The sequence below is a fragment of the Chanodichthys erythropterus genome, chromosome 23 (assembly GCF_024489055.1).
Source record: "Chanodichthys erythropterus isolate Z2021 chromosome 23, ASM2448905v1, whole genome shotgun sequence".
Taxonomy (NCBI): domain Eukaryota; kingdom Metazoa; phylum Chordata; class Actinopteri; order Cypriniformes; family Xenocyprididae; genus Chanodichthys; species Chanodichthys erythropterus.
The window spans coordinates 24139662-24428019 of NC_090243.1; the positions used below are offsets into that span (position 1 = coordinate 24139662).

Consider the following 288358-nt stretch of genomic DNA (forward strand, 5'->3'; position numbering starts at 1 on the left):
CACAATGTAAAACATAAGGTTGCAATTATGAGAAATAGTCCCAATGTGAAATATAAGGTCATAATTAAAAGAAATAAAAGTATCATTGTGAGATATAGTCACAATTATGAGAAATGAAGTTAAAATTATGGGAAGTAATTTCATATTGTCAGATAGGGTTAAGAAATAAAGTCACAGTTGTGAAATATAAAGTTCTCAATTTTGAAAAATAAAGTCACAGTTGCAAAATATAAAGTTGCAATTAAGAGAAAGTCACAGTTGTGAAATATAAAGTCACAATTATCAGAAATAAAGTTACAGTTGTGAAATATAAAGTTGCAATTATGAGAAAGTCACAGTTGTGAAATATGAAGTTAAAATGATGAAAAATAAAGTCACAGTTGTGAAATATAAAGTTGCAATTATGAGAAATAAAGTCACTGTCATGATCACCGTCTGTTCCTGTCAGTTCCCGGACTACATCTCCCATCATCCTCTCTGCCACTCACCTGCACACACTTCACACTAATCACCACACCCAGCTGCAGCTCATTACCAGGACTATAAAAGACTCTTACACACATCACCTCACTGCTAGGTCTTGTTTTCCCTGTGTGACATTTCCAAGCGTTATTATTCTGTTTCCCTGTCTGTTCCGGTTCCTGTTGCTGATCCCTGTCTGGTTCTACAGTTCTGTGATTGTTAGCTGCCTGCCTTTTGACCACTGCCTGTTTCCTGACTACGATTCTGCCTGTCTCTGATGTTCCTGTTCGCCCCATTTGACCATGCCTGTACGACCACGCTCAACATTTAATAAAGCTTTGCATGTGGATCTTACTCTGAGTCCCGCCTTCGTTACAGTCACAGTTGTGAAATCTAAAGTCGCAATGAAAAAATAAAGTTGCAATTATGAGAAATAAAGTCACAGTTGTGAAAAATAAAGTTGCAATTATCAGAAATATAGTCAGTTGTAAAATATAAAGTCACAATTATGAGAAATGGTCAGTAGAGAAAGTCACAATTATGAGAAATAAAGTCACAGTTGCAAAATATAAAGTTGCAATTATCAGAAATATAGTCAGTTGTAAAATATAAAGTCACAATTATGAGAAATGGTCAGTAGAGAAAGTCACAATTATGAGAAATAGTCACAGTTGTAAAATATAAAATTGCAATTACAAGAAATAAAGTCACAGTTGTAAAATATAAAGTTGCAATTATGAGAAATAAAGTCACTGTTGTGAAATATAAAGTTGCAATTATGAGAAATAAAGTCACAGTTGTGAAATATAAAGTTGCAATTATGAGAAATAAAGTCACAGTTGTGAAATATAAAGTTGCAATTATGAGAAATAAAGTCACTGTTGTAAAATATAAAGTTGCAATTATGAGAAATAAAGTCACAGTTGTGAAATATAAAGTTGCAATTATGAGAAATAAAGTCACAGTTGTGAAATATAAAGTTGCAATTATGAGAAATAAAGTCACAGTTGTAAAATATAAAGTTGCAATTATGAGAAATAAAGTCACTGTTGTGAAATATAAAATTGCAATTACAAGAAATAAAGTCACAGTTGTAAAATATAAAGTTGCAATTATGAGAAATAAAGTCACTGTTGTGAAATATAAAATTGCAATTACAAGAAATAAAGTCACAGTTGTGAAATATAAAGTTGCAATTATGAGAAATAAATTTACAGTTGTAAAATATAACATTGCAATTATCAGAAATAAAGTCACAGCTGTGAAATATAAGGTTGCAATGAAAAAATAAAGTTACAATTATGAGAAATAAAGTCACAGCTGTGAAATATAGTCACAATTACGAGAAATAGTTACAGTTGTGAAAGTCACAATTATGAGAAATAAAGTCGGTTCTGAAAAATAAAGTCTCAATTATGAGAAATAAAGTCAGAGTTGGGAAATATTAAGTCAGTTATGAGAAATTAATTCATATTGTCAGATATAAAGAAATATCACAGTTGTGAAATATAGTCACAACTGTAAGATATAAAGTTCTCATAACTTTTGTTTTGACTCTGATGCAGAAACTTATGAATTTGAATTCTGTATCCATATCTATATATGAGATGTTTTCAGGGTAAGACATTTTTGCATGAACATCACACAGTGATCATTCTCACTAACCAATTAAAGAGCAATTGAATAACATTTTATTTTAATAAACCAAAACTGCAGTTGTTTGTCAGTTGCATGTCCATGTAATGCCATCAAAGAGACGAGAGTTAGGCTGAGAATGTAATGAAAGAGATTCATCTGAATCTGGTCTGTGTATTTGTGAAGCGTGTTTGTTAACGGCTGTCCTGATCAAGCATGCTGGTGTGTGTCTAATTCTCTCTAAATAAAGGAAATGGTTACAAGGAAACCTTTAAAAGAGTTGGAGAGAGAGAGAAATAAAACATTTTCATCGTTTGAGTTTGCTGAAGTGTATCTGGCAGAGTCACAAGCATCGATCGGAGCTGCTGGACTTTCAGAGCCGTTCCTAAAACACTTCATGATCAATTGCCCCATAAATTAGAAACTGGAGGAAGGGAGAGAGTTTATGCTTGAGAAGTCAATACCAAAGGGCTAAACAAGCTTTCCAATCAGAGACCAATTAATGAATATTTTATCTCTGAGATACAATGAATCATTAGTAGTGTCCTCACTTGACTTCTTCTTATGTTTTGAGCTTCACAAAATAGAAAATGGCTTGTAAAATGTAATTGAAAATCCCCATTTCCATTATCAGGGCATTAATTAAGAAGCTAAAATCAACTAAAGATGTTATGAATCTGCCTGGAAGAGGACGTGTGTCTAAATCATCCTAATGCGCGGTGAGGAGGAGAGTTTGTGTGGACAAAGACTCTCTGAGGATCACAGCTGGAGAATTGCAGAGATTCGTTGAGTCTCTAGGTCAGAAAGCCAAAAAAAAAAAAAAATCAAACAGCAGCTTCATCCCCACAAGTTGTTCGGGAGAGTTTCAAGAAAAATCCTCTTCGCTCATCCATAAACAATCTCCAACATATTCAGTTGTCAGACACGTCTGGAACTAAACATGACTGGGTGTCAGATAAAACTAAAAAAATAATTTTTTGGCAGCAAACCCACCAGATGGGTTTGGTGCACACAGGAATAAAAAGTAATCCATGTCCACTTTTAAATATACTGCTGGATCTTTAATGTTGTGGGCCTATTTTTCTGCCGGAGGTTCTGGATATCTTGTTTAGATAATACCAACAGATAGAAAAAAAATCAAAACCTGACCTTCTCTGGCAGAAATCAGGTCTGGATCTTCCAACAGGACAATGATCCAAAATAAACATCAAAATCAAAACAAAAATGTGTCTCTGAGCACAAAATGAAGCTTCTGCCATGACCGTCCCAGTCTCCTGACCTGAACCCTAAAGAAAACTGAAGAGAAGAAGCATTAACATGGAGCTGGAATCTGAAGGATCTGGAGAGATTCTGTATGGAGGAATGGTCTCTGATCTCCAAACTCATCAGGAAGACTATTATCTTGGGAAAATGAGGTTGTAATAATTGAATGCCAATAATTGTGGCCAATTTAAAATAGCGAAAAACATTTATTAGGGGTCAAGCCCCGGAGTGGCGAAGACCCCTATTGAAATCGTTCGTTTTCTTACAATTCTTCTTCCGCTCTTGAATCTATGGCAGCCTATAAAACCGTATGGGAAAAAGTTTAGCATACAGATAGAGGACAGTCTGACATGGTACCATAGCAAATTTGGAGTCTCTAGCTCAAACCCTCTAGCGCCACCAACAGTTCAAAGATTCACTCATGTTTATGCTCATAACCTTTGATGCTTAAGTCCTATAAATAAAATTATTTTTTCCTCTGATTCCATGGTTCATGCTGATCGAATGCAAAATGAAAAATATTCTGCCATTTTGAATTTTTTTCCGAAAAACCTACTTTTTCAAACTCCTTGTCCAATTTGCACAAAATTTGGTACGTAGCATCTACTCAGACTCAAGGCAAAAAGTTAAATGATTTTTGATCTGCGAATCTGTTCTCGTATAGCGCGTCAACGAATTTGAAGGCGAGCACGCAAAAATGGATTTGATGTATCTTCACAATGATTTGGTGTATTGACGCCAAACTTGGTATATGTCATTACAGGCATGACTTGGGGGTACATGCACAGTATCGTCACAGCGCCACCTAATGGTGCTGAGATAGGAGAATGGGTATGTGGTGACCAGGGCGGGCGAGAGCCATGAGGGAACGGCGCAAGGTTGGTGGTGCGAGAGTTAATGAGCTCCACCTGGGAGGCGCACCGGCCTTGAGTCCATCCGCCATGAAGGGGAGGAGCAGTGGACAGCGGACTCGCTGTCGGCTGCCCTCAACCAGAGGAGCCATCGCCGGCCGCCAGGAGGCGGTTGAGGATCGAGCCGTCCACCGAGCGTCCAGTGCCGCGAGGAAGAGCCTCTTGGCAGGCTGAGGACTGAGCGGCAGTGTGTCTGGGAACCAGACCCAGATTTTCTTTTTTCTTTCTTTTTCCTCTCTCGTCCTGTCACTCCCCTTGCTTCCGTCTCCTTTCTCTCGTCTCGTCTGTCCTTACCCCCAGGTGCTGCGACCACCGAGACAGGCCCCCGGGGGTAAGCACAGTCGCGGGAGTACCTACCGGCCTGTGAGGGGCAATGGGGGTATGTGGCAACCAGGGCGGGCGAGAGCCGTGAGGGAACGGCGCGAGAGTTAATGAGCTCCACCTGGGAGGCGCACCGGCCTTGAGTCTCTCATGGAGGAGCTCCGGAAGCATTAAAGGAGGAGCGACGACAGTGAAAGACGAGAGAGTACCAGGCCTGGACTCTACGTTATGTTTTATTACGTTTGTGTGGCCGGCAGACGTCCGTGAGGCATTACTTTCCTATGGCTTTTGGTTTATTTATATATTAAAGTTTGTTAAATGTTCGCTGGTTCCCGCCTCCTTCTTCCCACATCTACGAACCGTGTTACATGGTATTTTTGCTTATAACTTTTGAATGCCTTGTCCTAAAGGATGAAGATGGTCTCCTTAGATTCCTGGAGGCATGCCGAGTTGAACGATATCCAATTTTGGGTGTCGGCCATTTTGAATTTTGTCATAAAATGCTGTGTTTGAATGCATGAATGTATCGTTACATAACTCAGTACGATTCATCAAGGCCATGTTCTGAGAGGACCTGTAAAATTTTATGTCAGTGGTCAAGAGATATAATGAAATGTATGAATATGCTTATAACATATGAAAAATTCAACATATTGTCATTAAACTTACATAATTAGATTTGTTGGTTTATGCCGAGTCCTACGATACCAAACTTGCCATATTCTGCCATACTTACTGTCCGCCATATTGAATTTTATTCAAAACTTACTTTTTCGAACTCCTCCTACAAAATTTGTCCGAAATTTTGTATGTAGCATCTACAGACACTCATGACAAAATTATATTAAAAGATTTTTGATAGACCCAACCGTTGTTTTATACTGCATCAAAAAATGAACACTGACTAGGAGCACACCAAAATGGATATGTGTTTGTATCTTTGTAAAAGTTGTGTGTATTGACAAGAAACTTGGTACATGTGATCACAGGCATGACTTGAGGGTGCATGCAGAGTTTCGTCACAGCGCCACCTACTGCTCAGAAGTTATAAATCATGTTATTATGTTATAAGTGCTTCAACTGATGTAATTTAAAAGGCGTTATCCTAACCTCATGATCACAGATGTCCACAAATATTTTCCTTTTCTGCCCTTATTCAGCTTGACCCCGTAATTGTTGCTTGCAGCTATATTTTCATAATGAGATCTTCCATCCACTTTCAATACTTTTACTTCAATGAAAGATTAGATTTTTGTAAATATTTTGAATGAAAGATCAAAAAAATTAACAATACAGATTTATTTTTACAGCCATCTGTAATCATATTTACCAACAATTCTGGCCATGGCTGTATATTGTGACTAAGACAATCTCTCATATATGGTTGAGACATTTGTCATGTCTTTCAGAAACAGGCAAATAAAGACAAAAAAAAAAAAACCATAAGAGTTTCAACATCTTGTTTTATTCACACCCATCTCTATCCACTATGTTAGAAAGCAACATGATCTTCACTCTGCTATGATCCTATGCAGTTCATCTGTACGTCTGTACACGCTAGAAAAAGTCAATACATAATGCTTTAGAAATGGAGCGGGGCATCGATGATGCCCCACACACTTCTCATTTCTTTTTGTTTTTTTCTTCTTTCTTTTTCTTTTTCTTTTTTTTTTTTTGGAAAAGAAACAGTACAAGGCATTTCTATACAGCTGAGGAGGCATTAAAGGACAGTATGACATCAGTAAAGCACTTGTAATTCATACAGAACTAAAAAAGAGAGAAAATAACAAAACCAAATAATGGTTTAAAGAAGGAATATACTGTCTGGACAATAATACAATAACACAATGCCATTGACAAGTACCAGCAACATAAAATGTCATTTAGCATTTCAAAAGAAACAAAACTGCAAACTTGGAGTAAACAAATCAAATATATACAGTGAGGTATAAACACATTGGTCTTCGGAGGAGGAGGAGGTATTTTTTCTCATGACTTTTTGACCTTTTCAAAACTCGTTATTGATTTTTTTTTTTTTTTTTTTGTAATTCATTTAATATGTTTTTTTAAAAAAGCAAGTGATGCAAACATTAGAAATAAGTCCCATGCAGTGCATCATTCTAAGTGGAATAAAAAAAACTAAATATAATCAAACATAGGCACCAAATAAAACACAATAAAGCTTTCCACTACCGTCCTCACAATCAACAGCCATACAGGTGAAATAACTCTTCAGCCCTTAAACCACCCAGAATTCTCCAGGATTTTTGGTGCTGCCGGGCCACCGTCCCTCATGGGTCTTTTTCACAGTGTCCGTATAATAGCTGTATAATTAAACAGCACAACGATTGCTAGCGAAGAGCTTGAGGTCTGTGTGACCAAATACATTTGCATAAATGAGTAAAAGACCCGTGTATTTTCATGACACCCCCTTAAAATGGCATAAGGGTGACCTTTAGCGAAATTATGCAAATTAACATTCACATCCGTCACATTTAGACAGGTACATCCACGGCCTCAGCTGGATCACATAAAAAGCTGTCGTGGTTACGTTAATTAGTAAATGTACTGGCATTATTTTGTGCATTATAGTGTGAAACTGCATCTGCCTTTAAAGAATCGCAGGCTTATTAAAGAAAAGCCGCAGGTTTTGAAGTCTGGGTCATTTAAGGGCACAACATTTCAAGCGTCTGGCTGCTGGAAATACGGCCGCTGTCAATTAAAATCTCCTTGAATGAACGCCTCTCCATCGAGGAGGCACAGAAGTTCATGGAGAGGGATGTCGGCTGCGTAGATTCATCTCCAACGGCTCGCTCCTGAATTTGACATAGAAAACTCTGAGCTACAGTGAAAGGGAGCGGAGCGTTTGAGAGGCGCTTGTCATGTGGAACCAGAGGTGCAGCGGTACGGTTTTTATGTCAAGTTGTCGCTGGTGCGGCCAGCGGGTTTCCTGCATGTCACTAAAGGAACACCTGGATGCAAATGTGTGAGTTTGAAACGTAATGCTGGTGATTTAAGATGCGAAACCTGACATCTGTAACAACTGACGTGGCGTGAGCGAGTAAAAACTGTTTAGCCAGTAATGGAAATGATCACTGGTTGTTCCAAACCAAAAAGATATTTTGGAGAATGTGCCGGCTGCTCTTTTCTGTGCAGTTATAGTGATCCAGTGAACTGCTGAAACTGAACCTAATCGCTCCGATTAACCACCAGTTTTGTGAACTGGATCAAATATATTTTTCCATACCTCGCTGTAGATTTTTCAGACTGTATTTAACACAAATGGTTCATAGAGCATTCCATTAGGTATACAGTACAGTCATCTGTAAATATTCTCAGGTTTTTTTCATTGGTTTTCGCAAAGTGATAACATGCGCTTGCATGATGAAAAGAAAGGATCACTAAACTTTTGCCATGAAAACATTCTGCTGGTATGATTAGAAATTCTTAATTTTATATTTTAGAAAACGGAATAAGGTCAATAGTCTGGATAAATATGGAAAAAATATTTGTGTTTCCAGACCTGGAAATGACTCAAATTAAATTCCACACTTTTCCAAACTGTGTAGGAACCCTGAGCATCACTACTGATTTCCAGTGGGGAAAAAAAATAAATAAAAAAATCCTACTTGGAATATCTTTCACGTACCGAGTCCTGCACAGGACACACAGAAAAGAAAATTGTGTGCTTGATTTGCTAAATTGTGAGTACAATTTACTATTTCATTCCCTCGATTTGCTAAATTGTGTGCACTATTTACTATTTCGTTCCTACGATTTGCTAAATTGTGTGCTTGATTTGCTAACTTGCGAGTACAATTTATTATTCCGTTCCCTCGATTTGCTAAATTGTTTGCATGATTTACTTTTTTGCTCCCTCGATTTGCTAAATTGTGTGCACTATTTACGATTTCATTCTCTCGATTTGCTAAATTGTGTGCACTATTTACTATTTTGTTCCCTCGATTTGCTAAATTGTGTGCACGATTTACTTTTTCGTTCCATCGATTTGCTAAATTGTGTGCACGATTTACTATTTTGTTCCCTCGATTTGCTAAATTGTGTGCACTATTTACGATTTCATTCTCTCGATTTGCTAAATTGTGTGCACTATTTACTATTTTGTTCCATCGATTTGCTAAATTGTGTGCACAATTTACTTTTTCGTTCCATCGATTTGCTAAATTGTGTGCACAATTTACTATTTTGTTCCATCGTTTTGCTAAATTGTGCGCACGATTTACTTTTTCGTTCCATCGATTTGCTAAATTGTGTGCGCGATTTACTTTTTCGTTCCATCGATTTGCTAAAATGTGCGCACAATTTACTTTTTCGTTCCATCGATTTGCTAAAATGTGCGCACAATTTACTTTTTCGTTCCATCGATTTGCTAAATTGTGCGCACGATTTACTTTTTCGTTCCATCGATTTGCTAAATTGTGCGCACGATTTACTTTTTCGTTCCATCGATTTGCTAAATTGTGTGCACGATTTACTATTTTGTTCCATCGTTTTGCTAAATTGTGTGCACGATTTACTATTTAGTTCCCTCAATTTGCTAAATTGTCTGCTTGATTTGCTAAATTGTGAGTACAATTTACTATTCCGTTCCCTCGATTTGCTAAATTGTGTGCACGATTTACTATTTCGTTCCCTCAATTTGCTAAATTTTGTGCACTATTTACTATTTTGTTCCATCGTTTTGCTAAATTGTGCACTCTATTTACTATTTCGTTCCCTCGATTTGCTAAATTGTGTGCGCGATTTACTATTTCGTTCCCTCAATTTGCTAAATTTTGCGCACAATTTACTATTTTGTTCCATCGTTTTGCTAAATTGTGTGCACGATTTACTTTTTCGTTCCATCGATTTGCTAAATTGTGCGCACGATTTACTTTTTCGTTCCATCGATTTGCTAAATTGTGTGCACGATTTACTATTTTGTTCCATCGTTTTGCTAAATTGTGTACACGATTTACTATTTAGTTCCCTCAATTTGCTAAATTGTCTGCTTGATTTGCTAAATTGTGAGTACAATTTACTATTCCGTTCCCTCGATTTGCTAAATTGTGTGCACGATTTACTATTTCGTTCCCTCAATTTGCTAAATTTTGTGCACTATTTACTATTTTGTTCCATCGTTTTGCTAAATTGTGCACTCTATTTACTATTTCGTTCCCTCGATTTGCTAAATTGTGTGCGCGATTTACTATTTCGTTCCCTCAATTTGCTAAATTTTGCGCACAATTTACTATTTTGTTCCATCGTTTTGCTAAATTGTGTGCACGATTTACTATTCCGTTCCATCGATTTGCTAAATTGTGAGCAGTATTTACTATTTCATTCTCTCGATTTGCTAAATTGTGTGCACAATTTACTATTTCATTCTCTCGATTTGCTAAATTGTGTGCACGATTTATTATTTTGTTCCATCGATTTGCTAAACTGTGTGCACGATTTACTATTGTGTGCGCATGATTTAGCAATTCAAGGGAACAAAATAGTAAATTGTGTGCAAGATTTAGCCTATTTTTTTCCTGCATGTCACGTGCGGGGCTCCGTATGCACGAGTCGTACGAATGACTTTCATGATGCTTTTACAATAGAGTTCTTGAAAGCTACAATCCCGGATCACTTGAATTGCACGTAAAAGATCTACCTTCAGCGATATTCCCTGAATTCATCTTACAAGGTCATACAGGTTTGGAACTACATGAGTTTGAATAAATGATGATCATTTTCATGTTTGGCTGAACTATTCCTTTAAGTTTGTTGAAGAAAGCTTTCCCTCAGTCCTTCCCTTTGAGCTCTTCTCCTCCTCTGACTGCACTCTCCATTGCTTTTTTTGGGTTTAATTTACACTTTTTCCTTCTAGATTTTCCATTAACAAACTGTACATCAGCCTGACTAACATTATACATACATATTTATACACATTTACACATTATTTATAGAGCTCCTACACACACATTTTGCATTTCAGCATGTAGCAGGATTCATTCATTCATTCATCCATTCATTCATTAATACTCTACTGTCCATCCAATGACTGGCACGGTTTCCTTGCACTAATGCCATCTCAAACAAGCTCAGCATAACTGATCATTTTAAAATACATTGTAAAAATCAATCCGGTTAAAAGGAAATGTTGAACGTGTCATATTTCGTATAGTTCTTTCCCTTCAGCAGGCAGCCTGCAAATGTTATGGAGCAGCCATAACCAGTCTTAAGAATGTAATTCGGGCACTACATGTGATACTAATAACTACCGTGTCCTTTACGTGCTCCAGCAGAGAGACTTGTAATGCATAGCAGCGACGTTTGACCATCAGAAGAGAGACAACCCTATTGCCTGAGCAATCAACATGCTAAAACCGCAGTTATTGCTGAACAAATCAACATATTTCCATTTTTTAAAAAGGAATATTCCAGATCCCATGCAAGTTGCACTCAATTGACAGCATGATAACCACAAGAAATGAATTTCCCACTTTAAAAACTGTGAGACGCTACCAATGGAAATGAATGAAGCCAATCCATAAACATTAAAAGACATGCGCCTTCATAAACCAATCATGCTTAATATGCATAAACCCTAATCTTTTATTGGCATAAGGTCATAAACACTTAAGCATAATCTGATCACCCATTATTAAATAACCAGATTTTTGGTCATTGTCAGCGTATTGGCGTGAATGTAAACATGCTCAATATCAAACATTTAACACAACCGCTGGGTTAAAACAACCCAATCGCTGGGTTTGTCCATTTTCAACCCAACTTGGGTTGTTTTTAACCTTGGGTTGTCATCTAAGTGCTTTTATAAAATTCTAAACTTTATATTTTTGCTTTTAAATCCTCAAAACATTCACTTCCATTTCAAGTAACTCATCCTAACCTCCATTTTTGCTTTTATTAAAGAAAACCAGAGAAAAATCTATAGTTTTTATGGTAATCAATGTTTGATCAATTGATTGAGCTCAACCTGCATTGAATCTGTAATATTCCTTCAATGAAGGGTGCCTAATCTGACTATAAAGATCACTGAAAAGTCACTGGCGATGTTTGTCCATAATAAAAGGTGTCCAAAGTATAGATGTACAAAAAAAAAAAAAAAACTCTGAAGTTGCATGCTTAAATAAGCACCAGAAACTGATACCTTGAGAAAATAGTCAACAGAAACTTGTTCATCCAAGTTCAGCGTGCCGTTTCAGTCTTCATTCATGAGCACAACTATGGGAAACAATGTGATCAAATATCCTGCAGCTTTGATACTCGAGACAGCAAAGCTTGTTTGGGTGGCGATACGGTTCACATCCACCGACACACAACTGCTACATTTATGTATTCAGTTACATACAGTACTGATCCTACCACATTATTATAGTCAGTTCGAACGCAAACAAAACACAAACAACCTCGACATAATCAATTGGTCCCTTAAGGCTTGCTCTTTTAAAGCAGTCCTTGATTTTTTTTTTTCCTCATTTACATTCTATTAGAAAAAGTTGCCACAAAATGTTGGAAAACCTATGGCTTAGTAAATATCAATTTGCTATATTAATCTACCTCGCCATCTTCACGGACCGAGAACGAAGTAATCATATGTTTTCATTGGGCAACTTTCATTATTTTGCTTTCAATTGTGTCCATAGCTAGTCGTTGGCTTGCTATAAATTCCCTTCAGTCCTTTGTAACTTTGTAAAGTTTCCTCCGACCGAAGGCAGGATCACAGCACCAACGATTCAGACACTGGATTCCCAGCATACAGGCGTCCCGCGAAAACGCACAATGTTCCATAAAACAAGCTGTAACGTGAAGAGGTCTGGATTGTTGTTACATCCCTCAGTGCTGCATCAATGAAGACAATGAAGAGGCAGAAAAATGAAGAATGGCACCAGCAAATTGGAGTGTGGCGGCCCCCTTTTGCTCCGTGTGCATAAGAGACGTTCCTGGAGAAAGCCTCTGCTCGATACGCTCAGACCGACGGCGTCCGGCGGGGCCGATCACACCATGAGGGTGGGTTGGTTGGTTCAAAGCAGTGGCACTTTCTGGTAACACCTGGCTTGGAAGGCATGGTTGTCATCGTAGTTGTTGTAGCAGAGCAGTAAAAAATATAAAGTAGATACGTTTTATCTATATTGCATATGTCACAGCATGTTCGCCAAGACTGAATGAGGTCGTGTCCAGTTTTGTTTTTGCAAAAACAGAACCAAAAAAACAGTTAGACTGACCTGAAGAACTGCAGTGATGAGCGGAAATTAAACACAAGGTGCAAATAAGGTCATTTCTTCATGAAAGAAAAAACAAACCAAACTCAAATCAACCCGGCCACTGAAGAAAAACGTTATAAATAATCGAAGAATCCTTCTTAGGTAGCACTTTCGCTGAACCCAGCCCTGCCGCGCTGTTGACGCAGTCTGAAAATGAGATCCCAGCACGACACCAGCTGGACGTGGAAGTGGGTTATTACATCATAAAGTCCGTGTTTTCTACCCACGTCAAAGTCCAGGCGCGATTTAAGACCGAGGCAAAGGATGCAGAAACAAACTGACACTTCATTCAAAGTGCTCGTGTCCTCTCTCGAAGACAGAGGGTGATGCAATAATAAAGGATAATGATAAAGGTGATGATAACTATCATAAATCAGTCTAATTGTTGGGCGGGCAGACCGAGGGCCGCCGGCCTACATCTTGATGCCCTCCTGCTGGCTGAGCTGTGATAAGGTCTTCTTGATGCGCAGGGCGGTGAGGCGCGCAGCTCCGTTGGCGTACCAGCACTCTCTCATGATCTTGGCCATCACACGCAGAGCCTGGACACAACCAGAAAGGAAAAAGGCATGAGTAATAAAGGAAATGTCAGATGCACTGCTGGCTTTGTCACCTTCATGTTGTGTTCCAAGCCCTAGATGGGTGGATAATTGGGGGCTCGTCCGGGAGGATTCTTAAAGGATTAGTTCACTTGAGAATTCAAATTTCCTGATAATTTACTCACCCCCATGTAAAGATGAGAATTTGTGGTTAAGTATATAATTAGAGTTAAAGTATATAATTAGTATTTTTTTTTTTTAGAAAATGTCAGATGGTTTCTCTAGATAAGACTCTTATTCCTCGTCTGGGATCATGTAGAGCTCTTTGAAGCTGCACTGAAACTGACATTTGGAACTTCAACCCGTTGAACCCCAGTGAAGTCCACTATATGGAGAAACATCCATGTTTTCCTAAAAAATTTCTTTTTGACTGAAGAAAGAAAGACATAAACATCTTGGATAACATGGGGTGAGTAAATGATCAGGAAATTTGAATTCTGAAGTGAGCTAATCCTTTAAATTTATTTTATTAAAACTAGTAATGGCTGTTTATATGAAGGTCACATTAAAACTGTCCTGGAAAGTTTTTTCATCATTGACTGTAGTTACTTTTCAAATGTATCCTGTATAGATTTTATTGTTTTACCCTCCTCCCAAATCCAGAATTTCTATCTTCAAGTATGAAAATCCATCACAAAACTGTGAATTAAACGTATAATCTAATCAAAGAGTTATATAAACACATAATTTCAATATTTATTGTGTTTTGTAATAACAATGCAATGAAACATTACAAATTGTGAGACAATTTTCATCCAGACTGTCATACAAATTATGAACATGCAAAAACATTATGTTGTAGATAATGTTTGCTTTTTCTGCACAGTAAAATAAAACCTGAACCTGTAATTTGCTTTTTTTTGCCAGATAATTATGTCAAAACAAATACCCTAACCAAGTTTAGTGTTTTGTTCTTCCCTCATATTTAAAATACTTAAAACATAAAATATTTTCCATATATTTTGATGGTTTAATCAAACTTGTAGGGTCATTAAAAACTAATATCCCCTCTGGACATCATATATGTATACATATATTGGATATTAGCAAACACACACACACACACACACACACACACACACACACACACACACACACACACACACACACACACACACACACACACACACACACACACACACACACACACACACACACACACACACACACACACACACACACACACACACACACACACACACACAGACAATATCCATTCCTTAAAAAAAAGCACTGTTGCAAATTGTTAAAAGATAAATTAAAAACTAGTCAGAATGTGAAGTGTATTAAACCTTTACTTTCTCTTTACTTTATAAAACACACACAAGCACGCATACACAGAAGGTCCATTAAAAGGTTAAAAAGTTTTTAGCTCATGAGAAAAATTCAGTGAAGTGTGTCCAGAAAAATGTCATGTACTTCAACTTGTAATTTCTATTCTAATGTTGTACTGACTACAGCAGTTATTTGTCAAATCAGTGTTTTCGTTCTACTGTGAAGTTCATGCCATCTGAGAAACGCTAGAATAGATACAAATACGCTCCGTTAGGCATGTATTGCAATTATTTGCACATCATCTCCAGCAGAAATCCTCCTCTAAGTGCCCTCAATGAAGTGAAGTGTCTGTCGGAGTACGGCTTCACCACATCTACTCAGCGCTGGGAATTTTATTAGATACAAATTAGGCACGTAAAAGAGCAAATAGCTACAGTTTAATACTTGGCACACTGTTACCAGTGTATGAAATGCACAACAATCTCTAAAGAGATTTGAGCTCTCTTAGGGGTAATTACCGACACCCACATTCGGCTCTCAGGGTGAAAGTATTCCACAGAATGCAAATCAAATCATTTCTGTTACTGCTTCAGATAGAAGAGAGCCAACTATGCACACAGCCATAATTTATCTCATTTAGCTGCTCAGCAAATCAAAACAACTGCAGAGTTATGGAAGGTCATCCGCCTTGAGGAAGAAAATACAGCCTTACACATGCATTATTGAGTTCGCTAAGTTAGCTTCTTGAAGAGGTTATTAATAACAGACCTGCTTTGAATGTGCTCGCTGTTAAAGTCAGGTCATCTAACAGTCTGAAAAACCTGAATTTTAACAAGCGATGCAGTTGAAGGCTTGAGGTCACAACACAACTTCCTATGTGAAGACTTTCTCCCAATGCAACACAAATCGCCTTTTGCTATCCCTCATGCAGTTAAGGCCAACATCAACTTTGATTTAAAGCATTTTTTCAACCATTTAAAGTGTTTTTAGACAAATGAGACTCTTTTTTGCATTGAATCGGTGGCAGGTGAAAACATACTGAGCTGAACGTTGCGAAACGTTTGAAAGCTGTTTAAATGTTAATATGTAGAATTAAAAAAATGTTTTATGTACTTAGTACAACTGACAATCTTAAAGCTTTTGGTCAAACGTAACTTTTTTAGATTTGTTTGGCAGCAGATGCCTAAACATTGCTAAAATGTTGTTTGAATGCTGCTTAACTGTTAATTATATGTAGAATTCAAACTCTGCTTTATGTACTTACAAAACTGACACAAACATCACTTGACAATCATGAAGAGTTTTTAGACAAACGTGACTTGATACAAATGAGAATGAATACTTTATGTACTTTATAACAACTGGCAATTTTAAGGAGTTTTTTTGGACTTTTTGCCGCTTTTTTTGTGGCAGGTGAAAGTATATGTCCAACATATTGCTTAAATGTTGTTTAAATGCTGTTTAAACATTAATTATATGTATAAATATAGCTGCGAGCAGCAATTATTGGGATTCAAGTGCTTTAAGGCCTATAAGTACATGCGTAAAAAGATATTATGTTTTATTTAGCAAGCATGTAACTACTTAGATCATAGATGGAAAAGACCATTGACAGCCAATACAGACAATTTCTTAAGGAAATGCATGGTTTTTAAAGCTTTTTAACAGTTATATCGCCACCTATGGTCTGATCTCTATAAAAGTTTGCATGCTTGTTTAGAATCTTATTTCATGTGTCGTCAACCATTTTCACAAAATTCAGAGTTTTCCTTTAGGATTTATAGGCTTTTGAGTATATTTTGCCACGCCCCTTTTCTAAATGACCATGTTATAGCTACCCAAAAGGCTAAAGTTCAACCTTTTTTGTAATTATTGACCTAGAGAGTCCAGAAAACCACTGGTTTTGGTTTTGATCCGGTGAAAACGGACTAAAAAAAGATGTAAGACCAGTTCGCAAAAGTAGGCTTATTACATACTCGTGAATATTTAATGAACGAATTGATTGACAGCAGTGGTTCCTGAGGCAAAGTGGTTCAGTATGAGGAGATATATTATATAACATGCATATTGTGTGGATGTGTGAAACACCACATGATTACAGAGGCGTAAAACTCATGAGCGCCACCTAGTGATCGTTTTCTTTCAAAATTCTTATAGACCTCTAGGACCATGAGTCGAACATGTTCTGATCAGGCCAAAAACGACTAGTTCACAAAAGTAGGTTTTTCAAAAAAATTCAAAATACCTGAAATTTCAGCAAATCCAAGACATGGATTTTGTCCGTCTTGAGCCAAGGATTCCAATGATGTAATACACTTGAGCCTAATGGTTTAAGAGTTATGAGCCATTTCGTACTTTCAAATGCTGTAGCGCCCCCATCAGGCCGATCGGGGCGAGCCTTGGTGATGTTGTAGGCGGTATTGAGTACTACCAGCCCTCAAAGTTTCAAGTCTCTATGATTTACGTTTGGTTTGCCTGATCACTTTTATGGGAGAATGCTGATCCTTGCAAATTTTAACAATTACAAAAGTGTTTCACACATAATTAAAACTGCTTGCTTTATGTACATTATGATGCCCCTTACAGGTCATTTTAGCCTCCTTTGGGAGGCCTTTAAAGCCCTTGTAAGGCACACCGTGATACAATCTCAGTCTTTACACTGCACTAGGGAACAAACGTTTCCCAAAGACTCAATTCTCCTGCAAGGCATCTGCATGTTCAGGCTAACCTGTAAACAAGAGCAGAATACAGAAATACCATCTGCTTAAAATGCGGTGCCAAACATTAAATGTCACTCGTACTGCAGCTGAGTCACGCTAGAAACAACGCCGTCCTCTAACAGTTCACGAGAAACAAAGACAGTGTATCGGTTTATGCGAACGGAAGGCGAGTAGTAAAGGCACATCTCTATTTCAGAGCCTCTCAGAAACAGTGTTTGGCAGCCTTCAAATACTGGAGTCAGATTAGATTTCACAGCTGTGTTATCATGAACAAATCTAATCAAGTTGTGTCACTTCCCAAGTAATAAAGAGGACAGGAGCAAAGCGCGTCTGATGAAACCCGAGTGAGGCTGGATTGGTTCTCTAGCGCGGCTCCCGTGGGATTGTGGTTTCTCAGACGGCAGCAGGGAGCCAGTGTGGGGATTTCAGCAGGAGAGAGCGGCCATTAGGATTCAGTAATGCTCCGGCGGCCGCATTGATGCGATTACCCCAAACCAGAGGGCAGATCTGTGTATGGTCTAATGAAATGCTGGGAGAATTAACTTCATTGATTTACATGGGGAAATGAAAATGGTTCTTTTGAGAACAACAGGATGTTTTTGAACTCAAGGAAGCCAGGAGCAAATGTACACACACACGGCAACGGTTATTTAACTGTCATCTTAAAAGAAGTCATTTTTTAATATGATTTATGTTTGTTAGGTTTTGCACATAAACCAAAAATTATTTATTTAAAATTAATCATATTTTTGTTCTTGTTTTTGAAAATTTAAAAATTGCTGTAATTTATTAGAGGTTCTGGCAAAATGTTAATTGCAGCAGTCGGTTTAATTTTTTTAAATTGAATGAATTATTTAAAAGAAAATGGGTTTGAATCAAGACTTCACTTTTATTACAGGATGAATCAACTTTTTTGAATGATTCTATTGAGTGAATGATTCAATGACTCTCTCATGAAGACATCACTTCTTTTATTACTGGATGAATCAATGTTTTTGAACGAATTTATTGAGTGAATGATTCAATGACTCATGAAGACATCAATTCTTTAATTACTGGATGAATCAACGTTTTTTAATGAATGAATTGAGTGAATGATTCAATGACTCATGAAGACATCACTTCTTTCATTACTGGATGAATCAACGTTTTTTAATGAATGAATTGAGTGAATGATTCAATGACTCATGAAGACATCACTTCTTTCATTACTGGATGAATCAACGTTTTTTAATGAATGAATTGAGTGAATGATTCAATGACTCATGAAGACATCACTTCTTTCATTACTGGATGAATCAACATTTTTGAATTAATCTACTGAGTGAATGATTCAATTACTCTCTCATGAAGACATCACTTCTTTCATTACTGGATGAATCAAAGTTTTTGAACAAATTTATTGAGTGAATGATTCAATGACTCATGAAGACATAAATTCTTTAATTACTGGATGAATCAATGTTTTTTAATGAATGAATTGAGTGAATGATTCAATGACTCATGAAGACATCACTTCTTTCATTACTGGATGAATCAACGTTTTTTAATGAATGAATTGAGTGAATGATTCAATGACTCTCATGAAGACATCACTTCTTTCATTACTGGATGAATCAAAGTTTTTGAATGAATCTATTGAGTGAATGATTCAATGACTCTCTCATGAAGACATCACTTCTTTCATTACTGGATGAATCAAAGTTTTTGAACAAATTTATTGAGTGAATGATTCAATGACTCATGAAGACATAAATTCTTTAATTACTGGATGAATCAATGTTTTTTAATGAATGAATTGAGTGAATGATTCAATGACTCATGAAGACACCACTTCTTTCATTACTGGATGAATCAACGTTTTTTAATGAATGAATTGAGTGAATGATTCAATGACTCTCATGAAGACATCACTTCTTTCATTACTGGATGAATCAAAGTTTTTGAATGAATCTATTGAGTGAATGATTCAATGACTCTCTCATGAACACATCACTTCTTTCATTACTGGATGAATCAAAGTTTTTGAATGAATCTATTGAGTGAATGATTCAATGACTCTCTCATGAACACATCACTTCTTTCATTACTGGATGAATCAAAGTTTTTGAATGAATCTATTGAGTGAATGATTCAATGACTCTCTCATGAACACATCACTTCTTTCATTACTGGATGAATCAAAGTTTTTGAATGAATCTATTGAGTGAATGATTCAATGACTCTCTCATGAACACATCACTTCTTTCATTACTGGATGAATCAAAGTTTTTGAATGAATCTATTGAGTGAATGATTCAATGACTCTCTCATGAAGACATCACTTCTTTCATTACTGGATGAATCAAAGTTTTTGAATGAATCTATTGAGTGAATGATTCAATGACTCTCTCATGAACACATCACTTCTTTCATTACTGGATGAATCAAAGTTTTTGAATGAATCTATTGAGTGAATGATTCAATGACTCTCTCATGAACACATCACTTCTTTCATTACTGGATGAATCAAAGTTTTTGAATGAATCTATTGAGTGAATGATTCAATGACTCTCTCATGAACACATCACTTCTTTCATTACTGGATGAATCAAAGTTTTTGAATGAATCTATTGAGTGAATGATTCAATGACTCTCTCATGAACACATCACTTCTTTCATTACTGGATGAATCAAAGTTTTTGAATGAATCTATTGAGTGAATGATTCAATGACTCTCTCATGAACACATCACTTCTTTCATTACTGGATGAATCAAAGTTTTTGAATGAATCTATTGAGTGAATGATTCAATGACTCTCTCATGAAGACATCACTTCTTTCATTACTGGATGAATCAAAGTTTTTGAATGAATCTATTGAGTGAATGATTCAATGACTCTCTCATGAAGACATCACTTCTTTCATTACTGGATGAATCAACGTTTTTGAATGAATCTATTGACTGAATGCTTCAATGACAAATACTGTTTTAACAGTCACTTGTCGCCACCTACTGGTGTAACGATGTAATCGATACAATCTTTATTTGAAGCATCAAGTTACTTTCGAAAGGTGATATGCTCTATTTCGATCACCACCGTAGACATTAGTGTTTATATCTGAGCCATAAACTTTAATCCCAGTACTTCAGTGATAATCTTTGGTAATGATTTTGATAATGTTGCTAATAAGGTCAAAAACAGGAAATAAACAAGGATAAATAGAATATCTTCAAGCTTTTAAAGTTGGGATGAACAAGAGTTTTACCCCTAAATTGTAATGTTTTTGTGGACAGGGTATCTGCAGGATTTTTAAAATCAAATTTAAAGACCATTTTTGAGACCAGCACAAATAAAATTAATACCATATGGAAGAGCAATCTATTCTAACATCCAAACCATAAAATGATAGTAAACCTAACGATTTAACTTTACAGTTCAAATAACACCGGTTTAGACAAAAACTAAAAGGTTAATTAAATAATAAACGAGTTTATGCATATGATATAATCCCCATAAGGTAAACATGGTCATAATTCAACAGTAGATCAAAGTAGGGCTGGGCAATATGGCAAAAAAGTCATATCTCTGTATTTTTTGCCTAAATGGTGATATACAATATATATCTTGGTATTTTCTAAAATTTTCTATTTGGATTTAGAAAAAAAAAAATCTGTATTTACTTTTTAAAAATATTAATTCAACATCCTGCCTAATGTTGTCCTACAAACAGTGTTTATATCAAAAGCTATTAATACAAATATAGTGAATGTAACCAGTTAGTCTGGCACGTGCAAAAAAGAGAAAGTTACTTTGCATTCTAACATTGTAACATTACAATATAAAAATAGAAATAATGCTTTTTATTGGCTTTTCCAATACACTTTCCCTCATAATAATATATACATTTTAACCTAAAATCATGAAGTTTTAAAATAAATGTTTATTTGTCAGCTCACATTTACGGGTTGGTTTTCATTCCCATCTCTTTATGCTCAAGTTTGTGTTCTCACCTCACAGCTCTGCCACCTGTTGGGAATGTTGGGCCGCAGCTTCTGCTCACACACGACTCTCCTCATCTCCTCCACCGACGGGTCCGACTGCACCAGGTCATAGTACGGCAGCTGGTAGTCTTCATGAATGCCTGCAGGAAAGTGTGTACGAGGTATGTTAACACAAGGAACAAAACAACAGATGATACTGCTGATATAGATTTCACACAGTACTTGATCTCCCGTACTGAAAAGGGGAATAAAGAAACAATGGGAAAATATAATGCACGTATTTAAGCAGCAGCAGCACTAAAACAGTTATTAAAGCAGAGCGAAGAGTCCTTAATAATACCTCCAATAGAACATCTGCTGGCAATTTCCCAGAAGACGAGCCCCATGGCGTAGATGTCGGCCCTCTTGAAAGACTCAAAATGCTTCATGTTTATTGAATCGTCAAGTACTTCTGGAGCCATATACCTGTTGAAAGACACAAATGAACCCAGTTATTATATTTTTAAAGCAAAGCAAAACAATCATCCAGAGATATAATATGCCCCCTATGATACAAAAGCAAAGTCTTTCTCAAGGTTCAATGTAGCTTCACCAAGGGAGGAAAAAATGCCCTGAAAAGGAGAGAAATCAGCCAGTTTTGAGGTAGTATGAAAATAAATCAATATATAATTAAAATTACATTAAAAAAAGCACAGCAAGCCTGAAATTCACAAGGCTGGTGCATCTATTTGTTGCACATGAATTATTGTTTTTAAATTTGATCCTAAAACATAAAAAGTGCAGGCAAGTTCAAAACATTTCGTAGTGTTTTGTATTTTGGTTGTATTTAAAAGGTAAACGCAAATGGATCAAACCAGAAAAAAAAAAAAAAAAAATAAAAAAAAAATGTATATATGTACTGTGTATTTTTACTACAAAAACAAGTGCATACCAAAGTAATAAAATACATAAAAATCAATTAAATAATACAAAATAAAAAAATTTTCGTGGAACATTTTGCTTTTATTTACGACATGAAAAAGAGATGGCAACACTATTTTACAGTGTCCTTGTTACATGTAGTTACTCTAGTAATGACTATAAATGATGCATAATTTCATGCAACTAACCCGAATAGCCCTATACATGTTATTAATTAATATTACTCAAATGTATAATTACACTGTAACAAGGAACTTTAAAATAAAGTAACCAAAAAGGGTTTCTAAAACAACACAGATTACTGTGAACAGTGCAACATTTTTGCAAACCACTTCTGAAAAGGTGCATTAAAAAATAAAAAAATCACAAGCTTAAAACAGTGGTGTTAATTAGCGGTTACCTGTGAGATCTAACGACACGTCTCGGAGGTAAAGTCTGTTTTATATAACAGCACATGGTTGCTGTGTTATTGTGAAATCTTTCACAGGAAGTCAAGGTATTAACAGACTAATCTCCTCACCAGATTTCGGCAGGGTGAAGTCAGTTTCATGATCCTGATTAATTGGGATAAATTCAAGAGATCTAGCCTTCAGCCCAGAGTCACTGCGTTACCCATGATGTCAATGCTGACCTCTGAGACGCTCGCTGAGCGGAAGTGGAACATGCACTCATTTCATGCTAGTCTGTTGACTTAATTATATTGCCAGGGCAAATGGTAAGTAAACCGAGAGATTGTTCCTTTCCAACACATTAATTCAGTTTGATGCAATTTCATCTGCGACATGCAAATTACAGTGGATGAATCATGAAACGTCCACACGCTCTGCTAAAATAAGAAAGCACTTAGATTTGGGTAACGAACAACCTAAAAGTCTTTAACCCTTTAAGCCCTGTGTTGAAGATTAAAATAATAATTAATAATAATAATTTTACATATACTGCCCTCCAAAAGTTTGGAAACACCCCTGGCAAAGTGTGGTTTTGGACGATATCAGCATAAATCCTTATTTTTTGACGCAAACACATTAAAGTAACTTGACATTATCATTGAAGACCAGCAATAATAATTTTCATTTTGATTACATAATAATGGCAATATATACATGTCAAAGTCAGACACGCCCCTTTGCCAGCTGTGATGCTGGTTACTGGTTTAAACTTGGCTCAGGTTCGTAAAAGATTTTTGGGTCAGCACACCTTAATAGATTCAATAGCTTGATTGCCATTAGATAGCTGCTAATGGTGGATATTTTGAGCAATCGAAAATATGTTATTTCTATGTATAAACTGTTTATGTAATAAAATATGTTTTCGTTTAGTTTGTGTTATCCCTTATCAGTGCAAAATGATCACAAATTAAAAAGGATTCATGCCAATATTGTCCAAAACCCCTCTTTTCTAAGGCGTTTCCAAACTTTTGGAGGGCAGTGTATCCTTCTTATTTGACATGCAATAACTAAGGAAGGAAATAATGCTCTTCTCCTACATGTGAGCTGCATCTAGATCAAATTTTGTGGTGATAGCATAATGTCATTAAAAGTTACAGCATTTGGAACCAAGATAGCATTTTTGTTTAGCCCTTGACACCCCCTAATGGGCATTTTTAAAATTGTTCCTTCATGGATTCAATGGATTATATTGATGTGTGGACTCCTTTTAATCGGAATAATCTGCTGTAAATAATGATGTGCCATTTTCCACAATCAAAGCATGTTTCCTGAAGTTACGAGCGAAAATGTGACATCAGTATATTATTTACATATGGGTCTTACGGTGCTTCACGTACAAAAACTCGCTCAAGTTTAGTCAAAGCTCAAAACAATTATGCTTGATGTATTCAACTCTGTGAGACCTTTCAAATGACATATGACACATGATTATCTGAGCCGTACGATGTTTTTGACACATTGCAGCACATAGTACAAAAAAGTATTTAATAAATTATGAATTTTTTTCTATTTATCAGCAAATAACAGCACTATTTAATCAAATTGGCTGCATTTATTGTAAAGTTCAGATTCTAAACTTTCAAATGACACCTATTTTGTGTTGATGAAGGAAGTAGTTTTGAAAAATATGATTATTTTTTTCACAGCTAGGTGGCGCCTGCGGGCGGTACACTCCGTTTTAGAGAAACTACTCAGCACTCACTAACAGCTAGTGAGCTTAAACCCTATCTGAAGTTCCCTGAGGATCGAGAGGAAGAGTGACGGGAGAACATTACCGTTTGGTGCCCACTCTGTGATTGGGAGCGATGTCGATGGTGTCGGTGGCAGAGTCGTGACGGACGGCCAAACCCAGGTCTGCGATGCAGCATGTGCCGTTCTTCTTGACCAGAATGTTCTTTGATTTCAGATCCCTGTGGGCGATAGCAGGCTTACCTGGAATCAAACGCAGGAACACCAGATTAGAGAAAGAGCTGAGGAGAAAACGGTCACATTCTCACGCAGAGCCACAGACCACAAAGGGAACATAAATTCTCCCTCATGTCGTTCACAAATGAAGTTTGTGTTTTCAATGAAATATGAGAGATTTTTTACATTTTACCAAAATGTTTAAGCCTGAAAAAGGAACGGTCTTCGAAAGAGTCACGATCGCTTTATATGATGAACAGATTTAATTCACTTTTATTCACATATAAACATTGATCAGGAACACACATAGAGCTCATCAAATATGATCAACAGAAGCTCAAGCGCACAACAAGGTTCTGCTAGCATGATTTAACGTTAACATGTTACTAGCATTATTTAACACTCCGCTAGCATGGATTAACACATTGTTACCATGTTTCTAGCATGGATTAACACATTGCTAACATGATTTAATGTTAACATTTTGCTAGCATATTTTAATAGCATTTTTCTAGCATTATTTAACACATTGTTAGCATGTTTCTAACATGACTTACCACATTGCTAACGTGTTTCTAGCTTGATTTAACAAATTAGCATTTTTAACATATTGCTAACCCGATTTAACACATTGCTAACATGTTTTAACATATTCCTATCCCAATTTAATGGTGCTAGCATGTTTCTAACATGATTTAGCACATTGTTAACATGTTTCTAGATTGATTTAACAAATTAACATTTTAACATGTTGCTATCCCGATTTAACACATTGCTAACATGTTTCTAACATGATTTAGCACATTATTGCCATGTTTTAACATGTTCCTATCCCAATTTAACAGTGCTAGCATGTTTGTAACATGATTTAGCACATTGTTAACATGTTTCTAGATTGATTTAACAAATTAACATTTTAACATGTTGCTATCCCGATTCAACACATTGCTAACATGTTTCTAGCTTGACAAATTAGCATGGTTTAACATGTTCCTATCCCAAATTAACCCATTGTTAGCATGTTTCTAACATGATTTAACACATTGTTACCATGTTTTAACATGCTGCTATCCCAATTTAACCCATTGTTAGCATGTTTCTAACATGATTTAACACATTGTTACCATGTTTTAACATGCTGCTATCCCAATTTAACCCATTGTTAGCATGTTTCTAACATGATTTAACATATTGCTAACATGTTTCTAACATGATTTAACACATCAATAACATGTTTTAACATGTTCCTATCCCAATTTAACATGGTGCTAGCATGTTTTTAACATGATTTAACACATTGCTAACATGTTTCTAGCTTGATTTAACAAATTAACGTTTTAACATGTTGTTATCCCGATTTAACACATTGCTAACATGTTTCTAGCTTGATTTAACAAATTAGCATGGTTTAACATGTTGTTATCCCAAATTAACCCATTGTTAGCATGTTTCTAACGTGATTTAACACATTGTTAGCATGTTTTAATATGTTCCTATCCCAATTTAACCCATTGTTAACATGTTTTTAACATGATTTAACACATTGTTAGCATGTTTTAATATGTTCCTATCCCAATTTAACCCATTGTTAACATGTTTTTAACATGATTTAACACATTGTTAGCATGTTTTAATATGTTCCTATCCCAATTTAACCCATTGTTAGCATGTTTGTAACATGATTTAACACATTGTTAACATTTTTTAACATGTTGCTATCCCAATTTAACCCATTGTTACCATGTTTCTAACATGATTTAACACATCGTTAACATGTTTTAACATGTTCCTATCCCAAATTAACATGGTGCTAGCATGTTTTTAACATGATTTAACACATTGCTAACATGTTTCTAGCTTGATTTAACAAATTAACGTTTTAACATGTTGCTATCCCGATTTAACACATTGTTAACATGTTTCTAGCTTGATTTAACAAATAAACATGGTTTAACATGTTGCTATCCCAAATAAACCCATTGTTAGCATGTTTTAATATGTTCCTATCCCAATTTTACCAATTGTTAGCATGTTTGTAACATGATTTAACACATTGTTAGCATGTTTTAACATGTTGCTATCCCAATTTAACCCATTGTTAGCATGTTTCTAACATGATTTAACATATTGCTAACATGTTTCTAACATGATTTAACACATCGTTAACATGTTTTAACATGTTCCTATCCCAATTTAACATGGTGCTAGCATGTTTTTTAACATGATTTAACACATTGCTAACATGTTTCTAGCCTGATTTAACAAATTAACGTTTTAACATGTTGCTATCCCGATTTAACACATTGCTAACATGTTTCTAACATGAATTAGCATGTTGGTAATGTTTCTAACATGTTGCTATCATGATTTACTATGCTATGTAAACAAAATGTTAAAACATGCAAGCAATGTGCTAATTCATGGTAGAAACATGCTAACAAAACAAAAATAAAGACTTTATTCAACAATTTCCTCTCTACCCTGTCAGTCTCCTACGCTGTTTACATTGAAGACACATTGCAGTGCTTCCGTGTTGTACGTCAGAACGGCGACTCCTTATTGCACCACACGCATGCATCATGCTAATCACTTGAACAGCGTCAGCCAATACTGAGCCGGTGTTCTGACATACAACATGGAAGCTCTGCAATGTGCATTCAACATAAACAGCGTAGGAGACTGACATGGTAGAGAGGAAATAGTTGAAAAAAGTCTGGTCTCTTCATAACATTAAGGTTGAACCACTGTAGTCACATGACTGTTTTAACAACGTCTTTAGTACGTTTCTTGACCTTGAAAGTGGTAATTTTGTTGCTTTCTATGGGAGATAAAAAAAAATAAAAGCTCGGATTTCATCAAAACTGTCTTAATTAGTGTTCTGAAGATGAACAAAGGTCTTACGGGTGTGGAACGACATGAGGGAGAGGAATTAATGACAGAAATTTCATTTTAAAACTCTAGCAACCAGCCTGATCACTCCGAACACTGACTGAATGTCTGTGGTCTCCTGTCAAACTCTTCCGCAGGTTCCCTAGTGAGCCTGAAGGTTCAGACTGAGCAACATGTACATGCCGAGGCTGCATCGAACTGTCAGCAAAATAGAGCTACGAATAATGAAAGTGTTTATTGGAGCCACAGTGAATCGCTCCCCTTGGGAACGCCGTGCTGCTGTGTGTGGGTTTACATGCATTATGCATTATGATGCATGCAGTCGTGTGTGTTTCACTGTAACCTGTTGGAAGTTTCCACACTGCTGTCAGTGTCAGAAATCAATGCTAGACAGAGTCCACAGCCGCAATGCATCCGCTCACATCTGCCACTCATGAAGTAGTAATGTACAGAAATGCTATCAGATAGTGTAATATCTACTGAATGCACACCCTGTTAATGACTTCAATATCATTGAATTTTACTAAAGCTCAGGGTTTAAAAATGAGCAAGACTAATAGCAACGCTTGCCTAGTAATGCATTATTTGCAGTCGTAAACAAATGAAAGCTTTGTTATAGCTTTAGTAGTATAGTAGAATAGAGCGTGCTGAATTGAGCTTGATTGTGACTCTCTTGGAGTTTAACAGGGCATTATGTCTCAATTATACGAATGTTATAAAGCTGCCATGCCGATAAATGAAGCTCGCCTTAACAACAAATTACTCATGAAACTTCATCAACTACTCTTGACTGAGATGAAGACATCTATATCAGGCAAAAATGCTTCGATTTTGGACTTCTAAAGGCAAACAGTGACTATTTTATATGAAATTTAAATGAATAAATACTTTCTGGAGCCACTGGTGGATCAATAAGCAAGACCTTTAAAGCTGAACGGTTGATTTGGCATCATGGGAACGGATGCAGCACAGCCTGTGTGAAGACGAGTGAACATCTGCTGCGGCTTGCGTGATCACGACAAGCTGAGGCCGAGCGCGCGGGGAGCCGACAGACAGCCGATGGCGGCCTTTCTGCGCCAAACTACGCTGAAGGAAACAAAAGCTCTCGTTTGATTTCTGCAAGAGTTTCGCCAAAAGCATGTTCAGTGTTTCTGTCCGCACTGAGGGCAGCTGCTGATATCCGCTCATTCCTTACAAGAGAACTAAAAACTACACGAGTAAAGTTTGATGTTGGCCGAAAGCTTGAAGATTTGACAATGAAATACAAAATAATAAATAAAAATAATACAATTTTAGTCAATAAAATACTGTTAACACGTTCCAACACATTGTTAATTTTTAACCCTAAGTTGCTAACATGTTTCTAGCATGAATTCACACATTGCTAACATTTTGCTAGCATTAACACAGCTAGCATGTTTTAACATGTTTTCTAACATGATTTAACACATTGTTAGCATGTTTTTAGCATGATTTAACACATTGTTAGCATGATTTAACATGTTCCTATCCCAATTTAACATGTTGCTAGCATTTTTGTAGTACGGTTTAACACATGGCTAACATGACAACCCATTGTTAGCATGTTTTTAGCATGATTTAACATTATTGTTTTAACATGTTTCTATCCCAATTTAACATGTTGTTAACATGTTTCTAGTAAGATTTAACACATGGCTAACATGATTTAACCCATTGTTAGCATGTTTTTAACATGATTTAACATTATTAACGTTTAAACATGTTCCTATCCCAATTTAACATTTTGCTAACATGTTTTTAGTATGATTTAACATATTACTAACATGATTTAACCCATTGCTAGCATGTTTTTAGCATGATTGAACATTATTAACGTTTTAAAATGTTCCTATCCCAATTTAACAATTTGCAAACATGTTTCTAACATGATTTAACACATTGTTAACATGATTGAACATGTTCCTATCCCAATTTAACATGTTGCTAGCATGTTTCTAGTACGATTTAACAAATGGCTAACATGATTTAACCCATTGTTAACGTATTTTAAAACTTATTTTGTTAATGTAAATTTGCACATTGCTACCATGTACTGTATCTAGCTTGATTTAACACATTGTTAACATGTTGCTAACATGATTTAACATGTTGCTAACATGTTTCTAGTATGATTTAACATTGCTAACATGATTTAACACATCCTAGCATGTTTAACGTGTTTCCTAGCAAAATTTAACATGTTAGCACACATTAAAGAGCCACAAAATGGTATTAATAGCTTGAATTTGAAATCTAAATATTTGTTTCATAAGTATCAAAGCACAAAGATTATTGTGATTATTGAACGGCAGGAGCTACAAGTAATTTTTATTGAAGTTTTGTTAACAAATCTACTGAAAACAGCATCTAAAAGATCAATACTTGATTCAAGAATCAAAATGAGAATCGATTAAAATCTGGAAATCAACCCAGCCCAAATTATTTGTGTTTCCAAAAAGAATCAATTTCACCCAAACACACTCAAGATGCACAGAAGCACAGCATAAGACACAGCGATCAGCGATTACGCTGCTGACTTCGGCTTTCAGGACGCAGGTGAACTAACAAGTACCTTGTGTTCCCACAATCTCCATGTGCAGGTGAGCCAGACCACTGGCAGTGGACAAGGACAGCTTGATCATGCCCTCCACCGTCACCGTGTAGCGGTTCAGGTAGTCGAACAGGGAGCCGTGCTCATGGTAGTCCGATACCAGCCACAGCTGCGTCCACGTCCCATTGTCTGGCGAGAAGAAAAGACAGATTAGATGAGCAAACAGCAGCTGATCTCAACTCATCCCAGCATGCAGCAGTGCCTCGAACCTTTGTTGTCTGCGGCGATGAAGCCGAGGATATTCTCGTGCCGCAGCATGACGGTCTGGTAGATCTCGGCCTCCCGAAACCAAGAGCGTTCCTCTCTGGAGGAGAAGATCTTGACGGCCACTTCCTCTCCTCTCCACTTGCCCCTCCACACCTCTCCGAAGCGGCCCTTCCCGATGCTCTCCTGCAGGATGATGGTTCTGGCTATAGTCCTCTGCACCAGCAGCGGGAGACCTGGAAGAGAGCAGATGCACAGGCTGACTTAATGATACATGCATGTTGTCATATGACACACAAATGTGCATGTTTAACATTGACAGTAACAGTTTGAGTCGGTTTTACTCACAAGTTTGAATTACAGACGTCATTGATCATGCCGTTTGCTCGTAACACAACAGAAATCTGCATTGTCTATTTATTATAACTCCAGGGCTCCAGATTAACCTCTGAGAGCAGTGGCACCGGTGTCCCCAAGATCTACAGAAGGTGGCGCCACCACGTGATTTGGTGGTGTTGGGTGGGGGTTTAATCATGAAAGTAATTTAATCATATTACTATTGTTTTGCATTAATAAGTGCAGTTACTAATAATATTACACGTTTATTTATCGGAAATGTGACAGTAAAGCACTGAGCTTGAATTGAGATGTAGATAAAATTAACTTTTATTGATGACATTAACATGCAAAAAACTAATTTTTATAGGGAAAAAAATTGTAAAAATTCTACTCTCATTCTCATCCTGAACTGACCGACAGCTTCAGTGATTATAAAATGAGTGCTTTTTACTTGCTTTCTGTGTAATTCAGTCACAATTTGAAGAAAAGTTTTTGTTTTTCATGAGACTTTTTGACTTTTCCTACTTTTCCCCATATAGGGAGTGGAAATGGCTAATACTCCAATAAGTGCTCCTCTGCTGGCATCTAATGGTTATATTTTCATGTCTTTTTAAATAAAAGTTTGTTTGCCACGAAGTGTTCCTTCATCTTTAAACTTTTAGTTTTACAAATCGTCACATTAAAATACCATTATATTTAGAGATTTGAAGTGCTGGAAAAAGTGTGAAGCACTTTAAAAGTCCATGAAAAGTGCTTGAATTTCAAATGCATGAACCCTGAAATTTCGTTTCGTTTCGTTTGCCGATAAATGTTTCTTACATGAAACAAAAATGGCAGCTCTTATTAATTGTGGCATCTCTAACTAAATTTAGTTGCACTGGCAGGAAAAATGTTCACAAAATGCAACCATTTAGTCACAGTCTGGAGCCCTGAACTCTCATAACATTCAATTCAGACCACTAGCTCACTATAAAACTAAAAACCGTTTTACCACAAAGCAGCAGATTCAGCAGTAAACACTGGCATCAAGTCACATAGAAAACAATGGCATTAAGTATTTAAGACTGAACTTAGATCTAGTTAATTCATGCTGTTAGTGCAGCGTGGACAACTGAGACGACAAGACCTCACAAGAGCCGAATATTTTCCATCATGACAGTCCGATCGGATGTATCAGTCCTCACCATGATAGTAGAGAGAGGTGATCGTTTCAATTCATTTCAAGCGTTGAGAGGCAATCCACAATCGTGTCGGAGGTAATCGAGCAGATAAAAGTCATGTTTATGATACAGTGATTCACCACAATAACAAAGTGGAATGAGACACAGCCGAGGTCAAGAAAAACACTATCAAACGCAATGCAATCCGCAATAAAGAAGAGCTACATCTCCATTCATTTTGTACGTAAAATAATCAAAAACACAAGAGGTAGAAAGGAATCTTTGTATCTATGTGTGCTGAGGAGTAATAAATCAAAACCAGTAAACCTCAATGGCCAATCGAGAGAGGTGTGTGTCCTCTAGTAACATTACAGTGAGTCATTTTACACTAAAGCCCTTCAGGGACGGACCCACTTCAGAAATAGAAGGGCAGCCATTAGCAGCCAAATGCAGTGAATGTTCTGTATGGGAATGCTGGGAAGACATGGAGACAGTGTGAACCAATCAGTGCCAGCGGCATCACTAGAAACGCCCGATCGTCTCACGTTTGGTGGGACAGGAATACTGCATGAAAGCATGAGTGTGACAGGCTGACATGAAGCTGGAGGAATGTTGATTACCACAGAAAAAGATTTCAGCGTTGATAACAGAAGTAAACGGAACCAGGCAATAAACGATCAAATAAAAAACTGTTTACAGCCAAAGAGTTTATTCATTGAAAAATGAAAATTATCCCATGATTTACTCACTCTCAAGCCATCCTATGACTATCTTCTTTCAGACGAACACAATCTGAGGTACATTTAAAAATATCCTGGCTCTTCCAAGCTTTATAATTGGGGTCGTGATTTTGAAGCCATTAAAAAAGCATGCATCCATCCATCATAAAAGTAATCCATATGGCTCCAGGGGGTTAGTAAAGGCCTTCTGAAGTGAGATTTGCAAGAAAAATATCCATATTTAAAACTTTATCAACTATAATAACTAGCTTCCGGCAGACGGCCGTACTCATACTGCACAAGTCGACTTGCGTCACAAGAGTGAAGGTCCTTGCACACTTAAGTTTTCGAAATTTTCGCACGTTAAAAAATAAACCTCGAAAATAAACCACGACCTCACGTTGTGTCGATCCCATTTACACACTGCCTCCAAAATCTTCGTCTGTCATAAAAAAATTTGGATCGGGTTCAATTTTCCGCGTTTTTTGCATCCGTAGCAAGCATTTTGACAATTTAGAGCCAAGGACATTAACTCCTGACGCGATGTTCAAACTAAAGAAACTCAAGCTCCTCTTCTCTTATATCGAAATCCTCCAACATTTCTCTTTAAAAATTCTTGTTTTAGACTAATTCGTGACCGGTGTTTTGATTCGCTCTCTCCTCTGCGCTTCCACGTTCACCGTTACGTAGGGATGTGCAGCGATTAATCGCGATTAATCGTTTGCAAAATAAAAGTCTGTGTTTATGTAATATATGTATATATATATAAATACAGACACATACATGTATAAATTTAAGAAATATATGCATGTTTAAATAAATATATATTTATATATATTTTATATTACATATAAATATAAATATTTTATATATAAATCTAACATTTTTCTTAAATATATACATGTATGTGTCTGTATTTATATAAACATAATTATTATACACAGAACACACACATATATTACATAAACACAGACTTTTATTTTGCAAACGATTAATCGCGATTAATCGTTGCACATCCCTACCGTTACGCCATGTGTCGGGTCAAGGGTCACTCTTCAGCCACAAATAGATGCAAATAGCTAGATATTACAGACAAAAAAGTTGTAAATATGTATATTTTTCTTACAAAATCCATCGCTTCTCTTCAGAAGGCCTTTATTAACCCCCTGGAGTCGTATGTATTACTTTTATGATGGATGCACTTTTTGGGCTTCAAAATCACACCCACCTTCACTGCCATTATAAAGCTTGGAAGAGCCAGAATATTTTTAAATATATCTCTGATTGTGTTTGTCTGAAAGAAGATAGTACACCTAGGATGGTGTGAGGGTGAGTAAATCATGAGATCATTTTCATTTTTGGGTGAACTATCCATTTAAGTTATGAAAATGTTATTTCTAAACATGTTTTAAAAACATTTAAGGGACCATTCAATTTTATTCCTTTACAAACATTATGGGAACGCTACATTTGAATGTTCTCGGATGTTAGACGCCCATGAACGATGTATAAATAACGTTTTAAGAACATTATTAAAGACCAGATAACTTTGAACCAATGTTCTGTTAATGTTACCGGAAGAACGTTTGTTCATAACTTTGGGAGAACCTTGCCAGAACATTCCGTTAGTTGGGAAACCTGTCTGGGTTTAACTTTACACTTTACACAATCTTTCCAAACTTGCGCAAGAATACCATGAAGGATCTGACTTGTTTTTCAAGATCACAGTCACGAATCAGCAAAGGAACATAAAATTTTTATTTTTATCCTGTTCAACTGTGATGCCTTGCCTTAAAATAAGATCAAATCCAGATATTCTTACTTTAATTCACTCCTTCAACAATTGCTTTGTTTTTTCCTCTTTGAACCAGGTTCCCATCTGAGAGAACATGCATATATGGAGGTACCCAAATTCTAAAAGTGTGATTTCTAGACCTGGAAATGTCATGTAAATTAATAAAATCGAACTCTATGGGCATTTTATAAAGAATATATATTTTTCTAGCTTTAAAAAAATATTATATTGGTTAGAAATTGTGAGTAAGAAAAAGACTAGTCATGGAAATCCATTGGGGGTGAAGGGGCTTTGAATAATGTTGTAAACAACAGGGGGCCTCAGAGGCAAAAAGGTTAAGAACCGCTGCTTTCAGCGCTCTACCATTATACCTCAACATTCACATATCCACCAGCCTCCTGCTCAGAACATAGAAACATCTGAAAATAATGAAAAGCGGTGGGAGAATGTGTGGGCTGACCGTTCCAGTTATAAACGCATCCAACCACTGATTCAATTTGCTTATGACAGAGACGGCAAGGTCAGGCAGACAGACATGAGACACACCAACAGAGGAAGACAGAGGGCAAGAAAGGATGTCTACAATGTGACTCACTCACGAGGTTGTGTCATGTCAGAGAATCAGAGACAGACAAGTTAGTGGCGCCACATCAAGACAGACCCGCAGACTGAGTCAAAAGACACCAGACGGCCAAAGTGCAATAGCAGAACTGGGAGAAAATAGGTTCTCTTATGAAAGAGAGAGGCCTTATATATATATATTTATTACATGTATATGTATGAAGATCTGTACTGCAACACGCTCTCAGGAGAAGTTGTGTCATTATGTTCATCCCTGTTAAAGCACCGATAGCTAAACACGTTCAGACAGACGTCACTGGCTGTTGTTTTACATTTCGCAGCCTTTTTGAACTGCAACTAGCATTTTGTTTCTTGCTGTATCAAGTTAAAATAGTCCAACATTCATCTTTTAAAATGAAGTCAAATTCAGATAAATATTTCATCAGATATAACTTGCTTTGCCAGTGAAATGTCTTCCCAATCCATTAAAGGGATAGTTCAGCCAAAACTCTAAATTCTCCCATCAATTACTCCCCAATTTCTGTCCATCTTCGTAACACAAATAAGGATATTTTAATGAAACCTGAGAGCTTTCTGTCTGCAAGTCTAAAAAATGCTGGGTTAAAAACAGCCCAAGTTGGGTTGAAAATGGACAAACCCAGTGATTGGGGTGTTTTAACCCAGCGATTGGGTTAAATGTTTGCTCAACCTGCTGGGTAGTTTGATTTAACCAACTATTGTTTAAAAATGACTGTATTGTTGCTTAAAATGAACCCAAAGTATGTTGGAAATTAACATTTATTAATGATTTTAATGAATAATAATTAAACTTTTATTAAATTGCTTATTAACAAATGTTCATCTTTTGATTATTATTGTTGCCTCTAGTAATTATGTGTCTGATTTTTAAATTTCCAACATATAGTCATTTACATAGTCATTAATAAATAGTCAGGTTAAATAAAACTGCCCAGCATGTTAAAACAACCCAATCACTGGGTTCGTCCATTTTCAACCCAACTTGGGTTGTTTTTAACCCAGCATTTTTTAGAGTGCGTGCATCCAAAATATTCACAATTCAAAACCAGTGATGTTTGTTCTCGCGCATCACACTAGCGTTTACCATATTTGATGAGCTCCATGCACGTGTGTCAATCAGTCCAAATTAAATCTATTCATCATATAAAGCATTTGTGTCTCTTCAGAAGAGATTAAACTGTTTGATTCATACGGATTACTTTGACCCTCACCATTGGTAAAGTAGACTTGATTGACGGCTTGACATAAATGTTGAGAGAATATTAAAAATATAATGAAAACCATGGGTTTGGAAAGACATGAGTGTGAGTAAATGACAAGATTTCATTTCTGGGTGAACTATCCATTCAAATCAAGCCCTTTTCTACATGTTTTTCCACCTGCATTATCCGGTTCCCCTCAAAAACATGTCATTATGTCAGTTTTGTGTTGACTTTATTGTGAGAGACAGTATGTTCTTCACAAAGAGTGTAAACACTGATTGCTGTTCGAGTTGCTCGACTGACGCAATGACTTGGTGCTGCTAGTGGTGCAAAAAAAAAAACCTAGAAAAATATTGACGAAAGAGAAAACTGTGGGAAGGCAGACATTTTTCAGGTTGTCTGGACACGTTTTATCCAAGTTTCAACCACTTCCACAGACGCAGCTAATACGGATCATTCTCAGGACGTTCTGTCAAGGTTATCTCAACGTTATAAACAAATGTTCTCCCATTAACGTTAACAGAATGCGGTTTTACAGATGCTAGAAATGTGGCTTTCAAATGAAAGATTGGTATCAAAGAGCACACCCTCCTACGTCCTAACTGATGACGAAGACTTAACAGAGCAGCCATCAAGTGTTAGACAGTATTCTATATATTAGTATCTCTGTTTTTTTTTTTGTTTTTTTTTTCAGAATTAAGTAGTAGGAAATTACTGGTCATCCAATTTTTTTATATCAGCTATGCATTCCGTTAATTTTGTGAATTGGCAAGTTTCATCAGGGCGCAAAGAAATATAGAGCTGAGTATAATCAGTGTAACAGTGAAAACTAACGCCATGCTTCCTAATGATATCTCCCAAGGGAAGCATGTACAGAGTGAAAAGCAATGGTCCTAGTACTGAGCCTTGTGGTACTCCATATTTAACTTGTGATTGTGTTGTGACATCTCATCGCTTACTACTACAAACTGATAACAGTCAGATAAGTATGATTTTAACCATGACAATGCAATTCCACTAATGCCAACATAGTTATTTAAAGGTGCCCTAGAATTGAAAATTGAATATACCTTGGCATAGTTAAATAATTAGAGTTCTGTACATGAAAATGACATACAGTGAGTCTCAAACTCCATTGTTTCCTCCTTCTTATGTAAATTTGATTTGTGCAAAAGACTTCTGAAGAACAGGCGAATCTCAACATAACACCGACTGTTACGTAACAGTCGGGATCATTAATATGTGCGCCCCCAATATTTGCATATGCCAGCTCATGTTCAAGGCATTAGACAAGGGCAGCCAGTATTAACGTCTGGATCTGTGCACAGCTGAATCATCAGACTAGGTAAGCAAGCAAGAACAACAGCGAAAAATGGCAGATGGAGCAATAATAACTGACAAGATCCATGATATCATGATATTTTAGTGATATTTGTAAATTGTCTTTCTAAATGTTTCATTAGCATGTTGCTAATGAACTGTTAAATGTGGTTAAAGTTACCATCGTTTCTTACTGTATTCACGGAGACGAGACTGTCGTTATTTTCATTTTTAAACACTTGCAGTCAGTATAATTCATAAACACAACTTCATTCTTTATAAATCTCTCCAACAGTGTGTAATGTTAGCGTTAGCCACGGAGCGCTATCAAACTCATTCAGAATCAAATGTAAACATCCAAATAAATACTAGCGATTAGACATGCTGCATGACGAACACTTTGTAAAGATCCATTTTGAGGGTTATATTAGCTGTATGAACTTTGTTTATGCAATGTATTATAGAGTTACGAGCTCCGTGGGCGGGGAGCGTGAGCATTTAAAGGGGAAGCAGCCTGAATCGGCGCATTTCTAATTATGCCCTAAAATAGGCAGTTAAAACTATGGGGTATTTTGAGCTGAATGCAGCACTGAGATCCAGTAACATTAATAGAGAGATACAACCACAATCTGATGATAAGAGCAAATCATTAGTAACTCTAATGAGAGCAGTCTCAGTACTATGGTACGGCCTAAATCCTAACTGGAAATCCTCAGTTAACAGAAAGTTCATTCAAAGTTATCTGGTCTTTAATAACGTTCTCAACACCTTAGCACAATGTTTGTTTGTTTTTTTTAAGTTTTAGTTTGTCTAACATTTTTTAAATGTTGCTACTTGTTCCGGAATGTTTATAGAACATTCAAAAGTAACATTCCCATAATGTTTGCAAAATGATAAAATGGAATGTTCCCTGTACGTTTCGAACGCTTTCGTTTGCAAAACATTCTTAGAACGTATTGTTGTTAGCCTTCACTAGACATAAGAAACAGTCATTAAAGTCATAGATATTTGGGAATGTGTGACCTTGTTTGTGTTTGTTTGGACCTCGCTCTGGTTCTCATGTGTCTGATAAGGCAGTGACGTTAGCGATCGGCCTGTTTCACACCTACACCACAGCATCGTACTGCTTTCGTGTGTGAAGCACTGATGCAAGTTGAGATGTTGCAGCTGTGACACTACACACGACCTGTACATGTGGTGTCAAAAGTAGAGGTTCACCAATTGATCAGGTTTGCAGATTATCTGCACTGATAACTGATTGCTGGAACAATCGGTTATCAGTAAAAATCCATACCTATCGTTTTTTCGTGATTAGCTGTCAATGCATTTGTTCAGACCAACAAGAACATTCAGATGGCATCAATGTGACAAATCATTTTTTTACAGAGAGTATTCTAACCTCTTCTGCATTGCACTGCGGAAAAAAAAAAACAAAACTGACCAATAAGATTTGTGCTTTTGGTTACACGTCCAGAACCGCTGCTTTTACATAAAACTGACTTGACAGAGTGTTTTGCTAAGTCACAGTGAAGAATTCAAAACAAGTTCTGTTGTTTCTGTACAAAAATCTGAACGACTGTTTGAAAATGTTTAAATATTATTTTCTTCTCTGTGACAAATGGGTGTCAGAAACCGAATATTGTGCAGCATTGCTTTGAGTACCAGGGTAACCGCTTTATTTCTGCTTTTTTTTTTTTTTTTTTTTTTTATATAAACAAACACCACCTACTTTCAGAAGGTGAATTTACATTTTCAGTCAGCTCATCTGCCAATTTTAACACACTGGTCATATTGAACATATGTGTCGGTGTGAACAGGCCTTTACCCTGTTTTTTTTTTTTTTTTACTTTCGTGACGACGTGCCAGTAAAATGACTGGCACTTTATACTGGGCACACAGCCTTTAATCCTGCCGGAGATGCCGTGCGATGCTAAACACAACGAAACAAAGGGAAGGAGAGAGGGATGAAGATCCACAAACTAGACAACAAAGAGAAAATCAGATGCAGACGTAAACATACAGTAAAGGATGCAGGTGTTTAGAAAGACTAACAGGTAATTATATGAAAGAGTGTAGATAAAGCCAGAATAACAGGAATCTCCACAAGAGTTTCTTGTGAATCAGATATGGGCGTAAAAGCAGGACTTGACACCTGAAAGAGGTTTGAGACAAAGTAGTCACAGCCCTGTGCACATTAACAGCAGTGTGGTTATTGTTAAATAAAATAGTTTAAAATCATCATTTGTTAACTGAAATAAAAAAAAAAATTATATATATACACACAAACTAAAAGCAAATTTAAAATATTAATAAATACTATAATTGTATATAAATAATACTAAAATAAGAATTTCTTGTTTTCGATCGTGTCGGTGCACACAGAAACACATAATAAAATTACTAAAACAAACTAAAATAAAAAAAATAGACAAAACAAACTCAAAATATTAATAAAGACTATATAAATAATATTAAAATAACACAGTTTCTTGTTTTCGGTCACGTCTCCGCACAACTGACCACAAGCTATGTGTGTTAGGATAGTGAAAGTGAACGAGACGCACCAGAGCCCGAGCCGGACGTGGTCATGTCGTAGATGAGGTCTTTGAGCGTGGTTCCCACGGTGATGAAGGGGTGGTCCATCGAAGGGTCTTCCTCGTTAGGCACGCGGTGGTGGAGGACCGAGCGGCTGTGGCAGATGTAGAAGACTGTGACCATGAGGAAGCACACCACGCACACCGGACCCGCGATTAGCGCCGCGAAGGCCACGGGCCCCAACGCCGGCGGCTTCTGAGTCGGCACTGAGAGAGAGTCAACACCGCTCATTAGCAAATCATATTTTCATATATACAGTGAGTCTAAAATCACATTGAAAAATTCAAAATCTTAATTGAACCTGAACGTTTTATGGTTATCAAAGACAACACAATTCAAGACAACTGCTGACTTGTTGCACAATAGCTACTTATTTTATTCTTTGAATTTTAGGTTATACTTTATGTTTATGGTGATGTAGTTGCATTGTACTTAAGTACTGAGTAATATTAATTAACTACAGGTACTTAACTACAGAGTTGCGGTAAGGGTTTGGTTTAGGGTTAGTAATTACACAATTTACTAGTACACTCAAAAAAATGCTGGGTTAAAAACAACCCAAATTGGGTTGAAAATGGACAAACCCAGAGAATGGGTTGTTTTAACCCAGTGGTTGGGTTAAATGTTTGCCCAACCTGCTGGATAGTTTTATTTAACTCAACTATTGTATTGTATTTCTTACTTAAAATGAACCCAAAATTAACATTTATTAATATGTTTTTGTTTAACTTGTATAAATAAGTTTAATGATTAATAATTAAACATTTAATTTATGTTGAATGAATGACAATACATTTATTAAATTGCTTAATAAATGTTCACCTTTTGATTATTATTGTTGCCTCTAGTAATTATGTGTCTGATTTTTAATTTCTAACATATTTTGGGTTTATTTGAATCCAAACATATTATTTTTAAACAATAATTGAGTTAAATAAAACTACCTAGTATGTTGGGCAAACATTTAACCCAGCCGTTGGGTTAAAACAACTTTTTTTGGCAATCGGACGGCATGACTGAGACCAGTCAAGAACGTCTTTTCTTCTTGAGAACCATGATAGTTTTTGATAGTTGTTTAGCTGCGAGTTCATTTATCATGTTTATTAATTGTTAATCTTTGGATGTCATGTCTAGCTGTTTTTCTTGCATCTCTTATAAATGCCATTATTAATAAAATCTTTTGAAAGTGCACCTGTGTTATGTTTCATTGCATTTCCCCCCTTTTTACTGTGTATTAATGTCTGTTAATGACAGTTATTATAAAAGACCTACCACTTCTGGCACTGATCTGTACTAATTGTGCATACGCTGATGATGCTTGTTAAATATGAACACCAGATTGCACATATGGGGAAAGCTAATTATTTTTAAACAAATGCTATCTTTGAATCTTCAGAATGCAGCAAATATTGTGTATTTGTTTGTAAACCATATGCGCCATTAACTCACTAGCCTTATAATTGATCTATTCATCAGGCAGTTGACGTTATGTACCGCATTCACTCTTTTAAAACAATCTAAGACGTTTCAGAAAGACTGTTTCGACAGACAGACAGACAGATAGATACTAAAGTCAAAATCCCCACCCAGGTGACCGTTTTGAGTGAAGAGACACAATGAGTCTTTGTAACGCATTTTTTTCACACGGTAATGCCAGACTTTGTGTCTGGTTTCATGTAAACAAATGAGTCATGCTCAGTTCTGCATTATTAACATTTTTTTCTGAAGCCAAGTAACATTATCATTTCATTTTTAAATGAAGATTTTCCTATAAACGAGTGTCTAGACTTCAGACAGATGTATTCCAGGGAAATCACAAGCTCCTGTAAACAGCAAACACGCTCCGTGTGATTCATCCCAAGTGGATATCCATAACATCCATGGAAGACAAGTTAATTATATGAAAAGGGAAAAAATGAGAAATCTGCAAACAGATGGAAGGCCGAGGACAGAAAATAGGGGTTGCAAAAAGTTGATCCCTACAGGCTGAAAGAGGCGGCGAACGGTGTGGGTGGGACCATCTGTTCCACATGACTTTCCTTTGTTTACATGGAAGTCTGTGGTCGAGTAAAGCAGGATTTCTTCATACTTAATTCCTCCACAACAGAAAATCAAATGCACGCTAGCTGCATGTGTGTGAGAAAAAGGGCAGAATTTTTCTCTTCCACTAATGGTTTGCTGGGATTGTTTTTGTCAGAGGTTTATGGTCACAAGCCGCATACAGAATGTGCCACGGCATCAAGATAACAAGTTAATAACAGAGAAGACCTGCAGGCATTCACAGTCGGCTGGAGTGCGAGCGTGTGCGTTCGAGTGTCATGCTGAAAGATGCATGTGACGGCGACATTATCAAGTAATTAATTCCATACAAAAACACACAGTCATTGGGTATGAGTGCATTAACCAACCTGCAAAATATACAGCTGGTTTGGACACTGGGCATCAATGAAAGCCAGTTAGGTCTAATGTCTTGGACCCTTATTGACTTTCATTGTATGAGCAATATTTTTTTTTCAAAATATCTTTTTTTACAGGTTTGGAACGACAATGAAATTGGACAAATGTTTACTCTGAAATGCAAGATCCTTCAGGTATGATATTTTTTTCTGTGTAAAATGTGATTTAAAAAAAGTTTCAGGTGTGCTGTGCTTTCTGCACAATTAGGCCTATCTTTATTTCTACAATTTCAAATATTAAATGTTTTATTTTTTGCATAAAAACATAGGGAGCCTTAAAGGATTAGTTCAGTTTCAAATCAAATTTTCCTGATAATTTACTCACCCCCATGTCATTCAAGATGTTCATGTCTTTCTTTCTACAGTCGAAATGATATCAAGGTTTTTGATAAAAACATTCCAGGATTATTCTCCTTATAGTGGACTTCAATGGCCTTCTGATGGTTGAAGGTCCAAATGTCAGTTTCAGTGCAGCTTCAAAGAGCTTTAAACGATACCAGACGAGGAATAAGAGTCTTATCTAGCAAAATGATCGGTCATTTTAGAAAAAAATACAACTGTATATGCTTTATAAACACAAATGATCGCCTTGCATGTGCTTCCGCTTTCCGTATTCTTCAAAAAGCTTACGCTGTATGTCCTAGACCTTCCCTATTCTACTTATGGAAATGCGATCATTTGTGTTAATAAAGCATATACAGTTGTATTTTTTTAGAAAATGTCTGATGGTTTCTCTAGATAAGACTCTTATTCCTCGTCTGGGATCATGTGGAGCTCTTTGAAGCTGCACTGAAACTGACATTTGAACCTTCAACCCGTTGAACCCCAGTGAAGTCCACTATATGGAGAAAAATCCTGGAATGTTTTCATCAAAAACCTTCATTTCTTTGCAGTTGAAGAAAGAAAGACATGAACATCTTGGATGACATGGAAGTGAGTAAATTAACAGGAAAATTTTATTTGAAAGTAAACTAATCCTTTAAAGCTCCTCAGTTGTTGATCAGCGCTTCAAGCACTGTACATGAAGATGTTTGGCTCATATTTCATTCTCAAATGCAGGTAAAAGCGTCTCAAACTCAGAGTGGATCAGATGTGAAGCAGCATTTACTGTGATCCGAAATCGCAGCACACATATTTGATTAAATCACAGCCTTTGCAATTTGATAAATCAAACTAAACCATATTGTGTTTCGGTTAATAATCTGATTAAGCGTGCAGCCGCAGCGCTGACTCTTACCTGGGAATGATGTGAGGTCAGGGTTCTTGTTGCACCAGTCTGTGTCACAACACATGGGGTAAATCCCCGTGTCGTCCTTGTTGGAGGGCGCGCAGACGAAGGGCCGGTCGCGTGGGATCAGCTCGATGTCGCTGATGCACCAGCTCTGCTGCGTGGTGACGCTGCCCGATCGAGTGATGGACACGTAGCACAGGCCGTCTGTGGCACACGTGTGGTTCGGGCACCGATGACAGTAGCATTGTAAGGCTGAAAACAATCAGAAACACATGACGTGAATGTTTCAGAATTAAGAAAAAAAAAAAAAACATTTTCATTTAGAAAAATACCAATTCAAATAAAAGAGCTTTGAGATCAACAATCTTTACACAATGATTACAATGAAATGTCACAAACAAAGACATCAAATGTGGGCTTTTTATAACCAGTGTTCAAACTGAGTTGTCCTAAAAAACAGTACAGCTTTGTGCTTTGTCTCCTCTGATGTGGTCACGTGACCAACCACAACAAACTCAATCTCGCCAACCTCAACCGCACTATCCTCTTCAACCTCAATTATAGTGTTACAAAAGATTCTATTTCAAATAAATGCTGAACTTTCTATTCATCAAAGAATGCTGAAAATAAAATATATCACTTTTGCCATCACAGAATAAATCACATTTTAAAATATATTTAAATTGAAACAGATACTTTAAATTGTTATTATATTTCACAATATTACGTTTTTTTTTTTTACTGTATTTTCGATTAAATAAATGCAGCCTTGAATAGCAGAACAGACTTCTTTCCAAAACATTAAAAAATATAGCTGCGAGCAGCAATTATCAAGGTTCAAGAGTTTTAGGGCCTTTCAGCACATGCGGAAAAAGATGTGTTTTATTTAGCAAACCTATAACAATCTTGTTCATATATGGAAAATACTAATTACGGCCAATACAGGCAATTTATCATAGGAGACATATGGTTTATAAAGCTTTTTAATGGTTATTGAGGTTGAGACAAAAATCTAGGACTAGTTCGCTAGTTTTGAAATAATCTCCAATATTTAACGAACGATTCAATGGACAGTGGAAAGACAAAGGAAAGGCCTAGAGGCAAAGTTACTCAGAATGAGGAGTTCTACCGTGTGGTAAGAATGTTGTGGGCGTGTGCAAAAAAAATAAATACAAAATAAATAAATAAATAAAAATTGTGCAATACACAATCCTGCGCACATCCACAACAGTCGACCCCCCTGTGGCCGATTTCTTCCTAATTTCTCACAGGCCTCTAGTGCCGTGAGTCAAACAGGCCCAGCGTGTTTTGTTCCAATCAGCCTCCATTAACCTTGAGATACACCAATGTCCTCATTGACAATCATAGCACCTCGGACGAAGACAATGCATGCCAATTTCCAAGTCGATCAGACTAACGGTGAAGTAGTTATAGCCATTTTCATGTTTTTTTTCCCTGTTATAGCGCCACCAAGTGGCCAGTCGCTGCGTAATTTTTCATGCAACCACAGAATGAGCTCTTACATAGATGTGCCAAATTTGGTGAAAATATCTTATTCCGTTCACGAGTTATAGCCATTTTATTAAAAGTGGCTCCGCCCACTTCGAACGTTTTGGCGCCCCTTAGGGACCGTGAATCGGAATTTCAACTGTTTTTGATCATTATTGACAAGCAGACTACAGAGAATCTCACTGCAATGATTTGGTTACGGCCAATACAGGCAATTTACCAAAGGAGATATATGGTTTATAATGGTTATTGAGGTTGAGCCAACAATCTAGGACTAGTTCGCTCGTTTTGAAATAACCTCCAATATTTAACGAATGATTCGATGGACAGTGGCGGTCCTAGAGGTAAAGTTGCTCAGAATGAGGAGTTCTACCATGAAAAACGTGAAGGCTCTCCCTGTGGCCAATTGTTTCCTAATTTCTCCCAGGCCTCCAGTGCCAAGAGTCAAACAAGCCCAGCGAGGTTTCGTTTTAATCAGCCTCCATTAACCGTGTCTGATAGCTGCTCAAACTTCAGTTGCTGACGGCGGCCATGTTTTTTGAGATGCATCAATGTCCTCATAGACAATCATCGCACCTCGGATGAAGACACTGCATGCCAATTTTCTGGTCGATCGGACTAAGGGTGAAGTAGTTATAGCCATTTTCATGTTTTTTTTTCCTGTTAAAGCGCCACCAAGTGGCCAGTCACTGCATCCTTTTTCATGCAACCACAGAATGAGCTCTTACATAGATGTGCCAAATTTGGTGAAAATATCTTATTCCGTTCATGAGTTATAGCCATTTTAGTAAAAGTGGCTCCGCCCACTTCGAACGTTTTGGCGAACCTTAGAGACCGTGAATCTGAATTTCAACTGTTTTTGATCATTATTGACAAGCAGACTACAGAGAATCTCACTGCAATGATTTGGTTACGGCCAATACAGGCAATTTACCATAGGAGATATATGGTTTATAAAGGTTATTGAGGTTGAGCCAACAATCTAGGACTAGTTCGCTCGTTTTGAAATAATCTCCAATATTTAACGAACAATTCGATGGACAGTGGTGGTCCTAGAGGTAAAGTTGCTCAGAATGAGGAGATCTACCATGTCTTGTGAAAGCTGTGGGTGTGCATGAAAAATCGTGCAATACACAATCCTTTACACACGAGAAAAATGCGAAGGTGCCCCCCAGTGGCCGATTTCTTTCTAATTTCTCACAGGCCTCTAAGGCCGTGAGTCAAACAGGCCCAGCGAGTTTCATTCTGATCGTTATTACTGACAATCAAGACTCCGGAGAATCTCACGGCACTGATTTGGTCCCGATCGGGCCAAAAACCTAAAACTAGTTCCCAAAAATTTCAAAGCAAGCCCTTTTGTGTTTTGTTGTAGCGCCCCCGTCAGGCCAATCAGGGTGAGCCTTGGTGATGTTGTAGACAGTGCGAGTACTACCAGCCCGATCACTTTTAAATGCTGATCCTTGGAAATTTTAACAATTACATGCACTTGAAACCCTAAAAAAGTAAGCGCCGTATTATTCGAGTGTGTGTAGTGGTGTTGCAGTAAAAGGAAAGAATTTAAAGACACTTCTCAGAATTTTACTCTGTAAACTGTTAAAAAGCTGAAGCACAGTCGATAATTAAACTGAATAGTGGACCATCATGACCCGTCTCTAATATGTGTGCATGTTTTTCCCAAACTGCATGAGGCTTTCTAAACACAGGACATGATCTTTAAAAACGATGCACTCAATGAACTTGTTTACGCATCGGTCCGGCTCATAAGTGCAACAATTACCCAGTGAGGAGGTGAGGACGGGTTACTCTTAACACACACATTCTGTGGCTCAAGCACTAATGCAGTGTGCAATTTGCATGCTGCACAGACAAGGTTCAAGCAAGGTGACTTATGTTGCTGATAAGTATTTCTGTCCTATTCTGTCAGACCAACCTGGACCAAAAAAAATTCACTTGAACTCCAGCCAGCCTGTCATGGCAGCGCATGCTGAAGCCTCACGAGGGATCACGCTCGCACAGCCGCGAGACGCCAGAAATATCAGCCCACTGACTCTGGCTCTCTGACAAGGTCACGGTGAGGAAACCGTGGAGGTGGAAGGAAACATACAAGACGAGGGGCTGGAGGAAAACAACGTCACAGTCCAGGGGCAGAAGGGAGATCGCTGTCACAAACAGAATAAAAATGTGTGGGAAGGAGATGGTGGTATGACTGTACCGACTTATATTTTGGTTTGTATTCTATTCAACATTGTATCAATTATATTAAAGGTGACCTATAACGCCCATTTCACAAGATGTAATATCAGTCTCTGGTGTCTCCAGAATGTGTGTGTGCAGTTTCAGCTCAAAATACCCCACAGATCATTTATTATAGCATGAATTTTTGAGTGGAAGGAAAAACATGCAGTTTTCGTGCATGTGCCTTTAAATGCAAATGAGCTGCTGCTCCCGCCCCCGCTTACCAGAAAACACAATCTAAACTTCTGAGATATGGACGGCGCATCGTGTGAGTATCAAACTGAGTTCTCATTCACGTCTCTTAAAGTGCCAAAAACACACAAAGTTCACATAAACACAGTAGCTTTAATAAGAATACATTTCTTACTTGAATGCTGCTGTTTAATGCTGTGGTGAGGAGATAAACATGGCGGACTGTGTACAGCTCACTGAGGGCGGGGTCTATGCTAATAGGGCAGATTCTGTGCAAACGGCTTATTCTGAGATACTGCTTATGATTTATGAGGATTAAAAAAAGGATTGGGTGGATTTTTATTTATTTTTATTTTGTGTACACACTGTCAACAAACATTTATGTTCAAACACAATGTAAAAGTGAGTTTTGCATAATAGGTCCCCTTTAATAATAATAATAATAATAATAATAATAATAATAATAATTGTTGTTATTATTAAACAATATAATAAAGATGATGACAATGATTATTATTTTTATTATTATTATTATTAATAATTATTAAATAAATTTAACATTATTCAATTATATATTAATATTATTTTAATAATGATAATAATAATAATAATAATAATAATAATAATAATAATAATAATAATAAAAGTCATGCAATATATTTAATGTAAAATATTTAATAAAAATGTAGGGCTGTCAAACGATTAATCGCGATTAATCGTATACAAATAAAAGTTTGACTGCATAATATATGTGGGTGTACTGTGCGTAATTATTATGTATACATACACACAAATTAATGTATATATTTAAGAGAAATGTTATTTATGTAGAAAATATTTTAATTTATATATAATATAAATTATATAAAAATATGAATAAATATATATACACACTTGTAAATATTTCTCAAATATATACCCATATATATTAGGCAAACTTTTATGCGATTAATCGACAGCCCTATAAAAATTTATTAAACAATAAAGATGACAGTGTTATTAATTCAATGTTATTTAATATTATTTAAATAAATAAAATATAGTATTTATATTTAATTTTATTTAACAACAACCTATGTAATTATTTTTAATATTTTCATTAAATATTAATATTAACAAATATCATAATTTATATTTTATATTACTTTAATATAATAATTAAGATGATGATGAATATTATTGATGACATTGAGATTTCTCAAATCCAACCCTAACTTTTTCCAATTTTAGAAACTACAATTTCAAAGAAAACAAAAAAAATATGCAAGTCATTAGATGATCAAAAACAGACATCACTACATGCTTATAACGCCTGTAAACTCCTTTAATAACAGACCTACACGCTGGGCCAATGAGAGACGACTCTCTCTCCATAAAAACTTTAGTGACAAGACTGCCATGATATAATATTTTGGTCACAGAAGGAGGAACGTGAGAGACAGACAGAGGAAGAGGGAGGTGAAGGGAGTGACTCAGGCAGGGCGAGGCATGAGCGAGAAAAACCACAAGCAACAATAAAGTCAGAATCGCATTTCAGTCTAGACGGCTTCAGAACCGCAAACACATGACGACTGCAGTTTACAGTAAAGATGAAAACACAGAAGGCCATCCTGCAGTGTGTGTCTGGTGTGGTATGAAGAGACGCTTCAGAATCAGGTTTGTGTGTTACACTATTAAAGCAGCACCTGACTGTCTGTGTCATTAAAGAGACTTGTGCAGTGACCCAAAGAAATGTGCATGCCACAGAAGACAGGTCCAGAGTCAGCAAAAGTTTCCTGAATAATGTTTAGTTTGAAAACGCTGACTTCCAACTCCTGCGACGTCTGGACTGACAGCTGTCTGCCAAAAACACGACATTCATAGAGAAACAAACCAGAGCTCCACGAGGAATCAGCAGTATTTGAGGCAAACTCCAGCAGCCGCAATAAATCTGGAACATTCCAGTACGTGAACGCAAGGGAAACTTACTGTAATCAAACTGAGCAACAGCAGATTCATTTATGGAAACGTCACAAACTCCATGTAGCAGATGTGAGCTGTGGATCCCGTCCCTAAACATCATGTTAGAAACTACTGGTCATTCTACATGCCTTTCAGACGGACACGTGCTGTATAAAGATTGACCGATATATACACACATTACCGTTCAAGTTTGGGATCGGTAACATTTTTAATGTTTTATAAAGAAGTTTCGTCTGCTCACCAAGATTGCATTTATTTAATTAAAAATACAGTAAAAACAGTAATATTGTGAAATATTATTACAATTTAGAATAACTCTTTTCTATTGGAATACAGAAATATAATATAAAATGTAATTTATTCCTGTGATCAGAGCTGAATTTTCAGCATCATTACTCCAGTCTTCAGTGTCACATGATCCTTCAGAAATCATTCTAATATGCTGATCTGCTGCTCAAGAAACATTTAATGTGTACAATTGTACAAAATATTTGTGTACAATATTTTTTTTCAGGATTATTTGATGAATAGAAAGTTCAAAAGAACAGTGTTTATCTGAAATCTAATCTTTTGCAACATTATAAATGTCTTTACTGCCACTTTTGATTGATTTAATGCATCCTTGCTGAATAAAAGTATTAATTTCTTTCATTTCTTTTCAAAAAAATAAAAATAAAAATTCTTACTGGCCCCAAACTTTTGAACGGTAGTGTATAATGCTACAGAAGCTTTGTATTTCAGATAAATGCTGTTCTTTTGAACTTTCTATTCATCAAGGAATCCTGAAAAAAAAAGTACACAACTGTTTTCAACATTGAAAATAATCATAAATGTTTCTTGAGCAGCAGATCAGCATATCAGAATGATTTCTGAAGGATCATGTGACACTGAAGACTGGAGTAATGATGCTGAAAATTCAGCTTTGATCACAGGAATAAATTACATTTTATATTATATTCCAATAGAAAACAGTTATTTTAAATTGTAATAATATTTCACAATATTACTGTTTTTACTGTATTTTTAATTAAATAAATGCAATCTTGGTGAGCAGACGAAACTTCTTTTAAAAATATTAAAAATCTTACTGATCCCAAACTATATATATTTTTTTATATATATATATTATATATATTATATATATTATATATATATATATATATATATATATATATATATATATATATATATATATATATATATATATATATATATATATATATATATATATATATATAAACACAAGCTCCAATGGAATTTACAAAAAGTAACATTTACTATCAATTAACTGCTTCCAAACAACTACTGGCGACGATTCAAATACCAATATTTATCACTTGCTCACTTATTTGACCTTTTATCATGAAAATATATTAGCAAACTTCAAAAGCACATGCATTAAGTTACACTACCTTGTACACATATTATAGAACATTCAATATATCTGTAATAAATAGAAAGACATTATACAACTCAGTGTCTTTACACAGTTAATAACTATCGGTTTGTAATTTCATGCTTTGGCTGATATGCAGAGAAAAATTGTGAATTTTCAGTGCATCTCTACTAACAAAAAAAGAGAGAATCAGAGCTGCGGTGTGTGTCAGCGTTCTCATCTCTGTCCACTTAAGACAGAAAAACTGGTAAATAAAAAAATAAAAAAACACAATATATCTGCCTTGCCAATATATTGGTCACATTTCCTGACAGGAAATAAGCTGCAAAATGGACCAGACTTGATGCTGATAATCTGTGCCACTCTTGAGCCATTTATTTGCGTTTACATTTCTGAATTTGGCAAACGTGACTTACATTATCATGAAATCTGAGTGACAATTAAAGGGTTAGTTCACCCTAAAATGAAAATTTCTGTCATTAATTACTCTCCCTCATGTCGTTCCACACCCGTAAGACCTTCATTCATCTTCAGAACACAAATTAAGATATTTCTGATGAAATCTCTTCATAACATTAAGGTTGAACCACTGCAGTCACATGACTGTTTTAACGATGTCTTTAGTACCTTTCTGGACTTTGAGAGTGTTGATTATATTGCTGTCTATGGTTAAGTCACAAACCTCTCTCGGATTTCATCAAAAATATCTTTATTTGTGTTCTGAAGATGAACGAAGGTCTTACGGGTGTGGAACAACATGAGGGAGAGTAATTAATGACAGAATTTTCATTTTGGGTGAACTAACCCTTTAATTGTCATACAGATAATTGCAATTAACAATTTAATTGTTTTGTTCATGTCACTTGCAGTGTAAAGGCCATTCAAGGATGAGATTAGAGATGTAAAAGAATGGCACAGAAGAACTATCATTGGAATCATTTTCACAATGATTTTTTCAGCTGATGAACAATATAAATAAACACCGACAGCCAATCAGAATCCATCCTGTTTTAAAGAGCTCGGGCATTTAAAGCGACAGGCGCTCATAATAAAGAGAGGACCTGGACTCATTGGCAGTCCAGCACACACAGAAAGGAAGCTTCACTAATGGCTTCACTGGAGCTCTGCAAAATGTGTTACGCAATTCCCCTTCAGGAGCTTCTCCACGGCTGACTGAGCAGTGCACACCGTCTGAGAGCGAGACTCCTCTTCACTCCTCAACCTCTTCAGCAGCAGGATTATCAGCATATACGCCATTAGTATTCACACATCACAAACACCTCTTACCACTTCATTACAGCTTTAATGAGGAAAACACACCATAACTATGACCACAAGCCTGGAGGAAGTGCTCTGTGACTCTAAATTTGGTGCAGAAACAAGTTTGACTCTAGTAAGTTTCACAAACACCTGCAGAGAAACAGCAAGTGACACACTGATTTAAAGGCGAAAGTAGAAAATCCATGACACAGTCCAGATCCACATTTTGAAAATGGCTTGCATGAATGACTTTAGTTGGTATTAAGAAAGTATTCAACAACTAAGCTGGTTTTGGGATAAATGTTTTTAATTAGACATTTTGAAAATGCAATGCTGACGAAAATAGCACAAACCACTCCAAAAATAGCAATCTAAATTAACACTGTATTATATTAAATATACAATCGCAAAGACATATTCAAAGCTGTTTAATTAATGTTTAAAACTTGCAACAAAAGTAATAACTCATTTTTAAATGTGACAAACTTCAAATTGATCATTTTAAAATGAGTTAATATATTATTGTTATATTTAACAATTTAAGCTTTAATTAAATAAACTTTATAAAGGGTTTAAAATGCATTTTATTAATATACTGATCAATGATTAAATAATTTTGTAATTTTATTTCTAAGTTGCACTCTTTATTTTAAAGCACTGCATGCAATCAACATGTTAAAGTCAATATGAAATCAAAATGGATTGATAACTCTAAATGATTTATTGGTGCACATCAACATTATTGTGTTTAAGGTGTAATATGTAAAATATCCAAAAACCACTAGGCCAGTGTTATATATTTTGTTCAGTTGAGTACTTACATTATCTCAAATGTTTCCAACTATTTGTAAATCGTAAGAAAATTGCAATTTTAACCAAGAATCCGGGACGTGCGACCTCTAGCGGACAGAAAATATTACATATTGCACCTTTAAAATGCATGTTTCTGGTCATCTTGAATCAGAATATCTTCTCTTCTCTGATGACGAGGGCGGGGCAACCTGTCACTCACATGAGATCCACCAAATAGCAAACCACAACCATCTAATCAATTCCCCACAGACAAAATCAAGCCCCGCCCTACATTTGTTCTTGTTTGAGAAGCAGTTTTACTCTGATATACATCCCTATAGGGAAGAAATGCAACTTCCCTTTCATTAAGACTTTAAAATATCGCTTAAATAATCAAAAAGAATGAGTTGACCTTACTAAGTGACTGGCCCATCTCCACCAGTATAGAAACAGTTATTTACTCAAATGACTCTACTACATTTTTGACAAAAATAATCGCAAGACACCTTTAATAAAATAGTTTTGCTATTGAATCTTGACATTTCTGCATATATATATATATATAATAAAGAATTAAGGATTCTTGGTGACTCAGATAAAGCAATCAGGATAAACCAGGATTGTGAACAGCACAGTGAAGAGGCTCGAAATATGGATTGACAATATTGATGAATCGAAGAGGAATGGAGGTTGACTTGAGCCGCACCCTAACGCAGAGCGGCCACATAAACCTTCGGCACATTTTCAGGCTTAGAGCCGTAGCTAGGCAACAGTCAAACAATGCATCGCTGTCAGGGGCGGTACGGGATAATCAGGGGGTTTCTATCGGATCGCCACATAGGAACAAAGATCTGGACTGATAAGCAGAAACAAAAAGCGAAGTCAGTGCTGTGCAAAGGTGAGGTGTATTGGCTGAGCAGCTGTGGTCTCAATGAATCACACTTCCATTTGCAATGCAGAGAGCTGGGATTATCCTTCTCGACTTACTTAAAAAAAGAAAACCTTGAAAAAGCTGAGAACGTGCATGAAATCCAAAGGCTCCAGGACTCATTTCAGCACTCAAGCTGTTTGAATTCCATTTGTTGCACAAGGTTTTTATTCTCTGAAGCAGCCTTGAACACTGAGAGCAGGTACAGCTAGTCATTTAAACACAGTGTTTGAAAAATAAGCGAGGTGGGTTTGCTACAACACGAAAAGAAAAGGAGCTTTAAGTGCATGTGTGCGTCCCACCGGCACTGTTAGCGCTGAACAATACCTCGGATGCTGCCACTAAACAATGGCTTTTCATGTTGTACTGAAATTTTAGCACCTTTTTGAACAAGTACTTTGACTGTCTTTAGGTTTAAGATATTGGCAGGTGCTTGGATTATGCAAGCTCCTTTTGGTATCGTAGTTGTTCCCAGAGTATGAAAGATAAATTGCTGATCTAATTTGAGTAGTGAATGTTTTAAGGGGTTGGGCTTGTTGTTTGTGGAAGGAAAAAAAAAAAAATAATTGGGTTATTAGTTATTTAGGAAATTATATGGTGAGACAGCAGCATAGCTGTGACACTTGGAGTAGGAATTACAATATTTGTCCATGTAGATTTAAAAGCTTGGTGGGAATTGCTTAGCGTAATTGTATGGAATAAATTACCGGTGTCATTAAACGGTTTAAAGGATTTATAAAGTTTTAAAAGAGCATTAAAAAGATGGTTGTATGGGATAATGAACTTGTCAAATAAATTTAAATCAAATCAAATGAAACAGTAAACAGCTTTAGGCAACAACAAAACAAAACAAAACAAAACAAAAAACATAAAACAAAGCAAAAAAAAAAAAACATTAGAACAAAATAAATAAAAAACAACCACAAAATAAAACAAAACAAAAAACAAAACAAAACAACCACAGAATAAAAAAAAAAAAAACTAAAACACAAAAATAAACAAAATTAAAACAATCACAAAATAAAATAAAAAACACAAAAATGACTAATTTTAAGTTTTTCTTCTTTTTATAGTTTGTTTTTGTTTTTTGTGTAGTTTTCATTTTTGTTTCGTTTAATTTAGTTTTTTTTATTAATTTTTATAGTCATTTTTGTGTTTTTTGTTTTTATTTTGTAGTTTTGTTTAATTTTGTTTATTTTTATGGTATAGTTTGTTGTTTTGTTATTGTTTTGTTTTATTTGTGTAGTTTTCATTTTTGTTTTGTTTAATTTTGTTTAATTTTAAGTTTATTTATAAACAAAACAAAATTAAATGAAACAAAAACAAAAACTACAAATAAAACAAAAAAAACTAAATCACAAAACAAAATTAAACAAAACTACAAATAAAAAAACTAAACCAAAAAAAAGATAAAGCACAACCACAAAATAAAACAAGGCAAAATAAAACTAAACAACCACAAAATAAGCAAAAACAACAAAACAAAACCTAAACCAAAAAATAAAGCAAAACAACAAAAACGACTACAAAATAAAGTAAAACCACAAACAAAAACTAAACAATCACAAAATAAAATAAAAAAAATGAAAAACAATATAAAAACAGCCACAAAAAAACAAAACAAGCACAAAATAAAACAAAAATTAAACAAAACAGCCACAAAAAAACAAAACAACAAAATTAAATAAAACCACTAAATAAAACAAAAACAACAACAACAAAATTAAAACAGCCGCAGAGAAACACAAAGCACTCATCTGCGAGCTTATACTTTATTCGTGCAGATCTATGGGGAATGAATCTGACAAACAAGAGAATAACTTTTCCTTTATTATCCTTTGTGCTCTACTGTGGTCTGTTTTGCGCAATAAAGCTTATGATGAAGCAATATAACAAATAAAAAGTATTCTCTAATGACAGCTTCATGATTCTGCTGATTATGAAACATAATCCTGCTGTCTGGATCGGGATTTTGCTGAGTGATACACTAAAGCCACTCCAAATGGATTCCAGCTTTCAAATTTATATGTGGAACCAAAGCGTTTCTCTTTGTCTTTCTGTACTAGAGCCCTCCTTTGTTTCAGCACGAGAGAGAAAAACGCGACCGCAGGTAAACACAGGTAATAACAGCCCCAAATATTCATATTCATATGTATTTATACAACCTGGGCTGTACAGCACAGTCATCACTGTAGCAAAGACATTGGCTTATTCATAAGACGCGTTTATTTAAAACGCCATAGGTGTGTAATTCTCAAACAAGGAGAAGGACGCCTTGTTGAATTGCTCAAGGCTTGCCCACAGAGTCGGGCATTTTCTGCAGTTCTCCGTACGTGTGTTTTACAGAGCGAGGGCAGTGTGTGCTGGAACAAGCCTATCACACAGAATCTATCCTGATGCCACAGACTGGATATTTTGTCTAGTGGAAATACACTGAAGAAGGTTTGCGTTGACTCTATCCAGTCTAAATCAGCCACTAGATTTCACAAAGAAGAAAGAAAACAGGATAAACTGGGCAACCACATTTTTTCATGTTTAGTTTCCATTTTCTTAACAGTGGTGCTTTAATTAATGTGCTGTGCTTCTGTTTGCACAAGAAATTCATCCAAAATATTGTTATTTGCACCTTACACCAAGGCTGAAACCATGTTTTGACTCTTGAACACTGAACATTTTTTTTTATTTTTATTTTTTTATGAAGCATAAAGAAACAGGAAATTCTAGGTCTAATTCTAGTTGGGAAATAATAATTTTGGAACTAACAAATAATATTTGCATGAATTTGCATTAAAGGGTTAATTCACCCAAAAATTTAATTTCCCTCATGTTGTTCCACACGCGTAAGACCTTTGTTAATCTTCAGAACACAAATTAAGATGTTTTTGATAAAATCCAATGGCTCAGTGAGGCCTGCATTCACAGCAAGTTAATTAACACTTTCAATGACCAGAAAGCTAAAGACATATTTAAAACAGTCATGTGACTAGTGGTTCAATCTTAAATGTTATGAAGCGACAATTTTTTAGCGATTTCAAAACACTGATTCGTGAAGCTTTTCGAAACTCGAAAAGCTCGTTCGATACACACTCCGAACCACTGATTCGAAACAAAAGATTCGTAAAGCTTTGAAGCTTCATAAACCAGTGTTTTGAAATCGCCCATCACTAGATATTGTTAAACAAAGTTGTTATTTTGTTTTTTTTTGGCACACAAAAAATATTCTCGTCTCTTCATAACATTAAGGTTGAACCACTGTAGTCATTAATTACAGAAATTTCATTTCTGGGTGAACTTGTTAGTCCCAGGATTCTTCACGTTAGTGAATAAATATAGATCCCCTTTTAAAATTCGAATTCCCTAGTGGTAGAATTTTTGTTAACCGTGTCAAAGGTTCTGGGTTCTAATCCGCCTTAGTATAGTTTTTTTTCCTCATTAAAATCAAAAATATTCATCAATGATTGTATATCAAGAGCAGGGACACGTTTGTGTGCACTTTGTTTTGTGATTTCACTGGTAGGAATAGAGTCTTCACAACGGCATTAAGCGACGTATTGACGTGTTTATCTCTGTGCACGAGCCAAAAGAGAACATAAACCCCACCTACTTTGATTTGATTGGCCATCTCAATCATTTTGACATCGATGAGCGCTGTTGGATCGCCGAGGCAGACCAGACTAAAATATAACTTTTAAAACTTTGTCATCCTAGCAACTAGGGTTGCAAAGGGGCGGAAAGTTTCCGGTAAATTTCCGGAAACTTTCTACGGGAACTTAACCTAGGGAAATTTGGAAACTTAACAGGAATTTACAGAAATTTATGGGAATTAATTGGAAATTTTGGGAAATTTATACAGATTTATAATATTTATATAAAATGTATCATATAAAAAACAAATATAAACATTTTGTTTGGTCATAACATGAAATAACAGTTATTTATTTTTCGCATTTAATTAATTTTCATTTAGTAAATATGTAAATTAAATAAATTTTTAGTGCAGCAATTATGTGTTATTTATTTCAGTGTCACATGATCCTTCAGAAATCAGTCTAATTTTGCTGATTTGATACTTAACTATTTCCAACAATGATAATAGCAAATGTTTTTGCATGTTAGAATGATTTCTGAAGGATCATGTGACACTGAAGGATGGAGAAATGATGCTGAAAATTCAGCTTTGATCACAGAAATAAGTTATATTTTTATGTATATCGATTATTATACCATTATTTTAAATTGTAGTTATGTTTCACAATATTACAGTTTTTTCCATATTTTTGATCAAATGCGCATGTTATGGACTGGGGGAAGCACATTGCATGCAGGGGGCATCAATAGCCCTGTAGCAAGTAGTGTGCCGTGTGAGGAATGTGAATGGTAAAAAATTAAACTAAAATTGCATTAAATATGGTTGTTTTAACCAAAATTATGTTGCAAGATGTTTTTTTTTTTTTCAATTACATTTAAGTACCCTGTTACAGGCTAACTTGCAATTTTGCAAATTCCCTGTTTATTCCCATTAATTCCTAAATATTCCTGTTAATTCCCATTTATTCCCGTTAATTCCCATGGAAAGTTTCCAGCATTGAAAATTCCCGGAATTTTGCAACCCTACTAACAACATCCAGGGCCCTATTTTAATGATCTAAGTGGTGCATGGTCTGAAGTGCACGGCGCAGGTGCACTAAGGGCGTGTCCAAATCCACTATTGCTAGTTTAACGGCGGAAAAAAATGGAGGCGCATTGTCCAAAAGGGTTGTACCTATTCTCTTAATGAATCATGGGTGTGTTTTGGGCGTATCGTGCAATAAACCAATCAGAGTATCATCTCCAATTCCCTTTACAAGCCAGTTGCGCTTGAAACAGGGCGGATGTGCTATTTACATGGCGGAATTTGCAAGTGGAAAGACTGAAAAACACTGTGCCACTGACTTTAAACCCAGTTTCAGTTGGCCAGTAGTGCAGTCATTTTCAGTTTCCTCAAAATAGCAACACGCCAACAATGCTAATTATTGGGGGGACTTGTCCCCCTCAATATCTATGGTGGTTATGGCCCTGCCTTACAATAGCATTCAAAAGTTTGAGGTCAGTAAGATCTGACTTAAGATTCTTCACTTCTGAATTTTGTGCAACCCTTACATGGATTACAAAGATAAATATGATTAATGAATTTTGACTTCACAGACAATCAGTGATGTTTTCAACAAAAATGACCCAGAGAGATCTGCTGGCTTCCGCCCAACGACTGCAGCATGTCAATGACCTGCAAACGTCTTCCGAGACGGAGATCTCCAGCATCCTCCATTCAGTGTCTCGGCAGCCTGAGTGGATCTTCGCGCTGTTGCACATCCCGCTGGTCGTGGAGGAGAAAGAGTGAAGGAATGTGTAAATACTGACTCAGTGTTTGGCTCAGCCGCGACCTGGTGCTCAGAACACGTCTGAATCTGCAGGGAGGACGGCGCTACAAAGCCAAGACTATTTTGGGAAGGGTCAGCAAACTGAGATGGGCGCTGCCGTGAAAATGATTCGCTCAACCAAAACAAAACGTACAGCCAAACTGGACCAGGGATTCTGGACTTACTCACAGTTTATTACTCCAGCGCTAAATCACAGATACAGTCTTCAGGGGAATGAAGTGGAAAGCTAGATGTTTGTTTCTTTATACCAAGCATAATAACTGTGTGGCGATGATACTTAAGATTGTACCAGCAACCCTAAAACAATGATTGCAATTTCAGTTCTGGCTACTGATTCGTCCACAGTTCATTCATTGATAAGTTTAATGAATAATAAACATTTCTTTAATTACTTTTTAAAAAATGTTCACCTTTTGATTATTATTGTTGCCTCTACTAATGTTGTGTCTGATTTTTAATTTCCAACATATTTTGGGTTCATTTTAAGCCAGACATGTAGTCATTTTAATCGATAGTTGAGTTAAATAAAACAACCCAACACGTTGAGCAAACATTTAACCCAACCGCTGGGTTAAAAGAACCCAATCACTGGGTTTGTCCATTTTTAACCCAGCTTGGGTCGTTTTTAACCCAGCATTTCTTAAGAGTGTACATGTTATATTTTGATTATTATTAAATGCAATATTTTATTTACACATTATAATATTCCTATCTGTTCTCTTAGACTTAAAAACTTGGCAAGTTTTACATCTTTTAAGCAAGGGTTTATCAAACCAACACTTTAAAAAATGCTGGGTTAAAAACAACCCAAGTTGGGTTGAAAATGGACAAACCCAGCGATTGGGTTGTTTTAACCCAGCAGTTGGGTTAAATGTTTGCCCAACCTGCTGGGTAGTTTTATTTAAAGCAACTATTGATTAAAAATTGCTATATGGCTAGCTTAAAATTAACCCAAAATAGTTGGGAAATTAAAAACCAGATGCAATTAGAGGCAACAATAATAGACAAAAGGTGAATGTTTATTAATGAACTTTAATATTTTATTAATATAAATTTAATGGTTTAATAGTTTTGTTAATATACATGTATTAATAAGCAATTTAATAAATGTTTATTGTTTAATAATTATTCATTGAACATTAATAAATGTTCATTTCCAACTTACTTTGGGTTAATTTTAATTAAGCAATACAGTAATTTTTAAACAATAGTTGAGTTAAATAAAACTTTGAGCAAACATTTAACCCAACAGCTGGGTTAAAACAACCCAATCACTGGGTTTGTCCATTTTTAACCCAACTTTGGTTGTTTTTAACCCAGCATTTTTTAGCGTGTACATGTTAGATTTGATTGTTATTAAATGCAAATATTATATTTACACATTATAATATTCCTATCTGTTCTCTTAGGCTTAAAAACTTGGCAAGTTTTACATCTTTTAAGCAAGGGTTTATCAAACCAACATTTATATAAATTTCATTAAAAGTAAATTTTTCTACTTTCTAACAATGCAAGTGTTTTAATGCATATTTGCAACATCATTCAATTCATTCAAATTCAGGAATTCAATTGGAATGTAAAAAGCCCTCTTAATTCGGCTCTGATTGGTGCACACTACACAAACCTGCTGAATCACTGAAATCAATAGGCTGAGGTTCAGTAAGTGAGTCAGATTCAGAGCCGAAGTGAGTTCAATCAGTGAAGGATGGAAAAGCAGCTCACTTTAAAGTCGCTCTATTGGCTAAAGTAAAGAGACATTAGACAGATTTCCCCACACACATCAGAGTTCACTTATCACTTTAGCAACAGTGATGTCTTGACATTACGAGAGTCCATTGAGGATACTGAGCGAAGCCTGTTCAACACCACAGGGCTTAAACAAACGAGCCCGTTTGATTCTCACACTATCTATTTGTGCGTGGCGGCTTGCTGAGCAGAGTTTCACGACACTTTCCTCCTACAGACTGAGACGCTGCCATTGCCTCCATCACTGTCTGTCAGGAAGAGAACTAAACTCCATAAAGAGACACCACAGCTGGAGCGATGCTAGACTACATGTGAAAACATCAAAGCTGAAGGCCGTGTGATGATGAAGACCGAGGGCACCTTTATGGAGGACCTTGCCACGGGATATTGTTTAACTGTCAGCTCACATTCCCCTGCTGTCACCTGCTGACTTTGATACAACTACTAGTGTCATGAACATCCCCGGCTACTCATCTCGTCAGTCAGAACAGCAGCTTTGATTCATATTTATGCATTTATTCTCTTTGTCATCATTTACTCACTCTTTGTCAATCCAAACCTGTTTGACTGACTTTCTTCTGTGGAACACAAAAGATATTCGGAGAAATGTGAACCACTGAATTTTAATGTGTGGACAAAAGCATTCTGCGTGATACTTTTGTTTTGCATTCTGAAGAAAAATTAACCATATTCAGGTCATTTTGTGTCAAATCAAACCAAACTTCAGAAACTTCCCTGGATATTTTATTTATTTTTTATTTTTTTTTCCCCTGAAGAAAGACAAACATTAATAGTGGTAGAGCTGCACAATTGTGGATATTATATATATATATATATATATATATATATATATATATATATATATATATATATATATATATATATATATATATATTTTTTTTTTTTTCCCTCAAACATTCTGAATAGACAACTAAAGAAAATAACATGTAATTTACTGGCAAAATGTTAATTGCTACAGTCTATTTAAAATGTTTATTTAATCTGAATTAATAATTTTTGAAGATTGGTTGAATGAATGATTCAATGACTCACTCATGAAGACTTGGATGAATCAGCTTTTTTGAACGAATATCTTGAATTAATGATTCAGTGAGAAATACATTTTTAAAAATCTCTTGTCGCCACCTACTGGTGTAACGATGTAATTGATACCATCTTTATTTAAAAGAATTGAGTTACTTTTAAAAGGTTTTGATCGCTACCATAGACATCAGTGTTTATATCCAAACTATAAACTTTTATCCCAGTACTTCTGTGATAATTATTGTAAGACAGAAATAGTGGTTGAAAAGAATGAAGCTGTTTCATACCTATACATGACAACGACTCTGAATGATCGCTGTGATCCTACTTTTCAATGTACGATTAATCAACGATTAATCATGCAGCTCTAAATAGTAATGAAAGCCAAAATATTAAGTGCCATGGATGAATATTTACCCATTATAACCCAATGTTTACCCATTATAACCCATTATTATATTATTATAGTAACCCATTATTTTGTAGAAGGAGTCAAAATGACAATTTTCAACTGAGATTTGGAGCCAAATTAAAGAATGGAAATAATTACTTTAAAAAGATGGCAGCATCATTATTATATTTTTATACAGAGATTGGTAGGTCTATTACTAAAATCTGTTGACTTCAGCTATCGCTGTTTCCACTAAATGCAAATGATGACCGTTCAAAAATGGCAAAAAGCATTCTGTGTAGTTTTCCCCCAAAGTTTGCATGCATGCAACTTAAGAAGTATTAAATATATCTTAATATCCTTTCAGATTCTGGTTCTTAACAAACTTTAGTTTCGGTGTCTCCATTTTTAACACCCTAAATATGGTTAATTCCCAGAGATATGGAGATCTCAGTGTGTCTTCATGAGTAAATTGTGCACATTTTCAGTGACCAAAACGTTATGTGGGTCATTTTGCATTCATTGCATACATATCTTGCTTCCCTCTATTTAAAACAATGGCACAGAATGTGCCAAAAATAAATTATATTTAAATATTATTTAATTTCATATTATTATAAAGATATCTCAATATAATTTCAGATTCTGGTTTTCAACAAACTTTTCTCCCCCCTCTACAAAATAGAGGATTACTCAGGAAATATGCATATAGGTCATTTAATATTTTATCTGCATTTCTTTTACAAGGCAAAAAAAAATTAAAAATCTGGTTTGGAATGACATGAAGTTGAGTAAATTATGATAGCATTTACTATGGGGTGGTTATTTGGGGCATTTATTAGTGATGGCCATATCTTCCAATAGCAGAGAGGTTCACTAAATTTAAATTTAAGCACGTCCCTTGAAACAGTCTGAGAGGAATGCTTTAATTATGTTACAGAATAAAATAGGCCATTACATTACTCTGCCATTCAGGAAAAGAATGCAATTTTGAGTCACTCAACTCTTATAATGCTTTCAATTAACTTAATTCCATCAGACGCAATCTGATTAAGACCACCTAAGCCATTGTTAAATGAACGGGAACGGGGCGACTCGGCCCCGCACTTGCCGGGTCTCAAATGTCTGCATTATTTCAGGTCTTAGAAATGAAAAGGACTGAAGAGGATTCATCTAATGCTAAACACAAAGCAAGCAAGAACTCTCGAGACAAAGACTACTGATTTTGGGAATCAATGGCAATTGGATTTCACATCTTGAAGCCTTTGGCTTCAACCTCAAATGCAGTAATTGAATTATCTGGCATTGAAAAGCCAAGTGCTGTTCAATGTCTTTTCCGCGGAGAGAGAAAGCTCTTGCGTGCGCTCAGCTGCGTTTGGCCGCCAAGGCGATCCATTGGTGAAATCCAAGCACGCTGTGGAGAGTTTAATGAATAGGTGTGCTGTTTGTTCACTATCCCTTCCGTTGCCTGAACAGTGCAGGGGATCAATTGAAGAGTGTGTCGAGTTTTCAGAGCCAAGTTAATTAATCTTCATCTTGATGTAAATTGGTAAAGTGGGTTGGTTAGCATTCCCAACAACAAATCTGACAAAATTTGAGCCAAAGTTCCATTAAATTGTAAAAAGACAATATGAATGTATCAAACAGCATTCACTTTACATCCACAATGTGGCATGCTTCATTGAATATTTAACAGGGATCAAAAATAAGTGAGCAGCACACATGATGCGGAAGAAAAAATAGATTTCATGACCTCAAATCGAGAATCTGTGTCCAAAACTTCATAATTTGTGGCCATGCTTTATTAATGCGTTCCCTAAGTTTAGTTACATCATTGCCAAGTTGTGGCCATGATTTAACCAAATTAAAATGAAGGAGCAAATTAGTACAGCATGGCCATGATTTAACTAAAATAAAGAACAAATTTGTGGGAATGAATTCTTAAATTTGTGCTTGGATATCTTGTTTTTCCCCCCACATGTCTGTACTCTGATTCATCAGTCAATAAGAACATGAAACTGACCCAATTCATTTCATATTTTGTTAAAAGAAATGGACCAAACACCTGCTGAAATATTCAATAATTCTGAGTGGTAACACCGTGGTACTTTGATATTCACCACAGTATTGATTACCATGGTGTGTGTGTGTGTGTGTGTGTGTGTGTGTGTGTGTGTGTGTGTGTGTGTGTGTGTGTGTGTGTGTGTGTGTGTGTGTATTGCATGGTACTCCAAAGAACTTAAAGAATACAGTGGTATTACCATGGTACAGGTATATAAACCACCATATTTACATAGAACAAATCAAAAAAAAAAAAAAAAAAAAGCATGGTGTTATTGGAAACATTAATTCTGTAGTGCAAGTTAAGATTGATTTCTCTTGCTAATATTTAATTCTGGCTGATGGAAAAACACTCACGCAGGTACTTCGCACAGCTGTTTCTTCAAAGCCCATAATCCATCTCAATACTTCAAAACCTATCATAAAAGACAGGCTGTTGTAGGCTAAACACTAGAGCTGAACCAGCATGGCAAAATAAACCTGCAGCCCAGATTGAAATCAACAGCTCTGCTCTGATTAGTAAAACAGAAGCGTTCAGGGTCAGTCTGATTTTTAGAGAGCTACAGTAATACATTCATATGGCAATAGAATGCTGCTTGGAGTCCTGTTTGAACGGCTAAAAATGCTTGTGTTAAAACATACACAGTTCAGTTATGAAAAGAAGTGACAATCAAAGAAACCACCTACATTTCCTGAGTGCTGAGAGCTCAATGGATGTGTACTACAGTATACGAACATGCGTACTCGCAACCAAAATCATAAGAGTGCGTGAGTGGAGTCTCTACAAGCGCACTGGACTCGTAACCAAATCAACCAAAACTCTCAGCCAATCAGAAGAGCATGTGGGCGGAGTCTCTCTGCAAGTGCACTGCAATCACAACCAAATCAACCAAAACTCTCAGCCAATCAGAAGATTTTGTGGGCGGAGTCTCTCTGTAAGCGCACTGGACTCGTAACCAAATCAACCAAAACTCTCAGCCAATCAGAAGAACATGTGGGCGGAGTCTCTCTGCAAGTGCACTGGACTCGTAACCAAATCAACCAAAACTCTCAGCCAATCAGAAGATTGTGTAGGCGGAGCCTCTCTGAAGGCACACTGCACTCATAAACAAATCAATCTAAACTCAAAGCCAATCAGAAGATTTTGTGGGCGGAGTCTCTCTGTAAGCGCACTGGACTCGTAACCAAATCAACCAAAACTCTCAGCCAATCAGAATAGCATGTGGGCGGAGTCTCTCTGTAAGCGCACTGGACTCGTAACCAAATCAACCAAAACTCTCAGCCAATCAGAAGAACATGTGGGCGGAGTCTCTCTGCAAGTGCACTGGACTCGTAACCAAATCAACCAAAACTCTCAGCCAATCAGAAGAATGTGTAGGCGGAGCCTCTCTGAAGGCACACTGCACTCATAACCAAATCAATCTAAACTCAAAGCCAATCAGAAGAGCATGTGGGCGGAGTCTCTCTGCAAACGCACTGGACTCGTAACCAAATCAACCAAAACTCAAATCCAATCAGAAGAGCATGTGGGCGGAGTCTCTCTGCAAGTGCACTGGACTCATAACCAAATCAATCAAAACTCAAAGCCAATCAGAAGAGCATGTGGGCGGAGTCTCTGCAAAAGTACTGGACTCGTAACCAAATCAACCAAAACTCACAGCCAATCAGAAGAGCATGTGGGCGGAGTCTCTCTGCAAGTGCACTGGACTCGTAACCAAATCAACCAAAACTCTCAGCCAATCAGAAGAGCGTGTGGGCAGAGTCTCTCTGCAGGCACACTTTTCGCAACCAAAATAAAAAAAAATAATAATTCACAGCCAATAATTTCTTTTAATTCTTTTAAAATAAATAAAGCACATAATCAGTGCCTGAGATTACGTGTCATGTCAGCCATTGCGTGGTTGTTTAGAACAAAACTCTTGATTAACAAGAAAAAGATATACTTTATTGCATGTTGTGGTTAGGACACAGTGTGAAATGGATTTAGGGTTTGCAGGTAGTATAAGAGGGCGGGACATTTCATTACAGAAAGCATCTGATTGGACAAAAATGAGAAGTCAATAATATTTTTGCTCTTTTCCTAGAGGAAAAAGAATGCAATTTTAAAAGCATTTAACAGCTAAATCAATGTCTGTGATCTAACCAAAGCTAGCATCGCCGTCGCTGTGCCTAGTCTCCAAGCGGCACAAAGGAATCGTTCCGGAGCTGTTCGGAGTGATTTAACAGAGGAAAGAGGGCGAAAGCAGGCTTTGCATCTTGTGGGCTCTTCATCAAAGAAAGCCACTCCGCTCAACTCAACTCGCGCTCACCTTCCGTGTGCGGTGGAATTAATTACACCACGTTTCCTGGCAACCACAATCCCTGCGCCCCGCTGGCTCATACATCACACACACACGTCACATGTAAACGCGCATCATCCGCACATGAGATTCCCTTCCCCCTTTTCGTTTGAGTCGAGGAGCGCAACCTTTTCTTACCACACAAGAGATCCTGAAGTCATTTCCATAGGTCAGCGCTCTGGCCCCTAACCCTTTACGCCCATTACTGCCAGGCTTTTGTCCACGACAGATGTGGGTTTGGGTGTGAGGACTCAACCCTCAACCTCCCCCACAAAGCCGTATGTTATATGTGGCTTTGTCTCTTGGTAAGGAAGGACCTGACAGCTCTCGCATACATGTTAATCTATCGCATTTATAGCAGGTTCACACAGAATATGAGATTTCTTTTACCAGTTTCAGAGCTGACTGTTTGTAAAATGGATTTGAATATGGTCAAATGTGTTAAACCCAGCTGAAAATGGTAGCATTACTAAATTAGCCAATATATTTAACCCTTGTGCTGTGCTGAAACCCCTATAACACTCGTGGTGTTCCCTGTCAAAAATGGCCGGCCTGCAAAAAATTGCTTCTAAATCTCTCGTTATGCTACCTTATGACCAAATACTGGATTCAATCTTTTTGTCAGCTTGTTTTATTTCAATTCGGACAGGTTTTGTGTTTATTTTTGGAATTGATCGATCGTAGACCTTATTTATCTGAGCTTATCTACCTCATTTTTGAAAAAAAAGTGTTATTTGTGGATAATTTTGTCAATTTGCATTGTGTATCACACTAGAGTGCTTTAATGTTTAACCCTTAAATGCATGACTGTTTCGCCAATCATTCTTACATTTTTGGGTCTTTATCGACCCGGATCTATATCTAACACAGAAGGATCTCTACCTGTCACGATAATATAAAACTCCTCTGATATTAGAGTAACAATTACAGAAGAATAAAATAAAGCATATTTTGTTACCTTTTGGAGCTTGAAAGGGTTCAGATGTTTTATGCCATCATCACTGTCCTCGTCAGAGCTCATTTCCCAGTACATTCAGCAAATAATAGGCTAGTTTTATGTTTGAGTTCACAAATATGAGCCCATTCGCAATCTCAAACGTATTCTCAAAACTATATAATTTTCAACATCTTCAAAATCAATATTTCGATCGCTAACAGCTTCACCAGATCCATCCAGTAAGAGTTACAGTCATATTTGATTGCATTTAGTACTTGTTCTGCAGTAATCGCTGAGCCATTTCATGTTGTTATTATTATTTCGTTTTCTGTCTGAATGAGTCGTCACTTCAGCATTGTGTATCAGACATTGCCACCTTGTGGAATAAAGGTGAATTGCACTTATTCCGTCATCTAAGATTCAATTATTGTTGTGCAGAAAAAAATATATGTACACTCATACACACCTCGGGTCGTTTGCGACCCTATACAATTTTTTTACAAAAAATGAATACAAAAATAGGCATTCTTTTATAGTTTTATGATTTTCTATATTCTTTATAATGAATTAATTGAGGAATACCAAGAAGGTTGATGTCTAACTTTAAAAAATGAACGAGGAGGAGGGTAGTGAATGACATCCCGGGTCACTAAAGACCCGAGGTATGCCTTTAAGGGTTAACCAGGAAATTTGTTGAAATGCTTTTATTTTATACAAAATGGCACAAAGTCACACTTGTGGTGTTCTCAGTCAAAAATGACTGACCTCCATGCTATTTTATCACCAAATATTGGATTCAATCGTTTTGTCAACTTGTTTTCTTTCAGTTAAGACAGGTTTTGTATGTTTTTGAACATGATGAACACATTCATGAACACTAATTATTTTTATGATTTTCGACACAATTCAATTTCAATATAAGCTCAGATTGACAAGTTGACAAAAAGATTGAATCCGATATTTGGTGATAAAATAGCATAAGATATTTATAAGTTACTTTTTGTAGGCCAATCATTTTGACCATGAACACTTCAAGTTTGTGCCATTTTGTACAAAATAAAAGCATTTCAAAACAAATTTCCTGGTTAAACATTAAAGAACACTAGGTGTGATTAGTAGAGATGTTCCGATACCCCTTTTCCGTTCCCGATACCGAGTGCTGATCCGATACCTGGGTGTGTATCTGTATATAGTACTAGCCCTGTATGAATTGATAGAATTATTTTTATTTTATGGTGTGCTTCAGACTTATCCCTTAATAAAACAAGAACAAATACATACAATGAACTAGAGTATTTTTATTATCTGACATTCATTTGTCAGTTATATTATTTATTTATTTAATTTAAGTGAAAAAAACTTCAAATGCAGCCACAAATCTAACACTGTAAACTGTAAATGCTTGATCAGTTCCATAAAGAAATCCAAAACCTGTCCTAATTGAAAGAAAACAAGCAGACAAATAGATTCAGTCCAATATTTAGTGATAAATCTCACAGTATGCTACATTATAATACATTTTTTGTAGGCTGGCCATTTTTGACCAGGAACATCAGCGTTACAATGTGGAAAAAAAACCCACAAAAAGCTTTAAAAAAATTGGGAATTGTTAGACTTTTGGTGAGTAAAGTCAGAAAACTTGAGTCCAAGGTGCAAAACTTACATGTACGTTTGGATAGATACTGAAACGTACAATATGAGCATATAAACGTAAACATCATAATGTACTTACAGCTAAAAATCATAAAATATTTACAAATCTTTTATATCATAAGGATATTTGCCCTTTTACCATTTTATAAATTGTAAATACCTTAACCCTAACCCAAAAACTAACCATTTTATAGAGTTTCAGTGTGTATGAAAAAGTGTGGTTATTATTATTAATATGTTGAACACGATCACGTTGGGTTATGGTATATGCTTCTGTTGAAGCCATCAGTCCACAAGATTTCAACTTATGTTTTAAATAATCACATTTATCAGCAAAATTTCTAGTGAGAAACTACATTACCCATGATTCTGCAGAGAAATCTCCACCAATCAGAGCACATCACGCCAAAGGAACACTTTAACTCCACCCACTCCTCACATAATACCATTGAATGAGTTCAGTGGAAAATATTCAAATATTTCTTGCATTACAGCATGAGCACTTTTATGATGATTACAGGTCATTTTTGGAGCAAAACAGCATCTGTTCCAATTAATTTCCAATTTATTAAAAACAACCTACAATGTTGTTCCAAATTTTAGAGTTTGTTTTTGACAGAAGTATATTCGTCATAGGCCACAGGAAGTTCAAACCTAAACCCCAATGTTTAAAACGTATACAGCTAAAAAAAATAACAGTGTTCGCACCCAAATATTCATATTGAGCATATTTCAGATGGATCATCAAGTCCTCTTTATGAACATGTTGTCAGGTTTCTTTAAAAGAGGCATCGAAGCAGACGACTGCACAGATGCTATTATAATCAACTGACAGGTCTTTTATGTGAGTCTGAAGCCTGAATAAACACAAGAAAGATAACCGTATCTTCAGTACGATTCTGCCAAACAAGTCGACAGGAACAACTCGGACGAGAGAGGAAACTGGTGTTTTACTGACAGTGACCCAGTTCCATCCGGCTGGTGATCAGAGAGGAGCGTCGGAGTCGGTTTGTGTCTTCAAGATGTGAATACAGCTACAGTCTCACAGGTCTGTCAAGGAGCAGCACGCTCTGTGGGCGTATTGTTCCCGAGTTAGTGTTAGCCGGAGACAGATTTTCTAGGACACAACACTCCAAAAACTGACTTTTCACGTCCACGGCGTTCCGAGCCTGACGCGCTAATAAGCCTTCAGAGAGAAAAGAGCAGTAAACCGCCAAAGAACGTGTTCTCTTCTATGCTCAAACACCAACTTTCTTTGGCAGTCTCGCTGCCTGAGGCTCTGCTAATTGCTAGCGTGTCAGAGCACATGACGGACCGTTCTTTATAAATACCCGGCGCTCCCGGCCGCCTCCGAGCCACACAGGGATCATAAACCTGCCGGCTGCAGAGGGACGCTCTCCATTTGGGGTAACTAGCTCTGAGAGGAAGGAGGGGAACGCTGTAAAACCTGCAAAGCTCCTTCTCAAAGCAGCCAGTAAAACAAATGACTCAAATAGAGGGCAGGACACGGATTCCAGAGCTTCATGCCAACGTCTTCAGGATCCAAAGAGGAACATGACATCAGGGCAGGGCGGATTCTGGACGCCCATTTGTTTGTTTAACAGGTAGAGATTCATTTGACGTATTTGAAAGAAAACGCTGTTTATTTACTCGCCCTCATATGACTGATTTTGACAAAAACACTCATTTAATTTAATAACACTCTTAAATTTCAGAATGAATATCCATTTTTATACTGTACATTATGGAAGTTTGTTTCCACAATGGAATAAAAATGTAAATGGTAATTGGGACTTTTAATTTCACAATTCTGATTTTTCTAAAAACTTTGAGATATAAACTCACAATTGAGAAAAAAGTCAAAGTCAATTGTCTTTTTTTTTTTTTTTTTTTTTTTTTGTTCCGTGGCGGAAACAAGCTTCCAGAGTGCATTGTAATATTGTTAGGGATGCACGATATATCGGCCACCATATCGGTATCGGTTCATTTTTAACGCAATCGATATCGGCCCGATAAGAAAATTTGGCTGATATATTAAAGCTAATAAATAATGGATTATTTCCTTCAGCTGAGACACTTCAGATGTGCATCATGTTCACCATGATGGTGGTTTTGGAATGCTTGAAATATGATTGAAATCACTTTAAAAAGGAAAATACTGTTAAGTGCAAGTGCAAGTCTGTCATATAGACTACATAATATTATAATGAGAACATTATAATTGTGTGCTTGGGACATGACTTCTAATGGTAAAACTTTTTTTTTATAATCAGGCTCTCAATAATTATATAAAAATTTGGATTTAGATTTATCGGCCAATATATCGGTTATCAGCTATCAAATATAAAGAATTATCGGTTAGCAGTATCAGACAAAATTTTCATATTGGTAATGTTGTGACACTTAAATTCACTTGTAGCACATGAAACATTAGTTTTTACTGTTTTAATTTTAATTTATTTAGACAACATAGCATAAACTTTATTATAGTGCATATATCCCATAACATGAAAATAGTAACTTATCGGTATCGGCATTCTCCAGAATAATATCAATATCGGGGAACCCCTAATGAAAGTAAATGGGAACGGATGCTGTTGAGAAAAAAAAAAAAAAGACAAATAATCACCATTAAATATATTCCAAGTTTTCTAAAGGTGTATGATAGCTTTGTGTGAGAAACAAAACAACATTTAAAGTCGTTATTTAGCGGTTTTGATGTCAATGAGCATGTTTACATGTACGCCGATAACCTGAAAATGCAAGTAAACTGAGTTTACATAACTTTATTAATAAATCAGGTTATTTCCCAGTAGTGACATCAAAATGTAATAAATGAGTGTATCTGACTCATTTATGTCGGTTGCGATGTTAAATCAAGCATTAAAAACCGAAGAAGAGTATTGCAACATGTCAGCAGGAAACTTACGGCTCATATATTCTCCTCTCATTCAGTTATTTTGCATTTTGACTTGCTTCATGAGATGAGAACACATCTTTATAATTCTTTGGGTCAAGAAAGTGTCTGAGTTTGCTGTATATGTCCTTACTCCGATAAAGGGAAACAGGTTACATGACCACCACGTGAATTGTCGGCATATTAAGCATAATCAAAATGTGAAGCTTTTCAGTTGAATAATGACTTGGTCTTCTCACATAACGCCATTGAATAACTTCAGTGGAAATAAATCAAATATTTATTCTTGCATTAGATTATAAAGCATGAGTCATACACTCTAAAAATGCTGGGTTAAAAACAACCCAAGTTGGGTTGAAAATGGACAAACCCCGTGAATGGGTTAAATGTTTGCCCAACCTGCTGGGTAGTTTTATTTGACTCTAACCTCAATTACTGTATTGCTTGCTTAAAATGAACCCAAAATATGTTGAAAATTAACATTTATTAATATGTTTTTGAGGTCATTGTGTTGTCATATTTTGTAATGTTTTCAAAAAAAGTCTCATGCTCACCAAAGCATGTACAAACATATTATTACAGTGTAAAATAGCTGATTTGGAACTGGACGTGACAATGCCTAAACTAATTTCTGTGTAAACTCAGGCTTAAACTGTAGTGCATGCATCATTTTATACACACTATGATGATATGTTGACAGTGCAAGTTGCGAAAACACTTGATTTATGTGCTTTGACAGCGTCCATTAATCATGCCACTATCTCCTATTGCATCCAAACCACAAATCCCACAGTCTGAATGTCCAAATAACAATACGCTGTAAAGTGATACGGGATCCCTCCAAAAGGTAAGTCTAGCCAGAGCACAGAGCCGGATCGAATACAGCAAACTGAGAGTGCTGCGGTCGACGGAGAAGCGCTCAACAAGGCCTCGGGTTCATCCCAAAGGAAATGAGTTCTGAAGAGAGATAGTTGACTTCAGATTGCTGAAACACAGGAACCCTAGGAGGGCACTTAACCCAAATCACTTCAGTAAATAAACACAACAAATGGACTGCATCAAAGCAACTCTTTTGAACGGAGCCGTCAGTGTCACATACTGTGCTTCACCAATTTGAGATGAAATACTCAACTAAAAGAAGATGCAAAAGTGATGTTATTAAGTGTGAAACACTTCCATATTCAACTCCTGGAGACAGACAAAAAGACTAACTTGAAACAAAATGGTCAGCCATAATCGTATATAGTCCATTACTTTAAAACCAAAGTTTAATATAAAAAGCTTTAGATGTACTAAAGCCTCGGAGCGTTTTTATTTATTTTCCGACAAATTTAAAAGCCACCGCTGCTGCAAAACACTGGTTGTGCCAAACACAAGACAGTATGAACGCATCACTACCTCTCAATTCATTCACAGCTGGCACTAATGCAACTTCTCAAATTAGTTTTGGTTCTTTAAGCCAGGACAACAGGCATTTGGGGTCACAAAAATACTTCAGATTCTTGTCCCGAAGGCAACATTATTGTAGTGTCCATGTATCAAATGTAACAGACGAGCTTCTGAGGGCTGAACTGGGGTTTAAATCACGTCTCTGTAGTGCACATGCACCGCTCCACACCAACCGGCCTCCATTATTAGTCATGCATCTGGCAGCTGAGACACAAACAGCGCATCGTTTGAAAGGTGCTCAGGTGTTGATCTTTTAAACTCGCTCCAACAAAGCTTTTTTCTCTATTGTATATTAGTGCGATGGCAGCCATTTCACATGGTATGTCCTGGAATAGCAGGTTTCTGGAATATGCGTTCAATCGGAGTTGTAATGTTAAAATTTTGAATAGCAAAGCAAAAATCTGATTTAGAGCTGTTTGTATGCAGTGTAGGGAAAAAGTAACTTATACTAACCTTTTCTTCATTGCAATTCTATGTCAATGTAATGCTCAAAACAGAGCAGAAAATGTATGTTTTTATAGAGTTATAAGAATCATAAGTTTTTTGTAAATGCCTCACTGTAAAGGCCAATTCACACACTATAATGAAATCTATAACTAAAACTATAACTAACTATGAAGTAATAATCATTCTAAATGTGAAAGAATAGCAGTCCACACCACGATGACAACAAAAACCACAGAGAAATGATATCGGAATCACTTTCAAAACATTTTTCCATCTTATGAGTGATAAAAACACTGACAGCCAATCAGAATCCACCTTTAAAAACTCGAGCATTTAAAGCGGCAGATGTCAAAACTGAAGCTCTTATAATAAACAAAACAATATTGTGTGTTGGTGTGGACGCTGATATACACATAAAAATCGGGGGTTATTTTTTCTACCCTGGGTTAAGACCTTGGTTGAGCGTTTTGGGTAATTTTGGGGGGGTTATTATACCAGTGTTTGGGTAGTTTTTGTGTTATCCAGTTCCTGGGTCAGACGTTACAACCCATTGTTTGGGTAGTTTTTGTGTTACCCAGCTCCTGGGTCGGACGTAACAACCCAGTGTTTGGGTAGTTTTTGTGTTACCCAGCTCCTTAGTCAGACGTAACAACCAAGTGTTTGGGTAGTTTTTGTGTTACCCAGCTCCTGGGTCAGACGTAACAACCCAGTGTTTGGGTAGTTTTTGTGTTACCCAGCTCCTGGGTCAGACGTATCAACCCAGTGTTTGGGTAGTTTTTGTTGTTACCCAGTAACAACCCAGCAGATCCTGGGTCAGACGTAACAACCCAGTGTTTGGGTAGTTTTTGTGTTACCCAGCTCCTGGGTCAGATGTATCAACCCAGTGTTTGGGTAGTTTTTGTTGTTACCCAGTAACAACCCAGCAGATCCTGGGTCAGACGTAACAACCCAGTGTTTGGGTAGTTTTTGTGTTACTCAGCTCCTGGGTCAGACGTATCAACCCAGTGTTTGGGTAGTTTTTGTTGTTACCCAGTAACAACCCAGCAGATCCTGGGTCAGACGTAACAACCCAGTGTTTGGGTAGTTTTTGTGTTACTCAGCTCCTGGGTCAGACGTAACAACCCAGTGTTTGGGTAGTTTTTGTTGTTACCCAGTAACAACCCAGCAGATCCTGGGTCAGACGTAACAACCCAGTGTTTGGGTAGTTTTTGTGTTACCCAGTAACAACCCAGCAGATCCTGGGTCAGACGTAACAACCCAGTGTTTGGGTAGTTTTTGTTGTTACCCAGTAACAACCCAGCAGATCCTGGGTCAGACGTAACAACCCAGTGTTTGGGTAGTTTTTGTGTTACCCAGTAACAACCCAGCAGATCCTGGGTCAGTCGTAACAACCCAGTGTTTGGGTAGTTTTTGTGTTACCCAGCTCCTTAGTCAGACATATCAACCCAGTGTTTGGGTAGTTTTTGTTGTTACCCAGTAACAACCCAGCAGCTCCTGGGACAGGCGTAACAACCCATTATTTGGGTAGTTTTTGTGTTACTCAGCTCCTGGGTCAGACGTAACAACCCATTGTTTGGGTAGTTTTTGTGTTACCCAGCTCCTTAGTCAGACATATCAACCCAGTGTTTGGGTAGTTTTTGTTGTTACCCAGTAACAACCCAGCAGCTCCTGGGACAGGCGTAACAACCCAGTGTTTGGGTAGTTTTTGTGTTACCCAGCTCCTGGGTCAGACGTATCAACCCAGTGTTTGGGTAGTTTTTGTTGTTACCCAGTAACAACCCAGCAGATCCTGGGACAGACGTAACAACCCAGTGTTTGGGTAGTTGTGTTACTCAGCTCCTGGGTCAGACGTAACAACCCATTGTTTGGGTAGTTTTTGTGTTACCCAGCTCCTGGGTCAGACGTAACAACCCAGTGTTTGGGTAGTTTTTGTGTTACTCAGCTCCTGGGTCAGACGTAACTACCCATTGTTTGGGTAGTTTTTGTGTTACCCAGCTCCCGGGTCAGACGTAACAACCCAGTGTTTGGGTAGTTGTGTTACTCAGCTCCTGGGTCAGACGTAACAACCCATTGTTTGGGTAGTTTTTGTGTTACCCAGCTCCCGGGTCAGACGTAACAACCCAGTGTTTGGGTAGTTTTTGTGTTACCCAGCTCCTGGGTCAGACGTATCAACCCAGTGTTTGGGTAGTTTTTGTTGTTACCCAGTAACAACCCAGCAGCTCCTGGGACAGACATAACAACCCATTATTTGGGTAGTTTTTGTGTTACTCAGCTCCTGGGTCAGACGTAACAACCCAGTGTTTGGGTAGTTTTTGTTGTTACCCAGTAACAACCCAGCAGATCCTGGGTCAGACGTAACAACCCAGTGTTTGGGTAGTTTTTGTGTTACCCAGCTCCTTAGTCAGACGTAACAACCCAGTGTTTGGGTAGTTTTTGTGTTACCCAGCTCCAGGGTCAGACGTAACAACCCAGTGTTTGGGTAGTTTTTGTGTTACCCAGCTCCTGGGTCAGACGTAACAACCCAGTGTTTGGGTAGTTTTTATGCTACCCAGATCCCGGGTCAGACGTAACAACCAAGTGTTTGGGTAGTTTTTGTGTTACCCAGCTCTTTAGTCAGACATAACAACCAAGTGTTTGGGTAGTTTTTGTGTTACCCAGCTCCTGGGTCAGACGTATCAACCCAGTGTTTGGGTAGTTTTTGTTGTTACCCAGTAACAACCCAGCAGCTCTTGGGACAGACATAACAACCCATTATTTGGGTAGTTTTTGTGTTACCCAGTTCCTGGGTCAGACGTAACAACCCATTGTTTGGGTAGTTTTTGTGTTACCCAGCTCCCGGGTCAGACGTAACAACCCAGTGTTTGGGTTGTTTTTGTGTTACCAAGCTCCTGGGTCAGACATAACTACCCAAACACTGGGTAGTTTTTGTGTTACCCAGCTCCCGGGTCAGACGTAACAACCCAGTGTTTGGGTAGTTTTTGTGTTACCCAGATTCCGGGTCAGACGTATCAACCCAGTGTTTTTTAGAGTGTAGTGTGAAGAGGCCTTATTTTTATAGGCCTTTTTTCCCCTTTCTTTTTTAAAGTGAAAATATTTTTGCGGTTTTCAACATTATGCCACAAATGCTGACTGAGTTTGAGTCCTTTAAGGTGCATAACAGTTCATGCATTTATATGCTCAAGCATAACACGAAAACAAAAACTGACATTATTTAATTGTCTGCTAACCCAAAATGTGTTGTGAACGCCATTTCATGTTGACTTTACGCATCACTGCTCTTTCAAGAAGGACATTTATGATTCATACAGCGCCAATAAAACAACCAGCCCTGATTTAGTGAAGGTGACACAAATGCAAGTCACCTGGCAATAAGTGCACATGACAATAACTGCGCCTCACCCTGCCCGCCAGAGACAAAGCAGAATAAGAATTATTCAACCCAATGTGACATGCTCAAAGCCTGCAGTCATTTCCATCACAAAACTGCATGTGACAAAACGCATCAAGACATGATAAGTGAGCATTTCTGGCCATCACGTGTATGGATTTTGGTGCATATCATACATGCATGTCCTCATCTCATAAATATGACTTAGTTTTGACTTTTCTTCTCATAAAAGACAATTTATGTCATAATTATGATTTACAAAAGCATGTTTTTTCTCATGTGGTGAAAACAGGCTATGTGTAAAATACACTCCCATCATGGAATACATGAAACCCATAAAGGCTGTCTAGATAGACAGCACAGATATGAGACCATATTCACACTCCCACACTCTTCAGTCTGCACACAAAAATCTGACATCATCACCCTGTGTTTACATTACTATTATTATAATTACTACAGAGTGATCGATTTCGCCCTCACTTTACGTGTTTAACAGACTTATTAAACAGTACGTTATAAACAGCAGCACATTAATCACCATTTCTAAAAAATATTTGTAAACGTTAACATATTAGAAACACAAATTGAGACAATCGCTGACTTTGTTTTGTTATTTGTATATTATTTCGCTTTTCCAAACTAGTGAAAACAAGTTAGCCAAACAGCTAACAGCTAATTCAGAAGTCAAACGAGGTGACGGAACACATTTTAAGCGTTTTAAATATACGAAACGTGTAACAAAATACATTAAAGTTACATTCTGAGACAAACGACGACTATTTTTAACTTTAAATGGCGCTAGCAGCATTTAAAGCCCAGTTTAAAACAGTTAACGTTATCTGGAGAGTTAGCACAATCCAGCTAGCGAAATACGTAAAAACCCTTAAATGGCGTATTTTAAGTTTTATTAATGTTTAATACGCAAAACAATATTTTATTGAGTATACAGTGAATAAAAAGGGGGTTGTCTGTCATATTGACAGTTATTATTCTAGACCAAAATAAGTTTCGATTTGGGTTTCAGGAACAACAAACTGATAATTATGACATCCTACGTCACATTTTAACTTCATCATGTATTTCTAAAATCTGTTTAATCGCTAGATAGGACTGCAAAATTTCGACTGAAAATACAACGCCTCGAGGCAGAGACGAGTGTGTGTGTGTGTGTGTGTGTGTGTCTCTCTCTGTCTGTGTGTGTTTGTCACATTCTATGATCTTAAAGACTGATAAACACAACCAACCTGTAATCAGACTCAGACTCAAGCATTAATCACACGTGAATCATCTAAACACATACGCTGGCTTTGTATTCAGTTTATAAGCGCAATCAGGTGTGATGATATGATCCACTTTTCTGCGTTTATCTCCTTTTCTTCTCAGAAAGAGCTTTTCCTGACAGCATCTCTTTCTTTTTCTTTCTTTCTCTCTCTCTCTCTCTGACCTGCGCCATCTTTGCAGAAACACTCTCTCTTTGGGGCTGCAGTTGCTTGCAAACAAAGAGCAACCCTCTGATGGCCCCCAGAACCACAACATTCATTGCAGAAAACCGCACGGACGCACGCGTGCATAACGCAGAGGAGAGCGCGTTGAGCTTACCTTCTGTGTGCTGGATCCTGGCTCCAAAGAAGAGAGCTAAAAACACGAGACGACACGGTATTGCATCCATCATCCTCCTCATCCTCATCCTCACACTTCTTCTGCTAGACTCGGGTTGTTCAGGCAGACTGAGCTGCCGGAGGAGTGAAAGGAATAGAGAGAAAAAAGGGAAGAGAAGCACGTCTGATCATTGGCTGGGACGGACCGACACCGATCCCGCCCAGACGGAGTGAAACCCCCTCACATGTGTGTGTCTCTGTCCGTCTGGAGCTCAGCTGGACGCGATTATTGCATAAGAACACATTCCACGGCTCTTTCTGTCTGATTTGTTTTGGCGATGCTCTCTTCTGCATGCACGAAAACAATATTGTAAATCTGATTTTCCTGGTTAATCTCGGAGTTATAATATCTGACTAAGAGATTATACATTTGTGTGTGTATACACACACACACACAAGATATATATATATATATATATATATATATATATATATATATATATATATATAAAATTGTATGTTAGATGCGATTAAAGGTGGGGTAAGTAATATTTCAAAAATGCTGTTGGACATTGTTGATATTTGAAATCAACCCAAACAAACCCGCCCCTCTCTTCATTGCTCCGCCTCCAAAACTCACCTTCCAATCCTAACCACTAGGGCTGGGTATTGACACAATTTTCACAATTCGATTCAATTACTATTCGCATGCTTTCGATTCGATTACGATTTGATTTGATTTGATTCGATTATGATTTTGATATCTATTATTTTGGATGTAGTATTTCAGTTTCAGTACATGGCAAATTTTCTACATATGGGAGTCAGTTGGTACTACTATATATTTATATATTTATATACAAACACTTAAATTGGTGTTTTTATTATAAATAAAGTTTAGAATTACTTAATCGTATGTCTTTTCCAATTCGTTTTTTTTTTTTTTAATATAAACATTTAAATTGCGGCTGTCATTACTGATTTATTCAAACATGCATTAAATATTGAAGAGCATTAAAAATTATAATGAATATGTAACGGTGCATAGCTATATTTATCAGAACGTTGCTTTCTAGAGCACTTTTCTAGCTGACTAATGAGTTTATGGTCCCTAAATATGTTTTTCTGAGGTAAATGTGACGTCATGTGACATTGAAGCTGTTTTATTGACGTCTTTCCGAGGTTGAAACACTGATTGAGCGATTACACGAGACATGATACGGATTTCATACCTTCAGATGTTCATGTTTATTTCGCTGTAACTGGTATTAAAGCGGAGGAGAGGATGATCACATGCTTCTCTTTAACTGAGGCGCTAAAGCGATCCGTCACGCCACACTAAACAGCGCCAAAACGGTATTTTTTGAATCTCATAATAAGATGGACGTCATTTGAAATTTGAGACTTTGCTTCATATCAAAAGTAACAAGATTATTGCGATTTATTGGATGGGAGGCGCTACATATTCTGCTCATTCATCAAATGAAAACAGCTAGTCTACACACCACATTAAACAGCTAGTCAACTAATCGATTCTTGGGATTTAAGAATGGATATCGATTCATTGAAATGACAAAAGTTTATACTTCAGGTTTAACTTAAATTCAGTGCCTTATGGTGGGGTAAGTTAAAACACTGGCTCAATTTACCCCACAGCATTTGGCTCACTTTGCCCCATAGCTGCCATTTTAGGAAAAGCTAGCTAGCTTACCAATTCAGAATAATATTTGTGCTTCTCCTTTTCACAATCTGGCAGAAATGATGGGTGGTTTTAAAATATATGGTCACATGACAATAAAATGGTACGGTTGCCAAGATACAGGCGGTGGGTCAACTTACCCACTGGCTCATCTTACCCCACTCTCCCCTAGGCTACAGAGATTAAAGTGTTATCTTTCTTTTCTGCGCGCCTCTGATCACGCGCTTCTGTCTTCCACAGAGAGCCGCGCACTCGCGTGATTTAAAAATTAACGGTCATTTCCTTTTACTGACTGGCTATAACATTTGTTTATCGATCTCTTTAGTGAATAATTATTTATAATTAATATATGTACAAGTGTAAATAGTGTGACAGCATTATGTTAACCGAGAAGTTGTTGTTTACCGACCAAAAGAGAGCATGTCCCGCTAATTCAGTGGTAAGAAATTAATGTAATGTTATCCCAGTTAAAGTCACATAATTGTTATTAAATATTAACATAAAGTTAATATTTTAAAAACCCCATATTGTGTCAAAGTCATTGTTTGTCACTTCAGAAATGTAAATCTGCTTGTGGTTCAGTGTCAGTGATACAATTTACTAAATCTTACATATTAATGCATAAATTCAATCTTATTTAATCCTCCATAAATTGTATGTGCTCAGATTATTTATAATATATTTCTGTTGGTTAAAAAACAGAGAACAGAGAACGTTAGGATGTAGGTTCTGGGAACGTTCCCAGAATGTTCTGTCTCATATTTCTCAAAGTCTCAAGTTTCATATTTTGCCCATTTTACTTCGGAATAAAAAAACATAAATACAGTTTTGGCGCTCTTTAATGTGTCGTGACAGATCGCTGCAGATCAAGAAAAGTGCATGTGAACTGATTCCATCCTCTGCTTTAATACCAGTTACAGCGCGAAATAAACCTTGAACATCTCAAGGTATGATAAAAGATACAGTACAACTTAACGAAATCTGTATCATGTCTCTTGTAATCGCTTACTCAGTGTTCAACCGCAGAAAGAAGTTAATATGTCATGTAACGTCACATTTAGTGACCATAAACTCGTTAGTCAGCTAGAAAAATGAACCTATAAATTATAATTTTTAATGTTCTTCATGTTATGCATGTTTGAATAAATCCATCAAGTTGACAGCTACCATTTATATTCCAAAAAATGAATTGCAGTAGAAATAATTTTAAAGTTAGTAGGCCTATTATAACTTTATTATTAGTATAAAAAAATTTCCTTAAGTGTAATTTAAGTTTTTATACAAATCAGTTCATTTTAACCTTCAATATTAATGTAGTACCAACTGATTCGCATGTATATTTTACAGCATTAGTTGAAAGATTTTTTTCTTCTTGAGAAAATTTGCCATGTACTGACCTGATATACAGTATATCCAAATTAACTGATATCAAATTGAATTGCAAGTTAGTGAATTGAAATGCATAACTATGATGACACATTGACAGGAAATGGTGCAAAACAGAAAACAAAGTCCAAACGATATTGTGACATACAGATAAGCTTCATCTTTTCATTATTGTTACACTCTAAAAAATGCTGGGTTAAAAACAACCCAAGTTGGGTTGAAATGGACAAACCCAGTGATTGGGTTATTTTAACTCAAGTTATATTAAACTTAAACTTTGATTAAACTCAACTATTGTTCATTACTATATGGCTCAGGTAAACAAAGCATTAAAGCAACAGAGAATGAAGACTGTAAGCACATATTCTGGATTATGGGGATCAAATGTAATATTTTGAAGAAATAAAAAGTAACATTTACCCTTATTTGTGTGTTAATTTAACACTGCTGTTTTGTTGTGACTTTAGTGGCTTGTTTTGTGATGTTCAGAGTTGAGATGTGTCTGTGTGTCTAAATAATGCAGTACTTTCTGTGCACAGTGTTTTAGGAAATAGATGAGCTGCAGAATCACAGGGCTACAAACATCAATAGAAAAATTACACATCAAGCATATAATCAGAGCTTGAGACTCTGAATGAAATCAGTGAATCAGGTCATCACATGTTTCAATCAATATCAAAACTTAACCATCACGACCTGGTCATAGTTTCTTTTGCCATAACAAATGTGCTTTATAAAGCAGCCAAAGAGAAAACTAATGTTAAAAAGTCAAGAGCCCAACTAAAGCAAACACTCATCACCATAACGGTGAAATGAAACGTTCAATAAAACATCTAAAGCTCTGTTAATTCTCAATGAGAACTTACAGATGATAGAAAAATAAAGTCAAACTGGTTTGTAATAAGTGTAATGGAAGTCAGTACTTCTTGTGTTTCTTCTCATTTCGTCTCTTTTTTCTGTTCTTGTTGTTCCTCTTTCCTTCAGTGATTCTGCTTGTTAACAGCAGGTGTTTATCACTAATGCTATCTATCTATCTATCTATCTATCTATCTATCTATCTATCTATCTATCTATCTATCTATCTATCTATCTATCTATCTATCTATCTATCTATCGTTTTGTCATTTTATCTATGTGTAATGGAAGTCAGTTGTAGTTCTTGTGTTTCTGCTCGTTTCGTCTCTTTTTTCTGTTCTTGTTCCTCTTTCCTTCAGTGATTCTGCTTGTTAACAGCAGGTGTTTATCACTAATGCTATCTATCTATCTATCTATCTATCTATCTATCTATCTATCTATCTATCTATCTATCTATCTATCTATCTATCTATCTATCTATCTATCTCTTTATATCTATCTGTCATTCTATCTATTGTTCTCTCTATATTCTATCTGTCAATCATTTTATCAATCGTTTTATCAATCATTTTATCAATCATTTTATCTATCTTTCTATCTATCTATATCTTTATATCTATCTGTCATTATATTTATTGTTCTCTCTATATTCTATCTGTCAATCATTTTATCAATCGTTTTATCTATCATTTTATCAATCATTTTATCTATCTATCTATCTATCTATCTATCTATCTATCTATCTATCTATCTATCTATCTATCTATCTATCGTTTTGTCATTTTATCTATGTGTAATGGAAGTCAGTTGTAGTTCTTGTGTTTCTGCTCGTTTCGTCTCTTTTTTCTGTTCTTGTTGTTCCTCTTTCCTTCAGTGATTCTGCTTGTTAACTGCAGGTGTTTATCACTAATGCTATCTATCTATCTATCTATCTATCTATCTATCTATCTATCTATCTATCTATCTATCTATCTATCCATCCATCCATCCATCCATCCATCCATCCATCCATCCATCCATCCATCCATCCATCCATCCATCCATCCATCCATCCATCCATCCATCCATCCATCCATCCATCCATCCATCCATCCATCCATCCATCCATCCATCCATCTATCTATCTGGGATTGTCTCTCTCTTTGTGTCTCCTCCGTCTCTGCATATATTCATCAAAGGGCATGATCATCTGACCTCATCAAACCTTCGACCCCCCAAACCCCCACAGGCAGCAGCAGAGATTGATGAAGCTCTATTGTTTGGGCCTGTAGGTCGAGGATCCAGTGTTTGCTCTTATATATGAGGTCTATATGCGTTCAATCCTCTTACTGAGGGCTCCTGATAACACAAAAACTGTGGGTGTGTTTTGGACACTGTGACAAAAATCTAGCAAAGGTGAGTCTTTCTGGGGAAGTCAGGCTCATGGACGGCTGCTTATGCTATATGCCATAACTATTTTTGTCCAAATAACATGCCCTCCACCCCACGGCGGGCTGCCATCTGGACACGGGCCACGCGGCGTGTGTCTGATGTGGACGAGCAGGAGCGGATCGCCGCAGTCGTGTCACATCAGCTCGTTAGTTAATGAGCCTAATAAACACAGTAGAAGCTGCAGCCGCTTTAATTTTAATATTTCTAAATGAGCAATAATTTAAGTACCAAAACAGTAACAAAGTATTAGTATATGAATTAAGAATTATGTTCATTATATTTTTAAGCTTTTAAGCTTTAATTTTTTTTATATAATATTTATATTTTATTTTATTTCACCTTTATTTTAATTACTAAAAAAGATTTGCTGTGGTAAAACATGCGTATTTTAAGGTGCTGCAGGTAGTACATTAATTATAAACGTAGTTGATGCAAATGCTCAACAAGTAGATATTAGCCTGACCTGGTTTTGGCAAAGGATGGGTTTGGTCTTTAACCTTGAGACACGTTAGAAACGGTCCGTCTGGTGGCACCAAACTCAAAAACAGTCATTAATTTACGCTCTAACAGTGTTACTCTAAAAAAACTTTCTCCGGCTATTAAGCAGTAATGGGGTTAACCATAAGTAGGGCAAACAAAAAATGTGTTCACTTAAGGGAATATTTCAGTCCATAGAGTAATTCTTCTGCAAAGTACGTGTTCAAAAGAAGATCACGGTATTTTTGTGCTAATTGGGCAAATAAAAGAAGTACGATGTTTTACATTATTGAGCAGCGTTACAGCTTTAAAATCTCATGCATATGAAAACAAAGCATTTTTAATCTACAGAGATGCTTAGATCAGAAAGAAAGGATTTTCTCAGACACAATCTCATCTGAAGTAAAAGTGAGAGGTGAAAATAAAAAAGGTTTCAATCAACAAAAGCCCTTTATGATATTCTGATATATGGTCTGAAAAGTCGAATCTCTCAGAAAAGTAAAAAGTCTTTTATTATGAGATTAAAGTCTCATGGTGATGTGATATTTGGCTGGTGGTTCATAATTTAGTCTGTTTTTTGTTTCTCCCAGCTCTCTTTTCTTGAGTATTCAGACATGTGAATGAGGAACTCCAGCTAGACGAGCGAATGAATCACGATTTGTCGTCACACGTCTGCACGCGTCTGCCTCCACAAACACTCAGGCTCCCTGGCGTCTCACCCGGGCTGCTGAGGGTCACACACCATTTATCCTTAATTAGTGTTATTTAAGTCTTTCTAAAAACACGCTTTCATCGGAGAGTTATGTTGAGACCAGTGAGATGAATTAATTCCAGGCCCTTTAGATAGCCTTGGTGTTTTAATTATTTTGAAGGCTGAAATGATTAAACTTGTTCAGGACTGTTCGTGCCACGGATGTGAATGAAACTTCAAACCTTGCGACTTGTTGAAGGAAAAGTGTGCAAGTTTTTTCAAGTCAGCATGCAATGAAAATTCAGACTATTTTTTTAATGCACGTTATTTTTTTTGACAATCAAAATTGAAATTTAAATCATCTCTGCCCAGAGTACATATGGTCCCTCTCTAAATATTGTTACAAAAACACTGAAGAAGAGTTAAAGTTAATGAGATAATTAAGCAATTAATAAGGCTGTGACTGTGTTTCTCTTTTCTTCAGTGATTCTGCTTGTTAACAGCAGGTGTTCATCACTAATGCACAATCATCATTTAATTAATTATTTAATTATCTCATTAACTTTAACTCTGCTTCAGTGTTATTTTAACACTATTTACAGAGGGAGCATATGTACTCTGAGCAGAGTTGATTTAACTCTGGAGATTTTGCTGTGTACGCTGGATTCCTCCAATCATTTAGTGCAGTTAACTATGATGACCACATGGTTGTGGTTTGCTATTGGTGGATCTCATGTGAGTGACAGGTTGCCCCGCCCTCATCATCAGAGAAGAGAAGATATTCTGATTCAAGATTACCAGAAACACGATTTTAAAACAATAATGATGTGCACCGATAAATCGTTTAGAATAAACACTGCAACATTCATATATATATATATATATATATATATATATATATATATATATATATATATATATATATATAATATAAAACGAAGAATAGACCATTTTGATTTCATCTTGGCTTTAAATCAAGAGTGTGGAGGTAACGGTCGCATCGCTCTGATCCTGCAGTCCAAACACTGTTTGCAAACAGAGCGTGTAGCACATTATTTTTTCTCGCTCTCATTTTCCTGATTGCTGTTTTGACACGGGCTGCCAAGGCCCTCCCGGTGCTCAGGTGACAGTGGCAGACCTCTCTTTAAGTGTTAATGGGACGTCACCAGCTGTCCGCACAGGTAGATCCAGAGCCCTGCGCCGAGCCATCTGTGCATCCTCCATCATCACTGCCTCTGAACAGAGAAAAGGGAGAGAGAGGGGGAAGCTGGGAGAAGACGGTGGCCGTAGCTGGGAAGAAAGAAACGGAAGGAGGGATTAATAGAGAAAAGGATAATGAGAAAGAGTTGTGAGCTCCCGGTGGAATACGGCCAGCTGTCACTCACTGCCCGGTCGGCCACCTGCACTTCTTTCCCACACTCGCTGATATCAAGCGCTTAATCATGTGATGCAATGCAAATCACATTCAGGCTCTGTTAGGCTGATCTAGGATCAGCTCTCCATGCTGAACTCACGCTTTATTGAACGGTTCAGCTGTTACGGGTCTGTGCTTTTGATAAGATTTGAACTTTGTGGAGCATTTAAACCATAAGTATTAACTAAAATATGATTTTTTATGTAATATATTGAATAACACACATACAGTTAAAATTATAATCAAGTGTGCATAATCTTTAATGCATGACAAAAGATTATTAAAACATAATGATTTAAAGTATACTTCAAAATAAAAAAAAATATTACAAAGTGCACTTTCAGTCATGAAAGATAGAAGATACTAGGAAAGCTTCTGACATTCACATTCACAGTAAAATTCTTACTGCACCCACATTTTCTTCATAAAATGAGAAATGTAGTTTAACTCGTCACAGCATGAATCATTCAGTGCTTTATGAAGAGACAGAAAGGTGAGAGAAACACTCAAGATGGTGAAACAATTACTGAATGCTGCAGGGCAGCTGCCCTCAGAATTAATTAAATTAAATTCATAATTATTTATCATGGCTCAGTCATAAACCATCTGAAAAAAACAAAAAGCATCTTAAATCAACCAAAGCTGGTCTGTTTCAGCAGATAAACCATTGATATAATGAGCAACACACATACTGTATATATGGGCCATTGGTGTAAACTGCTGTCCCACGTCCAAAACACACATTTAATAAGCATTTAAGTATTCAAATCTTCGATGTTCACTAAGATCCTTCTATTATCTATTGAATCCCACAATAATATTTAAAACATCATTAAGCTTTATATATAAAATCATCATTTATTGGGTACTTTCAATTGGGAGGTGTCTGTCCTGAACCATAACTCAAAGTTTCAACTTAATATGATATTTTGCATTTTTTTCCCATTGTTGTTTTTAAAAATATATGCACGAGATATGGCAAGCCAAAAGGGTCAAAATCACGCTGTAGATAAATCTCGTTTACATCCAAAACACTGTATTTGCAACACTATCTCACGACCAATTCATACGTATTTTACGAGGGCGGGGTTTGGGTTAGGCCATTCGTATGAATTCATACGAATTTGTCAACTCGTCAAATATGTACGATTTAGCAAAAAACGTATGAATTCGTACGAGTGAGGTCATATAAATTCATATGAATTAGCCACCTCGTAAAATACGTATGAATTGCCGTGAGATCGGGTTGATATTTGACGCTGTTTAAGACGGTGTCGAGTGGGTTCTGACTACTGAGCACCTCTGATTGGCCGCTGCGTTCACGCGCTCAACAGATATGATTGTGATTGGCTCAACATTTCTAAAAACATGCTGTAAATAGAAACCTTTGATGCTTTGATGCCACTACTGTACTGCAGAAAAGCTGGTAATGTTAACTTTTTTCTTTTTCTTTTAGTACAAACTGGTCCCGGCTACCAAAATCGGGTCTCCTTTAGGACCCCAAGCGATCCCATTGGTTCAAATTGCTTTTAATAGGTACTCTTTTTAGTGCCTGATTACAATTCATACAAAATCATGTTATGATAAGTACTGTTTTAACTACTTTATAATGACCATTTATGTCTGTATTAGTAAGCATAGCATACAGATACGCGATTATTCACAATTATCTTTAATGTAATTACGTGTTAAATTAAATATTAAATGTCCAAATATTTCAGTTTATCAACAAATTAATGATGTTCAGTTATTATTATTATTATTTATTAATTAACAGTTAAAAAATTACATTCAATTGGTTTTATTATGCATTAATGTGTTTTTGTATGCATTATATAGGAAGCTATGCGTATTTTAAATTAAAATCATTTGTATTTACTTAGGATAATCATTGAATGACAGTTTGGGGAGACCCGATTTCAAGCGAGGACCTGATTTGCATGACACCGGTACATTTGAGAACACACTACATCATAATTTTAAATTAAATAGTCAAAATTATAAGATAAAAACTATGACTTTCTTTGTGACAATTATGGCTTTTTAAGTCCTAATTTTGACTTATGTCATAATTTTGGCTTTTCATCTTATAAATATGACTTTGTATCATTTCACATTTTTTATCTTATAGTTATGGTTTAGAAAAGCATGTTTTTTTCTTATGTGGCAGAAATGGCTTCCATAAAATTCCACTATTTACAAACTGACAAAATACTGTTAAACTGAGTCATGGTAATGAAAATACACACATTCATGAAGGCACACAACATTACATCAATCATGATAAATGTCTCTGAGGCCCCCTTGAGGAACGAATATGTAATTACAGAAGCTCAAGTAAATAAACTGTCATAAACTGCAGATGGGGACCCTTTATAGGGCATATTAGAATGACTTGAACAATAAATCAAATATTCCTAACACATCACTCAGGCTTGGTTGAGATTTAAGGAAGACTCCAATGAACGGCTGATGAATCAGAGGATTTCTGCAGTTCTGATGTCGCCACTATTGAGATAAAACAGAAATTTAGATGTGTTTTTAACACTGATAATAATCATAAATGTTTCTTGAGCAGCAGATCAGCATATTAGAATGATTTCTGAAGGATCATGTGACACTGAAGACTGGAGTAATGATGCTGAAAATTCAGCTTTGATCACAGAAATAAATTACACTTTACTATATATTCACATAGAAAACAGCTGATTTACACTGGAATAATATTTCACTTTTCTTACTGTATTTTTAATCAAATAAGTGCAGTCTTGGTGCATGAGCAGAAGAAACGTCTTTCAGAAACATTACAAAATCTCACTGACTTTTGAACAGTGGTGTATTAACTGTGGAAGTTCAGTCAGTTCATTAATAATAAATAATTCACAAGACTGGCGGATTTTCTTTAATGAATACAGCTTTGAATAATGATGAATTATTATTGTCCAAAGGAAGATATTAAAGAAGCAGACACAGACTCACAGTCACGTCTGTCTGATGTTCACATAATCCGACTCTCTCTGAGGCTAGAAGAGGAAAACAAGACTCAATTATTCATTAAATAGATCAGCTAACCAGTTTTTGCTATTTTAAAGCTTTTTTTTTTTTTTTTCCAAATACAAAAATTAAACATGCAGAAAATAAGTATTTACCATATTTGATAAATCACTTTTTTTGGCCAAAGTTGGGCTGGTGGATTTATGACCAGAAGCAGACAGCTGTTGCACACACACACACACGTACAGATCAGTTGAGACTCAAGTATTTCAGTATTCAGTGGTGTTGTACTATAGTATAAGGGGTAAAGGAGAAATGGAGATCTACCTCAGTGTTTCTCTTGAGTTCAGCCATGATTTCATAAGGTCCTTCTCCAGAAGTACCACCATATGACTGGAATTTAACAAGAGAAACAGACAATTCATTTGACAAGAGTTTTCTTTGAATTTGTCTGATCTGTTGTTTCTTAGAATGAAGTATTAAATTTCCCCCAGAATGATTCTAATAGAAGTGCTGAATCATTGTGTGTTGCGTCATCAGAAACAGATGAGGATGATGTAATGTCTCTGAACTCACGGATGAGGATCGGCTCCTGTGCATCGTTATGTACTGACTTTCCTCTTCATTCACAGATGTCAGGCATCCTGAAAGAACAGGTTCAATTTAAAAACAACTGTAGCTATAAAAAAAGTCCATTAAGGTTTGCCAGCCAACAAAAAGTATTCTAAGAACATTTCACTGAAGTTCCCATTAAGTTCTGAAAACATTATTACTCTGAACATTCTAAAACATTCTTGGTATGTGAACGTTAATGGAACATTCCATTTCTTCAAACATTATGGGAACGTTACTTTTCTCTGAACGTTCTGAAACAAGTAGAAACATTTAAAAACCAGAAGAACATCCAACTGAAACATTTAAAACAATAAAATGTTGAATAAATAATGTATAAATGATGTTTTTGTGCTAAGGTCTTGATAACATTATGAAAGACTATTAATGTTACTGGAGGAACGTTTGTTCAGAACTGGACACTGTGACTTTATGTAACTTACTTTCTTTGCAAAATGTAAGTAGTTTCAGTGCTGAGTAAATGATTATGATCAGGAGAATTTCCAAAACCACAGGCAACAGAAAGAAAATAGCCGTCCTAATGCAACAGAATAAAGAAAATATATTAACTTCTGAATAATTGTATCCATACATCAAAATGGCATAATTTCAATGTTAATATTTTTGCAAAAAAAGGGGGAAAAGCTACAAATGCACTATTGGAAGTTCTCAAATTCAAATAGATATAAATGGTTGAATATTCTGTCATCATATTTTAGATATTTTTTACAAATATTCAAGTCGCTGTTTGCCTCAAAATGAATTGAATATCATGTATTATTTTGAAACCACCTGCATTCAATATATGGAAAAGAGCAGCTTGGACATTATTAACAACAGAGACATTGTGGTTTGTAAGTTGATGAAAAGCTAATAAGTAATTCAATCTTAAAATTAAAAAAATAATTATCAAATACTTTCAAACAAACAAACAAACAAACAAACAAACAAACAAACAGATAATAAATATCTTGTTTCATTTCAGCTGATGAAAAAGTTTATGAATCGCTATGGAAGCTTGTTTCCGCTACAGAATAAAAAAGGAAAATTGCGACTTTTTATCTCACAATTCTGAAGTTTTTTCCTCACAATTGTGAGTTTATATCTCACATTCTTTACTTTTTTTTCAGAAGTCACCATTGTGAGTTATAAAGTCAGAACTGTGTGATATAAACTTGACTTTTTCCTCAGAATTGCAAGTTTATATCTCACAATTCTGACTTTAGAACTCACAATTGTGAGTTTATATCACTCAATTCTGAGAAAAAAGTCAGAATTGTGAGATAAAAAGTCGCAGTTACCTTTGTTATTTTTTATTTGCGGAAACAAGCTTCCATATCATATGAGTTTGGAGCCACATGAAGGAGAGTAAATGATTCAAGTGTTTTCACCTCTTCCGGGCTGTGAGTGTGATCCGATCCATCTCTGCAGTGACCAGCGCCTGAGTATGATGTACAGTAATATGAACCGGCATCTGCTGGTCGTTTGTTGAGCACGAGTACCAGCCTGTGTTCTCCTTCTTCAGTCCGCTCATGGTCACAGTCATGTGTTTCTGATCAGATCTGATCTCAACCGAGGCTCCGTCTAAAGTCCCAAACATCCCCGTCACGCAGCGATCTGCAAACTTACACCATTTCACATCGCTTTGCCCATGATGATAGCAGGTGACGGTGACGCTACCGTTCTCAGATCCGCTCACGTTCTGACGGTTCACATAAAGACTCGGAAGGCCTAGAAATGCCATAGAAAACATCAGCTTGCAAGCAGTGTAGCAAGTAGCAGTGTAGTGCAAGTAGTTACAGTCAAAAACAGGCAATTTACCATAGGAGATATATGGTTTATAAAGCTTTTCAACAGTTATTGAGCCAAAAGGACTAGTTCACCAAAGTTGTTTTTTGAAATAATCTCCAATATTTAATGAATGATTCAGTGGACAGCGGCGGTCCCAGAGGCAAAGTTGCTCAGAATGAGGATTTCTATCAAATCGTGCAATACACAATACGCACATGAAAAACACAAAAGATGGTAACGCTTTAGATTACAGCCCGGAAAGTACTGCGTAATTACAACAAATTTACAGCATAACTTTCAATAATTATAGTGTAACTATACAGTAAGTATCTGTAAGTATAGGGGAACAATATGTAAAGTATTGGGAATAAAGGGGTAACAACCAGGGAAAATAACAAATTATTTATACAGTAAATATATCTAAGGGGTACTTATGACATGGGCCGTAAATTAAAGTGGAGCTTGTTACCCTCTTATTTCATGTAGTTACAGGGTAAGTAATTAATAAAATGCAAACAATCTGATATCACTGACTCCGAAACCTTTATTTGAAAAACAACTTTATTAAAAACAGGTCTATAACACTTATTATTCATTTTTTTAAATCAACTTTTCATTTCAAACTCTAAAGTCCTGACAGAAAGTAACAAGATTTGTCCGTTTTTTGGTTGTTGTTGTTTCTCAGCTGATGAATCTTAAGAAGGAATCTCATTGCTGTTCTGTATTATAAGAAAATACAGTACACCCCGAAATTTTCTCATGGTTTAGGCTATTCATCTTTCCGCTTCTGACCAGCTGTCACCAGCGCCTGCATGAGATTCGACTTCGCGTTCGATAAAGCACATTGAAATGAGCAACGTGAAGCTTTCATGACGTTCTCGCGGGAGATTTGTGTGAAACTTGCGCGAGAACTGCTGTCTCTGTTATTCTGTCTTGTTTGTTTCTCATTATCTGTTATTCTGTGTATTTTGTATTACTAAAAAAAAAATAATAATAAAAAAAAATAAAAAAAACTGACGGCATCCAACATGTGCGTGAGTTTCTCGGCACACCTACGTCACGCTTCAAGTTACGTCAAGCATGAACTCTCAACCCTCACGTGCACGCGCAGGAGACAGCTGGTCGGAAGTTTTAAAAATATTCAAATATTTGGTATTTTTCTTACAAATACGTATCGTTTCACTTCAGAAGACATTGATTCATCCATTAGGGTCGTATGGATTACTGTAGTTATTGCTGTTTGTGCTGTTTGATGCTTCGACTTTTAGGAAAACGTGAGCTTGCATTATAAAGCGTTCCCAGATGATCTATTTTTTTCCTAAAATCCTTTTTGTGTTCATCTTAAGAAGGAAAGTCGTATACTGTCACGATCTATAGTGTGAGTGCCCTATCTGCCACTTGAGGGCACTCCATCCTGGACTCTTTCACCCATTGACTACACTACCCATAACGCACTGCCGGACTCATTATCCCTTTATCACTTCATTACCACCAGCTGTCATGCATCATTTAATCAGTGTCTGTCTATTTATACCCTGTCTGTTTCTGTTCACTTCCTGGAGTTTTCAGTTCACTTTCCCAGTCTGTGTTGCTCCCTGTTCCCGTGTTTTGTTTTTGTTATTTTTTATGGACTGATACCTGATTTTTGACTCATGCTTGTTGTGGACTACGATTTTGGATTTCCCTAATAAATTACCTGCTATTGGATCTGTCTCTTGTCTTCGTGTGTGAGTCCGTGACATATGCATCTCAGATGGCATGAGGGTAAAAGATGAGTAAACGGTGAGCACATTCCCGGGTGTTCTGTATTTTTTAAATACAGAATAGCAAATGGGATTCCCTCTTAAGTTTCATCAGTGGAAAGAAAGAAGAAGAGGAACAAGAGGAGGAGGAAGCCAAGCAAGAGAAACGAATAAGAAGTGTTGCAACTTTAAATCTGTTTTGAAATAAGTTGTTTTTCAAATAAAGTTTTCCAAGTGATATGACTGTTTGCGTTTTTATTTATTTATTTTTATTAATTACTTACCCTGTAACTACATGAAATAAGAGGGTAACAAGCTCCACTTTAATTTACGGCCCATAATGTCATACTTACCCCTTAGTTATAAAATATTAAAAGTATGAATAATTTATTTTTCCTGGTTATTATTATTCACATATTGTTCCCCTATACTTACACATACTTACTGTATACACTATAATTATTGAAAGTTACGCTGTAAATTTGTGGTAATTACGCAGTACTTTCCGGGCTGTAATCTAAAGTGTTACCCAAAAGATTGCTGATTTCTTTCAAATTTTTTACAGGCCTCTAGTGCCGGCCTTCATTAACCTTGATAGCTGCTCAAACTTCATTGTTCATGTTTTTTGAGATACGTCAATGTCCTCATAGACAATCATGGCACCTCGGACGAAGACTGCATGCCAAATTTCAAGTCATTCGGACTAACGGTGAAGTAGTTATAGCCGTTTTCATGTTTTTTGTCCTGTTATAGCGCCACCAAGTGGACAGTTGCATCGTTCTTTTACACACAACCACAGAATGAGCTTTTACATAGATGTGCCAAATTTGGTGAAAATATCTCATTCCGTTCATGAGTTATAGCCATTTTAGTAAAAATGGCTTCGCCCACTTCAAACGTTTTGGCGGCCCTTAGAGACCGTGAATTGAAATTTTCAACTGTTTTTGATCATTATTGACAATCAGACTCTAGAGAATCCTGCTGCACTGGTTTGGTTCCGATCAGGCCAAAAACCTAGGACTAGGGCTCCTGTTTGCCACCTGATGTCACCTGTTGGAGTTTGGGTTCCTTGCCGCTGTCGCCTTTGGCTTGCTTAGTTGGGGACACTTGATATTTGATATTCAACAGTGTTTTGATCTGCCTGCATCGACACCATTGTATGCGAACTGAACTGAGCTGGATGATGACGTCACTGTTTACTCCAGTGCTGATACAGATAAATTAACTAAATTAATTAAATAAATTATAATTTTTCATTTATAATTTTAATTACATTTGATGAATTAAACAGATCGTAAACATATATTATGTAAAAAGGGTTCTTTGAAATTGAGTCAAGAACCCTAGAGAGATCCCCACTGAGAGCGTGAGATGGTCTCACCTGCTGTGACATCCAAGAAGAAGCCTGCATGTTTATCAAAACCAGAAGGAATATGAACAGCACACCAGTACTGAGCCGACTCCTGAACATCATCGAAGCGGACAGTGTAGATGTTACGTGATGAATCGTCGGAGATCGATACCTTTTTGTGATGATATCGCTGGTCGAAGGACTTTATATCATTACTCAAAAACCAAATGCCTCCAGCACTCAAGTATTTGTATGAAAATGCATATTTCTGTTCATATAAACAAGGAATTATGACAGACTGTCCTTTCTGAACGGATATTTTCCTGACTGTGGTGACATCTTGAGCCCCTGCAAAAAAGAAATAGTATATATTTAAAAAAAAAAAACGAATTCATACAAAAATCTGTGGCTTTTTATGCTATTTTGATTTTTGAAATAACATTTAAAAACATAACTATAAACATAAATATAGCCCAACAGTTTGATCAAACATATTTTGAATCTTTTTTGAATTTTTTTTCCAAAATCCTAAACTTTAAAGGTTTACTATGCAACTTTTTTTGTTCAATATTAACAACAATATCATAGTTAATATTCTTGAATTTATAAACTGTATTTTATATACAAATCTTTAGATTATTCAAGGAAATGATTCATATTTTGACAGGACAATAAAACTAGTGTAACGAAGCATACGGATGCTGGTGTTAATCGTCTCACCTGAGAGATTCATGAAGATGCAGAGGAGGAGAAGACAATCTAGATCCATTGTTGTTTCATTGTGAAGATGTTTGCATGTGAAAATCTTCTCCCATCTCGAGTTCCTCTTCTTCTGCAACACCCTACCACTATTTTGCAATAGTATTTGTGGACAGTGTGACGAAACCAATTATTTATTTATAACAGTTTTTAAGTCAGGTGATACATTCCCCCAAAGCAAGAACAGAAGCTTTTTTTTGTTGTTGTTGTTGTTGAAAGACGAGCTATTGGCATTTTCTCTAAAAAAGTCTTTCCAATGCTTCACAAAAAACAAGAAATAAGCACTGTTAAACCCACAGTTTTTCCACTTGATGAAAATAAACCACAGACTCTGGTATTGCATTATTCCTCACACAGGCTATCATGAGGTCAAAAACAAACTGAAACAGTGAGAAAAAAAAGTTCCTCTACAGAGAAGAATGAGAGAGAGAACAATACATTCATGTTAAAATTCTGTGTTTGAGTGTTATGTTCCAGGTGAAATAGATTTAATACAATTCAAAAATCACATTATGGGGGACAAAAGACATAAAAATCAGGTAAAACAGTAAACCTTTAACATGAATACTTTCTTAAACATTACAAAAAAACTAAACATGAGAACATATGGTTTTAAAACAGCAATGAACAACATTTTTATTTGTTTAAATGTGAATATTGTATTTTATTTTATTTTTTATTTTCATTTTTTTATGTGCTTTCCTGAGCTCAAACAGTAGAGCAGGTGCTTGCAACGCTAAGATCATGGGTTCGATTCCCAGCAAAATTCACATGAACTGATAACCATTAAATCACATCACAGTCGTAATATGAATTTCATAACATTATAAAACATTATAAAAAGTCTGATTATAGAACTATTTCACTTTTCTGACCATAGATTCATATATGTTTTTATTATCCATCGCAGTCATCTACAACAACACACGAGAACACGACCACAGAGACAAAAACACAACAAAAATAGAGTTATTATTAATACTCTGTAAAATAATTATATTAATAATTATATATATATTACTGTACTTTCTTTACTGTATCAAAAAAGTACCTGCATGTTTTGCTTAATTCCAGTCATGATTTCATAAAGATTTTCAGCCTCGCTGCTTTTCTCATTTCCCTATTAAAATAAAATGTGTAAATAAATTAATATCAACAACCACAACAATTCATAGTGCAAGCAGATTAATGCAACAAACGTTATAAAAAAATTACCTGATTGCTTTTAGTTCCAGACATGATTTCATAGGGACTGTCACATGTTACCTCCTTGTTTTTCTCATTACCCTATTAAAAATAAAATGAATAAATAAATTAATAAGTTTATTAACAACAAACTTATAACAAGTTATTATGGAAGCCCGTTTCCGCCACTAAATAAAAAAAATTAAAACGGTAATTGCAACTTTTTTTTTCTCACAAATGCGAGTTTATATCTCAGAAGTGTGACTTTATAACTCACAGTTGTGAGAAAAAAGTCAGAATTGTGAAATATAAACTTGCAATTGCATGATAAAAAGTACTTTTTACTTTTCAAAAATTACTTTTCAATTAGTTTTTATTTTATTATTTAGTGCAGTAAACGGGCTTCCATACTTTATTGTACAAGCAGATGGATGCTATTAATGTCATTAAAAAAGGACCTGGATGTTTTGTTTAATTCCAGGCTTTGCATAGAGATTTTCACATGTAACCTCATCATTTTTCTCATTTCCCTATAATAAAAATAAAATGAATAAATCATTTAATAAGAACAACAACAGTTTATAGTGCAAGCAGATGTTATAATGATTATTGATGTTATAAAAAAGGACCTGAATGTTTTGTTTAATTCCAGACTCTTCGTAGAGATTTTCACAAGTAACCTTGTCATTTTTCTCATTTCCCTATAATAAAAATAAAATTAATAAATCAATTAATAAGAACAACACCAGTTTATATAGTGGAAGCAGAAGAATGTTATTAATGTCATAAAAAAGGACCTGAATGTTTTGTTTAGTTCCAGACTCTTCGTAGAGATTTTCACAAGTAACCTTGTCATTTTTCTCATTTCCCTATAAAAATGAATTAATAATAATAGTGATCAAAAGCTGTGATTTTTCCAACAGCCATGCATTACAAACATTACTGTGAATGTGAAAGTTGTGCTTCGGACGAACAGTCACTTACTTTGGGCGAGTGTTGATTGTTCATGCCTTCAGAAGGATTTGACGTTTCAACTCTTTGTTCTGCAGATACACACACGTGTAATAAATATGCTGCTAGTCATTGTTTCTCCGTCTGATCAAATAACTGAATCACTTACTTCTTTTGTAGTTTACTTTGATCAGTATCACTGCTGTGCAGATGATCACGGGCAGCATCACCCCCAGGATGGCGAGCCACAGGACGTGCTTCAGCCCAGGCCTGAGTTTGGATGAATCAAGTGAGGTCAACTAATGTCTCGTGAGTATTTTGGAAAATGTGTACAGATGTGTAGCTTACTGGTCTTGACTGGATTCTGTGGTGTGACCTCTATATTGAACAGGGACTCGTCTTGTATTTAGGGCCTTCCTCACAGTAATATGAACCGGCATCTGTGACTCTCCATCAGAGCAGTAGTACCATCCACTGTCCTCTTTCTTCAGCTCGCGCAAGGTCACATTCAGAGCATCACCAATGATATGCACTACAGTTTTATATGAGGTTCTCTGAACACAAGAGCCTCCGATCTGACACCACTCTGACGCCCCGTGACAGACGACGACAGCGTTCCCACCCTCATAGCCTGACACGTATTGACTGGAGACATGGAGTCTGGGTTCACCTAAACATTTCACACAACACGCATTTGCATTTGTTTCTTGCTAATTTATGTCTAAATTTATACATTGCAGAATATGAGAAGAAGAAAACTATGGAAGCTTGTTTGGGCCACAGAATAAAATAAAAAATAAAAAAAGGTAATTGTAACTATTCATCTCACAATTCTGACTTTTTATCTTGCAACTACGAGTATTTATCTCACAATTCTGACTTTGTTGTGAATTGTGAGATTTAAACGTGTTATTACAAGTTATAAAGTCCAAACTGCAGGATATAAACTTGCAAATGTGAGAAAAAAGTCAGAATTGCAAGATTTAAACTTCACATTGCAAAAAAAAATTCAGAATTGCGATATATGAGGATGCAATCCTAAGATAGTCAGAATTGCAAGATATAAAGTTGCAGTTGTGAGAAAGTGAGAATTGCAAGATTTGAACTCGACATTGCAAAAAAAAATCAGAATTGCGAGATATAAAGTCGCAGTTGCAAGAAAGTCAGAATTGCGAGATATAAAGTCACAAATGTACGATAGTCAGAATTGCGAGATATAAAGTCACAAATGTACGATAGTCAGAATTGCGAGATATAAAGTCACAAATGTACGATAGTCAGAATTGCGAGATATAAAGTTGCAGTTGCAAGAAAGTCAGAATTGCGAGATATAAAGTTGCAGTTGTAAGAAAGTCAGAATTGCGAGATATAAAGTTGCAGTTGTGAGAAAGTCAGAATTGCGTGATATAAAGTTGCAGTTGCGAGAAAGTCAGAATTGCAAGATATAAAGTTGCAGTTGCGAGAAAGTCAGAATTGCAAGATATAAAGTTGCAGTTGCAAGAAAGTCAGAATTGCGAGATATAAAGTCGCAGTTGTACGAAAGTCAGAATTGCGAGATATAAAATCACAATTGTACGATAGTCAGAATTGCAAGATATAAAGTTGCAGTTGCAAGAAAGTCAGAATTGCGAGATATAAAGTTGCAGTTGCAAGAAAGTCAGAATTGCGAGATATAAAGTCACAAATGTACGATAGTCAGAATTGCGAGATATAAAGTTGCAGTTGTGAAAAAGTCAGAATTGCAAGATATAAAGTTGCAGTTGTGAAAAAGTCAGAATTGCGAGATATAAAGTTGCAGTTGTGAGAAAGTCAGAATTGCGAGATATAAAGTTGCAGTTGCGAGAAAGTCAGAATTGCAAGATATAAAGTTGCAGTTGCGAGAAAGTCAGAATTGCAAGATATAAAGTTGCAGTTGCGAGAAAGTCAGAATTGCAAGATATAAAGTTGCAGTTGCAAGAAAGTCAGAATTGCGAGATATAAAGTTGCAGTTGTGAGAAAGTCAGAATTGAGAGATATAAAGTCACAATTGTATGAAAGTCAGAATTGCAAGATATAAAGTTGCAGTTGCGAGAAAGTCAGAATTGCGAGATATAAAGTTGCAGTTGCGAGAAAGTCAGAATTGCGAGATATAAAGTTGCAGTGGCGAGAAAGTCAGAATTGCGAGATATAAAGTTGCAGTTGTGAGAAAGTCAGAATTGCGAGATATAAAGTTGCAGTTGCGAGAAAGTCAGAATTGCGAGATATAAAGTTGCAGTTGCGAGAAAGTCAGAATTGCGAGATATAAAGTTGCAGTTGCGAGAAAGTCAGAATTGCGAGATATAAAGTTGCAGTTGCGAGAAAGTCAGAATTGCGAGATATAAAGTTGCAGTTGTGAGAAAGTCAGAATTGAGAGATATAAAGTCACAATTGTATGAAAGTCAGAATTGCAAGATATAAAGTTGCAGTTGCGAGAAAGTCAGAATTGCAAGATATAAAGTTGCAGTTGCGAGAAAGTCAGAATTGAGAGATATAAAGTCACAATTGTATGAAAGTCAGAATTGCAAGATATAAAGTTGCAGTTGCGAGAAAGTCAGAATTGCGAGATATAAAGTCACAATTGTATGAAAGTCAGAATTGCAAGATATAAAGTTGCAGTTGCGAGAAAGTCAGAATTGAGAGATATAAAGTCACAATTGTATGAAAGTCAGAATTGCGAGATATAAAGTTGCAGTGGGGAGAAAGTCAGAATTGCGAGATATAAAGTTGCAGTTGCGAGAAAGTCAGAATTGCGAGATATAAAGTTGCAGTTGCGAGAAAGTCAGAATTGCGAGATATAGAGTTGCAGTTGCGAGAAAGTCAGAATTGTGAGATATAAAGTTGCATTTGCGAGAAAGTCAGAATTGCGAGATATAAAGTTGCAGTTGCGAGAAAGTCAGAATTGCGAGATATAAAGTTGCAGTTGCGAGAAAGTCAGAATTGCGAGATATAAAGTTGCAGTTGCGAGAAAGTCAGAATTGCGAGATATAAAGTTGCAGTTGCGAGAAAGTCAGAATTGCGAGATATAAAGTTGCAGTTGCGAGAAAGTCAGAATTGCGAGATATAAAGTTGCAGTTGCGAGAAAGTCAGAATTGCAAGATATAAAGTTGCAGTTGCAAGAAAGTCAGAATTGCAAGATATAAAGTTGCAGTTGCAAGAAAGTCAGAATTGCGAGATATAAAGTCGCAGTTGCAAGAAAGTCAGAATTGCGAGATATAAAGTTGCAGTTGCGAGAAAGTCAGAATTGCAAGATATAAAGTCGCAATTGTACGATAGTCAGAATTGCAAGATATAAACTTTTTCTTTTTTAAGAATTGTGAGATATAAATTTGTAATTGCGAGATTACAAGATTTTAGAAGTTTATATCTCGCAATTCCAAGAATAAGTCAGAATTGCAAGATAAAAACTCACAATTGTGAGAAAAAAAGAATTGCGAGATAAAAAGTTACAATTACTACTTTTTTTTTATTCTGTGGTCGGAAACAAGCTTCCATCAGAAACGGCTGGATTGGTTTAGAATGCAAAACAAAATAAATGATACCTTTTATAACCTCCAAGTAAAGTTTTTTGCCACAATCATATCCAACTATGCTGATCCCACACCAGTATGTGCCAGTGTCACTCACTTTGGTGTTCCGCAGCGTTGCCGTAAAAAACTTTTCTGTTTGGTTATCCACAATAGACATTCTGTTGTGTGTTACATTACTACTGAAGAACCACACACCTCCAGAACTCATATATTTTACATTACTGACATATTTCTGATCATATAAACAAGGGATTATGATAGTTTGATTTTGTTGAACAGATATTTTATTGACTGTATGAATCTCTTGAGTTCCTGCAGAAAGAAAAATGAATAATAAAAATAATATTAATAATAATAATAACAAAAAGGATAATTCCACTAAAGATTTTATTAAAGCTGAAGTGTACCATTAAATGTAGCAAATGTTAGGCTTACAACGCCTTGTTTCAGTATGCATGAGCTCATCTCAGTATGCATATTCCCATCCATGTTACACACGATCAGGCATAACATTACGACCACTTTCCTAATATTGTGTTGCTGCCAAAACAGCCCTGACCCGTCGAGGCATGGACTCCTCTAGACCCCTGAAGGTGTGCTGTGGGATCTGCACCAAGATGTTAGCAGCAGATCCTTTAAGTCCTGTAAGTTGAGAGGTGGATCCACCATGGATCGGACTTGTTTGTTCAGCACATCCCACAGATGCTCCATTGGATTGAGATCTGGGGAAACTGGAGGCCAAGTCAACACCTCAAACTCGTTGTTGTGCTCCTCAAACCATTCCTGAACCATTTTTGCTTTGTTGCAGGAGCATTATCTGCTTCCGGCGGTGGACAGGGGTCAGCATGGTCACCCTGACTGGTCTGCAGCTCCATACGCAACAAACTGATGCACTGTGTATTCTGACACCTTTCTATCAGAAACAGCATTAACTTCTTGAGCAATTTGAGCTACAGGAGCTCGTCTGTTGGATCGGACCACTTTGATACTGACCACTGCAGACCGGGAACACCCCACAAGATCTGCAGTTTTGGAGATGCTCTGACCCAGTCGTCTAGCATCACAATTTGGCCCTTGTCAAATCCTTACGCTTGACCATTTTTCCTGCATTAACTTTGAGGGGAAATGTTCTCATATATCCCACACACTAACAGAGATAATCAGTGTTCATTTCACTTGTCTGTGGTCATAATGTTATGCTTGATCGGTGTATATTCTCACTGTTCTTAAAAACATGCAGATGCTGCTTTACCAACTGTGAAACCACTCCAAATGATTCACTAAAAACTGAATCACAAATTAATTCAGAATTAAACCTGAACTGACTCAAAAGAATGAATAATTTGTGAATGAATAATTGACATTGTGTGCTTTCATTTTTAACAACTGACAGAAAGGGACACAGATCATAATTGCTGAAATGTTTCTAAAGAAATTCATGTCTGAAGTTTGTCGGACTGCAGCGTTGGCTATATATGTTGATGAATCAACCATCGCTGAAATAACATGCAAAATAAAATATATGCTAAACTTACGATAATGTAATTCTTGACAACACAGTCATGTATTACAGCAAATAAAATATACATGACCATTAAACATTAACGCTGCTTAATGTTGAGGAATATGAAAAATATTTTTGTTTCACAACAGCTAAATTGTACTCAATCGCTTATTACACACTATATCAGCACTGACTTCAACACTTGTTCCCAAAATCACAGACAGACAGCGTAATTGAGTTTTTGTCATACCTGAAGAGTGTTTGATGAGGAACATAACTAGTAGAGTCACCATCATCATGTTGGCAGAGCGTGAATGAGCCGATCTTAGCAGGACTATATTTATTCCACCCTAAAGAGGGGCACAGCATTTGTGAGCGCTCATGCACTGCAAACATACCATGCACTTGACATCCTTTTAACACATTCTTGAACACATAATAATAGTTCGTATTTTAACACTGAATGCTAAATTAAATGGAGAAAAAAGTATAATGCATTGCATGATTTGCATGAGCAGTTTCTGTATATTCTTCCTGTACCACACTACAGTAACCTTTGCTAGTGTTCATAAGAGCTGCATCTACAAGAACATCCTGCTGCAGATCTGATCAAGGCTGAGATAATATTGTTTTTTTTAATTATAGATGTGTTGCAGATAAGATGTTGAAACACATTTAGACCTGCAAACTCACAAGAAGTGAAAAAGGAGATGTTTCCGAATTTAAACCTTATAGGGGGATCTGGGGTGTATATTCCCCCAGTGGAATTTTTTTTTGTGTGTGTGTGTGTGTGTGTGTGTGTGTGTGTGTGTGTGTGTGTGTGTGTGTGTGTGTGTGTGTGTGTGTGCTTTTGTTTATATTACATTGTGGGGACCAAATGTCCCCATGATGTAATATAAACCTGAGTTCACCTACATCGTGGGGACCAGCCAGCGGTCCCCACAATGTAAATGGGTTTATAAATCATATAGAATGAGTTTTTGTGAAAAAGTAAAAGTTTGCACAGTTTCCTGTGAGGGTTAGGTTTAGGGGTAGGGGCAGGGTAGGGGGATAGAATGTACAGTTTGTTCAGTGTAAAATGCATTGAAGTCTATGGAAAGTCCCCACAATTCACAAAAACAAACATGTGTGTGTGTGTGTGTGTGTGTGTGCTTTTATCATGTATATGAAGCATTCTAGTGCATTCTGACTAGAACATAAATAAATAAAAGAAAAGAAAACAAAATTAGTTTCAAGTAAACAAACAAAAAACATTTAATGACACTAGGGCTGGGCATTGACACAAATTTCGATTCACAAGCTCGCGATAATATACAATCTGATTCTATACTGATTAATTTGGGGCTTATCAGGTACAAAAGGAAATTTTCTCAAAGAAGAAAATATCTCTGAATTAATGCTGTAAACTCTGGAAACCCAGGTTGATACATTATAATATTAAATGTTAAAGAGGACCTATAACGCCCCTTTCACAAGATGTGATATGCGTCTCTGGTGTCCCCAGAATGTGTGTGTGAAGTTTCAGCTCAAAATCCCCCACAGATCATTTATTAGAGCTTGTCAAATTTGCCCCTATTTGGGCGTGAGCAAAAACACGCTGTTTTTGTGTGTGTCCCTTTAAATTCAAATGAGCTCCGCTTTCCAGAAGAGGGCGGAGCTTTAACAGCTCAACAACAACAAAGCTGGAGAATCTCACGCAGCCAAAATGAGGAAAGTGTTCAGCCTTACATTGTTCAAACCGGAGTCGACACTGATGGAGAGACTCAGGAAGAAGTTACAACTTTTAGACGTTTCTGAATGGTTAGTGGATAAATTGATGTAGTTGCTGTGGAGTTGATTCAACTCATCCACTAGCATGTGCCGTCATGTTCATCTTTTGTGTTGAATTGATCCTCGTTTGTGAAGCAGTCCGGCGTAAAATGACGGCATGACAACAACACTCTACTACAACAACTCTTCCTCTTCTCTAAAGCAGCCCAACATGGCCCCGCCCCCTTTGTTGAGTGTTCTCGGGGGCGGGGTTTATGTAAATGTTAGGGTTAGTGATGTCACCAACCCAGAAAGAAGCTCATTGTAGTCCTTAAAAAGAGAATTCTGTAAAAGAAAATATCTCCTTTGCATTGAACTTTGAGCGTCATAACTTTGCAGATGTTGTTTATGATCAAACAGCAAAATTACACACTAACTAAAGTTTAAAAAGTCAAATCATAATCAACCACACCTTTAAATTTTAAATTGTTATTGTGAGGAAAGTGCTCAACACATATTTACATATTCATCTAAACGTCTGCTGCAGTTCACTTACTGGCCACCGGTGTCGCTAATAACAAGGGTATCTTTGATTCATATAAACTCTTTAAAGTCATGAAAGTGAAGTTGTGCTCATCTTTTCTTCTCTATTGTGCCGTATATCACAGTGAAATGTCTTCGCAAACAAGAACAAATATAGGGCGGGGCTTGATTTTGTCTGTGGGGAATTGATTGGATGGTTGTGGTTTGCTATTGGTGGATCACATGTGAGTGACAGGTTGCCCCGCCCTCATCATCAGAGAAGAGAAGAGATGCTGCAAGAGGAAGATATTCTGTTTCAAGATTACCAGGAACATGAATTTAACACAATAATGATGATGTCTGGTTGTGTCAGTCCAACTTTCGAACAGTGTTTTTAAAATATCGCTTAGCCCACCTTTAATGAACTAATCTTCATACATCAGAACATTTGAGGAACTCAAATACAGGTTCCACACACAATTGATCTAAACTCATAATTCTTACATTTTCTTCTTTCATAACTAACTCAAAATCTTCTCCCAATAGACGTGACCAAGAAACTGTGCATGAATGCAGCTACAGCACTAAACCTCAGGTGAGTCGAGCCTGTAATTCAGCTGCTTTAAATTGATGAGTTTTGATGAGTAACTTCCAGCTAAATGTCGAGTACATCTTTGTTGTATTTTCTACACAGTGTTATCTTGGTCCAGCATCTCTACTGGTTGCACTGTGGTGGCATTTTCTCAACAACTAATGTTCTCTTCCTGTGTTGGCCATGGCACCTCAGTACACTTAACCCACATACAGACCGTCGGGCACTAATCTAAAAATGACATCCATCACACAAGAGAACAGGAAGAAGACTTTTTGCTTTAAACCCCAACTTTAAACACCACATTCACAAGATATACAGCTGATGTGTTTCCAACACATTGGTCAAACATTTAACCCAACCGCTGGGTTAAAACAATCCAATCACTGGGTTTGTACATTTTCAACCCAACTTGGGTTGTTTTTAACACTTTTCTTTGTTTAAAGAAAGTACTGAAAGTACTTGAAAGTACTTTTAGAGTACCTGTGCCTGGTGTCTTTGACATTTCTCAACGTCTGTTCTCTCAGTGATCTGACGGCTTTTGGAAAAAGAACAAAAATGTTCACATGACACACATCTAAAGCACATAAACATCCCTGAGCTATAACTGTGTGTCAGTTATAGCTCAGGGATGTTTATGTGCTTTAGATTTAGAAACAAGGTTTCACTAACACACATAAAAGAAGGCAATATTTAAAATAACAGTCTGAGGTGAGAGACAGTGAGCTTCTTTAAGTTGCCATTCTCACCAGCACTTGCTCTGTTGAACACAAAAGCAAGAATATGAACTGATAATTTCACATTAATTGTATTACATAAGTAACATATAAATGTGACTGATTTTGCACAGCATGATCATAATCAGAACACGATCAGACTTAATAATGGCCGTCTGTCACTCGAGCTGCAACAGGAAAGAATCAATGAGAAATTCAAACAAATGTGGGTTTAATTTATATTTTCATACATTTGTTTCTTCTGGTTAATTAAGTAACATCATAATTAGACTTTATTATTGCATTTTATTAGTTGTGTGTGTAAGGCCTGATTTTCCTCCTAAACAAAAACTGAGATCAAGCATCCTGCAATAAAGTAATAAAACTTTAATCTGGAAAGAAGATCTCAAAGAAGTAGCAATGGACAACGCCTCGCCCTAACCCCAAAAGGACAATGCCTCCCCCACCACACACACACACACACACACACACACACCTCCCCTTCCTCTGGCTCAAGTCACTGAAAGTTATTCAAAACATATAACGTAACTTGTGTATCTATTGTTTTTCCCTTTTCATGTTTGGTATCATTTAATTTGTCTCAGTGCGAGTGGTAAAACGGTCTCAATTTCATAGCAGTCACTAGAATTATGAAGAAGATTCTGTCCTCTTTTTGGGTGGTGTCTCTTCTCCTCTCCCCCAAAACAGGTCTTGGTGTAATAAACATTTACGATCCTTTTGTTCTGGTTCTGGTATAAAAGGTAAAGAGCAAAGCAGTCATGTGGGATCTTCTGCAGGCCCCCACAGAGATTGGTTAATGTCTGAGGACATTCACCCAACCCTGTGTATATATGATTGTCTTTGAGTAATCGATATTATGCATTTATCATTTCTGAATTGGCTTCTAATTGTCTAATTGTAATGTAATTGGCATGATATATTTTTACTTGACAAATAAAATGTTATATTTGGTTGATTCATTATTATTCTTAATCCATTATTTCCAGTAGACCAAAGCGAAGGTATTACCTGTGTTCAGGATTGTTCATACGGAAGGTTTAATAGATGGAGCATAGGGCACGTCAATTAAGTCCATTTCGATTTCTGACTATCACTGCCTTAAATAAGTTGCAGTTTTCGTAAATATATCAAAACTATGCTTTTTGTTACGAGTAAGCAGAGCGCAACTGACTTAAAGGTATCCAATGTTTAAGGTTAGACTGACGAGTTACATGTGCATTAATAATAGATAACTACACAGCAGATTATTTGATTATAAGATTCGTCTGATTCTCTTTAAAATCACTTTTTAACTTGTAATAAAATCATTAAAGGTGCCCTAGAATTAAAAAGTGACTTTATCTTGGCATAGTTGAATAACAGGAGTTCAGTACATGGAAATGACATACAGTGAGTCTCAAACTCCATTGTTTCCTCCTTCTTATATAAATCTCATTTGTTTAAAAGACCTCAAAAGAACAGGCGAATCTCAACATAACACCGACTGTTACGTAACAGTCGGGATCATTAATATGTACGCCCCCAATATTTGCATATGCCAGCTCATGTTCAAGGCATTAGACAAGGGCAGCCAGTATTAACGTCTGGATCTGTGCACAGCTGAATCATCAGACTAGGTAAGCAAGCAAAAACAATAGAGAAAAATGGCAGATGGAGCAATAATAACTGACATGATCCATGATATCATGATATTTTTAGTGATATTTGTAAATTGTCTTTCTAAATGTTTCGTTAGCATGTTGCTAATATACTGTTAAATGTGGTTAAAGTCATCATCATTTCTTACTGTATTCACAGAGACCAGAGTCATGTTGTTATTTTCATTATTAAACACTTGCAGTCTGTATAATTCATAAACATCTTCATTCTTTATAAATCTCTCCAACAGTGTGTAATTTTAGCGTTAGCCACGGAGCGCTATCAAACTCATTCAGAATCAAATGTAAACATCCAAATAAATACTGTACCTACATGATTAGACATGCTGCATGACGAACACTTTGTTAAGATCCATTTTGAGGGTTATATTAGCTGTGTGAACTTTGTTTTTGCACTGTATTATAGTTGAGAGCTCGGGGGGCGGGAGTGCGAGATTTAACCCTCTGGAGTCTGAGGCTGATTTGGGGCCTGGAGAAGATTTGACATGCCCTGACATTTGTGCTTTTTTCAGTTGTTCATAAACATATTAATGGAAAAAGTGTCATTACACTGTATTCAGCACAAACTAGGCTACAATAATATGTGAGGAACATGTATGTACATGTTTGTGTTTTTAAAGGAATAACGTTTATGCATGGTTATTGAAAAAACAAAAAACTTAAGTCACTGAAATTAGACCAAAAAAAAAAAAGTGTATTAAATCTTTATAGACAAGACTTCTGGGTACTGAAGGTTGTAGACTAGAGTTTTTGCTTCAGAATTATGTAAAAAATATGCTGCCTATTCCTTCATATAAAACAATATATTGATTTAGTTTTTGTAAGACACTTTTTGTCAAGAAACACAGTATGCGTGGAGTCGTGAATCATCATGAATAATGGGTCATTTACACCTGAGAAGACAAAGAATCGCATAATAATGACCTGAAATGACTTGCATATTAATGAGGCCTTTCAGTCAGGTAGGCTGTGAAAAACCCTCTGTAATCATGTCTCAGCTCATCATAAACAGCAATACTGTGAAATATTATTACAATTTAAAATAATGGTAATCTATTATATTCTTTAAAATATAATGTATTCCTGTGATGCAAAGTATCTGAACAATTATGCTACCTCTATGGCATTTCATATACACTCTAAAAAATGCTGGGTTAAAAACAACCCAAGTTGGGTTAAAAATGGACAAACCCAGCAATTTGGTTGTTTTAACCCAGCGGTTGGGTTAAATGTTTGCCCAACCTGCTGGGTAGTTTTATTTAAACCAACTATTATTTAAAAATTGTTATATGGCTAGCTTAAAATGAACCCAAAATAGTTGGGAAATTAAAAACCAGATGCAATTAGAGAAAACAATAATAGACAAAAGGTGAATGTTTATTAATAAGCTTTAATACTTTATTAATATAAATGTAATGGTTTAATAGTTTATTAATATACATTTATTAATAAGCAATTTAATAAATGTTTATTGTTTAATAATTATTCATTGAACATTAATAAATGTTAATTTCCAACATACTTTTGGTTAATTTTAATTAAGCAATACAGTAATTTTTAAACAATAGTTGAGTTAAATAAAACTACCCAGCAGGTTGGGCAAACATTTAACCCAACCGCTGGATTAAAACAACCCAATTGCTGGGTTTGTCCATTTTCAATCCAACTTGGGTTGTTTTTAACCCAGCATTTTTTAGAGTGTAGGCTTTTAACTTAAAACCATGCACATTTGGAGAAATATTGATGGATTCTCATATGTTTATGTCCATTTTCTATACAGAGGAGTAATATTTATTCAGTATTTATTGTCATCACTATGAACGCTGGATTCTGTGTTTTCAATTCATACTTGCAGCCGGAGGGCGCTCTGTACACCTTTAGTCCACAAATTATTCTAAAGAAGAAGAGGAACCAGGAACTAACTGCATGTCTTCTAGAGATCGCTAACCATGGCTTTAACATCCAGATAAACACTTTTCAGGACAATAAATACACGATGCATACAAGTATTGCCTCTGAATTTGCGTCTGAATAGCGCTGGCTCCGTGGGCGTGGCCGCATTAGCGGATAATGAGCTGAATCACGGACTTCTGACATGGCTCTCTTTTCATACAGATTACATAAACACAGAATTTTTGTTTTCGATTTGACTTACACAATTTAAAACCTGACATTTCAACGTTTCTTTAGACATATGTGTCATTTTTTTGTCATTAGTATTCAGTTACAGTTCATTTTCTGAGAACTATCAGATTGGACTTTGTTCAGAGGCAGACGAGAGATCACGCTTCATGTTAGTTTTATTTTTATTTTACAAAAAGCACAACATTGTGTTTTTACTCTGAGTGTACACAAATAAAAGAAGACATTCAACAGTTTCAATTCATATATTACTTGTGTCTCTATGACAAGAAATGACAGAGTATTTTAAGTCTGTTTTGCTGCAATGTGAAAAAAATCCTGCAAAACGCGCCGGTGCGTTAACGGACTCCAGAGAGTTAAAGGGGAAGTGCGCTGAATTGGAGCATATTTAATGATGTTTCAAAATAGGCAGTTAAAAAAATGAATAAAAAAAATCTCCAGGGTATTTTGAGCTGAAACTTCCCCATTCAGGGGACACCTTAGACTTATATTACATCTTGTGAAAAAGCATTCTAGGGCACCTTTAATACTGAAATTAAAGTGAATAAAAACTAAATATACTTAAAAAATAGAAATGTCAAAAAGAGAACAAAAACATTTTAAATGATAATTAATTCAAAATATTAATAAAAACTATAACGATACAAAAAAACATGGTTTAAAGTCCCCTTGTAGCCAATAATAGTTTCCCTTAAAACTCATCTTTGATCATGAAAATGACATATTTAAAAAAAAATTCCTGTGAATTTTTTTAATGCATCAAAATATCATGAATGTAACTCTACACACTTGCCTCATTTATTATACCCAGATCTATGAATATGCTAATTAGCCCCGCCTCCACTCACTCACATAAGCTCACTTGGTCAACTTTATTGAGGTAAATGGTATCACTTTTTACACCATCGAACACATGACGGTAATTAATATAATTAGCCTTTTGCTTGACTATGTTATCAAACAGCTTATAATGTGTTCCTAATGATACACAAACCATGTTCAATCCTTCATCTCAGAGTCAGACAGTGTCTTCAAACAATCAGTATCCTTATAAATGCTTTCAATAACAGAACGTCAGTGGAGAAAAGCATATAGTTCATCATTGCATCGTAGTATACATCAAACACCCGCTATATTGATAAATCTACATGATTTTTCACATCAACAGAAAGATATAACGGGATAACCTTCTTTTGAGACTCCCTTGCACGGTCAGTTAATGATATGCTAAAGCCCGCCCACACATTGATGTGATTGGTTACAAGGTAGTGTGTGACGTCAGAAACACCAGCGATTTCAAACCACATTTTTTTCACTGCAGTTTTAAATAAATAAAAATACTCACAAATTATGTTGATCATGATGAATTTGCACAGAGTTTTTCTTAAAGCATTAGACATAGACATGCTGTACAAACAACAATAAAACTTGATTTTCACCACAGGGGGACTTTAAGACGAAACAAAAGCTTAAAACCGATAGATTGAAGGTTATATAAAATTGTATTGATGTAGCTTGAAACTCAGAGTGAGTTGCAGAAATTTTGGGCTTGATTTAGTTGAAAAAACACCAAAGTTTGTTCAACATCCTGAGCATCCTTTGAGATGTTGGTTGATGGTTGGAAACCACTTTAATCATAGTAATTATTAAGGACACATTCCTGACTCAAAATGCAAACAAACACATTCTTACTGTGGAGTTTGAGCAGATGTGAAGGTTCCTGTGGATTTCAGAGGGATGATTCAGAGTTGAGCCGAGGCGAACGGTAAGGAAGCGTTCAGTGTGAATGTGAAGTTCGAGGTCATCTCGAGTGTAGCGGTGGTGGTTTCTGTTCTCACAGACACAGTGATGTAAACAGGCATCTGTAGTTCCCTCACTGAGCACCAGCACTATCCTGTGTCCTTCGTCTTCAATCACTAACACATTATCATGCCTGACCTCCACAGACAGTCCAAAGTCCCACATGCATCTTTTATTCACATTTACATTCATATTTCATTTTTTGTTGTTGTTGTTGTTTTGTATTGAACCAGTTTTACAAATCATACTGAATCATTCTTTCACAAATTTGACTGATCTGGTTCACAAATTTTGGTCTTTTCATCACACAGAGCGACTGGAAAACTTCACAAATGTGAGTGGAAAATTCTCATTTTGTGTTAGATGGAAAAAATCACAGGTTCAAAACTAAATGAAGGTAAATAATGACATACTCAACCATTTTTGGGTGAACTGTTCCTTTAAAACATTGTTTAAAAAACATGCTGCATCATTTTAATCAATAAATACTATATTCAGACCCCAGACTTTTCAGTTGTGAACAATAAATGTGTAATAGATGCCTGACAGTGACGGATGACATTTGTGGTTCCCATGATTTCTGAAACACTGGGGACATTAGTCAATGAGGAAACAATAAAATTTGCTAAAGGCTGAAAATAAGCTCTGGTGTGAATTAAACACTCTGTTAGATAGGAAGTCACTAGTAGTTTGTCATCAGCGTGAGACTCTTCTGCTGGACCACAATAACCACTTAATTCTTGTGGTCACTTATCTTGCAAGCTTCCTTGCACATTGTGTTTCACACAAATGTTTTGTTCAATTGAGCTTGTTATAATGGACATTTCATTGTGATAATGCTGTTTGCTCCTCTACAAACCTTAGAGATCCAATTTCAAGGCATTTTATAAAGGAGTGATTGATTGATTTTGACTTTTTTAACTTTAGTTAGTGTGTAATGTTGCTGTTTGAGCATAAACAACATCTGCAAAGTTACGACGCTCAAAGTTCAATGCAAAGAGAGATATTTTCTTTTACAGAATTCTCTTTTTAAGGACTACAACGAGCTAACCATAAAATTGACATAAACCCCGCCCCCGAGAACACTGAACAAAGGGGGCGGGGCCATGTTGGGCTGCTTTAGAGAAGAGGAAGAGTTGTTGTAGTCGAGTGTTGTTGTCATGCCGTCATTTTACGCCGGACTGCTTCACAAACGAGGATCAATTCAACACAAAAGATGAACATGACGGCACATGCTAGTGGATGAGTTGAATCAACTCCACAGCAACTACATCAATTTATCCACTAACCATTCAGAAACGTCTAAAAGTTGTAACTTCTTCCTGAGTCTCTCCATCAGTGTCGGTTTGAACAATGTAAGGATGAACACTTTCCTCATTTTGGCTGCGTGAGATTCTCCAGCTTTCTTGTTGTTGAGCTGTTAAAGCTCCGCCCTCTTCTGGAAAGCGGAGCTCATTTGCATTTAAAGGGACAAAAAACGGCGTGTTTTTGCTCACACCCAAATAGGGGCAAATTTGACAAGCTATAATAAATGATCTGTGGGGGATTTTGAGCTGAAACTTCACACACACATTCTGGGAGACACCAGAGACTGATATTACATCTTGTGAAAGGGGCGTTATAGGTCCTCTTTAAGATTTAAAAAGACTGAGAAGATCCTGCTAGACTGCTCAGACCTGTAAATGTGTAGTTAGAGTAATGAGATTTCCATCATATGTGGATCACTGAAATTTCAAAAGACAGGACCCAAGAACTAGAAATCCACTGCCTAGTTTTCAAAGATATCAAGATTTCATTGTTACAACTTAATCTTACACAGAAATTTGAGTTTAAATTACACACAATATTAAGCTGATGTGATGATCACTCAAAATAATGTTTGCATGGTTGTTTAAATAAATCAGTGAATTAGAATTTTTAACTTTTAACCATGCATTTTTTATTTTTTTTATGTTGTGGTGATCTGAATTTCTTTTCAGAGTCTGCACCAGAAATACGTGATTGGGATTTTTCTCTGGTCTTTTATTTTCATAATGCCGTGGCAGATCATCATGTTCTCCAGTGTTTCAGCACCTGTGCTTGTTCCCAAGTGGGCGGATGATGAAAGTTCGTGCAAAAGATGGAAATTCAGTCCTGAGTAAAGGTGACACATAACTGCAGACTTACTGAGATCTCACACACTTGTGTCCTCAGCCTTGTGTTTAGAGAACTGTGAGCGAGTGTTTCCTTAATGATGCGTTTGCACAGCGGTCATCTGATGATGTCAGGGAAACTGTCTTTTTCTTAAGAACTGACATTCACTTCCTCTTTTGGTCAAACTAACCTACTTATGCTGTATCACATATTACCCATAGTATTGCAATAAATGAAAATGGCAGGACTATAGGCTCTAAAGTCTTGGATTCACCATCATAGTGTTCCAAACCTGTGTGACTTTCTTCCTTCTGTGAAACATTAAATAGGATATTTTTGAAAAATCTCTGTTTTTTGTTACATTTTTTATATATTCCTTATTAATAACACTGAAAACAGTTGTATTTATAATAAGCTCCCTGCTGTCACAGAAACCTAGAGAGTCAGCAAATAGATTCATCTGATCTCATTACAGAATTATGTGTTTTCTGGAAGACGAGGAACAAGTCGAGTGATCGCCGTGTTCTAGGTCACTTATAAGTGCTGTTCTTTTCCAAGTGTGCCACATGAGTCCTGAAAAGAGAAGCCAAACGTTTTGATCGCCCCATGTGGCGTGTATATGTCATAAACCCCAGTATAAGTCATAAACCCCGCCCTCTCCATGTAATCTAATAGGACGTGAGACAAACTAAACAATAAAATTACACTTCAAATGATTTTCCAAAGATTGTTTCTGTCATTTTATGTAGTTTTTATCATGCTGATGTGAGTTCTAATGTGTTCGTTTTTTAAATAAGTTTGGTTTTAGCTATTTGATGTTATAAAAATGGGAGTGTGACGTCATGATTGACAGCTGAGATTGACAGCTTCTCTGAGATTCTTTTTCTGAACTTTCAGGAGGAGATTGGAACTAATTTCTACATTTCCATAACTGAATAAGCCATGTTCCGGAATGATAGATCCTAGTGATTTCAGGTAGATGGAGAAGAGAAGAGGTCCCAGCACTGAGCCCTGAGGTACGCCAGTAGATAGATGTTGTGACTTTGACACCTCACCCCTCCACGACACCCTGAAGGACCTACTGAGAGTCAGTTTCTGAGATGCCCTTCATCATGAGGGTTGACAGGAGGATCTGGTGGGTAACTGAGATGAGTACTGATGATTTGGAAGCTGCTCTTGCCAGTATCAGAGCTTCAGTAACCGAGAGCAGGGCAGTCTCAGTTGAGTGGCCACTTTTCCTACTGACACCAAATTTTTGTATATAGATGGATTCTTTATTTGATTATCAAGAAATTGTACGACCAGGACATTAACTGATGAAATCCTTCAGCAATATGATCACATTTATTATTATCATATAAAAATATACATGGGAAGTGTTACACACATACTTTAAGACAGACGGACGGACAGACAGGACACAGTAAGGCCCCTCCCACAATGCTACACAGCTGCCTAAGCCAAATAATACTGATTGAAACAAGGGCCCTTAATGTGGTGCAGACAGAAACACAACATGACAATACAACACATTCTGTAAAAACACTGTCAATCATGCAGGCATTAGCTTTAAAAATGACCTTATCATCAGAAACATCTCAAAATAGAACATTTTGCTTCTCTTATGAACATAAAGGTTTTGTTTTTGCAATACTTCATTTAAAAAAAAAAAAAAATCTATACACATACATTTATTTATATATATAAATTTATAAGCAAGGCATATTGTGTTTACCACTTTACGGATAAGCAGTACGATTGTCATATTTGTTTACATGGCTGGGCTCCTCATTTTGTATTTTTTTAATTGATCAACACTACAGGAACAATAAAATATTTCAAACAATATATCATATTTAAAAAAAACCTTTTCCTCAGGCCATTTGAAAACCGTGAAGCTTGTTTCTGCCACGGAATAAAAAAAAAATTGCGACTTTTTAACTCACAGTTCTGACTTTTTTTCTCGTAATTGCGATTTTTATACTCATATTTCTCACTTTTTTCTCGCAATTGTGACTAACTCAATTCAGATTTTTTTCTTGAAAATGCAACTTTTTATTTCACAATTCTGACTTTTTTTCTCATAATTGCGATTTTGACACACAATTCAGATTTTTTTCTCGTAATTGCATTTTTAAACACAATTCTGACTTTTTTTCTCGTAATTGCGATTTTTACACAAAATTCTGAATTTTTTCTCGTAATTGCGATTTTTACACATAATTCTGACTTTTTTTCTCGTAATTGTGACTAACTCAATACAGATTTTTTTCTTGAAAATGCAACTTTTTATTTCACAATTCTGACTTTTTTCTCGTAATTGCGATTTTTACACACAATTCTGACTTTTTTTCTCGTAATTGCGATTTTTACACACAATTCTGACTTTTTTCCTCGTAATTGCGATTTTTACACATAATTCTGACTTTTTTTCTCGTAATTGTGACTAACTCAATACAGATTTTTTTCTTGAAATTGCAACTTTTTACTTCACAATTCTGATTTTTTTTTCTCGTAATTGCGATTTTTACACAATTCTGACTTTTTTCTCCTAATTGCGAATTTTATACTCACAATTCAGATTTTTTTCTTGAAAACGCATTTTTTTATCTCACAATTCTGACTTTTTCATGCAAATTCATTTATGAATTTTTCAATTTTTTACAATTTTGACTTTTTTCGCAATTGCAACTTTTTAACTCACAGTTCTGAAATATAATCTCAAAATTGCAAGAAAAAAGTCAGAACTGTGAGATAAAAAGTCGCAATCACCTTTTAAATTTCTTCATTCCATTGTGAAAACAGGCTTCCACAGAAAGCTGATATGTGCTTGAGTAATTGGGTCCGTGAGACATCTAAAAGCAGCAATCGTCTGAACTCGACATCTGTCTCTTGCACTCCTGTTTCTTCCATTTCCTGTTTCTTTTGACCTTGCGAAACAGCTTCCTTTTGAGAAGGTCCATAATAGTGGAAAGAACGTCCATCTGCTGATGCTGAATTTGATTGTCCTTGACAGTTTGCAGCGTAATCGTCATTGTCGACCGGAACAGTTTCCTGTCAGGTGACCTTGGAAGGTCAGAGGTCAAACAGGCGGTAGTGTTGCGAGGCAACGGGGGTTAGGAGGAAAAGGGGGTCCCTGTGAAGGACAGGAGGAGAGAGGAGAAGAAGACGCAGAGGGAGAGAGAGAGGGAGTCGGCCGCCGCGAAGGTGATGGTGGAGAGCTCGACCTCCGAGTGCAGGAAGGCAGACAGAGGCACGTGGGACACCAGCGTCGGGCTGCCGGAGTTGATGAGCGAGTCGATCTTCTCTGCCTCTTTACTGCAGGCTTCAATCTGCGGATACACAGGAGACCACAGCACACACATCTTTTAGTTCGACTGGGCAGAAATAGGGCATTAAGTCCTTGTAGACAGCTTTAATATTTTTAGGCAAATTGGAGGAACATCTGGAGCACATGATGCAAGCGCATGAAAGCCTGTGCTGGGGAGTGGAGGAGGGGAAAACACAGACGCTCACTAAAATACTAGTGTTGTGCTTGTAATAGACGGCTGAATGAGAACACTGGATACGAGAAAAAAATTTTGTTAAACAAAGAAGTGCCTAAATATTATTTGATAAGTGAGATTCATCCAGACGTCATTTTTAAAGGTTAGATCTAAGAAAAGAAAAGAAAAGAAAAGAAAAGAAAAGAAAAGAAAAGAAAAGAAAAGAAAAGAAAAGAAAAAAGACGTAGTAAGAGAGTGAATTTGGATAAATTGGGACACTTTTTGAGATGACTAGAAAAAAAAGTCCCAATTATCCTGAATTAACCTCTATAAGTTATTGGCCAAATTAGAGATTTTTTGTGTTAGAAAATGTTATATTGGTTGATATTAAGTATTCATTTGTTTATGCTTGTTTATTTATGCTTTTCACTTTTTTGTACTTTAATAACACTGTTCAATGTAATCTTTAGCAAACTTCAAAATGAATATCCATTTTTCATACTGTACATTATAATTTTGTGGTGCATAAATTCACGTTAGCATTTTAAAAAAAAAATTATATTAATATCTTATTTGTTAAATTAAAAATATTATTGCATTATTTAAACAGTTAAATAAAATAATTAGAATTGTGAGTTAAAAAGTCGTAATTGTAAGAAAAAAGTCAGAATTTTGAGTTAAAAAGTCACAATTGCGTGAAAAAGTCAGAATTGTGAGAAAGTTGAGATTGCAAGAAAAAAAATAGTTTTGGGATAGTCCTGGATGCTGATTGGTTACTGTGCACTATGTAGAAGTAACCTGTTTTCTGCAGAACTGCTTACACTCAAAAAAAAAAAAAAAAAAAAGTCTGGGTTAAAAACAACCCAAGTTGGGTTGAAATGGAAAAACCCAGTGATTATTTTTGCCCAACCTGCTGGGTAGCTTTAACTTTTTAACTCACAATTCTGAATTTTGACTATAAATATTAATGGCTAGTTTTGGGATAGCCCTTGATGCTGATTGGTCACTGTGCAGCACAACCTCTCTTCCTGCGCTGCTCAATTTCAGTGCGATACTACATTGAGATACATCTAAGATGACTTCTGACAGCCCATCATTCGGCACACACAGAAAGACTGCGAAGACAAAAGCTGCGTGATCAGTTGTGATGGTCACACACACCTGCAGTGGCGTCGGCTGCTGATCCACCGGCACGATGAGGATGATGATCTCGGAGTCGATGCTCAGATAGCCGAAGATGTCGCACTGAGGAACAGAGATGTGCAGCCGCAGGATCTTCAGGATGTCATGCAGCGTCACTGGCTGATTGCGGTTCAGCTGAAACACACACACACACATGCAGTGTCAACATCAACACAAATACAGACTAAAACATAAATATGCATTCATCTCTCAGCACATAAACACCTTGAAAATAAAGATGCAACTGTTACCCACAGTAGGGTAAATTTCATACAGTTTGTCCTATTCATCCTACTGATAATATGGTTTTTGGAGGGAGGCCAGAACCCAAATAATAACATTCACTGATAAAAGTTAATAAAAGCAAATATAACACAACGTTTAAAGAGCATGAATATACTCAGAGGAAATTAACGTGCATGTGGTGCAATTCATCCTCCAATAACACACGTAAATGATCAATACTGCCCCCTGCTGACTGACTGATGTCACTGCAACTGAAATCCCTTTAAAACACCAGAGGAGATGGAGTGACACATTTACCTTGGCGAAGATGTTCATCTGCACTTTGTTCCAGAGGATCTGCAGCATTCCTGCACACACCGGACAGCAGGCGCCTAAGAGAGTTCAAGGAGATTTATTTCACTTCATTTATTCCGCTTTAGTTTCTTACACAAATGAGAAGTAAACTGACAATCCAAAGGTTTGAGATGAGGTGTTTACAGTGAAGCGGCACTGACCCGGTGGAGTGACGGGACGGCAGCCGTCGGTGGACAGAGGAGCACACGGTACGGCGTTACAACCCGAGTCAGACGTGAACTCCGACACGGCCCCGACCGCATGACAGCGGCCCTGATAGTCCACGGCCACGCGGTCCGAGAAGGCTTCGCACACCGTACTGTAGGTCTCTCCGTTGTGGCCGCACACTTCTCTGGACCTCCTGCAGGCGTCCTGCAACACACACACACACACACACAACCCATTAAAAGTCTGTTGAACCAATGGGATCACTCAGACTCCGATTCCTAGAGGGACTCGATTTCTCGACACACCGGCAGTCACAGCCTGCGTCTCAAAGTGCATACTATCCATCCTAAATAGTATGTGACATTAGTAATACTCAATACTATTTAGGGCGGATAGCATGCATATTGGGATGCAGGGCCAGTCTTCAGCGCGTCTGCGCCCCCTGCTGGCCATCTGTGACAGTTACTGTGATCTCTGCTGGTACTGTTACACTACATGTGATGAGATACTGTACTGCTGACCACCATTTCCATCAGGGACTAGCAAATGCGATAAATGGATATATAAATGGACTTTACTTCTCTCAAACTCAATTTTAATACGACTTGAGAAAGAATAAATGCCACATAAGCTTAAACAGGTCACACCTGCTGAGAACAATATCATACAAAACACATGAAAACATGAAATGATATTCCACTTCAAGAGTGTTGCATATTTTTGACCTTGCAGTGAAAATAATTAACATTAAACTTAAATCAATAGCCTACATGTCATGTTAGTTTTAAAACCAAACAGGGAATGTTCTGAGAACGTAACATCATTCAAAATTATCCGGTCTTTAATAATGTTCCCAAAACATTATTCATACATATATTTTTTTCTGAAATGTTTTAGTTGGATGTTTGTTTAACATTTTTAAATGTTGCTACTTGTTCAGAGAGCATTCAAAAGTAACATTCCCATAATGTTTGCAGAACGGAATGTTTCCTTAACGCTCTCATAACCAATAAAAAACGTTTAAAGGACGTTATATTTAAAAAAACTGAATGTTTATGGAACTTAAAGTGTCAGTTCACCCAAAAATGAAAATTCTGTCATTAATTACTCACCCTCATGCAGGTCAGACCTTCGTTCATCTTCAGAACACAAATTAAGATATTTTTGATGAAATCCGATGGCTCTGTGAGGCCTGCATCTCTCTCAAGATCCATTAATGTACGGAGCGTTGTGAATCAGCGGTTCGGAGCGCCAAAGTCACGTGATTTTGTCAGTTTGACACACAATCTGAATCATGATTCGACACAAAAGATTCATAACGCTCCGAAGCTTCCTGAAGCAGTGTTTTGAAATCGTCCATCACTAAATAAGTCGTTATTCTGTTTTTTTGGTGCACCAAAAATATTCTCGCGCCTTTATAATATTAATATTGAACCACTGTAGGCTACTCACATGAACTGATTTAAATGTTTTTAGCACATTAACGGATCTTGAGATAGATGCAGGCCTCACAGAGCCATCGGATTTCATCAAAAATATCTTAATTTGTGTTCTGAAGATGAATGTCTTACGCGATGACCTGCATGAGAGTGAATAATTAATGACAGAATTTTCATTTTTGGGTGAACTAACCCAATTATACACAACTGTATTAAGAAGGTCTTGCAAAATTACGAAGCAGACTTTTACGAATTTGCCACCAAAATATTAAATAGTTATACATTTTCCTGAGTGTTGGTCAATTTAGTATCAACTTTAACCCTGTAGAGAAGCTGACATAATGAAATAATAGAATTTTTTTTTTTTTTTTTTAAATGGAACAATTTTTATTTGATACTTTTATGGCTCATATAGTCTGATACAGTGAGAATATGAAGAAAAAACTGCGTGTTTTATTATTCAGAGGCTCAAACAGAGCAAAAATGCTGCAGATGCTGATATTTATATGAAATTCTAATGCTTGTAAATCAACGAGATCTGATATAGCAGATACTCACATAAAATGCATACAAATATCAATATCCGTCAATAGTCTTGATAAGATGATATTTAATGTTTAGTTTTATGATCAAAGCTCTGTAGTTTTAAAACATATAATGCGATTCAATGATGATTGAGAGATGAACAAATAATCCTGATGATCATATTTGACACATAATCAAGTAAACCTGCTTCAGTCCAGATGAAATATTACTAACAATATCAAAGTTATTCTTGCGTTTACTTGATAAAAATCAGTGCAAATTTCACAGCAGAAAGAAGGACGTTTGTACGATTATACTAAAAGACTTTTACTTGATAAAGAGTCAAACTCTCAATCAGATCATCGCTTCATCAGATCATTTGAGGCATCAGAAATGTGCGTCTCAGATATGAAACAGCATCTGATCTGACCTGACAGTGTCCGCTGTACGCCAGGCTCTTGCTCCGCAGCTGCAGCAGACACAGGTTGGCGTGCTCCAGGTTCTCGGTGTCACAAACCGGATCCAGCTGGTTCTGGTCACAGCCGGACGGGCGGGTCACACACTCGTACTGTGGGCAGGGATAGTCCGACAGGTCCGTCAAACACACCTGACGCTTGGGGATACACCTGAGAACAAACACATTTACTGTCATCCTGCTCCTGCTGTTCGAAACATCCCGTTTTTCAAATGTTCTATAAAAGAACTTTTTGGTTTTGCAAACGTTCCATTCCTCAGACGTTACTTTTGAATGTTCTCTGAACGTTCTGAAACGTTTTTCAAATGTTCTATAAAAGAACTTTTTGGTTTTGCAAACGTTCCATTCCTCAGACGTTACTTTTGAATGTTCTCTGAACGTTCTGAAACGTTTTTTAAATGTTCAGAGAACATTCAAAAGTAACATTCCATGAACGATGTATAAATGATGTTTTTGTGCAAACGTTTTGAGAACATAACTTTAATGTTACTGGAAGAATGTTTCTTCAATGTTAGCTGGGGTTATGTAATACTTAGGCTGAAATGACAGTTATTTGAGCTGATTTGTTTTATGAATCCACCGTGCAAAAGTCGAGATCAGTTAACACAGATCCGCAGAAGTCTTGCGTCATGAAAGCACCTCAGTCAGATGTTTAACATCAAAGGTTCGCCATTTTATCATCTTGTTTACAAAAGAACAAACATTTCCTTTGAAAAGCGGGCCAAGCAGATGTTACGCAACACGTGTTACATAAGACAGATGTGGAAAGACCTCGAACAGACCTCTGTGGAGACCCTGGAAATGATGAATCTGTGAATTTAACAGATGCTTTCTAGATATCTTCAGACGAAAATGATCAAAATATTATTATTACTTTTATTAATCATTCACAACAGTTATTTCAGTTGTAGAAATTAATGTTATATTTGACCCACTGTTCCTTACTTTTAAAGTCATTTTGTGTTTATTTTTTTAAAACATAGTTTTTTATAAATTGTTGCATTATTTTAATCAATTTTAGTTATTTTAGTACATTAAGGTAAAATAAATGAGAATTAAAAATGTTTAACTAGCTGAAATAAAATGTTTTATATATATATATATATATATATATATATATATATATATATATATATATATATATATATATATATATATATATATATATATATATTATTTCAGTTCTTGTTTATTTTATTCTAGTTTTAATTTAGTGGCAATTAAACCTGATTTTGCATTTTTTTTTTTAAAAATGTCTTATTACTACACTTTAATATTAGTATCATTATTATTTATTAAACATTGGAGTATTTACATTAATCTATATTTTTATTATTTTTAATGTATTATTATTAAACTGTAGCATCAATGATTATTATTTATTACACATTTGTGTCTTTCATCATATTGTTTATGTTAATTTACAGAAATACAGCATGTTGCAGGAAAAGTTTATTCAAATACGTTATTATTAATAACACATTGATTAATACATTTTATAATTTTTATTTTATAATTTATTTTTACATGTATTAAATTAAACTGGCATTTTGTATAATTTTGCTTGTATTCATTTATGTATATTCATGTGGCAATTTGGAGAAATAAATGATTTTATTTTATTTACAGTTTAATTGCTAATATTTTAATTTAATATATATATTTTTTTATTTCTATTAACTGTACTATTATCAGTTATTATTATTATTTATTAAACATTGGAGTATTTTATCACATTTTTTTATATTAATTTATTTATATTATTGTAGCAATTTATGAATATTAAACCTTATTATTACAGTTATTAATGATTTAAGTGTTGTAATTTTATTATCATTAACAGTTTTTCGATTAATAAATTATTAGATACATTAATCTATATTTTTATTATTTTTAATGTATTCTTATTAAACTGTAGTATCAATGATTATTTTTATTAAACATTTGTGTCTTTCATCATATTGTTATGTTATTTTACAGTAATACAGAATGTTGCAGGAAAAGTTTATTCAAATACTTTATTATTAATTAATTTTATTGTTTATAACATCTTGATTAATAAATTAAGACTTTTTATGATTTTTTTTTACATGTATTAAATTAAACTGGCATATTGTATAATTTTGCTTTTATTAATTTCTTTATATTCGTGTGGCAATTTGAAGAAATATTTTATTTTATTTTATTTACAGTTTAATATTAAAAATATTTTAATTGTAATATTAAAAATTAATACTTATCAGTTATTATTATTCTTTATTAAACATTGGTGTATTTTATCATATCAGCCCTGTTAAAATGACAGCCTTTTGATTTAATAACTGCATATTAATTAGATTAATCGCACTAATGGATTCAGAAAGCACAGTGATGTAAGACTCACACACACACTGAGACACCTGAACAGACACGAGTCCGAGCGGAAGCTGAGAGGTGAACACGCCGGCAGAACAGTGCGACAGAGCGAAGCGTGACGTACCGCAGGTTCCTCGGGCAGGGGTTCGGCAGGCAGGGATCGATGCTTCTGCACGAGCCGAACACAAACTGATTGTCTCTGAAGCCGACGCAGCGTGCCACACACGCGCTGGGATACGTGCGCCCGTTCCCGGCACACACCGGCACAAAATGATCCGCACAGCCGCAGGGAAGACCTGAGGATGAGAACAATCATTCGATTTCAAGATCTTTATTTCCTCAAGCTGTTAATAGTGTTAGAGCCATTTCAAGGCAACACGTCTCTTCTGCTCAACAAAGATGCACTTATGTGTTAAAAATGCAGAAAAACAGTGAAATGTTACTCCAATTTACTGTAAAACTGTGTGAATATATAGCAAATAGTGAAAACATGATTTAAAAAAAAAGTTATTAATACTTTTATTCATCAGAGACACATCAAAAGTGACATTTATAAAGTTCTATTTGAAGATTATTTTGAACTTTCTATTAATCAAAGAATCCTGAAAAATGAAATGCATGACGATTTCCACAAAAATATGTCTGTTTTCAACTGATAATGATCATAAATGTTTCTTGAGCATCAAATCATCATATCAGAATGATTTCTGAAGGATCATGTGACTCTGAAGACTGGAGTAATGATGCTGAAAATTCAGGAATAAATTACACTTTACTATATATTCACATAGAAAACAGCTGATTTACACTGGAATAATATTTCACTATTTTTAACGTATTCTTGATCAAATAAACACAGTCTTAGTGAGCAGAAGAGATTCTTTAAGAAATGTTAAAACATATTAATTTGACTGGTAGTGTATTTTAAAGTTTTATTTGATCATTTAACTAATTTTGTTTCTGTTATTGTGAATAATTGTTAGCATTATGAACTGTATTTGGATTAATATTGAAATCAATATTTCGTACTATTTTTAATATATTCTTATTAAACTCAATTTATTATTTATCAAACATTTATATTTTCTATCATATTGTTTATGTTCATTTATAGTAATACAGCATGAAAAATGTATTCAAATACTTTATTATTAATAACTAATGTTTTCATTTCATTATTAATAACACATTGATTAATAAATTTAGAAATGTAGAAGCAGCACACACCTGTGAAGAGCCGGCGGTCCTCGTCGGAGCCGTCGGAGCGCAGACACTGGCGGGACGAGCAGACGCTTTCCCCGGCGAAGCAGGAGCAGGGCTGACAGTCGAGCCGGAACGACGAACCGTGAGCTGAGACATGAGATCAGACCTTCAGTGTGTGTGTGTGTGTGTGTGTGTGTGTGTTCAATACAGAAGAGCTCAGGACACCTGAGACGGGTTTTCCTCATAACTTCAGTTCTCAAGTTATATGACAAAGAAGATCGCATGAGCTACTACACATTTTGTTTTCATACAAATAAAAATCTGTGTTGAAAGCAGATCGCAGTACCAACATCTGTCTCAAATAAAGCTTCAGAAGAGGAGTAAAAATAAACACGAGAGAAAAGCCAATAAACTCATTCAGGTTCAAACCAACAGGCGTAAAATGAAACACTAATAAAAACAAGAAAGAGAAAAAACACAAAGAACATTTTGCAAACGATGTGCTTTTATTCTAATTAGAAGCAATTAAAAGTTTGATTTGATCTTTTGTATATATATATATATATATATATATATATATATATATATATATATATAATCCTGATTTTTATTTTAAAAATATATTTATTATTACTACATTTTAATAATATTATTATTATTATTTATTAAACATTTTATTACACTGTTTATATTATTGCAGCAATTTATGAATATTAAACATTATTATTACAGTTATTAATGATTTTAAATATTGTAATTTTACTATTAATAATAGTTATTCAATTCATAAATTATTAGATACATTAATCAATTTTGTTTACTATTTTTAATGTAATGTAATGTAATTAATGTAATTCTTATTAAACTGTAGCATCAATGTTTATTATTTATTAAACAATTTTTTACTATTAATTAAACCAATACTTTACTTTACTTTATTATTAATAACACATTGATTAATGAATTTAGATATTTTATTTTATGATTTAATTTTATTCTTTTTTACATGTATTAAATTAAACTTTGGTGTTTTTCATGCGGCAAGTTGGAGAAATATTTAATTTACAGTTTAACTGATAATATTTTAATTTTAACATTAAAAATTCATTGACTAATACGTTTTTTATTTCGACTTATTAAACTGTACACTTATCAGTTATTATTATTATTTATGAAACTTTGCTTCTTTTATATTTTATGTTGTGTGTGTGTGTGTGTGTGTGTGTGTGTGTGTGTGTGTGTGTGTGTGTGTGTGTGTGTGTGTGTGTGTGTGTTTCCTGTTAGAGTTTCTGTGTGTAAAACATATATATTGAGAAAACAGATTTGATGAATTTGTAACTCATGCATCGTCACACCAGCAGATGGCAGCGTCCATCTTTCCGTAGTTTAAGGTTTCTGTCTCATTGCTTGTGTTAAATTTGCAATAATTATTAAATAGAAACAAACAAGAATTGTAGGTGTCTGTAATGTAAAATTATGATGTAAAATACATACAATTTTGAGATTGATGCAGTAAAACCAACACCATCGTTACTGTTCGTATCACTGAGAGCTGAGATTCAGATATGATAATGAGCGTTTGGTTTCTGACCAATCAGAGCAGAGCAGCTCTCAGAGAGGCGGGGCTTAGAGAGACGGAATCTTTGATGGAAGCGTTTCAGACACTGAGAGAAAAGAGCTGATGCTGCAGTGGATATTATGAGAGAATTACAGTGTTTTTGAGCTTGGATGAACGTGAACCTGTGTAGGAGAAAACAAAACTACATCAGGAAGCTCGAAAAGCCTCTTACTCTTGCGCTGTCCGGCGATGAGGCAGGTCTTGGTGGTGTCGAAGCATGGCATCTCAGCGCAGTTCTCCAGCCGGCCGCTCTGACCGCAGGTGCACACCTCGTAGCAGCCCACCTGTCCGCTCCTCGTGGGCACTTGGATACGGGCGTCCATGGGCACCAGGAACTCCGACGCTTCCCCGAGTTTACAGCCTTCGAAACATACAGAAAACACATCTCTTAAATAAATAAATGACTAAAACAAATAAAATTAAAATAAAATGATGAGTTAAATAACAATGTTAAAATAGATAACATTGCTATTCCAATAAAATGAATGAATTAATTAAATAAAAAATATTGATTTAAAAACAATTTAAATAAATAAATGACTAAAATTAATAAAAAATGACTCCAGTGAATAAAATAAATGATAATATAAATAATGATTTAAATAATGTTAAAATATATAAATTATTTATAAATTAATGCTTTTGATTAAATAAATAAATAAATGATTAAAATGAATAAAATACATTTAAAATAATTCAATAAGTAAAATGTTGATTTAAATAATGTTAAAACATATAACAATTTTATTCAAATAAAATTAATAAAATAAATACATAAATTAATTAAATAAACTTAAAATATATAAATGAATGTTTTTTATTAAAATAAATGACTAAATTAAATAAAATAAATTAAAAATAAATTAAACAAATAAGATGTTGATTTAAATAACAATGTTAAAATATATAACATTGTTATTCGAATAGTATGAATAAAATTAATGACATAAATATAAATAAATGTATGATTTTTAAATATAAATATGACTATAAATGACAATAAATTAAAAAATAAATAAACATGTTAATTTAAATTACTAAATAAATAAAAAAATACTAAAATAAATAATTGTGAATGAATAATAAATAAATAAATAAAATGTTGAGTTCAATAACGTTAAAATATATAACATTTGTATTCAAATAAATTAATTAATTAACTAAATGAAAAAAATATTTATTTAAATTTTCTTTAAAAAAAATCTATGTTAATCTTTTTGATTAAATAAATAAATGACTAAAATTAATAAAATTAATAATAAATGACTAAAATTAATAAATAATAATAATAAATTAAATAAATTAAATGTTGATTTAACTATCAATGTTAAAATATATAACATTGTTATTCGAATAATATGAATAAAATTAATGATATAAATATAAATAAATGTATGATTTTTAAATATAAATATGACTATAAATGGCAATAAATAAAAAAATAAATAAACATGTTAATTTAAATTACTAAATAAATAAAAAAATACTAAAATAAATAATTGTGAATGAATAATAAATAAATAAAATGTTGAGTTCAATAACCTTAAAATATATAACATTTGTATTCAAATAAATTAATTAATTAACTAAATGAAAAAAATATTTATTTAAATTTTCTTTAAAAAAATCTATGTTAATCTTTTTGATTAAATAAATAAATGACTAAAATTAATAAAATTAATAATAAATGACTAAAATTAATAAATAATAATAATAAATTAAATAAATTAAATGTTGATTTAACTATCAATGTTAAAATATATAACATTGTTATTCGAATAATATGAATAAAATTAATAAATATAAATAAATAAATGTATGATTTATAAATATAAATATGACTATAAATGACAATAAATAAAAATGTTAATTTAAATTGCTAAATAAATAAAAAAATACTAAAATAAAAAAATAAGTAACTGTGAATAAATAAAAAATAAATAAATAAATAAATAAAATGTTGAGTTAAATAACGTTAAAATATATAACATTTTTATTCAAATAAATTAGTTAATTAACTAAATGAAAAAAACATTTATTTGAATGTTCTTTAAAAATATCTATAAATTAATCTTTTTGATAAATAAATAAATGACTAAAATTAATACTAAATGGCTAAAATTAATAAATAAAAATAAATTAATAAATTAAATGTTGATTTAAATATCAATGTTAAAATATAAAACATTGTTATTAAATTACATCAATTACATCCAAATGAATCCTTTTGATTAAATCAATAAATGACTAAAATGAAATAAATAAATGATGATTTAAATAACCAAATAACTAATAAAAAAATATTAAAATAAATGATTTAATAATGCATCTAACAGTACAGTACTATAGTGAGCAAAACGTTTCAATAAAGTAACAACAGAAAGAAAAATGTTTATAATATGAATTTTTATAGTATTTAGACATGAAAATAGAATTATTTTTATTTAATTAAAATTTTAGGATGAAGACCCCTGTCTCAATAAATCATCATCTCAGTCCATAAGTGTTTACAGTACCAGGAACGCAGAAGTACGGCAGGCAGTCTTGTCCGGGATGGCAGCCTTTCCTGTTGACCTCGCAGAGGTGATTGCTGGGACACGGGTTGGGGTTGCAGGGATGGATGACTTCTTCAATGATGTTGTCAAAGGGACTGGGAGCTGCAGAAGCAGTAAAGAGATCAGATCACACGGACACAATCAGACACGAGGATCGGCGATCAGCGCTCACTCACTGAGGTATCTCTGCAGCGGGATGCAGCGCTCCGGATCGTCGGTGGGCGACAGCAGGTCGCAGATGCGCTCCGGCGTCTGTCCTTCGTGGAAGCGCTTCCGGTCGCCGCACTGGCTCAGGATATCCACACAGTCCGACCTGCACAGATACAGATCGTTCTTGTTTATTATGGAATATTGTAATTGAGTTATCAGCTGTGTGACCCTTTACACCTCTATACACCTGAGCTTTTACTTCATATATTTGCGTTGTGATCATAATTCATCATGAAAGCACACGGCCGCGTCACTCCTGATCACGAACACTCATTACCTGAATCATCTTGTGCACTTTAGTCGTAAATCCATGTATTTCTCCCGGTGTCAGAGGCACAGAACGAGGCCAGAGCTCTTCTCTGAGCGTCTGCCAAGCGTGAAACTGCCGTGACCTTTGCCCTCAGACAGAGGAGATGAAAGCGCGCTTCCTGTTGACTGTACACACCATACTGAGCCTCGCGCTCGCAGTGCTTCAGGACTGCTTTCAACCGCCACATGTCCGTATGTGCCGCTCTCGTGAGAGGCTCGATGTCCTGCGGCGTCTTTTCCCATTCCAGACATGAATTTGTTGTTTCTGCTTCACCCACATTGACAGAAACATTTGTACTGTTTTGTTTAGCAGCACATTGTAAGACACTACTGATGCATCTGAATGACAGGAATAAAGCAGAAATCAATTTTGTGTGTATATATAATTCATTTATATTTATAAATAGTAGAACCACATAATATGTGTTTCACTAAAAAGAACCGGTTCATTAGAGTCATTTGTTCAGGAATCAGACTATAGTTTTTGTGTCATATAGATTTGATTCACTAAAAAGAAGTGACTCGTTTGAATCATTTATTCAGGAATCAGACTATAGTTTTTGTGTCATATAGATTTGATTCACTAAAAAGAAGTGACTCGTTTGAATCATTTATTCAGGAATCAGACTATAGTTTTTGTGTCATATAGATTTGATTCAGTAAAAAGAAGTGACTCGTTTGAATCATTTATTCAGGAATCAGACTATAGTTTTTGTGTCATATAGTTTGATTCAGTAAAAAGAAGTGACTCGTTTGAATCATTTATTCAGGAATCAGACTATAGTTTTTGTGTCATATAGTTTGATTCAGTAAAAAGAAGTGACTCGTTTGAATCATTTATTCAGGAATCAGACTATAGTTTTTGTGTCATATAGTTTGATTCAGTAAAAAGAAGTGACTCGTTTGAATCATTTATTCAGGAATCAGACTATAGTTTTTGTGTCATATAGTTTGATTCAGTAAAAAGAAGTGACTCGTTTGAATCATTTATTCAGGAATCAGACTATAGTTTTTGTGTCATATAGTTTGATTCAGTAAAAAGAAGTGACTCGTTTGAATCATTTATTCAGGAATCAGACTATAGTTTTTGTGTCATATAGTTTGATTCAGTAAAAAGAAGTGACTCGTTTGAATCATTTATTCAGGAATCAGACTATAGTTTTTGTGTCATATAGTTTGATTCAGTAAAAAGAAGTGACTCGTTTGAATCATTTATTCAGGAATCAGACTATAGTTTTTGTGTCATATAGTTTGATTCAGTAAAAAGAAGTGACTCGTTTGAATCATTTATTCAGGAATCAGACTATAGTTTTTGTGTCATATAGTTTGATTCAGTAAAAAGAAGTGACTCGTTTGAATCATTTATTCAGGAATCAGACTATAGTTTTTGTGTCATATAGTTTGATTCAGTAAAAAGAAGTGACTCGTTTGAATCATTTATTCAGGAATCAGACTATAGTTTTTGTGTCATATAGTTTGATTCAGTAAAAAGAAGTGACACGTTTGAATCATTTATTCAGGAATCAGACTATAGTTTTTGTGTCATATAGTTTGATTCAGTAAAAAGAAGTGACTCGTTTGAATCATTTATTCAGGAATCAGACTATAGTTTTTGTGTCATATAGTTTGATTCAGTAAAAAGAAGTGACTCGTTTGAATCATTTATTCAGGAATCAGACTATAGTTTTTGTGTCATATAGTTTGATTCAGTAAAAAGAAGTGACTCGTTTGAATCATTTATTCAGGAATCAGACTATAGTTTTTGTGTCATATAGTTTGATTCAGTAAAAAGAAGTGACTCGTTTGAATCATTTATTCAGGAATCAGACTATAGTTTTTGTGTCATATAGTTTGATTCAGTAAAAAGAAGTGACTCGTTTGAATCATTTATTCAGGAATCAGACTATAGTTTTTGTGTCATATAGTTTGATTCAGTAAAAAGAAGTGACTCGTTTGAATCATTTATTCAGGAATCAGACTATAGTTTTTGTGTCATATAGTTTGATTCAGTAAAAAGAAGTGACTCGTTTGAATCATTTATTCAGGAATCAGACTACGCCGGTTGCACTGTAAAGTTCTGATTGACTAAAAAGAACTGGTTCATTAGAATCATTTATTTGGGAATTGGACAACAGACGTGAATCGTTCTGTTTCATTCACTGATCACTAGTATTTGCATGATTGAATAAGTTTTATATTTTTTAGTATTATTTTTTTCCCTCGCTATTGGAGGAAGAATGCATGTGCGAGAGCTTTCTACAGTGGATGTGTGATATGTGTTTGATTCACTAAAAAGAACCGGCTCATTAGAGTAATTCGTTCATTTTTGATTCAGTAAAAAGAAGTGACTCATTTGAATCATTTATTCAGGAATCAGACTACACTGGTTGCACTGTAAAGTTCTGATTGACTAAAAAAGAACTGGTTCAGTAGAATCATTTAAGGAATTGGAAAACAATCGTCAATCTTTCTGTTTCATTCACTGGCTGTAGATTCACTAGTGTTGTATATGCATGACTGAATAAGTTTTATATTTTTTAGTATTATTTTTTTCCCTCACTATTGGAGGAAGAATGCATGTGCGAGAGCTTTCTACAGCGGATGTGTGATATGTGTTTGATTCACTAAAAAGAACTGGTTTGTTAGAGTCATTTCTTCAGTTTGATTCAGTAAAAAGAAATGACTCATTTGAATAATTTATTTAGGAATCAGACTATGCTAGTCGAACTGTAAAGAATTGATTCACTAAAAAGAACTGGCTCATTAGAGTCATTTGTTCAGTTTTGATTCAGTAAAAAGAAGTGACTCATTTGAATAATTTATTCAGAAATCAGACTACGCCGGTTGCACTGTAAAGTTCTGATTGACTAAAAAGAACTGGTTCATTAGAATCATTTATTTAGGAACTGGACAACAATTGTCACGCTTTCTGTTTCATTCACTGGTCACTAGTACATGCATGATTGAATAAGTTTTGTATTTCAGTATGATTTTTCCTCACTATTTGAGGATGAATGCATGTGCGAGAGCTTTCTACAGCGGATGTGTGATATGTGTTTGATTCACTAAAAAGAACCGGCTCATTAGAGTCATTTGTTCAGGAATCAGACTATAGTTTTTGTGTCATATAGTTCTGATTCAGTAAAAAGAAGTGACTCATTTGAATAATTTATTCAGGAATCAGACTACACTGGTTTCACTGTAAAGTTTTGATTGACTAAAAAGAACTGGTTCATTAGAGTCATTTATTTGGGAATTGGACAACAATCGTCAATCTTTCTGTTTCATTCACTGGCTGTAGAGTCACTAGTGTTGTATATGCATGATTGAATAAGTTTTGTATTTTTTTGTATTTTTTTTCCTCACTATTGGAGGAAGAATGCATGTGCGAGAGCTTTCTACAGCGGATGTGTGATATGTGTTTGATTCACTAAAAAGAACTGGCTCATTAGAGTCATTTGTTCATTTTTGATTCACTAAAAAGAACCGACTCATTAGAGCTCAATAGACTATATGCACACTGGTTACTTCCTGGTTTTATTTAAGCAAGCTTGGGCATTTCCAGTGAACTGTTAGCTGTCATTCTGTACATCAACACAAAACCATCAATGGTTGTCTTTTTAATGTTGTATTTATATTTTAATGCAGTTATCACACTTGCCTAATTTACCAATAAACAGTTTTATTGATTGCAATGAAGACGAATCTAATGGGAACGTCTGAATAAGAAACGCGGTGTCTGTAATTAGACACAAACACACATTATTCCAGCACTTCAAATGTTATTTTTAATGTGATGACCAAAAACATTATTTGTTCATCCTTCTGAGATTGTCCACATTTGTAAAACCGAATATTTCAAGATGAAATCCAACATTTGATAGAAAAAAATAAAAAAATAATTATAACCATCAGATGGCAGCAGAGGAGCATTTACTGGCTCATATTAGCCATTTCCTGTAATAGTTTTTCACTCAGTTTCACTTTTGAATAAATATTAAACATTTTAAAATCACTAGGTTTAAAAAGACATTTCGTCAAAGTGAAGTATGAAGTACTCACAACTAGGCATGCGACGGTATCAAATTTTCATGTTGAAGCTTGTATCACGGTATACGGTATTATCACGATATTAAAATACTTTGCAAAACAATTTTTGTCATAGTTTAACAGGTTTAAGAACTCTTTTTGTAATAAAACAAAAACAACTCTCACTGAAATTTTCAAACAGATTAAAATGCAAAAGAATTAGGCTATAAAGAACAACAGATAACACTTTACTCTATTTAATGCATTAACTAAGATTGAGCAATAGCTACATTTGTTACAGAAAGTTTTTTTTTTTGTTAATGTTAGTTTAGAAACACAACTGATCATTGTTAGTTTTATTTCAGGTCCATTAAATAAGTTATTTAGATTTTAGTAATGTTATTAAACAGTAACTAAGAAATTAACATTAATTAATAATAATTAATACTTTATAAGTATTTGTATTGTCAGTTTAGTGATAATGAATTAACATGTTAACTAATGAAGCTGTAAGTTTTACTGAACAATAACAAATAATCAGAACATTTCTAATCATTAGGGCATGTTGTAGTCCAGATTAAAATAAAAACATGTTTAGGTTTGAAAATAAATATCCTTTTAAGTCTTTTTTAAGTATTCAGTATTTGGTGCTGTGATGAACAACACTGAGATTACAAAAAATGAATGGCTGTTTGAAGCATTTTAAAAACTTCACTAGGGCAGCTGCTTTGTTTGCAGGGTTTCCGGGGTAACCGCTGTATTTCTGATGTTCCATCAGCGCCCTCTGCTGTCAGAGAGTGAACGCGCACTTTCATTCAGCTCGTCTCCTTCACTGGTTCCGCCATGTGCTTCTCGTGCACGTTGGGATTGTTTACATCTGAGCGCGTGTCCTTTTGACGCAGAATACAGCGGTGTTGTGCATTTTATACGATTGATGGGTAAAGTATTCTTAATTGCCTTATAAAAAATTAATAATTGGTAATAAATTATTATTTACGGTATTCTGAAGTGCCGACGATTACAATATCGTGCATATTCATTATTGCGATTTATCGCATTACCGAATATCGGCACAAGTCTACTCACAACATCTCATGAAAAACTTTTCTTGTGTATTACACCGAAAACGATTGATGATTCAATCATCAACGATTTTGGCACATTTTATTCAATGAATCTAACTAAAGTGCACAATAAATCTTTAATTTACAGTGTGTTGATGGTAGAATTGACCTCTTTTTTATGTCGTCTTACGTTTGAAACACTAGGCCTGACTATTTAAGTGACTATATTCTGATTATAAACTAAGTATTGCACTATTGATGCTGTTAAAGTGACATCAGGACAGTGAAGATACCGACACACCAACAAGTGACATTTCGCCGGACGTTTTCCAGCTGGATTATATTATTATAATAACGTTCTGTGCATATGGTCCATTAGACTACACTATAGTGCAGGTAACATTGTTGGAGTATTTTAATACAGTGTTTACATCCACATCGGCAGAACCTGTGGGAACAGTTACCAGAACACTATTCGGAAAATGGCAGCCCTAATTTTGACCTGCATGTTATTTTCCCCACAATGCAAGCATGGAAGCCTGCTGGAACAGGACCTGGAGGTGTCGGATCACGTGTGACAGTTTCAGGCTTGACTGATGCATCGTGGGTCGCGCCCTGCCATTACTCACAGTCACAGCTCTTTATTGTGAGCATCACTGATTCTCCTGCAGAGGTGCGTGAGGACGCCTGATCTCCAGCGGACAAGAGCGCACGTCTGGCTCTATTCAGAGCAGCGCCGTGCAAAGCAAACAGCACCTCATGAACACTACTGACTCTTTCTGATAAGAATAACACAGTTTTGGCTCAACTAGAGTGTTTCCAGTGTTTGAGAAGAATTGCACTCTGAGTCAAAGATTTATAGTGCCCATAATACGTTTAACGTTCAATTCAACCCTACAGGCACTTCTATTTCATGTTATTGGCCACAAAAGATTTGTGCTAAAGCAACATGCTGGTTTAGATCTCACAACCCATCATAAGACAACCTGCAATTACCTGGATATGTTTCACATTCACTGCATTAAAGAAATCTGAACACACACGAATCGCACCACAGAAAACTGGCGTCAACAGGCTGTTTGTGGACAAAAGCGTGGATTACGTGACTTTTATATGGCAACAAAAAGTTTTTTTGGTTTAGTGCATAAAAAAAGATTTCACAAAACCTGCCAATAACAGAACAAAACAGCAGAACAAAAACATTAACTCTTTCCCCGCCAGTGTTTTTCAAAAAGTTGCCAGATATGTAACAGCGCCCCCTACAGTATAACAGTGAAAACATTGGCATAAAATTCCATCAATGGTGGGGAAAGAGTTAAAAACTGCGTTTTTTTTAAGAAAATATAGGCCTTTTTAAGGATCAGCAGGATTTGTTGAATTGTGGAATTATTTTCATGACAATTTAGCACATTTTCCCCCCAAAATGTCAAAATGCAAAAAAAACTCACTTTAATGATAAATAAATAAATTATGCTTAATTATTAAAGTATATATAGCAGCAATGTATTTTACATAATATTATAGTAATATGTAAAAAATAAATCTTTTAGATCAGACTTTTAGATGATTTTACTCTGATTTCATGGTGCAATAAAAATAAAGGGTTGAAAAGGACATTTTTTCTTAGAAGAACCATTTTTGGTTCCCCAAAGAACTTTTCAGTGAGCAGTTCCTAAAAGAAGCATTTATTTAGTAGTTTTAAGGACATTTTAATGATGTACAGAAGCTTTTGTGTGATGGAAATGCGTTAAAGGTTCTTCACGGACCCATGGATGTGTTTAAGAGTGTGTGATGTGTGGAGATGAACACACACCTGCAGATGACGCTCCCTCTGGACTTGCTGTAGCACGGTTTGATCTGCAGGGCACAGGCTACAGCCTTCCACATATCCGGCCGGCATTTCCTGATGTCCAGCACTGGGATGTTCATGAAGGGCATCTTGATGGTTCCGTTGGACCAGAGTTTGAAGTCATTCATGGCGCCCTGGTCTGACTGAACGTTACAGCTCCGAAACAGCTCAGTCGGCCTGAGAACAACAAACCCAGAGAGATGTGAGATGAGAGCGCTTACAGCCTTCCATAAACTCTCTCACAGTATCAGACATTGATTAGATCGATTTACAGAGCAATACAAATGACACACATAATTACTAGACGCAACAATAATTATCAAAAGGCGAACATTTATTAATAATGAATAATGAATAAAGAATAATAAATGTCTATGGTTAAATCCATTAAAACAAATCATTCGCTGTGTCAAAACAACCCAATCTCTGGGTTAAAACAACCCAATCGCTGTGTCAAAACAACCCAATCCCTGTCTTAAAACAAACCATTTGCTGGGTTAAAACATCCCAATTGCTGTGTCGAAACAACCCAATCGCTGTGTCAAAACAACCCAATCTCTGGGTTAAAACAAACCATTCGCTGGGTTAAAACAACCCAATCCCTCGGTTAAAACAAACCATTCGCTGGGTTAAAACAAACCATTCGCTGTGTCAAAACAACCTAATCGCTGTGTCAAAACAACCCAATCTCTGGGTTAAAACAAACCATTTGCTGGGTTAAAACAACCCAATTGCTGTGTCGAAACAACCCAATCGCTGGGTTAAAACAACCTAATCGCTGTGTCAAAACAACCCAATCTCTGGGTTAAAACAACCCAATTGCTGTGTCAAAACAACCCAATCGCTGGGTTAAAACAACCTAATCGCTGTGTCAAAACAACCCAATCTCTGGGTTAAAACAAACCATTCACTGGGTCAAAACAACCCAATCCCTGGGTTAAAACAACCCAATCGCTGGGTTAAAGCAACCCAATCCCTGTGTTAAACCATTCGCTGAGTTAAAACAACCCAATCGCTGTGTCAAAACAACCCAATCTCTGGGTTAAAACAAACCATTCGCTGGGTTAAAACAACCCAATTGCTGTGTCAAAACAACCCAATCTCTGGGTTAAAACAAACCATTCGCTGGGTTAAAACAAACCATTCGCTGGGTTAAAACAACCCAATCTCTGGGTTAAAACAACCCAATCGCTGGGTTAAAACAACCCAATCGCTGTGTCAAAACAACCTAATCGCTGTGTCAAAACAACCCAATCTCTGGGTTAAAACAAACCATTCGCTGGGTTTAAACAACCCAATCGCTGTGTCAAAACAACCCAATCTCTGGGTTAAAACAAACCATTCGCTGGGTTAAAACAACCCAATCGCTGTGTCAAAACAACCCAATCTCTGGGTTAAAACAAACCATTCGCTGGGTTAAAACAACCCAATCGCTGTGTCAAAACAACCCAATCCCTGTGTTAAAACAAACCATTCGCTGGGTTAAAACAACCCAATCGCTGTGTCAAAACAACCCAATCCCTGTGTTAAAACAAACCATTCGCTGGGTTAAAACAACCCAATCGCTGTGTCAAAACAACCCAATCTCTGGGTTAAAACAAACCATTCGCTGGGTTAAAACAACCCAATCTCTGGGTTAAAACAAACCATTCGCTGTGTCAAAACAACTCAATTGCTGGGTTAAAACAACCCAATCCCTCGGTTAAAACAAACCGTTCGCTGGGTTAAAACAACCCAATCGTTGTGTCAAAACAACCTAAGCGCTGTGTCAAAACAACCCAATCGCTGGGTTAAACCAACCCAATCCCTGTGTTAAACCATTCACTGGGTTAAAACAACCCAATCGCTGTGTCAAAACAACCTAAGCGCTGTGTCAAAACAACCCAATCGCTGGGTTAAAGCAACCCAATCCCTGTGTTAAACTATTCGCTGGGTTAAAACAACCCAATCGCTGGGTTAAAATAACCCAATCCCTGTGTTAAACCATTCGCTGGGTTAAAACAACCCAATCGCTGGGTCAAAACAACCCATTTGCTTGGTCAAAACAACCCAATCACTGTGTCAAAACAACCCAATCCCCACAATGTGTTGTTTCCAAATCCCAACTTGGGTTGTTTTTAACCCAGCATATTTTAGAGTGTTTTGAAGACATTAGAAAAACTATCATGAAATCAGTTCTGTTTCTAATTTAAAGCAGAATTTAGTTGTTTTGTGGAATTGCCGTCTAACTGTTCACTACCATTTGTCACTGAATAAACACACTCCAAAGCTTTGGGAAGAGGGACTTCCTCAGGAAAGCTGATGCAGAGGGAACCTTTCCCCCCACTTTTTATTCCTTCTAATGATCCGGCTCTTTTTATAGAGCTCCAGCGTAGGATGGGTGGGGTAATTGTCGGGTAAAGACCAACGGTTCTTTCAGGGCTGAGGCTGCTGGATGTGGTTAGAAGCTGATTCCTGGTCAATTGAAGGTTTGTTTACAGCTTTTTCTTTTGGGTGTGGTGGTGGATTTATAACAGAAAATAAGAGAAAACCTTGACCAAAAGGAAAACATTGACAATGATTCATATATATATATATATATGTAATCATATGTGTGTGTGTGTGTGACTTAAATGAAAAAAATGAACATGCAAGATATGTTATGCATTACATATTTTCTACTGGCTTGAAATAAAGGTTCACAAAATGAATAAAATCAGCTCATGCTTTTTGTATGCTGTACATGAATCATTCTGTCAGTGAAATAAAATCAAGCCCTGCTGATAACCTCGTCTGGTCAGGATGAAGTTATGTCTTCTGCCCCGGTGGGTCTCAGCACACAGGCTGGTTTATTTGTGTTGAGGTAAACACTGCAGGGCGGCTGCAGACCTGCTGTGATCTGCATCAGGGTAAGTATACAGCACCGCAGGCGTGCTTGACACTCAGGGCTGCGTCTGTCCCCTCCGCTTTCTTCCGTATTTGCCTTTGGCGCTCTTTGAAATCCGCAGGAGTGCCCGCCACCCAATCATCCCCAGGAATCCTTCAAAGAAATCAAAGCCAGCGGTTGTTTTCCTGAACTCCAGATCCCATCATCGAAGCAGGGGTGCCATCATCTCTGGCGCTGCGATTCATCAGACTCAGCCAAAGAAAACAATACCCAGAATATTTCACATTGCACTGGATTCCTTCCTCGCCCTGGGGTTCACACTCACTTTAAGGGATTTATCTATCTTATTTATTTATTTATTTGTCGTCGTGACAAGCCATTTCATCATCTGACTAGACTTGTTATGACTCTTTCACAAGCTCTTTGTGTAAGTCACACTCATTGTTTTAAAGGCCTAAATCTCTCTTCGCTCAAACTTTTGAGAGGGCTCATGGGATTGACGAGTGCAGTGCGTAGCCGTCGGTGGGAAACCAGCAGTCCTATCATAGTGACCCATGCCTTTTTGACCTGAAAACAACGCTGTGTTACTGGTGCCATCATAAATCATGCTGTCTGCATCTGTAACCCACAGAGAAAATGGGTCGGCCGGAGAGAAACAATATGACTGCTGGATATTCATTTTTTCATGTAACATAGACCTTGTGTTCAGTTACATAATAGCATTCGAACTTATGAACCTACTGAACTCCTGTCTTATAACAATATTACTGGATCAGAAGATATACCTAAACATATGTTCATTAATTATATGCCTATTTATTTTATATAATAGTCATATAATAATGTTAATGTTGAGTAACATACAATTTAGACTTTTTTTGCTCCGCAATGAAAACAGCCAACAAAACAAAAACATCTCAAACATAGCATTGTGGTGTTTTGTTCCTGAATGAATCAATGCTCTTGAACAAATCTGTCAAGTAAATGATTCAATGACTCACTCATAAAAATAGTCACTTGTTTTGTTTCTGGATGAATCAGCATTTTTGGACAAATCGGTTGAGTAAATGATTCAATGACTCATTCCAGTGTTGTTATTGCAAACTAAAACAGACACTACTGAAAACAGTTTTCATTAATTAAAATAAAGCTGGAATAAAACGTTAGATGAAAAACAATTAAAAAAATAGAAATGCTCCCTTGGCAACTGACAAATATAAGTTGACGTTCTAAATAAGCTAAATATAAAAAATGACAAACTTTAAAATTAAAATATAAAAATACAAGCTTATTCAAAATATAAATAAATACTACAATAATATATAAGCAATACTAAAATAACACTAACTCTTAAAGATATTCACTTGTTTTGTTCCTGAATGAATTAATGTTTTTGAACAAATCTGTCAAGTAAATGATTCAATGACTCACTCAATTCAATGTCCCTTGTTTTGTTCAGCAATAGTTTGAAAAATAGTTTTCATTAATTGAAATAAGGCTGAAATATAATGTCAGATGAACAACAATAAAAAATTAGAAATGCTGCCTTGGCAACTAACAAATATAATAAGTTGAAGTTGAAGTTCTAAAATTACTAAAATGGAAATAAAAATAAATTAAAACCAATTATAAAAAAAATGACTGAAACTTTAAAAATTAAAACTGAAAATATAAAAATAAAAGCTTATTCAAAATATAAATAAATCCCACAGCAACACTAAACTAACACTAACTCACTCTTAAAAACAGTCACTTGTTTTGTTCCTGAATGAATCAATGTTTTTGAACAAATTGGTCAAGTAAATGATTCAATGACTCACTCATAAAAATAGTCACTTGTTTTGTTCCTGGATGAATCAGCATTTTTGGACAAATCGGTTGAGTAAATGATTCAATGACTCATTCCAGTGTTGTTATTGCAAACTAAAACAGACACTACTGAAAAGTTTTTAATTAAAACAAAGCTGAAATAAAATGTTAGATGAAAAACACTAAAAAATAAACAAAACAAAAAAAAAGAAATGCTGACAAATATAAGTTGAAGTTGAAGTTCTAAAATTACTAAAGCTGAAATAAAAATAAATTAAAGCTAAATATTTTATATATTATATATATATATATATATATATATATATATATATATATATATATATATATATATATATATATATATATATATATATATATATATATATAAAATGACTAAAACTTTTAAATTGAAAACTGAAAAAATACAAATAAATTCTTATTCAAAATATAAATAAATACTACAGCAACACTAAAATAACACTAACTCACTCTTAAAGACAGCCGCTTGTTTTGTTTCTGTCAGAGACTACTAAAAATAGTTTCATTAATTGAAACAAAGCTGAAATTAAATGTAAGACTTGTTTTGTTCCTGAATGAATCAATGTTTTTGAACAAATTGGTCAAGTAAATGATTCAATGACTCACTCATAAAAATAGTCACTTGTTTTGTTTCTGGATGAATCAGCATTTTTGTACAAATCGGTTGAGTAAATGATTCAATGACTCATTCCAGTGTTGTTATTGCTAACTAAAACAGAGACTACTGAAAAGTTTTCATTAATTGAAACAAAGCTGAAATAAAATGTAAGTCACTTGTTTTGTTCCTGAATGTGTCAGTATTTTCGAACAAATCAGCTGAACGAATTATTTACTCACCTGTCACCACAGTCTGTCTGGAACAAACACGGAAAAGCGGAGTTACAGAACAAGTGAAAAGATTCAGATTTCAGGACTGAAACTAACTGTTGCATTTGCAGATTTATAGCCAGAAAGTGTTTCCAACCTGTTGTTGAAGTTGGTGCAGTAGGTCAGATCTTTGCAGCCTAACTGGCACGGCTCCCTCACGTCAGCCAGGCAGGTGATGAGGTCCATCTCAACAGGGTTATATTCACAATGCTGGTCAAACTCCTGCCATGTCTGAGTGCCCCAGTTGGTGCTGATCTCCAGACACATATTCCTAACAAACAGTGAAGACATGAAACACATTAGTCTCAGCGCAACGCTGTTCCCCTTCAGAAGGGCTCGGCTGCTGACCTGCAGTGGGATGTGTTGGCTTTCGAGCAGCAATGCAGTTTAGCACAGTCCATCTTGGCGATAGGTGGGGATTCGGGATCAGTTTGGGTGGGAGGGTGCGCGCTACCCAAGAAGCACTGCCACAGCGGGTCCTGCGGGAGCGGCTGACTGCCACATTCTGTGATCAGACCCTCCATGATCTCCTGCTCGGTGGTCATGGTGCGCAGGATACGCTTACAGGCCGTCTGACAGTGAGCCTCCACCGCCCGGTCACAGCAGTACAAACCTGAGGAAAGACACGAGATACTCAGCAAAGGTTCATTCTTATCTTGCATACTAGCGCACTTCATTGGGAATTGGGATGCAGCCATGCACGATTGGCGAACAGTTGTTGTGCTTACTGTCGATAGGGCTTCTGATTGGGTAGGATTTGGTGTAGTTGGCCACACAGCCGATGAGCTGCGGACTGATGCTCTGGCAGTACTCTTTGACAGCGTTGATCTGCGAGACCGTGGGCGACGAGTCTGTGCGGAAGATGGCCTGGCAGTATTCACGGCAGTTCGTGTGTCTCCCTGCGTAACTGCAGCATACTGAGCCCACTGCAGGACAAACACACCTCTGAACAACCACCCATAAACCAATGACTGAAATGATCATGATCACATGTTTAAAGATATCCACACATGTGCAGGGCGGTATGAATACAAATAAGCACTTCATTATGCTGTGAGCTTCAGCAGGGTAAAGGTCATAAAGGTCATGACCTTGCCTCCCAGGCACTTAACTCAATCTCATTTCCTGTTAATACTGGAGAACTGACATCATCAGACAGGAAATGCATCAACTGATGACCTTCTTATGCAGTTTTGCTTACTTTCATTTTTGGTGATACAGCTGTAGAGTGGCTTCTGCAAGAGAACAAAAAATTCATTAGAATATTGCAATGTAGTATTTTTTTTTCTTTATAAAAACAAACATTTTTTTGCTTGTTGATTTCAAAAGACACAAAACATTTTTTAAAGACTTAAATATTGTTAGTTAATATTTTATTTTAGGTTTATTCTTTTTTATATTTTGTTTTATTTTATTTTATAATCTGTTTTATTATTTTATATTTAATTTGATTATTTTATTTAATATTTTATTTCATTTATTTTATTTTATTTTTTTTATTCTTTTTTATATTTTATTTTTATTTTATTATTTTATATTTAATTTGATTATTTTATTTTGTATTTTATTTCATTTTTTATATTTTTTTATCCATTTTATTTTTATTTTATTTTATTTTATTTATTTTTCACGCAAAGCTGTTGTTTGAACAATGGAGTAATGTTGACTACTTTTTATGAAAATTTTATTTTTTCAATGCACTGTCCCTTTAAGACTGCTTCTCCAACAAAAACATTAGCCACTGAATGCATCAGATACTTCCATCACGGTGGTATAAAGAGGTTTGCGGCATCTGTAGAAAACAGGCTTTAACTGAATAAACACAAATAAAGCCTGAGTCACATGTCAGACAGCAAAGCAGCTAGACAAACAAACTTAGAGTCATATTGCGCAGCGAGAGACTCTTTGATGGATTCAGAGATAAAGACTCCCTTCATCTGAACATGGATGGAACAGTTGATGAGAGAAACATTCACTGCATCTGTGAGGATATGTGTAGCTGACTGTACTTTAAACTAGATTTGTGCCGTTACTTAGGGAACGGACACACCAAACCGACCCTGCTGCAGTTCACTTAACGGCCACCAGTGTCACTAATAACAAGGGTTTCTCAATTATAAATATAGCACCTTTAACATTATTAACTTAGTTAAAATGTATTATGGGTACGGACACATTTTCATTCTGTATTTAAGCCTGATTCTACATGGAAGTACAAAAATAAAACTTAATTCCTCATGATTGTAACTTGATTTCACAATATATATATTTCAAACTTAATATAATTAGCTATCTTTTAGGTGGAAACTGGTTTTTAATACACGCGTTATACAAAAAACACCAACATTTGTGAACTCCATGAAGCACTGACTCTCACCTCTGTGTCTTTCTTGCATACTTTTGTGATGTCATTTTTCGACGATGCCTGAACAGAAGAGAAAAGTATTAAAGAAGCACTGTATTCTCTACATCTGAGCGTATATATTCCAAGCCGAGAGCGTTTATCGGACCTGTTTGCAGTCCTTGCGACACTCGCCGGAGATGGCCAGCTCACAACAGCCCAGCCCGACCCAGCCATCCGACTTCTTTGACGCCCCTGAAAATGTTCAGACCAATGTTCAGTGACCTTTACTATAGATTGAACGAAATACAATTACTTTACAGACTGTCGAAACAACAAGGCATTCATTTCATCTTGACATGCTTTTCATGTTCTCAGCTTCAAAGCTCTGGAGCCGATTTTAATGGACATTGCAAGGTGTAGTTTGATTGATGTGAAGTATGATATTTTTGCATCTGGGAGGCATTAGGTCTTCAGAGACTCTAAATCCTCTCTTGTTCTTTTAAGACTGGTACAGGTTGAGAAGACAGGTGGGTTTTGCAGACATCTGGGCTCACGCCTTCACATACCTGGTAATGTGCTGTTGATGCAGATCCAGAGTTCAGTCTGCAAAACAACAAGGAGATGTTCAGCATTACTGAACTGAAAACACCCTCAAATTCTGTCATCGTCGACTCACTCTCATGTCCTTCCAAAGACTTTCTTTTCCCATGGAACACAATAGCAGATCATGATTCACCGAAAACTTGTGTCAAAAATCACGAGGGAGTTGATGATAATGTTCATTTTCGGCTCCGAAAGTCTGAGAACGGATTCAAAATCTGAGGCTCAACATGTCAATATCGCTTGATTAATTACAATAAAGTTTGAATATTTAAACATTAAATCAATAAAAAACAGATTCATTGAGCATTTAAACTCTTGTTTAGTTAAACTTTTTACTCAAATTGTTGTGAAAATTTAGCGAAAATTTATTAAATAAGAAAAACACTAAACAAACGTACACTGCTGTTCAAACGTTTAAGGCCAATACGATTTTTTCAATGTTTTTGAAAGAAGTCTTTTCTGCTCACTATTCGTTTGATCAAAAATACAGTAAAAAATGTGAAATATTATTCCGATGTAAATCAGCTGTTTTCTATGTGAATATATAGTAAAGTGTAATTTATATCCAGTGATCAAAGCTGAATTTTCAGCATCATTACTCCAGTCTTCAGTGTCACATGATCATTCAGAAATCATTCTAATATGATGATTTGCTGCTCAAGAAACATGCATGATCATTTTCAATGTTGAAAACAGTTAAAAAAAAACGGTGATTCTTTCAAAAGAACAGCATTTATTATTATTAATGTCATTATAAATGTCTTTACTGTCACTTTAGATCAATTTAATGTGTCCTTGGTTAACTAAGTGTAATAAAATCTGACCCCAAACAGTGTACAAACAACGCTTTGAAAAGAAAATATTTGGATCTCAGTATTATTAAAGCTCTTATTATGTGCAATGGTGATTTTTTACTCGATGGGGCTCCAAGGAACCTCCTAAAATGACTCAGCTTTAATTAAAAGTAGATGCTCATAAGAGCCACAAAATGCATTATTGAGAGCATAAAACCCTTGTGGTGGGATGGTGTCGGATCAGAGCGCTGGGCAGGGAATATCTGAGGGAACATTCGAGCAGAGCCTGGGCTTTGACAAGATAATCAACCCAACAAACAGGATATTATCTGAGGCTCACATTCCGCATTAATGTTCTCTGGCGTACGCAAAAACAAACCCTTCAAAAAAATTGCAAGGAGCATAAAAACACTGCGGTTTGTGATGCATCCGAGTCAAAAAAACTCGAGTTTGAAAAGCTTTCGAACACATTTAAAAGGCTGCAAGAGATTTTCTATGCTTCCAAAATCCATTTGCATCCATTTGGGCGAATTAGCGTCCAAATAAAATAGGCCTGAAGGCTTCCACTGTGGCTAATTAGAGGCTGGATGTAATTGCATATTGCCGGTGATGGCATTCCAGCTTTGTAAGTAAGGGAAAGAGGGTGGAGGACGTCCATCCCGCCTTCATCCCTGCTTCCTCTGACTGCCAGGTGAAACCACAGCACCAAACAGGAAGCAGCAGCGCGCTCTCTGTTTAAGACTTCCTGTGCTGGCGGGGCGACAGCTTTAATGTAAACAGAGATTTGGAGAGTGGAGGAAATGCCTTACCAAAGACTCCGGGCAGTAACTGGGCAGACGCTGGAGAAGGTGCTTCAGACGGGATTCGCTTCTGATGGTCGAGAGCTGCGGAGAGACAAAAAACATGCACATGTAAATATTTGAATGTTTTTAACTCTACAACATCATGTGACCACTGGAAAACAGCAGATCTGAAAGAACTGAAAGCCTCGCTCTGTTTGCATTTCTCAATCTCTGGATACGAGTGTATGAACGTCTCCAAATGACGTGACGGGTCAGAATCTGGCAGCCCGATCCAGAATGATCTGTTGAGATGATCTGTCTGAGATCAGTTCCAGTTAATTATGCTTGTGCAACAACGACCAGCGTCTGAACGAGGCGCATCAGTGTTTGCTGAAAGATTCCCTCTGTGATGAAGGAGAATTAGTGTCAAACAGGGAGAGAAAATGAGGAAAGAATCCTCATTTTGGCTGCGTGAGATTCTCCAGCTTTGTTGTTGCTGAGCTGTTAAAGCTCCGCCCTCTTCTGGAAAGGGGGCGGGAGCAGCAGCTCATGTGCATTTAAAGGGACACACACAAAAAACTGCGTTTTTTCACAGACACATTCTGGAGACACCAGAGACTGATATTACATCTTGTGAAAAGGGGCATTATAGGTCTCTTTTAAGCATTGATTAAAAATAGGGCTGCCCATTTTACACATTAATTTAGCATTATTAAAAAAAAATCCATAAAAAATAATTTTTTTGACTTTTTTTTTGTAATATCTATTCAATATTTTAATAATCTGCCACAAAAATGTCTTGTTTATCTTCATTATTTGGCTTTTTTTCAAAAGCAAATATTCAATTGCATATTCATGCATATTCATTTGATTACATAAATAATATTATTAAATAAACATGCATAATTCCAATTAATAATAAATAAATTAATTAATCATCATATAATGTAATTAATTTGATTTTATTAAATAAAGTAATTTATAATCAAATTAACAGTTCGACAGCAATATACACTATTTATAACAAATAATTTTTTTGAAGGATTTTGATAATACTCCACTTTCAGAAGTGTGCAAAAGTGACGTCCGGAGGAAATATTAGTTTTTAATGACACTATACGTTTGATTAAATCATCAAAATATGCGGAAAATATTTGATTTTTTAAAACATTTTAAACATAAGCGAAGAACAAAACACTAAACTTGCTTAAGTTAGTTATCTTACAAAATTATTTGGCAAAAATCTACAGCTACAGATTTTATTTTACTTTACAACATAATCAGTTATTAATATTTTGTTGGTTCTCTTGTTTTTTTGCATGTTTTCATAATTTCTTTGTATGACAGTCTGGCCAAATATTATGTTGCACAATTTGTCATGTTTCACTGTGTTATTATTACATTAATAAAACATATTACATACACTAATAAAGCACAGCTACACAATATGACAACAAAATCTCACATTCTGAATAATATTTGAAGATATTCATCATCATTTTTGACCACTACTGTATATGATCCTACAGGATATGAACTGTGGTAAATGCATGCTCACAAGAATATTAAATACTTTATTTATAATCGTCATATGTCTACGTCTATTTGCATGTATTTCTGTAAGATTTAATGTAAAGTTTGCATTGAATGTTTGAACATTATAATAACTGTGCGCTCAGAAGCAAGAACAGCTGCTGCCGCTGCATCAAAGGAGAGCTCTGACTCCGCCCACAAGAGCTGCGACTCCGCCCACGACACAAAGAGCGGCCTCTGCAGATAAACCAACCGTCCAATCCGTTTGGAAAAGTTTCTCTTTTTCACTCTCCTCATGTTTTGTTTTGAGGGTAAATCAATGGCGGGTGCCAGCAGGACTTCTAAAGGAGAGCAGCCTCTTCTCAAAGGGTTGAAGGCCTCGTCTCTTCAAAGCATCGGCCGTCCATTAGGATGAAACGGCCTGGCGATTACCATCCGCGCGTTCCCTCCTCACTCTGCCTCTAACAAGGTGTCATTATTCTCTCCTCCTAATCTCCTTTTTTATAGCCCCGTCTCCCATCTGATGGGCTTTTAGCTTCCTTTGGCTGGTTCTTTGACACTCCTGCCGTCTTTAATGCCGTTATCTGTATGTTTTGATCATGTGGTGTCGTCTGTGGTCACTGGCAGGCCTTGAACAGGACAGTGTTTCTCTGAGGCACTGGGTTAGAGAGGGTTAACGCTCGAGCTACTGACCGACCCGTCTTAACTTCATCAAAAGCTCCATTCAGACGTGTGTTTCATGTCCTTGCAGCTCCAGAGTCTGTGAAAGTCGGTTTGGAACGAAGAGCGAGAAACAGGCCGAAAAACAAACACTCCTCACTAGAAGAGATGCCTTTTATTTATTTATTTATTTTCATAATAACCTGGTTGTCTGGAATTTTTTGCTCTTTTTTCCATCACCTTCAGAGGAAGAACATCTACTCTAAAATATGCTGGGTTAAAAACAACCCAAATTGGGTTGAAAATGGACTAACCCAGAGATTGGGTTGTTTTAACCCTGCGAATGGGTTGTTTTAACCCAGCAATGATTGGGATGTTTTAACCCAGAGATTGGGTTGTTTTAATCCAGCTAATGGGTTGTTTTAACCTAGCGGTTGGGTTGTTTACACACAGAAAATGGGTCATATTAACCCAGCGAATGAGTTATTTTTAACCCAGCGGTTGGGTTGTTCAAACACAGAAAATGGGTCGTTTTAACCCAGCGAATGGGTTATTTTTAACCCAGCGATTTGGTTGTTTTAGTCCAGCTAATGGGTCATTTTAACCCAGCAATTGGGTTGTTTTAACCCAGAGATTGGGTTGTTTTAATCCAGCTAATGGGTTGTTTTAACCTAGCGGTTGGGTTGTTTACACACAGAAAATGGGTCATATTAACCCAGCGAATGAGTTATTTTTAACCCAGCGGTTGGGTTGTTCAAACACAGAAAATGGGTCGTTTTAACCCAGCGAATGGGTTATTTTTAACCCAGCGATTTGGTTGTTTTAGTCCAGCTAATGGGTCATTTTAACCCAGCAATTGGGTTGTTTTAACCCAGAAAATGGGTTGTTTTAATCCAGCTAATGGGTTGTTCAAACACAGAAAATGGGTCGTTTTAACCCAGCGAATGGGTTATTTTTAACCCAGCGATTGGGTTGTTGTAATCCAGCTAGTGGGTCGTTTTAACCCAGCAATTGGGTTGTTTTAACCCAGAAAATGGGTCGTTTTAATCCAGCTAATGGGTTGTTTTAACCCAGTGATTGGGTTGTTTACACACAGAAAATGGGTCATTTTAACACAGCTAATGGGTTGTTTTAATCCAGCTAATGGGTTGTTTTAACCCAGCGATTGGGTTGTTCAAACACAGAAAATGGGTTGTTTTAACCCAGCGAATGGGTTATTTTTAACCCAGCGATTGGGTTGTTTTAATCCAGCTAATGGGTCGTTTTAACCCAGCGATTGGGTTAAATGTTTGCCCAACCTGCTGGGTAATTTTATTTAACTCAACTATTGTTTAAAAATTACTGAATTGTTGCTTAAAATGAAACCAAAATATGTTGGAAATTAACATTTATTAATAAGTTTAATGAATAATAATTAAACGATAAACATTATTAAATTGCTTATTAATAAATGTTCACCTTTTGATTATTATTGTTGCCTCTAATAATTATGTATCTGATTTCTAATTACCAACCTATTTTTGGGTTCATTTCAAGCAAGCAATATAGTCATTTTTAAACAATAGTTGAGTTAAATAAAACTACCCAACAAACATTTAACCCAACCACAGGGTTTGTCCATTTTCACCCCAACTTGGGTTGTTTTTAACCCAGCATTTTATAGTGTAACCAGTGATTTCATATGAGCACACTGACAGTTTGTTTCAACACAGATTTGTCCTTGAAAGGTCTGAGATAAAGTGTAAACATTTTTACACACTTCCATTTGCAGAAGCCTTTCTCTATATGGCCAATGAGGCATTAAAGTCTTCATGTGTTTTGGTGTGAATATTTCGTACCTGTTCACATGCTCCTTTACACTGAGGAAAGAGATCTGCAGCATGATGGCAGCAGGAGGGATCTGAGAGAGAGAGAGAGAGAGAGAGAGAGAGAGAGAGAGAGAGAGAGAGAGAGAGGACAAGTTTAGTCCATTCGATCCAATGTACTCCCAACATATTTCACTTTAAGCGCTGCTGACAGAGAATACCTTTTGTCGGCACTTTGTATTCACCCATAAATAGTCAGTCTACTGTGTAAGTATCTTGAAATGGGCAGTTAGCTGTTAATCATTATGGGATTTCACTTCTCCTCACACTATATATGGACACTGTGGCCTTACTGAAGCTCTGCTTAGATTTAAATCAACATCAATGAAAAGTACGAAAAAACGGCACAATATTAACATGAAGAAAAGTTCTATATCCATTTCACAGATGTTTTACCTGTATTTTGAATCATACATGGCACTGAATTTTCTGCCAAGATATATTATTTATAATTACAAGCACCTTTTTCGTTTTTGCTTTTCTGCTGATTTTTTCTGACAGAGTATGAATTTCCTGAAAACTCCAAATAAAGATAGAAATGGTCTTCATACTGGTGCCACAAAACTACAGGAGAAACATCCGTTTGACGAACCCTGTGACAAACTTCCTACTACACTGTAAAACTCAATAAGGTCAGAATACTCAAAACATTTGAGGAAAATAACTAATTTTTTAAGCGATTGGGATGTTTTAACCCATCGATTGGGATGTTTTAACCCAGCGATTGGGATGTTTTAACTCAGCGATTGGGATGTTTTAACCCAGCGATTGGGATGTTTTAACCCAGGGATTGGGATGTTTTAACCCAGAGATTGGGATGTTTTAACCCATCAATTGGGATGTTTTAACCCAGCTATTGGGATGTGTTAACCCAGGGATTGGGATGTTTTAACCCATCGATTGGGATGTTTTAACCCATCAATTGGGTTGTTTTGACCCAGCGACTGGGATGTTTTAACCCAGGGATTGGGATGTTTTAACCCAGCGATTGGGATGTTTTAACCCAGGGATTGGGATGTTTTAACCCATCGATTGGGATGTTTTAACCCAGGGATTGGGATGTTTTAACCCATCGATTGGGATGTTTTAACCCATCGATTGGGTTGTTTTGACCCAGCGACTGGGATGTTTTAACCCAGGGATTGGGATGTTTTAACCCAGGGATTGGGATGTTTTAACCCAGCGATTGGGATGTTTTAACCCAGGGATTGGGATGTTTTAACCCATCGATTGGGATGTTTTAACCCAGGGATTGGGATGTTTTAACCCGTCGATTGGGATGTTTTAACCCATCGATTGGGTTGTTTTGACCCAGCGACTGGGATGTTTTAACCCAGGGATTGGGATGTTTTAACCCAGGGATTGGGATGTTTTAACCCAGGGATTGGGATGTTTTAACCCATCGATTGGGATGTTTTAACCCATGGATTGGGATGTTTTAACCCAGCGATTGGGATGTTTTAACCCAGCGATTGGGATGTTTTAACCCAGAGATTGAGATGTTTTAACCCAGGGATTGGGATGTTTTAACCCAGGGATTGGGATGTTTTAACCCAGAGATTGGGATGTTTTAACCCATCGATTGGGATGTTTTAACCCAGGGATTGGGATGTTTTAACCCATGGATTGGGATGTTTTAACCCAGCGATTGGGATGTTTTAACCCATGGATTGGGATGTTTTAACCCATGGATTGGGATGTTTTAACCCAGCGATTGGGATGTTTTAACCCAGCGATTGGGATGTTTTAACCCAGAGATTGAGATGTTTTAACCCAGGGATTGGGATGTTTTAACCCAGCGATTGGGATGTTTTAACCCAGAGATTGAGATGTTTTAACCCAGGGATTGGGATGTTTTAACCCAGCGATTGGGATGTTTTAACCCAGAGATTGAGATGTTTTAACCCAGGGATTGGGATGTTTTAACCCAGGGATTGGGATGTTTTAACCCAGAGATTGGGATGTTTTAACCCAGAGATTGAGATGTTTTAACCCAGGGATTGGGATGTTTTAACCCAGCGATTGGGATGTTTTAACCCAGCGATTGGGATGTTTTAACCCATGGATTGGGATGTTTTAACCCAGCGATTGGGATGTTTTAACCCAGCGATTGGGATGTTTTAACCCAGGGATTGGGATGTTTTAACCCAGAGATTGAGATGTTTTAACCCAGGGATTGGGATGTTTTAACCCAGGGATTGGGATGTTTTAACCCAGAGATTGGGATGTTTTAACCCATCGATTGGGATGTTTTAACCCAGGGATTGGGATGTTTTAACCCATCGATTGGGATGTTTTAACCCAGAGATTGGGATGTTTTAACCCATCGATTGGGATGTTTTAACCCAGCGATTGGGATGTTTTAACCCAGGGATTGGGATGTTTTAACCCAGAGATTGGGATGTTTTAACCCAGGGATTGGGATGTTTTAACCCAGAGATTGGGATGTTTTAACCCAGAGATTGGGATGTTTTAACCCAGAGATTGGGATGTTTAAACCCAGCGATTGGGATGTTTTAACCCAGGGATTGGGATGCTTTAACCCAGGGATTGGGATGTTTTAACCCAGTGATTGGGATGTTTTAACCCAGGGATTGGGATGTTTTAACCCAGGGATTGGGATGTTTTAACCCATCGATTGGGATGTTTTAACCCAGAGATTGGGATGTTTTAACCCAGTGATTGGGATGTTTTAACCCAGAGATTGAGATGTTTTAACCCATTGATTGGGATGTTTAAACCCAGCGATTGGGATGTTTTAACCCAGGGATTGAGATGTTTTAACTCAGCGATTGAGATGTTTTAACTCAGCGATTGGGATGTTTTAACCCAGGGATTGGGATGCTTTAACCCAGGGATTGGGATGTTTTAACCCAGTGATTGGGATGTTTTAACCCAGGGATTGGGATGTTTTAACCCAGGGATTGGGATGTTTTAACCCATCGGTTGGGATGTTTTAACCCAGAGATTGGGATGTTTTAACCCAGCGATTGGGATGTTTTAACCCAGAGATTGAGATGTTTTAACCCATTGATTGGGATGTTTAAACTCAGCGATTGGAATGTTTTAACCCAGGGATTGAGATGTTTTAACTCAGCGATTGGGATGTTTTAACCCAGCGATTGGGATGTTTTAACCCAGAGATTGAGATGTTTTAACCCATTGATTGGGATGTTTAAACCCAGCGATTGGGATGTTTTAACCCAGGGATTGGGATGCTTTAACCCAGGGATTGGGATGCTTTAACCCAGGGATTGGGATGTTTTAACCCAGTGATTGGGATGTTTTAACCCAGGGATTGGGATGTTTTAACCCAGAGATTGGGATGTTTTAACCCAGCGATTGGGATGTTTTAACCCAGAGATTGAGATGTTTTAACCCATTGATTGGGATGTTTAAACCCAGCGATTGGGATGTTTTAACCCAGGGATTGGGATGCTTTAACCCAGGGATTGGGATGTTTTAACCCAGTGATTGGGATGTTTTAACCCAGGGATTGGGATGTTTTAACCCATCGATTGGGATGTTTTAACCCAGAGATTGGGATGTTTTAACCCAGCGATTGGGATGTTTTAACCCAGAGATTGAGATGTTTTAACCCATTGATTGGGATGTTTAAACTCAGAGATTGGGATGTTTTAACCCAGAGATTGAGATGTTTTAACCCAGGGATTGGGATGTTTTAACCCAGCGATTGGGATGTTTTAACCCAGCGATTGGGATGTTTTAACTCATGGATTGGGATGTTTTAACCCAGCGATTGGGATGTTTTAACCCAGCGATTGGGATGTTTTAACCCAGGGATTGGGATGTTTTAACCCAGAGATTGAGATGTTTTAACCCAGAGATTGGGATGTTTTAACCCAGCGATTGGGATGTTTTAACCCAGAGATTGAGATGTTTTAACCCATTGATTGGGTTGTTTAAACTCAGCGATTGGAATGTTTTAACCCGGCGATTGGGTTGTTTTAACTCAGCGATTGGGTTGTTTTAAGATTTGCAGAAACAGGTGTAAAATATAGTAAATGACTCCCTCTTTAAAGACAATAAAAACATAAATGTCTTTTTTGACAGTCAAAGCCAGCACTAACACTGCCATGTTGTTTTTGAGCAGCAGGTGAAGGAATGTCAGAGATATCAAGCAGGAAAATGTCTCTAAATGCATGTGAGAATGAGATCAGACCGAGCTTCTCTCGTATTGTGTTTGCTTATAATAATCACAAGGGCTGTGGCTTTGAAAACGTAAGAAAAACATATTCTCATCTGTTTATGCTCCTCCGGAAAAAATCATTATCAGAATGAAGCACTTTCATCTCAGCCCAGACTCATCCAGACTCGTTCCTTTCATCAGTGTGATTTGATCTGTTTCTTCTCGTGAGCCGTGTGCACTGTTAAGTGCTCTTCTTCAGTGCTGTAGTGTGCTTTTCTGGATCATCTGCTCTCTGTCTCAGAGCGTCTGGCTTTCAAATGAGCAGAAGTGAGATTCACCAGCACGCCTCTCCTTTCATCCTTCCCTGCGTTTATCAAGATGACACCAGCGCTTTCTTAACACGTGAAACAGAAGAAAGACGCTGAATGAAAGCAGTCGTCTGAGTGGACGGCTTCACGGCCGTTAGCGACATTCATGATGTCTATGTTGTGTGTACTGTAACGTCAAAGGTTCATTTAACTAAAGATGCATTTAGTGCATGAAGGTAGTGATCTATTAGAAGAGAACATTTACGTCTTCTTTTGTTCCAACATGGCTGACAGCGGGGCTGTTTGAAGCTGCTGAGGCTGAAGATGCTCATAGATTAGATTGTATTTGTAAGAAGAAAACTTCAATGTCTTCAGTGGGTTTGTTTCCTGTTAGATCATAAATGATTAACTCAACAATATCATTAATTTTGCTTAACCAAATGACCTTTTACATACTAAACTAACCATGCCTTATCATAAAAAGATCAAATTATCTGATATTTATCTGATGATTATCTTATTGACCTTTAGACACAGTCTATGACATCATTTCCTGTTTTTGCATGTTTCTGCATTTTGGTCACTCATGACTTTGATTAAGCAAAGCTTTTCAAAAATAAGCAGTCAGTAAATCTTAAAATAAAAAAAAAGTTTTATTAAGATTACTTGTAAATATTTGTAACAACAACAATTATATGTTTTACCTTTTAAATGTTTTATTATTATTATTATTTTAAATAATAATAACAATAATTTGTAACATTTGTAAAATTTTATTATTTAAAATAATAATAATAATAGCTTTTTAATTTATTATTGTTGTTTAAAAACATATTTTTTAACATTTTAAAACTATTATTTAAAACAATAACAATAATTTATAACATTTTAAAATTATTATTATTGTTGTTGTTTAAAAACAATAATAATAACAAGTTTTAACATTTTAAAATTATTATTGTTTAAAAAAAATAATATTTTAACGATTTAAAACTAGTATTATTTAAAATAATATTAATAACAATAATAATTTGCAACATTTTAATGTATATGATTTAAAATGATAATAATAATAACAACACATTTTTAATTTATTATTAGTGTTTAAAAAATAACAACAAGTTTTAACATTTTAAAATTATTGTTTAAAATAATAACAATAATAATACTTTTTAACATTTTAAAATGATTACTATTTAAAATAATAACAACCATTTGTAACATTTTTAATTTAAAATAATTTTTAAATTATTTAAATGTTTAAATGATTAAATATTTTTAATTATTTAAAATAATAATAATAATAATAATAATATTTTTAATTTATTATTGTTATTATTATTTAAAATGATAAATAATAATAGCAATAATAATAATAATAGCAATGTTTTACATTTTTAAGTATAATAATAATAATAATAATAATGCCAAATTACTTTTATTACTTTTTTTTTTTTCATTTTCTTTTTTTCTCCTCATTATTTTAATGATAATGATATCAGGACAGTAGCATCACCCTGACATTTTTACTTTATGCTCCATAAAAATCTATATTTAAAAAAAAATAATAATGATTTAATTAAAAACATGCTCATCATTGATGAGGTGCATTTAAATTACAGTATATATGAACTGCATTTTTATAGATTTTTATTTTTTTTTTACTAAATAAATAAATAGGATGACATTGATCATCATATCATTGACCCTTTAGCCCAGCCTGGATCGTTGGGAACAGATCCCTCTCCAGCATTAACACGTGTGAGTATTCTGAGCTCCCTGTGTTTCTGAGGAACAGTAATAATGCCACATCAAAGGCATTCCTCTCCTCACTCCCGAACATCCACTTCACCTACAGATCACTAACATCCACTGCTTCTGTTCCCAAGTGTACTTCACTCCATCCTTCTCCAGCAGCGGAAAGGTAAAGCCCTCGCCTCCTCGTGCAAACAGTGTTTGTGAAAGTGCAGAGACACCAGGATCTCTGGCAGGAACTGAAGACGACTTGAAAGACAGCCTCAACCGAGGTGATCAAACTCCAATGAGAAGCAGACGAGAGGACCGGTCATGAGTATGTGAACTGAGGATCCCATGAGGATCCCATCAGGTTCAAAGCCTACACACACACTCAACTGGAACCAGTCCTGTAGTGCGTGAAGGTTGTGGGATTGAATCCCAGAGAATGCATGAACTGATCAAATGTGTTGATTGATCCAGTTTGCAAAGTAGCCCTCATTCTGATTCATAATCTGTTCATGTTTGACTTTTTCAGTACAGAGAGGAGGACAGAAAGAGGGATGTTAGTATTTAAAGGGCCGCCGCTCAATTCCACTCCCTGCTCCGGCAAGAAAAGAAAAGCTACTTGAATTCCTTCACAGTGTTTTTGGTCAAAGTGTCGCGCCCTTCAACAATAACAGAGAGGAAGAACATGTCTGAGACAGCAGCAGAGCTCTAGTAGACGCATGCGATGAACTAGCTTTGTCATTATTTTCTGAAACTCTGGTTAACCAGAATAAGACTGGTTATTGCTGAGCTTGGCAACGAGTATATGCTGACATCCACATGGTCAATGAATATTACACCACTTTACCACATTATGACAGTAATAGCCATTACGATAATACAGTTTTGTGTGAAAACAATTTCTGTTGTGTTTTTCCTAACATTTAGATTTAAACTTAGTTGACACATTGAGTCACTGACATGCAGCACAAGAGTCTCCAAAATAAAGAACTAAAAGAAAAAGGTTTTAAAATGCAGTTTTAAAACACACTTGCCACACTCTTAGAAATGTTCTCTTTTTTTAACCTGTTTAAGGTCAAAAGTATGAAAGCTTGTTTCTGCCACTAAATAAAGAATAAAAAAGGTAATTGCAGCTTTTTATCTGACAATTCTGACTTTTTTCTCGCAATTTTAAGATATAAACTTGCAATTGTGAGAAATAAAGTCAGAATTGTTAGTTATAATATGAGAATTATGTGATATCATCTCACAGTTCTAACTTTTTTCTTGCAATTTCGAGATAATACTTGCAATTCTGACTTTTTTCTTGCAATTTTGAGATATAAACTTGCAATTGTGAGAAATAAAGTCAGAAATGAGTTATAATATGAGAATTATGTGATATCATCTCACAGTTCTAACTTTTTTCTTGCAATTTTGAGATAATACTTGCAATTCTGACTTTTTTCTTGCAATTTTGAGATATAAACTTGCAATTGTGAGAAATAAAGTCAGAATTGTGAAATATAATATCAGAATTATGAGATATTATCTCACAATTCTAACTTTTTTCTTGCAATTTTGAGATTTAAACTTGCAATTGTGAGAAATAAAGTCAGAATTGTGAAATATAATATCAGAATTATGAGATATTATCTCACAATTCTAACTTTTTTCTTGCAATTTTGAGATTTAAACTTGCAATTCTGACTTTTTTCTTGTAATTTTGAAATATAAACTTGCAATTGTGAGAAATAAAGTCAGAATTGTTAGTTATAATATGAGAATTATGTGATATCATCTCACAGTTCTAACTTTTTTCTTGCAATTTTGAGATAAAACTTGCAATTCTGACTTTTTTCTTGCAATTTTGAGATATAAACTTGCAATTGTGAGAAATAAAGTCAGAAATGAGTTATAATATCAGAATTATGAGATATTATTTCACAATTCTGACTTTTTTCTTGCAATTTTGAGATATAAACTTGCAATTGTGAGAAATAAAGTCAGAATTGTGAAATATAATATCAGAATTATGAGATATTATCTCACAATTCTAACTTTTTTCTTGCAATTTTGAGATTTAAACTTGCAATTGTGAGAAATAAAGTCAGAATTGTGAAATATAATATCAGAATTATGAGATATTATCTCACAATTCTAACTTTTTTCTTGCAATTTTGAGATTTAAACTTGCAATTCTGACTTTTTTCTTGTAATTTTGAAATATAAACTTGCAATTGTGAGAAATAAAGTCAGAATTGTTAGTTACAATTTGAGAATTATGTGATATCATCACACAGTTCTAACTTTTTTCTTGCAATTTTGAGATAAAACTTGCAATTCTGACTTTTTTCTTGCAATTTTGAGATATAAACTTGCAATTGTGAGAAATAAAGTCAGAAATGAGTTATAATATCAGAATTATGAGATATTATTTCACAATTCTGACTTTTTTCTTGCAATTTTGAGATATAAACTTGCAATTGTGAGAAATAAAGTCAGAATTGTGAAATATAATATCAGAATTATGAGATATTATCTCACAATTCTAACTTTTTTCTTGCAATTTTGAGATTTAAACTTGCAATTCTGACTTTTTTCTTGTAATTTTGAAATATAAACTTGCAATTGTGAGAAATAAAGTCAGAATTGTTAGTTATAATATGAGAATTATGTGACATTATCTCACAGTTCTAACTTTTTTCTCGCAATTTTGAGATATAAACTTGCAATTGTGAGAAATAAAGTCAGAATTGAGTTATAATATCAGAATTATGAGATATTATCTCACAATTCTAACTTTTTTCTTGCAATTTTGAGATTTAAACTTGCAATTCTGACTTTTTTCTTGTAATTTTGAAATATAAACTTGCAATTGTGAGAAATAAAGTCAGAACTGTTAGTTATACTATCAGAATTATGAGATATTATTTTACAATTCTAACTTTTTTCTTGCAATTTTGAGATAAAACTTGCAATTTTGAGATATAAACTTGCAAGTGTGAAAAATAAAGTCAGAATTGTTAGTTATAATATGAGAATTATGAGATATTATCTCACAATTCTGACTTTTTTTTTGCAATTTTGAGATAAAACTTGCAATTCTGACATCTTTTCTCACAATTTTGAGATATAATCTAGCAATTACAAGAGTCAGAATTCTTGACCGGATGCATGTTTCTTACAGCAAATGTACACTGCACAGGTGGCACAGAGGCGCTTCTGAAGTGGCATTAGGTGTCTGTTTAATGCAGCTCAGAGGTGGCATAAATGCATTTACACAGCAATTTTACACAAACTTTATACAGTGCTTTGATACGAGAGACTGAGGTGGAATAATGTAGTTCGGCGGCATCAAGTCTTTACACAATGTTGAAAGGCGGATCTTTCCTTCAGTTCAGACTTCTGAAAATGTTGATGTTACAAAAATGCACATGTGATAAATAAATTCCCTTTAAGAATTTCAAACTGTTAAAGTTGTTCTCAAATTAGCATAAAACGAAGTCCACGCTGTGGTTAAAGGGAAGGAAAGCAGGGCAATTTGTGGCCTCTTTGCGAGGGTCCGTTAACGAGCTGGGACTTTAATGACACAGTTGAAGGTGCACTGGAGCATTCAGAGTTACAGCTCCGTCTGTGGTCTTTGTGCTCGAAGAGAGGAACGCAAGACATTCAGCACAGACCGTTGCTGTGGAAATTGATAAAAGCCATGGCAACTACAGGAGTGTCCCTGCGTCCCTCGTGGAGAAAACACTGCGTCTGTCGCTTATTGAGTTGAGCAGGGCTTTACATTATACAAGGGGAGGATGAATTGTGCAGTGAACCGTACTGCGTCTCGCAGCGAGACCTTTAATGAACAATGACAGTTACACTCAGGCCGGCCGGGATCATAACGCTGAGAGGACTGTATATAATGAGACGCGGCCCATTAGCGGAGCCCGAGCCGGTGAACGTAATATCGGATCAACCAACAGGGTTATACTGAGTAAAGCAAACAAAAAATGAAGATATGCTATTCCTTTAGATTCTAGAAGTGTAAAACAGAGCTACGGATCATCATCCAAATCCATAAGAAGAAAACAGGAGATTGACAGACAGGCGTCTGGGGTCCAGATGTGACCAAAACAGGCCGTATGGATCTCAGAGAAGAATCAAAAGACCTTTTTTTTTCACAGTGATTACATAGAAGAACCATTTTTGGTTCCCCAAAGAACCTTTCAGTGATTGTGCACAATTCAGTGAAAAATGCATGAAATGACGACCTCTTTTAAACTGATAGAAACAGTCCAAGGAAGCATGAACGTTAGCTCAATATGCAAAAACACCCTCACTATTTATTTAAGATATTATTACACTAAATATTCATCACAGTTTGTTGCAGCATCACTTATTTACCAATAAACCAAAACAGTAAACACACAGCGGCACAGGGGAATACTAGAGGGAACGCAGGAGAATCACAATATATAACCGGACCAAAACTTTTGAAAACGATAGCGTGGCTGCCCATGTTCGAGCTGCAATCTTTGCTGTAATTATTAACAGCCATTGTGCAGTTAAACTAACATTTTTAATACTGCAGCTACATGCATTCACAAGATACACACATGCCCAGTGAGCATTAGCATTCATGTGACATGCGTTTTTGGTCATGTAGTGTAGACGGAGATTGTTTCTGAAACGCTGTAGAAACGCCAGTGTAGACGTTTTTAAAACGCCGTTTTAAAATGAAAACGCACTAGTGAAAACTGGGCCTAAAGGGCTAAACAAGGAACAGGTGAATCAAATCAATCAAACAATGAGTCGCTATGGCAACAAATGAGAACATTCTAGAAACCATGGAAACAAAGGCCACATACACACTGCAGCTCAGTTCACCTTTTAGCTCTGTTCACACACAGTTCCGCATTCAACCACCAAATTAACACCCAGAAAACGTAGGTAGTGACAACCATAGATATAATAAATACATAGACGCCATACGTCAACGAGTCCGCCATATTGCTCCGGGCAAGACTGCTCAATAAATTTGGTTATGAATACCAAAACACGTGAGATGCCAAGACGTTGCTATGGTTACCACGATGTCAATCATTGTAGTTTCGGGATTTAAATGCATTTGTCACTCAATGTTGAAAGTCCATGAAAACGAAACGGCTCAATTTTACAAAGTTTATTGAAAATTACCTGAAAAATGGCTTAAACTTCAGTAACTCCATACTAACATACAGTATGTCTGCCTACATTTATGCACCAATGCGTTCAAAATCTTTAAATGTAGCATAGGAAATGAGGATGGTTTTAAATGGTCATGAGAAACTGAATTATGACTTTTATGGTGCTAAAATATTTATATGGACCTCTTGCAAAATATGTCCTTTTAAAAGAAAAACTTTTCTTCCAAGCCCATGCTCTCTCGGTTCAGCATGAGTTTGTTACGCACTTACTTGAACAATGTCTATTGTTACAGGTCATTAGCGTGAGCAGATGATGTCATAGACCAGCAGTGGCTCAGAGGCCTGAATCTGCATCACACTGACGGAGAGCATGAGGCCTGCTGCCTCTATAGTGCCACGGATGGAGGGGAGTCCTGGATGAGCTCGAAAAACAAACAATGACCAGAATCAACAAAAGCACTGAGTGACAGAGGCCGGCGCGGGGCCTGCCGTAATCCTTTCAAGCTGTAAAGAAGCATGTGCTGTCGCCCAGCGGGGCTCCGGCGGGACACAATACAGCAGCGGACAGCAGAAAAGAGCAGGCTGACTCCGGGTACAACACACTCGCTGAGAGCATGTGGACACACACAGGAAAACCACTGTAGACTTTGTTCCTTGACAGGGACATGGAAAGACTTTGTCCAGGAGTTCATGCTTGTCTGTGCAGTTTAATTAAAGTAAGCTGTTAACGACAGCCCTGTGCTTCTTTCTCGTGTGTAACGGAACGGATAAAAAGATGAAAAGATAAAAAAAAAAAAAAAAGTACAATTCATTGATGCAATTATTTGAATACACCTGTTCTATATTCGACATATATATATAGTAACTGATTACATGTAAACTGGATTACATAATCAGATTCCAAAAATGAAGTACTTGCAATTATATCATATTATGTTTGCAATTATATTATATTAATTATATATATTATGATTATATTATGTTATTAAATACTCATAATCACACTACAGTTACTTTTTATTGATTATTTTATTGACATGTCAGTGGCAGTAAATTATTCATAATTCATTGATTCTCCTTACTGTTGTATTTTTATTGTTTTTTATTTAAAATTTTCAATTTTAATTAATTTTTTTTTTTAAATTAAATTTAAACTCACAAACCCCAATCTGAGAAACCCTGATGTGATATTATATTTAATGCATAAAATATAAATAAATATAATATAATAATTTTTTTTTTTTTTTAGTATCTTTAAATCAAAATGGTATAAATTTATTCTATTCAAATCAATGTGATAAACGAGTTAGGTCAAAAGTAATCCAAACGATTACATTACCTTCAATGTACAATGTAATGGATTATGTTACTAATTAGAATTTTTGTCATGTAATTTTTCATACAATTTGTAAGTAATCTACCCAGCACTGTATATTTTATATATGACATATATATATATATATATATATATATATAGAGAGAGAGAGAGAGAGAGAGAGAGAGAGAGAGAGAGAGAGAGAGAGAGAGAGAGAAAATGAATAATAAATAAATAATAAATGAATTAATATTTGTATAACTACAAAAAAAAGTGCAAGGAAAATAAATTAATAAATATATGAATTAATGAAACAGGAAATTATATCATATAGAGGACTGTTTATTAAGTTTGATAAGTCTCTTAAAAAAAAAATCAGATAATTTGAGAATTTTATTAGGTTAGTTCAGATTGTAAAATATCATGTGGTGCAACTGCCCAAAAATACAATGATATACAAATCATGAAATTGACAAAGAATACTTTTTGCCTTAAAAAACAAAACAAAATTAAAAATGTTTTCTATAATGATTAAGTTGTGTATACTCGCACGTATTCAAGGTGTGAGTAAAAATATGACTTTTTACTTAATGGTTACACCACATGACATTTTTAGAGTCATAAAAACAATATTTTCTTGAAAATAGTATTGCAAAATCATATCACACCAACTTGAACACAAATAGGAAGTCTCTAAGAACTTGGCAAGTGTTATATAAACTACATTTCTTTATCGTGGACACACTCCTGTGGCATATTACTGGCCACGTCAAAACCACAAAGAATCTTCCTCTTCCCCAAATCTGCACGGGTGGCGAGTGTTCAGTTAAACTGCACAGTACACACTTTACAGAGACGCATCTCTTCTTTAAGCTCCTCCAGCTCAGCCTGTGATGCCCACATGGAGGACGGCTATCAATCAGGCGGACCGTCGCAGGACATCTGCCACAGCAGAGCCTGGCGATCCCTCCTGGAGCCGGACACACAGAGACACACTCGGATCTGAGAGCTCGACAGATGCAGTCTGAGATAAGACTGATTGCAGATCAGGGCTAATTATGATGAAGTCTTGCAGGAAATTCTTCAAATGAAGTCTTAGAGGAGCAATGGACAGGACAGAAATACCCATTTCAGGTTTACAAAATGCCAAAACGAGATGTTAAAGTATTGAAGAAGTTTGTGCTTTAACTTTAAGATCAAGTTCCACGTTCGGATAAAAAGTATCTAATTAGCATCTAACGTAAATAATTTGCATATTTTAGGTACTTCTACAAAACTGTTCAAAAGTTTGGGGTTGGTAAGATTTCTTAATGTTGCACCAAGGCTGCATTTATTTGATCAAAAATACAGTAAAAACAGTGAAATATTATTAAAATTTAAAACCACCGATCTATGAGCACCTTCCTAATATTGTGTTGCTGCTAAAACAGCCCTGACCCGTCGATGCATGGACTCCTCTAGACCCCTGAAGGTGTGCATCAGTAGATGTTAGCAGCAGATCCTGTAAGTCCTGTAAGTTGTGAGGTGGATCCTCCATGGATCGGACTTGTTTGTTCAGCACATCCCACACATGCTCCATTGGATTGAGATCTGGGGAATTTGGAGGCCAAGTCAACACCTCAAACTCGTTGTTGTGCTCCTCAAACCATTCCTGAACCATTATGGCAGGATGCATTATCCGTTTCCGGCGGTGGACAGGGTCAGCATGGACACCCTGACTGGTCTGCAGCTCCATACGCAACAAACTGATGCACTGTGTTTTCTGACACCTTTAGTTTGAATGTAACAAGCAGAAAACTGTGTGCATTTCTGATTTCTCAAAGTCCTTCACAGGAGGCCCTAAAGTAAGGAGTCGAGATTATTCATGCTCAAAATATGGAGCGTATGTGGTAGAGCGTGTGAATGATTCATTTCAGTTCCACTGCCAAACAGCTTGGGAACGGACACTCCCTTTGACTCGGCCTCGTGGTGTGGAGACTAAACGCAACATTAGAGATGCAGTGTCCTTGGGTCGTCCTCAAGAATCATCCCTCAGTTCCCACTGGACAAATGTTACGAGCTTATATTAAATTATGTAACCGCAACGTTTGGGTACTTGGGCTTTCATTGCATTAAACTGCTCATTTCTGAAAACTCATGCATCTGATTATATGTGTACATGGTGAATTTTCGGGGCGACCACCATCTGCGCTTCCTGCCAGTTCACTTCGGCTCAGAAGCTTGTTTTCTTTCACAGCCGAAGCCGTCTGTCCAGTGAATGCAGGCTGTTACCAGATATGTTTCGACAGCACGGCTGTGAAGAAGACATCACCCTTTGCCCCATCTTTACAATTTAGGGGTCGTAGACACATACAATGTTGAATGGTGGATGATTCTTGTCTGTTTTTTTTTTTTTTCTGCCAGCTCCTGCATTCCTATGTGGCAGAGCCAGTCCTTCAGAATAATGCCTGAGGGTCAAAGGTCATTTCCTGTGCATTAATAATTGAGGACTTTGACATAAACAAGGAAGGATGGAAGGATTGACCAAGAGGGAAAACACAAGGAAAAAAATGTAAAACACTTTCATCATTTTGGCTGATATGAAGACTGAACGCAGTTTAAAAGTGACCAGCCAGAACATTCCGAACCATTTCCCAAAACCATTGCAATGGTTTTGTCAAGTAGGACATTTGACAATAATTGAGCAGTTTTCAAATGTTTGAGTCACATATCTGTGGCGAGTGAGTGAATATTTCAGCCTCGACGGTCTCCAAAACTGGAGATGACAAGCAGAAAAAAAAAACATGTATAATTGCAGAGCGGCAGAAGATAAACAAACCAAGCAATTGTTGATCCCCGGCTAACAGCGAACAAATGTTCTTCCAGTAACGTTCATAGAACAATAATATTGTGTCATTAATAATAACGTCCTTTAAAGGATTAGTTCACTTGAGAATTAAAATTTCCTGATAATTTACATTCTAAGATGTTTAAATCTTTCTTTCTGCAGTCGAAAAGAAATTTAAGGTTTTTGATAAACATTCCAGGATGTTTCTCCATATAGTGGACTTCACTGGGGTTCAACGGGTCCAAATGTCAGTTTCAGTGCAGCTTCAAAGAGCTCTACATGATCCCAGACGAGGAATAAGAGTCTGATCTAGAGAAACCATCGGCCATTTTCTAAAAAAATAAACATTTATATACATTTTAACCACAAATGCTCATCTTGCACTGCTCTGTGATGCTCCACGCATTACGTAATCATGTTGGAAAGATCACATGTGACGTAGGTGGAAGTACCGATCCACTGTTTACAAAGTGAACGTGCAAAGACTAAAACAATGACATTGGAGGAGAAAATGAGATGAGTTTTTCAGTATTTCTGCCGTCACTCGTGACCTTTCCAACGTGATGCAATGCGTGAAGAACTGGATGCTAGTGCAAGACGAGCATTTGTGGTTAAAAAGTATATAATTTTTTTTTTTTTTTAAGAAAATGTCCGATTGTTTCTCTAGATTAGACTCTTATTCCTCGTCTGGGATCATGTAGAGCTCTTTGAAGCTGCACTGAAACTGACATTTGGACCTTCAACCCGTTGAACCCCAGTGAAGTCCTGGAATAATCCTGGAATGTTTTCCTCAAAAACCTTCATTTGTTTTCAACTGAAGAAAGAAAGACATGAACATCTTGGATGTCATGGGGGTGAGTAAATGATCAGGAAATTTTAATTCTGACTGAACTAATCCTTTAATAATGTTCTCAAAACATTTATACATCATTCATGGAACGTATTTTCCTGAAACATTTACTGAAACAAGTTTTTAAATGCTGTAATTGTTACTTTTGAATATTCTATAATGTTCTCATAATGTTGCAAAATGATAAAATGGAATGTTCCCTTAACGTTTGCATAACAACAACAAAAAAAATAAGTTTTTAAAACATTTAAAAACTGGATTGTTTCAAATGCTCTGAGAACGCTCAAAAGTATTGTTTTTATAACTTAATAGGAACGTTCACAAACGTATTTTTGCTGGCTGGGTTACTGATTTTGACAGGATTCATAGGAATTCCTTTGAAATGCATTAAAGACCGAAATAAACTTCCATAAAAAAATCCTACATAAGTGAAACTGACCCTTTGAAACGCTTTTGTGCAAACAGTCAGATGTTCCATTGAAGCACAAGATGCTGTTCAGATCGTTCTCAAATGTTTTTGAAAGAAAGTTTAGTAAGAAAAGCACCTGATGAAAATAAACACGCTTCATAAAGACATATGGCAGTCATCAATTAAACAGCTCTCTGGCACTCAGCGAACAGATGAATTTACTACGAAGATATTTACTATCAGTTGCCCTTCACTATGATCAGCTTGTCTCTATTTTTTCAGTATGATCTGATGAATAAAGTCTGAATATCTTCTGAAAGTTCAGAATGACATGAAAGTGCCAGATGGCTTTAAACAACATGAAAGACATATGGGCATAGCATGTGTCCGGCTGTACGCTCGTACATATGTCTGGCAGATATAAGCATGTCTACGATCAAAACGAAAGCACGTGAGAGCCGGATCTTTCTCAACAGATGTTCCAAACTCACAGCGCCACCCCATTGGCTCTTCAAATCCAATAACAAGACATCAAACACGACAGAAAATGGAGCGAGTCCAGTCCGTACAGACCTAATGACAAAATGAGTACATGGCCGTAATTGTTTGCATGTGTTTAGGTAGAGGAGGTGTTCAGAGGATGAAGGGTCATACGAAAGTGTCCTCCAACGTCACATGAGAATAGGTGCAGAAATGTCCAAACTAAACCTTGAAAAGTTGCAAAAGACATTTCGAATTCTGAACATTGTAGCCCAAACATGTGCTTCATTCCTTATTTCTCAGGATTCATAATAGAAGAATGACACTGATTTTAAACGTGACTTTGATTTCTGCCACCTCGGTTTTTCCTGCTCTCGTCCTGAGCCATACTTGAAGGAACCTAAATTGGTTGCAGATGTTTGCGTAGGGGCAAAAAAGCTTCAAATAGGTACAAAACGTGAGACGCCGCTTGATTTTTCCTCAAGGCAAACACAACATTTCTAACTGGGCTGTGAGAGGGAAAAACTGGCTGGACACTTGTAAATAAAGGTTCAAAAGGTTAACAGCCAACTTTTGCATGCTCACTTTATCTATGTAAGAGCAAGAGTAGCCTAATGCCTTCCTTCTGTGTCCGACGACTCCGTTATTTACTGGAGGAATCCGAGCACATGTTCACAAACACACACTTCAAAGCACTTCGGCATCCAGATGTCAGCTTGACTTTGTTTGACACTGATAGAACATGAAAGAATTTGGCTTTAAGTTTCTTTTGCTATAAACAACATTAACATTTTGCCAGAGGGAAATTTGATGATTTATTTGCCAATGCAAAAATGCAAAGACTCGACCACAACAAATGGCAACTGTAAAGAAAAATAGCAAATGCTTCCAACACCTTCCTTAACACTTTCATATTCCATTCATTAACATGATATTAACTGTGATAGCACTTCATGTAATGCATTATGCATTGCATTTGTTTACTATTTGCTGGTTTATTTATTTTAATTCTACACTATAAAGAAAATATAGCCACATATGGTGTAGATTGTGAATCAATAATAATGCAAAATTAATTCAAAATAAAGTAAATGATGTTAAAGCACCCATAATGGTGACTTTGAATTAAATACAAACTATTATCCCACAATGCAGCACAATATAGTCATTTTTGCATTGTAATTCCTAAAAATGACTGGCATCCTGGTATTTTTTACAGCGTGTCATTATATAGCCTAATGCTTGTTTACGAATGATTATTGAAAGTTATTATTATAAAGTGTTACAGTCCTGACAGGATATGACTGAGTCTAAACTCTCATTCATTCATCTCGGATCATACTGCTTTCAAAAACACATTTATTGATGTTGCTTTGAGTTTATTATGAAATCTGAAGCTGTTATTTCCAATCCAGTCGCCCATATACCAGCATGCATAATGAATTCATATGCTGTCTCGAGCAAGTTATGAGAATATAACGGTACAGTCGAGCGTACACAAAGATCATTATGGACTCAAACAATGATTTAAAATCCATAACCAAATCATAATGCCAGCCACAATTCAATAACTCTTGATACAAACGCTCGCTTCAGAATAACGGTGCAGAATCAACAAGTCCAAACTTGCGATAATGTTGTTAAAATGTCGCTATTATTCATTATTATCATTAGTGCCTCTGCTATTACAACGTATCAACAGTAAAAATGATATTTTAAAGGCTAAAACTAGTCGATTCTTGACATTAAAGCAACTAGAAGCATAACGGGAGAAGTAAAAGCGGACTTACCCTGAGTATAAACGAAGGCGCAGAAGTTGCCAGAGAGAAGCAAAATGATTATCTCAAAACACACATACATCTTATTGAAATCCTAAAGTGCATGGTGGACTCAAACGCAAACGAGACGCGAGCTCCATGAGAGCATGTGTGCTAGCAGGAGCGCATGAGAGTGTCCGCGGCGGGTCCGCACGCACAGGCCGCACAGGAGACGCGGAGCGCGGCGCTGGAGCTCTGAGCATGTGCGGCTGATGGAGGCTGGAGGAGGGCTGGGTTAACGGAGCCATGAGAAATCACCGCACTTATACCGTTATGTGCCCGAGGGGTGGGGTGAGGGGGGCGGACTCATGAGGGGAAGAAAGAGTCGAACAAAACTTCAAAAGATGAGAGACATTTATTAGTTTGCACTTCGCGAGCTCTAATTAACTGAGGCTGATAACAGACTTCAGAACACAACTTCAGATAGAAAGAAAATATATTCATTGAAAGGCCTGTATCATATTAGCTAGAGACTGAGAAAATGATAAAAATAGACAAGACAGACAGACAGAGAGAGAGAGACAGAGAGATGATAGATAGATAGATAGATAGATAGATAGATAGATAGATAGATAGATAGATAGATAGATAGATAGATAGATAGATAGATAGATAGATAGATAGATAGATAGATAGATAGATAGATAGATAGATAGATAGATAGACGAACAAACAGAGATAGATAGAACGACAGAACGATAGATAGAACGACCGACAGACAGACAGATAGATAGATAGATAGATAGATAGATAGATAGATAGATAGATAGATAGATAGATAGATAGATAGATAGACGAACAAACAGAGATAGATAGAACGACAGAACGATAGATAGAACGACCGACAGACAGACAGATAGATAGATAGATAGATAGATAGACAGACAGACAAACAGAGATAGATAGATAGATAGATAGATAGATAGATAGATAGATAGATAGATAGATAGATAGATAGATAGATAGATAGATAGATAGATAGATAGATAGATAGATAGACGAACAAACAGAGATAGATAGATAGAATGACAGAATGATAGATAGAACGACAGATCAATAGATAGATAGATAGAACGACTGATAGATTGACGGACAAACAGACATAGATAGATAGATAGATAGATAGATAGATAGATAGATAGATAGATAGATAGATAGATAGATAGATAGATAGATAGATAGATAGATAGATAGATAGATAGATAGATAGATAGATAGATAGATGACTTAAAAATATTAATATAAGACAAAACAAGGATTAAAATCAGCCTAATCAACAAAAAGACCAAGATATTGATTTATAAGAATATATTCATCACGGTTATGTTAGTTTGGACCTGTTGTGTTTCTCCACCTTCTGTCTGAGTTATGCTGGGAACACACTAAAAGATTCTTGAAAACTTAGAAAAGATTTTCAAAATGCGAGAGACCATAAACATGAGGACAAAACAATCGTTAACCGTTTTGCTCCTATAGTGTGTGTCATCGTGATTTTGCCAAGTAAGACGTGGATCTGTGGACATCCTGGAACAACATTCTTGTCTGAGAATGTAGTCCTAACCCTATTCCTACCCCTAAACCTATCCCTACCTATAGTTTATCCCTAAAATCAGAGGGAAATGACACTGACGTAGAAGCACCTAACCCTGGCTTAAGATTAAACTTGACATAAACGGTAAACTTGCTCCTCAAATCTGATTGGTTGATTGGAATGTTGTAAAATCACGTTCACCGTTGACAAAGACAGCACACCACACACCAACAGAGTCCCGACTGTGAACGCGGGAAATCTCGCAAAATCTCTCGAGACTTCAGAATAAACACGACGGACGATAGGCAGGGAGAAATTGCGTTGATAGTGTTTGGAATGATTTTGGTATGTTTCACTGGACACGTTGGATAAACACTCATTCTGTTGCCACAAATCGACTAGCAAAATCCTCCATCTCTGCTGTCCAAATTCATTTAACTTTGTGCTGCACCATGACTGCGTTTGTTATGCTTCAGTCTTCTGTCAGCTCGCTTTCTGATTGGATATGGTTTCATTCCACGTGATAATCTCCAAGTGTGCACGTGTTTGTCCCCGGGGTTCTCAGGTACCTCAGGATTTCTGATCTTAAATATTTAACGTTGAATATTTACAATTCGTGATTGGGGATTCAGTCACTATTAACACACCTCACACCAAAGGAAAATCTGATAAGATAATGTGTAGAACCATCAAGATAATCAGGACATTATCTAGGATTGTCGGAAGGGGAGAAATCAGCTCAAAATCAGGCCGATTATCTTGTGGTATGTACCAGGTTTGCCAGGTTTTCACAACAAAACCCACCCAATTGCTCCTCAAAACTAGCCCAAATTGCATTTCAGGGGGTACCGTGTTAAAAATCGCGTTCTGGAGCTAAAATTAGCTTTTTTGGTGGGGCTCCCCTGGTAAAATTTGCATTCCAAGGACTAAATATCACGTTATTTTGGGTCAATTCAACCCACTGACATGAAAAACAAGTGTAAAAACCACGGGAAAACCACGGACTTGGCAACACTGGTATGTACCCAGCATTAGTCTTTTGTTGTCATTGTTACTAATTTGATTTCATCATCTTGTTCATCTGTGTTCCCCTCATTATCCTGTGTATATATGTTCTTGTGTTTTATTCCTTGGTTGTCGGTATTGTCTATGTATCGTTGTGTTTCCGTGTCTGGATTACCTGTGGATTATTAAAGACTGCTTTGAACTTTCATCTTCCTTGTCGTGCATGTGATTATCACTACCAACTGTGACAATTCATATTTTGAAGATGTTTATTATTTTTCAAATATTGTTGCAGACAGTGTGGGGTTTTGAAGTCATAAGGGCTGAGATCCTCTGGTATAGAGAGTTCTTAAAAACTACTACTAAGTACAGCAACAATACATGCACAGAGGACGAAATGAGGCCAATTCTCTCCAATTTAGAAGAAAAACTTTGAATTTAGCAATTTCCAAATCAGAGCGTGAGCAGGGCACGAACACAAAGGGACTAATGTTCAGGCTGGAGCGGATGAGCAACCCATTATGTTCATCTGAATGCTGGGCGTTTGCTCAAAAAGTGGTTCAACACATGAAAAAGAATAAAACAAACCAGCTAAATCAGAAAAAGCAATTCAACAAAACCATCCTGAGGTTGAGAAATAACACAAATCTAAGTATTGTTCTGCTGAGGGCTTGTGGCATCTGTATATGATTCCCATGACTCTCCTGACCTTTGACCCGCGGTATCCTGCTCCTTAGGCCATTACAGCACAATCATATTACAACAGATGTCCACTGTTCTTTCCCAAATGCATATATGATCAACACTGGAGGGCAAAATATGATCTTTGACCTTATCACATCAGCACTGATTTGCCACTTAAAAAATAAATAAAATAAGAGATATGCAAAGATATGCTAGGGAAAAAGTCTGAGATAATATCTTTTGAGGCAAATCCAGCCCCCATTATATTAAATGCATGCGTGCATCGCACAACATTGCAGGAATTTTCCTCCACCAAGGTTGACCTCAATGAAGCCATGCACTATGCGGTGCTGAGAATAAAACATGAACGCTATTATTTTGCTGTTATATACATTTAAATATCTGTTTATCAAGCTAATGACACCCTATTTGAAGCCAGACATAAGTGATATATCTTGAGATAATTACAGTAGGTGTTCCAAGCTAAACTAAAATTGGAGACCATAATGTCTTTTTCTGCCGTGGAGGCAAATAAGTCGTATTTAATTAGCTACTTTATAACTCCGGCGCAGGAGCTGCCATGCGCTGCTTCCGTTCCATCTTATGTTGTGCTGTAATTAATACTCACAATTGAAACATTAAGTCTTTGTTGTGGCAGTGCATGAGATGCAGCTTGAAAGAGCATCAGGAAGTGGCACTAATTCTCCAATGTGGTTCACACATGCCGCAACGGCTCGAGGTCCGCCATATGAAACCACCACTATATTTAGCCAGAAGAACCGCACATGAAAGTCAACTGTCACCTTCATTACCCTAATGAGCAGAAACTCACTAATCACAGAGCAGTACATACACACAGCTGGCTCCATCGTACATGCTGAAATGTCAAAGTCACAGTGATTGGACAGAGATAATAACGGGGTTACTGTACTTATTATACAGCTGCTCACCAAATTAATTATTTGATTTGATTTTATAAACTTACCTGTATAGATAGACTATATAATCCTTCCTCTAAAAGGAATAGTACAAAAAAAATCTGCCTAGCAACAAGATGAACACTGCTACAATATTTTTCATTATATTATTATTAATAATTATTAAATCTGAAGTCCTCCAAGGTTATACACTGTAATCGATAAGGAGGTGCCAGCTGTGTCTGTATGAAAAAGTCTGCGAGACCCTCCACATTTCAAAATTTGTACAGTAAATTGTTTTTTTCATTACTTTCTAAAGTCAGTTTATTATAATTTAATTAGAAATTACTCATAAAGCCACACTGACTAAAAATTTATTATTTTTTTCAGTAATTTATTTACAGTCAGTAACACACCCAACCCACTATTTGGCATAATGAATGGTTTTGCCTGTTTTATAGAGAAACATGAAAACAATATAAAAACAATAAGCCTGTAACCATTTCGATCATAGATGGAAAAGACCACTTACAGCCAATACAGGCAATTTACCATAGAAGATATATGTTTTTTAAAGCTTTTTAACAGTTGAACAGGTTGAACCAAAAATCTAGGACTAGTTCGCCGAAGTTGGTTTTTGAAACCAATATTTAACGAACGATTCGATGGACAGCGGCGGTCCCAGAGGCAAAGTTGCTCAGAATGAGGAGTTCTACCACGTGGTATGAATGTTGTGGGTGTGCGTGAAAAATCATGCGATACACAATGCTTTATGCACGTGAAAAACGTGAAGGTGCCCCCGGTGGTCGATTTCTTTAGAATTTCTAACAGGCCTCTAGTGCCATGAGTCAAACAGGTCCGGCGGGTTTCGTACTAATCGGCCTCCTGATCAAACTTCAGTGGCTGACGGCGGACATGTTTTTTGAGATGTGTCAATGTCCTCATAGACAGTCATAGCACCTCGGACAAAGACACTGCATACCAATTTTCAAGTCGATCGGACTTACGTTGAAGTAGTTATAGCCATTTTCATGATTTTTTCCTTGTTATAGCGCCACCAATTGGCCGGTCACTGCGTCCTTTTTTATACAACCACAGAATGAGCTCTTACATAGATGTACCAAATTTGGTGAAAATATCTCGTTCCGTTCACGAGTTATAGCCATTTTAGTAAAAGTGGCTCCATTCACTTCGAACATTTTATAGACCGTGAATCGAAATTGCAACTTTTTTTGTTATTATTGACAATCAGACTCTGGAGAATCCTGCTGTACTGGTTTTGTTCAGATTAGGCCAAAAACCTTAGACTAATTTGCAAAAGTCATTTTAAAAAAAAATCCAAAATACCCGAAAATGTTGCTGTAGTGCCCCCATCAGGCCGATCGGGGCGAGCCTTGGTGACATTGTAGGGGGTCATCACTTTTAGTGGAGAATTCTGATCCTTGGAAAATGTAACAATTACAATAGGGTTTCAGTGCCACGCGCTTAAACCACTAATTACATTGCCAACAAACAATTACAGATGTACTTAGACAGCGCTTCAGTAAATGAACAGCAGTGCGTTTATGGTTTTTTGATGGGTATGGACGGGAGTTCCCCTTCCTTTAGAACCAATATAGACTATAGATATTGTCATATTATGTATTACAGTGCAATAACTTAAATATGCACTATATAAATCAACTACTAGTGGACATGAAAGAGATGAACTGCTGAGCAGAAAGAATAGCTCTTCATAGATGCTTTATTAAAAGTGTGACAAACAATGGTATATTCATCCATAATTCCGTAAATTATCCAGTCAACTATAACTGTGATAACTCCAAGTATTTACTTACTTTAATATGCAAAACCTACCCAATAGGAGCAGTGGGCATTTACTTCCAAGTCTTGAATGAGACACGCCCATCAAAACTGAGTGTTTCAAAAAGAGGGTCAAAAACATTATAAAAAATAGCTTATTACTTCTAAATTAGGATGGAAAAATCTTGATAACCTTAAAAGTGGACCTCTGAGAACATTATAATATGAAAAGAAAAAAAAACTCCTTTAAAGCTGTGACCTCTTAAAATGACTATTTACATGATTTTCCCCCCACAACATTCCATCGTAAGGAGACAAACACTCATACTTTTGGTAAATGATGTGTGTTGGTGTGTGTGGCAGTGCCAGTCTGAGGGTGGCAAACGCTGAAAAACAACCCCAACTCATGCCAACTCCTCAGGCCATCTGTGCTCCGCGTTCAGGAGGTGCAAACTTTCCCAATAAACAGTGTTTCTGTGAGCGTTTCAAGGTTTCCCACTCATGCCCTATCCAGAACATTTGTTCATAAACAGACACAACTTTGAGTTCAGCACAGGTCAGTCACATCAAAATAACAGACACATAAAGATCACATTTGGAAAAAAATGTTTTATTCAACAGACAAAAAACACTTGATTTGCTTTTTAAAAATCTATAAAAAAGGTGATTTGCTTGTGACCTGATCTGCATCTTGTTAAAATGGATGCAATGTCCAAAAACTGCTTCATGACAATAAAAAAAAATGAATGGTAATTCATTTCAGCAGTTACATTGCATATTTATCCGTGACATTCTTGAATCATGTGCGGTCACTGTATAAATAAAACACTGAAATTAAATTAAATACAAACAGAATAACAAAACATAATACATGACATGATAAAAAAAGGCTTTTTTTGGAAAATCAACACCAAAAATACAATATGAAAAGTACAGTGCATCAAAATGTCATGGAGAGGGCCGATCTCCCCTGTCCAACGCTGGGATCTGGCCAATATACACGTTACATTCTAGAAAGACGGCTTTGGTTGGACTAAACGTTCCTGTGCCGGAGCCTGGCGGGGCTGGAGTTCATGTCGTCTCTGTCCAAACTAATGTTCACCTTCTGACAGAGGGCTTCAGTATCTGTAATACCATCTTCTGTGGCGCTGCTGTGCCTTCTGGAGCTCTTGGATGGTTTTGTGGTCGTTGCTGGTTTCGATGCACAGGACGATGAAGTGGTTGGAGCAGCTGCGCGTTTGCTGGTTCAGTAAGCCGCTGTAGAGGAACGACGCCTGACCCGTGATGGCCATGTCTCCAGCTCTCCAGGACTCACAGTTCAGAGCGTCCAGCCGCCGGCCTCTCTCTGAAGAGCCGTGCCATACCGCCTTCTGAGGCCTGAACACACACAACACACACATGAGCGTAACTCAAGACATGTACGGCTGCAAACAGTGCTCAAAACAGCAGTGGAACGAGGCATGCGCAGAACTACTGCTTATATCTTCTGAAACCAAATAGTTGGTGGTTTTTTTTGAAGGACTAACTGACTAGACCTGTATCATGAGGCTGCTGTAGGGACAGAGCTCATATACACTACTCTTCAAAGGTTTAGGGACAGTAAGATTTTTTTTTAAATAATAATACTTTCATTCAGTAAGGATGCATTAAACTGCTCAAAAGTGTCAGTAAAGACATTTCTGTCATGACAGCTCTCAGAGTGTTCGGCATGGTAAAGGATACGACAATGTTGATGTGTTTGGTCGGAATAGATCTGCTACACTGCTGCGGCTGCTATTGTTGCTGCTTCTACTGGTTATTGCTGCTGCTATTGCTGTTATTGATTATTGCTGCTATTGCTGTTATTAGTTATTGCTGCTGTTATTGATTATTGCTGCTATTGCTGTTATTATTTATTGCTGCTGCTGCTGTTATTGATTATTGCTGCTATTGCTGTTATTAGTTATTGCTGCTGCTGCTGCTGTTATTGATTATTGCTGCTATTGCTGTAATTATTTATTGCTGCTGCTGCTGTTATTGATTATTGCTGCTATTTCTGTAATTATTTATTGCTGCTGCTGCTGTTATTGGTTATTGCTGCTATTGCTGTTATTAGTTATTGCTGCTGCTGCTGTTATTGATTATTGCTGCTATTGCTGTTATTATTTATTGCTGCTGCTGCTGTTATTGGTTATTGCTGCTGCTGCTGTAATTATTTATTGCTGCTGCTGCTGTTATTGCTGCTGCGATTGCTGTTATTGATTATTGCTGCTGCTGCTGCTGCTGTTATTAGTTATTGCTGCTGCTGCTGCTGTTATTGGTTATTGCTGCTGCTGCTGCTGCTGTTATTAGTTATTGCTGCTGCTGCTGCTGCTGCTGTTATTAGTTATTGCTGCTGCTGCTGCTGCTGCTGTTATTGGTTATTGCTGCTGCTGCTGTTATTGGATATTGCTGCTGCTGCTGTTATTGGTTATTGCTGCTATTGCTGTTATTGGTTATTGCTGCTGCTGCTGTTATTGGTTATTGCTGCTATTGCTGTCATTGATTATTGCTGCTGCTGCTGCTGTTATTGGTTATTGCTGCTGCTGCTGTTATTGGATATTGCTGCTGCTGCTGTTATTGGTTATTGCTGCTATTGCTGTTATTGGATATTGCTGCTGCTGCTGTTATTGGTTATTGCTGCTATTGCTGTTATTGGTTATTGCTGCTATTGCTGTCATTGATTATTGCTGCTGCTGCTGTTATTAGTTATTGCTGCTGCTGCTATTGATTATTGCTGCTGCTGCCGTTATTGGTTATTGCTGCTGCTGCTATTGATTATTGCTGCTGCTGCCGTTATTGGTTATTGCTGCTGCTGCTATTGATTATTGCTGCTGCTGCTGTTATTGATTATTGCTGCTGCTGTTATTGGTTATTGCTGCTATTGCTGTTATTGGTTATTGCTGCTGCTGCTGTTATTGGTTATTGCTGCTATTGCTGTCATTGATTATTGCTGCTGCTGCTGCTGCTGTTATTAGTTATTGCTGCTGCTGCTGCTGCCGTTATTGGTTATTGCTGCTGCTGCTGCTATTGATTATTGCTGCTGCTGCTGTTATTGATTATTGCTGCTGCTGCCGTTATTGGTTATTGCTGCTGCTGCTGCTATTGATTATTGCTGCTGCTGCTGTTATTGGTTATTGCTGCTGCTGCCGTTATTGGTTATTGCTGCTGCTATTGATTATTGCTGCTGCTGCTGGTATTGATTATTGCTGCTGCTGTTATTGGTTATTGCTGCTATTGCTGTTATTGGTTATTGCTGCTGCTGCTGTTATTGATTATTGCTGCTATTGCTGTAATTATTTATTGCTGCTGCTGCTGTTATTGGTTATTGCTGCTATTGCTGTTATTAGTTATTGCTGCTGCTGCTGTTATTGATTATTGCTGCTATTGCTGTTATTATTTATTGCTGCTGCTGCTGTTATTGGTTATTGCTGCTGCTGCTGTAATTATTTATTGCTGCTGCTGCTGTTATTGCTGCTGCGATTGCTGTTATTGATTATTGCTGCTGCTGCTGCTGTTATTAGTTATTGCTGCTGCTGCTGCTGCTGCTGTTATTGGTTATTGCTGCTGCTGCTGCTGCTGTTATTAGTTATTGCTGCTGCTGCTGCTGCTGCTGTTATTGGTTATTGCTGCTGCTGCTGTTATTGGATATTGCTGCTGCTGCTGTTATTGGTTATTGCTGCTATTGCTGTTATTGGTTATTGCTGCTGCTGCTGTTATTGGTTATTGCTGCTATTGCTGTCATTGATTATTGCTGCTGCTGCTGCTGCTGTTATTAGTTATTGCTGCTGCTGCTGCTGCCGTTATTGGTTATTGCTGCTGCTGCTGCTATTGATTATTGCTGCTGCTGCTGCTGTTATTGATTATTGCTGCTGCTGTTATTGGTTATTGCTGCTATTGCTGTTATTGGTTATTGCTGCTGCTGCTGTTATTGGTTATTGCTGCTATTGCTGTCATTGATTATTGCTGCTGCTGCTGCTGCTGTTATTAGTTATTGCTGCTGCTGCTGCTGCCGTTATTGGTTATTGCTGCTGCTGCTGCTATTGATTATTGCTGCTGCTGCTGTTATTGATTATTGCTGCTATTGCTGTTATTGATTATTGCTGCTATTGCTGTTATTGGTTATTGCTGCTGCTGCTGTTATTGAGTATTGCTGCTGCTGCTGTTATTGATTATTGCTGCTATTGCTGTAATTATTTATTGCTGCTGCTGCTGTTATTGGTTATTGCTGCTATTGCTGTTATTAGTTATTGCTGCTGCTGCTGTTATTGATTATTGCTGCTATTGCTGTTATTATTTATTGCTGCTGCTGCTGTTATTGGTTATTGCTGCTGCTGCTGTAATTATTTATTGCTGCTGCTGCTGTTATTGCTGCTGCGATTGCTGTTATTGATTATTGCTGCTGCTGCTGCTGCTGTTATTAGTTATTGCTGCTGCTGCTGCTGCTGCTGTTATTGGTTATTGCTGCTGCTGCTGCTGCTGTTATTAGTTATTGCTGCTGCTGCTGCTGCTGCTGTTATTGGTTATTGCTGCTGCTGCTGTTATTGGATATTGCTGCTGCTGCTGTTATTGGTTATTGCTGCTATTGCTGTTATTGGTTATTGCTGCTGCTGCTGTTATTGGTTATTGCTGCTATTGCTGTCATTGATTATTGCTGCTGCTGTTATTGGTTATTGCTGCTGCTGCTGTTATTGGATATTGCTGCTGCTGCTGTTATTGGTTATTGCTGCTATTGCTGTTATTGGTTATTGCTGCTGCTGCTGTTATTAGTTATTGCTGCTGCTGCTGCTGCTGCTGTTATTAGTTATTGCTGCTGCTGCTGCTGCCGTTATTGGTTATTGCTGCTGCTGCTATTGATTATTGCTGCTGCTGCTGCTGTTATTAGTTATTGCTGCTGCTGCTGCTGCCGTTATTGGTTATTGCTGCTGCTGCTGCTATTGATTATTGCTGCTGCTGCTGTTATTGAATATTGCTGCTGCTGTTATTGGTTATTGCTGCTATTGCTGTTATTGGTTATTGCTGCTGCTGCTGTTATTGGTTATTGCTGCTATTGCTGTCATTGATTATTGCTGCTGCTGCTGCTGCTGTTATTAGTTATTGCTGCTGCTGCTGCTGCCGTTATTGGTTATTGCTGCTGCTGCTGCTATTGATTATTGCTGCTGCTGCTGTTATTGATTATTGCTGCTGCTGTTATTGGTTATTGCTGCTATTGCTGTTATTGGTTATTGCTGCTGCTGCTGTTATTGGTTATTGCTGCTATTGCTGTCATTGATTATTGCTGCTGCTGCTGCTGTTATTAGTTATTGCTGCTGCTGCTGCTGCCGTTATTGGTTATTGCTGCTGCTGCTGCTATTGATTATTGCTGCTGCTGCTGTTATTGATTATTGCTGCTGCTGTTATTGGTTATTGCTGATATTGCTGTTATTGGTTATTGCTGCTGCTGCTGCTATTGATTATTGCTGCTGCTGCTGTTATTGATTATTGCTGCTGCTGTTATTGGTTATTGCTGCTATTGCTGTTATTGGTTATTGCTGCTGCTGCTGTTATTGATTATTGCTGCTATTGCTGTAATTATTTATTGCTGCTGCTGTTATTGATTATTGCTGCTATTTCTGTAATTATTTATTGCTGCTGCTGCTGTTATTGGTTATTGCTGCTATTGCTGTTATTAGTTATTGCTGCTGCTGCTGTTATTTATTATTGCTGCTATTGCTGTTATTATTTATTGCTGCTGCTGCTGTTATTGCTGCTGCGATTGCTGTTATTGATTATTGCTGCTGCTGCTGCTGCTGCTGTTATTAGTTATTGCTGCTGCTGCTGCTGCTGTTATTGCTGCTGCTATTGCTGTTATTGGATATTGCTGCTGCTGCTGTTATTGGTTATTGCTGCTGCTGCTGTAATTATTTATTGCTGCTGCTGCTGTTATTGCTGCTGCGATTGCTGTTATTGATTATTGCTGCTGCTGCTGCTGCTGTTATTAGTTATTGCTGCTGCTGCTGCTGTTATTGGTTATTGCTGCTGCTGCTGTTATTGCTGCTGCTATTGCTGTTATTGGATATTGCTGCTGCTGCTGTTATTGGTTATTGCTGCTGCTGCTGTAATTATTTATTGCTGCTGCTGCTGTTATTGCTGCTGCGATTGCTGTTATTGATTATTGCTGCTGCTGCTGCTGTTATTAGTTATTGCTGCTGCTGCTGCTGCTGCTGTTATTGGTTATTGCTGCTGCTGCTGCTATTGATAATTGCTGCTGCTGCTGTTATTGATTATTGCTGCTGCTGTTATTGGTTATTGCTGCTATTGCTGTTATTGGTTATTGCTGCTGCTGCTGTTATTGGTTATTGCTGCTATTGCTGTTATTGATTATTGCTGCTGCTGCTGCTGCTGTTATTAGTTATTGCTGCTGCTGCTGCTGCTGTTATTGGTTATTGCTGCTGCTGCTGCTATTGATTATTGCTGCTGCTGCTGTTATTGATTATTGCTGCTGCTGTTATTGGTTATTGCTGCTATTGCTGTTATTGGTTATTGCTGCTGCTGCTGTTATTGGTTATTGCTGCTGCTGCTGTTATTGATTATTGCTGCTGCTGCTGTTATTGGTTATTGATGCTATTGCTGTTATTGGTTATTGCTGCTGCTGCTGCTGATATTGATTATTGCTGCTGTTATTGCTGCTGCTCTTGGTTTTTGCTGCTACTGTTGTTATTGGTTATTGCTGCTGCTGCTGTTGGTTATTGATGCTGCTGCTTTTATTGATTATTGCTGCTATTGCTGTAATTATTCATTGCTGCTGCTGCTGTTATTGGTTATTGCTGCTATTGCTGTTATTAGTTATTGCTGCTGCTGCTGTTATTGATTATTGCTGCTATTGCTGTAATTATTTATTGCTGCTGCTGCTGTTATTGGTTATTGCTGCTGCTGCTGTTATTGGTTATTGCTGCTGCTGCTGTTATTAGTTATTGCTGCTGCTGCTGTTATTGATTATTGCTGCTATTGCTGTTATTAGTTATTGCTGCTGCTGCTGTTATTGATTATTGCTGCTATTGCTGTAATTATTTATTGCTGCTGCTGCTGTTATTGATTATTGCTGCTATTTCTGTAATTATTTATTGCTGCTGCTGCTGTTATTGGTTATTGCTGCTATTGCTGTTATTAGTTATTGCTGCTGCTGCTGTTATTGATTATTGCTGCTATTGCTGTTATTATTTATTGCTGCTGCTGCTGTTATTGGTTATTGCTGCTATTGCTGTTATTAGTTATTGCTGCTGCTGCTGTTATTGGTTATTGCTGCTGCTGCTGTAATTATTTATTGCTGCTGCTGCTGTTATTGCTGCTGCGATTGCTGTTATTGATTATTGCTGCTGCTGTTATTGGATATTGCTGCTGCTGCAGTTATTGGTTATTGCTGCTGCTGCTGTTATTGCTGCTGCGATTGCTGTTATTGATTATTGCTGCTGCTGCTGCTGTTATTAGTTATTGCTGCTGCTGCTGCTGTTATTGGTTATTGCTGCTGCTGCTGCTATTGATTATTGCTGCTGCTGCTGTTATTGATTATTGCTGCTGCTGTTATTGGTTATTGCTGCTATTGCTGTTATTGGTTATTGCTGCTGCTGCTGTTATTGGTTATTGCTGCTGCTGCTGTTATTGATTATTGCTGCTGCTGCTGTTATTGGTTATTGATGCTATTGCTGTTATTGGTTATTGCTGCTGCTGCTGCTGCTATTGATTATTGCTGCTGTTATTACTGCTGCTCTTGGTTTTTGCTGCTACTGCTGTTATTGGTTATTGCTGCTGCTGCTGCTGTTACTGCTGCTATTGCGGTTGCTGCTGTTATAGATTGTTGCTGCAGTTATTGCTGCTTCTGCTGCTGTTGGTTTTTGCTGCTGCTGTTATTGATTGTTGCTGTTGTTGTTATTGCTGCTGCTGTTATTGCTGCTGTTGGTTATTGGTTATTGCTGCTACTTCTGTCATTGCTGCTGCTGTTGGTTATTGATGCTGCTTTTATTGCTGCTGCTGTTATTGGTTATTTCTGCTGCTGCTGTTATTGGTTATTTCTGCTGCTGCTGTTATTGGTTATTGTTGCTACTTCTGTTATTGTTTATTGCAATTGCTGTTATTTATTATTGCTGCTACTTCTGTTACTGTCATGATCACCGTTTGTTCCTGTCAGTTCCCGGACTACATCTCCCATCATCCTCTCTGCCACTCACCTGCACACACTTCACACTAATCACTTATCACCACACCCAGCTGCAGCTCATTACACGGACTATAAAAGACTCATACACACACCACCTCACTGCTAGGTCTTGTTTTCACTTGTGTTACACTTCCAAGCGTTTCTCCTGTCTCCCTGTCTGTTCCGGTTCCCGTTACTGATCCCCGTCTGGTTCTATTGTTCTGTGATTGATCGCTGCCTGCCTTTTGACTACTGCCTGTTATCTGACCACGATTCTGCCTGTCCCTCGCTGTTCCTGTTTGTTCCTGATTGACCCTGCCTGTATGACTACGCTCAACATTTAATGAAGCTTTGCATATGGATCTCACTCTGAGTCCCGCCTTCGTTACAGAAGACCTAGCCACATCAAGATCCAGCAGCTTTGTTGGGCGTCCTAGTCCCAGCATGGATCCTGCAATGCGCCTTGTAGGCCTTCGTCAAGGTAACTGCACCCTGGAGGCACATATTCAGATATTCTTGGACATTTCTCATTTTTCTGATTTACCGGACTGTGCCCTGATTGACTTTTTTGCCCATGGACTAAACGAACCTCTTAAGGGGTATTTAATCGCTAATGGTCCCCGAGGGACGTTTATGGAATTCTTGGACTTTGCCCTGCTTACCGTTGGTTCACGTTTTACTGTGGGTGTCGCGGAGGAACGTGAAACCTCGTCTCCTCATGTAATGGCGGCTACCACAACAACACTAAGTCAAGTCTCCGCTGATCGCCCAGAGCAACGTCAAGTCTCCGCTGATCGCCCAGAGCAACGTCACGCCTTCGCTGATCGCCCAGAGCAACGTCACGCCTTCGCTGATCGCCCAGAGCAACGTCACGCCTTCGCTGATCGCCCAGAGCAAAGTCACGTCGCCGCTGATCGCCCAGAGTCACGTCAGGTCTCTAGATCAGTCCGGGAGCGGAGAGTGTTGCGTTCCAGTGTGACCGATCCACCGTTGATTTCAGTCCGAGCAGCTGGCATCCCCAAGTCTCCGTCGGCCGCTTTGCTTTCAAGCCCGGTGGCCGCTTCGCTCTCAAACCCGGTGGCCGCTTCGCACTCAAGCCAGCCGACCGCTTCGCACTCAAGCCCGCCGGCCGCTTCACACTCAAGCCCGCCGGCCGCTTCGCACTCAAGCTCGCCGGTTTCAACGCTCTCAAGCTCGCCGGTTTCAGCGCTCTCAAGCTCGCCGGTTTCAGCGCTCTCAAGCTCGCCGGTTTCAGCGCTCTCAAGCTCGCCGGTTTCTACGCTCTCAAGCTCGCCGGTTTCTACGCTCTCAAGCTCGCCGGTTTCAACGCTCTCAAGCTCGCCGGTTGCTATGGACTCTCGTTCGCCTATTGCAGTGGACTTAAGCACCCTGGACGCGATGGACGAAATGGCTGCTTTGCCAGTGCCCACGGGCAAGATGGCCGCCCCTGCGGTGCTCAAGGATGCAGGGGTTGTTCCAGCCATTGAGTCCGCTCCAGCCAGTGAGTCCGCTCCAGCACAGCCTGCTCTCCTGGTCTGTCCTGTCTTGGCCCAGAGGGCTGTGCTCACCTTTTATGTCTTGGCTGTCCTACGTGCGTTGAGGAACTCAAGCTCTATTGCCGTCCCGGAGCAGCCCGAGTCCGCTGCCGTCCCGGAGCAGCCCGCTGCCGTCCCGGAGCAGCCCGAGCCCGCTGCCGTCTCGGAGCTGTCTGCTCTCCTTGATACGGCCACGGAGGCCGTTACCGAGCTGCCTGCTCTCCTTGATACGGCCACGGAGGCCGTCACCGAGCTGGCCGCTCACCCTGATACGTCTGCCCTGCTGCCAACGCCACCCAAACTCCTTGCCCACGAGCCCGCTACGGACCACGCTGAAATCCCCAAGAACTTTTTGGGGGGGGGCAGGATACCTGAGGGTGGGGAGCTTGTGGGTGGGGACCTTGCCTGGTCACTGCCGTCATCGGCCTTTGCACTGTTATGGCCACCCATGGACTGTAGCCCACTATGGCCATTAATGGATTCTGACCCACCGTGGTCATTCACGGACTCTGTCTCGCCGTGGCTGCCCAAGCCACCTGACCTGCCATGGCTGCCTGAGCCACCTGACCTGCCGTGGCTGCCCGAGGCTCCTGACCTGCCGCGGCTGCCTGAACCACCTGACCTGCTGTGGCTGCTCAAGCCACCTGACCCGCCGTGGCTTCCTGACACACCTGACCTGCCGTGGCCGCCCGAGCCACCTGACCCGCCGTGGCCGCCCGAGGCTCCTGGACCTGCATTGGGGACCCCGTTTCTGTCTGCATGCAGGTCTCCAATGCACCCACCCTCCCTCCCTAGCTGTTCCTTTTACGCCGCGAGGACGCGCCTTCCGGGAGGGGGCGTTATGTCATGATCACCGTTTGTTCCTGTCAGTTCCCGGACTACATCTCCCATCATCCTCTCTGCCACTCACCTGCACACACTTCACACTAATCACTTATCACCACACCCAGCTGCAGCTCATTACACGGACTATAAAAGACTCATACACACACCACCTCACTGCTAGGTCTTGTTTTCACTTGTGTTACACTTCCAAGCGTTTCTCCTGTCTCCCTGTCTGTTCCGGTTCCCGTTACTGATCCCCGTCTGGTTCTATTGTTCTGTGATTGATCGCTGCCTGCCTTTTGACTACTGCCTGTTATCTGACCACGATTCTGCCTGTCCCTCGCTGTTCCTGTTTGTTCCTGATTGACCCTGCCTGTATGACTACGCTCAACATTTAATGAAGCTTTGCATATGGATCTCACTCTGAGTCCCGCCTTCGTTACAGTTACTGATTATTGCTGCTGCTGTTATTGCTGCTACTTCTTTTATTGCTGCTGCTGTAATTGGTTATTGCTGCAAATTCTGCTGCTGTTATTGCTGCTGTTGCTACTGTTGGTTATTCCTGTTGCTGCTGTAATTGTTGCTGCCTCTGTTGCAAATCAAGTACTGGACTACCTACTGCCAATACATACACGACACGACAGCAAGTAAGACATGCTGCTGCTGTAGAATATAGCATACATCAAATAGCAGATCTATGCAAGTGGAGCTGGGGAAGGTAGAGGGTTCCTGAAAGAGCACTGCAACTACTACAGCAAACGCTGACCAAGTATTTGAAGGATGAGCAATGAGCTCATTGGCTACTGATACAGCAGGAACCAATCAGCTGTGCCCTATGGAGAATGATGTGATTGCAAGCAGATTGAGTTAAGGACCTGTTAGCCCATTGAGAGAAGAATCTTGAAAAATAAAATGTATGATAGTTTTCACAAAGAAATTAATAATATTCATAAATGTTTCTCTGCTATTGTCTTATAGGCTACAATATATCTTCTGATAATTCTGATATGAAGATTAAACAACAGTTACTGAGGGGACAAATTCAATTTGGACTTGGTTTTTAGCATTTTAATTTATATTTTAAAAATATAATTACAATATTTATCTTAAAGTAATTTGTGTCTTTCTAAATTGAGAACGTACCTCCCTCTAAAACAAAACAGAAATAGCAAAATATTGTTTGCAGCTATGACATAAACCAAAGGTTACTGGCTCTTTTATTAAGTAATAAATAAATAAATAAATAAATGAATAGCTGATCAGCAATTATCGTGATGTTGAAATCTGATACTGTCACATGCCTAATAATAAGCTAGAAAACATGCATTTCAGAGACAGCGGTCTTAACATGAGAACTGAGGTACGTCATGTTTATTAAACTGCTAACATGGGCTTTATGAAATGTCTCTTCTGTTTCATGCATTCACACAGTAGCTTTCCTAAAACTCAGTCCATGCAGGGCCCAAAAACATCCCACTTCACAAACAACCTTAAAAAGGCTCCAGCAAACCACAATTGCTGCTGCGCTGTCACTGCCTCATCTGGAGCATCGCACCGCGGGCTATATTTACCGGCCTGAAGTATAAATACACATACAGAGAGAAGGAAAAATACAAATACACGGGTGGAGAAATGTGAGTGCGCGAGGTGTAGCCGCTGTCGTCTGGACTGCGGTCGGTGCGCGGAGGCAGGCCGTGTCTGTGTTTGTGTCGCGTCGGGTCTTGGCAATGCTTGAGAGACTCCTGCTTACCACTAAACCATTACTAGAGTTTGAGCAATTAATGAGGTAGAATGATAGGACTGAACTGAGACGATTTATGCAATTGCTTGACTAAAATGTGCATGAAAGAAGCTTTTAAGCACATGATCGGATCAAGAAGTTGTTGAAGTGTGTCAGAATCACTCCGCTCGCTTGACGATAATCTTCAAAGCTGCATAAGCTGTGAGTGTTTAACACTCGATCTGAATCGGCTGTGATATGTTTACTGACCAGAAGGGGTCACTCATCACGTCCCGCCCATCGAAGGAATAAAGTGGGATGCCGGGAGGGAGGAGATGGTTGGAGAAGATGGACTCCCAGTTCTTGAACAAGACCTCACCCTACACACACACACACACACATGGATATAAGAGATAATATAGTAATCATAATATATGAATTCAAACCCAAAATCGAACTTTACGATTCCTTTACAAAGAAGCATGAGTGATCATGACTAAGAATTATTACCAACAAAGACATTTACCCTGAGGTTGACGACTGGCATGTTGGTTCGGTACATGGGCTGAATGATGTCAATCAGGTCCTGGAGGTGGTGTGAGAGGAAGGCCTTGTAATCGTCTCTGATTCCCATGGCTTGAGCTTGAGTTCTGCAAAGCTTATTCACTGAATGGATGGAGCCCAAATTCCCCGTCAACGGCGCGTTGAGAGCCACCAACCTCAGCTGAGAAAACCATGGAGAAGAATGTGAGGAAACAACAGCATATACCCATAGACAACGCTTGTTTCTGAAAGAATAAATCTCGAAATTCTGAGCAAAAAGATATGAACTTGCAATTCTGACTATTTTTTCTAAATGTACTATATGCATGGCTACTTCCTGTTTGTCGTTAAGCCAGCTCGGGCATTTCCGGTGAACTGTTAGCTGTTCATTCTGTAGTTGCTGTACATCAACACAAAACCATCAATGGTTGACTTTTTAATGTTGTATTCATATTTTAATACAGTTATCACATTTACCTAATTTGCCAATAAACCAGTTTGATTGATTTCAATAAAGACAAAGCTATTTTTATATATTTATATTTTATATTTTTAATGTGATGACCACAAACATTATTTGTTCATCCTTCTGAGATTGTCTCCATTGTAAAACCGAACGTTTAAAAATGTAGGAAATTCAACATTTGATAGAAAACACTTATTTAAAAATAAAAAAGACAATAATTACCACTTTAACAAGCAGGTGGCGGCAAAGTAGCATTTATTTGCACATATATCAGCCATTTCCTCTAATCGTTTTTCACTTAGTTTTTGACTAAATATTAATTATAAAATAACTAGGTTTAAAAATACATTTTGCCAATGTGAAGTATGAAGTACTCAAAAAATCTGATGAAAAACAATAACTTTTCTTCTGAATTACACAGCAAGCAAGCGCCGCACTTTCCCTTTGTAAGCAGCTGTCAGTCAGTGCAGCGCATCAATGATTTCAGCACACTTGTGAAAACTAACATTTTATTCAATTCATCTAACTAAAGTGCACAATAAATAAATATATAATTTTTAAAGCTCTTTTCACATGAAAGTGTGAAAACCGATGGTCGAATTGAATTTAGCCGAGAAGGAACAATGAGGTATATCTTTATTTATTTATTTTTATGTCATCTTACATTAAAATAACTAAATTAATGCTATGCCTGTCTATTTAAGTGACTATATTCTGATTATAAACTAAGTATACACTACTGATGCTCAACACACCATCAAATGAATCTCACCAGAAGTTTTCGAGCTGGTTTAAATTAAATACGGAAGTTCTAAAGAACGCTCTGTGCATATAGTCCATTCTCACAATTATATGAGTGTTTGCCCTCATGTGAAATGTGGATTATTGAAATTACTCGATTTTGACCATGAAATATACAGATATGCGAACATTATAAGCGACAAAAATGGTCCAAAAGTGAAGTAAACAGCCACTTCAACAACACAAACACAAATAATGTGCACAGACACAAAAAGAAGAGGCTCGTGTTGGAGAGCATCTCTCTTCATGAAGCCAGACTGGCTGGGATGATCTTCAACAACAGCAGATGGACGGCACCATAATTTAGTCTAAAACGGGAGCGACGGACACCACAGAGACACTTTTGGAGGCCTGATCATTTTGAGGCTTTTGAGGTGCTCAGACCCAAACCATGACAAATCTCAAATATGACATTAGTCTCTATGGACGACAGCCTGGGAATGTTTGGATGGGGTGAGAGAGCGTTCGGTGCATTGTGGGAGAGCCAGAGATACACTGCAAAATTGTAGGATATGAGACAAACTTTATTTTGAGGTTCTACTGCTGCTGTGAAGAAGTTTCCAGAAGTAGCAGCCAAACCATTGGATACGCATGTAGAAACACACACACACACACACACATGGGGTTATGTCCTCATAAGTAACCCTCTCCTTGTAATACCTATGTCATACCCATGTCATTATACACATTTGTGCCCTGATATGTCACAAACACACACACTCTCTCACACACACACACACTTACTGCTCGTCCAGTGTGTATTTCAGGTGTGTTGCTCAGGTAAGAGTTCAGCATCAGAGGTTCAGCCTGTAGGTTTTACAGAGACAAGCTCAATCCTCTGAGAAACTCTCACACACAGTCACTTTTTCCACATTAAAAAATTTTTTTCTTTCCAATAAAATGTGTTTAAAGAGATGAAAAAGTGGTTCTTACATCATCCTGCGAGAGGACAGGGGACGCGTGCGTCTCGATCAGCCCACCCAGCTGTGGAAGGAAAAATGCTCAAGCTGTGAAAAACTGAACACAATCTATAACTGTGTAATTAATCACTTCATTAATGCGAACGCTCACCTGAACCTCTCTCCAGCCTCCCGGCACTTTAATATAAAGTTTACTAGTCTCAGTAACGAAAGATAACGTCCCGTCCTCAACCACATACGACTGTATCAAGGCACGCAAACTGGCATATTTCTTGACCTGGAAAAAAAAGGCATATATGAAGTAAGATAAACAAAATACTGTATTTACCTGCTTTACCACAGTCAATATCTCATGATTGTGGGAAACTGCCTTCGGCAGAGTGACATTAAAGCAAAAGACTGATTGATTTAACACATCTGAGTGTTTACTCACGGCGCCGGCGGGATCAGCGGCTCGTCCCGGAGGCCCGGGCGGTCCTGGAGGGCCAGGGATCATCACGCCTGAAACAACATAAGACTCACCCTTACTCCATACATATCAAAGTGTGATCACAGCAGAAGTGTTTGTGAAATGAAAAGCACTCAGCAGGGATTGACTGTGAGAGTGTGTGAAGGCCATTTGGTCCCTCATAATCTTAGATCAACAAGACATCAAGAAACAAATAAACAGATGTACTGCTTTCTTGACCTTCATGACCCTCACCTTTGAAAGAGATATCAGCTTTGTTCCTAAATGCATCTTTCTTTATAAATCACAGTTCATCTTAAAGAGGTCATATTGTGCCTGTTTATACAGTCTTGATGTTGTTTTTGTGCTTTGCTTTCTGTACATTGTTACACCAGTAGGTGGCGACAAGTGCCTATCTTTATGAGTGAGTCATCTGAATCATTCATTTAACCAATTTGCTCAAAAACGCTAATTCATTCAGGAATGAAACAAGTGACTGGCTTTGTGAGTCATTGGATTATTCACTCAACCGATTTGTTGAACACCAATTCACTTAATGAAGAAACACTGTGTTGGAGACTCACAACAACTGTGGCATTGTTTAAAGAGGATCTATTATGCCTTTTGATGATGTTTTTGTGCTCTACTAGATTGAATGTTGATTATTCTCCTCATATTCTCCATTGTTGCAGCTCCTCTCTTCCCAGTCTGTCAGTAACTCTCTGTTTAGTTCCTGTCTCTGTGAAGCCCCTCCTTCTGAAAAGCACAATGTGCTCTGATTGGTCGGCTGGAGCAGTGTGTTGTGATTGGTGTTTGGGAAATGTCCCGCCCCTTACCAGAACCGCCAGTTTCAACACACTACTGACTAACTCAACCAGGCCCCGCCCCTTTATTCTGCGCATTAATTATTTAAATGAGGAATATTGTGACATGTTCATTCCCAGAAGAAAAAAAACATGGGGCTAAAAAAGCATAATAGGACCCATTTAAGTTCAAGCACAATATGTATAAGCGCATCGACTCCACCTAGTGGTACGCTTGGCTCTGTTTTCATTTATTGCCATTTTTCGCATCACATAATTCAGTAATCATCATATATTAGGTATCTATGGAAAGCTTAAAAACTCAAAATTCATCCTGTTGAAATTGGACATTGGAAACGGTACTTTAAATCCTTTAAGTGGGCTCCTCCCCCTAGTGGCCATTGTCATGTTTCTTATTACAAAATTTATTTTAACTACTTTATAGTCAAAACGTATCTAATCTCGACAAAACACATATCGTCGGAATCTCAAGCTTAATATTATTGGCCATAGAAGTGATATTTGGACAGAAATTTATTAATTTGTTACAGTAGAATGCATAAAACAATTCAATGGAATATTGGTGACACCCGGTGGCTATTTTTGGCACAGCGCCTAAACAATCTCACATCTCTTTTTGGAACACAACTTGGTTAGACATATGGCTTTGATTTTATATCAATTTTAGAATTTTAAAATATATATTTTATATAAAATAAAAACTTTTTAGTACAGTACATTTGATTTAAACTTCTGTAACTTTTTCATACTTACATTTTTCTTCTTTAAACAAGACCAAACTTAGGTCTATATTCAAAAGCATTCTTAAATTACAACAATTTAAGTTTAGATAGTGCCTTTTCACGTCTTTGCTCAAAAAAGGGCGTGACAGTATTATATTTAGGGCTGTCAAATGAATAATAAATCAAAATAAAAGTTTGAGTTTGCATAATATGTGTTTGACCACTGTGTGTAATTATTATGTATATATAAATACACACACATTAATGTATATATTAAAAAGAAATATGTTATGTACAAAATATTTATATTTATATATAATATAAATTATATAAAAATATAAATCAATACATTTACTCGTAAATATTTCTCAAATATATACATGAATGTGTTTGTATTTATATATACATAATAATTACACACAGTACACCCACATATATTAAGGCAAACTCAAACTTTTATTTTGTATGCGATTAATCGCGATTAATCGTTTGACAGCCCTAATTATATTACATTTTATTATACTATTATTTTATATTGATGCATATGGCGATTGCCTGTTTATGTTTACATTTTCATAAACAACTGAATTATTGTTATATGAGTTAGTACACATGCTCTTTGGTCTGCATAAGCATATTAATCAGCTTCTGCCTTTATAAATCCATAGGATAAAATCCATGGTATTTAGGATCAAATCTGATCATATGTGCATTTTTTAAACGATGCGTCAAGACTGTCCTGAAGATAACTGAGGATGTGCGAAATGAATAATACACAATTCTGTACTTGGGTTAGACTTTTGAGAATGGATTGTGCTTTAAGGTTTTTCTCACCAGAGCTGTATCGTCCAGGGGGTCCGGGAGGTCCCGGCGGGCCAGGAGGTCCAGCGTAACCAGTCCTCCCGAAACCTGGTGCACCAGGGGGTCCTCGTGGTCCTGGATGACCAGGAGGTCCGACAACAGATTCCCCTTTAGGTCCCTGCTGACAACACCCTAAATTATTACACACTTCACAGCATTACAACTGAATCATGTCACAAAAACACCAGACATGGTCTAACTAAATCTTTCCTCTGAATAGTAACAGCGTGTGGATTTTAAAATTAAACACTTGAATTCATTTTATGAACTATTCCTTAAAAAAAAAAAAAATCCATAAAATAACAATCCATAATGATCAATTATTGAGATTTTCCTGCTCTAGGTCTGTTATTAAGGACTTGAGAATGACTTGCAATAGCTGAAAAAGAAGTTTATTTGTCACGTGTTTCACTCTAATTTGGATCAAAGTCGGAAAGTGAGCACAAGTAAACGATCTCAGTCGTTATCCTCACAGTGATTGGCAGGTCATGTGCTTTAGTTATCAGATGTGATGTTTGTGATCAGGCTGTGTGCAAATCATCATGTCAATTTATTCATGAAAATAAAACAGCTTGAATCACACAGAAAGATCAAAATGCGCTTTGAGTTTCGAGAGATGTGTGAGAAGCGTGAGGAGAAATCCAGACACGGGAAGAGAAAAAAGCGGCATAGAAATGAGAATGAGAGACGGACAGCGGAAAAATAAAAAGATATGAACTGGGTGCATTAACCCTGTGAAGCCTGATATATGATTTTTGTTTTGTTTTGTTTTGTTTTAATGGCACAGTTTATACTTTTATATTTAAAAAACCCATGGCTCATATAATCTGATAAAGTGAGAATATGTAGGAAAAACTGCTCAGACTGAGCAAAAATATGCTGTTTGCTGCATATTTATATGAAATTCTGATGCTTGTAATGTAAATCAGTGAGATCTTTATATGAGCAATATCACACGAGTAGCTGTGCGATATGGCTGTATATCAGCACGGCTGTAGGTAATCACAGTGTGCTGATATACAGCCATAATACACAGCTACGAGTGAGATATTGCATTTATACAACAGTTTGATGGCACGAGTGTGTAAATAAATAAGAAATAACTATGGAGTGTCTTTAAAACCCTCTTTTGTGCAGAACTACTTCCTTCCACCACGGGTTCAAATCTCAAGTTGAAAATTTAAAAGTTGAGCCCAATCACTTTATAACGTTGATTCGCTTCATTGAAACTCATTGTATTTTGTACAGTATTAGAGAGAGAGCATTACCTGTGTCTGATATAACATTCATTCTTCAGGTCGACGTGCATAATATTATATCATTATAAAAATCCACTGACGAAAGCAATCTTTGTATTTGTACTTTTTACACTTAAGGGAATTTTCCATAAGCGTTAAAACAACGTCCTTTGTTTACAAAAGTCCCTTTCAATTTAAAAGTTTCCTGCGACTGACTCGGTCACTCGTAAAGTTTGCCGCCATCTACTGGCGTATTAATGTAACTTTCACTCAATCCATATTACACACTAATGGACCCTTTCTCAATTCCAAATACAATATATTATTTATACAAAATAATATTTATTGAACAACAATATTTAAATGAACACAATAGTCATTATAAATGACAATAGGAAATAAACAATTGTACGATTCAGTCAAACATACAAAAGCAGAGCTCTACAGGATGTTAACTATAACCTTAATATTAAATTATTAAATTTAACATAGCACAATTCGATTTGCTCAGGAACAAGTAACAGATTTTATGTACCCAAAATGAATTATATCTCATGTTTAACCACTATAAAAGGCAGCAGCAAATCCTCCAAGCGCTGGCCGAGATGAAGCTGTTCTCAGCGGGTACTCGAGCACTGGAGCTCGCATCTCCGAAAACGTCTAAACAAATAGTAAAATTGGCGCTATGATTAAATATAAGTCCCATATTTTAGGTCTAAACAACTACATTCTCACCTAAAAACTCTTAAAACTACAGTTCGTGGTACAACAAGTGCAGTATTTGTAAAAAATACGGTGGATTTGATCGACCACCATGACAGCGGAGTGATACAAACTGTGAAAAAGTAGGAGTGCTGTTATCACTAGAATTTCACACGGCTCTCAGCCAATCAGATTCGAGAACTAGAAAGAACTGTTGTATAAATACTCACATAAAATGCATATAAATATCAATATCTGTCAATAACATGTCTTAGTAAGATGATATTTAATGTTTACTTTTATGATCAAAGCTCTGTAGTTTTAAAACATTTAATGCAATTCAAGGATGATTGAGAGATGAACAAATAATCCTGATGATCATATTTGACACATAATCAAGTAAACCTGCTTCAGTCCAGATGAAATATTACTAACAATATCAAAGTTATTCTTGCGTTTACTTGATAAAAATCCGTGCATATTTCACAGCAGAAAGAAGGACGTTTGTACGATTATACTAAAAGACTTTTACTTGATAAAGAGTCAAACTATCAATCAGACAGAAGGACTGGAGGAGATTGTGTGAAATCAGATCATTAATTCATGATCAGATATGATGCAGTAGCTTTATAATGAAGAACTGAAGCAATAAGTGGCTCAGAGTCACATAACTGAAAGCTCTTTCAGAGGTTTTATATACGGCCACATGTATGTATGCCACTCACCACCAAACCAGATTTCCCAGGATCCCCCGGCATCCCTGCTTCACCTTTCTCTCCTTTCTCTCCTCTGAAGTCTCTATCAGCCTGTTACACACACATTCAGGAGCTCAGGGGATCATTTCTCACAACAAAATGCTGGGAATATCTGTGAGAGTAGATGAAACTCACAGTGAATTTGGTTCCCAGTGTGCCGCCTATAACAGAACAGATCAGACACTCATGAACACGTGTGATTTGACAATGACACGCATGAAGTCAAGACTTCAAGTACGATAATGTGATGTGATGTGCACATTGATGCGGACGTACTCAAGGGCGATGGCAATCCTGGAAGACCCGCCTCCCCTTTCTCCCCTTTGGCTCCAGACGACAAGCAGACAACGCCCTCTACAGGCGAGGAAGACACAACTACTGAAAACAAATTATACTCGTTATAAAAGTGTTCATATATCATATTAAAATAATACATGTTAACTACTCGAATAAAACGAAAATAGTATTGTCGCTATTTTTGATAATATGTTTGGTGCATAAATTATACACTTACAAAAAAATTACATTATGTGTTTTTAACAAGAAAAGTGTGACTTTTAATCAATTTAATGCATCCTTGATGAATTAAAACATTAATTCCTTTCAAAAATGTAACTTTTGAAGATTAGTGTATAAAATAAGTCACCTTGTGTAGAATCTCCATTAACCTGAACAAAAGAAAAGAAAGAAAGACAGATGTGTGTTAATGTGACTGCTGTTCATTCAGTGCATTAATATCTGCATGTGAATCAAATGCTGGATGAAGAGAGTGGAAAAAGGACAATCATGCTCATGTGATAAAACACACTAGAACTGCCAAAAATGGGAAACCAAACAACAGCTGATCTCCATCTGAGGAACATGATATAGAAAATCACAGCAGGTTTTATATTTATTTACTGAAGTCGAGTTAGTCCAGCGCACACCGACACCACGATCCACGTGACATGCGGCCATAAACACGCCTGCTGTGGATTATGGACCATGCAGACTGAATCATGGGATATGCACATCTCTACGGCCTTCATAGAACGTCTCATCTGTGTTATGTGCTGTTATTTACAGCATAGAGCCTTGATGTATCAAACAGATAATGTGTGTTTGCTATTAAATCACTCATATAGTAGTTATGAGCTGATAATGTAGCGCAGCCTTGAAAGGGAACTTTAAATCAATGTTGAGAGATTTACAATTTGTAAAATCTATAAAGGCCAAGAACAAAGTTATTATGCACTGTCCATAATCCATATCAGCCCCTTAAATGCATCTTAAAAACGACAACAGACACACACATGCAGTCATTCCAGATGAACGAACCCATGCCATGTTAAAGGGGAAAAGGTCAAAGGAAGAAAGAGATTGACATTATGGGCCATAAACACATGGTGCTTCTGCTAATGTAAGTCAAATTATACGTTACATTATATGGTAAAACTTAAAGTAGTGAAATATAGCTGCAAGAAGCAAACAAGGAACCAAATGGCGCAGTCCCACCACTTTTTTGTGTGTGTGTGTTCTCAAAGTGTCTCCATACATATGTCAAATTTGATGAAAATATCTAATTTTGTTTAGTAATTATAGATATTTATATGGATGAACACATAAAAAATGACCACACCTGACTTTGATAGAATTTTTTTGGCACTTACTATCAAAATTTTGACGTTTGGCCATTAGCGTAAGCCAGTGATCTATGTTTCCAATTTTCCTACGGTGGTTTTGTCTCGATCGGACTAACGGTTTCGAAGATATTCGCAACAGTTGTTTAAACGCTAAATGACAACGTTGCACTAACCATAAGTCGAAACCTAGCATGTTGGGTATCGTTGGACTCGGCAAGGATTCAGGAATCCAAGGATATGATTCCTGGGAAAATAAGTCAACCACATCCAAAGTTATAAGCATGTAAACATTTTACCACTAGGTGGAGCTGGTCCGAAACTTCTCAGACTCCTTCATGGCATCGTGCCAATAACCCATATCGAGATTCGTAATGATGTTCAAAATTTTGGCATTTAACTACAAAATTAAAAATGGCGAAATGGAATTTTTGGCAAAACTGTTCAGAAGTTATCTGCTTGTTAAGTCGTGTTGTAAGGAACGTCGTTTTTGGGTCCAAGCCTCAACTCGTTTCACTTAAGAATGCCATCGACGGCCGTTTATGAGTGCTATTTATACATATTAAACATCAGACAGTTAAACATTTTAAATACTTAGAGTCTACACAAAATTCTCCATGCTCACAGCGTCACAGACATTAATATTTTAACGATTTATAAAAGATGAATCACTGTCTGGCCATCTGGAATTTTGGTATGGAGATAAAGGTTATGATTATAATTTTTTTTGCAGTATTACACCACATTGTGCGTGTATATTAGCACCGTTTGTTGTTTTTCTTGTGGTATGAGATAGAGTGTTTGGACCCGGAAGCGCTGCCGCTTGAAAATATAAATTTTTCGTATCTCCGGTCCAGTAGGTGGCAGTGTGCAGAAACGCAGCATGTAACTTCTGGTCATGCTTGTGATAACATGGACCAAGTTTTGTCTGAATACGATAAAGCGTTGAGGAGATATAGCATTACGTCTATATTCACGAGTGTTACGTAAAATATGCGCGTTTTTCAAAAACAATTTGACAAATCAACTTGAATTCCATTTTTTTTTTTTTTTTTGTCGGCATGGTCTAAAGATGATCTGGTTCAATTTTCAAGAAAATCTGAGTAATGGCCTAGGAGGAGTTTGAAAAAGTATGTTTTTTGGAAAATTCAAAATGGCAAAAAAAGTTCATGACGGAGCCAAGGAATTTTGTTTCAAATTTGGACAGTTGGTGGCGCTAGAGAGATTGAGTCAGAGACTCCAAATTTGCTAAGCTGATAGCTCAGACTGGCCTCTATCAGTGTGCCAAATCTCATAACTTTCCCACAAGCGGTTCTATCGGCTGCCATAGACTTCCAGCGCGGAAGAAGAAGATAAGTAATAAATAATAATAATATGAACGCCAACGATGACAATAGGAGCCTACAAACCTTCAGTTTTTGGCCACTAATAAATAAAATATTAAGGTAACAATTTATTTTACAGTGTCCTTGTTAGACATTTTAATGTAGTTACTATAGTCAATCACTAACACATGTAGTTAATTAATATTTCTCAGTGCTTGAATATATAATTACACTGTAACAAGGACACCTTAATAATAAAGTGTAACCAACATTAAATATTTAAAAAAAAATACTAATAATAATACTATCATAATTTTGGTTTTTGCGTAGAAACGACAAACTTCTCCTTTAATCACGACAAATAATCTTATCATTTAGAGGAGTAATTATTGAGCAGAGTTAGAGTGAGAGAGTTTAGAAGTTAAGATGATGATGATGAGGAAGATGATGATGACAACATTATACAGCGACTCAATCTGTGCGTCACTTACAGGCTTTTTGCAGTTGGGTCGAGGAGGGACGGGAAACACTGTCTATAGGAAGGTGGAGGTAAAGTGACACTGAGCAACGGCATTACAGAGAGTCTGAATGAGACAGAAGCGCAGAGACGGAGACACTTACTCCTCTGGGACAGGTGAACGGTCCTGGACGTCCCGGTGGGCCTGGAGGACCCGGCGGACCCTTTGGGAAGAAACATGATGGAGATATTAAAGACGGAGGATAAATGCAAAAGACAGATGCTGTTTACCATCACCAAACAAAGACTTAGAGCTTGTGATGGATGGGATTTCAACACACTGCAAACATCTTAATGACAGCCAGAAGTGACGTGTAAAACAGACTGGTTCTGAATGATTGGAGACGCTTCGTGTGTTTGTTGTTGCGATGTAAAGTTTGCGCATCTGCCCTAAATGGTTGTATCTCTTAGATAAAACATGAGTATACTCACAGGTAATCCGACAGACTCCCCTTTCTCACCCTTACGGCCGTTAATTCCTGGACGACCCTGAGGACAAACACAATTACATTAAACTGAAGACATTTATAATGTTACAAAAGACTATTTCAAATAAATGCTGTTCTTTTGAACTTTATATTCATCAAAGAATCCTAAAAAATAAATGTATGATGGTTTCCACAACTGTTTTCAACATTAATAAAAATCATAAATGTTTCTTGGGCAGCAAATCATCATATTAGAATGATTTCTGAAGGATTGCCAACCCCAAACTTTTGAACGATGCAAAGAAACTGCATGTCAATTTTGAAGTCAATCAGACCAATGGTACTGTAGTTAGAGGCAATTTTGTTTTGTTCAATTATAGCGCCACCAACGAGTTGCACAGTCCCACCACTTTTTTTGTCATTGATACATAAGTGTATCAAATTTGGTAAAAATATCTCATTTTGTTTAGTAGTTATAGACATTTATATGTATGAACACATAAAAATGACCCACACCTGACTTTGATTGCAATTTTTGCCATTTACTTTCAAAATTTTGACAACTGGCCATTAAAGGGTTAGTTCACCCAAAAATGAAAATAATGTCATTAATTACTCACCCTCATGTCGTTCCACACCCGTAAGACCTATCAAATTAAGATATTTTTGATGAAATCCGATGGCTCAGTGAGGCCTGAGCAATGACATTTCCTCTCTCAAGATCCATTAATGTACTAAAAACATATTTAAATCAGTTCATGTGAGTACAGTGGTTCAATATTAATATTATAAAGCCACGAGAATATTTTTGGTTCACCAAAAAAACAAAATAACGACTTATTTAGTGATGGTCGATTTCAAAACACTGCTTCAGGAAGCTTCGGAGCGTTATGAATTTTTTGTGTCGAATCATGATTCGGATCGCATGTCAAACCGCCATACCACTGAAATCACATGACTTTGGCGCTCCGAACTGCTGATTCGACACAAAAGATTCATAACGCTCCGAAGCTTCCTGAAGCAGTGTTTTGAAATCGGCTATCACTAAATAAGTCGTTACTTTGGTTTTTTTGTGCATCAAAAATATTCTCGTCACTTTATAATATTAATATTGAACCACTGTACTCACATGAACTGATTTAAATATGTTTTTAGTACATCAATGGATCTTGAGAGAGGAAATGTTATTGCTCAGGCCTCACTGAGCCATCGGATTTCATCAAAAATATCTTAATTTGTGTTCTGAAGATGAATGAAGGTCTTACGGGTGTGGAACGACATGAGGGTGAGTAATAAATGACAGAATTTTCATTTTTGCGTGAAATAAACCTTTAACATATGACCAACGACCTATGTTTCAGATTTTCCTATAGTTTTACGGTTTCGAAGATATTCGCGAAAGTTGTTTATACGCTAAATAACAATGTTGCACTAACCATAAGTCGAAACCTAGCATGTTGGGTATCGTTGGACTCGGCAAGGATTCAGGAATCCAAGGAGATGACTCCAGTGAAAATAACTCAACAACATCCAAAGATATAAGCATGTTAAAAAAGTCACCACAAGATGGCGCTGGTTTGAAACTTCTCAAGACTCCTTCAGGGCATCGTTCCTATGACCCATTCAGAGTTTTGTAATGATACGTGCATGTGTTCGTGAAATACAGCAATTTAATACAAAATTCAAAATCGCCAATGCCCAAAATGACCAACATGGGAAAAATGGACTCTAATGAGACAAGTTTAGTGATTTTTGGCCAAACCGTTCAGAAGTTATAAGCAAAAAGAGTCCATTAGTTGGCACTGCACTGAAACGCAGCATGTAACTTCAGGTCATGCTTGTGATGATATTGACATGAAGTTTTGTCTGAATACAATAAAGCGTTGAGGAGATACAGTATTATGTCTATTTTCGCAAACGCCGCGTGATATTTGTTTGCATGTTTTTCAAAAACGGTTTGACAAATTGACTTGAATTCCATATTTTTTTGTCGGCATGGTCTGAAGAGTATCTGTTTAAATTTTCATGAAAATCGGAACCACGGCCTAGGAGGAGTTCGAAAAAGTATGTTTTTCTGCCATTCAAAACTTTTCATGACAGAATTGCATCATTTTCAGCCAGGAATCACAGGAAAAAAGCCCTTACAGTTCAAAAGTTATTAGCATAAACGTGAGTGCAACTTTGGATGTGCTACTGCTCATCTTGTTAAAGGATTAGTTCACTTTCAAATTAAATTTCCCTGATAATCTATAATCCAAAAGGTTCATGTCCTTCTTTCTTCAGTGGAAAAGAAATGAAGGTTGACCTTCAACTGTTTGGTGCCCATTGAAGTCCACTATAAGGAGAATAATCCTTAAATGTTTTCATCAAAAACCTTCATTTATTTTCGACTGAAGAAAGAAAGACATGAACATCTTGGATGACATCATGGGGTTGAGTAAATTATCAGAAAAAGTTTATTTGAAAGTGAACTAATCCTTTAAGCATTGCATAAAGTCTGTTAATGACAGTTATGATATATAGTATATTGAGTCTGCAAGAGTTTTCAGACTTTCAGTAACTCACCGGACGTCCTGGAAATCCAAATTCCCCCTTTGGTCCAGTTGGTCCGATGGGGCCCTGGATTAGATTAACAACACAAAGCACAGATCAGACTGAACGCAAACACAACACTGTTAAAGCAGGTGCGCTGCGGGCGAACCCTGCGCCTCTGTGTCATCCGTACGGGCATCTCTGGCCTCACTACTTTTTCCAAAACATTTTGAACAGAAGCAGCTGTACGAAAAACAGCAAAGGCACTTGAAAAGAGAAAAAAAAATATGAATTGGAAAATGGCAGGAGAGTCAGACTGACTCCAGTCTAGAGGGGAAATAGTGAGTTTAAGGGCTTAGACCAAATTCTTGTTCACAAGTTATGTGAATTTAAACACATTTCTATTGTGTTTTCTATCAAGAGCAAGATTTGCATGTCAATGCAAAATTAGGTTTAAGATAAACTTCTATTTTAAGTAATCTTTGTTGCATTGCGATGTGTAGCTCCGCCCACAATGTATTCTCATTGGTCCATTTTATATAGGAATATTTTAAATGTTAAGTGTGTTCTGATTGGCTGTCGCTTCTATTTTTGTTTTCAGTGTGGACAGAAAAAAATGACTTCAACCAAATAAATGAATTATTAAAGTGATGGAGAAGTGACAGAAATGTTTGATGGGATTCATTGAACACGTTCCCTATAAACTTTCATTTGGAATATTCATAATAAAATATATATGTCAAAGTTATGAAAAGATTACAGTCAGGACGTCTTCCTCTCACCTTTTCACCAGGCGGTCCAGGAACGCCACTGTCTCCCTGGGAGAATTTAAGCAAAAAGCAAAGAAAATAAATACTTTAGAAGCATGACAAATCTATCTTAAAAGTCTGTGTTAAATTGCTATACTCTGATCTTGAGTAATCCAGTGGTTAAAGGATTGTGAAATGGCAAAAAGAGAGAAGTTTTCAGTGACCTTTAGTCCTTTTGGTCCCTCTGGCCCAGAAACTCCAGACGCAAACCCCGGCTCCCCTTTCTGACCCTAGAAGAGAGTTCAGTGCAGAATACAGATTTAAACACTCACTTAATTAAAAACACACTAACATCTTTATTCATCAACAGCAAGAACTACTTATGATAATGTGTGGAGTGAGAATATGATACACACGCAAACCTCTGTAGCCATTTGAATTACACTCCCTCACACACACACACACACACACACAGGTTTGTTTTTGTGAATTGTGGGGACAATCAAATTACAGTTACATTTGAAAAGTATTTTAGATTACCGAAGTGATTACTTTGAATTTCATTTAAACATTAATGTAAACTGTGACGGGTAATTCATGTAAAAATCAATTGGTGATTCTCCGACTCTGATCTGCAAAAAGCATCAGCTCCATTTCTGCTCATAAGTTTCATTCCTCTTGCAGAATATGCAACATTTTAATCATTTTCACCAAATAAGAGGGATCATAACAATTGCAAGTTAATTGTATTTAGTACTGTCCTGAATAAGCTATTTCACATAAAATATGCTTACATATATTCCACAAGGCAAAATGACTGAATTTATAAAAATTGCACCATTCAAAAATGTATATACCTTTGAATCTGAACTGTCCTGTCATTACCTGATAATCCTCGACTGTTTTCATGTTTTATGATAGTTGTTTGTGAGTAACTGTAAAAAATGGTAATTGAAACTTTTTATATCACAGTTGATGGAAATTGCGAGTTTGTATCTTACAGTTCTGAACTTTTTCACAGAATTGCGAAAACTTTGCGAAAATCTTTTGCGGAAAAAAATTAAAAACTTGCAATTCGGACTTTTTTCTTGCAATTGCGAGAAATCTCACAATTCTGACTTTTTTTATTGGGAAGTTGCAAGTTTATATCTCACAATTCCGACTTTTTCCTGGCAATTGCAAGTTTGCATCTTAGAGTTCTGAACTTTTTCTCAGAATTGCGAGATAAATGCAAGTTATAAAGTCAGAATTGCGTGATTAAAAACTTGCAATTCAGACTTTTTTCTTGCAATTGCGAGAAATCTCACAATTCAGACTTTTTTTACTGGGAAGTTGCAAGTTTATATCTCACAATTCCGACTTTTTCCTGGCAATTGCAAGTTTGCATCTTACAGTTCTGAACTTTTTTCTTGCAATTGCGAGAAATCTCACAATTCAGACTTCTTTTCTTGCAATTCGGACTTTTTTACTGGAAAGTTGCAAGTTTATATCTCAGAATTCTGACTTTATAACTCGCAATTGCAACTTGCAATTCTGAGAAAAAAGTCAGAATTGTGAAAAAACTACCTTTTTGTGTGTTACATACTTATTAGTATTCTAAAGTATTTAGATTAAGTTACAAAACTTGGGTAATCTAACGGAATACGTTACACATTACTTTTTAAAGCATGTATTTTGTAATCTGTAGTGAAATACATTTTGTCCCTGGTAATACCTATGTCATACCCATGTCATTATACAAATTTGTGTCCTGATATGTCACAAAATCGTGCACACGCACGCACACACACACTCGCTCACACACTCACTCTCTCTGACACACACACTCTCACAAACACTCACGCACACTGCATTAAAGTAATCAGATATTGAACTTTTGTAATGAAACGTGTTTGATCTTGCAAGTGGAAAGTCTCCTCCTGTGAGAGGTGTGTGTGTGTGTGTGTGTGTGTGAGTGTGTGTGTCTGTGTGTGGTCTGATAGCATGTATTCTGAGGGCTGCATCTGGTAAACCTCAAACAATTAGACTCTTGATTACACACCAATAAAGAGCTCCACTTTGAGTCGTCACGGTCCACTCTCTCTGCTCTCAAAGCCAGCACACACACACACACTCATTCACACCTGCTGTATCGTCTCGTCTCTTACCTTCATCCCTGAAGGTCCCTGGATCCCCGGGGCCCCGCTGTCACCCTTTGGACCTCTGGGTCCCTGGTGGAATTAAAACAAAACTTCTTCATTTCGTCATCAAGATAATTAAACATTTTCTGAAGTGCAAAAACCACACAAATATCCAAATGATCCAAAGCTCTCAACTTTAACTACTTCTATTAACTTAAAAATACACTTAAAATATCCTTAATTTCAGATGTTCAGATGTTAATTGTTCCATCACAACACAGAGTCTGTTTCTGTAGCTTGTGAAACAATGTCTGGGTCATTATCTCAAACCACAGGGCACGTTTGGAAGCTTTAATGCTTCGGTATTTGGATTTGTGTATTGTGGCATAAAATCTAAAGATCTGTGAGCATTTGACAGTGAACCAGAAAGCTCTCCTCTGAGAAACCTTTCACACTTGAAACAAAAGCGGGCGTAGCTGTTTACGCTCTACGCCGCTCTCTGTTTATTTCGCTTCGCTTATGCCTGTCAATGCCTGTAAATTCCATAATAAAGCAAAGCTAATGTGTTGTAATTGTTTACGATACAATTTCACAAGCAGCTCAACGCAGAATTCAATGACTTATTGTAAATAATGCAATTACACTGTAGAGAGTTTACATTCCTGCGCGTTCGATGAAGCGGCCGTGTGGTTTAGAGAGTTATTGTACCAAAGTCTCTGCGCTCGTCTTTAATGAACTCTTCTCTGTGGGAAGTAGTTTAGGAATGAAAATCAGCGAGAGAAAATAATGGTTGGAAAACTATGTCCAGAAGTCACTGGAGGGTTTCAAGCACAAGATGACACCCATATTTTAAGACCTAAAACAGTAAGTGATATATCATTCTTATTAAGCTTGTATTAAATTTATATTCAACCGTACAAAGAGGGAAAATTACTTTACGTTTCTTAATTGACCCTTCTGGATTTCATTTGGAGTTTTTTTTTTTTTTTTTTGTGAATCTTCATAATAACTGCTCATTTAATAATATTAATGTGTTTTGTGTTTTCTGATTCAATGTTGTGTTTTCTGATTCGCTGTTGTGTTTTCTGATTCGCTGTTGTGTTTTCTGATTCAATGTTGTGTTTTCTGATTCGCTGTTGTGTTTTCTGATTCAATGTTGTGTTTTCTGATTCGCTGTTGTGTTTTCTGATTCAATGTTGTGTTTTCTGATTCGCTGTTGTGTTTTCTGATTCAATGTTGTTAAATGTGATTCAGTGTTGTCTTTTCTGATTCGCTGTTGTTTTCTGATTCAGTGTTGTGTTTTCTGATTCACTGTTGTCTTTTCTGATTCAGTGTTGTGTTTTCTGATTCACTTGTCTTTTCTGATTCAATGTTGTGTTTTCTGATTCAATGTTGTGTTTTCTGATTCAGTGTTGTGTTTTCTGATTCAATGTTGTGTTTTCTGATTCGCTGTTGTGTTTTCTGATTCAGTGTTGTGTTTTCTGATTCAATGTTGTGTTTTCTGATTCGCTGTTGTCTTTTCTGATTCAGTGTTGTGTTTTCTGATTCACTGTTGTCTTTTCTGATTCAATGTTGTGTTTTCTGATTCAGTGTTGTGTTTTCTGATTCAATGTTGTGTTTTCTGATTCGCTGTTGTGTTTTCTGATTCAGTGTTGTGTTTTCTGATTCAATGTTGTGTTTTCTGATTCGCTGTTGTCTTTTCTGATTCAGTGTTGTGTTTTCTGATTCACTGTTGTCTTTTCTGATTCAATGTTGTGTTTTCTGATTCAGTGTTGTGTTTTCTGATTCAATGTTGTGTTTTCTGATTCGCTGTTGTGTTTTCTGATTCAGTGTTGTGTTTTCTGATTCAATGTTGTTAAATGTGATTCAGTGTTGTCTTTTCTGATTCGCTGTTGTTTTCTGATTCAGTGTTGTGTTTTCTGATTCACTGTTGTCTTTTCTGATTCAATGTTGTGTTTTCTGATTCAGTGTTGTGTTTTCTGATTCGCTGTTGTGTTTTCTGATTCAATGTTGTGTTTTCTGATTCAGTGTTGTGTTTTCTGATTCGCTGTTGTGTTTTCTTATTCATTGTTGTGTTTTCTGATTCAGTGTTGTCTTTTTATTCAGTTTTGTCTTTTCTGATTTGCTGTTGTGTTTTCTGATTAAATGTTGTGTTTTCTGATTCAATGTTGTTAAATCTGATTCACTGATGTGTTTTCTGATTCACTGTTGTCTTTTCTGATTCAGTGTTGTGTTTTCTGATTCACTGTTGTGTTTTCTGATTGTTGTGTTTTCTGATTCAGTGTTGTCTTTTTATTCAGTTTTGTCTTTTCTGATTCAATGTTGTGTTTTCTGATTCAATTTTGTGTTTTCTGATTCAATGTTGTGTTTTCTGATTCACTGTTGTGTTTTCTGATTCACTGTTGTGTTTTCTGATTCAGTGTTGTGTTTTCTGATTCAGTGTTGTCTTATCTGATTTGCTGTTGTGTTTTCTGATTCAATATTGTTTTCTGATTAAATTTTGTTTTCTGATTCACTGATGTGTTTTCTGTTTTAATTTTGTGTTTTCTGATTCAATGTTGTGTTTTCTGATTCACTGATGTGTTTTCTGATTCAATGTTGTCTTTTCTGATTCACTGATGTGTTTTCTGATTCTGTGGTGTCTTTTCTGATTCACTGTTGTCTTTTCTAATTTGTGATTTTCATTTGCACTTCAGGGTCTCTGTATAAATATGACTAATATGTTTCTGGTTTGGCATTGATGAAGGGTACTATAGCCTTCTGGACGATCGGGCTGTGGACATAAGACAAGAAATTTGGGCAAAGCTTCTTACCAGTGGTCCTTGTGGATCAAAAACCCCTGAGAAGTTGAAGATTCCTTCAGTGTCATTGAGCATTAACTGAGGGTGAGAAAGAGTTCAAAATTCAGCACTGTAATTAGCACCCAGTAATGAATCAAGTGTGACTTTGAAGAAATTAACACATTAATCGACTCACCTCATGAAAGTTGATGACCGGTCCAGGGGGTCCAGGAGGCCCTGGAGGTCCAGGTAAACTAACTCCATCCAGACCTCTCTCTCCCTGAAACGCATAAACTATTAACATCAAAGCAGACACTCTGAGAGAGAGATACGTCAGAAATGTGAATTGCCTACAAACCTTCTGACCCATATCACCTTTCTCTCCCCTTTCCCCCTGAAAAAAAGTAAACAAAAAAATGTAAACATTTTTAGATGTTTTTCTTTATTTTGATCAAAAAAGTTGATGGGGAAAATGATGACTAGATTGTGCAAATTTATATAGTGTATTTTGTTTTGTATGTTTACTTGTGGCCCAGGCAGTCCAGGTGACCCAGGTTGTCCATCAGCACCTTTGACACCTTGCTCCCCCTAGTGGAGTTGAGGAGAAATGATTTAGCAAAGTTAAAACTTTAAATGTTAAATCAAATGTTAAATGAATGTCTGTGTGTCTTATATTTTTGATATAATATATAAAATATACACTAAATAATAAATAATATAGTTCTGCTGTGCAGAACTTCTATGAATTTGTGATGCTATATTAATGGTGTTTATGACAGATAATGAGAGCAATTTATTTACGATATATTAAGTGGAATCCTGAATCCAACTTCTGCAGCTTTGTGTATTATGTAATATAAAGCCATTATAGTGTGTTTTTTACTCTGGGGTTCAAAGCCTGTGCTGCAGTGATTTCACTGACCCTCACACATGTGTTGAAGATAGAGAGGCTAATGGGGAACACGTGGGTGGGAACAGCATGCTTCCTTTGGAAAGCGAGAATGGAAACAGTTGTAGAAGTGTGTGTATGAATGTGATGATGCTTTTGTGTGAACCGACCTTCACTGAAACGCCCGGAGGGCCGTCGGCTCCATCTTTCCCCTAAAAGTGTAGAGTTGGGTTCATTTAAACAGAGGAACAAATCTAAGGTTTTGCACATCTAACAGTAATGACAGATATGCATTCCCTAAATGTTGATTCCCAGGTGTAAGAACTCTGGGAGTGACAGGTAAAATCACAAGGCAGATGTTTTTACAGTATTGATAGATCATGTAAGCCAGATTTCTTTTTGTGCAGATGTCCATTAGTGCATCTACCTGTGGTCCTGGTGGTCCTGGGAACCCAGGAAGACCCTGAGGGTGAGAATATGCATGAGAATGAGCTACAGTTCGGCTGTAACACCCAGAAAAGTCTCTGTGAGTGTAAATGTACGTACGGGTGGTCCTCTGGGCAGCACAGGTCTGAAGCCACTGTTTCCATCGAGACCTGACCCCTCCAAATCCTGCGGCAAAACAACAACAAAAAACAAAAAAGACATTGCAGCATCTTTTGAAAGGCTTCACTTTCAATCGCAAGTATCAACTTTACTTTCAAGTATTTTCAGTTCTTTACACAAAATCTAATATCCGATAAAAGAAACATATGAGAACAAACAAACACAAAGTTCTACTTTAATAGAACATCCAACACTCGCATGTAAAAAAGGATAAATAACAAAAAAGAAAAGAGAATAAACAAATAAATAATTAAAAGGATGAATAAATAAAAGAATACATTTTTTTTTTAAAAATAAATCATTTTAAATAGAATTAAAAAAAAAACAAATATAAATAAATAAAAGAATAATGGAATAAATAACAAATAATACATTAATGGCTAAGTAATTAAAATAATGAATAAGTAAAAAAAGGATAAATAATAAATAAATAAATAATTTAAATTAAAAAATATTAAAAATAAATAAATAATAACCAACTAAATAAATAAAAGATAAACAAACAAAAGAACAAAAAAATAAACACATAAAAATTTAATCATTTTAAAAAAAGAAACATGCATATATGCAGAAATATAAATGGTTAACTAAATAAATAAAATAAATAACAATATATTAGTAAATAAATAACTAAGATATTGAAAAAATAAAAAGTATAAATAAATGAAAAAATAAAAATAAGTAAAATAATTGAGTAAAAATTATAAAAAATAAATAATAAATAAATAAATAAATAAAAGAATAAAAAAACCTACATAAATATAAATAAATAAATGAATACATAAATAAATACAAGAATAAATAACAAAGAATACATTAATGAATAAATAACTAAAATAATGAATATATAAACACATAAATAAATAAATGAATAAATAAATAATAATAAAAAATAAACAATATATAAATAAAAACATAAATACACACATACATTCATATTAACCCTAACCCACGCATGCATGCATTCTCAATCATTCCACTGATTTAAACCAGACAAATATACACACAATCTGAAGGCCTGTGAAACGCACCATCATGTCGAAGCTGAAGGCTTTTCCTGGCAGTCCGGGGGGTCCAGGAGGCCCCGGCTGCCCTCTGGGGCCCTCAGGTCCCTCAGGCCCTCGCTGTCCCGCGACCCCTGGATCACCCTAAGAGACCAACAAAGAGCAACATCAGTTCTAAAGTTACGTAATAAATCTCAGACTTGTTTGCTAATGTTGTTAACTCATAATTTAAAGTCACAGCATCAAAAAAGCTTCTCCAATCTGAAACATTACGATGATCCAAATGAAATTACCTTTGGTCCAATGATTCCAGGTAAGCCTGGTTCACCCTGCCAAAAAAACACAAGATGTGTTCTGTCAATGGAAAATGGATGGAAAAGAGCATCTTCAGCAGTTTCCATATTTCCTATAAAAACATCTTACTTTTTGCCCTTTTTCTCCGTCTTTCCCTGGTTCACCGTCTCGTCCATTCGCACCCTAAAGCGACAGAAACCACCACATAAGCACCTCCTGCACTTCACACACACACACATTAAGATCAAATATAACACCAGAGACAGATAACAGTCGTGTTTTCACACTTCTCAAATCCCATTGTCATTTCTTCACTCAGGTGTCAGCCTTTTGTTGACCGCTCTTTCATGATTTTACATTGCAAGGTTAACACAAGCTGTGGCTTTAACCCTCTGGTCCTCTTCGTTTAGGGGTTACACTTAATGACCGAAGCCTTGAAATGTAGCTTTTTTTGGTTTTTCAGGGAAACCTGAAAAAAGAAAATGTATTATTTTTAATGGGGGTAAATGGCTAATAAAAATTATGTAAATATTGAATAGTATATAAAATCCCCTCAAAATTTGAAAATAATAATCAAAAAATATTATTGAACAAAAATATATTACATTGGTTTCCATGAAAAATAAAAAAGTTACATTTCAAGGCTGACCATCCTCTGGTCCTCTTCATTTAAGGGTCACACTTGGCTCCTTCGAAGCCTTGAAATGTAACTTTTTTTGTTTTTCAGGGAAACTAATGTAATATATTTTTATTCAATAATATTTTTTGATTTTGATTTTATGATACTATGCAATATTTACACAATTTTTATTAGCTATTTTTCATCATTAAAAAATACGCAATTTCTTTTCTAATTTTTTTTAAAATTATTTTTCAATTAAAGCAGTTTTCCGTGTTAAAATAGAGACAAGGCATTTAAAATCCAATTTTTTGAAGGTAGATTAGTGCCATCTGGTGGGGGTAAAAAAAAGAAAAATTAAGTAATGACATGGTGTAACCACTAGATGACAGTATAGTTCTATATAAAGTGGTATTTTTTTATACATAAATACTTATTTTTATTAAGTAGTGGGTTTGGATTTATACTTAGACATTCTCAAAGACTTTTTGTCAAGGTTTAGATTTTTTTTGTTTGAAATGTTGATTTGAAGTGTCAGTTTTTGCATTAATTTTACTACAGTCAAACCTCAACACAGATGATTCTGTTACACATAACACCAAAATTCAATAAAAAATGTAACAAAAATGAACAGGTGTTTTATCACAGCTTAAGAAATCTGATTTCAACCTCTTATTTGACACTTTTGGCTCAATTTTACCATATTTTTATTTATTTATTTATTTATTTATTGCTTTGTGGCTATTATTTCACACATTTGCAAAAACTTGGTTATATATATATATATATATATATATATATATATATATATATATATATATATATATATATATATATATATATATAATGTCCTTTGCCCTGTCATTTTTGAAGGAGCCAAGGAGCCGTTAACATATCCGAATGTTTTTGTGATTGCATTGCTAATGCCACAAAAGTCATCAAGTGTCATCCCATTCCGATGAAGCAAAACATTTTTAAAACATAAAATGTTTTGGTCATTTTTGACCGAAGAGGACCAGACAGTTAAACAGAAAACAGGTAATTAGTTGAAGTTTAGCGTTAGGCCGCATTTCAAAAGGCAGCTTCCCCCATCGTAACCTGTTCCATGATTCAAGCTGAGCAGATGAATATCAGTTCATATGAAGAAGAAATGAAGCCCAAACTCCTTCATCTTCACCCAATATTAGTCCATCACTCTCCTGCAGGCTGATCTGAGCTTGATTCACAGCTTTATGGGCCAGTGTTCATCTGAAAACTTTATTGGATTATTACACTATCTGATTTTCACCCAAGACAAAACATTTGGGAGCAATTACATCAATCTGGAGGTCTGGATAACTGTGTAATGTCATGTTTCACAGAGCTGTAATAACCCTTAAGACGGAGCGAGAACAGCAATGCCAAAGCATCTATAAAGGCCTTTTATTAAGTATGACTAAATGAACAGTATCTGTTTTAAGAGCGCAGTGCTTTCAGTTCATACAGGACACAAAATGCTTTGATTTCATTCAAAACAATGTTATCTTCTCAAAATCATGTTTCCATTATAGTTACACCCTGAGAACCATCCGTCGAAGGATCTACTACAAAAGCATGACACTTCCTCACACAACACCTCATTCTGACGTGGTTCCCCCGTTCTGAAGCGTGAGTGTGAAGAAAGCAAAAGCGTTAAGATTATGTGTCTGGAACACGATGGGAGGAAACAACTGCCTTTTTGGCCCATGGTTTCATTTTACCATCTGGGACCAGGAGCTCTACCTCGGCTGAGTCCAGCTCAAATCCAGACCCACTAACCCAGTCCTCAATCACCTGTAACACAGGGCACATGCGTCGGCCTTGAAATAAAGGACTGAGCTAGATAGTCAGGACTGCTGACACCTGCTGAGATGAACAGTTCTCATCTTGTTCAAACCTGTATGACCTTCTCTGACAGATGCTTGACAGAATGTTCATGCTGCTCTTTTCCACACAATGAAAGTGACTAAGGAAGCTACAAATGACCAGAAACACTACAAAAGGTGCCATTATAAGTGGACAAACATGTTTTGTAAAGAGTCTCTTCTGCTCACCAAGACTGTGTGTATTTGATCAAAAATACAGTAAAAATTGTGATATATTTTTACGATGTAAATCAGCTGTTTTCTATGTGAATATATAATAAAATATCATTTATTCCTGTGATCAAAGCTGAATTTTCAGCATCATTACTCCAGTCTTCAGTGTCACATGATCCTTCAGAAATCATTCTAATATGATGATTTGATGCTCAAGAAACATTTATGATTATTATTATTGTTGAAAACAGTTTATGTTTCTGTGGAAACCATCATACGTTTTATTTTTCAGGATTCTTTGATGAATAGAAAGTTCAAAAGAACAGCATTTAATTGAAATCGAATATTTTGTAACATTATTGTAATATTTTGGTCAATTTAATGCATTTTAAATTATATATTCATATGATATCTTTTAAGACTCAGTATTTGTATATATTTTACGGCTTCAGAAGTCTTAGTATACAAACACAATGTGACTACTTTTAGGTTGTTTTCAAACTAACCTAGGCTGGTTTTAGCTTTTTTTTTTTTTTACGGTTTCAGACAGTTTTAGCCATTTTTCGCTGATTTGGTTTTTAGCTGGCTTTTTTACTAAATCAGCTGGTTTTAGGTGTTTTTTAGCTGGATTTTTTCCCCCTTCATGTTGGCAATATGTGAAATAATGGTAAAAACATGCTAGCACAATGTTAATCATGCTAGAAACATGCTAATTACATGCTAATCATGCTAAAAACATGCTAGCAACATGATAATCGTACAGAGGCTATGCACGTGACATCACCGTCGACCGGTAGGACTGTGGTCACGCACGCTGAGTGGCAAAAGACTGAGCAGCAGCATTGGTTTTTAGCGCGAAAAACACACAAAACACATTCAAAACGGAAAAGAGCTTTGTGATTGACTGTACAAATAGCTTTGATACAAAACCTGAGGTATATATTTAAAAACTAGAGAAAGCAACAGAAAAAGAAGCAAATGGATCACTGCATTTCACAGAAACAACTGGACTCTAGCAGAGAAACATGGATTTGCAGTTAACATTTTGTGTCGAATTGTTGGATTTTGAGGTAAAATCATACCGTATATATTGTATTGTTATATATTATGTTGACGACTCATCAATTAAATATTTTCCATCTTATATTATGCATAAATGGGTGTTTTTAAATAAACAACACTGTCAAAAACTATACTATAAAACTATATATGTTTTAGGGCTGGACAATATGACGATATAACATTGATATAAGTGATTAAGCAGATTTAAACCTACCAATATTGTAGTTATATAAAATATTCACAGGCAGATTTGCTTTATGTATTTCCCCTGCGTCAAATCAGACACATATAAATGTCAGGAAACACGACTCCTGGCTGCATGTCAATATCCATGGATTAGGTTTATTTGACAAGTTGTAAGAAACACTTTCGAGTCCAACCTTTAGGGTAATTCGTTAGTTTTACTTGCGTTTTCGCCGTTTCTCCTATTAATCCAGTTACGCAGCAGGTTCTTTTGCCACTCAGTCCAGCTGAGGGAGCGCGTTTTTGGCGGGAAAGTGACGTCGATGCATACCCTCTATTCAAAACATGCATGCAACATGCTAGAAACATGCTAATCATGCTAAAAACATGCTAGCAACATGCTAATCGTATTCAAAACATGCATGCAACATGCTAGAAACATGCTAGTAACATGCTAGAAACTTGGTAATCATGCCACACACTTTAATATAGCTGCGTCCCATATGACGCACTATACACTATGTACTTATGCACTATGTACTCATCCATGTAGTGCATGAATTGTGTATTTTGTCATTTAACAACAGAGTCTGATAACCCCTCCCTCTCCGCTACGTAATTAAAGCTGCGACAACATTCACACTTCATTTTTTTCCTTTAATTTAGTGCATCATCTGGTATTTAAAGTGCACTTTTTCTTTTTGTAATTTTAAACTTAAAAACGTCACAGAATAGTGCATAAGTACGCGAAATGGGACACACATTATGCTAATCATGCTAGAAACTGGCTAATAATGCTAACATGTTAGTAACATGTTAATCATGCTAGAAACTTGCTAGAAACTTGCTAATAATACTAAACACGTGTTAATAACTTGCAAATCATGCTAGTAACATGCAAATAACATGCTAATCATGTTAGTAGCATGCTAACAACATGCTAGCAACGTGCTACACATGCTAGCAACAAGCTAGTAACATGCTAATCATGCTAGAAAAAAACGCTAGCAACGTGCTAAACATGCTAGCAACATGCTAGTAAAATGCTAATCATGCTAGAAACATGCTAACAACGTGCTACACATGCTAGCAAAAAGCTAGTAACATGCTAATCATGCTAGAAACATGCTAGCAACATGCTACACATGGTAGCAACAAGCTAGTAACATGCTAATCATGCTAGAAACATGGTAGCAACTCAGGCTTTTAAAACTACTAAACTAAAACTTAAACCAGGGATTGTGAACTGGCGCCAATCATCTTCATCCGGCCCGCGTCGCCCCAATCTCCCTCCTCCTCTTTTCTTGGCGGTGCGGCTAAATTTGGTTAGATCCGTGGCCGCAGTGGCACCTGCAGCTGTACGGCTATATATATGTTTTTATCATGCACGCTCCGCCGACTGACCTGAGAAACGTTTTCCTTGCGAATATTTCAGCAAGTATTATGTGTGAATATTTATACAGAAAACTATGTTACAGCCATTAATACTGCATTATATTGCATATTTATTATGTGAGATGGGGAATGTATAATTCATGTCTTTGTTAAGGTGTAGTTTGTACCTGTGTTTAGGCATTTTTTCAGGCCTATATAACATAATATAATATCATTTGGCAGTAGTACCGGGTAGCCATGTATGATCTTACGTGTGTAATATTTTCATTTAAGCCTAATAATTAATAAAAAAATTATCAATAAGACTTTTTGATTTGATAATCCGGCCCTCGAATTAAACTACTTGAAGAGCCCTGACTTAAACTATTTCAAACTGAAAACCTTCAAACTTCAAGCTTTTAAAACTACTTCTAACTAGGCTTTGTCTACGAACTTTACTCATCTAGTTTTAAAGTGAACTATTCCTTTAACTTTAGCTTAGTTTGAATGATAGCTCTATAACGTCTTGCTTAAATGCCAGAGGTTGTTATTTCTATGATGCAGCAAAGTACAAGAAGCTTTACTCACAGCAATTCCAGGTTTACCCATCTCCCCATCTGCTCCAGGAGCTCCTGGGGGCCCGACTGGCCCTGGATGAAGGCCAACGGAAGGACCAGGAGGGCCCGGCCGTCCCGGTGGCCCCGGTGGACCTGGAGGACCCTGGTGGGAGTCCAGCAAAACACTTAGTCTTGCAATTCATATCTTACACATTCATATAATGACTACCTCATGTCTCATTTTGTTCGGTGTTAAATCATTTTACGAGTTGACTTATGGCCGTTCATTCATTTTACAAGTTGACTTATGGCCGTTCATTCCGAATGGAATCCAGCTCCTTTGATTAATTTATCCCAGGAGCCAAGAGGTCGCATCAGCAAAGACAACTTCATTTTCACAGACTATAACTCACCCGTATCACCTCTGTGTCACTGTCCAAGTCCACGAAGCTCGAGCCCGAGCCATCAATGCCGTCCTGCACATGGGAAAGCCTCAGTGAGCTCACTTACAGTCCATCTGCTGTTATGGAATTGTTCAGTGAGGTACATAATTATACAAATATATACATCACAATGCACATACCGGATACTTAAATGTCCCTGGACGTCCTGGCGGCCCCGGAGGTCCAGGAGGCCCTGCAATGCCCACACCAGGATCGCCCTAGTGAACAAAACATCAGTGGAAAACAGTTTGCTGTGATTGGTTGAAAATCATCACATTATAGAATGCATCCGTGTTTCCCATTCATTTCTTCCATTCAGATTTTTAAAAAGTCCTCATTTAAGACTTATAACAAGCCATGAACTGAACAAACCAGCTAAGATAGAATGGAGAAATTAAATGAAGTTCTGGTACTCTAGAGGTTTGTTAGGCAAAAATATTCAGGAAATGTGTGTCCTACCTTGTCACCTTTGGGACCCGGATATCCAGAAGTGCCTGGGAATCCCGGTGGTCCAACCTCTCCCTGCATGTGATGGAAAAAGGAACAAAACAAAGCAAATGTTCAAATTGATTGTTGTTATTTTGGGTCCAAGGGAAAAGAATTGTGCATATGTGTGCAGCAAAGCCTCAGATCTAACGGAAGGAAAGCGTGGTCACGACCCCTGGACTGGGGTTTAATCAGCCGTACAGGTGCACGGACAGGTGCGCACACACTCCCACTCGAACACAGCCGCAGATGAAAGCCTCACACACCCAACAAGCTGCCCCCCAATTTGCTGACCGTGCCTCACAAATAATGAGGCTGCGTTGATTAATGTTACTAAATCATTTCCATGTATTTCCTCTGTGAGGCAAGCATCTGGTGGGAGTGAGTTTAGACGGGCAAGACATAAATTAAACATAGAGTCTATAGTGTGCTAATGAAGCAGCAATTTAGTATAAAATGATGAAGTGGCACTTACATGTTACATGTCTAATCTGCTCCCTGTGACCCAGTTTTCCTGATTTGTCATTATTTACACCTGGTGTCTAGTTAATTATCTCATTAGTTCCCTTGTTTGGTCTATTTCCTAGTGTTTATCTTCGTCTTTGTGAGCTTTATTACACAAACAATTACAGAAGAACCGACCTAAACAGTATCATTGCAGTGTTTTTCCTTCCAGTTTGATTTAGATTTTTGTAATCCCATGGACCTTCCCGCAGTCCAGCTTCTCTGCTTGGAGCAGGGAGACCGTCCGCTGGAAGAACACACTCAGAACTTCATCCATCTGGCGTGCCTTACACAGTACCCTGATCGCTCGCTCTGTATTTTTTACCATGCCAGCCGGTGTCCAGTGGACAGTCCAAAAGGGTATTTTGCCACTTTTGTGGAGTGGGTGCTGGTGAACAACAACTCCCGTTCACCATCAGCCCCATGGAGGATGACTCCGCCACCAGCCCCACTCCATCACCGCCAGAGACCAGCCATCCACCACCGGCAAACAATGCAATGGGGATGTTGCATGTGCCCACCGCAGACCGCGGAGACCAGCCTGCCGCAACTGGCGATCCCGAACCGAGGAAGAGGTTGGAGAAAGTCATCGCCCAGAGTCCAATCCACAACAAACATCTGTGTGTTGTGCCGAATTTCGACTCCCTGCCAAATTATTACCCCCCTCGTTGAAGTCGCAACCTGATTGCCTAATCCTAACCCCACCCCTAATCCTAATCCCTCCCCCACACATAATCCTACACCAACCAATACTAGGAGTAACAATTTGGCAAGGGTCAGAATTCGGCACAACACCGGAAACACTGCGGATCGTCAAGGAAGTACTTGTGGAACTTGACGGCTTGGAGGGAAACCACACCCCCACCGCAGTTAGTCAGTTGAGCCTGGCCTCTGGAGATTATTATGAGGAACTAAAGTCAAGTCAGTCAAGTCAAATTTATTTATATAGCGCTTTTACAATTGGTAATTGTTTCAAAGCAGCTTTACATATTAGAAGCACAGAAAAAAGGGAAGTGGTTAAAAATAAGCTGTACAAACAAGTGTGGTAATATGTAACATATACAAGATGGTGCTACATTAAGCCAATGTCGGCTGACTCCCAGGGGTGGAAAAACCCCCCTAGGAGAAAAAAGTCCTAGGAGGGAAAAAAATCCCTTGGAAGATATATATATAATATATGGATATGGAGATCAAAATCTGAATTATAAAGGACATTTTTGAGGTAGATCTTATTTATTTTTTGGAGGAGTTATACCCAGTGCACTTGTAGCTCCTGCACCCCCTCTATCTCCAACGTCCCTTATAGCTCCAGTTTATCCTGTTTCTCCAGCGCCCCGTGACCCCAGAATACACACCCAGCCTGCTTCTCCCACTTCCTCAATCATTCTCGCCTCCGCTGATGTCCTTCTGCCTCTCTAGAGCTCCCATATGTATTGAAGACCAGTGTCTACAGGCCATCAGCTCCACCCAGCACTAGGCATGTGACGGTATCATATTTTTTATGTTGCGATTAAAGGCAGGGTAGGCAAAAAATTTTGTTCCAAATTTGTTTAAACTTTCTATATATATCCATGCATAATTAAAATGTAAGAATTCTGATAAAAAGAGTATAAAAATCGAGTGACTCTAGACCGTTTAATCTGTATTAAACACAGCTCATTATTTCCATCCGGGACGAAACATAGGATTGGTTTAGGCGACTGTCACTCTCTCGCAACCATGGCAACCACCCTTTTGATACACATGACCTGCCCACTTGCGCGCACACGTTTGATTTGGGGAATTCAAGAGGCATGGATCCTAGGAATACCAAAACAAGGGCAGAGAAACAGCAAGCAAAATTCACAGTTCCGGCCTATGCAGTTAGTGAAGGCAAACCAGGCAAAAAAAGGAAGACAGTAACAGTACACGAAAAGGCAATGAACAAAAAGTATTTGGATAAACAAAGAAATAAAACGCGAGTTAATATCGGCGTGGCTTTCCAGCGATGGCGAGAACTGATAGCAGGATTGTGCACAGTTTGCACTCATGCATCAATCGGCATTTATCATATATGCATCATATAACAGTGGCAGGTCCCGAGGCAGGCGCATATAACCACGGAAGGTCCCGAGGCAGGCGCGCAGAACCGTGGCAGGTCCAGTGGCAGCTCCCCCTGCCACGCAAAGATTTTACTCCCTCTCAACTGAGGGAACTCAAGGGGCTGAAAAGTGACTCCTTGATGGCTTTATTTCTGCTGGACAGGTAAATCTTTCTTTTTGTATTTTGATCATACATATTTTTTTGTTTATTTGTTCATGAAGCATGTGTCATTAGCACATGTAGCTGCGTAATATAGCTAACATAACATTACTCAGCGAGCCGTAGTAGAGACGATAAATAATCTATAGGCCTAGCTCAAGATGATAGCTATAGTGTTGAATTGTGCATAATTTTGCTTAAGATAACTAAATACATGTTTAACAGATAGTAGGCCTAACGTTACTCCGCATCTAGGAACTTTTCTTAGAACTATATTTACCCTCTGTCTAACTCTTTTACCATGTTCACCTGTAAGTTTACCTGCACGTTTTTTTCGCCTTTGTTTTGTTTTTATATTCTCTACCTATGTTTACTGATGTCTTTATCTTGTATCTGTGTGTGTCGTACACACTTTGTTGTATGTGTGTGTTATTATTTTGTGTCTGCAATGCAGTTGTGAGTTGATATTTGAGTGTATGTTACTCTGTTTATCTGTAGAACAACGTATATGTTATGAATCTTACACGAAATTCATCTTCATCACAGTGTAAATGATGGTAATGGAAAAATGTGTATCATGCAACCTGTTTTTAGCTTTGCCTTATAGATAACTAGCTCGTTAGCTAATCAAAAAATATATATTTTAAACTTTACCAATATCAATATGCTAGCTTGATAGTGAGTACTAAAATACATCTTGTTTGTTTATCTTCATAATTATAAAGTTATTTTTATTACATGTGATTCTGACATGATGTCACTACATGCACTGTGCTCCTTCCTCTCCGCTTGTCTCAGGTAAATAATGCGTCTTCCAGCTCAGTGGCCGGAGTCACGCGTTCATGCGTTTTGGGGGCGTGGCTTTGGAAGGAGCCCAGAAGGGAGGGGGTGGAGTGAATGGAAATAATGAGCTGTCTTTAAAACAGTCGTGAGAGGTCTACAGACACTCGATTTTTATACTTTCTTTTTCAGAGTACTGACATTTTAATTATGTATTGATATATAAATAAAGTTTAAACAAATTTTGAAAAAAAGTTTTTTTTATACATTTTTTGCCTACCCTGCCTTTAATTGCTGAAGCTTTTATCACGGTATACGGTATTATCAAGATACTGAAATAAATTGCAAAAAAAGTGTTGTCACAGTATAACAGGTTTAAGAACTATTTTTGTAATAACAAAAAGAACTCTGAATGTTTAAGTACAATACACAAAAAATATATAAAGTATATTTTCAAACAGATTAAAGTGCAAAAGTATTAGGCTATAAAGACAAATAATCAGAACTTTTCTAATCATTAGGGTATGTTTTAGTCCAGATTAAAATAGGAAAATGTTTAAGTGTGAAAATAAATAGTATTTAAGTATGAAGTATTTGGTGCTGTGATGAACAACATTGATATTACAAGAAACTGAATGGCTGTTTGAAAGCATTTTAAAAACTTCACTAGCGCAGCTGCTTTGTCTGTGGGGTTTCCGGGGTAACCGCTGCATTTCTGCTGTTCCATCAGCACCCTCTGCTGTCAGAGAGTGAACGTGCACTTTCATTTAACGCGTCTCCTTTCTGCTATGTGCTTCTCATGCACGTTGGGCTTGTTTACATCTGAGCGCGTGTCCCTTTGACGCCACATACTTACATATATTTACATATATTATATATATCTTCCAAGGGGTTTTTTCCCTCCTAGGACTTTTTTCCCAGTGCTAGCACGCTGGGTTTTTCTCCCAGGGGGTTTTTTCCACCCCTGGGAGTCAGCCGACATTGGCTTAATGTAGCACCATCTTGTATATGTTACATATTACCACGCTTGGTTGTACAGCTTATTTTTAAACACTTCCCTTTTTCTGTGCTTCTAATATGTAAAGCTGCTTTGAACAATTACCAATTGTAAAAGCGCTATATAAATAAATTTGACTTGACTTGACTTGACATACAGCGGTGTTGTGCATTTTATACGGTTGATGGGGAAAGTATTCTTAAATTATTTAAATAATTGGTAATAAATTGTTATTTACGGTATTTTGAAGTGCCCACGATAACAATATCGTGCATGTTCATTATCGTGATATATATCGCATTACCGAATATCGGCACAAGTCTACTCAGCACAGACGATCCGCTGGTTCCACGCCCATCGCTCCACCTCGACCTGTTGCCACTTCCGCTCCGCCTTGGCTCCTCTCTCCCTCGGCTCCACCAGAAACCATCGGCCATACGGCTTCCCTGGGGACCTTCGTCCCTCTGGCTCCACCTTGGTAAGCTGTCGACCTGCCTGCACCTTCGGCTCCATCTGGCTTCGACTTCATCCTCGGTCCTCAGCTCAGCCTGTCCTCTGGTTTTCCGGCTCCACCTCAGAGTCTTGTCACCGCGGTTCCACCTCAACTACCATCAACATCAAGTGGGCTCATCAGTTCCACCTGGTTCTCTTCAGCGGTGGTTTCTTCTCTGTCGGTCGTCCCCAGGGTGTATACTATCAAGTCGGGTACACCATGGTTCCTCCTGGGGCCTCGTCCTGGCCGGACTCTGGCATGTCATCTGGCTCCTCCTTCTCCTAGCTCCCCACTGGCTCCTCCCCCTATTTTTGCTATTTTCCCTTGCTCCGCGCCCTCCCTCCACAGTTGTACTCTGTTTTCTGCGTTGCGAGGACATGCCTTTCCAGAAGGGGGCAAACTGTTACATATGTAATCTGTTCTGTAGTTCTGCTTTCTGTGACCAAGTTCTCCTGACTTTGACATTATTTTCACCTGGTGTCTAGTTAAAGGTGCCCTAGATTCAAAAATTGAATTTATCTCGGCATAGTTAAATAACAAGAGTTCAGTACATGGAAAAGACATACATTGAGTTTAAAACCCCATTGTTTCCTCCTTCTTATATAAATCTCATTTGTTTAAAAGACCTCAAAAGAACAGGCGAATCTCGACATAACACCGACTGTTATGTAACAGTCGGGATCATTAATATGTATGACCCCAATATTTGCATATGCCAGCTCATGTTCAAGGCATTACACAAGAGCAGCCAGTATTAACGTCTGGATCTGCACAGCTGAATCATCAGACTAGGTAAGCAAGCAAGAACAACAGCGAAAAATGGCAGATGGAGCAATAATAACTGACATGATCCATGATATCATGATATTTTTAATGATATTTGTAAATTGTCTTTCTAAATGTTTCGTTAGCATGTTGCTAATGTACTGTTAAATGTGGTTAAAGTTACCCTCGTTTATTACTGTATTCACGGAGACAAGAGCCGTCTCCATTTTCATTTTTAAACACTTGCAGTCTGTATAATTCATAAACACAACTTCATTCTTTATAAATCTCTCCAACAGTGTGTAATGTTAGCTTTAGCCCCGGAGCACTATCAAATTAATTCAGAATCAAATGTAAACATCCAAATAAATACTAAACTTACGCGATTAGACATGCTGCATGACAAGCACTTTGTAAAGATCGATTTTGAGGGTTATATTAGCTGTGTGAACTTTTTTTATGTTGTTTAAGGCAAGCACGAGCTCTTGGGGCGTGGAGTACCAGATTTAAAGGGCCACACACCCTGAATCGGCGCATTTCTAATGATGCCCCAAAATAGGCAGTTAAAAAATTAATAAAAAAAATTTTGAACTGAAACTTCACAGACACATTCAGGGGACACATTAGACTTACATTACATCTTTTAAAAACATGTTCTTCGGCACCTTTAATTATCTCTTTAGTTCCCTTGTTTGATCCATGCTTATAAGTCATCAAGTCTCCCTCAGTGTTTGTTGGTTCTAATTTATTTTGGCATGTAATTCTTTCCTGTCTCCAATATATTTGTCACTAAAGTCTATTTCCTAGTGTCTATCTTCATCTTTGTGAGCTTTATTTCATGAAACGTTACAATAAAAGGTTTGATGCTCGGTTTGTTGTTGGCTTTAGTTTTAGTTCACTGGACATTAAGTGTACATTTCACAAGCATTTCTGTATTTAGTTCCATTTCAAGTTACTCAAGCACAAAAATCTTACTGACCTCAACCTTTTTTTTTTTTTCATTTTTGATATTTAATTGTTTTGTATTTCATAACTCTACCATATGCATCTATACAGAAACTGACTTTCACAAATCGTGGATCTGAGTTGAAGATACTTACAGCAGCTCCATCTTTCCCTGGATTTCCCTGAAAGACAAAAACAACCTTAATTCAGCATATATGTCCATTCTCTTGTGGTTTCAGCTCACTAAGAATATGAAGGATTACATGGAATCTGGGAGACGTGTGAACATTTGCTTATATGAAGGACATTTGTGAAGCGTGAGCGCTGCATTCTTCATCACGGTCCGGTCAGGGTTACTCACCGCCTGGCCGTCTTGTCCTGGTGCTCCTGGAGGTCCAGCCGGCCCCTGCGGACCCCGGGGCCCTGGTTCTCCTGGACTCAAAGGTATTCCAAGTGGACTGATGGGAGCTGGCGGTCCGGGCGGTCCAGGTGGTCCTTCTGGACCTCGATCTCCTTTTTCTCCTTTCTGCATAGTAATGACCTGTGAAACAACAACAGTCAACGGTTATTATGACAAGAGAAAGCGTGAAAGACAAGAGAATAAATCAGACTCTGTGACTCACATTTCTGTCTTGAGAGGCTCCCGCTGATCTGATAGGCTCTGAAAAACACAAACAGATATCATGATGGATCTGTTCCTGTCATACTTTAAATAACATAAATAAATGCAGCAGTAGCATATAAAAAATCAAATGATTTGCAGGCTCTTTGATTGCTTGCGATGTAAAACATCATCTAGTGAAAAAATTATTGCTCAAAAGACTATATGAAAGAAAGGGAAAATTGACATTTGACAATGTAAACGCTTGAATCGGTCTGCTGCGTTCACCTTTTGGGCTGTTGAGAAGCACGTCGTCCCCAGAGCTCTCTGCCCAGTCTTCATCATCTGTTTGCGTGTAGAATGTGGGAGTTTCAGTAGGTGGCGCTCTCACTGGACTGCTCTCAACATCCTCCGTCTGAACGGCAAATAACCAATGAAAATACATCAAACACATCTGGCAATCACAAAATAACCCTGTAGAAGTGAACAATCCATCACACAAACATTTAAAGACCCTGTGAAATCAAGATCTTGTGGCTTTTAAAGATAAATAGTAGCATATAAAATTTATATGACAAAAAATAATGCAAGGATATCATATGAATTTTTGGCCTAATATATATGCTATGTACAAAAAAGTGACAAACGCAATGCAAAAGCATCACTCAGCATTAGATGAGATTTCCCTGTTCCCCACAGCTTCTGTAAATGTGTTCGGTTGAATCTGTCTCCCCCTGCTGGACAGAGTCTGTATTCATCATCTGCTAATTGTGTGTGTGTGTGTGTGTGTGTGTGTGTGTGTGTGTGTGTGTGTGTGTGTGTGTGTGTGTGTGTGTGTGTGTGTGTGTGTGTGCTTTTGTTTATATTACATTGTGGGGACCAAATGTCCCCATGATGTAATATAAACCTGAGTTCACCTACATCGTGGGGACCAGCCAGCGGTCCCCACAATGTAAATGGGTTTATAAATCATATAGAATGAGTTTTTGTGAAAAAGTAAAAGTTTGCACAGTTTCCTGTGAGGGTTAGGTTTAGGGGTAGGGGCAGGGTAGGGGGATAGAATGTACAGTTTGTTCAGTGTAAAATGCATTGAAGTCTATGGAAAGTCCCCACAATTCACAAAAACAAACATGTGTGTGTGTGTGTGTGTGTGTGTGTGTGTGTGTGTGTGTGTGTGTGTGTGTGTGTGTGTTTATGCCTACACGGATGCCAGCAGAACTGATAGCTTTGAAGAGGACATGGAAAACAGGACTGTCCTCTTAAAACATTTTACTTTGAAACAAAAGAGTCTGCAAGGATAAACATCAAATGCTGCTGTCACTCACCATGGTATATTCTCTCTCTTCAAGCACTTTCTTCACTTGTGTCTCTGTGTCATCATAGATGTCATCACCGCTTCCGTAACCCGACTCCTGAAACAGCATTGAGACGCGGTTTATTTCCTGTTTATTTGTGATTCATTTTAGTTTTCTTTTTAATGCATTTGAAACCAAATCCATGATTTAAAAAACAGATTTACAATCCATTTGTTGTACTCCATAGCAAAACACCAATCTGCGCTGTGCAGCTGCAGCCACAGGAGGGCGCTATGACTCCACTGTACCAGTGACATCAGCACATACACACTGACACTTGTGCTGCAGGTGATAAAGTACAGGGTTTTGGGGTTTGGAAAAGCTTTTGAAGCATTAGAAACACACAGTCCAATCCATTTTGAATCAAACTATTTAAAGTAATGTAATATTAACCATTATCTAAAATATAATTAATCTAGCATAAAATATAGCTGTATTAGTTTCAAACACATCAAATGTCTTTTAAATTTGATCAAAAATACAATAAAAATTGTGAAATATTTTTAAAATGTAAATCAGCTGTTTTCTATGTGAATATATAGTAAAGTGTAATTTATTCCTGTGATCAAAGCTGAATTTTCAGCATCATTACTCCAGTCTTCAGAGTCACATGATCGTTCAGAAATCATTCTGATATGATGATTTGATGCTCAAGAAACATTTATGATTATTATCAGTGTTGAAAACAGTTCATGTTTTTGTGGAAACCATCATACATTTAATTTTTCAGGATTCTTTGATTAATATAAAGTTCAAAAGAACAGCATTTATTTGAAATAGAATCTTTTGTAACATTATAAATGTCTTTACTGCCACTTTTGATCAATTTAATGCATCCTTGATGAATTAAAATATTCATTTCTTTTTCTTTTTTTTTTATTTACTGACCCCAAATTTTTGGTGATATATGTCATAATTGTAACTTAATCTGTTGAAATTGTATATATATATATATATATATATATATATATATATATATATATATATATATATATATATACATATATACATATACACACAGTACAGTCCAAAAGTTTGGAACCACTAAGATTTTTAATGTTTTTAAAAGAAGTTTCGTCTGCTCACCAAGGCTACATTTATTTAATTAAATACAGTAAAAAACAGTAATATTGTGAAATATTATTACAATTTAAAATAACTGTTTTCTATTTAAATATATTTGACAAAGTAATTTATTCCTGTGATCAAAGCTGAATTTTCAGTAATTTGGCAGTAAAGACATTTATAATGTTGCAAAAGATTAGATTTCAGATAAACACTGTTCTTTTGAACTTTCTATTCATCAAATAATCCTGAAAAAAAATATTGTACACAAATATTTTGTACGATTGTACACATTAAATGTTTCTTGAGCAGCAGATCAGCATATTAGAATGATTTCTGAAGGATCATGTGACACTGAAGACTGGAGTAATGATGCTGAAAATTCAGCTTTGATCACAAGAATTAATTACTTTGTGAAATATATTCAAATAGAAAACAGTTATTTTAAATTGTAATAATATTTCACAATATTACTGTTTTTTACTGTATTTTTAATTAAATAAATGTAGCCTTGGTGAGCAGACGAAACTTCTTTTAAAAACAATAAAAAATATTAGTGGTTCCAAACTTTTGGACTGTACTGTATATATATATATATATATATATATATATATATATATATATATATATACATATATATATATATATATATATATACATACATACATACCATAGATATATTTATATCCTTTGTACATCACGACAGGAAATAAATATTTTCATTTTGTTTTCTATATTGATATTAATACAATCATAGTTATTATAAGAAAAGGCCTTATTCATATATTATATTTGACAAAAAGTGTTTTTCGTCTCTTTAAAAGTCCACAGTCGTACAGAACATCAGCACAGATGTGACGACACAACACACTCACGTAAGGCTCGTCCTCCTCGCACTGCTCGTTCGGCGCTGTGGGATCTGCCGTCAGAACCAGCTGCTGGATCGAGCCCTGAAGAGAGAGAGAGAGAGAGAGAGAGAGAGGTCATGCACTCATTTCTCCCAGAATTTAATCAGCCTGAAACTGATTATGAAATGAATGTGGAAACTCAGCCACTGCGGCTGTAAATCACAGTACATACACACACATCCACACAACACAACACACAGAAACACAACACCAATCCACTCCGCCAGAACTCGAGCACTGCTCACAATCTCAAGAGTAAACGTTTCATTCATCTGAGCATGAAAGGTCATCGTCAGTCCTGCTTTAAAGACTCATGTTTTCTCAAAGATCTAACGAGATGAAGTCCTGATTAACAGAGGCGAGGTTGGAGAGCTTCATGAGCAACACATCCAGAGGACAAGCACCTGTTTCCCATCCGCTACAGCTGAAAGTGTGGGAAAGAAAGTAAGGAAGGAAAGAAAGAAGGAAGACCTGATAGACTGCAAAAAGACCAACTATAATGCATCAAATTTCAAAATTTGGCTTAATTATTAAGAATTGTCATAAGCTATAGCGCCCCCTATCGCTGATGAGATGTGAGGCAAACCTTCATTAAAGATTATGATTTCACTTTTTTAACTTTAATTGGTGTGTAATGTTGCTGTTTGATCATAAACAACATCTGCAGTTACGACGCTCAAAGTTTAAAGAATTCTCTGTTTAAGGATTACATCGAGCTTCTTCCCAGGTTAGTGACATCACTAACCCTAAAATTTACATAATCCCCATGTTGAGCTGCTTTAGAGAAGAGGAAGAGTTGTTGTAGTAGAGTGTTGTTGTCATGCCGTCATTTTACGCGATGATTCGCACTTTAAATGTTAGTCTTTTCCTCACATGTATCGTAATGCTTCAGAAGACTTGGGATAAAGTTGCATGGTCTGATTTTACAGTATCATTTTTTGACATTTCCCATTTCTAGTTCACTTTAACTGTACTGTCAAATCTTTTGTTGATAAATAAAAATAAGACATTTTAAATTGGTCCTTGATTATGATTTCATTGTAATTTTGCTGTTTGATCATAAACAAAATCTGCAAAGTTGCAACGCTCAAAGTTCAATGCAAAGGAGATATTTTCTTTTACAGAATTCTCTTTATAAGGACTACAATGAGCTTCTTCCTGGGTTTGTGACATCACTAACCCTAACATTTACATAAACCCCGCCCCCGATAACACACAACAAAGGGGGCGGGGCCATGTTGGGCTGCTTTAGAGAAGAGGAAGAGTTGTTGTAATAGATTGCTGTTGTCATGCCGTCATTTTACGCCGGACTGCTTCACAAACGAGGGTCAATTCAACACAAAAGATGAACATGACGGCACATGCTAGTGGATGAGTTGAATCAACTCCACAGCAACTACATCAATTTATCCACTAACCATTCAGAAACGTCTAAAAGTTGTAACTTCTTCCTGAGTCTCTCCATCAGTGTCAACTCCGGTTTGAACAATGTAAGGCTGAACACTTTCCTCATTTTGGCTGCGTGAGATTCTCCAGCTTTGTTGTTGTTGAGCTGTTAAAGCTCCGCCCTCTTCTGGAAAGCAGCAGCTCATTTGCATTTAAAGGGACACACACAAAAACGGAGTGTTTTTGCTCACGCCCAAATAGGGGCAAATTTGACAAGATATAATAAATGATCTGTGGGGGATTTTGAGCTGAAACTTCACAGACACATTCTGGAGACACCAGAGACTTATATTACATCTTGTGAAAGGGGCGTTATAGGTCCTCTTTAACATTAGTTAATGCATTAGGCAGCCAGATTAAATAATAAATGATGATAATAATAATAAAGCGCTGACAAAACTGACATAGAAAACAATATGTAGGCTAGTGATAAATATTGTATCATGCAATCATTATATCATTAAAATCTAGACGTCCCCATCAGCTCAGATCTCTCACACGTCCACGGCGTCTGCTTCTCCATCAGTTCTGTTCATTTCAGACGAACATTGAGATCATTCATTCAAACATCTGATCAGCTCTGCTATCTTCTTCTATTGAAAGTGTGGTTTTCAGTTTCAAACTCATTCTAATGTGTTTGCCTGATGAAACAGGAGAACCGAATGAGAGCAAGCAAATGTTCCCATGATTATCTCCATAAAGCAGGAGAATCCAGTTCCAGAGATAAGAAGCAACACACTCCATCATTACGACAGTGAGGAGTTTCTGACTCTCTGATGTTTCTTGTAACTGGTTATAAAATCTACTCAAAACTTTTGGTTAAACTTCAAAAAGTTCATCTCCAGCAGTTTTCTCAAAGAGTGAACTTAGAATTGCTTAAGGTTTTCACTTAATAATTTAAATTATTTCAGTGTTCTGTAATTTTGTGAACATAAAACAAAAAAAACTAGTTCATATGATTGGATGGTGTATTTATAGAGTCACGTGAAACTGTTTTACAGACGGACTGCAGCTGTACGAGCCATTGCTGTCAAACACTCGTTTATTCAGACGGACAGATGAACAGCCTGCAATGTTGACTCAGCAAATGCAACTTACATCCACACACTCAACAGTCTCCGGCCGCCCACACACACACACACACAAACACACACACACACACACACATGTGCTTGTTTGTGTCTCTGTTGCTGGAGCATTTGTGTATAAACAGTAAAGCACTCTGATCCACAGAAAAATCAGCCACTAAACTGATTAACTCTAAACAAAAGATGGAAAACATCCATTACATTGGACAAAAAGCATCCAAGTCTCACATCCCGGTAGAAACATGTAATGACAGGATGTTTCTGCAAAGCAAAACACTATAAACCTAGACAGAAATTCTGCACCAATAGTCACAATTTCTCAAGTAAATGTGTCCTTGCTAGACAATAAAGATACGCAGTAACACTTTATTTCGAAGGTCCCCTTTAGGCATTCTGTTGACCATAAGTAACGTCGCACCTACATGTCTACTAACTCTCATTAGACCGTTAGGTTATGGTTCGGATTAGTAGAATAAGTTGACAGGTAGTTGCAAAGTTACTCACAGTTAATAAAATGTCTGAAGGCCTTAAAATAGTCCAAATAACTGAATATAAAACATCAGAACTGAACTCAAACACTGCTGGTCATGTGATTTCAAAATGTAGAATTAAAATAGCTTCTGATATGACTGTCACCATTGCATATCACTTTAAACATAAAACCGAACATAAAGTTAGGTTTGAAACATTTTTAAGTGAAATAAAGTGTACTGGAAACGTGTATATTCCACAGCAGATTGAGAACTGACATTCTATGAACACATGAGGCGGAGATGAAGACTGTTCGGCCAACGACTGCATCAGAGCTATGAAACAACGACAGCACAGCTAATGCAGTCTGATTTATAAACTCTGAGAGTAGGCCAATCCTGCTGTGTGTGTGTGTGTGTGTGTGTGTGTGTGTGTGTGTGTGTGTGTGTGTGTGTGTGTGTGTGTGTGTGTGTGTGTGTGTGTGTGTGTGTGTGTGTGTGTGTGTGTTCTGTCTCTTGGCATGTACACTGAACTACAGGGAGACAGCCGTGTGTCTGGCCTCGTTTCCAAACATATTCATCTGGTCAACAAAAAAGAATGAAAGATCGCATTTTGCAACCACTTAACACAACTGTTATGCATTTTTTAGTCTCCAAAGCAGGATTTTTGACTACCAGCATGAAGTCTGGTGCACACTGTAGATGTTTCTAGCCAAAAATGGACTGATGGATGAAGTCCTTCCTATGTCTAGTTACTGTTTTGCTTTATCTAATACTGTGTCTTAATTAGACGTGATGCGATTCCAGCAACAAACAATCTGTCTGACCAAACTCACAGCCAATTAAGAGACAGTGTGGGCGGAGTCTCTCTGCAAGTGCACTGCAATCACAACCAAATCAATCAAAACTCACAGCCAATCAGAAGAGCGTGTGGGCGGAGTCTCTATGCAAACGCACTGCACTCGCAACCAAAACAATCAAACCTCACAGCCAATCAGAAGAGCATGTGGGCGGAGTCTCTCTGCAAGCACACTGCAATCACAACCAAATCAATCAAAACTCACAGCCAATCAGAAGAGCGTGTGGGCGGAGTCTCTCTGCAAGCACACTGCAATCACAACCAAATCAATCAAAACTCACAGCCAATCAGAAGAGCGTGTGGGCGGAGTCTCTATGCAAACGCACTGCACTCGCAACCAAAACAATCAAACCTCACAGCCAATCAGAAGAGCATGTGGGCGGAGTCTCTCTGCAAGCACACTGCAATCACAACCAAATCAATCAAAACTCACAGCCAATCAGAAGAGCGTGTGGGCGGAGTCTCTATGCAAATGCACTGAACTCGCAACCAAATCAATCAAACCTCACAGCCAATCAGAAGAGCATGTGGGCGGAGTCTCTATGCAAACGCACTGCACTCGCAACCAAATCAATCAAACCTCACAGCCAATCAGAAGAGCATGTGGGCGGAGTCTCTCTGCAAGCACACTGCACTTGCAACCAAATCAATCAAAACTCACAGCCAATCAGAAGAGCATGTGGGCGGAGTCTCTCTGCAAGCACACTGCACTTGCAACCAAATCAATCAAAACTCTCAGCCAATCAGAAGAGCATGTGGGCGGAGTCTCTCTGCAAACGCACTGCACTAGCAACCAAATCAATCAAAACTCACAGCCAATCAGAACAGTGTGTGGGCGGAGTCTCTCTGCAAGCACACTGCAATCACAACCAAATCAATCAAAACTCACAGCCAATCAGAACAGTGTGTGGGCGGAGTCTCTCTGCAAGCACACTGCAATCACAACCAAATCAATCAAAACTCACAGCCAATCAGAAGAGCATGTGGGTGGAGTCTCTCTGCAAGCGCACTGCACTAGCAACCAAAACCTTTTGATTTATTTCCAAGATCTAAGGTGAATTATCCATTTTCTGTCTCTAGTCACTGTATACTTGCATTGCATGGAAAAGAGCAGCTTGGACACTGTGCTAAACATCTTCTTTTGTGTTTTATGTAAGAAAGAAAGTCATACAAGTTTGAAACAGCATGATCAGAGTAACTGAAGAAGTTTTGTTTTGAATGAACTATCCTTTAAAAGTGTTTTCTTCCTTTTTGAGAGTAGAGGACAGGGGGAAAACATAAATTCATGCACTTTAGGATCCAAAGAGGGGAAAAAAATTAAAATACAAGTCAATTCTCATGTCTCCAGTCGTATAAGACTGCCACGTTGTCGGTCTTGTGGCGAGGCTGATGTTGTCCAATGTTGTTCAGAATGTGAACGAGCCACAAATCAATGTCTTGGCATCTCTGCTGTGAGCGGCGACGGTTATATGGCACATCTGTGTCATGACGTATCTTGAACTGCTTGTGTTAATGTATGCACTTTCATTGGTTTAGAGACCATGCATGTCAATAATTGTTTTCATTTATGAAAAAAACAACCATGCACAACCATGATCATCCCAACATTCCTGTAATAAACTGTTTAATGTGCTATGTAAGTTTATTGTGGTTTATAGTATTATACAGTGAGGAAGTTCAGTTTAAAGATAATCAGACACAAGCCAGTCTACACTACAGGATCTACTATGAAGAAGCTGCATTGAGTTCAACAGCCTCTATCGGGTTAGTGAAACAGAGAGATATGATCATTAAACATTTTAGCTTTGTTCCAAACCTTGTAAGCAGCCAAACCAGGGCATTAAATGCATTTATCCATAAATATCTCATGTAATAATGATACAAATCCAGCATCGAAGCGAGTGATTTGGGTGACTCGCCAGCCCAATCACCGCATTTTGAGGAGTTAGTGGAGGATGTCACTCGTGCCATGTGCACTCCAGTGCTTCCTTTAATCAGCTTCACAACCTCCAGGTCAACGTTTGCCATTCTTTCAGGATCTCCACACTTCATCCAGGCTTTCGAGTCCCACGGTTCATAATTATTCCTCTATCGGGGGACTCAAGAGAACAGGGTTGAAGAGATGTTGGCATCTTAACTATCCGCTGATGCTGCATCATCCCTGAAAGCCCTGGCATTGCCCACCAAGACTTGCCACACAACATCATCACTGGTGGGCAAGGCATATATGGCAGCAGGCCAGACCTTACAGGCGTATCAGGCTGACCTGCTGAGGGACTTAGACGAGGGTGAAGGTGTGGGGCCTGGGGCAGTGGCCGTACTGCCCAGCCCGAGTTTTGTTTTCAGGACTGGTAGCCCTCTTAGACGGCCTCCCGTGTGAGATTCCCATCAGGAGGGACCTCCGAACACAGGTAGGAGGCTCAATATTTCACCCTCGGCCAGAGATGTGGAAACTGTGGGTCTGGCCTTTGAGGGGGATCAGCTCCTAAACACAGGTCTCTCTCTCCTCCACAAGGAAACTTTATGCTCTGAAATAGAGAGTATTCACTTTATGGGGTAGGAGGTATCTATTTGACCCAGTTAACTGCCCGGTGGCTTCAGTGCTGGAGTTCTTCCAAGACCGTTTATCTGCTGGTCTTTCAACATCCACATTGAAGGTGTACATGGCGGCCATATCTGCCTTTCATGCACCATTAGATGGTCATCTCTAGGGAGACACCATCTTATGAATCGTTTCCTCCTTGGTACCTCCTTGAGGATGAGGCCTATGGCTCAAGTCAGAATTCCAACCTGGGATCTTATTGTAGTTTTGGAAAAGTTATCCTTGGCACTCTTTGAGCCATTGGACACGGCATCTGACAAATGTATGGCTTTAAAGATGGTGTTTCTGTTAGCGATCACATCCCTTAAGAGAGTTGGTGACTTACAAGCTCTGTCAGTTGCCCCTCCTGTCTGGAGTTTGCTCCGGTTGGAGTTGGAGACCTGGTTATGTACCTAAAGTACCCACTAATGTGGCCCGGTTTGTAGTCCTTCAGGCCTTTCTTCCTCCTCATGTGTCGGCTGATCATGAGAAGCTACAATTTCTCTGCCCTGTTAGGGCACCTAGAGGTGTATGTAAGAAGGTCCTCTCAATGGAGAAAAATGTATCAATTGTTGGTATGCTTCAGGCCCAAACCTACCAAACCTACTATAAGCAGATGGATTGTCAAGGCTACTTAAGTATGGCATCTTCTAAGGCTTTCCTGCAGGGGGCATCCCTCCAACATATATGTCATGCAGCGGGGTGGTCCTCCCCGCACACCTTTAAAAGGTTCTATAGCCTGGACCTGCCGGCCACTCCGGGGTCCCAAGTGCTCATGTCCTGAGCTGTACCTTAATTGCTTCACACCAGGACAGACATTTTGTCAACATGGCAACGTGGGTATATCATCCCCAAAAGTGTCGTAATACGGGAGTGGCTTGCTTCAGTCGATCAGATGTCTAAAACAGCTGTGATGCCGGCTCCTTTTATAGATTCTGCATTCTGTCAGCACACATCACGGGATGACGTTGCACCAATCAGAATTGGACTAAGTTGCACACGTGCTTCAGGAGTGCTTACGCTGAAGGGATTCACCAAAGTTTCGTAATATGAAGCAGTGTCTCGTTCCCTCAAACCATGGTTACATGCATAACCTGAAACGATCAGTTTCCAATTTAAATATGTTTTTATTTCATAATAATTTAATGGTTAAACAAAAAGCATGGATGAATCACCAGGGGGCAGAAGATGCCATTAGTTCATGTCAGTTCAGATCCATTAAACCAGGGATGGACAACTCCGATCCTGGAGGGCCAGTGTCCAGCAGAGTTTAGCTCCAACCCTAATCAAACACACCTGAACCAGCTAATCAAGGTCTTTAGGATTAGTAGAAAGTTATAGGCAAGTGAGACACTGGCCCTCCAGGACCGGAGTTGTCCATCCCTGCATTAAACAATGTGAACTTTTGATTTAGTGATAATTTTTGTGACTAATATAATAGTAAATGTTGAAAATCATATTAGCTAAGATATTTTTTTATTTTTTATTGTTAGTTCATGTTAACTAATGTTAACAAATGAAACCTTATTGTGAAGTGTTGCCAAAATCAACCTTGAGTGTTTAGTTGAGTTTCTAGTGCTCTCCGCTCGGATATTTATTCCTAAAACAAGTGCTTCAAATAACCAAAGCTTCAGCTCTAGAAGGCAAGAGTTTGGATCAGAACTGGTGTGTAAATACTCCTTCCCAACAAAAGCCATCAGGTAGAAACTCACCACAAATCGCTCCAGCCGAGTTCCTCCAGCATTCCCGATGAAGATGCCGGAGCTGGGCTGGAAGGAGAGTCTGTCATGACTCCGGCGGAAGGCCACGCGATGGTGCTCCTCACAGTCCATGTACAGCTTCACCTCTTCTCCCTGAACGGCCAGTGTAAATCTGGCCCATCGTCCCGTCAGCTCACTCATCTTGAACGAAGCCGCCTCCTGTGTGTGTGCGTCGCCGGGTTCGCTGTAGTAAAGAACCACACGCTGCGATCCATCCTCCACCGGCGCCAGCGCCACCCCCAGCTGAACGACCTTCTGTAGGGCGTCAGTGATGGCGAACAGGACTCCTCCACGCCGAGTGATGGGTTTGGCCGTGACGATGATGGCGAAGTCGCGGAAGAACGGGTCAGGGATGAAGGAGCGAGTGAGGCGGCCCACGTTAGCATCCGGCCCGAAGCTGTACGCAGGGAAGCCCTCGAAGCCAGTGATGAAGGCGACCGAAGGAGGCAACGGCACACCGATGAGCTCCGTCAGGTCCAGCTGCCCGCTAGAGCCATTTTCTGCACAGAAACAGACCGAGAGCAAATAACATATTAATACAGGGCCATTCTACAACCTCAAGCCACAATAATAAAATAATAAGCCTAGGTGAATATGTTGAGCTGTGGTGCTTGTTTAAGCTAAATCTGCATGCAATCTCTGAATTTTCAGCATCATTACTCCAGTCTCACATGGTTCTTCAGAAATCATTCTAATATGCTGATTTGCTGCTCAAGAATCACTTCAGATTATTATCAACAGTTGCTTGAGGAATCAGAGTTTGACTCCAGCTTTTCCGATCCCATCCACAGACAATGCATGCTTTACAAAACAAAATAAGATACATTATTATAAGCTCCTGTGTAAAAGTATCTTTCCTTCTCTAGCATTTCTTCAAAGTCTCAGTCCAGCTAATTCATCTCAAAATTATATTCACTCCATGCATTTTCCTGTTTATGTGCTGAGAGGCAGCCAACAGTCCTGCAGTTTTATTACCACACACACTTTATCCGGGGTTGTAAACTCCCTCCAGGCCTCCCTGCAGGTCCTACATCTTCATTCCTCTCCACATCAATCGGCTTCTGTTTCGAGGAAAGAACTCTGTTTCCTTTGCAGATGAGAAACCAAAACAGCCCCATATGACCAGAACTAATGTACCAGACCCTAATCACAGATCAGCATCATTTACATTTAACTAACAACCTGAGCACATCAAACAAAAGCCTTATCAGCAGATGCTTGAATCATAAGTCCTCGTCACTGCTGAAGACCTGGATCCACACACATGGTCTTGATTAGAGTCGAGGAGACCTGCACAAACAATTGCAAGCTCTGTAACGAAACACAATCATCTGGAAGCTGTTAGAGTGGGCTAATAGAACTGCTGCGAAGAACGTGCCTGTAAATTTGGACTTGTACCTTGAGGGCACACAACAACCCAAATTAAGATCCACCACTGCTGTCTAACTCACACTACAACTTAAAGATAGAACTATGGATTTCTGCTAGTATACTAATGCTAAAGTATACTAATGCCAAGTCAAAAAGCATTCTGTCCCAAATGGAGTTAAGGAATTCCCATTTCAGGTTCATTAGCTATGTTTACATCCAAAGCGGCGAACTTATGCGCAAAATTGGAATATCGCTTGGAATATCTGGTTTTAAAAAAATCGTCACTTCATGGGATATTGGTGCAAAATATCAGAATAAAAAATGGATGAGGCTGCAATCTGGCTCTTTTTCACTCCATCATAAACGAGTTGCATCTCAGAGTGACGAAAGACAAAAAAAGCAGTCACATTCTTTTGCATTCGGATGCTGGTGTTTGGGAACGCAATCATGTGAGACACTTCTGGAGGGAATTAAATCAAATCATTCTGATGACAGACTTTGGCTCAGGAGTTTCAGAACAACCAAACCAACATTTGAGTTGGTCCGCTGGATAGTTATCCAATCACAGCCTCTGCTGAGGCAGTCACCTGGGGTTTTGAGGGATTTATTCGGTAAATGTGTTGTAGTTTGGATGGAAACAGCTATTGTTAAGACTGTTTTAATTAATGATATAAAACAATCTAAACACAAATTTATAAGTTAGTGCTTATACACAAGATTTCACTGCAGCTGGGCTCAATAAAAGCAATAAAGAGACTATTAAGTCAGAAAGCTGGCAATGGGACCACATTGACACCAAATCCAGCTTTGGTTACGGTCACTGAAGAGTTAGACTTGTATATGATCAGACGCAGTGTGCACACAGGAACACATATAGACCTACATTTTATCCTAACATCATGATGTTGGGAACAATTCATGTTCATGTTGTTAGTCAACAACACAAATGCTGAATTTCAGCTCAGAGACTCGCTGGACTCAACATCTGCAGGGTGTAGCTGACGCCCGCTTGAAACCAGGATTCCAATCAAGGTCGGGATCTTGACTCCAACACAACTATATACACCAGTGAGAAGCACGAGAGAATGGTACGTTTAGATGAGAAAAGGATATTGCAGGTCAGGTATCATGTTCAGGATTATTGTTTGGAAGTTCAAACATGTAGGGCGGAACTTTTATCTGTCAGTTGTCGATTGGATTGTGAAAAAGGAGAGTAAACCAAATCAGATGTGAAGCAGATTATTATGTAAAAAATATTTTTTTCTTTTATGAAGAGGAAGTAAAAGGCATTATGATGTGCACTTGAATGGTTATGTGATTTTTTTTCCTATTTACATGCATGAATTAATGCAAAGCTTTGAGACTTGTATGCATCTTGGTGTAAATGTTTAGGTGCACAATCTTATGCCAATAACGCTTAATAACCATCATGTAAGGTCAGGTCAGTGTTGCATGTAAACACTCTCAATAATGACACCAATAATCTGTTCATAATTTATTGACATGCGCAAATTTGGTCGTTCATGAATCAAAGACTCTATAGATGATCCCAGTTTTGCCAGTCAGTTGTGCAACTAGTGGAAACACTTAGCAAGTATAAAGACATTTGAGCATTTATTGCACTTTTATGAACAGAGAGGTGACTCCAGAGCAGATGTGCCGACAGCTGAGTGGCCTGAGGATCGGACAATCCAAGGCTTCTGGATGAATGGATGAAGGTTTGAGTTATTGAGCGCCTAGTGTGTCGAGGTCAATGTCAGGATGAGTAACAAGGAGCACATTATTGCTTATTTGGAATGTTATCCGTGGAATGGACCAAAGGTTGAAGGCCTGTCTGTGGGCAGATGTGTTTATCACATGACCACAGGACTCAAAACCACCAGACGAGCTGATCATCATGGCTCCCAGTAGTGATTTTTTGGAGCGCATTACAGTATATGAAGTGACTGTGGAAATGAGCAAAGGCAGCAGAATGAAGGGATCTCAGCAGTCCAAAATGAGGTATTCAATTTGGCAAACCAGCTGATTTTGGGAGGAGTGTTAAGTCATTATTCAGTGCCCTGAATCGAAAGAGCGTTCCCATGAGCCTCGAGCTGAATGAACGGCATGCCTTCCGTCATCCGTGAGGATTGTCACTTGATGAACACCAAATGTATAACAATTCATGAGTAAGTATAGCATATAAAATAAGTGAATAAAAGTCCAATGAGCAAAACAGCATATGTTTTTGGTAAAATTTGGCGAATCGTACTGTTTATTATGGGTTTAGCAACGCTGACCTTCGCTTCAGGACAAAGAGAGACGAAGCCAAATCGGCCTTATCACAGTCTGAACGATTATGAACTTCTGCCACTCCCTTCAGAAACCAGCTCAAGAGTCAATGCCAACCAGAAATATCTGCCATTTACCAGCATTTCCCTTCTTCACCCACTTTAATCCAGACACAAATAGTGGATTTCCTTCCAGCAGCCTTTGATTTCAGAGTGTGCTCAGTAGGGAATCGGTGAAAGTGTTATCGTCAAAGATTATGATTATTTGAACAAATTCTAGCACTTATTCAAAGAACTAGAATCACAGATTACAGATGCTGTAAAATCTGTGAAATGATTGGCTGCAATGACATTTCAATCACACACTGTACTACTACAGGGCTAAAGAACAAACACACACAGCTTTCATTTCTACCACCAAGGCATAAACAAGCATGCATTCTGGGATGTCTGTGGTTTTATACATTGCTGAGGTTGACTTTTCCAGCGAGGAGCTCAATGAAGCCCCAGTCAGCCTTGAGTTTCAATGAACTTTCACATAATAACATTACTAGGAGAGCAAACTAATTCAACACACATGTTCCATACGGCCTCTGCTTTATCATGACTGCGTCATAAATTAGCAACAGTTACAGAATACCAACAGTAAAACTCATGGAAAATGAAAAGTTGTTAAATGACGTCATTCACAGAGACCTAATCTAATATACTAGCAGAGTTTCTCAGAGACTGATAATAAAGTATCCACTATTAAGTTCAGACAAACCACTGAGCATCAGCATCTCTTCTCTTCTCTGATGACGAGGGCGGAGCAACCTGTCACTCACATGAGATCCACCAATAGCAAACCACAACTATCCAATCAGTTCCCCAACGGCAAAATGAAGCCTTGGATATACATCACAATAGAGAAGAAAAGTCTTCCCTTTCATAGAAATAGCAGTTTTGACATATTTATCCATTTTTAGTGCATCACAAATCCTACGGTTTTACCTTTCAGAATCAATTGGTGTAATGCTTTTGCCTGGAAGTGTGAATGAGAAGGCTAATTATTTTCATATTTTCTGAAGAAAATGTATTGCTGACATTATATCAGGTGGTTGCGAGGGTCGTTGATATGCAGTTGCTAATAGATTTTATGTAGTTGCTACTGTTCTGGATGGTTGTTATAGTGGCCCAAATCAAAAGTGCCAGTTTAAGTGCCAGTTTTCTAGAACCACGAATGAGAGTCAAATTTAGGAAAATATTGCAAAGTTTAGCAGTTCCTCCAAAACAACGCCTCATGAAATGTCATTTATGACGTCTGCTGTCGTATGGGATAATAACACACTTTGTGTTCATTGGATGTGAAATCACTCACTGAATGGCAGTTCTGTGCAAAACTGTGCCATTCTGACAAATAAATGGCCTTTAACTGGAAAAAAGGATGGACAGTCACTCAGATCACATGACCATTGGACCAGCAGCAGACCTGATGAGCACAAGCATGTGAATCAGTGTGAACGCCACACAATCACAAGTGCAATCTGAAGAGCATCTTGTTACGAGTTTACATCTCGCAATTCTGACTTTATATCTCGCAGTTCTGACTTTATATCTCACAATTCAGACTTTATATCTCACAATTCTGACTTTATATCTCACAATTCTGACTTTATATCTCGCAATTCAGACTTTATATCTCACAATTCTGACTTTATATCTCACAATTCTGACTTGATATCTCGCAATTCTGACTTTATATCTCGCAGTTCTGACTTTATATCTCACAATTCAGACTTTATATCTCACAATTCTGACTTTATATCTCACAATTCTGACTTTATATCTCGCAATTCAGACTTTATATCTCACAATTCTGACTTTATATCTCACAATTCTGACTTTATATTTAGAAATTCTGACTTTATATCTCGCAATTCTGACTTTACATCTCGCAATTCTGACTTTATAACTCGCAATTCTGACTTTATATCTCGCAATTCTGACTTTATATCTCGCAATTCTGACTTTATATCTCGCAATTCTGACTTTATATCTCGCAATTCTGACTTTATAACTCGCAATTCTGACTTTATATCTCGCAATTCTGACTTTATATCTCGCAATTCTGACTTTATATCTCGCAATTCTGACTTTATATCTCGCAATTCTGACTTTATATCTCGCAATTCTGACTTTATATCTCGCAATTCTGACTTTATAACTCGCAATTCTGACTTTATATCTCGCAATTCTGACTTTATATCTCGCAGTTCTGACATCATATCTCGCAATTCTGACTTTATATCTCACAATTCTGGCTTTATATCTCACAATTCTGACTTTATATCTCGCAATTCTGACTTTATATCTCGCAATTCTGACTTTATATCTCGCAATTCTGACTTTATATCTCAATTCTGACTTTATATCTCGCAATTCTGACTTTATAACTCACAATTCTGACTTTATATCTCGCAATTCTGACATCATATCTCGCAATTCTGACTTTATATCTCGCAGTTCTGACATCATATCTCGCAATTCTGACTTTATATCTCGCAATTCTGACTTTATATCTCGCAATTCTGACTTTATATCTCGCAGTTCTGACATCATATCTCGCAATTCTGACTTTATATCTCACAATTCTGACTTTATATCTCGCAATTCTGACTTTATATCTCGCAATTCTGACTTTATATCTCGCAGTTCTGACATCATATCTCGCAATTCTGACTTTATATCTCACAATTCTGACTTTATATCTCGCAATTCTGACTTTATATCTCGCAATTCTGACTTTATATCTCGCAATTCTGACTTTATATCTCGCAGTTCTGACTTTATATCTCACAATTCTGACTTTATATCTCGCAATTCTGACTTTATATCTCGCAATTCTGACTTTATATCTCGCAATTCTGACTTTATATCTCGCAATTCTGACTTTATATCTCACAATTCTGACTTTATATCTCGCAATTCTGACTTTATAACTCGCAATTCTGACTTTACATCTCACAATTCTGACTTTATATCTCGCAATTCTGACTTTATATCTCACAATTCTGACTTTATATCTCGCAATTCTGACTTTATATCTCACAATTCTGACTTTATATCTCGCAATTCTGACTTTATATCTCGCAATTCTGACTTTATATCTCACAATTCTGACTTTATATCTCACAATTCTGACTTTATATCTCGCAATTCTGACTTTATATCTCGCAATTCTGACTTTATATCTCGCAATTCTGACTTTATATCTCGCAATTCTGACTTTATATCTCGCAATTCTGACTTTATATCTCACAATTCTGACTTTATATCTCGCAATTCTGACTTTATAACTCGCAATTCTGACTTTACATCTCACAATTCTGACTTTATATCTCGCAGTTCTGACTTTATATCTCGCAATTCTGACTTTATATCTCGCAATTCTGACTTTATATCTCGCAATTCTTACTTTATATCTCACTATTCTGACTTTATATCTCACAATTCTGGCTTTATATCTCACAATTCTGACTTTATATCTCGCAATTCTGACTTTATATCTCGCAATTCTGACTTTATATCTCGCAATTCTGACTTTATATCTCACAATTCTGACTTTATATCTCACTATTCTGACTTTATATCTCGCAATTCTGACTTTATATCTCACAATTCTGACTTTATATCTCGCAGTTCTGACTTTATATCTCGCAATTCTGACTTTATATCTCGCAGTTCTGACTTTATATCTCGCAATTCTGACTTTATATCTCGCAATTCTGACTTTATATCTCGCAATTCTGACTTTATATCTCACAATTCTGACTTTATATCTCGCAATTCTGACTTTATATCTCGCAATTCTGACTTTATATCTCGCAATTCTGACTTTATATCTCGCAATTCTGACTTTATATCTCGCAATTCTGACTTTATATCTCACAATTCTGACTTTATATCTCGCAATTCTGACTTTATATCTCGCAATTCTGACTTTATATCTCACAATTCTGACTTTATATCTCGCAATTCTGACTTTATAACTCGCAATTCTGACTTTATATCTCGCAGTTCTGACATCATATCTCGCAATTCTGACTTTATATCTCACAATTCTGACTTTATATCTCACAATTCTGACTTTATATCTCGCAATTCTGACTTTATATCTCGCAATTCTGACTTTATATCTTGCAATTCTGACTTTATAACTCGCAATTCTGACTTTATATCTCGCAGTTCTGACATCATATCTCGCAATTCTGACTTTATATCTCGCAATTCTGACTTTATATCTCGCAATTCTGACTTTATATCTCACAATTCTGACTTTATATCTCGCAATTCTGACATCATATCTCGCAATTCTGACTTTATATCTCACAATTCTGACTTTATATCTCACAATTCTGACTTTATATCTCGCAATTCTGACTTTATATCTCGCAATTCTGACTTTATATCTTGCAATTCTGACTTTATAACTCGCAATTCTGACTTTATATCTCGCAGTTCTGACATCATATCTCGCAATTCTGACTTTATATCTCGCAGTTCTGACATCATATCTCGCAATTCTGACTTTATATCTCGCAATTCTGACTTTATATCTCAATTCTGACTTTATATCTTGCAATTCTGACTTTATATCTCGCAGTTCTGACATCATATCTCGCAATTCTGACTTTATATCTCGCAGTTCTGACATCATATCTCGCAATTCTGACTTTATATCTCGCAGTTCTGACTTTATAACTCGCAATTCTGACTTTATATCTCACAGTTCTGACTTTATATCTCAATTCTGACTTTATATCTTGCAATTCTGACTTTATATCTCGCAGTTCTGACATCATATCTCGCAATTCTGACTTTATATCTCGCAGTTCTGACATCATATCTCGCAATTCTGACTTTATATCTCGCAATTCTGACTTTATATCTCAATTCTGACTTTATATCTTGCAATTCTGACTTTATATCTCGCAGTTCTGACATCATATCTCGCAATTCTGACTTTATATCTCGCAGTTCTGACATCATATCTCGCAATTCTGACTTTATATCTCGCAGTTCTGACTTTATAACTCGCAATTCTGACTTTATATCTCACAGTTCTGACTTTATATCTTGCAATTCTGACTTTATATATCACAATTCTGACTTTATATCTCACAATTCTGACTTTATATCTCGCAGTTCTGACATCATATCTCGCAATTCTGACTTTATATCTCACAATTCTGACTTTATATCTCGCAGTTCTGACTTTTAAGATGTAAACCCGCAATTGGGAGAAAAAAGTCAGAACTTTGAGATAAAAAGTCACAATTATACTTTTTTATTTTTTTTTTCAGTGGCAGAAACAAGCTTCAATAGTAAAGAGAAAGACTACACAAGAAATCACACAATCAGGTTTACATTTATATTAAAAATATATATGTGCATTGTGCCCCTGACCAAATAAACAATTATTATTTCTATTACAGTGACTTAATAAAATTAAATCATTGTGACAGAGGAAGCAGGAGATTCTGTGTCTGTTTGTTATGACTGATGATGATTGATAACGTTTGGCAGAAGATCCTCTTTTTTAGCAATACTGCAGTTGTTCTGATCCTTTGCTAAAACTACAAACCATCTCTCGAGTCAGATTCAGTTTCCTCCAAGTTTCTGATTAATTGACCGCCAGCTGTGTACGGAGACAGAGTAAAAAGAAGACAATGGACCGATATCAGCCGCTGAGGAACCAAAATAATACAGATGCTGTGGAATTAAAGGGAGCGTGTTTACTGTGGCACACGACGAGGCGCTGACGGCAGGACATCAGACACGGCTTATTAGTGCACATCTGTTTCTCTGTTCATTATGTGGATCTGTCACAACTCCCTTCAGATCCACAGAGAAATCATTCCACTAAGATCTGTTTATACCTGAGCCAGGGTCGCTGCACTAATATTAGCTTGATCTGAGGGGAAACCACAGGGCAGTCTTGCCAAAATCATGTATGGAGTGAAAATCATTTTAAATGTTTCTGAAAGAAGTCTCTTCTGCTCACCAAAGCTGTGTTTATTTGATCAAAAATACAGTGAAATATAATTCCAATGTAAAACACTGTTTTCTATGTGAATATATAGTAAAGTGTAATTTATTCCTGTGATCAAAGCTGAATTTTCAGCATCATTACTCCAGTCTTCAGTGTCACATGATCCTTCAGAAATCATTCTTATAAGATGATCTGATGCTCGAGAAACATTAATGATTATTATCAATGTTGGACATGTTAGCAGAAGACGGACACTCCTCGAGCTGCACATTCTTGTACAAATTTTCAAGAAACAGAAGCAGCGTCTCCATCCTGAACACTAAGACTGCAGGCCAGCGTTTCACAGGCCGGTCAGTAGCCACTACCCGGCTAAATCAAGCCTTCTGGATTAAAACAGTAACATGAGTTTTCAAACACAATCCTCTGCCCTAACACTCTCCAGATCTGTGTAGCGTCTCCTTTATTGGAAATCCTGTCAAGCTCCAGAGTCCAGGGCTAATAATGGAAGATAAATGCACTTCCATCTCAGTCTAGAAGGAGATCAGGTGAAGCAGATATCATGCCCTCAGTCACTTCTGATTCTCAGTTTAGACACTGACAGGTACAAACATGCAATTTCTTGCTTATAAAGTGAAAAATAAAGGAGAATTTTGGGGATTTTTTAGAGGACTTTTGAAAGTCTTGACCAAGAGACATGAGACTAACAGTTTAAGACTTACAATTTGAGTTTGAGGATTCAAAATTATGTTCCTGCTTTGACTGTAAAGCTGCTTTGAAACAATCTGCATTGGAAAAAGTGCTCTATAAATAAAGGTGACTTCACTCACCTGCTTTCTTTCCTGCTTATGAGGGAGTTTGTAACTTGTGCCGTGGCCAAGTTAAACATCGACTGGCCGGCCGAGGAGCAGTAAGTGTGTTATTATAAGTGCTTCCTGCCTAGTAAATCGCAACCCCCATGTCGAGGCCTGCCGATCTTTGCAGACCTCCACACCAAGGCATCGAGGTCCTGGAATAAACCTTTCTCAAGGCCCTGATATACTTCAAACGAAATTGAAGAATGAACTGATGTGACATCATTTCGAACAAAATCAGGCCAAAACAAAGTGCGAACACTAAACAATTTCATCTGTTGAGTCCGTCGAGGTAAGATCTCCGCAGGTGGAAACATGAACACACTGGATAGACGCTTTATAGTAGAAAATTAAGTTGTGCTTCTGATGAAATGAGGCACTGTGAGCGGCGTCAGATGTTCAATAACAGTATATCGCTGCTCACATATTTCGAACTTCGTTTTACCCCTAAATGAAGAACGAAACAGAACTTCTAGTCCAACTGTCTACTCTTCGATCATGCTAGTTATCTCTCCCGAGTCTGCATCATCCATGAAGGCCTTGACATTGCCGACCAAGCTCCAGAACAATGTCTTCATTGGTGGGCAAAGCTTATGTGGCCGCTGGTCATGAGGCATACCAAGCCGATCTGCTCAGGGACATGGATGAAGGCGAGGGTGTGGGTCCCGACATGGTTAAAGAGTTGTGTCGGGCCACAGATTTGTCTCTCCGGGCCGCACCATGGCAGCTTGTGGCCACAGAGAGGGATCTCTGGCTGAACCTCTCCGGCATCAAAGCAGTTCTACACACTAGACCGGGTTAGTTTCCACTAAAATAGCACATTCAATATTTCTGCAGGCCTTTTGTGCTCCTCCATTTCAGTCGGCGGACCAAGAGAAGCTAAACCTGCTCTGCCCAGTTAGTGTGCTTCAGTTCTACATCCACCATTCTTCCCAGTGGCCTAAGACTGATCAGTTGCTGGTTTGCTGACGTTGCACCAATGAGATTGGAGGGTGCTTCAGATGTGATCACGCAGGAGCGTTCCCAATTAGGGCTGGGAAAATAAATCAATGCATCGCAAATCGAAAATGTTTCTGGATCGATTCTGAGATTTTCCGAATTCATTGCGATTCTCTCTCAAATCGATTCTGAACTTAGTTTTTAACAGCAATTCCTTTCACACACCACTTGAACCTTCAATAAAATAATAATTCACAAAGTTCGAAAAGGTTGAAGCAAACGTGTGTTTGCAGTTAAAGGATTAGTTCACTTTTAATCAAACTTTTCCTAATAATTTACTCACCCCCATGTCATCCAAGATGTCCATGTCTTTCTTTCTTCAGTCGAAAAGAAATTAAAGTTTTTGATGAAAACATTCCAGGATTTTTCTCCTTATAGTAGACTTCAATGGGCACCAAACAGTTGAAGGCCAAAATTACACTTACACTGCAGCTTCAAATTGTTCTACAAAATCCCAGATGAGAAATAAGGGTCTTTATCTAGTGAAACCATCACTCATTTTCTGAAAAAAAAATGAAAATTATTTTAATCATAAATGCTCATCTTGAACTAGCTCTCTTCTTCTTCTCCATTAGAATTCCAGCAGTGTAGACGCTGCTAAGTGTATTACTGCCCTCCTCAGGTCAAAGTTTGAACTAATTGTTATATACTATTGAACTAGCATATTGCATATAAAAATTAGTTCAAACTTTGACCTGTGGAGGGAATTATTCTGGAATTCTAATAGAGAAGAAGAAGAAGAGAGCTAGTTCAAGATGAGCATTTATGATTAAAACTTATATAATTTTCATTTTTTTTTTCAGAAAATGAGTGATGGTTTCACTAGATAAGACCCTTATTTCTCATCTGGGATCGTGTTGAACAATTTGAAGCTGCAGTGTAAGTGTAATTTTGGCCTTCAACTGTTTGGTGCCCATTGAAGTCTACTATAAGGAGAAAAATCCTGGAATGTTTTCATCAAAAACATTAATTTCTTTTCGACTGAAGAAAGAAAGACATGGACATCTTGGATGACATGGGGGTGAGTAAATTATCAGGAAAAGTTTGATTAAAAGTGAACTAATCCTTTAATCTTGCATCATAAAAGCTTTCTGAGATGCAAGCACATTCTTAGACTCAGCCGAATGCACAAGCACTCTTCTTCATGAGCACTTGAGTGTGCAGTTAAAAACTAGCCTAGAGCGCCATCTGCTGTTAAAAACTAAGCTCGGAATAGATTTGAGAGTGAACCGCGGTGCATTCGGAAAGTCTCAGAATCAATCCACGAATCAAGAAGCATCGATTTATTGTTGCAGCCCTAATTCCCATAGTGTCAACATTCTGGCGCAGCGTCTCGTTCCCTTCTCAGGGAATCTGGGTTACAGTCATAACAGAGAGGTTTAAGAGATATAATATGGTAGTGAGCCAAATACTTTTTAAACAATACTAATAAACTTGCATTTGCTTATTGCAATTACATTAAATCCAGTGAGTTTAAGAAATGTCAAGATAAGATCAAGGGGAAGAAAAGATTTTTAAAATTATTAAATAAAACAAATGATAATATCAATAAATTAAGCTACTTTTATAAAATAAATACAGCATTAGTTCCCTCTAGGTCAGTAGTACACTCAGGATTGTGGACAGAGTGATTCAGAAAGCCAAAAGAAACTGGAGTTCATTTCTGACTCGTCATTTACATTGGCAAAGAAATAATGGAAAATCCAAGGAAAGTTGCAGTCGATGCCATGTAGGGTCAGAAAGCACTCGAATACTCTCACTGCAGCACTAATGCACAGACAAACAGATCAATACAAACACTGACAGCCAATATGAAGCTGAAGAACCAGCAGCTCACGGTGAAGGCAGTATATGGTGTAGTTGATGTAAACATCACTCCGGCTATACGGCCTACAGCTGTGTTTAAGCAGCTGTGAGCTCACAAACTCGAAACAAACTGTTATAGGAATAGCATTCGGACCCAAATTACTCTCAACTTTAGAAGCCTGTTTCCAAAATGCAAAGCCTTTAAGCTTAAGTGTGAAGCTTTTCAAAGGAACAGGAAGAGGAGAAAAAGAAACTGAAAAGAATAATGGAAGGAAAATGGGAACTGACTGTGATCTTACGTAACTAACAGGCATGACAGTTTTCAGGAAAGTTTTTGCCTCTTGTGAAAATTCAATCCATAACATGCTTGTAAAATTATACACACACACAATTAAATCATTAATAAAATCCTAAAAACGCTGGATCAAAACTGGCATGAATTGCAACAATGAAAACTGAAGCAGACATCTTATATTCCTTTCAAGGGGAAAACGGTTACGTTTCCAGTGATGTATGAGGCGAGAATCTTCAGCTGCAGTGAAGCTGTCATTCTTTAGGCTGTTCTTTATGAAGATAGTCATCCTAGTTCTGAGTTGACTGAAAAAAATTACAAAAGCACAGATGGGCCAAGACACACTGATTATACTTCATGAATCTTAAGAGTCGCTGTAAAACAACCACAATCCCAGACCCACTTATCACTGCACAATTGACCCTTCGCAAAGACCCGCCCCCCCTTAGTTACAGTTGCTTTGTCCGACAAGCCATGACGCTGTCACGACACGCACAGTGAAAAATACATCGCAGAGCAAAGAGGACACTGACAACACGTCGACAGACAAGACCAAGCAGGTTACTTATGATATTAAACAAAGTCCCAGCTTTCAAATTGTGTCATTTTTTAAAGAAATTCAAACAATAAAAACCGTTTTGTGGCTCTTTAATGTGTCGTGACAGATCGCTGTATAGCGCCTTGTGCTCGTGAACCGATCATCTCTTCCTACTAGTTAATTTATAGCATCAAATAAACATGCATGAACATCAGAAGGAATGTTGTTTCAAACGCTGAAAGACGTAAATACACGCCATTTTTCAAGTTCAAGTCCACCGAGGTTAATCTTCTAACTCCTGACTGCTTTGTCAGACAAAATGACGGAATCGGCATTATGATTGGTTAGATCACTTGTCAATCAAACTCCTGGCGAAGGGTCAATTATGATACAGATGATAAAAATTATCTCTGCAAACCATTCATACAACACAAAACTGAAATTAGCCAACTGTAAGTAATGTATAATCAGTACTATATTGGTTAATGGTCAATCAGACTTTTTTAATCATAATGGTCAATCCAAGGTCAAAAATAAAAAACACTTTAATTTTCTCATAATATCCACTGCAGAATCAGCTTTCAGTGTCTGACATGTTTTGTTTGAAGATTCGGTCTCTCTAAACTCCGCCTTTCTGAGAGCCTGCTCTGCTCTGATTGGCCAGACAGCCAAGTCTGTTGTGATTGGTTGGAAATGAAACGTTCATTATAATCTCATATCATAATCTCAGCTCTTCCTCAGCTCTTGATTCACAGTGATACGAACAGTAACGATGGCGTCAGTTTTACCGTATCAATCTTCTCTTCCAGTCTCAGATACAACTACAGTGATTGAGGGCGGGGCAAAGCAGCCAATGGGTGGATATTATGCAAATGAGTTACAAACCAACCTAGGTTCAGCAGGAAGTGAGACTGGAATTAGAGACGACTCGTTTCGGCAGTTTAGAATCACTTTCTTTTAGGAGACAATAAACTTTGCAGACTGTTTACACTCACAAACAGCTTTATTACACACTACATGAAAGGCAATACTTTAACTAATACAAAACTTTGATTTATTTAGACAATATAGTAAAGAATTTTAATATCAGCAATTGACCATTTATCGACCATCCAAAGGTCTCTCTCGTGCCAGCTGTGTAACAACAGCTGATTATAATTTCTGAAAAGTCAGAAATGAGAAAACTACACACCACTGAGGGACACTTAGCAGTAAACCACTTACACATCTGCTTGTGCCGGGAGATTTACACACACACACACACATACAAGAACAAGGCTTTTCTAGCTTAAGGAGGAGCAATAACTTGGAGCGCTGCATGTGATTAAATTTCTTCAATCCCTGAGTGCGTTGGGAGGGTTTCCCAAGAACTGCTCAATTACAAACAGGCCTTGCGAAGCCTATGGCATCCTATGAGCCTCATTTTCCACATCACATTCATTTTTGCACTGTTTAGGGAGGCGTCTGTCTCTAGATCACAAGCTCCATCTACATCTGTAGTTTTATGGTTTTACACATTACAGCTAAGTGCACTTGCGAATGACAAGGTCCAAATGTTATGACTTTACACAGTCGCTGCAACATCTCGAAGGTATAAGCATGACATGCTCTACCAAATGACAAATTGAGTTTGAAACATTGCACTCAAACAGTGTGATCTAATTATAAAATGATTATATATAAGAATTTCTTTTCTAGCCTCATAAATCTGATTGCTCAGTATTTAACGAGAGACCTGCTATTGCTTCTCTTTGATGATTGATGAACTTAAGCTTGTGTTTGAACTCCACGTGTGCATCCATATATAAATCAGAAAATCCAGCTGTACAAATCCAAACCTGAGGGTCTACAAATGATCTGGAAAGCATTTGACAGGTTTGTGGCAGTTCTCTGGTTATATATGACATATGAGGCATTACAGCACAGACACTTCAGGAAAAATAGAAACAGGAACTCATAGAACATTTTTCATTAGCTTTTCGTAAGGGAATTTTTCTGCTTCTGCACCCTGATGTTTCCAGGAAAAAACACTGGATCTGCACAGTTTAAGTATCTTCAAATGAAAAACAACTTAGTTTGTTAATCTTAGCTGGTTAAATCAGCTGTGTTAGCTATAAAGGCCACCTGGTTTCTCATCTTGACTAGTGCAAAAAACATCAAATTTGGCAAATTCTTTTGAGGAAGAGATTTGATGCATGATTTCAAATCATACTTGTAGGAAAAGTATATCATGCTCACTAATCACAACAACCACAAAAACCAGCTGAACTCAGCAAACGGCATCAAACAAAGCCCTACTGTGGCTCTTTTCTCCATTTCTCAGATTACCCCTCGCTCTAAATCCAGTAAATCCTCCTTATGACACTTGCTTTCACCGGCTTCTCCAAGCTTGTGTTGCTTCCTTTAATCGTTAATCTCTTCTATACTGTTTGAAAAGCAACACTAAACTTTATGAGTTTTGAGAAATACCGTCATTGCCAGAAGAAGTCATAGGGAAAAAAAGTAAATAAAAGGGATAGTATATAAAACGTGTCATACGAGACAAAATATCTTCCAATACAATGTAAGTGAATGAGGACTGAAGTGTTCAAGCTTCAAAAAGGACATGAAAGTACTAAAAAGTATCATAAATGTATCATAAAAGTCTTCTAAAGTCACATTTAAAGTGGACCTATTATGCTCCTTTCAGAAGATGTAATATAAGTCTCTGGTGTCCCCAAGTTTCAGCTCAAAATCCCCCATAGATCATTTATTATAGCTTGTCAAATTTGCCTCCATTTGGGCGTGAGCAAAAACACGCCGTTTTTGTGTGTGTCCCTTTAAATGCAAATGAGCTCCGCTTTCCAGAAGAGGGCGGAGCTTTAACAGCTCAACAACAACAAAGCTGGAGAATCTCACGCAGCCAAAATGACGAAAGTGTTCAGCCTTACATTGTTCAAACCGGAGTCGGACACTGATGGAGATAAATGATCATTAGCCTATATGGCACAAAAACAATGGATCATCTGACCGTCTCTGCAAGTGACTCAAAGTAATGAAAATAAGCGAACTGTGTTGAACCCTGCGTGGGGTAAGAGCCTCTGCTGCCATCACAAACACACCGCCGGAGATATGTGATGAATGGAGGGATCATCCGGTCCGCTGTCAGCCACTGTTACCAAATATACAGCCGTTTGCCAATGTAACATTGGGATACAGCCAAGAGCTTTACAGTAAACACTGCTGCTTTTCCAGTAGTGGAATCTCTGTGTGCTCAGTTTAACTAAAAATAAATCCCTGGATTTAATATGCCGTTTTGGACATGAAGCGATTTAAGCCCAATAAAACTCAGCATATTAGCTTTTTAATTATTTAAACTAAAGAAAACACATTTAGGAAATGAAATGGCCTGGGCATGACCATAAAACAGCACATTTTATTTATTACATATTACAAATTGCACATTTCAAGTGCTTAGAAAGCAATCTGCCCATTCATTTTCTCAGTCTTACAGAAGCTTTTATTGCTCTTTCTCTTAATCTGATGTCCTCGACTAGATGCTTGGGAACTTTTGGGAAAATTGTCTTTGAGTTGGCCTCTAGTCTCAGGTTCCAGAGGCCCAAAGAGTTCCTTATGAAAGAGCTAGTGTCTTTTTTACTTTTATAGGGCCACCAACAGCATGTCGGCTCCGAATAAGCAAAAATGCCCCCGAGGATGCAACTGTGCAGATGATCTGAGGACCTCGAAGAAGAGGCGTATGGTTTCATCACCCTTTGCCATCCAGGCTTGTCTTGAGAACCAATGGATCACTGATGGATCAACTATAAGCAATAAAGTTGTTTTCAAACTTATTTATATGATAGCTTTACTTTTCTGAGGTTTGAATTTGAGAATAATGTGAAATTACAGTCAATTCTGATTTGCTGCTACAAGCATGTTTTCTTTTCATTAATCATATTTTTCCAGTTGTTGTTTTGAAAAAGGCTCAAATCATATATCATATACATGACTCTCAGTTTGGATGGAAAACAACTCAAATAAACCATGAGCTTTTATGTAATACTGTAACTCATAGTGCTGGCTCTCAGTTATTGTAACTCTGAGACTGGCAAGAGCTTACAAATCCTCAGTACTAATCTTGCTGGATCGGTCTGCTGGTTTGACACAGTTAACCACCAGATTCTCCTGTCAAACCTCATGACGAAGGGCATCTCAGAAATTTCCTCTCATTTAGGTGTCATGGAGTGTCTAATTCGCAACATCTAGCTACTGGTGTACCCCAGGGCTCAGTGCTTGGACCGCTTTTCTTCTCCATCTACATGAAATCACAAGGATCTGTCATTAAGAAACAAGGCTTTGCCTATCACTGCTATCCAGCCACATGATCCAACAGTAGCTGCTCGCATCTCAACCTGCCTGACAGAAGGACCACCACCTTCAACTCAACCTTGCGAAGCAGAACTGCTTGTGGTCTCAGCCAACCCAACACTTCATCACAACTTCTCCATTCAGCTAAGTTCGTCATCTATAACTCCTTCCAGGACAGTAATGAATCTTGGAGCTGTGATTGATGATCAATTAAGCTTCACAGACCACATTGCTACAACTGCCCGGTCCTGCAGATTTGCCTTATACAACATTCAGAAGATCAGACCCTTCCTATCGGAGCATTCGATACAACAACTCCTTGTTCTGCAAGTGAACGGCGCCTTGTGGTGCCATCCCAGAGAGGCATAAAATCATTCCCTGCTGGTGGAACGACCTGCCTAACTCATCCCGAGCAGCTGAGTCTTCAAAAAACAGCTAAAAGACATCTTTTTCCTCAACACTTGACCTGTTAATATTAGCACTTACTTTATTTATGTTGCTTCTCTATTTTTTTGTTTGACAAAGCCTGACAAAGCATTTGCCCTCTTGTTGATTTATTGTTCTCATTTGTAAGTCGATTTGGATAAAAGCATCTGCTAAATGAATAAATGTAAATTCAGCATTGATCACAGGAATAAATTACATTTTATAATATATTCACTTAGAAAACTGCTATTTTTCATTGGAATAATATTTCACTGATTTTACTGTATTTTTGATCAGTCAAATAAATGCAGCTTTGCTAAGCAGAGAGAAACATTGCCAAATCTAACCAAACCCAAACTTTTGAATGTCCAACAAATCAAGCTCTTAGTCAGAATAATTCACATCCATGTCGTCAGCTCAATAAAACAGTTTTCATCCCCAGGAGTAAATGTAGATTTGCTCTCGCAGGAGACGAAGTGTTGTAAACAATGTCATTAACATTGCATGCTGGAGTGTTGTTCCATGCACATTAAATCCTCGACAATTATGAACTGACAGACATTTCCACTGGGTTATTGACCTCAACAGAGGAAGTCCTAAATACCGGAGTGGCCTTTGAATGTTTGAATTAACCAATCGGACATCATCTCAGCAATGAAGCCGAGAAGGACTGAGGACAGCGTAAACTTCCCCCAGTCTGAGGTAATCTATTGAACACACATCGCAGCAGAGCCACTAAAAAACACGCTGAATGAATCCCTGCTGTGTAGATTTTATGATGTTGGCTGGTATGCATTTTACCTCACGAATGAAGGATGTGATAATGAGATTTTTAAGCTGCCCTTGCAAGACTTTTCTTTATGTGATGTGTATATAAATCAGTTTTGCATCTGACTGCATGTTACTTCTGGCGCGTTTTGTGTTTGGTGTAGACAGTCTGTTCTACACAAAAGAAATGTACCTTATCTTAAATGCCAATAGTGGCTTCCTCCATTAAGCTTTTAACACTCTAATCAAGACAGCAGGAAAGCTGTGATTAGCAGATCTGTTTGGGTTTGGAGTGAGAGGTTTGGAGGAGAAAACTGCAGCTGGAGCTGGGTCAGGACAATCAGCCAGCCAATGATGTTGTGTTTGTGGGAAGGCGACATGCATTACAGTGATGTTGTACCTTAGAAATGTGATGCAGCTGCAAATCGTCTGAGTGTCTAACATTTTGACACTTTACAAGACAGCAGGTGTTCGCTCTGTGTCCAAAGAGCCAGAATATGAGCTTATGCTGATCAAAGCCAATCGCAGACATATCTGATGAGTGCGTGAACACAGTGGCCAATCAGAGGTGTATACGAATCCACTCAACAGCGCTCAAAGCATCATATATTTTTTTTAAATTTAGTACCATCTTGGTGGTCGGTACTTTTGACAACACTAATAACGATACAAATATAATTCTAAAAATCTTTCTAAATGTCAAAGAATATATGAAAGAGTCCACAATAACGATAACGAAACAGTGAAACAATATCGTTGGAATCACTTTCAGAACAATTTCTTCCAGCTGATAAATGATAAAAACACTGACAGCCAATCAGAGTCCATCCTACTTTAAAGAGCTCCGGCATTGAATATGCAATATGAATTTGCGCGAATTAGCCACCAATTCATCAAAACGTAATATTGTCAGGAGATCGTGTTGGTATTTCACAAGTCTGACACGCAAAAATATACTTTTACTAATGTAACTTGGCTTTGAACACTGAATGACTGCGTCAGAAACCTTCAATATTCACCATCAAATACATTTTAAACAGGAAATTAAAAGTAGTAGGAGCTCATTGATGCATCTGTTCACAGTATCATTGAACATTCCCTGTCACCGATTTCACTTCCTTCATGTAACAACTCTATAAATGTCAACTTTTATTGCATTTTGCCAGTGTTGCTGTGAAGCTGTATGGCTATACATTTGAAGGCAGGAAGGTCATATCCTGTCTTTGTTGGCAATGTTAAAAACATTTACTCCACTAGACCTCCTATTGTCCAGAGCTGAGGAGAAATTTCCACTGACTCATTTCTGACTCACTATACAAAAAGTTACACAACAAGTTATGTATTCCATACGTAGCAACCAACAGAGTTCAAAGTCCTCATGAAATCAAAATGTACAATTATTGTTTGTATGTTTTTATATGGAATATTGTTCATCATCATTATAATATAAATAAATTTTAAATTAATATTCCGCATCTTGAATCAGAATATCTTCTCCTCCCTCTTGCAGCATCTCTTCTCTTCTCTGATGATGAGGGTGGAGCACCACAACCATCCAATCAGTTCCCCACAGACAAAATGCATGATTTGTAAACTGCATAAGCAGCTCCATTTGGCTTTTCTGACTAAATAAATTTGCTTGGTCGCTCACCTGATACAGCATTGCTCTTGTGATGTGAATCGCTCGGGTGCGAGTCCTGTGAAACATGACTTGCAGAATCAACTGAAATGGTTGTGTTTTTATTGCATGTTTGCTTTTGTTAACATCTGTCTGGTTTAATGCAATGCATTAATCTTTTTAGCGGCTTTCACCAGACATTTCATTTCTGAACTGCCATGATACAACAACCAACATAATACAGTGTTGCCAGATTCACATTCACCTGTTTCACTTTGAAAGTGTAATGAAACGTGCAAGAAGTAATGAAATATCATTTCGCCACAGGCACGTTTTTCCAGTGCGTCTGGGTTGAAATAAACAGTGTCTCTCATGCTCTCTGAAAACCTCTACACTCAATCATCTTGGTGTCTGAGTCATGAAAGTCCAGCCTAGTGAGTGTTTTACTGAACAGTCAACCTTTTAAGAGCGATAAATGCAAGTCAAAAGAGGCTAAATAAAGAATGATGCCTTGAATAACCAGATACAAAGGAGCATTACATTTAATAGCTAAGAAGTATTCTACTGAAAAATAGCATCTATACAGTGTCTTTCAAACAACGTCTCTCTTTAAAAACTCATAAGACAACAACAAAAACATGTATTCACCTAAACTCTAAAAAATGTTGGGTTAAAAACAACCCAAGCGAATGGGTCAGTATAACTCAGCGAATGGGTTGTTTTAACCCAGCGAATGGGTTATTTTAACCCAGCGATTGGGTTGTTTTAACCCGGTGAATGGGTCAATATAACTCAGCGAATGGGTCATTTTAACCCAGCGAATGGGTCAATATAACTCAGCGAATGGGTTCTTTTAACCCAGCGATTGGGTTGTTTTAAACTGGCAAATGGGTCAATATAACTCAGCGAATGGGTTTTTTTAACCCAGCGAATGGGTTATTTTAACTCAGTGAATGAGTTGTTTTAACCCAGTGATTGGGTTGTTTTAACCCAGTGAATGGGTCAATATAACTCAGCGAATGGGTCATTTTAACCCAGCGAATGGGTCAATATAACTCAGCGAATGGGTTCTTTTAACCCAGCGATTGGGTTGTTTTAAACTGGCAAATGGGTCAATATAACTCAGCGAATGGGTTTTTTTAACCCAGCGAATGGGTTATTTTAACTCAGTGAATGGGTTGTTTTAACCCAGTGATTGGGTTGTTTTAACCCAGTGAATGGGTCAATATAACTCAGTGATTGGGTTGTTTTAACCCAGTGAATGGGTCAATATAACTCAGCGAATGGGTCATTTTAACCCAGCGAATGGGTCAATATAACTCAGCGAATGGGTTGTTTTAACCCAGCGAATGGGTCAATATAACTCAGCGAATGGGTCATTTTAACCCAGTGAATGGGTCAATATAACTCAGCGAATGGGTTGTTTTAACTCAGCGAATGGGTTGTTTTAACCCAGCGAATGGGTTGTTTTAACTCAGCAAATGGGTCAATATAACTCAGCGAATGGGTTCTTTTAACCCAGCGATTGGGTTGTTTTTAAACTGGCGAATGGGTTGTTTTAATTGTTAAAATGCTTATTAATAAATGTTCACCTTTTGATTATTATTGTTGCCTCTAGTAATTATGTTTAATTTCTAACCTATTTTGGGTTCATTTTAAGCCAGCCATATAGTAATTTTTTTAACAATAGTTGGGTTAAATAAAACTGCCCATTACATTGGGCAAACATTTCCCAATCGCTGGGTTTGTCCATTTTCAACCCAACTTGGGTTGTTTTTAAGCATTTTTTAGGGTTTATCTATATTTTCCAAAGGTCAAAGATCAGTAGGGCTGCTCCATTTACTCAGACAGCTATATGTCGAAAGCAAACAATGGGAATGTGTTTTTCTAATGCTGTGATGTGTCATCAAGGCCATGGAACTATCCAGTCATGCTTTCCTGTTTTGGTTTGTGTCTCATGGACATTTCATCCGTGCTCTGCCTTCATTCCTGCCCGGATGGCAAAAATATTCCTCATCCCGGGGAACATTCCTGTTGTCATGACATAATAGGAAAAGGAGTACAAACACTCTCCATCATCTATTTTAAAGATCTTTTCATGCTTTTTGGAGAAATGAGAGCTTAAATACTGTATGTCATAGATCAAGTGTATCTATATGTGAATGGGGAGGATGGTTTATAATATATATGCTTGTTGTGAAGTCCACTTGCTATATCTACACTGTGATGTACACAACAGCAGCCTATTTGTCCTAGGAATGGGTCCAGCGAGCCGCAACAGCTTGTGTGTGTTGATACGAAGCATACTAGAGATGGCACAGGCCTCTCAGGAAGGACAGCTTGGATTGCTCAGCGACAGATGATAAACAGGCATCATTAAAACTTCTTCACAGTGGCCTTAAACATATCTCAGCTAAATACGGTCACCCCGTTCTGGATGCTGTTCTTTGACTGAGTCTCTCATGTTTAAACAGCCAATAAACCAGTAGACCATGCCACTGTCTCTCTCTTCCAGCACTGACTCTCAGGTCTCCAGCCAGTGAGGGAAAGGATGAGACGTCTTTTACCATTCTTGTTTGGACACTGTTGCACATTTCCTTTGATGGAGTTTTATCCGTCGCCTAATATTTTCCAGAAATTGGAGGCAGACGTGTCAGAGTGGAAGAAGAAAAATCTCCTCACGCCGTCAATCCGAACCTTTCACATAACACAGCGTCATAAAACATTCCCTTACAGCAGCTACATTATGCAACACACATCTGACTGAACGCCACATACACACCCAGACAAACATCGCTACAGATTATATGAAGGAAAATCTAAATATTCATGGTAGTGTCCAAATAGTATTGGTCTTCACATTATAAAAGAGAGGAAGAAAGGCTGTCAGGCAGCTGGGTTTAATTATTTGATCTCTTAATTGGAAAAATTCAGACACTTGATTCTGTTCTACTCACAAATGGCGATCTCTATCTTCTCAAAATGTCTAAGGAAGAGCGTAAAGCCAAAGAATAGGAGGAAGTCATTTTTATGATATGGTTTAGCCGGCTAATTACTTTACCTCATTAAATCAGCGAGAGATCCTGTCAAGAAACCCTAAAGAAATGTGATTGCATGACAGACTTCAGGAAATGACAGCTAGAATTTAAACAAGTTGGGTTGAAAGTGGACAAACCCAGAAAATGGGTTGTTTTAACCCAGCAGTTGGGTTTAATGTTTGCCCAACCTGCTCGGTAGTTTTATTTAACTCAACTATTGTTTAAAAATGACTATGTCGTGACTTAAATATGTTGGAAATTAAACATCAGACACATAATTACTAGAGGCAACAATAATAATTAAAAGCTATGCAATTTAATAAATGTTTATTGTTTAATTATTATTCATTAAACTTATTAATATATGCTCATTTATTAAACATATTAAAAAATGTTAAATTCCAACATACTTTGGGTTCATTTTAAGCAACAATACAGTAATTTTTAAACAATAGTTGAGTTAAATAAAACTACCCAGCAGGTTGGGTGAACATTTAACCCAACCACTGGGTAAAAAACAACCCAATCACTGGGTTTGTCCAATTTCAACCCAACTTGGGCTGTTTTAACCCAGCATTTTCAGTGTATAATCAACAAATTAAAGGTTAGACAATTAGACAAGGGGTTGACCGATTATCGGTGCCGATATTAAGCATTTTTATGGTTATCGGTAATTTTTAAAACTGATTTGCCGATAAAATAATTTAATTTTGAAATGCTCTGTTTGGCTCTGATGCAGCCAGCTCTTTTGGAACTAATTTGTTGCTTGTTGTTGTTTACTTCTTTAAATTTTACAAAACGTTTACAGAATGCTGCAGCACTTTTAATGTTATTATTATTAATGTTATTATTAACAGTTCTCAGAATTAAAGATATGTTTAAAAGTCAGAGCCCTTGTTATTCTTAATTTTGACATTGATTTTCATTTTTACACCATATCGGTTCAAAACATCGGTTATCAGTCTACTTGATCTGTAATAATCGGTATCAGCATCAGCCCTGAAAAACACATATCGGTCGACCCCTAAATTAGACTGCTTTATTATTGGTCTTAATAACTTTTCCTGGATACTGTACAGCTAATACACTCTTAAAAAGGCTCCATGAAGAACCTTTAACATCCTTGAAATCTTTCCATTGCACGAATGCTTCTTTATAGTGGAAAAAGCTTCTTCAGATTATTAAAACGTCCTTTGAACTAAGAAAAACATGGTTCTTTTAAGAACTGAAAATGGTTCTTCTATGGCATCGCTGCAAAAAATCCAATTTTTAAGAGAATAAACCCCTCATTGACATTAGGAGGCCATGACATATAAAAGCCAATGTAGGACATCTGGTCAGGACGTCAAGGTTAAACTCATAAAGAACTTCAAAAACCTGAACCTCAAATGAACATCTCATTCAAAAAGATGTTGCCTTTTACAGTACAGTAGTTTTCCCAGGAGGTCTTCAGTCTAGGACTGAACAGCTTCGGTGGAAAAGCAGTCGAGAGTCTCGAGATCTCGGGTTTGTTTTCTGAGAGTGGGGCAAGGTTTTGAATGTTTTAAGACAATTCTTCAACAGTTGGATCCATTACATAAGGTTGGCCTCCATTCCTGCGGTTAATACAAGCTGTCAGCATCCACACTAGGGCCGATTCTGAAGTTAAGGAGATAAGTAACTGTAATACAAACTAAACAAGAACAGAGGAACCAAAACTACAGGAAATCAAAGCCCTGGAGAACACGACTAAAACTCTCCATTTGCATCTCCATGTGCATTGAGCCAGGCTAAAGTTGGGTCAGAGTGATATAAAGACCTCTTGAGGGAAATTCAGTGGGAAAAGGTTTTTGAATCCAGGTAGATTCTACACTCTAAAAAATGCTGGGTTAAAGCAAACCCAGGTTGGGTTGAAAATGGACAAACCCAGTGAATGGGTTAAATGTTTGCCTAACTGCTGGGTTTGTCCATTTTCAACCCAACTTGGGTTGTTTTGTTTTTAACCCAGCATTTTCAGTACTCTATTACATTTAACTGGCACATTAAACAAGAGAAGTCAAGCAGCCAATGAAAACTCTGGACACAGCAAGAGACCTAGAGCAAGAGGCCAATCGCTGTTTAAGATGTGAAGTTTGTGCATCAAACAAACATTTGAATTAGAAAAGCAGCTGCTTCTCTTACAATACATTCAAAAGGGTCGTTTCTGTGGCAACAGCTCTATTTCCTTTGTGTTTACAGCTGGGGCTGGAAATATTTGTCCCAAATCAGTCCGTTTGCTGGCCGAGCTCTGCACAATGATCTATCATTATATATTGCAGGAGTTCTTGTGAAATTCGAATCACAAAAGATATAATCTCATAATCTCACGCCACGCTCTTACAAGGAAAGTTCACCAAAAGATGAAACTTTTGTCATCTTTTACTCACACTCATTTCATTCCGTGTTTTGGAGAATGTTTCAATGATTTTTGTCCATGCAATGAAAGGCAATGGGATCTAAAACAACATTGGACCCAAATTACTTTGATTGCTTTGAATGTGAATGTGACGACAGAATTTTCATTTTCAGGTGCACACTTTTTGCCTGCATTTGGTGTAATGTGTCAAATATCAGCTGATTTCCAAGCAGAGAGTTATTAAAGCCAAGCAATTCCTCAGAACATATTAAGTTCATCATGAACATAACCCAAGGTCAAGAATGCAATCCTCTGGCACACGTCCCATCTGGAGTGAGAATGAACAGCTCTGCATTATTTTACAGATGGAACACAATATAGCTTTTGTGGACATGATGTCATCCTTAGGGAAAGATTTCTTGGGCTTCGCCGCTTGTCATAATGGCAAATTGCTTGCTGTTTCGACCCAACAGAGTAACTGTGCCAACTATCTGTCATTATGAGGGTAATTGAGGTAAAGAATGGGGGTTTATCCCACTATGGCACCTTCTGTGACCTTGAGCTCCCTCACAAAACTATGAGCCTCACCTGGATACAGTAATGGAGTCATTGTGCCTTAAAACTAATAAAGAAAAACTATATAGCACAAAATGAACAGAAATCCATCTGGACATCATAATGAATCATTGCACCAACAAGAAATACAGAGAAACAGCCTGTCTGTAATGAGGGATTATGGGTCTGGTATCACCCTGAAGGGGTTTGGTTTTTAATTAGGCTACTACACAGCTACTTACAAAGTACATGTACAAAACATTGATTTGATATGAATCTTAATTGTAGATTTGATTAAAGTTTACATTAACAGAATCATTCCATTGCAAAAATATGGAGCTCCTCATATGATGTGCAAGAAAAAAAGTAAATCGTGTGCTTGATTTACAATTTCGTTCCCTCAATTTGATAAATCATGGTCGCGATTTACTATTTCATTCCCTCGATTTGCTAAATTGCGCTCGATTTACTATTTCATTCCCTCGATTTGCTAAATTGTGCTCGATTTACTATTTCATTCCCTCGATTTGCTAAATCATGCACACGATTTACTATTTTGTTTCCTTGATTTGCTTAATCATGCGCTCGATTTACTATTTCGTTCCCTCGATTTGCTAAATTGTGTGCTTGATTTACTATTTCATTCCCTAGATTTGATAAATCATGCGCTCGATTTACTATTTCGTTCCCTCGATTTGCTAAATCATGCGCCCGATTTACTATTTTGTTCCCTCGATTTGCTAAATCATGCGCTCGATTTACTATTTTGTTCCTCGATTTGCTAAATCATGCGCTCGATTTACTATTTTGTTCCCTCGATATGCTAAATCATGAGCATGATTTACTATTTTGTTCCCTCGATTTGCTAAATCATGCGCTCGATTTACTATTTCGTTCCCTCGATTTGCTAAATCATGCGCTCGATTTACTATTTTGTTCCCTCGATTTGCTAAATCATGCGCTCGATTTACTATTTTGTTCCCTCGATTTGCTAAATCATGCGCTCGATTTACTATTTTGTTCCCTCGATTTGCTAAATCATGCGCTCGATTTACTATTTCGTTCCCTCGATTTGCTAAATTGTGTGCTTGATTTACTATTTTATTCCCTCGATTTGATAAATCATGCGCTCGATTTACTATTTCGTTCCCTCGATTTGCTAAATCATGCACACGATTTACTATTTCGTTCCCTCGATTTGCTAAATCATGCGCTCGATTTACTATTTCGTTCCCTCGATTTGCTAAATCATGCACTCGATTTACTATTTCGTTCCTTCAATTTGCTAAATCATGCGCTCGATTTACTATTTCGTTCCCTCGATTTGCTAAATCATGCACTCGATTTACTATTTCTTTCCCTCGAGTTGCTAAATTGTGTGCTCGATTTACTATTTCGTTCCCTCAATTTGATAAATCATGCGCTCGATTTACTATTTCTTTCCCTCGATTTGCTAAATTGTGTGCTTGATTTACTATTTCGTTCCCTTGATTTGCTAAATTGTGTGCTTGATTTACTATTTCGTTCCCTTGATTTGCTAAATCATGCGCTCGATTTACTATTTCTTTCCCTCGATTTGCTAAATTGTGTGCTTGATTTACTATTTCGTTCCCTTGATTTGCTAAATTGTGTGCTTGATTTACTATTTCGTTCCCTCGATTTGCTAAATTGCGCTCGATTTACTATTTCATTCCCTCGATTTGCTAAATTGTGCTCGATTTACTATTTCATTCCCTCGATTTGCTAAATCATGCACACGATTTACTATTTTGTTTCCTTGATTTGCTTAATCATGCGCTCGATTTACTATTTCGTTCCCTCGATTTGCTAAATTGTGTGCTTGATTTACTATTTCATTCCCTAGATTTGATAAATCATGCGCTCGATTTACTATTTTGTTCCCTCGATTTGCTAAATCATGCGCCCGATTTACTATTTTGTTCCCTCGATTTGCTAAATCATGCGCTCGATTTACTATTTTGTTCCTCGATTTGCTAAATCATGCGCTCGATTTACTATTTTGTTCCCTCGATATGCTAAATCATGAGCATGATTTACTATTTTGTTCCCTCGATTTGCTAAATCATGCGCTCAATTTACTATTTCGTTCCCTCGATTTGCTAAATCATGCGCTCGATTTACTATTTTGTTCCCTCGATTTGATAAATCATGCGCTCGATTTACTATTTTGTTCCCTCGATTTGCTAAATCATGCGCTCGATTTACTATTTTGTTCCCTCGATTTGCTAAATCATGCGCTCGATTTACTATTTCGTTCCCTCGATTTGCTAAATTGTGTGCTTGATTTACTATTTCATTCCCTCGATTTGATAAATCATGCGCTCGATTTACTATTTCGTTCCCTCGATTTGCTAAATCATGCACACGATTTACTATTTCGTTCCCTCGATTTGCTAAATCATGCGCTCGATTTACTATTTCGTTCCCTCGATTTGCTAAATCATGCACTCGATTTACTATTTCGTTCCTTCAATTTGCTAAATCATGCGCTCGATTTACTATTTCGTTCCCTCGATTTGCTAAATCATGCACTCGATTTACTATTTCTTTCCCTCGAGTTGCTAAATTGTGTGCTCGATTTACTATTTCGTTCCCTCGATTTGATAAATCATGCGCTCGATTTACTATTTCTTTCCCTCGATTTGCTAAATTGTGTGCTTGATTTACTATTTCGTTCCCTTGATTTGCTAAATTGTGTGCTTGATTTACTATTTCGTTCCCTTGATTTGCTAAATCATGCGCTCGATTTACTATTTCTTTCCCTCGATTTGCTAAATTGTGTGCTTGATTTACTATTTCGTTCCCTTGATTTGCTAAATTGTGTGCTTGATTTACTATTTCGTTCCCTTGATTTGCTAAATTGTGTGCTCGATTTACTATTTCGTTCCCTCGATTTGATAAATCATGCGCTCGATTTACTATTTCTTTCCCTCGATTTGCTAAATTGTGTGCTTGATTTACTATTTCGTTCCCTTGATTTGCTAAATTGTGTGCTCGATTTACTATTTCGTTCCCTTGATTTGCTAAATCATGCGCTCGATTTACTATTTCTTTCCCTCGATTTGCTAAATTGTGTGCTTGATTTACTATTTCGTTCCCTTGATTTGCTAAATTGTGTGCTTGATTTACTATTTCGTTCCCTTGATTTGCTAAATCATGCGCTCGATTTACTATTTCTTTCCCTCGATTTGCTAAATTGTGTGCTTGATTTACTATTTCGTTCCCTTGATTTGCTAAATTGTGTGCTTGATTTACTATTTCGTTCCCTTGATTTGCTAAATTGTGTGCTCGATTTACTATTTCGTTCCCTCGATTTGATAAATCATGCGCTCGATTTACTATTTCTTTCCCTCGATTTGCTAAATTGTGTGCTTGATTTACTATTTCGTTCCCTTGATTTGCTAAATTGTGTGCTTGATTTACTATTTCGTTCCCTTGATTTGCTAAATTGTGTGCTTGATTTACTATTTCGTTCCCTCGATTTGCTAAATCATGCGCTTGATTTACTATTTTGTTCCCTCGATTTGCTAAATTGTGCCTGATTTACTATTTCGTTCCCTCGATTTGCTAAATCATGCACACGATTTACTATTTCGTTCCCTCGATTTGCTAAATCATGCGCTTGATTTACTATTTAGTTCCCTCAATTTGCTAAATTGTGTGCTTGATTTACTATTTCGTTCCTTCCATTTGCTAAATTGTGTGCTTGATTTACTATTTCGTTCCCTCGATTTGATAAATCATGCGCTCGATTTACTATTTCTTTCCCTCGATTTGCTAAATTGTGTGCTTGATTTACTATTTTGTTCCCTCGATTTGCTAAATCATGCACTCGATTTACTATTTCGTTCCCTCGATTTGCTAAATTGTGTGCTTGATTTACTATTTCGTTCCCTCGATTTGCTAAATCATGAGCATGATTTACTATTTAGTTCCCTCGATTTGCTAAATCATGCAAACGATTTACTATTTTGTTCCCTCGATTTGCTAAATTATGTGCTCGATTTACTATTTCGTTCCCTCGATTTGCTAAATCATGTGCTCGATTTACTATTTCGTTCCCTCGATTTGCTAAATTGTGTGCTTGATTTACTATTTCATTCCCTTGATTTGCTAAATTGTGTGCTTGATTTACTATTTCGTTCCCTCGATTTGCTAAATTGTGTGCTTGATTTATTATTTCGTTCCCTTGATTTGCTAAATTGTGTGCTTGATTTACTATTTCGTTCCCTCAATTTGCTAAATTATGTGCTCGATTTTCTATTTCGTTCCCTCGATTTGCTAAATTGTGTGCTTGATTTACTATTTTGTTCCCTCGATTTGCTAAATCATGCACACGATTTACTATTTTGTTCCCTCGATTTGCTAAATCATGCGCTCGATTTACTAATGCTTGATTTACTATTTTGTTCCCTCGATTTGCTAAATTGTGTGCTTGATTTACTATTTCGTTCCCTCGATTTGCTAAATCATGCGCTTGATTTACTATTTTGTTCCCTCGATTTGCTAAATTGTGCCTGATTTACTATTTCGTTCCCTCGATTTGCTAAATCATGCACACGATTTACTATTTCGTTCCCTCGATTTGCTAAATCATGCGCTTGATTTACTATTTAGTTCCCTCAATTTGCTAAATTGTGTGCTTGATTTACTATTTCGTTCCTTCCATTTGCTAAATTGTGTGCTTGATTTACTATTTCGTTCCCTCGCTTTTATAAATCATGCGCTCGATTTAATATTTCTTTCCCTCGATTTGCTAAATTTTGTGCTTGATTTACTATTTTGTTCCCTCGATTTGATAAATCATGCGCTCGATTTACTATTTCTTTCCCTCGATTTGCTAAATTGTGTGCTTGATTTACTATTTCATTCCCTCGATTTGCTAAATTGTGCTCGATTTACTATTTCATTCCCTCGATTTGCTAAATCATGCACACGATTTACTATTTTGTTTCCTTGATTTGCTTAATCATGCGCTCGATTTACTATTTCGTTCCCTCGATTTGCTAAATTGTGTGCTTGATTTACTATTTCATTCCCTAGATTTGATAAATCATGCGCTCGATTTACTATTTCGTTCCCTCGATTTGCTAAATCATGCGCCCGATTTACTATTTTGTTCCCTCGATTTGCTAAATCATGCGCTCGATTTACTATTTTGTTCCTCGATTTGCTAAATCATGCGCTCGATTTACTATTTTGTTCCCTCGATATGCTAAATCATGAGCATGATTTACTATTTTGTTCCCTCGATTTGCTAAATCATGCGCTCGATTTACTATTTCGTTCCCTCGATTTGCTAAATCATGCGCTCGATTTACTATTTTGTTCCCTCGATTTGATAAATCATGCGCTCGATTTACTATTTTGTTCCCTCGATTTGCTAAATCATGCGCTCGATTTACTATTTTGTTCCCTCGATTTGCTAAATCATGCGCTCGATTTACTATTTCGTTCCCTCGATTTGCTAAATCATGCGCTTGATTTACTATTTAGTTCCCTCAATTTGCTAAATTGTGTGCTTGATTTACTATTTCGTTCCTTCCATTTGCTAAATTGTGTGCTTGATTTACTATTTCGTTCCCTCGATTTGATAAATCATGCGCTCGATTTACTATTTCTTTCCCTCGATTTGCTAAATTGTGTGCTTGATTTACTATTTTGTTCCCTCGATTTGATAAATCATGCGCTCGATTTACTATTTCTTTCCCTCGATTTGCTAAATTGTGTGCTTGATTTACTATTTCATTCCCTCGATTTGCTAAATTGTGCTCGATTTACTATTTCATTCCCTCGATTTGCTAAATCATGCACACGATTTACTATTTTGTTTCCTTGATTTGCTTAATCATGCGCTCGATTTACTATTTCGTTCCCTCGATTTGCTAAATTGTGTGCTTGATTTACTATTTCATTCCCTAGATTTGATAAATCATGCGCTCGATTTACTATTTCGTTCCCTCGATTTGCTAAATCATGCGCCCGATTTACTATTTTGTTCCCTCGATTTGCTAAATCATGCGCTCGATTTACTATTTTGTTCCTCGATTTGCTAAATCATGCGCTCGATTTACTATTTTGTTCCCTCGATATGCTAAATCATGAGCATGATTTACTATTTTGTTCCCTCGATTTGCTAAATCATGCGCTCGATTTACTATTTCGTTCCCTCGATTTGCTAAATCATGCGCTCGATTTACTATTTTGTTCCCTCGATTTGATAAATCATGCGCTCGATTTACTATTTTGTTCCCTCGATTTGCTAAATCATGCGCTCGATTTACTATTTTGTTCCCTCGATTTGCTAAATCATGCGCTCGATTTACTATTTCGTTCCCTCGATTTGCTAAATTGTGTGCTTGATTTACTATTTTATTCCCTCGATTTGATAAATCATGCGCTCGATTTACTATTTCGTTCCCTCGATTTGCTAAATCATGCACACGATTTACTATTTCGTTCCCTCGATTTGCTAAATCATGCGCTCGATTTACTATTTCGTTCCCTCGATTTGCTAAATCATGCACTCGATTTACTATTTCGTTCCTTCAATTTGCTAAATCATGCGCTCGATTTACTATTTCGTTCCCTCGATTTGCTAAATCATGCACTCGATTTACTATTTCTTTCCCTCGAGTTGCTAAATTGTGTGCTCGATTTACTATTTCGTTCCCTCAATTTGATAAATCATGCGCTCGATTTACTATTTCTTTCCCTCGATTTGCTAAATTGTGTGCTTGATTTACTATTTCGTTCCCTTGATTTGCTAAATTGTGTGCTTGATTTACTATTTCGTTCCCTTGATTTGCTAAATCATGCGCTCGATTTACTATTTCTTTCCCTCGATTTGCTAAATTGTGTGCTTGATTTACTATTTCGTTCCCTTGATTTGCTAAATTGTGTGCTTGATTTACTATTTCGTTCCCTCGATTTGCTAAATTGCGCTCGATTTACTATTTCATTCCCTCGATTTGCTAAATTGTGCTCGATTTACTATTTCATTCCCTCGATTTGCTAAATCATGCACACGATTTACTATTTTGTTTCCTTGATTTGCTTAATCATGCGCTCGATTTACTATTTCGTTCCCTCGATTTGCTAAATTGTGTGCTTGATTTACTATTTCATTCCCTAGATTTGATAAATCATGCGCTCGATTTACTATTTTGTTCCCTCGATTTGCTAAATCATGCGCCCGATTTACTATTTTGTTCCCTCGATTTGCTAAATCATGCGCTCGATTTACTATTTTGTTCCTCGATTTGCTAAATCATGCGCTCGATTTACTATTTTGTTCCCTCGATATGCTAAATCATGAGCATGATTTACTATTTTGTTCCCTCGATTTGCTAAATCATGCGCTCAATTTACTATTTCGTTCCCTCGATTTGCTAAATCATGCGCTCGATTTACTATTTTGTTCCCTCGATTTGATAAATCATGCGCTCGATTTACTATTTTGTTCCCTCGATTTGCTAAATCATGCGCTCGATTTACTATTTTGTTCCCTCGATTTGCTAAATCATGCGCTCGATTTACTATTTCGTTCCCTCGATTTGCTAAATTGTGTGCTTGATTTACTATTTCATTCCCTCGATTTGATAAATCATGCGCTCGATTTACTATTTCGTTCCCTCGATTTGCTAAATCATGCACACGATTTACTATTTCGTTCCCTCGATTTGCTAAATCATGCGCTCGATTTACTATTTCGTTCCCTCGATTTGCTAAATCATGCACTCGATTTACTATTTCGTTCCTTCAATTTGCTAAATCATGCGCTCGATTTACTATTTCGTTCCCTCGATTTGCTAAATCATGCACTCGATTTACTATTTCTTTCCCTCGAGTTGCTAAATTGTGTGCTCGATTTACTATTTCGTTCCCTCGATTTGATAAATCATGCGCTCGATTTACTATTTCTTTCCCTCGATTTGCTAAATTGTGTGCTTGATTTACTATTTCGTTCCCTTGATTTGCTAAATTGTGTGCTTGATTTACTATTTCGTTCCCTTGATTTGCTAAATCATGCGCTCGATTTACTATTTCTTTCCCTCGATTTGCTAAATTGTGTGCTTGATTTACTATTTCGTTCCCTTGATTTGCTAAATTGTGTGCTTGATTTACTATTTCGTTCCCTTGATTTGCTAAATTGTGTGCTCGATTTACTATTTCGTTCCCTCGATTTGATAAATCATGCGCTCGATTTACTATTTCTTTCCCTCGATTTGCTAAATTGTGTGCTTGATTTACTATTTCGTTCCCTTGATTTGCTAAATTGTGTGCTCGATTTACTATTTCGTTCCCTTGATTTGCTAAATCATGCGCTCGATTTACTATTTCTTTCCCTCGATTTGCTAAATTGTGTGCTTGATTTACTATTTCGTTCCCTTGATTTGCTAAATTGTGTGCTTGATTTACTATTTCGTTCCCTTGATTTGCTAAATCATGCGCTCGATTTACTATTTCTTTCCCTCGATTTGCTAAATTGTGTGCTTGATTTACTATTTCGTTCCCTTGATTTGCTAAATTGTGTGCTTGATTTACTATTTCGTTCCCTTGATTTGCTAAATTGTGTGCTCGATTTACTATTTCGTTCCCTCGATTTGATAAATCATGCGCTCGATTTACTATTTCTTTCCCTCGATTTGCTAAATTGTGTGCTTGATTTACTATTTCGTTCCCTTGATTTGCTAAATTGTGTGCTTGATTTACTATTTCGTTCCCTTGATTTGCTAAATTGTGTGCTTGATTTACTATTTCGTTCCCTCGATTTGCTAAATCATGCGCTTGATTTACTATTTTGTTCCCTCGATTTGCTAAATTGTGCCTGATTTACTATTTCGTTCCCTCGATTTGCTAAATCATGCACACGATTTACTATTTCGTTCCCTCGATTTGCTAAATCATGCGCTTGATTTACTATTTAGTTCCCTCAATTTGCTAAATTGTGTGCTTGATTTACTATTTCGTTCCTTCCATTTGCTAAATTGTGTGCTTGATTTACTATTTCGTTCCCTCGATTTGATAAATCATGCGCTCGATTTACTATTTCTTTCCCTCGATTTGCTAAATTGTGTGCTTGATTTACTATTTTGTTCCCTCGATTTGCTAAATCATGCACTCGATTTACTATTTCGTTCCCTCGATTTGCTAAATTGTGTGCTTGATTTACTATTTCGTTTCCTCGATTTGCTAAATCATGAGCATGATTTACTATTTAGTTCCCTCGATTTGCTAAATCATGCAAACGATTTACTATTTTGTTCCCTCGATTTGCTAAATTATGTGCTCGATTTACTATTTCGTTCCCTCGATTTGCTAAATCATGTGCTCGATTTACTATTTCGTTCCCTCGATTTGCTAAATTGTGTGCTTGATTTACTATTTCATTCCCTTGATTTGCTAAATTGTGTGCTTGATTTACTATTTCGTTCCCTCGATTTGCTAAATTGTGTGCTTGATTTATTATTTCGTTCCCTTGATTTGCTAAATTGTGTGCTTGATTTACTATTTCGTTCCCTCAATTTGCTAAATTATGTGCTCGATTTTCTATTTCGTTCCCTCGATTTGCTAAATTGTGTGCTTGATTTACTATTTTGTTCCCTCGATTTGCTAAATCATGCACACGATTTACTATTTTGTTCCCTCGATTTGCTAAATCATGCGCTCGATTTACTAATGCTTGATTTACTATTTTGTTCCCTCGATTTGCTAAATCATGCACACGATTTTCTATTTAATTCCCTTGATTTGCTAAATCATGCACTTGATTTACTATTTAATTCCCTCGATTTGCTAAATCATGCACACAATTTACTATTTAGTTCCCTCGATTTTTTAATCACATGCATGATTTATAAATCGAGGGGACACAATAGTAAATCGTGCGCACGATTTAGTAAATCGAGGGAAAAAATTAGTAAATCATGCACACATTTAGCTTACTACTTTTTTTCCTGCATGTCATGTGCGAGGCTTCATACAAAAAAAGTTGAAAACAATGATAAAGTACTTAAATTACCTCAGAAACAGAACAGGGTTTCATTTTTGTTGCCCCCTAAAGTTTGACATTTTTCAGTCGAATTCGCCTCAAAGAATCGCTTCGAAAAAGTGATATTTAACGCCATGACGCAATTACGTCATCCAGTTCACAGGCTCAAAAACACCTAAATAAAAAATGTTGTATAAAGTCACATGTTGCGTTTTTGCCCCCAAAATGTGTTTCAGTTCATATAAACAATCATTTAGAAACTAAATATAATTAGCCATTTCATTCATCAGTAGGCTAATAAAATTAATTTGCATCGGTTGAAAAAAAAAAAAAAAACATGCACAATTTTTTTTTGCGCGTAATAAAATGCTGTCACTTAATAAAATCATCTCCGTTTCGTCGGTAGGACAGATCCAATCAACTCACAAACAAATCTATTAGTCCTTTACTTTTCGCCCAATCAGTCAAATTTCTCAGCTGCTCTTCCTAATCCTCTTGTACACGCAGAATTCTGCCATAAAACAAATGTTCGGCTTCCCACAGGACAGGTTCAAAAGACACGATTCATTCGCAGTGAGTTTCAGACCGATTCTAGATCGGTACTGCAACCGGTTCGACAGATTCATTAAGAAGATCCGACTCAAAAGAACGAGTCGTTCATTAATCGGACATTAATACACCACTAACTGTATTTTCTGCAGCGTAGGCTATATATATATATTTGTATAACCCATGGGTCTGGTTTAATTTCTCACAGTGTTAATGAAGTGCCATACCTGAGTCGAAGGAAAAGGCGCTCGCGGGAGGACAGAAGCAGCTCACAGTAATAATGATCCTCCAGATCCAGACTCTGCTGATCAGAAATACAGATGAAGATGAGCTCAGGCCAGATGTTTCTTAAAATGAAATGAATGAAATACAGAAAGCACATGGCAGTGGAGGAAAGTTCATTCACCTGAGCGATGAAACTCTTGCGCGAGCCATGTCTCGGGTTCAGAAGGTGTCGGTCCCGTTAGAGACTCGTATCTCTCTCTCTCCGCACACCCACCGGGACTGAGAGCAGCTCCACGTGAACAAAGGCAGTCTCAGTTCGAACAGACTCCCTCAAACTCTGAAATACGAGCCGTGGAGCAGCACCCCACCTCCTCAACCTTCCACATCCACTGATTCAGATTTAAATCCCTCAACAAACATCACACCGTTCGTCTGTGATCTCATGCTCTCTCCTCTTCACATGATTCTGCTGGACTGCAGTCTATATAGATGATGTGCTTCATGAGACAGAATAATGTGTATTTGTGTGACCAGAAGCCAAAGTAGTCCCAAAAATACACAAAAGCTTCTTAAAAAAAATTTTTCAGAACTAACTTCACCCAAAATGCAAGGTGCTTTATTGACCTTCTTACACCAAATACTTCATGTAGTCTATATATGGAGAGCAAATCTCCACACATGATCTGATCACAACTATAAGGTCAATAAAGCATGTTTTTGTATTTGGTACCTTGCATTTTTTGCTGTTTCATGAATATTTTTTTGAGTTTTTTGTACTAAAACTGGCTTCAAAAGTATTAAATAGCACATATTTAATTGCTTACTTTAGTGTGACAACACGCTTCGACTGTCAATTTGCCTGTTAAATTCACTTTATATTATACAGATAAAAATGCTGGGTTAAAAACAACCCAAGTTGGGTTAAAAATGGACAAACCTGGCGATTGGGTAGTTTTATTTAACTCAACTATTGTTTATAAATGACTGTATGTCTGGTTTAAAATGAACCCAAAATATGTTAGAAATTATAAATCAGATGCATTATTACTAGAGACAACAATAATAATCAAAAAGGTGAACATTTATTAATAAGCGATTTAATAAATGTTTATTGTTTAATTATTCTTCATTAAACTTATTAATAAATGTTTATTTATTAAACATATTAATGTTAATTTCCAACCTACTTTTGGTTCATTTTAAGCAACAATACAGTACTTTTTAAACAATAGTTGAGTTAAATAAAACTACCCAGCAGGTTGGGTCAAACATTTAACCCAGTCGCTGGGTTTGTCCATTTTTTGTCCATCTATACAGGAGTAAATAGTAAATTAAAATAATAAACAATAATACATTGAACTAAAAAATGCTGGGTTAAAACAACCCAAGTTGGGTTAAAAATGGACAAATCCAGTGATTGGGTTGTTTTAACCCAGCTTTTGGGTTAAATGTTTATCCCAACCTGCTGTGTAGTTTAACTATTGTTTAAAAATTACTGTATTGTTGCTTAAAATGAACCCAAAATATGTTGGAAATGAACATTTATTAATTTTAAGCATTCATTTTTAAACAATAGTTGGGTTAAATAAAACTACCCAGCAGGTTTGGCAAACATTTAACCCAACCACTGGGTTTGTCCATTCCAACCCAACTTGGCTTGTTTTTAACCCAACATTTTTTAGAGTGTACTGTTAGAGTAAAATGTTGATACTAATATTTTTTTATAGTATCTTCCCTAAATTATTATTGAAATAAAAAAGTAATATCCTTATAATAAATTTCAGCGTGGCTTACTTCTCCAAATGCTTTTTGGGGTCTTAAAAATGGCATCAAACATACATAAATTACATAAAAGAAAAGAAAAAGAAATAGAGGAGTGATGACTGAGAGTTAAAGACATCTCATGCATCATCACATTAAAGAATGAGGGACTGACAGATGAACAGAAATGAACACTCATGCCTCTTCATCATTGTTTCAGTGAATGTTACCTTCCAGGACTGAAATGACTTGCTAGTGAAGCGATGGCAACACAAGCTCCACTGGAAAGACGCACTCACTGACGGATCCGCTCAATTATTCACTGTTCACCAAAGACCACAGAAGATCTGCCAGTCATTCATAAACCTGCTGAACCTCTGATGTCACGTCTGCATGTCCAACCCAATGGACTTGTGTTAGTAATATATTTCCAAAAGGGTGGACATGCATTAAAAAAAGTAGATGGAGTGATTGCATGCATTCATTTACTGGACACTATATACCTGCAGTCATGTGACAATTAAATCATATTAATAAATGTTAATTTCCAACATACTTTGGGTTTATTTTTTAAACAATAGTTGAGTTTAATAAAACTACCCAGCAGGTTGAGCAAACATTTAACCCAATCACTGGGTTTGTCCATTTTCAACCCAATTTGGGTTGTTTTTAACCCCAGTGTAATAATAAGTGAAATGTTGTAATTCTCAGAGGATCTGCATGAATTTATGTTTTCTTCCAGTTTTGAGAATGACAGGGGTTTTCCCAGAATTGCTGCCCAATTTTTAAGGGCGTTACACCATCTATAGCAACAAACAGCAAACACATTTTGAGATACATGAAGCATAGCTTAAACATAAATATGTGTTTAAAAAAGTACCAAAAAATGATTTATTAAAATATCATTTAATATGAAGCATCAAAAGGTAAGTTATGTTAATGTTCTTTTCTATACAAAACACACAATAAAATGACCATAAAAATACTATGTTTCGAATCATCTGAACCTTTACAATATCTTCATGCAAGGAACAGACTGAACTGTTATTCTGTGCACCGTCAAATGTCGTTAAAACGCGTCAAGGGCGGTACGGTAAATTGCTCAATGGCAGATTTCTTTTGCAATACACCTAAACTTTTACGACAATTAGCACACTATTTTTTCAGAAACATCTAACTGGATGGAAACCAAGTGTGCTGCACAAGTCCTGAAAAGTGAAGTCAAAACGTTTCGATCGCCCCCATGTGGCTGGATGCAGAATAGGTCATAAACCCCGCCCTCTCCGTGTAATCTAAAAGGACGTGAGACAAACTAAACAATCACACTTCTGTCATTTTAGGTAGTTTTTAATCACGCTGATGTGAGTTCAAGTATTTGTTTTTTAAATAAGTTTGGTTTTAGTTAAATTTGATTGAAAATGATTTAAAATCAGTGTGACGTCACGATTGACAGCTTCTCTGAGAGAACTTTTGTCTGGATTTTTAGGAGGAGATTGGAGCTTTAACTTTAATTTGCAACTGGCTTTTAAAGGGAATGGGAGATGAGACTCTGATTGGTTTATTGCACGTTACTCCCAAAACACCCATGACTCATTAAGAAAATAGGGACAACCCTTTTAGACCATGCATATGGAGAGCCAACCATTTTACTTGTCGTTAAACTAGCAAAAGTGGATTCGGACATGTGCTAAATGCACCTGCGCTTCAGACCATGTGCTTAAATCGTTAAAATAGGGCCCGTAGTTTCAAACGGCTTCATAAGAACTGAACTCCAGCATGTTTTGACTATATAAAGCGCAGCATGAACATGCTTCTAAACATCTTCTTTTATGGTCCACAGGAGAAAGAGAGTCGTACAGGTGTGCAACGATGTCAGAATGATTATTTTTGAGTCTAGTATAGTCAGGTTAAAGGAATTTAGCCAAGAGCATGAGCTCAGTGTGAGGGAAGACCTTGAACAAACCACTGACTGGACGTCTCTTTGACTCAGAGATGATTTCATTTAGTCTGGGATCTTCAGTCATCACATGCCAGGAGGTTGAGTGAAGATAAAAGCGAGATGACATTCCTGCTGCCCAGCAGCCTGATACAGCGGAGTCGCGGATCCTGATAAACCTCACGAAGCTTCGAGAGCGTTCCTCAAGACACCACACACCTCTGACAGACTCGAGAGCTGCTGTGTTCAGAGCAGCGTGTTTGGTGTCATGGATGCCCGCTTGTCTGTTGCAGGATAAAGTGCCTGTCTGCAGACGTGTTGCTAACTCGGCGCCGATCAACACTTGACTGGATCTGCGAGTCGTCGTATCTGCAACACAGAACATCTGGGAGATTCCGCAATTGCTGGCACAGTCTCATGGGTTTGTGTCTCAATGATTTTCTCACTCTTAACACAAACATATGGACCCTGACTAGAATGGAAATACTACCCTATCAGTTTCTGAATGTCTTCAAAACGAAATGTCTTTTTAATCATCAAACTATTTTGCTGAGCACATGTGGCAAGGCCTTCTGGGATTGAGAAAGTAGGTTAACTTGCTGGAAGAACGATCTCCATGGTAATATGGTGTTGTTGTATGAAAATACTTGCGCGAGAGAGGCTGAGAAGGGCAGCGTGGGACTGTGTGTGGCTCGTCTGAAGCTCAAGGTCCGGCGTGACTCAGCTTGACTCAGTCCTGAGAACCGAAAGCATTCCTGGACTGGACAGATGTTTAAAGAGATATTTTAGAGGCCATTTTTTGGACATTTTTATTTGATGAGTACTCAAAACAAGTACACTTCAGGATATCCTTAAACAAGAAGTTTGTCCATTTTCAAGCCAGCTTGGATTGTTTTTAACCCTGCATTTTTACATTTGACATATATTAATATTGAAGTACACACTACAGTTACAGTGCTTTACAGTCAACATCAAAATAAGTGTACTTCAAATCATGACAAAAGATTATTAAAGTACTTTAGTGTAGGAAACATGGTCATTAACATGTGCTCTGTTAAGTGGCCTTTTATTTTATTAATATATTATCTACAAGTACAGTTTTTTAAAAACACACTTTAAAGATTACTACAAGTGCACATTCATTACAATTAAGGCACACTTCATGCGCACTTGAAGACTTACATTGGCCGACAAATGAAGACTTGAAAACAACAGCAGCCTATAAAACATATAATACATCGATCAAATCATCTAATAAATCATTATTTGACGACTCATCTGACGACTGAATCACATGTGTGGCTGTTTAAGTGACTCAGAATAGAGAGGTTTACTTTAGCTATGTCTGACTCCTTTAACGTCCCTCCTGCCGTGTGCTGAGATTAGAACAGAGGAACACGATGAACGTACAGTCTTTGATTGCTGTGCCAGTGGACCACACACACACACACACACACACACACACACACACACATACATATTCACAGGCGCTGTGTTCTCAGCTGCCATTGGTAAAGTCAGGATTCAACATAGAGATCTTTACATTAGCACTGACAGGTATGGAAGTTTGTTTTTAAAAAGTAATTACAACTTTTTGTCTCACAATTCTTTTTTTTTTCTTCTCAGAATTGCAAAATTTAAAGTCGCAATTCTGACTTTATTTCTCGTAATTCTGACTTAGTAACTCACATTTCCGAATTTATAACTCCAACTTTATAACATGCAATTCTGATTTTATATCATGCAATTCCAACTTTATAACTCCAACTTTATATCACACAATTGTGACTTTATATCACGCAATTCCAACTTTATAACTCCAACTTTATATCTCGCAATTCTGACTTTATATCTCGCAATTCTGACTTAATAACTCGCAATTCTGACTTTATATCTCGCAATTCAGACTTAATAACTCGCAATTCTGACTTTATATCTCGCAATTCTGACTTTATATCTCGCAATTCTGACTTTATATCTCGCAATTCTGACTTTATATCTCGCAATTCCAACTTTATAACTCCAACTTTATATCTCGCAATTCTGACTTTATATCTCGCAATTCTGACTTTATATCTCGCAATTCCAACTTTATATCTCGCAATTCTGACTTTATATCTCGCAATTCCAACTTTATAACTCCAACTTTATATCTCGCAATTCTGACTTTATATCTCGCAATTCTGACTTTATATCTCGCAATTCCAACTTTATAACTCCAACTTTATATCTCACAATTCTGACTTTATATCTCGCAATTCTGACTTTATATCTCGCAATTCTGACTTTATATCTCGCAATTCTGACTTTATATCTCGCAATTCTGACTTTATATCTCGCAATTCTGACTTTATATCTCACAATTCTGACTTTATATCTCGCAATTCTGACTTTATATCTCGCAATTCTGACTTTATATCTCGCAATTCTGACTTTATATCTCGCAATTCTGACTTTATATCTCGCAATTCCAACTTTATAACTCCAACTTTATATCTCGCAATTCTGACTTTATATCTCGCAATTCTGACTTTATATCTCGCAATTCCAACTTTATAACTCCAACTTTATATCTCACAATTCTGACTTTATATCTCGCAATTCTGACTTTATATCTCGCAATTCTGACTTTATATCTCGCAATTCCAACTTTATAACTCCAACTTTATATCTCGCAATTCTGACTTTATATCTCGCAATTCTGACTTTATATCTCGCAATTCCAACTTTATAACTCCAACTTTATATCTCACAATTCTGACTTTATATCTCGCAATTCTGACTTTATATCTCGCAATTCAGACTTAATAACTCGCAACTCTGACTTAATAACTCGCAATTCTGATTTTATATCTCGCAATTCTGACTTTATAACTTGCAATTCCGACTTTATATCTCGCAATTCTGACTTTATAACTCGCAATTCCGACTTTATAACTCCAACTTTATATCTTGAAATTCAGACTTAATAACTTGCAATTCTGACTTTATATCATGCAATTCCTACTTTATATCACGCAATTCCAACTTTATAACTCCAACTTTATATCTCGCAATTCTGACTTTATATCTCGCAATTCTGACTTAATAACTCGCAATTCTGACTTTATATCTCGCAATTCAGACTTAATAACTCGCAATTCTGACTTTATATCTCGCAATTCTGACTTTATATCTCGCAATTCTGACTTTATATCTCGCAATTCCAACTTTATAACTCCAACTTTATATCTCGCAATTCTGACTTTATATCTCGCAATTCTGACTTTATATCTCGCAATTCCAACTTTATAACTCCAACTTTATATCTCACAATTCTGACTTTATATCTCGCAATTCTGACTTTATATCTCGCAATTCTGACTTTATATCTCGCAATTCCAACTTTATAACTCCAACTTTATATCTCGCAATTCTGACTTTATATCTCGCAATTCTGACTTTATATCTCGCAATTCCAACTTTATAACTCCAACTTTATATCTCACAATTCTGACTTTATATCTCGCAATTCTGACTTTATATCTCGCAATTCAGACTTAATAACTCGCAACTCTGACTTAATAACTCGCAATTCTGATTTTATATCTCGCAATTCTGACTTTATAACTTGCAATTCCGACTTTATATCTCGCAATTCTGACTTTATAACTCGCAATTCCGACTTTATAACTCCAACTTTATATCTTGAAATTCAGACTTAATAACTTGCAATTCTGACTTTATATCATGCAATTCCTACTTTATATCACGCAATTCCAACTTTATAACTCCAACTTTATATCTCGCAATTCTGACTTTATATCTCGCAATTCTGACTTAATAACTCGCAATTCTGACTTTATATCTCGCAATTCAGACTTAATAACTCGCAATTCTGACTTTATATCTCGCAATTCTGACTTTATATCTCGCAATTCTGACTTTATATCTCGCAATTCCAACTTTATAACTCCAACTTTATATCTCGCAATTCTGACTTTATATCTCGCAATTCAGACTTAATAACTCGCAACTCTGACTTAATAACTCGCAATTCTGATTTTATATCTCGCAATTCTGACTTTATAACTTGCAATTCCGACTTTATATCTCGCAATTCTGACTTTATAACTCGCAATTCCGACTTTATAACTCCAACTTTATATCTTGAAATTCAGACTTAATAACTTGCAATTCTGACTTTATATCATGCAATTCCTACTTTATATCTCGCAATTCCGACTTTATATCTCGCAATTCCAACTTTATAACTCCAACTTTATATCTCGCAATTCTGACTTTATATCTCGCAATTATGACTTTATATCTCGCAATTCCAACTTTATAACTCCAACTTTATATCTTGAAATTCAGACTTAATAACTTGCAAGTCTGACTTTATATCATGCAATTCCTACTTTATATCTCGCAATTCCGACTTTATATCTCGCAATTCCAACTTTATAACTCCAACTTTATATCTCGCAATTCTGACTTTATATCTCGCAATTATGACTTTATATCTCGCAATTCCAACTTTATAACTCCAACTTTATATCTCGCAATTCTGACTTTATATCACACAATTCAGACTTAATAACTCGCAATTCTGACTTTATATCATGCAATCCCGACTTTATATCTTGCAATTCCGACTTTATATTGCACAATTCCAACTTTATAACTCCAACTTTATATCTCGCAATTCCGACTTTATATCACGCAATTCAGAATAACTTGCAATTCTGACTTTATATCATACATTTCCGAATTCATAACTCCGTCTTTATAACTCGCAATTCCAAATTTAAAACTTCAACTTTATATCACGCAATTGTGACTTTATAACTTGCAATTGTTACTTTATATCATGCAATTCCGACTTTATAACTTTATAACTCACAATTCCCACCTTATAACTGATTTTATAATATATTATGATTATTTTATTATAATGCAATTCCTACTATATAACTCTGAATTTATAACTCGCAATTCTGACTTTTTTTTCTCACAATTGTGAGTTTATAATTGTGAGTTTGTAACTTGCAATTCTGAGAAAAATGTTGCAATTAACTTTATTTTATTTTTTTTATTCCATTATTCCTCCCAGCTAACAGGGAATGTTCTGGCAAGGTTCTCTCAACGTTATAAAAAAAAAATGTTTCAGTAACATTAATAGAACATTCGTTCGAAGTTATCTGGTCGTTATTAATGTTCTCAAAACATTTTTTTATACATCTTACATGGAAAGTTTTTTCTTGAAAATTTTAATTTGTCTAAATTTTGTTTTTTTTTAATGTTGCTACTTGTTTCAGAATGTTCCAAGAACATTCAAAAGTAACATTCCCATAATGTTTGAAGAATGATACAATGGAATGTTCCTCTAACATTCATATAACCAGCATTCAGAAATAATGCTTTCATAACTTAATGGGAACGTTGGCAAAATGTTCTTAGAACATATTTTTGACAGCTGGTCAGTAACTCCAGTGAAGGAAGTCGTCACGGAGGCAGATTTGTGTTTGAAGTCAGTTGCTGAATTCTCTAAGACCAATACGTATCAAAGGACTGATTAAACGGACCAAACAGAGATAATAATAGCTGTTAAGGGTTTTTCCTGTAAAGGTCACAGCAGTAGACGGAGGAGGAGGTGCAGTGCTGGAGGTCTGTTGATCTTCTCCCTGGGAGAGAAGACTTTACGTTTGCAGACTGCTTTTCACAGTCACCTCACCACACACACACACACACACACACACACACACGCACACACACACACACACACACACACACACACACACACACACACACACAACTGTAGTTGAACACTCAGAGTTGTGCTGCTAAATAAATCCCAATTTTCTGAACATTAAAGGAGACATATGCACTTCTGAGGGGATTTGCACAGCTTTTATGACTAAAACATGTTGCCATTTAAAACAGCCTTTTGTAATGTTGCATTAAGTTACTCCACAGAGGAAAGATCCAGCATGTTGTGATCCATGAACAGAGCTGAATATCATACACTTCTACTCAAACATGTGTATAAACATGGAAACCTGGACTGTAACTGGGTTCCATGAAAGCTCAAATGAAGGTCAGATCCAGCATAGCCTTTAGAACACTGCAAAAATACAAAAAATATTTATATATTTTATACTCTAAAAAATGCTGGGTTAAAAGCAACCCAAGTTGTGTTGAAAATGGACAACCTTTGACCCACCCTGCTGGGTAGTTTTATTTAACTCAACTATTGTTTAAAAACGACTAAATGTCTGGCTTAAAATGAACCCAAAATTAAAAATCAGACACACAATTACTAGAAGAAACAATAATAATCAAAACGTATTAATAAATGTTAATTTCCAACCTATTTTGGGTTCATTTTAAGCAAGCAATACAGTCACTGTTAAACAATAGTTGAGTTAAATAAAACTACCCAGCAGGTTGGTCAAACATTTAACCCATCGCTGGGTTTTCAACCCATCTTGGGTGGTTTTTAACCCAGCATTTTTGTAATATTCCACAGCAAAAGCAATATTATGATTCAAACATTCTGCATATCATTATACAAACTCATATTGGGAAAACTTCCCATAATCCAACTAAACAAAGCAAGACTTTGTGTTTGTGATCACGCCCTGTTTTATTTCTCCCTAAATCTTCTCACTTATGTAAATGCTTTATATTTCCAAGCTTTTAATACTTTTTCATGCAATTCTTTGTCACTGGTTACAATTACAGAGTTACACTTATTTTTACATTGTACATTACAAACATTGCAAAAATGAAATAATCCGTGCACGACTGACGCTATCTGAACTCAAACGCTCATCAAGAGATGATCTTCACATCAACGTCTGTTGAAAATGCTGTCGTTCAGTTCTAATGCTTGTTGTTCCTGCGTGATCGGTGTGAAAGATGCCAGGAGAAAACACAATGAAGCAATTACTTCAACTCGCTACCTCAAACATTGTGAAACATTCTGGCATTCAGGTTGAAAATGCAAAGTGTGACTTTCTGTTGTGGAGGCAGGGTGATGTCAGTGTCAAAGGAACGCCAGATCTTCAGCAATCATAAGATTGAGAACCTGCAAACAAGGCCGTTTCACCCTTAACATGAAGTGAGATGTGTCTGGCTGGACTTCAGCAAGTTTCCTCTCTAACACAAACACTCCTCCTCTCTCATCTAAACCTTTCTGTCATTGAGCAGATGATTGATGTTCATCAATATTTGCTTCTCTCCTTTATACTAGCACTGCATGAAACCACAAACTCCATATAATCTGTGCATTTAGCTAAAGGCCTTGCGTGAATGTTGTTGCAAACTGTTGCGTATTGTGACCGAAACAGATCTGTGATAGCTGGAGAAAGACATGTGCTCCCGTTCAGCACGGCTGAATATTTTTAAAAACACATTTACCAAATTTTATTTTATTTTCTGGTCAGAAATCATGAGATTAAATCACAATGATTTACTTTTTCTTTGGAAAAACCAAATATGTTTTTTAAAGCTTTGAATATCTAACGTAACTCTAGTGAATAGGATATTTAATCAAATAAATGAATATGAAATGTGTTTTCATATATTTTTTAATTAAAATACAGTTTTTGAAAAAATTAAATTTTTACATTTTTATTTAATTATGATTTGACTTTTTTAACTTTAGTTAGTGTGTAATGTTGCTGTTTGATCATAAACAACATCTGCAAAGTTACGACACTCAAAGTTCAATGCAAAGAGAGATATTTTCTTTTACAGAAATCTCTTTTTAAAGACTACAACAAATGGCTGGTAGGGACTACAATGAGCTTCTTCCCGGGTTAGTGACATCACAAACCCTAAAATTTACATAAACCCCGCCCCCGAGAGCACACAACAAAGGGGGCGGGGCCATGTTGGGCTGCTTTAGAGAAGAGGAAGAGTTGTTGTAGTCGAGTGTTGTTGTCATGCCGTCATTTTACGCCGGACTGCTTCACAAACGAGGATCAATTCAACACAAAAGATGAACATGACGGCACATGCTAGTGGATGAGTTGAATCAACTCCACAGCAACTACATCAATTTATCCACTAACCATTCAGAAACGTCTAAAAGTTGTAACT

At 36.9% G+C, this 288358-nt stretch overlaps 4 protein-coding genes and 1 long non-coding RNA gene across 11 annotated transcripts; all 5 read right to left on the bottom strand.

Annotated features, from left to right (window-relative positions):
* Positions 1-13269: 13269 nt before the first annotated feature.
* On the bottom strand, positions 13270-79818 carry tgfbr1b (transforming growth factor, beta receptor 1 b). 2 transcript variants are annotated; one of them, XM_067378748.1, is made up of 9 exons: positions 79524-79817; positions 43865-44110; positions 40141-40377; positions 30447-30677; positions 30199-30366; positions 24587-24743; positions 21782-21906; positions 21451-21581; positions 13270-13404 (listed from the first exon to the last, which is right to left on the bottom strand). In XM_067378748.1, exons 1-9 carry the CDS (start codon positions 79609-79611, stop codon positions 13279-13281), a joined length of 1509 nt encoding a protein of 502 aa, XP_067234849.1. In that variant the 5' UTR covers positions 79612-79817; the 3' UTR covers positions 13270-13278. The 2 variants fall into 2 exon arrangements, with proteins under 2 accessions (XP_067234849.1, XP_067234850.1); XM_067378749.1 differs by lacking the exon at positions 40141-40377 and having other exon boundaries at positions 79524-79818.
* A 7970-nt stretch (positions 79819-87788) lies between these two features.
* Positions 87789-96791, bottom strand: si:ch1073-59l16.1 (polymeric immunoglobulin receptor). Its single transcript, XM_067377966.1, has 9 exons — positions 96686-96791; positions 95996-96313; positions 92473-92812; positions 91525-91619; positions 91046-91113; positions 90797-90862; positions 90625-90690; positions 90455-90498; positions 87789-89983 (listed from the first exon to the last, which is right to left on the bottom strand). Exons 1-8 carry the CDS (start codon positions 96732-96734, stop codon positions 90457-90459), a joined length of 1044 nt encoding a protein of 347 aa, XP_067234067.1. The 5' UTR covers positions 96735-96791; the 3' UTR covers positions 87789-89983; positions 90455-90456.
* A 5817-nt stretch (positions 96792-102608) lies between these two features.
* Positions 102609-113117, bottom strand: LOC137013895 (uncharacterized). The gene is made up of 3 exons (XR_010893774.1): positions 113002-113117; positions 104160-104259; positions 102609-102717 (listed from the first exon to the last, which is right to left on the bottom strand). It is a non-coding gene; the product is annotated as an uncharacterized lncRNA (long non-coding RNA).
* Positions 113118-116552: 3435 nt separating this feature from the next.
* reck (reversion-inducing-cysteine-rich protein with kazal motifs) lies at positions 116553-171724 on the bottom strand. The gene is made up of 21 exons (XM_067377326.1): positions 171478-171724; positions 152423-152484; positions 148419-148493; positions 146779-146815; positions 146379-146464; positions 146246-146293; positions 145070-145103; positions 144597-144794; positions 144217-144481; positions 143966-144139; positions 138252-138464; positions 131003-131139; positions 130788-130928; positions 128444-128632; positions 126678-126800; positions 125575-125746; positions 123051-123246; positions 120650-120860; positions 120453-120526; positions 119889-120044; positions 116553-118574 (listed from the first exon to the last, which is right to left on the bottom strand). Exons 1-21 carry the CDS (start codon positions 171545-171547, stop codon positions 118359-118361), a joined length of 2877 nt encoding a protein of 958 aa, XP_067233427.1. The 5' UTR covers positions 171548-171724; the 3' UTR covers positions 116553-118358.
* A 6357-nt stretch (positions 171725-178081) lies between these two features.
* Positions 178082-276985, bottom strand: col15a1a (collagen, type XV, alpha 1a). Of its 6 annotated transcripts, none has more exons than XM_067378068.1 (42): positions 276755-276985; positions 276576-276649; positions 238450-238997; positions 230261-230335; positions 228291-228377; positions 227254-227380; positions 226988-227025; positions 226726-226905; positions 226520-226546; positions 219613-219675; positions 219294-219371; positions 219124-219186; positions 218742-218873; positions 212988-213041; positions 212858-212893; positions 212592-212708; positions 211501-211566; positions 211382-211417; positions 211125-211166; positions 210591-210653; positions 210424-210459; positions 210262-210345; positions 210099-210164; positions 207313-207375; positions 205390-205455; positions 205199-205234; positions 204450-204503; positions 201889-201945; positions 201561-201620; positions 201431-201472; positions 198642-198663; positions 198272-198373; positions 198131-198156; positions 197966-198046; positions 195274-195418; positions 192879-192946; positions 192597-192722; positions 192459-192509; positions 192270-192332; positions 190242-190439; positions 189986-190095; positions 178082-178821 (listed from the first exon to the last, which is right to left on the bottom strand). In XM_067378068.1, the coding sequence occupies exons 1-42, from the start codon at positions 276781-276783 to the stop codon at positions 178563-178565; spliced, it is 3750 nt and encodes a 1249-aa protein (XP_067234169.1). In that variant the 5' UTR covers positions 276784-276985; the 3' UTR covers positions 178082-178562. The 6 variants fall into 6 exon arrangements, with proteins under 6 accessions (XP_067234169.1, XP_067234168.1, XP_067234167.1 ...); XM_067378067.1 differs by having other exon boundaries at positions 198272-198370; positions 276576-276652; XM_067378066.1 differs by having other exon boundaries at positions 276576-276652.
* Between the last annotated feature and the right edge of the window lie 11373 nt (positions 276986-288358).

Excerpts from the sequence above, each read along its gene's own strand:
- col15a1a (XM_067378066.1), bottom strand. The coding sequence starts at position 276,783 with ATGGCTCGCGCAAGAGTTTCATCGCTCAG. Across the intron at positions 212,709-212,857 it reads CTGGAATCATTGGACCAAAG|GGTGATCCAGGGGTCGCGGG; the intron begins GTAATTTCATTT and ends TTGGTCTCTTAG. Across the intron at positions 205,235-205,389 it reads AGGGACCAAAAGGACTAAAG|GGAGACAGTGGCGTTCCTGG; the intron begins GTCACTGAAAAC and ends AAATTCTCCCAG.
- si:ch1073-59l16.1 (XM_067377966.1), bottom strand. The coding sequence starts at position 96,734 with ATGGATCTAGATTGTCTTCTCCTCCTCTGCATCTTCATGAATCTCTCA. Across the intron at positions 91,620-92,472 it reads ACACTCACAGCCCGGAAGAG|GACGGCTATTTTCTTTCTGT; the intron begins GTGAAAACACTT and ends CTGTTGCATTAG. Across the intron at positions 90,863-91,045 it reads ACAGGAGCCGATCCTCATCC|TCATATGGTGGTACTTCTGG; the intron begins GTGAGTTCAGAG and ends GTTAAATTCCAG.
- reck (XM_067377326.1), bottom strand. The coding sequence starts at position 171,547 with ATGTATGTGTGTTTTGAGATAATCATTTTGCTTCTCTCTGGCAACTTC. Across the intron at positions 148,494-152,422 it reads GTAAAGGAGCATGTGAACAG|CTCTCGACCATCAGAAGCGA; the intron begins GTACGAAATATT and ends GTCTCTCCGCAG. Across the intron at positions 138,465-143,965 it reads TGCACCAACTTCAACAACAG|GCCGACTGAGCTGTTTCGGA; the intron begins GTTGGAAACACT and ends TGTTGTTCTCAG.
- tgfbr1b (XM_067378748.1), bottom strand. The coding sequence starts at position 79,611 with ATGAGGATGAGGAGGATGATGGATGCAATACCGTGTCGTCTCGTGTTT. Across the intron at positions 30,367-30,446 it reads CATCGCCGCAGACAACAAAG|ACAATGGGACGTGGACGCAG; the intron begins GTTCGAGGCACT and ends TCTTCTCGCCAG. Across the intron at positions 13,405-21,450 it reads ACAGGTGGCAGAGCTGTGAG|GCTCTGCGTGTGATGGCCAA; the intron begins GTGAGAACACAA and ends GGTTGTGTCCAG.